The 288,358-nt window shown below is 42.3% G+C and overlaps 2 protein-coding genes across 8 annotated transcripts; one reads left to right on the plus strand and one right to left on the minus strand.

Moving 5' to 3' along the window:
• The first annotated feature begins 42,705 nt into the window (after positions 1-42,705).
• LOC110537768 (rho GTPase-activating protein 26) lies at positions 42,706-170,802 on the plus strand. Of its 3 annotated transcripts, XM_036937776.1 has the most exons (24): positions 42,706-43,317; positions 97,851-97,946; positions 98,739-98,800; positions 98,965-99,036; positions 100,667-100,768; positions 101,324-101,434; positions 101,838-101,942; positions 114,332-114,461; positions 114,904-115,004; positions 118,717-118,811; positions 119,730-119,808; positions 120,206-120,242; positions 120,487-120,552; positions 120,692-120,766; positions 121,349-121,433; positions 121,837-121,895; positions 129,000-129,105; positions 134,483-134,642; positions 135,334-135,481; positions 135,738-135,984; positions 166,382-166,417; positions 166,805-166,900; positions 167,726-167,817; positions 169,677-170,802. In XM_036937776.1, exons 1-24 carry the CDS (start codon positions 43,164-43,166, stop codon positions 169,763-169,765), a joined length of 2,403 nt encoding a protein of 800 aa, XP_036793671.1. In that variant the 5' UTR covers positions 42,706-43,163; the 3' UTR covers positions 169,766-170,802. The 3 variants fall into 3 exon arrangements, with proteins under 3 accessions (XP_036793671.1, XP_036793672.1, XP_036793673.1); XM_036937777.1 differs by lacking the exon at positions 166,805-166,900 and having other exon boundaries at positions 43,164-43,317; XM_036937778.1 differs by lacking the exons at positions 166,382-166,417; positions 166,805-166,900 and having other exon boundaries at positions 43,164-43,317.
• A 5,689-nt stretch (positions 170,803-176,491) lies between these two features.
• Positions 176,492-269,261, minus strand: LOC110537769 (glucocorticoid receptor-like). Of its 5 annotated transcripts, none has more exons than XM_036937781.1 (11): positions 269,025-269,259; positions 267,918-268,206; positions 253,941-255,013; positions 201,045-201,211; positions 195,563-195,589; positions 186,695-186,811; positions 184,913-185,191; positions 183,311-183,455; positions 181,312-181,442; positions 178,146-178,303; positions 176,492-177,603 (listed from the first exon to the last, which is right to left on the minus strand). In XM_036937781.1, exons 3-11 carry the CDS (start codon positions 255,002-255,004, stop codon positions 177,430-177,432), a joined length of 2,262 nt encoding a protein of 753 aa, XP_036793676.1. In that variant the 5' UTR covers positions 255,005-255,013; positions 267,918-268,206; positions 269,025-269,259; the 3' UTR covers positions 176,492-177,429. The 5 variants fall into 5 exon arrangements, with proteins under 5 accessions (XP_036793676.1, XP_021479816.1, XP_036793674.1 ...); XM_021624141.2 differs by having other exon boundaries at positions 268,959-269,259; XM_036937779.1 differs by lacking the exon at positions 267,918-268,206 and having other exon boundaries at positions 269,025-269,261.
• Between the last annotated feature and the right edge of the window lie 19,097 nt (positions 269,262-288,358).

The following is a 288,358-nucleotide window of genomic DNA, read 5'->3' on the forward strand; positions in this document are numbered from 1 at the left end:
AAGAATCTCAAATATTTTAATTTTAATTTGATTTATTTCACCTTTATTAAACGAGGTAGGCAAGTTGAGAACAAGTTCTCATTTACAATTGCGACCTGGCCAAGATAAAGCAAAGCAGTTCGACACATACAACAATACAGAGTTACACATGGTGTAAAACAAACTTATAGTCAATAATACAGTAGAAAAATAAGTCTATATACGATGTGAGCAAATGAGGTGAGATAAGGGAGGTAATGGCAAAAAAAAGGCCATGGTGGCGAAGTAAATACAATATAGCAAGTAAAACACTGAAATGGTAGATTTGCAGTGGAAGAATGTGCGAAGTAGAAATATAAATAATGGGGTGCCAAGGAGCAAAATAAAAATGAAAATACAGTAGGGGAAGAGGTAGTTGTTTGGGCTAAATTATAGATGGGCTGTGTACAGGTGCAGTAATCTGTGAGCTGCTCTGACAGCTGGTGCTTAAAGCTAGTGAGGGAGAAAAGTGTTTCCAGTTTCAGAGACTTTTGTAGTTTGTTCCAGTCATTGGCAGCAAAGAACTGGAAGGAGAGGCGGCCAAAGGAAGAATTGGTTTTGGGGGTGACCAGAGAGATATACCTGCTGGAGCGCGTGCTACAGGTGGGTGCTGCTATGGTGACCAGCGAGCTGAGATAAGGGGGGACTTTACCTAGCAGGGTCTTGTAGATGACCTGGAGCCAGTGGGTTTTGCGATGAGTATGAAGTGAGGGCCAGCATACAGGTCGCAGTAGTGGGTAGTATATGGGGCTTTGGTGACAAAACGGATGGCACTGTGATAGACTGCATCCAATTTATTGAGTAGGGTATTGGAGGCTATTTTGTAAATTACATCGCCGAAGTCGAGGATCGGTAGGATGGTCAGTTTTACGAGGGTATGTTTGGCAGCATGAGTGAAGGATGCTTTGTTGCGAAATAGGAAGCCAATTCTAGATTTAACTTTGGATTGGAGATGTTTGATGTGAGTCTGGAAGGAGAGTTTACAGTCTAACCAGACACCTAGGTATTTGTAGTTGTCCACATATTCTAAGTCAGAACCGTCCAGAATAGTGATGCTGGACGGGCGGGCAGGTGCAGGCAGCGATCGGTTGAAGAGCATGCATTTGGTTTTACATGTATTTAAGAGCAGATGGAGGCCACGGAAGGAGAGTTGTATGGCATTGAAGCTCTTCTGGAGGGTTGTTAACACAGTGTCCAAAGAAGGGCCAGAAGTATACAGAATGGTGTCGTCTGCGTAGAGGTGGATCAGAGACTCACCAGCAGCAAGAGCGACATAATTGATGTATACAGAGAAGAGGGTCCAAGAATGGAACCCTGTGGCACCCCCATAGAGACTGCCAGAGGCAGACAACAGGCCCTCCGATTTGACACACTGAACTCTATCAGAGAAGTAGTCGGTGAACCAGGCGAGGCAATCATTTGAGAAACCAAGGCTATCGAGTCTACCGATGAGAATGTGGTGATTGACAGAGTCGAAAGCCTTGGCCAGGTCAATGAATACGGCTGCACAGTATTGTTTCTTATCGATTGCGTTTAGGACCTTGAGCGTGGCTGAGGTGCACCCTTGACCAGCTCTGAAACCAGATTGCATAGCAGAGAAGGTGCGGTGAGATTGGAAATGGTCGGTAATCTGTTTGTTGACTTGGCTTTCGAAGACTTTAGAAAGGCAGGGTAGGATAGATATAGGTCTGTAGCAGTTTGGGTCAAGAGTGTCCCCCCTTTGAAGAGGGGGATGACCGCAGCTGCTTTCCAATCTTTGGGAATCTCAGACGACACGAGAGGTTGAACAGACTAGTAATAGGGGTTGCAACAATTTTGGCAGATCATTTTAAAAAGAAAGAGACTTTTGTAGTTTAGATTGTCTAGCCCGGCTGATTTGTAGGGGTTCAGATTTTGCAGCTCTTTCAGAACATGAACTGACTGGATTTGGGAGAAGGAGACATGGAGAAGGCTTGGGCGAGTTGCTGTGGGGGGTACAGTGCTGTTGACCGGGGTAGGGGTAGCCAGGTGGAAAGCATGGCCAGCCATAGAAAAATGCTTATTGAAATTCTCAATTATAGTGGATTTATCGGTGGTGACAGAGTTTCCTATCCTCAGTGCAGTGGGCAGCTGGGAGGAGGTGTTTTTATTCTCCATGGACTTTATGGTGTCCCAGAACTTTGTTGAGTTTGTGTTGCAGGAAGCAAATCTACTTTGATTTGTTTAACACTTTTTGGGCTGCTACGTGATTCCATACATGTTATTTCATAGTTTTGATATCTTCACTATTATTCTATAATGTATAAATGGTCAAAATAAATTAAAACCCTTGAATGAGTAGGTGTGTCCAAACCTTTGACTGGTACTATATATATATATATATATATATATATATATATATATATATATATATATATATATATATACAGTATATATAATGGGATGTATAGACAAGATGGACAGTATATGGATAGAATATGTAGTATATCTGCAGAGTAGACCAGCCGTGGCCAAAAGTTTTGAGAATTACACAAATATTAATTTTCACAAAATCTGCTGCCTCAGTTTGTATGATGGCAATTTGCATATACTCCAGAATGTTATGAAGAGTGATCAGATGAATTGCAATTAATTGAAAAGTCCCTCTTTGCCATGCAAATGAACTGAATCGCCCAAAAACATTTCCACTTAATTTCAGCCCTGCCACAAAAGGACCAGCTGACATCATGTCAGTGATTCTCTCGTTATCACAGGTGTGAGTGTTGACGAGGACAAGGCTGGAGATCTCTCTGTCATGCTGATTGAGTTCGAATAACAGACTGGAAGCTTGGAATCATTGTTCTTCTTCTTTCAACCATGGTTACCTGCAAGGAAGCACGTGCCATCATCATTGCTTTGCACAAAAAGGGTTTCACATGCAAGGATATTGCTGCCAGTAAGATTGCACCTAAATCAACCATTTATCGGATCATCAAGAACTTCAAGTAGAGTGGTTCAATTGTTGGGAACGAAGTTTCAGGGCGCCCAAGAAAGTCCAGCAAGCGCCAGGACTGTCTCCTAAAGTTGATTCAGCTGCGGGATCGGGGCACCACCAGTACAGAGCTTGCTTAGGAATGGCAGGAGGGAGGTGTGAGTGCATCTGCACGCACAGTGAGGCGAAGACTTTTGGAGGATGGCCTGGTGTCAAGAAGGGCAGCAATGAATCCACATCTCGCCAGTAAAAACATCAGGGACAGACTGATATTCAGCAAAAGGTACAGGGATTGGACTGCTGAGGACTGGGGTAAAGTCATTTTCTCTGATGAATTCCCTTTCCGATTGTTTGGGGCATCCGGACAAAAGCTTGTCTGGAGGAGACAAAGTGAGCACTACCATCAGTCTTGTGTCATGCCAACAGTAAAGCATCCTGAGACCATTCATGTGTGGGGTTGCTACTCAGCCAAGGGAGTGGGCTCATTCACAATTTTGCCTAAGAACACAGCCATGAATAAAGAATGGTACCAACACATCCTCCGAGAGCAACTTCTCCCAACCATCCAGGAACAGTTTGGTGATGAACAATGCCTTTTTCAGCATGATGGAGCACCTTGCCACAAGGCAAAAGTGATAACTAAGTGGCTCGGGGAACAAAACATTGATATTTTGGGTCCATGGCCAGGAAACAACCCAGGCCTTAATTCTATTGAGAACTTGTGGTCAATCCTCAAGAGGCGGGTGGACAAACAAAACCCCAAAAATTCTGACAAACTCCAAGCATTGATTATGCAAGAATGGGCTGCCATCAGTCAGGATGTGGCCAATAAGTTAATTGACAGCATGCCAGGGCGGATTGCAGAGGTCTTGAAAAAGAAGGGTCAACACTGCAAATATTGACTCTTTGCATCAACTTCATGTAATTGTCAATAAAAGCCTTTGACACCCATGAAATGCTTGTAATTTTACTTCAGTATTCCATAGTAACATCTGACAAAAATATCTAAAGACACTGAAGCAGCAAACATTGTGGAAATCAATATTTGTGTCATTCTCAAAACTTTTGGCCACAACTGTATATGTACAGCAATAGTTAAATAAGATAGGCCTTGACCAGAATACAGTAAATACAATTGGTGTGGTCAAAACAGTATATAAATATTATTTAAAGTTATCAGTGTTCCATGACTATGTACATAGGTCAGCAGCATCTAAGGTGCATGGTAGAGTAACCGGGTGGTAGCCATTCAGAGACGGTGACTAAAGTTCAGGGCAGGGTACTGGGCAGGGACCGGCTAGTGGTGACTATTTTAAAATGTGATAGCCTTGATTTCGAAGCCGTTTTTCAGTCTCTCGGTCCCAGCTTTGATGCACCTGTACTGACCTCGCCTTCTGGATGGTAGCAGGGATAACAGGCTGTGGCTCAAGTGGCTGAGGTCCTTGATGTTTTTCTTGGCCTTCCTGTGACACCAGGTGCTGTAGATGTCCTGGAGGGCAGGCAGTGTGCCCCTGTGATGTGTTGGGCATACCGCAGCACCCTCTGGAGAGCCCTACGGTTGCGAACTGTGCAGATTCCATACCAGGCAGTGATACAGCCCGACAGGATGCTCTCAATGGTGCATCTGTAAGTTTGTGAGGGTCTTATCGGCCAAGCCAAATTTCTTCAGCCTTCTTCACCACACTATCTGTGTGTGTGGACCATTTCAGTTTGTCATTGAGGTATACGAGGAACATTAAGTTTTCACCTTCTCTACTGCAGCCCTGTTGATGTGGATGGGAGCGTGTTCCCTCTGCTGTCTCTTGAAGTCCATGATCAGCTCCTTCGTTTTGTTGACGTTGAGGGAGAGGTTATTTTCCTGGCACCAATCCACCAGGGCCCTCACCTCTTCCAAGGAAGGCTGTCTTGTCATTGTTGGTAGTCAGGCCTACCGCTGTTGTGTCGTCCATAAATTTGATGATTGAGTTGGAGACGTGCGTGGCCATGCAGTCATGGGTGAACAAGTAGTGCAGGAGGGGCTGAGTACGCATCCTTGTGGGGCCCCTGTGTTGAGGATCAGCATAGTGGAGGTGTTGTTGCCTACCTTCACCACCTGGGGGCGGCCTGTCAGGAAGTCCAGGACCCAGTTGCACAGGGCGGGTTTCAGACGCAGGGCCCCGAGTTTAAAGATGAAATAGACTAGAACTATATATTCATCATCTGTAGCATATGACGTCATTTGTTGTCATCCAGTAGGTGTGTACTTGAAAACACTCTTGTATAATAGTTATTTTGATCAAATCTATTTTTAATGGAAAAACCAGACACGTCATGCTCACGCACACAAACAAAATAAATTGCTTCGTATTTAATGTGAAGGACAACATTAGTAACACAGCCCAGCCATGGTTGTTCTGGGCTTTCTGGCCTATCTGTGAGTGATTAGGGCCCATGGACAGTAAATTAAGCTCTTACTCATTTTGACTGAACCCTTGGCCCAGCTGGGAGACGCACAGTACAGCTCAGCTCAGCACAGCACAGCACAACACTTCAGTCCAACCTCCAGTTCTCAGTACTGAGGAAACTGATCATACTCAGATCAGCTGGACACACCAGACCAGAGGGATAATACAAGACATGTGTTAACCAGATTCTCTCTCTCCCCCACACCCCTCTCTCTCTCTTTATCTTTGTCTCTCTTCTCTCTTTCCCTCTTTCTTGCTCCTTTTGTTCTCTGTCTATCTCCCTCTCTTCACAACAGCACAGGTAACTAACTGAGTTCTGAAAAGGTCTTTCTGAAACGATAGCTCCATAGTAGATGAAGAAAACACCATGTCAACATTCAAACTGTTGTGAAATACTACTATGCGGTCAGGTACTATACACTTTGACAATCAGTACACACAGGGCTAATTGCGGGCCTTGTGTTTATTTTCATATAGCATATGTACCATGATTATTACTCCCAGCTAACAGAAGAGGGGGGTTGTTTTGAGTGTTACCCATTGCAACACAAGCCATATAAGGTGAAGATTGGAATGTGGTAAATTCTATATCTTAACAGTAACTAGGTTTCCATCAAATTGGTCACAGATTTTTATGTGAATGTAAAAAAATCTGCATATAGAAAATATGTGCATTTTCCCACTAGTGGTGTGTTTCCACCAAACGGACTTGTTGCAGAAGTAGTTCAAACAAAATGTATTTTACACTTAAAGACCGACTATGCTGAAATTGCTCTGCCATTTCCTGGACTAAACTTAAGAATAGGAAGCATAGAAATAGAGCACATAGAACAGCTTAGTCTTGCTTTCAATGATGTGACAGATCTATAACACACATTTCTAAGTGAATTTGGTCGGGTCGCCCAAAAAGTTAAATATTGCAACTTTATGTTTTCATGTACCGAATAAAAATCTAAAGTTCAAAGTGTTTCTATCGCATTTTCAACTCTACCGATAGTTTTGTACATTTCGTATGATACGTTAGGAATTTCAATTTGTATGATATGTTATGAATTGCAATTCATACAATATGTTACGAATTTGCAAAATGTGTGATATGTTACGAATTCCAATTTGTTGTGGCTAATGTTAGCTAGGTGGCTAATGCTAACGTTAGCTGGGTGGCTAACTTTAGCTAGGCTAGAGGTTAGGGTTAGGGCTTAAAGTTAGGGTTAAGGGTAGGATTAGGAGTTAGGTTAAAGGGTTACATCTGCTTTTACATCTGAATTGCTTGCTGTATGGGGTTTTAGGCTGGGTTTCTATAGAAGCACTTTGTGACATTTGGTGGGGTAAAAAGGGCTTTATAAAAATAGTGTATTTTATTTTACTTTACTTAAGGTTAGGGGAAGGGTTAGCTAACATGCTAAGTAGTTGCAAAGTAGTTAAAAAGTAGTAAGTAGTTGCAAAGTTGCTAATTAGCTAAAATGATTAAGATTCGAAAATGCAACCTTTGGGTTACTAGACGTTCACATTATACATGAAAAGCAAGAATATGTTATTTGACAAACAGCAGTCAAGCATCAATCATCATGTCACCAGAATGAGACCCTCAATATTTATTGGAAAGGAACATCAAGCTCATCACCGTGCACTTTCACCACCCTGTGAAGTTCATCACCATTTATTTCACCTGTAGCCTAATAAATTGTATGGTTTCCTGAGTTTTCGTGGGACGACCACACACCATATCATCATGTGACTCCAATTTTACTTCGATATGATGGTTATTACATGTATATCAATATTTGCGCATAAAGGGGTTTCCACCACCATTTCTTCCATAGTTCATTTTACCGACAGAAAAAGATCCCACCATGTTGAACAACAAAATGATCTGTTGAGATTTCAAAAGTTGTACAGAAATGACCTATTTCCATTAAAGCTGTTATTTTATACGGTATGACTTTAGTGAGGGGGATATGACAGAGGAGATACTAAACTGATATATTTCTTTTTCTACATGGCAAATCACTGTAAACTGCCATTCGCCCGCCCTAGAGTATCCACCTCCGAACGAAGGGAGATACCATAGCTGTGGAATTATGATTACAGGAGACAGAGGGAAGGAATGTAACTAAAACCGGGTTACAGTGTAGCCCACAACTCCTTCTATACCCACACACAGCAGCACCACAGCCCACCACCACAGTGTTTTGACTCTGCTCTGGGCACACTGTAGACACACACAGACTGGTGAAGGCTCACAGTGTGCCCTTTCTCAATGTTAGACTGTTTGAGTATCCGACGCTTTTCCAACTGCACAGATGTTCTAACGGGTAGGGTGTTCCCAACCCGTCATCCTTGTACAATGGGCATCTGTGTCTCATCTGCAGTCTGTGGTTTGATCGAGGGCCAGTCACATGACCTCTATGTCTGCCAATGTCGGCCCTCTGTTTGGTACACGCTGGTACGTCCCCGAACCTGATGGATGGTTTTCAGAACAGTGGATTAACATTGACCTGAAAAGTCCTTTCTATTTTACCTAGTGTGAGTCACCTTAGATATCAATGTAAATGTTACCAGAGTGGAACACGAGAGAGACATGCTTTTTGTAAAGGCTAGATTTGAAAGGTTACTCATACTCACTGGAAAAGTAAATGAGACATTGGATATAGATCTGTATGGGCCTATCTGTGTTCGCTCCTACACTGGGTAATGGTTTTTCAGATTAGATTGAACTGAAGGCTTTTCAGCTAATTTCCCAACCATAAAGACATTCTGAGGGCAATCAGTAAGTATGTTATGGACAGCAAACCTAGGAAATTCACTCAGTAGCAGCAGTGTGGGTTGATAGAAATAATACTTTGTAAATGGCTAGTCATGTGCCATATCTTACTAGGAGAGCCTGTACCTCTGTTCCTGCCTGCCTACCTGACTGTCTGCCCAAAAAGTCCAAAAGCTGTTATTCTTTTCTATTCTAGCGTGATCCTGTTCTCCTCTTGTTGCTGAACATTGACGTGGAACCGACGTGGAATAGATGTTGACATCTGTGCCCAGTGGGCAGAGCATTGCGGGCTGCTGTATAGACATCTGGGCGTACACCCACAAAGCTATGACTGGCCTGTTCGGAGTGATTGAATAAGGCCTCAACCAATGACACGCATGAGGGCGTGTCCCACAATGAGATGAACAATGAATCGACAGAAAGAGAACTGTGAAAATGCCAGTTTTATTTGACAACTCCTCCAGCACACCTGTTCATCTGGCTGGGAGACACATTCTGAAGCTCTATTTCAGACCCGAGTGAAAGCCAGTTGACATCGTAAACATTTCCATGGCAGAGCAAGGCGATTATGCATGATGCAATCTATTCTGTATCTGCTACGATAAAGTACATTTTGAGCATTATCATTATGAACATCTGTGACAATCAGAACACTTTTAATCAAATTTGGCAACTGACAAACTCCTTGTGTTGAGTGAAACTATTTTGAAAGGGCAATACTATGTTTTCATTTTTAGTAAAATTACACAGACAAACGCTTGGGCGGGAGGAATTGAAAACAGGCCAGTCTGAAAATAACCAAGGAGAAAAAATGGTTTCCCTCCTCTTCCTTTATGGCTTGCCTAGATGCATGAGCAAATGAGAACAATGTGGACAGTGTACTTGAACCAGTTGTCCTATAAATCAAACATGGAGATCATGCAGTGGCGTTAAAGCCCCTCTCTAGAACAGCACTTAAATCTTTTTCACGTGGATTCTGCTCTGCAGTAGTGTGCTTCAGAACTGAAAGCTCCAACCTGGTCATGGAGAGTGTGGGTGTGGGAGGCCTGTATGTCACATGCAGCACAACAACAGGAAGCCCTGTTGAGAACAGCTAGCCCCCAACCTCCTCCTCCCCTGAGACAATGGCACACTTCAAAAGGCTGATTTGTTTGGACATTGCTGTTAAGGAGGGAATAATTACAGGAACTTTCCTGCTCTTTCACGGGAGAGGTTGCAAGCTAAAAACAGAAAGAAAATAAAAAAAGAAAATAGGATTTGAGAAAGAGGCCTTTGTTATCCTGTGCATCATTAAAGACCTTGTCGTAAAAAAAACCCGACAACATCCAAGACGTCTGACATCTGGAATGTGAGGCATTTACCAGAAATAGGCCAGAGCCTTGACTGTTTGTTTGCAATAAATTAGTGGTCTATTTTTTGTCCGAGGGGTTTTCATGTTGAGAATGACAGGAAGGGGAAAGGGAAGTGGAAGAGATAAAGGCTTCAACTTGACTAAGACGTCCGTGCTTCCGAGAAATGTTGGGCGGAAGAGTAGGCAACGCCATGGATAGATGTGGCCGTTACGCATTTATACGTATCCCACCTAAAATAGACCCATTCCATGACGATACAAAATAACATTTAAAAGGGATCAGAAGTAGGAGAGAGTGGGGTAAGCTGGGAATATTTTTTACATTCAGCATAACTCCGTCAAGAGAAATATTGCATTCTTTCTAACAAATATATCTACAAATATTTCACAATGTTATGTATCCTTGGAAATAATCAGAATTCGTGTAAAGCATTACAGTTTTGAAAGCATTTCTGTACTGAATGAAATATTACCACGACCTTTTAAATATCACAATCTTTATTTCCAAAACATAATTCAACACAATCACAATCACATTCACTTGTTTGTCTTTTAATTAATATTTTTTTTAAACACAGGCTTAACACCTAACAAACAATTAGTATTTTTATTTTTACACTTTTAACATAGGCCAGGCCCTATCCCAGCCCTTACCTCATATCCCAGCGATAATACCTTGCATTATGCCTGGGAAGAAAACACTTCACTTCAATATTAGTCTGCAGAGCTACACCTTTCAGGGTGCACTTTCATGCTAGGTTTAGGACATCATATTGAAGCTTATAGAGACCTCAACTGATGTTTAGAACAATCTTAAAATGATCTACTTTGGTTTAGATACAAACCTCAAGAAAACACTAACACAACACATTCATTTGACTTACTAAAAACCTGTTTTTTGGACACTTCTTGCATACCACTTTTTCCATGTGGTTTCTTCCTTCACAGACTCCGTGAAATGATGAACTCTTCATAAATACAGTGCCTTGCGAAAGTATTCGGCCCCCTTGAACTTTGCGAACTTTTGCTACATTTCAGGCTTCAAACATAAAGATATAAAACTGTATTTTTTTGTGAAGAATCAACAACAAGTGGGACACAATCATGAAGTGGAATGACATTTATTGGATATTTCAAACTTTTTTAACAAATCAAAAACTGAAAAATTGGGTGTGCAAAATTATTCAGCCCCTTTACTTTCAGTGCAGCAAACTCTCTCCAGAAGTTCAGTGAGGATCTCTGAATGATCCAATGTTGACCTAAATGACTAATGATGATAAATACAATCCACCTGTGTGTAATCAAGTCTCCGTATAAATGCACCTGCACTGTGATAGTCTCAGAGGTCCGTTAAAAGCGCAGAGAGCATCATGATGAACAAGGAACACACCAGGCAGGTCCGAGATACTGTTGTGAAGAAGTTTAAAGCCGGATTTGGATACAAAAAGATTTCCCAAGCTTTAAACATCCCAAGGAGCACTGTGCAAGCGATAATATTGAAATTGAAGGAGTATCAGACCACTGCAAATCTACCAAGACCTGGCCGTCCCTCTAAACTTTCAGCTCATACAAGGAGAAGACTGATCAGAGATGCAGCCAAGAGGCCCATGATCACTCTGGATGAACTGAAGAGATCTACAGCTGAGGTGGGAGACTCTGTCCATAGGACAACAATCAGTCGTATATTGCACAAATCTGGCCTTTATGGAAGAGTGGCAAGAAGAAAGCCATTTCTTAAAGATATCCATAAAAAGTGTCGTTTAAAGTTTGCCACAAGCTACCTGGGAGACACACCAAACATGTGGAAGAAGGTGCTCTGGTCAGATGAAACCAAAATTGAACTTTTTGGCAACAATGCAAAACGTTATGTTTGGCGTAAAAGCAACACAGCTGAACACACCATCCCACACTGTCAAACATGGTGGTGGCAGCATCATGGTTTGGGCCTGCTTTTCTTCAGCAGGGACAGGGAAGATGGTTAAAATTGATGGGAAGATGGATGGAGCCAAATACAGGACCATTCTGGAAGAAAACCTGATGGAGTCTGCAAAAGACCTGAGACTGGGACGGAGATTTGTCTTCCAACAAGACAATGATCCAAAACATAGAGCAAAATCTACAATGGAATGGTTCAAAAATAAACATATCCAGGTGTTAGAATGGCCAAGTCAAAGTCCAGACCTGAATCCAATCGAGAATCTGTGGAAAGAACTGAAAACTGCTGTTCACAAATGCTCTCCATCCAACCTCACTGAGCTCGAGCTGTTTTGCAAGGAGGAATGGGAAAAAATGTCAGTCTCTCGATGTGCAAAACTGATAGAGACATACCCCAAGCAACTTACAGCTGTAATCGCAGCAAAAGGTGGCGCTACAAAGTATTAACTTAAGGGGGCTGAATAATTTTGCACGCCCAATTTTTCAGTTTTTGATTTGTTAAAAAAGTTTGAAATATCCAATAAATGTCGTTCCACTTCATGATTGTGTCCCACTTGTTGTTGACTCTTCACAAAAAATACAGTTATATATCTTTATGTTTGCAGCCTGAAATGTGGCAAAAGGTTGCAAAGTTCAAGGGGGCCGAATACTTTCGCAAGGCACTGTATTTGGTAAAATTATTCATTTTGTGGATGGTTTTCTAGAAACAAGGTTGGCTCAACTTACCCCTTTGTCTCAGCTTACCCAACTATCCCCTATTAAAGATGAGACAGAAAAGTTATTAAAAGTAATATGCGAAGATGGTGCCGATGGAGAATGGAGTAATCTCCAACCCGACTTTGCTATTTAGTGACTTTTTTCTTGTTTATCTTTACTTTTTATGTACAGAAGGTTCATACTATTGTCGCATATGACTGCCAAGCACTTCTGAACAGATCGACAGTCACTAACCTCAATTTTGACTACAAATCCGACTTCAACTTTGACTCAGCTGTTCCTTGTTAATACCGAACCCCGTTCCTTTGTTTCATGGACTACCAAAGCGCTGCAGGCGTAGATTCAGGAGACATGGCGGCATCCTTGTGAGATTGCGATGAAGAGAATATTGACCTGCACTCCCCTCCATTCTATTGACAAATGTCCAGTCATCCGAGAATAAGATGGACAAGCTTCGTTTGAGAGTCTCCTACCAGAGAGACTTGAAAAGCTACAATATTATATGCCTTGCAGAGACATGGCTGGAGGACTTTATGTATGTAGAACTCAGTGGGGTTTTTTTTCAAACAGTGTCAGGGGGGAGGGGTGTGCTTCCAATGTGAAGGAAATCTTGAGTTTTTGCTCACTTAATAGACAAACAAAAAAACGCTCACCCAGAGGCAGCATTATTGGTGGGCGGAGACTTTAACTCAGGGAGACTTAAAACTGTTCTACGTCAATTTTACCAACACGTCTCCTGTGCAACTAGAGGTGCTAAAACTCTACACCACTTTTATTCTACCCACAGAAACGCATATAAGACCTCCCTGATCCTTCCTTCTGAATATCTGACCATGACCCTATTCTCCTGCTCCTTGTTTACAAACAAAAGCTAAAACAGGAAGTACCAGTGACAGGAAGTGGTCCGATGAAACAGATGCAAGGCTACAAGACTGTTTTGCTTGTACAGACAGGGATATGTTCCAGGATTAATCTGATAGCATTGAGGAGTTTACCACATCAGTCACAAGGTTCATCAATAAGTGCATAGACAACGTCATCCCCGCAATGACTATACAAACATATCCAAACCAAAAACCATGGATTATAGGCAATATCCGCTCTAGGTTAAAGGCTAGAGCTACCACTTACAAGAAACAGGACACGGACATGGACACATACAAGAAAGCCCGCTACGAGACATCAAACATGCAAAAGGACAAGTTAGGAGGAAGGTGGAATCCTATTACCCAGTCTCCAACGCTCGTTGTATGTGGCAGGGCTTGCCGATAAGGAATTGCAAAGGGAAACCCAGTTGTGAGAGACCCAGTGATGCAGAACTACCATAAAAGGCTAAATTCCTTTTATGCTCGCTTCGAGGAATACAATACTGAGTCTTGCTTGAAAGCCCCTGTTGTTCACGATGATAGTGGGATCTCGCTCTCTGTGGCCGATGTGAATACAATTCTTAAACAAATCAACACTTTCAAGGCCGCCAGACAAGACGGAATACCAGATTGTCCTAAACTGTAATTCCAATATGTTTCAAGCTGAAACCCACACACATTCATACTGTATAATTTACATATGCACACACTGTCATAACACACACACACATAATGACAACACAAACACACATACACACACACATGCACACCGGCACAACACAAACACACATACACACACTTTTACACGTATTATATGCTGCTGCTACTCTTCTTTATTTTACTCTTATTATTATCTATCCTGATGCCTAGACACTTTGCCCTGCCTTCATGTACATATCTACCTTAATTACCTCGTACCCCTGCACATTTATCTGGTACAGGTACTCCCTGTATATAGCTCCATTCTTGTTTATTTTATTCCTCATGTGTTACTATTTTTCTTTTTAATTATAATTTTTTACTCTGCATCGTTGGGAAGAGCTTGTAAGCAAACATTTCATGGTAAAAACTACACCCGTTGTATTCGGCGCATTTGGCAAATAGATTTTTATCTGTTTAACTAAGTATGTGTTTTTCCTCAGTTTACTGCAAAAACACAGTTTTCCAATCTATGGAGTCTGCTCCTTAAATCAGGCTATTTTCATGAATGGTTATTGAATAAATCCAACATTTCCACTTTGACTGTTTGGGCTCAAACTAATGCAATAGAAAAACAGGGTGAGGATGAATGAGTGTGGCCTTCCATCCAACCCTCCTCCTTCCTGCCAAATGGGTTTATACCAGAAGCAAGACTACCCAGAGGTGAGGTTCGCTTTGTTAATACAATTTTATGGCTTTTGCCCAATTCAAATCCTGGGAATACGCCCGCAAAATCATAGCTTTGGTTTGATATTGTTATGAATTGTATGACACACACACACCCCTAAGACAAGCACAGCCTGTCTGTTTGTGTCCTTATGGCTCTGTGGGGATATTTTTGACCATTTTAGGCGTCATCAATGTGGTCACTGGTGTGAGTAAGCACTAGGCAGGAAGTGTGATGTCAGAGCTGAAACAGTAGGAGGTTCCGGTCACAGCAGCTAAGTACTATGCACTTGATATGGAACCACAATGGATGAGAGTTATCATGGATCTAACCCATAACGGAAACGCTGTGTCCATAACTCACACACAGCATGAAACAGGCAGGACGGGGATTATAAAAAAAAAATCAGGGCCATTACCAACTCTACCAGTGTATTTGACAAAGTTAAGCACTTACAGTAAGTCATTATATTAAGGGGAAGAGAGGAATGATTACACAATGGATGTATCCCAAGTGGCACCATATTCCCTATGGGCCTCGGTCAAAAGTAGTGCGCTAAATAGGGAATAGGGTGTCCTTCGGGACACCGACAATAGCTTTCACAAGTAGGCCAAGCATCTTAAAAACCTGACTTTAACTTATTTAGAATCCAATGGACGTAGATCACTTATCTGTCTCCCAGAGAACTATGCGGATGGACAGTCTATAACACCAGGTGTTATGGGAAATGAGCGTCATTGTAGCTCAACTGATCGGTTACATTTAGTAAGTGCAGTGCTATTACTGGCTTCAACCTCTGCTCTGCTTTAATTTGACATACTGTATTGTCCCACTAATACCTCCTATTAAAAAACACTACACGTAGGCCTCGACTCCAGTTGGGTCATTTGTATTGTCTCATGCTCAGTAGTAATAGCTAGTATCGAAAATTGCTCTCTGAAGAATGTCATAGCAGTTCAAGAAAGGGAGAGGTACATAAGTCAACCATCAGTTGCTGTAGAGGAGAGGTTTCAGAATCCATCAGAATGTGTCTATCCAGCACAAATCATCTATTAAAAAACAGTTGCAGAAAAGCTCTGTATGTGAGAGGCCCACCACACACCATGGAGAATTATTTGGCCTGTCAGAATGCCGCGGGCCCGGGCTCCCTGCCCCCATCCCCTTCTCTCTCTCTCTTGCTGTCTCTCTTTCTGTCTATCACTTTGTCTCTCTGTCTCACATCAAATCAATTGTATTTGTCCCATACGCAGTATACAACAGGTGTAGACCTTACAGTAAAATGCTTACTTACAAGCCCTTAAATATATAAGTAAAAAATATTTGAAAGTAAAAATAATTAAACAGTAGCTGTAAAATAACAATAGCGAAGCTATATACAGGGGGTACCGGTACAGAGTCAATGTGCGGGGGCACCGGTTAGTCGAGGTAATTGAGGTAATATGTACATGTAGGTAGAGATAGCGGCTATGCATAGACAATAAACAGAGAGTAGCAACAGCGTAAAAGAGGGTTCTGGGTAGCCCTTTGATTAGCTGTTCAGAAGTCTTATGGCTTAGGGGTAGAAAGTATTAAGAAGCCTTTTGGACCTAGACTTGGTGCTCCTTTACCGCTTGCCGTGCGGTAGCAGAGAGAACAGTCCATACCTAGGGTGGCTGGAGTCTTTGACATTTTTTAGGGCCTTCCTCTGACACAGCTTGGTATATACTAGGTCCTGGATGGAAGGAAGCTTGGCCCCAGTGATAGACTGGGACGTACGCATTACCCTCTGTAGTGCCTTGCAGTCAGAGGCCAAGCAGTTGCCATACCAGGTAGGGATGCTCTCGATGGTGCAGCTGTAGAACCTTTTGAGGATTTGAGGACCCATGCCAAATCTTTTCAGTCTCCTCAGGGGGTAATAGGCTTTGTCGTGCACTCTTCATGACTGTCTTAGTGTGTTTGGACCATGATAGTTTGTTGGTAATGTGGACATCAATGAACTTGAAGCTCTCAACCTGCTCCACTGCAGCCCTGTCGATGAGAATGGGGGCGTGCTCGGTTCTCCTTTTCCCGTAGTCCGCAATCCTCTCCTTTGTCTTGATCATGTTGAGGGAGAGGTTGTTGTCCTGGCACCACACGGCCAGGTCTCTGATCTCCTCCCTATAGGCTGCCTCATCATTGTTGGTGATCATACCTACCACTGTTGTGTTCGGCAAACTTGATGATGGTGTTGGAGTTGTGCCTGGCCATACAGTCGTGAGTGAACAGGGAGTACAGGACTGAGCACGCACCCCCGAGGGGCCCCCGTGTTGAGGATCAGCATGGCGGATGTGTTGTTACCTACCCTTACCACCTGAAGCGCTCCGTCAGGAAATCCAGGATCCAGTTGCAGAGGGAGGGGTTTAGTCCCAGGGTCCTTATGTGATGAGCTTTAAGGGCACTATGGTGTTTTAGTCAATGAATAGCATTCTCACATAGATGTTCCTTTTGTCCAGGTAGGAAATGGCATCTGTGGATCTGTTGGGGCGGTATGCAAATTGGAGTGGTTTTTGGGATAATGGTGTTGCTGTGAGCCATGACCAGCCTTTCAAGGCACTTCATGGCTACAGACGTGAGTGCTACGGGTCGGTAGTCATTTAGGCAGGTTACCTTAGTGTTCTTGGGCACAGGGACTATGGTGGTCTGCCTGAAACATGTTGGTATTACAGACTCAGTCACGGACAGGTTGAAAATGTCAGTGAAGACACTTGCCAGTTGGTAACTCTCTCATTCGTGCTCTGTCTCTGTGTCACTCTCTCTTTTTCCTGCTCTCTCTGTCTCTCTCTCACTTGCTCTCTCTCTCTCTCCTTCTCCTATTGTCTCTCACTCAATTTCATTCATTTCAATAGACTTTATTGACATGGCAAGTTAAATCACTTAAAAATACAACGGTCGGACTAACAGTAATAAAGTAACGCTAATTATAATCGGAGTAGTGCTAATGATATCCATATTAGCAGCAACTACAACAATAATGAGAATAGTAGTAAAAGTCATTGTAGTAGGCTAGTTATCACATGACTGAAAGGCTGCATGTCATGAAAGACAACACAAAACAAAATGGCAAATGCTATTGTTACGTTGTACTTTCCACTGTCTGTCCCTTAAGGTTGTGGCAGGAGGCCACATATTTTTCTCTCTCTCTCTCTCTCTCTCTCTCTCTCTCTCTCTCTCTCTCTCTCTCTCTCTCTCTTCCATCCGTTTGCTTTTGCAGTTCCTTGTGATGTTGCAAAGTGCTCGAGCAGATGAAGAGCCGTGTCTTTAATTGCAGTGGAATCAGGTAACAGACATGCATCCCTTGTTTCTCTTCCGGACCAGCAGAGGTAAAAGGAAAAGCATGCACACACAAACGTCAACAGTGCGCCTCTGTTTTCATAATAAGAGGGTAAATATGAGGAGAAGAGGGGTCCTCTGGGGGCACGCGATGGGGGGATTGCAAGGCAAGCAGGGAGAGACAGAGATAGAGACAGAGAAAGAGGGTGAAAGATAGAGAAAAAGACAGCGAGGTGGAGTTACGGAGGAGTTTTTGTGCAATTTTACAATGGATTTGTCTACAGCCATGACAGGGGTCTGTCAAAGTATTTTATGGTGGCGGGATCTTGACTGCAGCCTCGTTGGGGAGTCCCAGAGGAAGCTATTGTTTGTTCAGTTTACATTCAATGGCTCTCTTCCTGCTCCTGCCACAGCCCCCAGAGGCTGGAGGCCAAGGTGCAGGGCTCTGTGTGTGTCTGTATTTGTGTGTGTGCGTGTGTGTGTGTGTGTGTGTGTGTGTGTGTGTGCGTGTGCATGTGCGTGTGTGTGTGTGTGTGTAAGGTTAGAATTAGTGTTAAGGTTAGGATCTAGGGTTAGTGTTAAGGTTAGGTTTTGGGGTTAAGGTTAGTGTTAGGGTAAGGGTCAGGTTTATGAATGGCACTTAATTCTGTGTCCCCACAAGGTTAGTTATACAAGACTGTGTGCGTGTGCAAGTATGCACATACGTGTGTAAGCGTGTACATGTGTGTGCCTCCAGCGTCTGGGGCCTCCAGCCTCCGGTGCACCGCAAGCGGTACCGGAACACCAAGTCTATGTCCAAGAGGCTTCTAAACAGACTCCTGAACATCTAATCAAATGGCTACTCAGACTAATTGCATTGCCCCCCCCCCCCAACCCCTTTTATGCTTTTTACACATATTACCTCCCTCAATTACCTCGACACCGGTGCCCCTGCACATTGACTCTGTACCGGTACATAGCACCACTATTGTTATTTTACTGCTGCTCTTTAATTATTTGTTATTCTTATCTCTTATTTTTTTTAATGTATTTTCCTAAAACTGCATTGTTGGTTAAGGGTTTGTAAGTAAGCACTTCACTGTAAGGTCTACTTACACCTGTTGTATATGGCGTATGTGACAAATAACATTTGATTTGATATTTACAAGTACTGTATCTATACTGAACAAAAAAGTATGTAACATGCAACAATTTCAAGGATTTTACTGAGTTACAGTTCATATATGGAAATCATTCAATTGAAATAAATAAATAATATTTCACATGAAGGGGCGGGGGCACACGATGGGTGGCCAATCAGAATGAGTTATTCCCCACAAAAGGGCTTTATTACATTTTATGTATCTACAGTTACATAAAAATAGTATTCTGCTATCCAGAGAGTGTCTATGCACTGTCTTGCTCAATAACCATACAATGTAATTATTCTAAAATGTATCACTATCTCTTGATTAAGAGTTCACAGACAGAAATACTCCTCAGTGTCATCAGCTGTCTGGGTTGCTGGTCTCAGACAAGCCTGCAGATGAAGAAGCCGGATGTGGAGGTCCTGGCCTGGCGTGTTTGCACGTGATCTGCGGTTATGAGGCATGTTAGACGTACTGTACTGCCAAATTTTCTAAAATGACGTTGGTTGTGGCTTATGGTAGAGAAATTAACATAACATTTTCTGGCAACAGCTCGGTTGGACATTCCTGCAGTCAGCATGCCAATTGCACACTCCCTCAAAACTTGAGACATCTGTGGCATTGTGTTGTGTTACAAAATTGCACATTTCAGAGTGGCCTTTCATTGACCCCCAGCACAAGATGCACCTGTGTAATGATCATGCTGCTAAATCAGCTTCTTGATATGTCACACCTGTCAGGTGGATGGATTATCTTGGCAAAGGAGAAATGCTCACTAACTGAGATGTAAACAAATTTATGCACAACATTTGAGAGAAATAAGCTTTTTGTGTATATTTAATCTCATGAAACATGGGGCCAACACTTCACATGTTGCATTGATATTTTTGTTTAGTATGCTAACCAACACTTCTATTTCAGTAGAGTCTCTTTGACACGTTTCCTAAATAGGCCAAATGAATTGATCAAGATACAATGCTGCCACCCTATGGCCATTTTCAACATCTCTTCTCAGTGTTCATGTTGAATATGACAATTCTGTACTAACAAACACAAGTGTGACAAAATGTACAAAGGTACATTCTGAAAAAATAAGAATGTGACGCAAAGTATTTCAATAGGCCTAATGTAACATCAGTATAATAACCTTTGTAATAACTTTGTATAGGCTATTTGTTATGGGACAGGCTATGAATCATATACATACTGAAAACAAATATAAATGCAACATGTAAAGTGTTGGCCCCATGTTTAAAGAGCTGAAAGAAAAGTTTCATAAGCACAAAAAGCTTATTTCTCAAAAATGTTGTGCACAAATGCGTTTACATCCCTGTTAGTGAGCATTTCTCCTTTGCCAAGATAATCCATCCACCTGACAGGTGTGGCATATCAAGTAACTGATTAACCAGCATGATCATTACACCGGTGCACCTTGTGCTGGGGACAATAAAAGGCCACTCTAAAATGTGCAGTTTTATCACACAATGCAATGCCACAGAATTGAATGTGAATTTCTCTACCATAAGCCGCCTCCAATGGCGTTTTAGAGAGTGGGTGGGTCTATGCCCTCCCAGGCCCACCCATAGCTGCGCCCCTGCCCAGTCATGTGTAATCCATAGATTAGGGCCTAATTTATTTATTTCAATTGACTGATTTCCTTCTCTAAACTGTAACTCAGTAAAATCGTAGAAATTGTTGCATGTTGCGCTTATGTTTTTGTTCAATATATTTCCAACATATGCTACAATATTTAACATGAAATTGTATTTCAATTAAAATATGCCCATTCTCTTGTAAAAACAAACATTTGAAATGTTATTAGCAAAATTGTATTAATAAATATTCTCCAACAAGCATGACGAACATTTTTATATACATGTGAGTATGTTTGTGTGATACTAAATGCTGTTATCATACAAAAGGAATACAAATACAAATTATAATATCATGATTGTTACCGATACTTTTACGTAATGGGTAGCCCTTTCCTGCAGTCAATTACCAACAGTGTCCTCTTTGGCCTCATGGGTGGAATGTAATTCATATTTTGTATAATTTCATAATTAATTACGATTATTTAAAAAAACAGACAAAAATCTGATGTTTTTATGTCAAACAGTTTTGTTATATTTCAGTCTTCTGTGATGTATATAAAGTGTAATATTGGAATGAAAACTCCCAATTCAATAAATGTCAACTCTATATCTGACATGGTACCCATAACCGTGTGTGAGGTGTATACTTTTGTTTTAAACTAGATTTGTTTAAGACTAACAAGAATCACTCTGTGTGACCCTGATTACTCCCACTGCAGTAAAAGGTTTTTACGAGCACATTGGTCAAAGTGAACTGAGGTGATTGATTTCTGTAGCATGGTCCTTGTTGACGTTTGCTGTCTTTTGCCTTCACATGGGGGTGTTGTCAACAGGCCGAGGCAGAATAGATGGTTTTGTGTGTCCTTAGTCCAGCTTTAGGCTGCCCGTTCCTCTAGAGCCCTAGGATCCAGTCTTTGTCCTGGTACTTTTGAGACCTGTTCGTGTTGTAGTAGTTCTCCTCCATCTTCTCTGGGAAGTAACACTCATCCTTCAAAGTTTTCTGGAATAGACAAGGTTAGATTAAGAACACATAAGGCCTCCTCCACATAAGGCCTCCTCCATTCAAGCTACACAGTATTATTCCACCTGACTTCTGACTTGTAACTTTTTGATTTGAGGCAGAGTTCAACACAGTAATTTCTACACTGTGTTACCAGTCACTATTGATCCATAGAGATTACCATCTTTGTCTATGGCCAGGTAACGGCCCGTCTTATGGTCCTTGATGGCCACCACACCAGCACTCATTGCTTTAACCTTTAGAATGTATAGAGCACAAATACACAAGCATGGTGTCAAAGCTAAGGGGTGATTGTATTGGTAGTTGCCATTAGGTTGTGCCATAATGAGAGCACAACCTAATGGCAAGGCCTGAGAATGAGGCTGCTCTCTCCAAATCCTTCCTAAAAGTGATATAATTTCATAATGGAATAAATAAACATATTCAACAATGTATTATGTATATAACATATTATTGATCAGTAGCTTATAGGCCTATGGGCTATTCTTTAACTGTAAACAAAAGGTGGAAGTATGCTGTCTATACCAAAACAAAACAAAACATTAATCATATGCATTTTTGTAGGCTAATCTAAACCTATTCCCAGCAGTTTGGCTACAAGGTTACCTGTAGTGTCAATCACTCTAATCAGTCAATCAGGCAATGGAGTCAACCTCTAGAGACCGATCCCTGATAAAAATCAACTAGGTTCCTGGTCCGGATCAGTAGCCAGCACTGTCACATTCACCCCAAGAATGGAGACGACTTGCAGTGAAAATCTTCATAATTTTATCCCCCGGAAAAAGAGCACTGTGCAGCTGTCATTGAGCCTTGTTCTAGCCTATTTAATTTCTAGCGGAACGGTAGCCAGTGGTAGCCCTGTTATCATTAGCATCCACAGCCTTAGCCAGACTCCACATCCGGAATGTCTTGGAAATCCATCAGGCCTTGGTACAGAAAAAAAAGCCACAGGAGGAATGCGAGGCCTACCCATATAGAGCCTATTTTTTCCAAGCAATAACAGCAGGAGTAGGAAAAGAAGCAGTGAGTCAGTCTCCTGGGAGAACTGGCCCCTGTGGTGCAGTGGCTGCCTGGGTGACTGTCTGTATTTCTACTCCATCATCCAGGGGCCTACCAGCGTCACCAAAATCAATTTTAGCAGGCTGTCGTCAGAGCTATATTCAGTGGTGGATACTTGAGTAAAAGTAAAGTTACCTTAATAGAAAATTTCTCAAGTTATAGTGAAAGTCGCCCAGTGAAATACTACTTGAGTATACTTAAGTTTCAAAAGTAAAAGTATAAATCCTTTCACGTATCTTATATTAAGCAAACCAGACTGCACGATTTCCTTGTTTTTAAAATGTACGGATAGCCAGGTGCACACTCCAACACCCAGACATTATCCTGGAAACAGGAGGCAAAGGGCTGTGAGACATGGGTTTTACTCTGGACACATGAAAGGTGGGATGTATACAAAGGGGTACGGGGCAACAGAAGACGAACAGCAGAGGGGCTAATGGAACTTGCCGATAAACCGGGGTAGAGTTTGTTGGATTCCACTCGGAGGGGCAGATCCCGGGTGGATAGCCATACCTTCTGCCCGAGACAATACCGGGGAGCTGGGGTCCGATGGAAATCCGCTTATCGTCAATACCTAGAGGTGGTCTTAAGGAGGGCAGACCAGGTACGACGACAGCGGCGGAAAAACATCTGGGCAGAAGATATGCCAACCTCCTCTTCCTGCTCAGGGAAGAGCGGGGACCAATATCCCAGGGAACACTGGGATATCAGTGTGTCAAGGGTGTTGTGGACATATTCCAACCACACCAGCTCCTGGCTCCAGGTTGTTGGGTTGGCGAAGACCAGGCAGCACAGAGTGGTCTCGAGGTCCTGGTTGGCTCGCTCCGACTGGCCGTTAGACTGGGGGTGGAACCCGGAGGACAGGCTGGCCTGATGACCCAATGAGGGTGCAGAACGCCTTCCAGGACCTGGACGAGAAATGAGGGCCGTAGTCGGAGACCATGTCCACTGGCAGTTCATGGATCTGGAGTACGTGCTGCATCATGAGCTGGGCCGTCACCTTGGAAGAGGGTAACTTGGGGAGAGGAATAAAGTGGACGGCCTTGGAAAAGCGATCCACCACGGTCAGGATGGGGGAGACCGTGACAAAGTCCAGAGAAATGTGAGAGCAGGGGTGATGAGGGATGGGCAGAGGTTGGAGGAGGCCAGCCGAAGCTTGACGAGGGTTCTGGTTCCATGCACAGACCGTGCAGGTGGCAACAAAGGCAGCCACGTCTGGAACCACGGTTGTCCACCAAAAGCGTTGTCACACGAAGGCCAGGAGCCAGGAACCTGGCTGGCAGACAAGCCTTGAGTTATGGGCCCACTCCAGGACAGCGGAGCGGACAGCATCAGGCACAAACATCCGATTATCTGGACCCCCCCCCCCCCCCCCCACAGGGTTTGGCTGGGACCTGTTTCCAAATACCACAGCTGAGTGCCATTGCCAGGCACGAGGTGGGAAGGATGGTCTTGGGCTCCGAGGTGGTAGCCGTTGGGTTGTAGTGGCGAGACAGGGTATCCGCCTTGACGTTCTTGGACCCCGACCGGTAGGAGAGGGAAAAGTTCAACCGGGTAAAACGCAGGGACCCTCACTCCAGGTTTTTGTGGTCGGTCCACACAATGAATGGATGTTCCGTCCCTTCGAGCCAGTGCGTCCATTCCTCCAAGGCCATCTTCACCGCGAGAAGTTCCCAATTCCCCACATCGTAATTCCTATCCGTGTCGTTGAGGCGGTGGGAGAAGAAGGCACAGGGATGCAACTTAAGGTCCAGGGCAGAAAGTTGGGACAGGACAGCCCCCACTCTGACATCCAAAGCATCGGCCTCCACCATGAACTGATGGGAAGGGCCCGGATGAACCAGGATCGGAGCCATGGTGAAGTGGTGTTTAAGGTCCCGGAATGCCCGGTCAGCGGCCATAGACCACGTGAACGGAACTTTGGTAGAGGTGAGGGCAGACAGGGGGGAAGCCAGGGTGCTGTAACCTCGGATAAAGTGGCGATAAAAGTTGCCGAATCCCAGGAAGAGTTTCAGCTGCACCCTGGACGTAGGCTGAGGCCAACCCACAACCGTTTTCACCTTCTCGGGATCCATTTGGACACTCACAGCAGAGATGATGTAGCTCAGAAAGGGAATCGGGGAGCGATGGAACTCGCAGTCTTCCACCTTAACGAATAACTGGTTCTCCAGAAGACGCTGGAGAACTTGCCGGATATGGAGCACCTGTTCCCGGGGGGAGCGGGAAAAGACGAGGATGTCATCAAGGTAGACGAAGACGAACCGGTTCAGCATGTCGTGGAGAACATCATTCAACAGAGCCTGGAACACAGCAGGTGCATTGGTGAGACCAAAGGGCATGACCAGATATTCGTAGTGGCCGCTGGCCATGTTGAGGGCAGTCATCCACTTGTCCCCCTCTTGCATCCGCACCAGGTGGTAGGCATTTCGTAGATCCAGCATGAAGAAAGTTGTGCTGCCCTGGAGCGACTTGAAGGCCGAGGAAATTAGTGGTAGCGGATAACGGGTTTTCACAGTGATGTCATTGAGTCCCCAGTAGTCAATGGATGGCCGCAGGGTCTTGTCCTTCTCCACGAAGAAGAACCCTGCGCCAGCGAGACAGGAGGATAGATGAATAAATCCTGTAGCTAGAGAGTCCCCAATGTAATTCTCCATAGCCTTGGTCTCTGGTCCCGACAGAGAGTACAGACTTCCCCGGGGCGGCGTGGTACTAGGGAGAAGGCCAATCCCGCAGTCATAGGGGCGGTGCAGCGGAAGGGAAGTGGCCCGGGGCTTGCTGAACACCTCCCGGAAGTCCTGGTACTCCGTGGGAATGGAGGAGAGGTCCGGAGCCACCTCCGAGGACCCAGGAAGACTTCACGGCAGGTTGCGACGATTTCAGACAATGGGTGTGGCAGAACTGACTCCAGCCCATGATAGCCCCTGTAGACCGGTTAATTAGTCGATTGTGCCGCTGGCGCCAAGAGATTCCCAACACTACGGGAATCTGGGGGGACTTGATGAGCAGGAACTGAATGGTCTCGCTGTGATTCCCTGATGCACGTAGGTTGATGGGAGTGGTGGTATGGGTGAACCGACCAATAGAGCACCCATCCAGCGCTGTAACATCCATGAGAATGGAGAGAGGCTGAGTGGGGATGTTCAGCTCGGAAGCCAGTGTGGCGTCCAAAAAGCTCTCATCGGCACCAGAGTCAATGAGGACCCGGAGAGATCTGGACTGGTTCCCCCTCAGCAGAATGACATGAAAAGGAGTATGAGTAAAGGAAGCAGAAACGTTCTCCATAAGGCCCACCAGAGTACTCGCTCCCTGGTGAGCCTGGTCCTTTACCGGGCACGAGGACACAAAATGACCAAAGTCCCGCAATACAGACAGCTCCTTGTGTTGATCCTGTGTTGCCATTCCGCTAGCGACAGCCCAGCTCTGCCTAGTTGCATGGACTCGGGAAACAGTGCCTTGGCCCTCTTCGCTGACTCTCGAGGAAGGTTGGGAAACCTCGGGTGCTCTCGGACATGGGACCATCGTGAAATTCCGAGATGGCTCGGAGGCAAGGTGGAATCCCTGGACATGCGAGTGACGTCGAATTCCCTCTCCATCTGTTGTTCTCACAATCTCCCATCGGAGTCAAGATCCGTAGGCAATTCCCGAGCCGCAAGCTCATCCTTAACCTCCACCGAGATGCCGTGCAGGAACATGTTGAACTATGCTTCCGGGTTCCACGCACTTTCCGCTGCCAAATGGGTGGAAATCCACCACATAGTCGGCCACTTTGCAGGCGTCCTGCCGGAGCTGGATTAGCTTCCGGGCAGCTTCTCTCCTGGAGAGCAGGGCATCAGAAACCTTCCTCACCTCTCCCACGAACCAATCCAGATTAACGCATATGGTCGGCTGCTGTTCCCATACGGCGGTGGCCCAGGTGAGAGCCCTTCCAGACATCAGTGTGATGAGGTAGGCTATTCTGGAGCGATCCGAGGGGAAGTAGGAGGGCTGAAAAATGAGGGCACACTGAGCTAACAATCACCCAATAGGTGCTCGGCGTTCCGGGGGAGGTAACTGGGGCTCCCGGGAAGGTGAAGTGGCCGGTGGGCGGCGCTGCTAACTGCAGAGTTACTGAGTGTCCGTGGGGTTAACACCGTGGCAGGCGGCCCCAGCATGTCTAAAGCCCGGTCATGGCGCTCAGCCAATGTTTGGACCCCCTCCATCAGCCAACGAAGCAACTCCTCGTGCCTATCAATGGAGGCTCCTTGGGAAGAGATGGAGTTGCACAGCTGGCCCAGGTCTGCTGGGTCAATCATGGCCAGTTCGTACTATCAAGTATGAATGTAAGACCCAGATGCAAACGACATTGAATAAACAATAGTTTAATGATCCAATAGGGGGAGGCAATAGACAGGTCAAGGCAGGCAGGGGTCAGTAACCAGAGGTGAGGCAACAGTACCGGACGACAGGCAGGCTCAGGGTCAGGGTAAGCAGAGGTTTAAAAAACTATGGGGGCAAAGGTACAGGTCGGTAGGCAAGCTCAGGGTCAGGGACAGGCAGAGGGGTCAGGCAGGCAAGAGTCAAAACCAGGAGGGCGAGAAAAGAGAGACTGGGAAGAAGCAGGAGCTGAGAAACAAAACGCTGGTTGACTTGACAAACAAGACGAACTGGCAAGGGACAAACAGAGAACACAGATATATGTACAGGATAATGGGGAAGATGGGCAACATCTTGAGGGGGGTGGAGACAATCACAATGACAGGTGAAAGAGATCAGGTTGTGACATGATGTGTGTGAATTGGACCATTTCCCTGTCCTGCTAAGCAATCGAAATGTAACGAGTACTTTTGGGTGTGGAGTGAAAGTAAAAATAGTAAAAATATTAATAGTAAAGGAAAGTACAGATACCCCAAAAAAACATTTTAAGTAGTACTTTAATGTATTTTTACTTAATTACGTTACACCACTGGCTATATTTAAACCACTAACTCAGGGAGGGATGCTGGCCTGCACCGAGAAATGAGAATGCTACCTATTATATGATACAGTGAATTCGGAAAGTATTCAGACCCCTTCACATATTCCATATTTTGTTGTGTTACAGCATGAATTCAAAACAAATGTTGTGTAACTTACCACCAGGGACACCCGAAGTCAATCTTAAATGAATAATTCTTTATTATCAGCAAGCTGGAGAGGTTCCAACAAACTTAATGCACAATAGTACACGTCGGTTGGGAGCTCTGCCTGGGGCAGTACCTCTAGTTTTATTATAAACTGCTTACACAGACAAGTTATATTTGTATGATTTAGCTTATTCGTTATTGATAATTAATTCATCATTATGTTTGGCTCATGCATGTGCCCGACCAATACCTTACAAGGCTTCTTCTCTCCAAGCTGAGACTTTGAAACTGAGACAACCTGTTCCGTTCTCAAAACAATGTTCTGGGCATACTGCCAAATTGCTTATACTGAGGATTCCTCCCAGGCATGTTCAATCAGTCACTTGCATGAACCCAGTCAAATTGGTTATTGGAAAAGCACAAACATAAATTGTTCCTTCACATTCCCTCCTGTTGGGATTCTGTGATAATTATCGTAAAAGTTCAAGATAAGCATTAGATTATAGCTTCTATCAAAAGGAGGTTCTATACTTCTATTAAAGTAAGCAAACTCAACACATAAATCCAGACACTTCATACTTTCAAACCCTTCACTCTGTTTTGTGCAATCTAAAATACGCACAAGGGATCTGTAGACTCAGATTGTTTACATAGCGCTTTAATATAAAACCATTGCAGTAGAATGTTTCAGCTTAAGCGCTTTGCTTCATGCAGTTTCACATATGCTTCATTACACAATTGCATTTATGGATTCAAGCTATGACATTTCTGCTGCAGCTTTTGTCGCGAGTGGCATGTTAATGACAGATCGGTATCTCAATGCACTTTTTGTCTAAATTAATATACATTTTGCAGTGTGCAGACCTCCACAATCAATCTGATACCCAAAATAAACTATTTTGGATAAGCCTCAATCAATTATGGACATGTTGACCACCCCCTCCCTCCCAGCACTCATTCTTCTGCCGCGGTTGTTGTCCTGGTATCACACAACCAGGTCTCTGACCTCCTCCGTATAGGCTGTCTCGTCGTTGTTGGTGATCAGGCCTACCACTGTTGTGTCATCGACAAATTTAATGATGATGTTGGAGTCATGCCTGGCCGTGCAATCATGAGTGAACAGGGAGTACAGGATGGAATGAGCACGCACCCCTGATGGGCCCCGTGTTGAGGATCAGCGTGGCAGATGTGTTGTTACCTACCCTTACCACCTGGGGGCGGCCCGTCAGGAAGTCCATGATACAGTTGCAGAGGGAGGTGTTTAGTCCCAGGCTCCTTAGCTTAGGGATGAGCTTTGAGGGCACTATGGTGTTGAACACTGAGTTGTAGTCAATTAATAGCATTCTCACGTAGGTGTTCTTTTTGTCCAGGTGGGAAAGGGCAGTGTGGAGTGCAACGGAGAATGCATCATTTGTGGATCTGTTAGGGTGGCATTCAAATTGGAGTGGGTCTAGGGTTTCTGGGATAATGGTGTTGATGTGAGCCATGACCAGCCTTTCAAGGCACTTCATGGCTACAGACGTGAGTGCTACGAGTCGGTAGTCATTTAGGCAGGTTACTTTAGTATTCTTGGGCACAGGGACTGTGGTGGTCTGCTTGAAACATGTTGGTATTACAGACTCAAACAGAGTGAGGTTGAAAATGCCAGTGAAGATACTTGCCAGTTGGTCAGCGCATGCTCGGAGTACACGTCCTGGTAATCCGTCTGGCCCTGAGGACTTGTGAATGTTGACCTGTTTAAAGGTCTCACTCACATCGGCTGAAGAGAGCGTGATCACAGTCGTCCGGAACAGCTGATGTTCTCAAGGATGTTTCAGTGTTACTTGCCTCGAAGCGAGCATAGCAGTAATTTAGCTCGTCTGTAATTTAGCTTCCTTTTGTAGTCTGTAATAGTTTGCAAGTCCGTGTAGTACGATTCGATCTTAGTCCTGTATTGATGCTTTGCCTGTTTGATAGTTAATCGGAGGGCATAGTGGTATCTTCCAGGTTAGAGTCCTGCTCCTTGAAAGCGGCAGCTCTATCCTTTAGCTCAGTGCGGATGTTTCCTGCAATCCATGGCTTCTGGTTGGGGTATGTACGTACTGTCACTGAGGGGACGACGTCATTGATGCACTTACTGAGGAAGCCAGTGACTGATGTGGTGTACTCCTCAATGCCATCAGAAGAATCCCGGAACATATTCAAGTCTGTGCTAGAAAAACAGTCCTGTAGCTTAGCATCTGCTAAGTGGTGCTTCCTGCTTAAATTTTTGCTTGTAAGCAGGAATCAGGAGGATAGAATTATGGTCAGATTTGTTAAGGGAGAGCTGTGTACACGTCTCTGTGTGTGGAGTAAAGGTGGTCCAGAGTTTTTTTCCCCTCTGGTTGCACATTTAACTTGCTGGTAGAGATTTGGTAAAACGGATTTAAGTTTCCCTGCATCAAAGTCCCCGGCCATTAGGAGCGCCGCCTCTGGATGAGTGTTTTCCTATTTGCTTATGGCAGAATACAGCTCATTGAGTACGGTCTTGGTGCCAGCATCGGTCTGTGGTTGTATGTAGACAGCTACAAAAAATACAGATAAACTTTCTTGGTAGATAGTGTGGTCTACAGCTTATCATGAGACAATCTACCAAAACCTTGAGACTTCCTTACATATCGTGCACCAGCTGTTGTTTACAAATATACATAGACCGCCACCCCTTGTCTTACCAGAGACTGCTGTTCTATTCGGCTGATACAGTGTAAAACCCGGCAGCTGTATGTTCTCATGTCGTCGTTCAGCCACAACTCGGTGAAACATAAGATATTACATATTTTAATATCCCGTTAGTAGTTTAATCTTGCTCGTAGGTCATCAATTTTATTTTCCAAGGATTGCACATTGGCCAATGGGACGGATGGCAGAGGGGGTTTACTCGCTCACCTACAAATTCTCAGAAGGCAAATCTTCACGCAAATGACCGGGATTTGGGTCTGTTCCCAGGAAAGCAGGATATCCTTCAAGTCAGACACGTTGGACTTGTTAATTAAGCATTAGGGGGCGCTATTAAAATTTTGGGATGAAAAACGTTCCCGTTTTAAAAAAGATATTTTGTCACGAAAAGATGCTCGACTATGCATACAGTGCCTTGCGAAGGTATTCGGCCCCCTTGAACTTTGCGACCTTTTGCCACATTTCAGGCTTCAAACATAAAGATATAAAACTGTATTTTTTTGTGAAGAATCAACAACAAGTGGGACACAATCATGAAGTGGAACGACATTTATTGGATATTTCAAACTTTTTTAACAAATCAAAAACTGAAAAATTGGGCGTGCAAAATTATTCAGCCCCTTTACTTTCAGTGCAGCAAACTCTCTCCAGAAGTTCAGTGAGGATCTCTGAATGATCCAATGTTGACCTAAATGACTAATGAGGATAAATACAATCCACCTGTGTGTAATCAAGTCTCCGTATAAATGCACCTGCACTGTGATAGTCTCAGAGGTCCGTTAAAAGCGCAGAGAGCATCATGAAGAACAAGGAACACACCAGGCAGGTCCGAGATACTGTTGTGAAGAAGTTTAAAGCCGGATTTGGATACAAAAAGATTTCCCAAGCTTTAAACATCCCAAGGAGCACTGTGCAGGCGATAATATTGAAATGGAAGGAGTATCAGACCACTGCAAATCTACAAGACCTGGCCGTCCCTCTAAACTTTCAGCTCATACAAGGAGAAGACTGATCAGAGATGCAGCCAAGAGGCCCATGATCACTCTGGATGAACTGCAGAGATCTACAGCTGAGGTGGGAGACTCTGTCCATAGGACAACAATCAGTCGTATATTGCACAAATCTGGCCTTTATGGAAGAGTGGCAAGAAAGCCATTTCTTAAAGATATCCATAAAAAGTGTCGTTTAAAGTTTGCCACAAGCCACCTGGGAGACACACCAAACATGTGGAAGAAGGTGCTCTGGTCAGATGAAACCAAAATTGAACTTTTTGGCAACAATGCAAAACGTTATGTTTGGCGTAAAAGCAACACAGCTGAACACACCATCCCCACTGTCAAACATGGTGGTGGCAGCATCATGGTTTGGGCCTGCTTTTCTTCAGCAGGGACAGGGAAGATGGTTAAATTTGATGGGAAGATGGATGGAGCCAAATACAGGACCATTCTGGAAGAAAACCTGATGGAGTCTGCAAAAGACCTGAGACTGGGACGGAGATTTGTCTTCCAACAAGACAATGATCCAAAACATAAAGCAAATCTACAATGGAATGGTTCAAAAATAAACATATCCAGGTGTTAGAATGGCCAAGTCAAAGTCCAGACCTGAATCCAATCGAGAATCTGTGGAAAGAACTGAAAACTGCTGTTCACAAATGCTCTCCATCCAACCTCACTGAGCTCGAGCTGTTTTGCAAGGATGAATGGGAAAAAATTTCAGTCTCTCGATGTGCAAAAAACTGTGGCACTGTATAATTGACAGCTTTGGAAAGAAAACATTCTGACGTTTCCAAAACTGCAAAGATATTGTCTGTGAGTGCCACAGAACTGATGTTACAGGTGAAACCCAGATATAAATCCAACCAGGAAGTGCCGCATTTTTTGAAACCGCCTCATGCCAATGACTCCTTATATGGCTGTGAATGAGCTACGAATGAGCTTACGTTTTCCACGTATTCTCCAAGGTGTCTACAGCATTGTGACGTCTTTTTACGCATTTCCATTGAAGAATAGCCGTAAGGGACCATATATAGCAAGTGGTCACATGGTGTCTCCCGCAGAAAATCTTGCGTAAAATACTGAGGTAGCCATTTTTCCAATCGTTTCTTATGAGAAACCAATTGCCTCGGCAGATATATTATCGAATATATATGTTAAAAACACCTTGATGATGGATCCTAAACAACGTTTGCCGTGTTTCTGTCGATATTATGGAGCTAATTTTGAAAAAAGTTTGGCGTTGTAGGGTTAGCATTTTCCGGTCGATTTCTCAGCCAAGCATGATGAACAAACGGGAGCTATTTTGCCTACAAAAATAATATTTTGGGAAAAAAGGAACATTTGCTATCTAACTGGGAGTCTCCTGAGTGAAAGCATCCGAAGTTCTTCAAAGGTAAATTATTTAATTTGGTTGCTTTTCTTATTTTCGTGAAAATGTTGCCTGCTGCCAGCAGAGCCTAGCATAGCATTATGCCATGATAAACTTACACAAATGCTTGTCTAGCGTTGGCTGTAACGCATATTTTGAAAATCTGAGATGACAGTGTTGTTAACAAAAGGCTAAGCTTGTGTTTGAATATATTTCATTAATTTAATTTGCGATTTTCATGAATAGGAAAAGTTTCTAGGGGTATTTATGTCCGCTGCGTTATGCTAATTCATTTGAGGCTATGATTACGATCCCGGATTCGGGATTGCTAGTTTCAAGAGTTTAGTTAAAGGAAAATGCTTCTTCCAGCTCGTGGTGAGTAATCACTGTTCTGATGTCCAGAAGTTATTTTCGGTCATAAGACACGATAGCAGTAACATTATGTTTAAAATAAGTTGTAAGATAAGTTACAAACAACGCAAAAAAATGAACAAAATAACACAGTTGGTTAGGGGCATGTAGAACGCCAGCCATCCTCTCCAGAACCATTCTACATAGGACTATTGATACATTATAAACTTCTTCCTTATTGTCAGTGTTCACATATTACATCTAAATATTACCCAATGTCTCTAGCCTTTCTAGTGAGGGTGATCAGGCTTCACCAGAAAGTCAGGACAGATGTCAGAGGTCATTCAATCACATTAAGAGAGTGTTTCTTTCCCTGTACCTCAGATGAATTATTTAATGAAATGTTTCTGATCATCCATAGTCCCTATAGTCAGTCTATAGCATCTATAGTCCCTCGGAATTTATAGTCTCAAAAGTTTATGAGTCATAAATGCTATAGTCTCTATTTTTAGAAATGTTATTTAACTAGGAAAGTCAGCTAAGAACAAATTCTTATTTACATTGACAGCCTAGGAACCGTGGGTTAACTGCCTTGTTCAGGGGCAGAATGACAGATTTTTACCTTGCCAGCTCGGTGATTCGATCTAGCAACCTTTTGGTTATTGGCCCAACGCTCTAAACACTAGGTTACCTGCCACCCAATCTAATTCTATAGTCTTGCTGCCTCCTATACATATAGAATAACACATCATGCTATTACTTAAAACTAGTGGTACCCTCCTTCATTTTTATGTTTAGTTTTAGTGTTTTTTTTTGTTGGTCAGACAGGAATTTCCCTCACGCTTAAAAAAATGTGCCACCAGTTTCCTCGCAAAACCTCACTGGAAAGCTCTGCAGGCAGAATCAATGATTGTGATGCCAAATTGTAGTGAAAGTTACCACCAAGGACACCTGAAGTCAATCTTAAATGAATCATTCTTTATTATCAGCAAGCTGGAGACATTCCAACAAACTTAATGCACCATAGTACACATCGGTCGGGAGCTGCATGTGACCGACCAATACCTCACAAGGCTACTTCTCTCCAAGCTGAGACCTTGAAACTAAGACACCCCTTTCCATTCTCAAAACAATGTTATGGGAGTACTGCCAATTTGCTTATACTGATAGTGAGGATTCCTCCCAGGCATGTTCAATCAGTCACTTGCATGAACCCAGTCAAATGGACTATTGGAAAAGCACAAATATACAATTTTCCTTGACATGGATTAAATACATATATTTTTATTTTCCTGCTGAAAGGTGCATTTGTCTCCCAATGTATGTTAGAAAGCAGACAACCCAGGGTTCCTCAATGATTTTGGCTGTGCTTAGCTCTATTATGTTTCTTTTTATAAAAAAACCCTCTCTAGTCCTTACCGATGACAAGCATACCCATAGCATGATGCAGTCACCACTATGCTTGAAAATATGAAAAGTAGTACTCAGTGATGTGTTGATTTGCCCCAAACATAACACTTTTGTAGTCAGGGCATAAAGTTAATTTAGTGCCTTATTTCAAACAGGATGCATGTTTTTGAATATTTGTATTCTGTACAGGCTTCCTTATTTTCACTCTGTCATTTAGGTTAGTATTGTGGAGTAACTACAATGTTGTTGATCCATCCTCAGTTTTCTCCTATCACAGCCATTAAACTCTGTAAATATTTTAAGTCACTATTGGCCCCAGGTTGAAATCCGTGAGCGGTTTCCTTCCTCTCTGGCAACCCTGTCTTTCAAAGATAATTCGTAAAAATCCAAATAACTTCACAGATCTTCATTGTAAAGGGTTTAAACACTGTTTCCCATGCTTGTTCAAACAATTAATGAACACGCACCTGTGGAACGGTCGTTAAGACACTAACAGCTTACAGACGGTAGGCAATTAAGGTCAGAGTTATAAAAACTAGGACACTAAAGAGGCTTTTCTACTGACTCTGAAAAACACCAAAAGAAAGATGCCCAGGCTCCCTGCTCATCTGCGTGGACGTGCCTTAGGCATGCTGCAAGGAGGCATGAGGACTGTAGATGTTGCCAGGGCAATAAATTGCAATGTCTGTACTGTGAGATGTCTAAGCCAGCGCTACAGGGAGACAGGATGGACAGCTGATCATCCTCACAGTAGCAGAACACGTGTAACAAAACCTGCACAGGATCGGTACATCCGAACATCACACCTGTGGGACAGGTACAGGATGGTAACAACAACTGCCCGAGTTACACCAGGAACGCACAATCCCTCCATCAGTGCTCAGACTGTCCGCAATAGGCTAAGAGAGGCTGGACTGAGGGCTTGTAGGCCTGTTGTAAGGCAGGTCCTCATCAGACATCACAGGCAACAACGTCACCTATAGGCACAAACGCACTGTCGCTGGACCAGAAGGACTGGCAAAAAGTGCTCTTTACTGACGAGGTGCGGTTTTGTCTCACCAGAGGTGATGGTCGGATTCGCTTTTATCGTCGAAGGAATGAGCGTTACACCGAGGCCTGTACTCTGGAGCGGGATCGATTTGGAGGAGGAGGGTCCGCCATGGTCTGGGGCGGAGTATCACAGCATCATCGGACTGAGCTTGTAGTCATTGCAGGCAATCTCAATGCTGCGCTTTACAGGGAAGACATCCTCCTCCCTCATGTGGTACCCTTCCTGCATGCTCATCCTGACATGACCCTCCAGTATGACAATGCCACCAGCCATACTGCTCGTTCTGTGCGTGATTTCCTGCAAGACAGGAATGTCAGTGTTCTGCCATGGCCAGCGAAGAGCCCGGATTTCAATCCCATTGAGCACGTCTGGGACCTGTTGGATAGGATGGTGAGGGCTAGGGCCATTCCCCCCAGAAATGTCCGGGAACTTGCAGATGCCTTGGTGGAAGAGCGGGGTAACATCTCACAGCAAGAACTGGCCAATCTGGTGCAGTCCATGAGGAGGAGATGCACTGCAGTACTTAATGCAGCTGGTGGCCACACCAGATACTGACTGTTACTTTTGATTTTACCCCCCCTTTGTTCAGGGACACATTATTCAATTTCTGTTAGTCACATGTCAGTGGAACTGTTCAGTTTATGTCTCAGTTGTAGAATCTTGTTATGTTCAAACATAAGTTTGCTGAAAATAAAGCCAGTTGACAGTGAGAGGACGTTTCTTTTTTTGCTGAGTTTATGTGTGGGGTACAAAGATGAGGTAGTCATAAAATAATAATGTGAAACACTCTTATTGCACACGGAGTGTCCATACAACTTATTATGTGACTTGTTCAGCAAATTTCTACGCCTGAACTTATTAGTCTTACCATAAACAAAGGGGTTTAATACTTATTGACTCAAGACATTTCGGTTTTTCATTATTTATTAATTTGTAAAAAAAAATCTAAAAACATGATTCCATTTTGACTTTATGGGATATTATGTGTAGGCCGGTGACACAATCTCAATTTAATCAATTTTAAATTCAGTCAGTAACACAGCAAAATGTGGAAAAAAATCAAGGGGTGTGAATCGGATGGGGCCACAGTGTCTCCTGACCCCTCCTGTCTCAGCCTCCAGTATTTATGCTGCAGTAGTTTATGTGTCAGGGGGCTAGGGTCAGTTTGTTATGTCTGGAGTACTTCTCCTGTCCTATCCAGTGTCCTGTGTGAATTTAAGTATGCTCTCTCTAATTCTCTCTTTCTCTCTTTCTTTCTCTCTCTCGGAGGACCTGAGCCCTAGAACCATGCCTCAGGACTACCTGACATGATGACTCCTTGCTGTCCCCAGTCCACCTGGCCGTGCTGCTGCTCCAGTTTCAACTGTTCTATCTGTAATTATTATTATTGGACCATGCTGGTCATTTATGAACATTTGAACATCTTGGCCATGTTCTGTTATAATCTCCACCCGGCACAGCCAGAAGAGGACTGGCCACCCCACATAGCCTGGTTCCTCTCTAGGTTTCTTCCTAAGTTTTGGCCTTTCTAGGGAGTTTTTCCTAGCCACCGTGCTTCTACACCTGCATTGCTTGCTGTTTGGGGTTTTAGGCTGGGTTTCTGTACAGCACTTTGAGATATCAGCTGATGTACGAAGGGCTATATAAATACATTTGATTTGATTTGTGAATACTTTCTGAAGGCACTGTAAAGTAAACCGGTCACATAAACAACATTAAATTGAAACAGTGTTGAGTGACAGTGTTATACCGTAACTCCCTCCATGACATTGCAGTCAGAGAAAATTAAACCTCTTGTTATCCTCTGTTTGTTTCTATTTTTACAGTGGTTGGCAAGGCAAAGCAAGGCAGCGGGTGTTGCTGTGGAGCCACACTGTCACCAACATACGAAGTGCATGCTGGATTAATAATTTACTCTGCCTCATGTGGACTGCTGCTTTAAGTCTTCACGGGTGCTTTCCCAAACTGTGGCCATTCCATAATTCATACTCTACATCTGCATGTTCAATCATTTATAATACAGGCTAAGTTGGAGAAACAAGAAAAAGTCTCCACACACTTCCATTTAGATGCAAATGTAGTTAATTGTGGCTGAGTTTTCAGTCTGTCGATCTTCATCAGAGTATGTCTTCACAAACAATAGTGGGACAAATAAGGCCACACAGGCTGCGTTTATGTTATATCTAGTCTTTATATGGCCCTTTTGGGTACTTTAGATTACCCCGGGTATCTGTAATTATATCTGGCTCACTGTGACTGCGTTTAGACAGGCAGCCCAATTCTGATCTTTTTTCACTAGTTGGTCTATTGACCAATCACATTAGAGTTTTTCATATCAGATCAGTTGATCTGATTGGTGAAAAGACCAATTAGTGAGTGGAAAAATCTGAATTGGGCTGCCTGTCTAAACGCAGTCACAGTGAGCCAGATATAATCACAGACACCTGTGGTAATCGAAAGTACCCAAAATGGTCACTAGATGTCATAATATTAGAATGAAATATAAAGACTAGATAGAAAAAAACATATTATAGATGTATTTCTACAAGAACAAAACACTGGGTTCCTAATGCTAACAACAATTTTTTTCTAAAACATTGTTTTTTGTTCTAGTAGAAATACATCTATAGTATGTTATATTCTATCTAGTTAGTATAAGGAAACCATACTCTCAAAAACAGTAACACAGCTGAAAAGCGGCAAAAAAAATGGATTAAAGGTAAACACTTATACAACACTATATACATATGTAGAACCAGGAGAAATCTAACAAAATAACTAGATAAATGTAAAGGTTAAGGTAACCTGTCGGGGACGTATCGGGCCAATAGGCCGCCATGAATACAGGACAACCTAATACAATGAAGCAAAAATGATGACAATAGGAATTTACAACATGACCCTCATTTCAAAATCCTCATTAAGTCCTAACGGCTGTAGGGTGCCTAAAGTATGGATAAGGTCATTATCCTCTGTTCTTGGTGACACTTCCACCTTCTCAGTGCTCTGGAATTGTTGAGAAGAGACACTGTGAGAGAGCATTGCACAGAGTGAAAATAAAACGTTTTCATCCTTGCATCTTTTAGAAAGAATTCTTATGTTTGCTTATTCTCTGTTTCAAGCATCTGGATGTCTTGCGCAAGTACATTTAGTCACAAACACAGCATAGAATGTAAATCAATTTTTTTTGTGTTGCATCTGACCACACCTTTAACACAGTATGTTTTTCCAGACCTAGGCTGTCAGAACTCAAGTTGTTTTTGGCGTTGTTGCACTGAGCACAATTGCCACAAGGGTAGCTTCCATCTCTCAGGGGAGTAAGGAGGGTTTTGTATAGGACCGTGTTAAAGCTGGCTTGGACTAGTCCACTGTGAAGATTGGGGGCACGTTTGTTGGGGGGTTCCTTGAATTGATGGCTGAGTGTTGGGTCTGAGGTGAGCATATGCCAGTATTTCATCCATATGTTTTTAATCATAAGGCTTTGGGGTGAATGTAGTGATGCAAGTGAAAGAATGTTGAAAATACATCAGGCAACTTTAAAGCTAGAATCCTTAAATGAAACAATAACACATCTGTTTCTGTGAAAAGCTGAGGGATGAGCCTGGAGAAATGCAACCACTCTCAAAATTATAGACAGAGCTATGGATGCAAGGACTGACCATGCATGATATCAATGTAATAGTTTTAACCATGTTTTTGAGGCTATAAAGTTTTTATTTTTATTTTTAATTTTTACATTTACTTTGTTTACAAACATTGGAGTAAAACAAGCTTATATTTTGGGTTCTGATGGGGTAAAACAGTTGAATAATTTATAAGTCATGTTCTTCAAGAACCAGTGGTTTCCAATATAATACATTCATAAGTCAAAAAATGTATGTAGAAATGATGGATTCTAGCTTTAAAGACTTAGATTGGAGGCAGGATAAATGGAGTGTTTCCAAACATAACAGATTTCCATAGAAAAATCTAAATGTTACAGTTGATTAAGATTAAGATCCCTTTTCTGATCAGTTGCACACAATATCCAACTGAAATTTGACTTCCTCTTTTAACCCAACCCCTCCGAAAGACACACATACGTACACAGTATACAGGTGTTGGGAGAGTTGTGAACGTGTATCATCACGCTGTTGATTAGTATGGTTAAAGAGGGATACTTTGAGGGAGATGTGAACTTCAAACATCATGATCGTTGCATGTTAATAGCAACACACACACACACACACACACACACACACACACACACACACACACACACACACACACACACACACACACACACACACACACACACACACACACACACACACACACACACACACACACACACACACTTACCTAGTTATTCCTCACCTATTAATTTTTCACAGCAACTTGAAAGTCCTGGATTTGATGAGCCCTCCTGCAGTACTTACTTCAACCAGGAGACGGCAAAACAGACCATCAATGAAAATATAAGCACTCCTTACAAATGCCTCATACTGTAAATACAGTAGATTCCAATCACAGGATTCCAATCCAATCACAGAATAGTAAGTGTTCTCTGGGGGCACTATGCAGAGGAAGTAGAGGTAGTCATTACCAATAAGCGGGGCGCAGCCCGTGCCTTAGGGCCGGCATGTTAAGACTTCCTTTGGTGAATGACACCCAGTGTAATCCATTTGTGAATTGTATAACCCCAGCATTCTGACAGAAATGGGCCCCTGGCTTCTCTGGAAAGAAGAGAAGAGAATATGGCAGGTTCTTAAGTGTCTTTCCCATCTTTGAGTGTTCTGGAGCCTAGCTGAAATGTCCCAGCTATGAGATCACCCCTGGCCGGCCTGGCTGATGAGTGTATGAGAGAGCTCTCTCAAGACTTCCTGATAGGGGTTTCTAACCACCTTGTGTGAGAGGTTCCCTCTATAGAAAAAAGCTTGTGGATGGATACTGGGGGGACTCAAAGGTCCACTGTGTCTCTTGCTACCTCTCAGTGGGCTGGGGCTGGATTACCCAGGCTAGCCCTGGTTTAGACTGGAGAGAGAGAGGGGCATTCTCCTTCCCAGCATGTCAACCAGAGGGGAAGACTTTCTCCTCTCTGTATGAGTCACTGGCTCAGGCCCCAGGGAATGGTGCATGTACTTAGTTTCCTGACATGGTTGGTTAAGAGTTCCACATGGTTGATTACACACCACTCATTCAACAAGGAATAATATTTTGGATGAACTATGTGATTTCAAAATTCATTCTTAGCCTATACAATTTTGTTAAACTGCTCCCACGTCTTGTAGAACATTCAATGTAAATGTTTATTATGGTATTGTTGCAGTGGAGGCTGCTGAGGGGAGGACGGCTCATAATAACAGCTGGAACGGAGCGAATGAAATGGCATCAAACATCTGTATTTGATACAATTCCACTGATTCCGCTCCAGTCATTACCACGAGCCCGTCCTCCCCAATTAAGGTGCCTCCAACCTCCTGTGTTTAGATTAAAGCAGCTGGAACAAACCACCCCATAATATAATACTATAGACTACTACACTTAGAAAAAAAGGTGCTACCTAGTCCAGAAAGGGTTATTCATAGGAGAACCGTTTGAGGAACCCTTTTTGGTTCATGGTAGAACCCTTTTGTTTCCATGAAGAACCCGTTCCACAGAAGATGCTACCTGGAACCCAGAATGGTTCTACCTGGAACTGAAAATTATTATACTATGGGAACAACCGAACCCTTTTGGAACCCTTTTTTCTAAAAGTGTACAGAATGGGTTACTGGGACACTACTACAATAAATGGAACACTGTACTATACAGCAGATATGGAACACTGATATAAAACAAACAATTCAAATTTGATTTATCACATGTGCCGAATACAACAGGTGTAGTAGACCTTACAGTGAAATGCTTACTTATGAGCCCTTATTAACCAACAACGCAGTTTTTCAAAAGTAAGTAAAATAAATGTGCTAAATAAACTAAAGTAAAAATAGTAACACAATAAAAATAACAATAATGAGGGTACATACAAGAGGTACTAAGTCAATGTGCAGAGGTACGGGGTAGTCGAGGTAATATGGACATGTAGGTACACATAGATAATAAACAGAGAGTAGCAGCAGCGTGTGTGAAGAGTGTGTGTGTGTGTGTGTGTGTGTGTGTGTGTGTGTGTGTGTGTGTGTGTGTGTGTGTGTGTACATCGAGCCAGTGCAAGAAAAATAATACTAGATAAGAATAAAATAAGGGGGTCAATGCAAACAGTGTTCCAGAGTAAGTAATAAACATGCAAGGAAGTGAATGATCCAGAGTCACGTTATTTGCAACGAGAGGGCTGGTTGAAGGCCCCTCACAGATGTAAAATGATATGATTAATTCTAGGAGCGAATGGAACCCATTGGTAAAGTAGACCCCAAGCAATAAATCATTTTTTATCTTATCTTATTTGTAGGCTCAAATCGGTATGAAATTCCTACAGTTGCAGATTTTTAGCAGTATTTGTAATTGCAAATTAAAACTGTATGGAAACTGAATAGCCGAATTAGCATTCATCATGATCGTACTGTGTTGGAGGAAGTTGCACATCTAAATCTGGAGTTGCCAACACAGTAACCACAAACAAGTGTGGACTTGTATCTCCACTGCACTGCTAAAATCTTAAGCGAAATAACTCTTTTCCCTGACATGAGGTGATGATTTGTTACATAGATAAACAGCACAGACTCTGTCTAGACTGACACAAACACACACGCGCGCGCACGCACGCGCGCACACACACATACACTCTATTATTTATAAAGGGGTTATATATCATGTATAAACAAGCCAATTTATTAATTTCAAACTGCAATGAACAGTTAAGGCATTAGTTGAGTTTGTGATTGATTTACGGTCCCATTATTGATAACATTTCGATTTGCAAGTGTAGCAGATTAAATAAAGGCCAGTGATGTGTGGATTTACCCAGGCCTAACACTTGCTCACTAAATGGGCTCGTAATTTAAACAGTTTAAGATTAAACAACAATTTGTCGCTTTGCTAATCCGAGCCTGAGCAGGTTGATGTAACCCCCCCAGATAAATTCCCCTTTCTGAAGTGACTTCGATGCGTTCTTGACCAGCCAGCTCTTTCTTTACGCACCCATCTCCTGCAAATGTAGTGCAGTCATTGGTAGTGTGGCTTGCCTCCTCGGACCGTTTTGGAACTCAGCAATACTATTGGTCTACAGCCGCATCCATCATAAGATTATCTGTTTCGGGGTAGGTTGGTACGGACGCCAGAGCTTGAGAGAAAAGGACTGCAATTTAATCGCCCAGTCGAAGAATCCGCAACTATTACCGTGTCTCGTCGTTTCACTTTCTTCCCCTTTTCATCACTAATATGATGTTATCATGAGGAAGGCACAGAAGGTTTACCTGGGATTTTTGACAGCCAAGAACTGAATATTATTTCAGCACTTCCCTCCCGGACAAGCACAGTTTTTCGCGTGCAGTTTTTTGGTGATGCCGTTTGGATCCTAGGCTAAAAGAAGCCAGATCCACGTTTGCCCGCCTGCATGTTGTCAGGAAGGTTATTGGGTGTGTAATGTAATGTAGCCAGGTATCTGAATATTGCTCTCTGTGTTCTACTACCTTCTTATAATTGGATTGCACATCATAAGTCAAAGATTTCTTCATCCTCCGACCTCGGATACTGTGGACTGGGAGGAAACATGGGACTGCCTGCTCTGGAGTTTAGTGACTGCTATCTGGACAGTCCCCAGTTCCGAGACAGATTGAAGTCTCACGAACTGGAACTGGACAAGACCAATAAATTCATCAAAGAGCTGATCAAAGATGGGAAGGCGCTCATCCAAGCACTGAAAAGTAAGATAATCCATTTGCTTTTTTGTGGGGGGGGGGGGGGGGAGAAAGGGAGTGTACACATGACATTAACACAGTTGCAACAATGTAGCACTTTATTGTGACGATGACTGCGCTACTGTGTTCGGCTAAATTACCAAACAATTATGAATGAAGACATTGCCCAATGTATTAGAGACCGATGTGTTAAATCTCTAATGATTTTACGTAGTTTACCCAAAATATTTTCACTAATAGCAAAGTGGATTTTAGATATAAAGTAGCACACAGTGCATTCAGAAAGTATTAAGAACCCCTGACTTTTTACACATTTTGTTATGTTACAGCCTTATTCTAAAATTGATTAAATCTTTTTTCCCCTCATTGATCTACACACAATACTCCATAATGACTAAGTGAAATCAGGTTTTTAGAAATGTTTGCAAATGTATTAAAAATATCAGAAATACCTTATTTACGTAAGTATTCAGACCTTTAATATGAGACTCAAAATAGAGCTCAGGTGCATCCTGCTTCCATTGATCATCCTTGAGATGTTTCTACAACTTGATTGGAGTCGACCTGTGTTAAATTCAATTGATTGGACATGATTTAGAAATACACACTTGTCTATATAAGGTCCCACAGTTGACAGTGCATGTCAGAGCAGAAACGAAACCATGAGGTTGAAGGAATTGTCTGTAGAGCTCTGAGACAGGATTGTGTCGAGGCACAGATATGGCGAAGGGTACCAAAAAATATCTGCAGCATTGAAGATCCCCAAGAGCACAGTGGCCTCCATCATTCTTAAATGGAAGAGGTTTGGAACCACCAATACTCTTTCTAGAGGTGGCTGACAAACTGAGCAATTGGGGGAGAAGGGCCTTGGTCAGGGAGGTGACCAAGAACCCAATGGTCACTCTGACAGAGCTCCAGAGTTCCTCTATGGATATGGTAGAACCTTCCAGAAGTACAACCATTTCTGCAGAAATCCAACAATCAGGCCTTTATGGTAGAGTGGTCAGACGGAAGCCACTCCTCAGTAAAAGGCACATGACAGCCCTCTTGGAGTTTGCCAAAAGGAACCTAAATGACTCTCAGACCATGAGAAACAAGATTCTCAGGTCTGATGAAACCAAGATTGAACTCTTTGACCTGAATGCCAAGCGTCACATCTGGAGGATACCTGGCACCATCCCTATGATGACGCATGGTGTTGGCAGCATCAGCATCAGCATCATGCTGTGAGGATGTTTTTCTGAGGCAGGGACTGGAAAACTAGTTAGGATTGAGGGAAAGATGAACGGAGCAAAGTACAGAGAGATTCTTGATGAAAACCTGCTCCAGAGAGCTCAGGACCTCAGATGGGGTGGAGAAATATCAAAACGAACTCTCAACCAATTATATTAATTTGGGGACAGGTCGATAAGCAAACATTTATGGCAATTTAGCTAGCTAGCTGGCTGTTGCTAGCTAATTTGTCCAGGGATATAAACATTGGTTTGTTATTTTACCTGAAATGCACAAGGTCCTCTACTCCGACAATTAATCCACAAATAAAAGGGTAAAACGGTTTGTTTTCTAGTAATCTCTCCTCTTTCAGGTTTCTTCTTCTTCTTTGGACCTTATATGGCAGTTGGAAACCAACTTTAAGGTGCATTACCACTACCGACTCGACTGGAGTGTGGACCTCAGTTCATCTTTCAATCACCCACGTGGGTATATGCTCCTAAAAACTAATGAGGAGATGGGAGAGGCGGGGCTTGCAGAGCATTAAGCATCACAAATAGAACCACATTCTATTTAGAGCCGGTCCACACAGACAGGCGTGAGCAGTGTGAGTGCAATGATGAGAGTGTGAGTCCAATCTCGCAACCTTACAGTTAACTAGTCCAACGCTCTAACGACCTGCCTCTCTCTCGTTGCACTCCACAAGGAGACTGCCTGTTACGCGAATGCAGTAAGCCAAGGTAAATTGCTAGCTAGTATTAAACTTATCTTATAAAAAACAATCAATCATAATCACTAGTTAACTACACATGGTTGATGATATTACTAGATATTATCTAGCGTGTCCTGCGTTGCATATAATCTGACTGAGCATAGAAGCATACAAGTATCTAAGTATCTGACTGAGCGGTGGTAGGCAGAAGCAGGCGTGTAAACATTCATTCAAACAGCACTTTAGTGCGTTTTGCCAGCACCTCTTCGTTGTGCGTCAATCATTGCGCTGTTTATGACTTCAAGCCTATCAACTCCCGAGATGAGGCTGGTGTAACCGAAGTGAAATGGCTAGCTAGTTAGCGCGCGCTAATAGCGTTTCAAACGTCACTTGCTCTGAGCCTTCTAGTAGTTGTTCCCCTTGCTCTGCATGGGTAACGCTGCTTCAAGGGTGGCTGTTGTTGTTGTGTTGCTGGTTCGAGCCCAGGGAGGAGCGAGGAGAGGGATGGAAGCTATACTGTTACACTGGCAATACTAAAGTGCCTATAAGAACATCTAATAGTCAAAGGTTAATGAAATACAAATGGTTTAGGGGGAAATAGTCCTATAATTCCTATATTAACGACAACCTAAAACTTCTTACCTGGGAATATTGAAGACTCATGTTAAAAGGAACCACCAGCTTTCATATGTTCTCATGTTCTGAGCAAGGAACTTAAATGTTAGCTTTCTTACATAGCACATATTGCACTCTTAATTTCTTCTCCAACACTTTGTTTTTGCATTATTTAAACCAAATTGAACATGTTTCATTATTTACTTGAGGCTAAATTGATTTTATTGATGTATTATATTAAGTTAAAATAAGTGTTCATTCAGTATTGTTGTAATTGTCATTATTACAAATACATTTTAAAAAATCCGGCGATTAATCGGTATCGGCTTTTTTTGGTCCTCCAATAATCGGTATCGGTATCGGCGTTGAAAAATCATAATCGGTCGACCTCAGCCAAGACAACGCAGCAGTGGCTTCTGGACAAGGCTCTGAATGCCCTTGAGTGGCCCAGCCAGAGCCTGGACATGAACCCGATCGAACATCTCTGGAGAGACCTGAAAATAGCTGCGCGGCAACGCTCCCCATCCAACCTGACAGAGAGGATCTGCAGAGAAGAATGGGAGAAACTCCTCAAATACAGGTGTGCCATGCTTGTAGCGTCATACCCTAGAAGACTTGATGCCCTCTTCCAAAGGTGTTTCAACAAAGTACTGAGTAAAGGCTCTGAATACTTCTAAAAATTAGATATTTTAGTTTACATTTCTAAAAATCTGTTTTTACTTTGTCATTATGGGGAATTGTGTATAGATTGATGAGGGGGGGGGGGGGGGGGACTATTAAAATCCATTTTAGAATACGGTTGTATGGTAACAAAATGTGTAAAAAGTCAGTGGGTCTGAATACTTTCCGAATTGGGTGTTTGTTTTATTTTATTTTACCTTTATTTAACTAGGCAAGTCAATGACGGCCTACCGAATGCACTGTGTATTGTGTGTATAAAGTGTGTATGGTAATGTGAAACATTTCCATTATCGGCCTGATCTTTTCCTGCAGAATACGGTTGTAAGATGAAGGACTTAGTCATTAAACATCATCAGTCAGTGTCGGTTCAGATAGAGGGGAGTAGAACACCGAGTGAGTTGACAGGTGCTTGCTGGTCAGAGTTGGGATTTGGAACAATCTCCAGCATCAAGCCTCAAACAAAAGTCCCATGTTCACAAGTCACCAGGCAGCTAGTGTGAAGTACAAGAGCTAGTCTTTACATTTAGCTACTCTTGCCTCATACAGTAACACACTGTTACCACACTACTATACATTACCTAAAGTTTCCACTCCACTGTAACTCATGATAGATGTTCAGAACCGGCCAATAAACTCCACGCTCTTCTGTACAGTCCACTGCCAGCTAACATTCACAGTCTGGACAGCTTTTGTCTATCAGGGACATCTAGAAGTCAAACAGATGATGACTCGTATTGACCCTACTCCCAGGTCAGAGGGGAACTGGGGTTAGGGATCGTCAACTATTGTAGCTACTGCTGGTTGTGTAGCCGCAGACACCACTGGCCATATAAAATGTGTTTTAATTGCATATTACATGGGAATAATGTAAGCCTATGTTACAGTTTTCACATTATTTTGAAGCGCTCTACTTTAGTGAGAATTGAATCCAGAATCACCTTGTTCTGGTTGCTAGCGGTGATTGCACAACAACAAGAACATGTTTGTTACCTCTAACATGCGTGTCACTACTCACCACAAGAGAAAGTAAACCATACGTTACACCTGGGGAGTGACTTTAGGCTACTATTCAACCCCATGTCACATCTGAAATATCAGTGTTATTTACCGCCTCCCCATCCTGTTGGTTGGAGTGTGGTTCCTGTGGGCCAGGCCTACAGTCAGTCACAGACTTCACAGAGCACCAACACCAGCTGTAGTCCACAACCAGCCAGCCACACCAGCCAGCCTCTGGTGCAAGATGGATGTTCTGTAAGCAAAGGGCAACCTGTCATTAGGGATCCAGGTGAAACGTCTTAAACCTGACCTTAAACATGACATTTCGTGAATCACTCAAATGAAACCAAATTAGGGTTTACCGGCGCTGTTCTGCGGATGGGAAGGCTACATATTTTGACATTAAATGTTGCCTGTTTTGAGTAAATGGGATAAAATGAAAACCAGGTTTTGTTTGAGTTTGCTTTGTGTAAAAGGAGTTTAACCCCTGCCATTGGTTCACCTACTGCGGTATGTCACTGTCACAATAACATAGCTCGAACACACAGGCATTTGCAATTTTAGTGTGAGGTCATCATCGTCTAGAATGGCAAAGTTGTCACAGGGGTTTTCTGAGGTGAAAAATGCTTCAGCCCCTTGAGTATTTTTACATGGCGATGACTGAGAAGCATATATCGATTTCCACACGGTTTAAAATCATTTAACAACAGACACAGCATTTCAGCGAGGAGAGGTGATATGAATGTCTCCTGTTGCAGGGTTTTTATGGGCTGTCTTCTAAAGGAGTCTTTCGTGAGTGTGAATCCAAGGCCTATGAAACATGAGTTTCCATGTATTCTGTCCTACAGTGGGTTGATGAAATGACACCAGATGGAGAATTAGGGAGTATGACTGAGTTTCCCCCTCAGAAACTCAGCAGGCTGTTTCTCATAGTTAACTGTTTATATTTTTCCACCTTACATAAGATTATGTCCTCTCACACTGTCGACGACTGGTATTATTAGGATCAGATGACCAAATGATACATTTTTTGGATTTTGTACTTACATAGTTATTGTAGTTACATAGTTATTACTGCAGTATTTGCTGTAGGTAGGTGTTACCTTTCTCACCTACACACTCTGTCCCACAAGGACGTACTTACGCTTGGTGCCTAATGGAACCCTATTCCCTATGTAGTGCACTACAGGTCCTATGGGACCTGGTCAAAAGTAGTGCACTGTAATAGGGGATAGGGTGCCAGTGTTTGTTTAGTTGACGCTGTTGTGAAGTGAATGCAAGCTAAGAGAAAGTGAAATGGTCTCTGCATTCTTTCATGTAGCTGTTAAACATCCAGGTTCAGCTATAGAAACAGGCCCCTATAAACAGAGGCTCTAAACAGTCTACTCCACTATGTTCCCCGGTAGAAGCATCTCCAACACTCTGAGAAGCAGAGTGAGAATCCCCAGGACAGAAGTTAGGCCTACCTCAAGAGGACTCCTGCTTAGAGGTCCCCCAGTGTGCTTTATGAGTGGTGATGATAGAGCTGGTAAATTACTATCTCTCTACTGTGGTGATGGATGAACCCAATGCAGCCACACAATGTGACTGTGACTAATATACACACACACTACTGGCCCAGGGAGTCTCTTTCTCTGTAGGCCCTTTCAGAGGTGTGTGTGTACGTGTGCGTGTGCATGTGCGAGTGGGGGGCTCTTGCCTTTCAGAACAGAGTCACATTATCCCAGTTTGCCTGCGGGAAGGAGAGAGGAGTGGGTGGTGTCATGAGGAGTGGGGGGGTGTCATGAGGAGTGAGGGGTGTAGTGAGGAGTGGGGGCGTGTTGTGAGGAGTGGGGGGTGTTGTGAGGGAGTGTAATGAGGAGTGGGGGGGTGTTTTGTGAGGAGTGAGGTGGTGTTGTGAGGAGTGGGGGGGTGTTGTGAGGAGTGGGGGTGTTGTGAGGGGGTGTAATGAGGAGTGGGGGGTGCTGTGAGGAGTGGGGGGTGTTGTGAGTAGTGGGGGGGGGGTGTCGTGAGGAGGGGGGTGTCGCTAGGAGTGGGGGGGTGTCGTGAGGAGTGGGGGGTGTCATTGCGTCTCAGGGCATTCTACTGAATGCATCAAATGGGAACAAAGGACAAGAAATATGTGCGTGCACGTATGTGAGCGTAAGTGTGTGTGAGATAGGGGGAGAAATGGGGGCAGTGGGGGTTGGCATGGGCGGTATTCCTTAAGCAATGACGTAAAGGCGGGGAAATTAGGGCACCCACACCACACATCTATTATTGCCATTTCTTTGTCAGGGATGCTTCTCTGAGCCCTGAACCTACAGTGGCAGAGCTGCACTTATCACGTATGCTCAGACGGTCCAATCATGTGTTTGGGTTATTTTGGCTTTCTACCAAGATGAGCTAACACAATCCAGGTGGACACAGAGTTGATAAATATTTGAACTTTAGAAGCTTCATTTAGTTACATGCTTCATAATTGCATAGTCATTCAGCCACTCAGCAGTTTGTGTTCAGGCATATTCCGTCATGTGTTTCCACTCACAAAGACGTGAAACGTATTTCCATGGTATGCACCAGTCTAATTCTCTCTATAGGCTATATACATATAAATGTATGCACATGTTGGTTGTTTTTTCCACCACATTCCGCTTGCTGTTAATTTTTCTACAGGGTAGTGTTACTGAAATTGTAAACCATTAGCCTGCCCTGCAAACCTCCTGCCATGAATTCAGGCCTATTTTGTTTTGTACAGGTGGACTTCTTCCAAGCGGCCTTCACATAAATGTTGTGAGTGAAGCGTAGCTGGCCTCTCTCTATGTGCAGGAGAGCAGAAGTGCTGGAGGCACTATTGATGACCCAATGGCAATGTCAGTAGGGGATACACTTAAAGAGGACATATGAAGAGAGCGAAAGAGAGAGGATGAAAGGCAAAAGAAAAGGGGAATTGAAAACCATTAAGGCCTTTTTAGAAACATGAACATTTTCCATCTGGCGAAAGTATGCACAGAGGCTATGGTTTCTGAGCTGGTCTCCACTCTGGCCTCCTAACCGGGAAAGAGGAAGTGGGATTTACACATACGACGTGGAGTTTATTTTCAGGGCTCCCACTCTTGAAATAAGCCATTTCTAATGGCCTTTAGTTACATACAGAGCTGTGTGAATTCTTCACATAGTTTCTTCACACAAACACACACATACAGTTGAAGTCGGACGTTTACATACATTGAAGCAACATCTCAAGACATCAGTCAGGAAGTTAAAGCTTGGTCGCAAATGGGTCTTCCAAATTGACAATGGCCACAAGAATACTTCCACAGTTGTGGCAAAATTGCTTAAGGACAACAAAGTCAAGGTATTGGAGTGGCCATCACAAAGCCCTGACCTCAAGCCTATAGAAAATATGTGGGCAGAACTGAAAAAGTGTGTGCGAGCAAGGAGGCCTACAAACCTGACTCAGTTACACCGGCTCTGTCAGGAGGAATGGGCCAAAATTCACCCAACTTATTGTGGGAAGCTTGAGGAAGGCTACCCGAATCGTTTGACCCAAGTTAAACAATTTAAAGACAATGCTACCAAATATGAATTCAGTGTATGTACACTTCTTACCCACTGGGAATGTGATGAAAGAAATAAAAGCTGAAATAAATCATTCTCTCTACTATTATTCTGACATTTAACATTCTTATTATAAAGTGGTGATCCTAACTGACCTAAAACAGGGACTTTTTTAATAGGATTACATTTCAGGAATTGTGAAAAACTGAGTTTAAATGTATTTAGCTAAGGTGTATGTAAACCTCTGACTTAAACTGTAGACATTGGCTACACTGAATCATTCTCGCCCTAGCTACCCACTATCCTGGTTCTAGTCCTCCTTCAGCATTATGGCCTCTTACAGTAAGTCTGCTTTGAAAAATAGAACCAATAGAGAACGTGGACCAATAAAGAAAGACACGAGTGTGTGTTGTCACGGATCCCTCTGGAACTTTCATTGCGCACAATTGGCCCCTATTCCCACTGATTGTATTTGTATATATGTGCCGTTTGTTCACCATGGTACTGCCGATTATTGTTATTATGTCCGTTGGTGCGTGTCAGTGCCTGTGCTGTGTGTTTTTGTCACATGAGTTAACGCTGGAGAGACAAATTAGGTACCGGGAGAAAAACATTTAATAAAGAACGGACAAGGAACAAGACAGGAACAGCGTCAGCATACAAGAAAACAAAGACAAAAAACAATCAATGTAGAAGTGGGGAACAGAGCTGGGGAACTGACAAATATAGGGTAGGTAATAGGTGATGAGTGAGTCCAGGTGAGTTCAATCTCACTGATGTGCTTGACGAGGGAAGGAAGGTGTGCGTAATGAATGATAGGAGTGCGTGATGCAGGGCAGCTTGGCACGCTCAATCGCCAGTGGGTGGGGGGAGCGGCAGCAGACGTGACAGTTTTGGCCTTTCGTGCCCTTGTGGATTGCGCAGATGATTACGGGTCTTGTCTCGTGTGATAGTCATTATGCGCTAGGTTTATTTATTCGAGGTACTCCTTGCTCTTTTGTTTTGGTTTCAACCCTGTGTTTTTGTTACGTGTTTGTTTAGTCTTCGTCCCCGTACCTTTACACGGCACGCCGTAATTTGGGGCTTAATAAAAACTCCTATTACGCATTCCTGCGCCTGTCTCCCGAATCCATTCGTACCAACGTGACAGAATAATTGACCATTGAGGGAGACAGCGGGAATGGCCCATCTGATGCAGCGACTGGTCCGTCCCTGTCATGCACGTCAATCCAGAGCCTCCCAAACATGCTCAATGGGTGACATGTCTGGTGAGTATGTAGGCCATGGAAGAACTGGGACATTTTCAGCCTCCAGGAATTGTGTACGGATCCTTGCGACATGAGGACGTGCATTATTATGAATGGTATGACAATGGGCCTCAGTATCTTGTCCCTGTATCTCTGTGCATTCCAATTGCCATCGATAAAATGCAATTGTGTTCGTTGTCCGTAGCTTACAGCAAAAATTATATTTTTGTACATATGGAACATTTCTGGGATCTTGAGGCATGTGACCAACACTATACACGTTGTGTTTATATTTTTGTTCAGTATAGATGTACTGTGTTGCGTCCAGTTGTTGTGACACCAAGGGTAGGCAAGGGTCATTCAGGGGACTCTCCATAACATAAGCTGTGCTTTGTGTCATTTGGGTGTTTCTGTACTTTGTGCTTTGATACACATTGATTGGATCTGCTGACTTCCAACATTCTTTTTCTGTTGAAACATCATAAAAGGCTGGGGGAATAGAACAGTGCAGGTCAGGAACAGGAAAGTTCTGAAGGAGGAAGGCCTGTTTACAATCTCCTGGAGGTTATCTGATGGATAATGTGTGGTCATAAAGAAGGAACAAGGTTAAGATCTGAAACAGAACACATGGTTCAATCTGAATAGGTAGCAGTAAAGTATACTTGGTTTAGTCACTTTAAAGGCATTGCAATTGTTGTTTTGACGTTTAGAGCCAACCAAAACGGTTGTTACAACCTTATAATAGCCTAATGAATTGAATTGGCAACTGCCCTTGTTATTTCACTGTTCCATCTAATCTACTGTATGTATGGTGATCAGGCTGCCCTACCTCTGGCTCTCTGTCACCACATGCGCACACGCACACACACACACAGCCTACTGTATAGTCATCATCAGGCTGTTCTACCTCTGGCTGTCTCAGGGATGTTTATTGTAGGAGTTGCTCTGAGGTATGACGTGGTGTAGGGCCTATAAAATACATTCAAATTTATTTTGCCTGATTTTGTTTAGTTTTTTTTTCAGAAATTCCATTTTCTTAGTTGTTTTACCAGGTTTCAGTTTTTTTCAGGTTTTCACTCTCAAAATCACACTTTGTTAACCGTAAAACAACCAAATGGAATGTTCTGTCCAGAACAATGTTTAAACCACATCAAGATAATTTTTTTTAGGTCTGGCAAAAATGGAAGAAATGTCAATTTTGGGGTAACAACCCTTTAATATAAGTGCACATCAGGAAGAGACCATTGTTTGCTTCAAGGGATTCCTTGGCATTTTGGCAATGAGGCCATTTTACCATTCATCTAACTCTGGGGAAGTAGATAAAGGGCATCATTGCCAAAATCACGAAGTATCCCTTTAAGTAGTGTTGCTGTAGCGCTCATGTGATTGCAGAGCTTGCAAAACAAATTGCCACCTTGGTTTGATGAAAATAATTTAAATATTATTCTGCCAGGTAGGCTACTTTGTAGCCACAATTTAATTGAGAAGGTTTTTAGGAAAGGCTTTCCATCTCCATCAAAAGAAAGTGATCATTTGCATTATCGCTAACGGCTACACAAATTATAGACATAAGCAAGCACCGTACACATAGACACAGACAGGGGCATTCCTGTGCCATTTCAGAAAGTTGCAATAAAACACAAGTCACTGATGCATTTTGTTCATGTCTTATATTCAGTGTCGGTAATACCGGCTGTTCTAGCTGGCTAACTAAATGCTAAACGAGCGCATTGCCAACATTTTATACGGTCTCTGAACTAAAGGATTTGCAGGACAGACAACCCAGCTCATAAAGTTATACAAGTAACAAAATGCTACTCACAGTTTGCTGCACGCACAAAACATATATTAGACAGCTAGGCTCTTGATTCATGAGGGGATTCTCTGCTGTTACCAAGCGAACCTTGATTTTGGAAGAAGATATCCACTTAGCTAGATAGCTAAGTAGCTATTAAATTAGCAAACCAAATGCACAACTGCAGAGCATTTAGCACATTTTAGATAGTTAACTTAATAGTTATAAGATATCTAGCTGGCAAACATTTAGTTGTGAATTCCATACTGTACCTAGATCACCTGGCGCATGCTGCACAACACACTCACAAGGCTCCGGTCACTCGTCGTTGTGCGCTTGTAAACAAACACCATGTGACAGGGGACTACCGGTAAGCTTCATAATGAACAATTACAGTGGCTTGCGAAAGTATTCACCCCTCTTGGCATTTTTTTTGGGGGGGGGGGGGTGTATCATTAGATTTACACAACATGCCTACCACTTTGAAGATACAACATTTTTTTTATTGTGAAACAAACAAGAAATAAGACAACAACAAAAAAACAGAAAACTTGATTGTGCATAACTATTCACCCCCCAAAAGTCAATACTTTGTAGAGCCACCTTTTGCAGCAATGACAGCTGCAAGTCTCTAAGGGTATGTCTCTATAAGCTTGGCACATCTAGCCACTGGGATTTTTTCCCATTCTTCAAGGCAAAACTGCTCCTGCTGCTTCAAGTTGGATGTGTTCCGCTGATGTACAGCAATCTTTAAGTCATACCACAGATTCTCAATTGGATTGCGGTCTGGGCTTTGACTAGGCCATTCCAAGACATTTAAATGTTTTCCCTTAAACCACTTGAGTGTTGCTTTAACAGTATGCTTAGGGTCATTGTCCTGCTGGAAGGTGAACCTCCGTCCCAGTCTCAAATCTCTGGAAGACTGAAACAGGTTTCCCTCAAGAATTTGCCTGTGTTTAGCGCCATCCATTGTTGGACAAATTGTGATAATGCCATGTTAATGTAAGAGCTGATTGAAAAGACCGCCTGAAATGTCAGCCTCTGCTAGGCCTGCCTGGTGACATCACCAGGTGGGACATTGGTTAATAAACCAATAAGAAAGCGAGTTCCAAACCTCTCCGTCAATAACAGCTAGTTTTCAGTTTTCCCTCCCCACTCAGACCACTTCCAGGCAGCCCTAGCAGAATTCTTGCTTGAGAATTTGCTCCTTACTAAGATGCTATTTTTGATAATTTTTGACAATTTTAATTGAAAATAATCACACTAAGGTACTTAATTGTTACCCAGAAATTATTTAATATTGAGATAAAAACGGCTTTATTGGACCGTCAAAAGGTATTAGAAATACATCAAAACACAATAATATTGAAGTAAAAACCCCTGCCAACTAATATCAATACTTACTTATATTTAGTTTTTGATAAATTATTTGCCTTTAATATGTTTAAGAAACATTGCCTTGTGCCTTGTAATTCCGTTACCAAAAACCCACATACAGTATCTTAAAGATATTTTCTAATTTCTCTCCCTCATGAGGAGGGAGGCTAATGAAAGTTCACATACAGTGGGGCAAAAAAGTATTTAGTCAGCCACCAATTGTGCAAGTTCTCCCACTTAAAAAGATGAGAGAGGCCTGTAATTTTCATCATAGGTACACTTCAACTATGACAGACAAAATGAGAAAAAAAATTCCAGAAAATCACATTGTAAGATTTTTAATGAATTTATTTGCAAATTATTATTATCTCAATACTTTGTTATATACCCTTTGTTGGCAATGACAGAGGTCAAGCGTTTTCTGTAAGTCTTCACAAAGTTTTCACACACTGTTGCTGGTATTTTGGCCCATTCCTCCATGCAGATCTCCTCTAGAGCAGTGATGTTTTGGGGCTGTTGCTGGGCAACACGGACTTTCAACTCCCTCCAAAGATTTTCTATGGGGTTGAGATCTAGAGACTGGCTAGGCCACTCTAGGACCTTGAAATGCTTCTTACGAAGCCACTCCTTCGTTACCCGGGCGGTGTGTTTGGGATCATTGTCATGCTGAAAGACCCAGCCACGTTTCATCTTCAATGCCCTTGCTGATGGAAGGAGGTTTTCACTCAAAATCTCACAATACATGGTCCCATTCATTCTTTCCTTTACACGGATCAGTCATCCTGGTCCCTTTGCAGAAAAACAGCCCCAAAGCATGATGTTTCCACCCCCATGCTTCACAGTAGGTATGGTGTTCTTTGGATGCAACTCAGCATTCTTTGTCCTCCAAACACGACGAGTTGAGTTTTTACCAAAAAGTTATATTTTGGTTTCATCTGACCATATGACATTCTCCCAATTTTCTTCTGGATCATCCAAATGCTCTCTAGCAAACTTCAGACGGGCCTGGACATGTACTGGCTTAAGCAGGACACGTCTGGCACTGCAGGATTTGAGTCCCTGGCGACGTAGTATGTTACTGATGGTAGGCTTTGTTACTTTGGTCCCAGCTCTCTGCAGGTCATTCACTAGGTCCCCCCGTGTGGTTCTGGGATTTTTGCTCACCGTTCTTGTGATCATTTTGACCCCACGGGGTGCGATCTTGCATGGAGCCCCAGATCGAGGGAGATTATCAGTGGTCTTGTATGTCTTCCATTTCCTAATAATTGCTCCCACAGTTGATTTCTTCAAACCAAGCTGCTTACCTATTGCAGATTCAGTCTTCCCAGCCTGGTGCAGGTTTACAATGTTGTTTCTGGTGTCCTTTGACAGCTCTTTGGTCTTGGCCATAGTGGAGTTTGGAGTGTGACTGTTTGAGGTTATGGACAGGTGTCTTTTATACTGATAACAAGTTCAAACAGGTGCCATTAATACAGGTAACAAGTGGAGGACAGAGGAGCCTCTTAAAGAAGATGTTACAGGAATGTGAGATCCAGAAATCTTGCTTGTTTGTAGGTGACCAAATACTTATTTTCCACCATAATAATTCATTAAAAATCCTACAATGTGATTTTCTGGATTTTTTTTCTCATTTTGTCTGTCATAGTTGAAGTGTACCTATGATGAAAATTACAGGCCTCTCTCATCTTTTTAAGTGGGAGAACTTGCACAATTGGTGGCTGACTAAATACTTTTTTGTCCCACTGTAACTAACAAGTAAAGGAAGACCTACCAAATAGTTTTTATTGATAACAATTTGGTTTTTGATTTATTAAATGATAAAAAATGTGCCATTCTGTTACCAAATAGGTAACCAAATAGGTAACAGAATGACCAGAAAAAAAAATCTGTAACAGAATGACTGCAACTGAATTGGCTACAATGTGAAATCATATTATTCACAAACCACTGTTGGGTCACTTGCTAATTCCTGTATAGTACAGATCAGGGGCCTATGGAGTCATTCTGTTACCTTCATCCTGTTACCGGGTGTTAATCACTCGGTCAATCCACTTCACATAAAATAACCAAAATCGTTTTAAAAAAAACTCAAGATATCATATCATAGCTGACATCCCATTCTTTCAGCAGACATCTTAGAACTTTAATTCGGAGTAGATATTTAAGTTTTGGAAAAGTTCAGCACATAAAAAACTGAGGGCGATTTTTACTGTCATTCTGTTACCAAACTTCACATCTGCACTGTTGTTCGAGTAAATGTGTTTTTTGTCAAATGTTGAGTGGAAATTGTTAAAAGTAGTCGTTGTGTTTAAATTTGCAGTCAATGGTTTTTGTTTGAAATACTTTTAAAGAAAAATTCGGAATCTTAGCGTCATTCTGCCACCATGGAATTGCCATTCGTCTGCCACCAAGAAAACAAAAACTAACTAACATTGGTTAGTATAGCAAGTTGGGCTCAATTTCTCGCCATTCATCATCATCATCATCACATAGCCTTGCATTATGCTCCCCTCCATATTTTAAACTTTTTTATTGAACCTTTATTTATACAGGCTTTTCTCATTGAGAATACATCTCTTTTTCAAGAGAGACCTGGTCCTAAAGCAGCAGGGGTAACAAAGTTTCAGACAAAACAACTTACATACACTAACACAACATTAAACAAAACAATAGACAGATGTAAGTACAACAATTACATATTACGTAAAAACCCCCCACAAATATCTTGACTAAAAAACCGCTGTCCTAAAGACAATTACACTCTTTTATGATATTTATATCGAGCAAGTGTTTAAACTCCACCAACACATTTTTAAATGCTCTGGAGAGAATTCCAGGACCACGGAGCTGAGTAACTAAAACTATTAAGATAGGCCTGAGGACAGGTGTACTGCCCCCTCCCTTCCTCCATCCTCTCCTCCCAAAACAAGGCTGGTGGCAGCGGCCTTTGGTCTGTGTGATTTCCCCTCTCCCACCTCTCCCCCTGTATGAATGGTGGTCATTGTGTAGGCAGGCCTTTTCACCCATTGCAGTCAGTGGGCTCTGTGTCTGCTCTGTCTGCTGAAGACAGGCTTATGTCTGCTGCTGTCCACTCCATGAGGGCCAGAGAGGGGGTGGATAGGAGAAGGCGGAGAGAGGGAGCAGAAAAGAAAGACTGAGGAAGGGAGAGAGACAGCAAGACAGTGTTCCACTCCACCCAGAGAAAGAGAGAGAGATGACAGACCCCAAGGTTTGGTGTCATGGCAGGCCAGCTTATGTTTTTTTCTCTCTCTCTCTCTCTCTCTCTCTCTCTCTCTCTGTCTCTCTGTCTGTCTCGTCTTGTGTTCCAAGTCTTGAATGTGAGGAAATCGAGGTTTCCCTCTTTCTATATCCTCCATCTGAAGCGTGCCTGTTTTTTTTATTGATGTTCTATCTAAGAGCCAGTAGCCATAAATACAGTAATAATTGTGATCCAGGAACAAGCCTTTTAATCGTTACTACTGGAATGTGTGTTCTTTTTACAACACAGAGGCAGGAGCAGTGCTGTGGTAATATGGAGCCAGACGTTCCCTGTCCCCTGTGCACTCTTACTCTTTCCCCCTGCTAATAAGTGCATTCAACACACAATTCTGCACGCTCACGCCACGGTTTGGTTTACACTCCACTAATAAATAACTCTTACCATCCCCTAAATACCTCTTTAGTTTAATAACTATAGAAATTGTATGTTGGGATGACTTTGTGAGAGTGGTGGTTGGTGACTGTAAAGTGGCTGAAGGGAGAAGTTGTGGTGATGTTGAATATTTTATTTTATTTATTGTATTTTTTACCCCTTTTTCTCCCTAATTTCGTGATATCCAATTGGTAGTTACAGTCTTGTCCCATCGCTGCAACTCCCGTGCGGACTCGGGAGAGGCGAAGGTCGAGAGCCACGTGTCCTCCGAAACACAGTACCCCGCCAAGCCGCACTGCTTTCCTGGAAGCCAGCCGCACCAATGTGTCGGAGGAAACACCCTTTCCCGCTGGCGACCGAAGTCAGCCTGCATTTGCCCGGCCGCCACAAGGAGTCGCTAGAGCGTGATGGGACAAGGGGATCCCAGCCGGCCAAACCCTCCCCTAACCCGTATGACGCTTGGCCAATTGTGCACCGCCTCATGGGTCTCCCGGTCATGGCCAGCTTCGACACAGCCCGGGATCGAACCACGAACTGTAGTGATGCCTCTAGCAATGGCCGCTAAACTTCCGACTTCAACTGTACCTACTATCAGCACTATCAGCAGATCAAGTCCGAGAACAGATCGATGGGTGGGTCGCTTGACCTTTCAGATATAGCCACACCCTTATTGTCTGAGTGTCACCACCAGGCACATACACTATCTGGAACAATAGAGGGACATCTGTAGTACAGTACTAGCCAAAAGTTTGGACACACCTACTCATTCCAGGGTTTTTCTTTATTTTTACTATTTTCTACATTGTAATAGTGATAATACCAAAACCATGAAATAACACATATGGAATCATGTAGTCACCAAAAAAGTGTTAAACATATCAAAATATATTTTATATTTGAGATTCTTCAAAGTAGCTACTCTTTTCCTTGATGACAGGTTTGCACACTCTTGGCATTCTTTCAACCAGCTTGGAATGCATTTAAATTCACAGGTGTGCCTTGTTAAAAATGTATTTGTGGAATTTCTTAATGCGTTTGAGCCAATCAGTTGTGTTGTGACAAGGTAGGGCTGGTATACAGAAGATAACCCTATTTGGTAACAGACAAAGTCCATATTATGGCAAGACCAACTCAAAAAAGCAAAGAGAAACGACAGTCCATCATTACTTGAAGACACGAAGGTCAGTCAATGCGGAACATTTGAAGAACTTTGAAAGTTTCTTCAAGTGCAGTCGCAAAAACCTTCATGCGCTATAACGAAACTGGCTCTTATGAGGACCGCCACAGGAAAGGAAGACCCAGAGATATCTCTGCTGCAGAGGATAAGTTCATTAGAGATACCAGCCTCAGAAATTACAGCCCAAATAAATGCTTCACAGAGTTCAAGTAACAGACACAGCACAACATCAACTGTTCAGAGGAGACTGTGTGAATCAGGCCTTCATGGTCGAATTGCTGCAAAGAAACCACTTCTGAAGGACACCAATAAGAAGAAGAGACTTAGACCATTGGAAATCTGTCCTTTAGTCTGATGAGTCCAAATTTGAGATTTTTGGTTCCAGCCACTTTGTGAGACGCAGAGTAGGTGAATGGATGATCTGTATGGTTCCCTCCTGGAAGCATGGAGGAGGAGGTGTGATGATGTGGGGGTGCTTTGCTGGTGGCACTGTCTGTGATTTATTTAGAATTCAAAGCACACTTTACCAGGATGGCTACCACAGCATTCTGCAGCTATTTGACCAAGGAGAGTGATAGAGTGCTGCATCAATCAACCGACCTCAACCTAATTGAGATGGCTTGGGATGAGTTGTACAGCAGAGTGAAGGAAAAGCAGCCAACAAGTTCTCAGCATATATGGGAACTCCTTCAAGACTGTTGGAAAAGCATGAAGCTGGTTGAGAGAATGCCAAGAGTGTGCAAAGCTGTCATCAAGGCAAAGGGTGGCTTATTTGAAGAATCTGAAATATAATTTGTTTTACACTTTTGATTTGTTTAACACTTTTTTGGTTAGTACATGATTCAATATGTGTTCTTTCATAGTTGTGATGTCTTCACTATTATTTTTACAATGTAGAAAATAGTACAAATGAAGAAAAACCCTTGAATGAGTAGGTGTGTCCAGTCTTTGACTGCCACTGCCAATGGGAAGTAAGATCCATGTCTGGTAATATGATAGCCATGACCATAATGTCATGTTAACTTGACTCCATCTGGTGAGAGGAGTATAACTGCAGCACATATCGCTTATCTTCATATCCACTGTTGCAGTTGTTTCAGCGGCATTCAGCTCACTCTTTTTTGTCAGAGACTCACTGTCAGAGTAACCTATGGAGATGGCATATGGCTTCCCACCAACACCCCACAACCTTCCATCCTTCCTCCCCACAGGAATCCACCGTAACACTTCATCCACCCTACCATCTTCCACCCTACTCCCTTTCTGCAGTCTTCCACACTACCACCTTCCAGGCTTCCACCCTCCCTCCCCTCCTTCACAGCCTTTGATGAATTACCAAATTTATCCGTCTTCCTCAACGCTGCTGCAGGTCATGCTGGGGTTATTTTCTCTCCCTGTGTGTGAGTGAGTGTGTGTGAGTGTGTGTGTGGGTGTTTGCGCACCACATCGGTTCTGGAGAGGGAAGAGCCGTCTCTGGCACTGCCTGGGTCAACTCGAACAAACACAAAACACTGACAGCTAGAGAGCGAGAGAGTGTGTGAGTGACTGTGTGTGTAAGCTTCCGGCCGTTTCCTCCAGCCAACTCCAAAAATAACCCCCCGCTAACAATATTTAATCCCCGGGCCGCCCTCTCTCTGCTGGGGTGAAGTGGGGAGGTGCAGGCAGGCCTAGGTATTGTTCAAATTCAGGCTTAGTGGGTAATCTGGGTGGGGGGGGGGGCTAGCGGGAGCCTAGCATGGACTAGGGGATGTTGGATGGAGAGAGGGGGATGACAGTGGGGTGAGGAGGTTAGAGGCTGTCCTACATGGTAGACTGACTGATCCTGAACATCTCCTCTCTAACCGCCATGATAAACCTTTAATCTCTCACTCCGTCAAGACACAGATCACCTTCTAACGGTCCCTTCATCAACCCGGCCTGGGCCCAGATCAGATCTGTAGCCTAGTATGTGCTTTATCCTAAGCCATCTCCTCTGGCTATGGCTGTGATTGTTTTATGTCGTCTTTATTTAACTAGGCAAGTCAGTTAAGAACAAATTCTTATTTACAATGACAGCCTAGCAGGCAACAGTGGGTTAACTGCCTTGTTCGGGGGCAGACACATTTTTGACCTTGTCAGCTCGGGGATTCAATCCAGTAACCTTTCGGTTACTGGCCCAAAACTCTAACACCTGCCGCCCCATGTAGCATATGTTGGCTAAAGCACATACAGGTCTAGGACCGGGCTATGCTAATCCCTGTGTGTGTGACTGCTGGTTTCTGTAACCATTAGAATATCCCCTTTATCATTGACTGTGTCATCACCCTGTTTTTAATTAGGCCAGCGATACTGTTACACGACAGCAGGTCATGTTGAAGCAGCGAAGGCTCTGCAACGTTATAAGTTGTTGTGGACTTGTAACGTGAGGCTGAGGTCAAAGAGGGTTCATCTAGATTGCTGTGTGAAATGTATCTCCAGGCATGGATATAAATGTGTTTTTTTGCTCCAGGAGAAAACAGTGACCACTTTGATGATGTGATTGGGTTAGTGTCTTATAGAGAAGTCCTTTATCTAGATAAAGGACATCCAATCTAAATATAGGCAATAAACCAAGAAGTTAGATGTCTTATAGACTTTCTTGTTGTAACAATCTTGGTATAACAGTGGGGAAGATTGTGTAAAGTCAAGTGGTTTCCCACTATTGTTGGTGGAGATATGATCTGATGAAGGTCAACTGACCGAAAGCTCTGTCACGCCCTGACCATAGAGAGCCTTTTTATTCTCTATTTTGGTTAGGTCGGGGTGTGACTAGGGTGGGTAATCTAGGCTGTTTTATATCTATGTTGGCCTGGTATGGTTCCCAATCAGAGGCAGATGTTTATCGTTGTCTCTGATTGGGGATCATATTTAGGCAGCCATTTCCCTTCTGTGTTTTGTGGGATCTTGTTTTGAGTTAGTGCATGTAGCACCGCTGATGTTACGGTTCGTTGTTTGTTTCCTTTTGTTTTGTAAGTTTCACTAAAATAAAGATGTGGAACTCAGAGCACACTGCGCCTTGGTCCATCTCTCCACACAGCTGTGACAAGCTCAGCTATATTAAGATGCATTTGCATCTGACTGGAAGTGTGCAGAGACTTTTTCCTGTTTCTCCAGTTTTGCCTTATGCCTCCAGCATCTTCACAAATCAGCTTTGAGTGTGCGGTGGATTCTGCCTATTGTCTACATTCCATGGTTTAAAAATCAACCTTGAAATGACTTGTCATGTGAGATAAATCAGATTTATGTGATTTGATTGTATAACTCTTGGCAGACATTGAACATATTTTATTACACCACTACTTTCATGATGTCTTTATATTGCCTTGTGACATGAATACCTCGTAAAGGCACATAAAAGCACCTTAATGGAACATTCTGGAACATTACTAGTCTGTGGTCAGGTCACCTCACATTTTATATGATGATATTATCTGTTTAGTTGTTTTTACAGTGAACGACTCTAGCCTGTCACTGACAGAATTTGGCCTCAGCTGACCATGACTTGCAACCCCTCCACCCACCCACATGAGATGCTGGCCCATGTTGACTCCAGTGCTGTTGTTTCAAGTTGGCTGGATGTCCTTTTGGGTGGTGAACCATTCTTGATACACATGGGAAACCGTTGAGCGTGAAAAACCCATCAGCGTTGCAGTTCTTGACACAAACCGGTGAGCCTGGCACCTACTACCAGTGGTGATTTTAGCATGTAAATCTTAGTTGGGAAAACAAAAAAAACATGTTTTTTTTATGCATGCCAGCAAAGCCACTACACAACAACAGTAAACAATGCATTAATTGCACTATAACGGTGACAAACGGTGCCCACAAACTGTTAGGGCCTTCATAAAGCTGTCCCAACAGCAGAGCTTTCTTTTCAGCACCATGGAGTGAATCCTTACCACTGCTACACCTGGCTGTCAGCTGAGCCTTGTTTGGCAGCAAAACAGTTCTTCAGCTTCATTTACTGCCTTAAAGCATCGTTGATATGGCTGACTTGCTTAAACAAATGTGGTTTCTACTGACAATTGAGATGTACAAACTATGGCATAAGGGGACGATGAGTGGATAAAAGGCAATCCGTAATTTCGATTAAGACATTAGTGAGCGAGCTAGGACGAATGTAGTCAACAAAACTATTTGTTGAGCACTTTGAAATGTACAGCGACAGAATTCAGAACATCAACCGTTAGTACCGTAATCTCCCTGTACACCAAGTCAGAACCGTAGGATAAATAAAGGCGGCATATAAGCAGACAATGAAGGCGCTTACATTATTCAATGATTACATTTCTCTAAAATAGGCTAAAGGCTACATGTTCACCACCAAGTCATAACAGTAGGCTAAGTTATGAGGGGGGGAAAGGGACCAAATTATCAGGGTGACGCACATGGGATAATAACAGCTTATTACACAACACTCACTTAGTATTACTTTCTTAGCTACAGTATACATATCTCCTAGGCATATTACATCATTTTTGCAGCAGCATGCAAGACATTTTTGGACTCACTTTGTTGTGCTGTGCTCACTTGAAACAGGAAGGTGGTGCAGCGGTCCTTCTTGTGGGCAAATTTTGTCATCAAACTTTGTCATTAAAGTCTGTCATTCTCTGGATTTATGGTGCTTTCAAGACAACTGGGAACTTGGGAAAAAACAAGGTCGGATCATGACGTCAGTGATCTTTAGGTTGGAGCTAGAGACCAGAGTTCCCGACTTGGAATTCCGAGTTGGATGACCGTTCAAAACGTATTTTCCCAGTTGAAGCTAATTTTTTTCTGAGTTCCCAGTTGTCTTGAACTCACTGAAGTCTGAGATTTCCCAGTTCCGAGTTTCCAGTTGTTTTGAATGCGGCAGAGGTCATTCTGGATTGACAGCATAGCCAATGTATTCAACCTTTTCTGGCCCATGGCATGTGAATGTTTATGCTTTTAAGCTTGGAAAAGAGACCCTTAAACCCAGAGTTGGACCACACACCTACTCCACTGAATAGCAGGCTAGTGATTGCTTTACAACACTTGCAGTTAGCCACTGATTCCTTCCAAACCACTCATTGTTGAATTTGCAATTTCCAACTTGTTTTCTAATGTTTATGGCCCGATGATGCACCAATACGTTTTATCTGTAATTTCTCTTCATATAACAAGGATTGAAAAGGATTTGCCAGTAGATTGTCAATGTGATTCATGACGATGACTGCTTGTCTAGCTTGCTAGCTAAGATTTTGAAAGTATGATGTTGACGTGATCAGTCCAATCAAAGCTACTGTAGATAGAACGTGATTGGACGTCATTTTATCTGTTGCCATTGACCTTGAGCCTTCTTGGATTGGCACTTATAATGTAACTCTATGGCAGCACCCAAGAGCCTTGAATTGTTTTGCTCTCCCCATAGATATGCAGTGACATAGTGTCCCCATGAGTGACAGAACTCAACTAGAGAATATTACAAAACCCTACGCTATGTAATTTCCGCTGGCTGCCCCACCACCACAGAAAGCACTGAGCTAGGCTGAAGCACCCGCAATTTGGAGCTGCCTTACTCAAGAAAGCATTAAAAGAGACCAAGTTTGTATGCAGCATTATTAACGCAATGATTTATTTTATTTTTTATTTTTTACATTGTTTGCAAATTGATATGAGACACGTATTAATGATAAAATAACATGCAACACAGGCAACAACAAAAAAGATAAACATACACAATCCTTGTCTCAATTGAGTCAAGGCTTAAAAATCCTTCTTTAACCAGTCTCCTCCCCTTCATCTACACTGATTGAAGTGGATATAGCAATTCACATCAATAAGGGATCATAGCTTTCATCTGGATTCACCTGGTCAGTCTATGTCATGGAAAGAGCGGGTGTCCTTAATGTTTTGTACACTCAGTGTATAGGGTTGTACTTGTAGTGCAGAATAGAGGACATCTTTTTTGTGTTAGCACTTTAATGTATGTAGCCTTTTCTGAGAAGCTCCAGGTTCTGTAGGCCATCTGGTCAACTGTATGCCCTGTCCTCCTGTCATCCCTCTATCATCCTCCTCTTCTTTCCCTCCATTCCCGTTATTTCCCCGCCTATCGTCTGGCTCTGTCTCTCTCCTTATGGTCTGTACTGTCTGTCCGTCTTTGGGACTCCCTCCCGAAATGTTTACCCCTCTCCCTCCTATTTCTTGGGCTTTCCATGAAAGGTTTCTACCTGCCTTTGTCTCTCTTTTTTACTGTCTCTCCCACTCGCTCTCTCTATCGCTCTCTCTATCTCTCTGTGAGGGATAGTAGAGCACTGTCTGCCATCAACTAAAGACCACCATGCATGTCCACAGGCATCCTTGATTTAAACTGACTCCGACTCCGGAGTGGAGAACGTTGCTAAGGCTGCTGATGCCAGAGGGCAGTTTTGAGCTCCCAGTTAGAGGCTGTTAGAGAGAGACTAGGACTGGGAGGGAGAGGGAGAGTGGCTGGGCTTAGGCTGGCCTGCCAAACAGCCATAGTGTGCTGTCCACCGTACTGGCTGTACATATCTGTACATATCATAAGCCTTTCTTACTGTACTGTTATATTGTCTTCTCCCTGATCCCAAATTTCCTCCTGTAATTCATCGGTACAGTTATATATTGCAATATCATTTTTTGGACGATTTATATCGACATTTGTAAAAACATTTATAATAATAATACTTATTCTACTGTAGGTAGCGTTAGTTAGTGCAAGTTGGTTGTACCTGCGGCGAAACATTTTCCTCGTGTAGCTTGTTCTCCATCTTCTTTTTAATTAGCGAGCCAACATGTTTTTGGCAATTTCATTTCCCACTTTTATTTCCCCTCGTTTTGTCCAATCAAATCAAATGTAATTAGTCACATGCGCTGAATTCAACAGGTGTAGACCTTACAGTAAAATGCTTACTTACGAGCCCCTAACATACAATGCAGTTGAAAAAAAAATACGGATAAGAATAAGAGGTAAAAGTAACAAGTAATTAAAGAGCAGCAGTAAAAGTGCAATAGCTAGACTAGATACATGGGGGTACCGGTACAGAGTCAATGTGCGGGGGCACCGGTTAGTTGAGGTAGTATGTACATGTAGGTAGAGTGATTAAAGTGACTATGCATAGATGACAACAGAGAGTAGCAGTGGTGTAAAGAGGGGGAGAGGGGGGCGAGGGGGGCAATGCAAATAGTCTGGGTAGCCATTTGACTAGATGTTCAGGAGTCTTAAGGCTTGGGGAAAGGAAGCTGTTTAGAAGCCTAGACTTGACACTCCGGTACCACTTTCCGTGCTGTAGCAGAGAGAACAGTCTATGACTAGGGTGGCTGGAGTCTTTGACTATTTTTAGGGCCTTCCTCTGACACAGCCTGGTATAGAGGTCCTGGATGGCAGGAAGCTTGGTCCCAGTGATGTACTGGGCCATTCGCATTACCCTCTGTAAGTGCCTTGCGGGTCGGAGGCCGAGCAGTTGCCATACCAGGCAGTGATGCAACCAGTTCTCGATGCTGCAGTTGTAGCTGTTTTGAGGATCTGAGGACCCATGCCAAATCTTTTCAGTCTCCAGAGGGGGAATAGGTTTGTCGTGCCCTCTTCCCGACTGTCTTGGTGTTTGGACCATGATAGTTTGTTGGTGATGTGGACACCAAGGAACCTGAAGCTCTCAACCTGCTCCACTGCAACGACATCGATGAGAATGTGGGCGTGCACGGTCCTATTTTTCCTGTAGTCCACAATAATCTCCTTTGTCTTGATAATGTTGAGGGAGAGGTTGTTGTCCTGGCACAACACAGTCAGGTCTCTGACCTCCTCCCAATAGGCTGTCTCATCGTTGTCTGTGATTGTGCCCACCACCGTTGTGTCATCGGCAAATTTAATGATGGTGTTGTAGTCGTACCTGGCCGTGCAATCATGAGTGAACAGGGAGTACAGTAGGGGACTGAGCACGCTCCCCTGAGGGGCCCCTGTGTTGAGGATCAGCGTGGTGGATGTGTTGTTACCTACCCTTACCACCCGGGGGCGGCCCTTCAGGACATCCAGGATCCAGTTGCAGAGTCACAGTCATGCTGTCTCTCCTGTCTTTAATGCAGATATATAGTGAGCAATACGTTTGGAAGATAAAATCGCAATAAAATCGCAGTATCAAATCGCAAAACATTTAGAATTCCTAGAATCGTGAGAATTGCAATACGTATCCTAGCCTCTCCCAGCCTCCCATCCTCCCTTCCCCACCACGCTGTCTGCCCAGCCCAGATAATAAACCTGCCCGCCTGCTCCACCGCCTGCTCACCCCTTTACAGCTCAACCCACAGCTCCCTGCGGCTGGCCAAAACCTGTGAGATGTGTTTAGAGGCCCTAACAACACACACACACACCAGATCAGCAAAAATGCAAATAAACAAAGACACACACACTCCATAAGTGCTCATAGACCGTCACGCTTAGACCCACAAACACAAAAACACGCTTTATTCTCCTTTGTCTCTCTCTCTTTTCCTCTCTCTTCTGTGTGTTTCCCTACCCCCCTTTGCACCCTTACTCGCTCTTTGTAACACACACACAGAAGCGAGCGCTTAGGGGTTTAAAGTTAACCGTCACGACTTGCTGTAATAATACGATTATCCTGCTGACCAACAATCCTCCCTGGCAACCCCAGGCACGGAAGAGAGGGAGAGAAAGAGGATGAAGTGAAGGGTGGCGAATGAAGAGAGAGAGGGAGAGAGAGAGAGAGAGGATGAAGTGAAGGGTGGTGAATGAGGAGAGAGAGGGAGAGAGAGAGAGATAGGATGAAGTGAAGGGTGGCGAATGAGGAGAGAGGGAGAGAGAGAGAGGATGAGAAGAGAGAGAGAGGGAGTCAGAGAGAGGGAGAGAGGAGGATGAGAAGAGAGAAAGAGAAAGCAGGAGAGAGAGAAAGATGGGAATACCAAGTCGGGTCCCCTGCATCAGCCACACCTCCGGGCAATGAGAGATGCTCCTGTATCCTGGTCTCTGTGGGACCGCCATGCCTGGCACACTCTGCCTCAGAGACCGGCTGTTTTAGGGGAAGGATGCTCTAGAGATGCAGCCAATTAATAATTTGAATGCTTAATGCCCCCTTTCTCTTCTCTCTCATGCTGTGGGGATGTGCTGATGGGTCTGAAGAGGATCAAAGTGCATTCTGATTTACAAGCTCAAGTTCTGTTTGAAGTAGGATTTCAGCATCATTATCTCCTTAACAACAAATTATTTTCTGCTGTATGGCAATTCCATGGTAACGGAATCTTACCCAAACAAAAACCATTGATTTCAAAGTTTAATAATCCATACAACAACTCAATTTAACAATTTCCACTGAATACTTTACAAAAACACATTTACTGGAAGAACTGTGCAGATGCAAAGTTTGGTAACAGAATTTCGTTAAAATCTCCCTTTTTTTTAATGTTTTCCCAAAACGATGTTAAATATCTTCTTAAGAGTGTTTTTACATATGTTCCTCTTTAAAAGAACCAATCTCTGTCCTCTTTAAAGTGAACTCTGGGGTAAAAAAAAAGCAAAAGAACTCAGTTCTTTGTATTCACACTGCCTTTGCCTTTGAATAAGGACTCAATGCTTTTGCCAGTTCACTATTTCACCTATTTTGTGGTCTGAATATGGTTTGCATTGACATTGCTATGTTTAGAAAGGAACCAAGATCTCTTTCCAACATTCACGCAATGCACTCTGGGTTTTTACAAAGTGCAGGACAAGCCCTTCCATCAGAATGTGTTATCAGACAGCTACGTACAGTACATTTTGGAAACTAATAGATTGCTTTTAGTTAAAAGACGAGACATAATAATTGTAATCAGAAGATATTATTAAGATGCAAATATTATTGGTAACAGAATAAATAGCAGGATAATAAATGCAGATTAAATAATGCTGTAATTGAAAATTGTACACTCAATGTCGGCTACTGTCCCTTTAAGAGCTAGAATACATTTTGTACCCTACGTTGTGATTCTCACAAGATATGTTGGTCTCTTCTCACTATTCAAACCCTAGCTTATGAAGCTCTCTTATCCTATAGATCACATCTTACAAAACAAATCATCTGAACTAAAAACTGCACACGTTTTGGAGTTTCTGTGCATCCCTGACAATCGCTAATCAATGGGCCTAACCAAAAACAGCACACCTTTTTTTCTGTGAACCTGCACACCATCATCTTTTGTCTGTTGTGGCACCAACGTGAGGGATTATAGCAGGGGAAAAGGTGTTGCAGTAGTCTAGTTTGTGGTGCGGGAATAATAAGAAGTGAACCATGGCGAGCTTTGTTTTCACATTGCCCTAAAAATGGGAACCGGTCCGCGGAATTCAATGCGAACTGAACTCAGACCACCTCTCGAGATGGTCTCAGTTCGGTTCGCTTCAGGGGGCTCTTTTGAGGGGTCTTTGTTCCTTTGGAGTGTTCACAATGCACAAAAAAATAAGCGAATTGCAATGAGTTCACAAAAAATTGGCCTAAAGGGACCAAGTGTGACAAATACACGAAGATTCAAGAAATAATGGGGTGTTAGCTATGACATGACACCTTGACTTTGAAAAAATCTCTTTTGGTTAAGTGGATTTATACCCTGTAATGGAAATACATCATTGGTCCCTGATCTGTACTATACAGAAATGCTAATCATGGATATAAATATAATTTATCATGGATATTAATATAATTAACTTCATGGTGATGCATTCTGAATAGGTTCACAAAGGTAGAAATATGCAATATCGTCCTTTGCATATTTGGGTATTATTCTACCCTCTGGCTACTCTTCTAATGAGATCCGCCCCCAAACAACCACATTTTGGTTGGTCCGGACCAGACCAAATCTGAACCAATCATAGACGTCTATGTATCACAAGTTTGGACATCACAGTAGTAAGCATAGTAGAGTACAGTAAAGTAAAGTAGATATGTTCAGTACAGTACATTACACTTTAGTGTAATACTGTACTCTACTTTTCTTGACTCTACTGTTCTGTACTCTACTGTACTTTACTTTGCTCTACTGTACTGTACTGTGTTGTCCAAATTCGTAAAACATAGACTGTATAGGAATGTAACGATTCATTGATAGACATCGGTCCCCGGTTCAAATGTATACGATCACGTGTCTCTCTATTGAGAGTGGGAATACTTGGGAACAGATTTCTTAAATTAAAATCACTCGGAGCTGATTTCCTGATTGTTTTTACAGTCTTTTATGTCCAACTATTAACAAAAATGTGTCCCGCAGACCGCCAGTTGAGGACCCCTAGTCTAAACCATTAGATTATGAGACAGGGCCGAAATCCAAAGTCGTGCTATATATTCATTGCCTATGTCATAGCAAATTTTCGATACATTAATAGCTCTAACACTTTTAATCTGCAAAAATGACAAATAAATGAGTGTGTGAAGGTGATTTCAGATCAAGAGTGCCCCCCCCCCCCCCCTTATCTGATAGTGGGATGGTAGATGGCCAGTTTCTCTTATTGCTCAGCTCAGGTGCCTACATACACCATAGACATATACATAATCCCCCCCCCCCCACACACACACACACACACACACACACACACACACACACACACACACACACACACACACACACACACACACACACACACACACACAGAAGTCTCAGAGAGGCCCAGCAGCAGATTTCTATTTAGAATGAAAAAGGAATGTGAATGCATTCGGGCTGCAGCTGTAATACATTTGTAGCCACGAGTGTCGACAGCCCTGGGTTTTTATCATCATTATTAGTGTCGTGTCTATTTAATGTCAAGGAATATTTGACTTTCTCTGGTCATAGGAACAACATGTATGTGTGCATGAGGCAGATGCGGTGTGACTCAGGTTTCGCCATCAGGTGGAAGACTGTGTTCCTTCTCTCTGGTCAGTCTCACTGGAAGAAAGGAAAGGAAGGAGAAACTACTGCGCACTGTCTGCTGTTGTGGCATTTTGCGTCATTCTGATTGGTCACAATTTTTTTTTTTTTCTGAGACTACCCAGATATCTCAAAAAATTTATGCTATTATTTGAATAATTTCAAATGCCCATCCCTAGAGGACGGTAGCAGGTGACCCAACTGTGGTTTGTGACTACTATGATTTCCCATTGTAGTGTCACGATTGTCATAATGATTGGACCAAGGCGCAGCGTGCGTAGAGTTCCACATATTTTAATTAATAGAAACTCAGCAAACAAAACACGCACAAACGAACTGTGACGCTACTGGTGTGCACACAGGCAACTCTCCGTAGACAAGAGCCCACAAAGCACAATGAGTAAATGGCTGCCTGAATATGATCCCCAATCAGAGACAACGATAAACAGTTGAAGCGTGATAGTGACTAGGGTGGGTCATCTAGGTGATTAATGGTTTATGTTGGCCTGGTATGGTTCCCAATCAGAGACGGCTGTTTATTGTTGTCTCTGATTGGGAACCATACCAGGCCAACATAAACCATTAATCACCTAGATGACCCGCCCAAGTCACTATCGCACTTCAACCAACATAGAGAATAAACAGCTCTCTATGGTCACGACGTGACATGTAGCCAATGGTTTAGTAACTGAATTACGAGTTTTAATCACTGAATAATTCATATACAAACTTGTTATCAGTTAAAACACTATAACTAATTGGTATGTCTAGCTTTACTTGTTACCTCTGTGAACTTTCATTATCCTCCCTCCTCATGAGGGAGAAAAGTTTGAAAAAAACATACGTTGTCAGTTTTTGGTAATGGAATTACAAGGCAAAGTTTCTTAAACTTACAGAAGGCAAATAATAATGTAAGTGTTGATATTAGTTGGCAGGGGTCTTTTACTTCCACATTAATGTGTTTTGATGTATTTGTAGTACATTTTAAGACTTTTTCTGGTAGATGCTGTCTAAGAACCCTTTTCCATTTGTTTGACCAGAAATCAATGGTTGAAAAATATATAAAATATAAATATGCCTTAATTTCCCCCCAAAATATAGAGTCTTAGCTTTGACAACCAATTTGAACTTCACATGTTGGTGTTCATGGGTCCTTTTCCATGGAAATGCCCTTCAGTAGAATATAATCATTGAACCATGCTGCCAGGGCTGAGTATAAGCCTAGCTGTCAGGACTGGTAAATGTCAGATCGAATTGGAAACACACCAAAAGGATTCCTTTGTGTCATGACACGTTCTCCAGAGCTGTCGTGATGCCTCCGTGTTCACCGAGTCGTTTAATCAGCTTTAGAGTGAGACGACTTTGTTGTTGTGGAGCTCTATCAGTAGTGATAGGGGTGCGTCCCAAATGGCAACCTATTCCATCTAAAGTGAACTACTTTTGACCAAGGCCTATAGAGGGGACACAGTAGACCCAGTGTTTGTCTCTTCACTTTCGCTAGTACTAGTCTGTCTGTGTGGGTGGATGAAAATGCAATACTTTTCAAGAATTCCTGTCACATTCTTCACATTCATCACTTGTGTGTCACTAATAATGTTTCATATTCATACATAGTCTATCTACAGCTTGCTGCTGACTCTATGGTCATAGATGGACTTCTGTTTTGATTGGCTGTGAGTGAGGAAAATCACTTCCTGTTGTGCACTTCCTGCACTGGGCTGAAACGTCCTGAGATTTCAGGCTGAGGAATATCTGATTGAATATCACCACAATGACGGCCTCACACCTCATGTTTGGTTAGTACATCTTACACATTGGCTGTCTTACAGAGCATTAGCTCTGGTCCTCTCCACAACCCTGCACCCCCCCCCCCCCCCCCCCCCCTTGCCTCCCATCAGTGCTCTCTCTCTCTCTCTATCTGTCTCTCCCTTGTCTGACTAGCTATTGTACAGCTCCATTTGTAGCTCTCTGCTTTCTATCACTTCATGTCTGTTAGTATCCTGTCTGACTACTTCAGTCTTACTCCCAGCTCTCTCCCCATGCTGTCCGGGCCTCCGGGCCTACCCACCCGCCCGCCCCACGCAGCCTTGAGCCTTGCCCTCCTTACCACTCAAACTCACTGCCCTCTCTCTCCTGTCAGTCAGTCTAACTGTCTCGTGGCTGTCTTCAGTCTTGCTCTCTTCCATCCTCTCCTCTCCTCTCAGTCTCTTTCAAGGCTCTGTCCCACAGGCTTGGCCCACCATGAGAGCTGATGGAATGGGGTCAGATGATCGCCGTGGCCACCAATCAACCTGGAAACGGATGCTCTATTTTCAGGTCAAGTGTCACACAAAGGGCCACTGCTGTGTCTGTATGCCATGTGCTGGAATGCTGAGAAGTAGTACACCCAAACTAGCACCACTTAGCCACACTGTTTCAGACTGCATGTTACAGTAAACAGTCAGAAGAAGCAAGTATGTAACATAACATGAGGTCTGTGTTTGGCTTTAGAAGATAGCCTATTATCAAGGTCTTTGAACTGGAACAGTGTCCTTACGAGTGCATTCATCAAGGAACTGGTGTTGACACGGCTGTCATTAGTATTTTATTAGGATCCCCATTAGCTGTTGTTGACGCAGCAGCTACTCTTCCTGGGCTCCACGTGATTCCAATCCTTTTCCCTGTTGTGTTTGATTTCTGTAGTGTAAGAGGTAAACCACACGATATATGAGAACTGTAGGATACATCCAATTGTATTTGAAGTGAACTATTTTTAAACCAATCCGTTTGATTGTTTATGTCCAAGAAGGCGGAGCCCTCTGGCTAAGTCTCGGGCGGTGACCTCCGTGTAAGTGACCTCGCTGCTATGACCTGTGTGACAGGAGTTCTTTGTTGTACCAATCTATGTCTGCTGTTTCTGTTGTGTTTCAACAGCAAACTGAGAGGCCCTCCTGTCCTTACTCCAATGTTCTAGTTGTGTCTGAATCAGTGGGGGATGCTGGGAGGAGGACGGCACATAATAATGGCTGGAATGGAGTATAGTGGAATGGTATCAACCGCATGGAAACCACGCGCTCCATTGACTCCATTGCAGCCATTATTATGAGTCGTCCTCACATCAGCAGCCTCTAACTGGTCTAAATACACTTGAAACCAGCACAGGGTTGATCCCTGGGTTGTTGAATAATGGTTGAAAACCGTTTTAGCGTTTTATTTTAGTCGCTCGTTTTTTCACAAATGAATGTACACTTTTGTTTCTGGCTCCCAAAATGAATCATGTGTAGTGTTTATGTCTGTTAGTAAGTGGCTGAAGCCAAGGTCAAGTTTGTGTTAGCTGGAGAGGCTGGCTTTTTGGAAATGGCCCTGGACTAATCTGGTTTGTGATATCCAGCAGCTCATCCCTCCAACCCCCCTCTCGCACCCCTCTTTGGCATTTTATATTTTGTGAAGTGCCCAAAAGACCCTCACAGTGCTAAACACGAGGAGAAACACTTTGTTGTATGTTCCTCAGCAGCCATGCTTTGGCTTGTGTTGCAGTCTCGCTCTTTAATAGACTTTCTTTTTTACTCTTTCTAGGCTCTCTCTCTCTCTCTCTCTCTCTCTCTCTCTCTCTCTCTCTCTCTCTCTCTCTCTCTCTCTCTCTCTCTCTCTCTCTCTCTTTCTGCTGTCCTGGAAGAGAACAAGCTTTTTGGGGCCATATGACTTCCTGTTTTCAAGAGGGGGGGGGGGTCACAGTTAAATTATCGCTGCTACACCACATGAAACGTCATGGACGCACAGAGGAAATGGTTTCCATTCTATGGTTTCTATCTCATGTTTAATGTTAATGTGCTGCTTGCTGCACTGCTGTTTTTGTGGCAGTCGTTGGATGATTCCGTTTGTACCCGGTTTCTCTACTTGCTGTATCTTTGGAAGAGACAAAATAAAGAAATCTCCCTGTTCTTCACGGTAGCCTTTGTTGTGTCCGTTGATAGGAGAAGGAACGAGCGATGTGGCCTAACATTGAGCCTGGTTTCGGACAAGAGAACAGACACCGAACAGAGAAAGGAAGAAGGAAAGAAAGCAGTGGAAAGAGGAGAAACCTCTGGGGCTGTACTCTATTATGCTCTACTCTACTGTACTGACCAAACTTGTGATACATAGATGTCTATGATTGGTTCAGATTTAGTCTGGTCTGGACTACAATCAAGGCTGGTCCAGACCGGACGTCTAGGTTCGGGCCAAATCAAGGCCGGTCCAGACCGGACGTCTAGGTTCGGGCCAAATCAAGGCCGGTCCAGACTGCACCAGAAAATGAACAAAAAAAAGACAGCCGGTCCTGACAGGATCAAATAAAGATGTCCAAAAAACGTTGCTGTCATTCTGTTCTTAGTGGGACAGTCCTCCTGTGCTCCTTGTTCTCTACTTCTGTCTCCAAATCACTCTGAACTGGGCTCTTAAATGGTTTATTTTAGTTCCCAATAACGGACATACATTCTCACTGTTCCTCCCCATTTCTCTGGGCTTCCTAGCATGGCCTTTGTGGTACTGTTCCATTGTCGTCTTGGTTTGAGTTAGCCATTGTTACAACTCTTTGTTTGGTTCCAAGGAGCATTCTGTTTCTGATGAGGCATCAGCTTTCGGGGGGAAAACAGCAGCCACAAAAATGCTAACAGTTTTTTTCTCATTTGTTTTTTTTTCTGATTGACTCCCTGGGATGCTCTGTTTCTGTTTGTCAGTCAATAAAGCACTGGTTGAGTGTAGCAGTGAGAGTGTTGTGTTTGTGTGCGTTTCCCTCTAAAATTATTTTCTAGGTTGCTTCGCTGATGATAGTAATGAGGCAAACAGGGTGTGACCAAATCCTCGCATGACCTGCTTTCATCACTCGCACACACACACACACACACTCCCATGCCTTCATTCTGCATGCTGACACATGCAGATATGATGAAAGCCAGCTGTTCAGAGAGACAAAGGGCGTGTTTCCAGTGTATTTGTTCAAGGGCTCTATTTTGTCAGCCAGCGCTGTGTCATGAGCTGCCCTGTTTGCTATTGTAACTAATCAAATCAAATCAAACCAAATTGTATTGGTCACATACACATATTTAGCAGATGTTATATGCGGGTGTAGCGAAATGCTTGTGTTCCTAGCTGCAACAGTGCAGTAGTACCTAACAATTCACAACAATACACACAAGTCTAAAAGTTTAAAAAAATAAAATAAGAAATATATAAATATTAGAACGAGCAATGTCGGAGTGGCATAGACTAAAATACAGTAGAATAGAATAGAGTATATACAGTTAAAGTCGGAAGTTTATATACACTTAGGAGTCATTAAAAGCCGTTTTCTTGTTAACAAACTACAGTTTTGGCAAGTCGGTTAGGACATCTACTTTGTGCATGACACAAGTCATTTTTCCAACAATTGTTTACAGACAGATTATTTCACTTACAATTCACTGTATCACAATTCCAGTGGGTCAGATGTTCACATACATTAAGTTGACTGTGCCTTTAAACAGCATGGAAAATACCAGAAAATGATGTCATTGTTTTAGAAGCTTCTGATAGGCTAATGGACATCATTTGAATCAATTGGAGGTGTACCTGTGGATGTATTTCAAGGCCTACATCAAACAGTCAAGACCTCAGAAAAAAAAATTGTAGACCTCCACAAGTCTGGTTCATCATTGGGAGCAATTTCCAAACATCTGAAGGTACCACGTTCATCTGTACAAATAATAGTACACAAGTATAAACACCATGGGACCACGCAGCCATCATACCGCTCAGGAAGGAGACGTGTTCTGTCTCCTAGAGATGAATGTACTTTGGTGCAAAAAGTGAAAATCAATCTGTGCACTTCACAAAATAGATGGCATCATGAGGCAGGAAAATTATGTGGATATATTGAAGCAACATCTGAAGATATCAGTCATGAAATGGTCTTCCAAATGGACAATGACACCAAACATACTTCCAAAGTTGTGGCAAAATGGCTTAAGGACAACAAAGTCAAGGTATTGGAGTGGCCATCAAAAAGCCCTGATCTCAATCCTATAGAAAATGTGTGGGCAGAACTGAAAAAGCGTGTGCGAGCAAGAAGGCCTACAGGAGGAATGGGCCAAAATTCACCCAACTTAATGTGGGAAGCTTGTGGAAGGCTACCTGAAACATTTGACCCAAGTTAAACAATTTAAAGGCAATGCTACCAAATACTTCTGACCCACTGGGAATGTGATGAATGAAATAAAAGCTGAAATAAATCATTCTCTCTGCTGTTATTCTGACATTTCACATTCTTAAAATAAAGTGGTGATCCTAACTGACCTAAGACAGGGACTTTTTACTAAGATTAAATGTCAGAAATTGTGAAACTGAGTTTATATGTATTTGGCTAAGGTGTATGTAAACTTCCGACTTCAACTGTACATATGAAATGAGTAAATCATTATGTAAGCATCTTTAAAGTGACTAGTGTTCCATTATTAGAGTGGCCAGTGATTCCATGTATATAGGGCAGCAGCCTCTAAAGGTGCAGGGTTGAGTCATCGGGTGGGAGCTGGCTAGTGATGGCTATTTAACAGTCTGTTAAGGCTAGTGATGGCCTTGAGATAGCTGTTTTTGCAGTCTTTCTGTCCCAGCTTTGATGCACCTGTACTGACGTCGCTTTCTGGATGATTGCGGGGTGAACAGGCCGTGGCTCAGGTGGTTTATGTCTTTGAAGATATTTTTGGCCTTCATGTGACATCGACATGTCCTGGAGGGCAGGCAGTGGTGCGTTGGGCAGTCCACACCACCCTCTGGAGAGCCCTGCATATGTAGGTCCCTGTATAGGTCACTGCCAGAGTTCCTGCATGTGTTTGTGTGCATGTACTGTACTATCTGTGCGTATGTCCTGGCTTCAAGTCTGCTAAGTCAAGTTCTGCCCTCTCTTGGCCCTCTTAAAGTTGATGCAACTTTAACGTTGATCAATTTTTAATAATTGGTTCATTGTGACATATTGCAATCTCCTGAACCTTGATTTCCTTCCGCCTTTCTTGCATTTGTCTGAAAGTGTGGCAGTGTGAGACTATACTGATGTATGTGCTGTGTGGACCAACTTCACTGGACAGACTACATGGAAGGCCTCCGTGTGGAGCGCATCCATTCATCCCCTGTGGGAGAACCACAGTACATCTGTACCATAGCTTTATGACTTACCTTACCTTCTCAATGTCTTCATGAACATTAAGGTAATTGTTCTGTCATCTGTAGTGCTCTCTCTCTTTCTCCCTCCCTCTCTCTGCCTGACCTCAGGGAGTGCACCTCGGGCCTGTGTCTCACGCTGCAGTCAAACCACCAGCGGGATATTGACACAAGTGAGAATAATTAGCGTTTGATTGAGAGGTACGTGTTTAACGTGTGTGTGTTAGTGTGCGTGAGAAGTGAATGAGTGTGTGTCTGTGTGTGTCTGTGTAGCGTGTGTCACTATGTGTGTAGCGTGTTTCGGCCTGTGCTGTAGTGGGCGCGGTGGAGCAGAGCGAAGCAGGGGGTGCTTCTACTCTCCTCTGGGCTCTGCTAGTTTGTTCTCTGCACTTTTTTTCAACTCTGCTCCCTGGTTTGGCAAGGCCGTAGGGTGAGAACACTGGGGAGCAAGTGGGGAGAAGAGGGAAGAGGAGAAGGGGAGTTTGAGTATTTTGGCAAGACCTGTGTCTGTTGAAACATGCTGCTCTGACCCCGGCAGGTGATGATGGGAAATAAGTCTCATTCCTTCCACTTCTCCTTTCCTTCAAGCCTGGAGGAGGCTACGAAGCAACACCAAACAGTAACAATGTGTTGTAATTTTGTATACCCACACTACCCTCTCAACAAGGGCACAGGGAGAGCATGGGAGCCTGGATGTGATTGGCACACGAGAGAAGAGGGTATAGAGCTGTATTTATATTAGCATGGATAGTTTTGCTTTAGGAAATCAGTTACTAGAGAGAGAGAGAGAGATAATCTAAGACTGGGCATCTTAATTAAATATAAGGATTAGAAATCAACCCACATACATTTAGCTAAGAGCCTCATCGGAACCCTGATTATCTAGAGGTATTAATATGACTTATAATACGTGTGTGTGCATGCAAATCATATTACAGGAAGTTAAATGGACTAGGGCTGTGACGCTCATAGAATTTTGGATGACGTTTATTGGTTAACCAAATGACTGCGGGCACCGCAATAACCGTCGGACATGTTTCAAAAAGCTAGGCGTATCTCACACGTCACTACAGTACTTCACAGGAGAGGCATTTAAACGTAATTTTATTAAAAAAACTTGATTGCCATCTGTAAATACAAAAAAAATTTGGCCACAGAAAATGACAGGAACCTTCCTGCTTTCCATGATTGGCTGAGATAATGGATGGGCTGGACATGCCCGAGAGATGAGTTCGGATTGGTCTGCCATGTCACACGCTTCTGTCTATAACATGAGCTGCTCAGTATGTGTACATAATCCTTGCTACTGCGGCTTTTTTTGAAAGATATCACAGAGAACTGCAAAAGTGTTGCTACTGCTCTCAACATTCCTGCCCTGAATTTAACATGCACTATCGACAAAAATCAGTGGTAAAATTTGTGATGGACTACTTTCTGGAGTACGGTCATGCTAGCTAACGTTACGTGTATGAACATTGTTTCGCTCACTCTGTTTAGCACATGGCCTCACATAAAAATACTTAAGGAGATGGGTGGGGCTAAAGCTTAAGAGGGTGTGAACGATGCTGAATGGGTGTAGACAAAGAAGACCATCTCCAGTAGACCAAAACATTCAACGGACATTTTCTCAAAAGTGGGGTTATAAATGTGTCGACTTTCAAAGCAAAATTACTTTCCCATTGTTCCTCAACTGCAGTGTATGATATACTGTGTGATATAATCTACATTTATCCAAGTGAAGAAAATACTTACAAATTTTGATACATGTGACCAAATCGAGGGGATTGGTGACATATGGTGCCAGAGGGGATCGCTGCCGTTTTACGGGCTCCTAACCAATTGTGCCATTTTGTGTGTTTTTTTCACATTGTTTGTAACTTATTTTGTACACAATGTTGATGGTACAGTCTCTTGTAACCAAAAAAAGCTTCTGGATATCAAAACAGAGATTACTCACCTCGAACTGGACAAAGACTTTTTCTTTAATGAGTCTACTGCGAAGGATATAATGTTTCTCCCGGACAAGGGCCAAATCCCTGTCATTTGCATGAAGAAAAGAAGGAAATACAGGGGGCGCAGTTCAGGGTGCCTTGAGAGAATTCGTAGGCGAGTGGGTAACCCACCTTTATCATCCATTATATCGACCCAAGTGCAATCACTGGAGAATAAACTGAATGAGCTCCGTTCGAGAATATCCTACCAACGTTACATTAAAAACGTTTATATCTTATGTTTCACCGAGTCGTGGCTGAACAATGACACGGATAACATACAGTTAACTGGGTTTTCTGTGCAATGGCAGGACAGAACAGCTACATCCAGTAAGACGGGGGGTGGGGGTGTGTGTTTGTTTGTCAATAACAGCTGGTGCACAATGTCCAATATTACGGTAGTCTCGAGCTATTGCTCGCCTGAGGTAGAGTACCTTATGATAAGCTGTAGACCACACTATCTACTAAGAGAGTTTTCATTTATATTTTTCTTAGCTGTCTATTTACCACCACAAACCAACGCTGGCACTACTACACACTCAATAAGCTGTATAAGACCATAAGCAAACAAGAAAATGCTCATCCAGAAGCGGCCTGGGACTTTAATGCAGGCAAACTTAAATCCGTTTTACCTCATTTCTACCAGCATGTCACGTGCAACCAGAGGTGAAAAAAACTCTAGACCACCTTTAATCCACACACAGTGAGACGCGTACAAAGCTCTCCCTCCATTTGGAAAATCGGACCATAATTCTATCCTCCTGATTCCTGCTTATAATAAAAGTCTAAAGCAGGAAGTACCAGTGACTCGCTCAATACGGAAGTGGTCAGATGACTCGGATGCTATTCTACAGGACTGTTTTCCTAGCACAGACTGGAATATGTTCCGCGATTCATCCAATGGCATTGAGGAGTATATCACCTCAGTCACCGGCTTCATCAATAAGTGCATCGATGACGTCGTCCCCACAGTGACCGTACATACATATCCCAACCAGAAGCCATGGATTACAGGCAACATCCACACCGAGCTAAAATACCTTTTATGCTCACTTCGAGGCAAGCAACACTGAAGCAAACATGAGAGGACCAGCTGTTCTGAACGACTATGTGATCACGCTGTTCGTAGCCGATGTGAGCAAGGCCTTTAAACAGGTCAACATTCACAAGGCTGCGGGGCCAGACGGATTACCAGGACATGTGCTCAGAGCATGCGCGTACCAACTGGCAAGTGTCTCAACTGACATTTTCAACCTCTCCCTGACCGAGTCTGTAATGCCTACATTTATCAAGCACACCACCATAGTCCCTGTGCCTAATTAAGCGAAGGTAACCTGCCTAAATGACTACCGCCCCGATGCACTCACGAAGTGCTTTGAAAGGCTGGTCATGGCTCACATCAACACCATCATACCGAAAACCCTAGACCCACTCTAATTTGCATACCGCCCCAACAGATCCACTGATGATGAAATCTCAATCGCACTCCACACTGCCCTTTCCCGCCTGGGCAAAAGGAACACCTATGTGAGAATGCTATTCATTGACTACAGCTCAGCGTTCAACACCATAGTGCTCACAAGCTAAGGACCCTGGGACTAAACACCTCCGTCTGCAACTGGATCCTGGAATTCCTGATGGACCGCCCAAGGGTGGTAAGGGTAGGCAACAACACATCTGCCAAGCTGATCCTCAAAATGGAGGTCCCTCAGGGTGCGTGCTTAGTCCCCTTCTGTACTCCCTGTTCACCTACCACTGCGTGGCCAAGCACAACTCCAACACCATCATTAAGTTTGCTTACGACACAGCGGTGGTAGGCCCGATCACCGACAACAATGAGATAGCCTATAGGGAGGAGGTCAGAGAACTGGCCGTGTGGTGCCAGGACAACAACCTCTCCCTCAACGTGAGCAAGACAAAGAAGAGGATCATGGACTACAGGAAAAGGAGGGCCAAGCACACCCCCATTTACATCGACAGGGCTGTAGTGGAGCGGGTGAAGAGTTTCAAGGTCCATATCACCAACAAATTGTCATTGTCCAAACATACCAAGAAAGACTTGAAGACAGTACGACAACGCCTTTTCCCCCTCAAGAGATTGAAAAAATTTGGCATGGGTCCCCAGATCCACAAAAGTTATACAGCTGCACCATCTAGAGCCTCCTGACCAGTTGCATCACCGCCTAGTATGGTAACTGCTCGGCATCCGACCGCAAGGCGCTACAGAGGGTAGTGCGTACGGCCTAGTATGCACTACCCTCTGGACGATGTTAGAGCTGTGGTCCATAGTCTGTGATCATAGTCTGTGTCATTAGAGTGGGAGGCTCTTGTGAACAGTATGTCAGTGTCATTCGATTCAACAACCACGCTCCGTTCAGAGTTAAGGGTTGGGTTTGGTACCGGTGGGGGAAGCCTGGTCAGGATGTGCTTGAGGGCAGGCTCAAAGGTTGCCATACAACTTTCCAGTGACTTAATCTCCTTCTGCATCTCAGTGCAGTGATTCCAGGAGCTGCTACCCTGTGCAGCCACTTGAGCATGTTAAACTCCCAAGCAAAGAACGCAAAGTGTGTGCTCATCTGATGCTTGGATTTGTTTTTCACACTGTTAACATGGGTGTTCAGCACCGAATCAGTAAGATAAGTGTGTTCCAAGAAAAAGGGGAAAAAAATGTGCGTCTGTATCGCTTCGGATGCTTCGAGAGAAATTTATACTTACCTTTGTCTCCGACCCGTTGTACTTCGTCGTCGAGTCTTCCGCCTAAATATGTATCTAGGTCAGGGTTTGAAAGTCACTTCTATATGACACTATTTGACTGGCACAGTCAAGCGTGGACTGTCAGGGTTGGCTTTGGTGGACTCTGTCAAGCGAGGACAGATAGCCTACAGCACCGCTGAGCTCCGTGATCACAGCTAAACTCCAAGTGAGGGAGTGGTAATGCTTGATCAATAGGCTGGTGTTTCAGTCAAGCGGGGACTGGCACGAAAAGAGCTAACAACAGGTACAACAAGCTAACTAACTACAGTAGCAATGTGTGGCTAATTTAGCTAGCTAGCTATGAGCTAACTTCTGAAGTAACGGGATAGGCCCGAAGCTAACCAGCTAACTACAGTAGCTAGCACGCAAGGATAGTTCTGCTCGACAAAAAGCAATAAAAGATAGCTAGAATGGGCAGGCACAATAACGAGGGAGAGGGGGTGTAGTTTAGATAATAATCAACATGTAATTCCATAAGAAAGTAATCTGAAGGTGATTAATAGCAATCTCCTGATATAAAACACATAAACGTGAGAGTGATGAAAAGACAGTATGTCACACCACACCGCCTTTTATCGTGACAGGGTATGGTGTAAGGGTGTAGCGTGACTGTAAACATCTTTGATATTTTTTATTTTATTTAACTAGGCAAGTCAGTTAAGAACAAGTTCTTATTTACAATGACAGCCTAGGAACAGTGGGTTAACTGCCTTGTTCAGGGGCAGAACAACATATTTTTACCTTATCGACTCTGGGATTTGATCTAGCAAACTTTTGGTAAGGGGAAGTCAGTGCCGTTTCTAGTAGAGGTCGACCGATTAATCGGAATGGCCGATTAATTAGGGCCTATTTCAAGTTTTCATAACAATCTGAAATCTGTATTTTTAGGCGCTGATTTTTACATTTTTTATATACTTTTATTTAACTAGGCAAGTCAGTTAAGAACACATTCTTATTTTCAATGGCAGCCTAGGAACGGTGGGTTAACTGCCTTGTTCAGGGGCAGAACAACACATTTTCACCTTGTCAGCTCGGGGGATCCAATCTTGCAACGTTACAGTTAACTAGTCCAACGCAATAACGACCTAACTCTCTCTCGTTGCACTCCACAAGGAGACCTCCTGTTACGCGAATGCAGTAAGCCAAGGTAAGTTGCTAGCTAGCATTAAACTTATCTTATAAAATACAATCAGTCATAATCACTAGTTAACTACACATGATTGATGTTATTACTAGATATTATCTAGCGTGTCCTGCGTTGCATATACTCTGACTGAGCATACAAGCATACAAGTATCTAAGTATCTGACTGAGCGGTGGTATTTAGAAGCAGGCGCGTAAACATTAATTCAAAAAGCACTTTCGTGCGTTTTTGCCAGCAGCTCTTCGTTGTGCGTCAAGCATTGCGCTGTTTATGTGTAACCGAAGTGAAATGACTAGCTAGTTAGCGCGCGCTAATAGCGTTTCAAACGTCACTCACTCTGAGCCTTCTATTAGTTGTTCCCCCTGCTCTGCATGGGTAACGCTGCTTCGATGGTGGCTGTTGTCATTGTGTTGCTGGTTCGAGCCCAGGGAGGAGCGAGGAGAGGGATGGAAGCTATACTGTTACACTTGCAATACTAAAGTGCCTATAAGAACATCCAATAGTCAAAGGTTAATGAAATACAAATGGTATAGAGGGAAATAGTCCTATAATTCCTATAATAACTACAACCTAAAACTTCTTACCTGGGAATATTGAAGACTCATGTTAAAAGGAACCACCAGCTTTCATATATTCTCATTTTCTGAGCAAGGAACTGAAACCGTAGCTTTCTTACATAGCACATATATCTCTTTTACTTTCTTCTGCAACACTTTATTTTTGCATTATTTAAACTAAATTGAACATGTTTCATTATTTACTTGAGGCTAAATTGATTTTACTGATGTATTATATTAAGTTAAAATAAGTGTTCATTCAGTATTGTTGTAATTGTCATTATTACAAATACATTTTTTTTAACCGTCCGATTAATCGGTATCGGCTTTTTGGTGCTCCAAATCATAATCGGTCGACCTCTAGTTTCTAAGCATAAGTGACATAAGTGGCCGCTGCTCGGTGCCCGCAAGATGGGGTGGGCCCCAACCAAATCTTACTTAGGGCTCCAAAACTAGCTAGAAACGACCCTGGGGGAATTTCCTGTGCATCATGTCCCGGGGTAATGAGAAGGTCACAAGCCCACAAAAAGAGAGCACAGGTCCAACATGGACTTCTCCCCATTCATGTAACCAGCCTCCTCTTAGAGAGAGAGAGAGAGAGAGAGAGAGAGAGAGAGAGAGAGAGAGAGAGAGAGAGAGAGAGAGAGAGAGAGAGAGAGAGAGAGATGGCTGTGACTGATAGAGCTGACAGAGCAGAACATAATGATGACCCCTGACCCCTTGCTTCCTGTTGACAGGGTCACCTGGCACATCCCGGAAGTGGAATACACTCATTTCCACTCCGTCTTACCTCCCATTTGTCTCTGAGAACAGCTCTGAGACCTCTGTTTCCTCCCTGGGCCACGTCACAGAAACACGTGTTGTCTGTGTCCAGATCAGTTTATAATCATCCTTCTGACAAACAGATACAAGCGAAAAGACTCAAAAACTCCAAGATTGTACTTGTATATACTTGTAGATACATTACATGTTTCCTTCAGTTAATGGGATGCTAAGGTCATTGCCATAGAGATTGAGGAGGAAGAACAAAGTTGTCTGTTGTCTCACCCCTCCTTCCCTTTCTCCCTTGCTCTCTCTGGAGAGGAAACTGTGAAATTGGCCTGTGTTGTTTTGGGGTCAATTTCACAGCGCTGCAATTTCTGCTCAGTCAGTTTGAAGTCAGCAAGATATGATTAGAGGGACTGGGTGGTGATGCTCTTGTTTAGCTTGATTGGTGTTAGAATACTCATTATGTGTTATGTTCCTTTGTTTGATGGAAGGTCTATGTATAGAAATGTGGGTTTAAATGAACAAACGTCAGAGAAATCTGTAATTGTCAGCTGGAAGTAACACGAGATGATTTTGGTTCATGTTGGTATTCTGAGTGACAGCTAAGGGACACACTGTGAGGATAATTTTCAGGAAATTCTGAGTTTTATTTGATAATTATCTACGCCTTGATAGACTACATGACCAAAAGTATGTGGACACCTGCTTGTTGAACAATCTCACTCCAAAATCATGTGCATTAATATGGAGTTGGTCTCCCCTTTGCTGCGATAACAGCCTCCACACTTCTGGGAAGGCTTTCCACTAGATGTTGGAACATTTCTGTGGCGACTTGCTTCCATTCAGTCACAAGAGCATTAGTGAGGTCGGGCACTGATGCTGTGCGATATGGAAACAGGAAGGGCCTCCCAACAAAGTTGGAAGCACAGAATCGTTTAGAATGTCATTGTATGCTTTAGCATTGAGATTTCCCTTAACTGGAATTATTCCTCGTCCAACAAACTTTACAGTTGGCACTATGCATTGGGGCAGGTAGCGGTCTCCTGGCATCTGCCAAACCCAGAGTTGTTTGTCGGACTACCAGATGGTGAAGCGTGATTCATCACTCCAGAGAATGCGTTTCCACTTCTCCAGAGTCCAATGGCAGTAAGCTTTACACCACTCCATGCGCTTGACATTGCACATGGTGATCTTAGGCTTTTGTGCGGCTGCTCGGACATGGAAACACATTTCATGAAACTCCGAACGAACTGTTCTTGTGCTGACGGTTTTTACAGAGGCAGTTTGGAACTTGGTAGTGAGTGTTGCAGCCGAGGACAGCTGATTTTTAGGCGCAACGCGCTTCAGAACTCTGCGCTCTGTGAGCTTGTGTGGCCTACCACCTCGTGGCTGAGCCGTTGTTGCTCCTAGACATTTCCATTTCAGAATAACAGCACTTACAGTTGACCGGTACAGCTCTAGCAAGGCAGAATTTTGACGAACTGACTTGTTGGAAAGGAGGCATCCTATGACAGTGCCACGTTGAAAGTCACTCAGTATGGGCCATTCTACTGCCAATGTTTGTCTATGGAGATTGCATGGTTGTGTGCTCGATTTTATACACCTGTCAGCAATGGGTGTGGCTGAAATAGCCAAATCCACTAATTGGACGTGGTGTCCACATACTTTTCAACGTGTGTCCTAGAATGTCACAGTGCTGATATTATTCCTCTTATTAGCCCTAAGACTGTTGTCTTATCTTTCTTTTTCACACAACTGTATTGCCAAGCCCAAAGAGAAGTGAATGTAGTCACATATCCAAGCCCTAACTCAGACTGTAGTCACATATCCAAGCTCTAACTGAAATGACTGCAGTCACATAACCAAGCCCTTACTGAAATGACTGCAGTCACATTACCAAGTCCTTACTGAAATGACTGCAGTCACATATCCAAGCCTTAGCTTAAATGACTGTAGTCACATGTCCAAGCCCTTACTGAAATGACTGCAGTCACCTATCCAAGCCTTAGCTTAAATGACTGTAGTCACATGTCCAAGCCCTTACTGAAATGACTGCAGTCACCTATCCAAGCCTTAACTAAAGTGACTGTAGTCACATATCCAAGCTCTAACTGAAGTGACTGTAGTCACATTTCCAAGCCCTAACTGAAATGACTGTGATCTAGCCACTCTTCCTTCAATTTAGCACCGTTCTCTTGTTTCCTTAGCTGTCTGGGTCAAGTCGGACGTTGAGCCACATCCAATGCTGTGTTGCTGCTAGGGCTGTGGCGGTCATGAAATTCTGTCAGCTGGTTATTGTCACGTAAAAGCCTGCCGGTCTCACAGTAATTGACCGTTAATTAACATAAACACGTTTAGTATCTCCAGGCCTCCACCCATACAAGCTGTTGATGTGCACCTTTGCAACATCTATTTTAAAAAGTATAATAAATCAATTGAATATACACCACCACAATAAATCCATGTATGGTATTTTTGTTAGGTCTAAAGAAACATTATGGTATGAAGACAATGTATTTCAGAAGAACAGAATATGAGTTGGCATACTGTGTGTTATCTGGCTATGCTCCATGCCATAGGCTATATAGGCTTGTTCGTTTAGCTGGCAAGATATGCTTTTAACTCCCGTGCCATTATTTTATATTATATGATGTTATAGTAAGAGGGAATATATTTGAACTTATCTGAGTAAAATAGAAAGGATATTTTTCCCATTCCAGAGCAAGCGAGCATATGAACTGGCTACGTTGAGCATTTCAAACAGGTCCTATATGCTAGATATGCTAGATATGCTAGATATAGAGTTATATGGAAACTTATTTTTTTTGCTACTTGAGAAAGCTCTGTTCCTCGCCTCATAAAGTGATCATATTTTCACGTTCCTGCTTGGCTTCTCAAAGATTTCAGACAAGGATGCTTTCTGGTCGACCGCCACTGCCAGGCCGGCAGGCTGGGACTGGACAACGCCTTACAACTGTCCAGTGACTTATTTGGCAACTTCAGTTGTGAATGATACAAACCTTGGAATGTCATAGAAATCAAAACGTATATGGGCTGCATGATGCGACTGTAGGCTGTTGATGATCAGACTGTTAGAAATGTAATCTTCTCTTTACTAATATGTCAAATGAGTTTTTATTTAGAATGGCTCATTATCAAATGGGCCTGAACACGGGCAGGGGAAAAAAATACATGTAATCTGTATGCACTCGAATAGGGAATGGAGGCAGAGTGCTTCCCCGTGGGTCCGTTTTTCAAGATGCCTGGTAGGCTACTCCGGTTTTATAGCAGAGCATGTGCTTTATATGAGCAGCTGAGAAATAAATATTATTTCCCTCCAAGCATCAACCACTTTTTCTGCGCGACAGGTGATATTCCGGCCAAACTCTGTGGCGGGCTCTCCAACCCTGTTGCTGCAGGTACCCGGTGCTTCATTTGAGGAAACCAAGTGAAATCTGTTCGAACAGTGATAGTAACATGTTTTTGCAATGAAACATATTTCACAAAACTTTTGACAGCCCCTCTCTGCATGCTCGAGAACGGAATAAAGGAGAGAGAGGAGGAGATGGGGAGATATTCTGTAGCTAAAGGTAATGTGCCACCCAATTAATTCTGAAAATATAAAACATTCTCTATTACTAGGCTATTCAAAATTGCCCTGCGCAATCAATGAACCAACTGCATCACCTAGGGCTATTTGTTCTCTCCCAGACTCAGGGATAGACATTTTGGAGCATAGCATAAGGTAACCAGTCCATCCATTATGCATAATAATATAGTCCACACACAAAGGCGATTACTCTAATTTGTATAATTTTGGAGTAAAGGCCAATTATGTGCAAAAGACATCTTAAATGAGTTTAGTTTGATGTTTTTCTACCATTAGTAATATGTGGTAGGCTGTGTATTGTATAACGGCACAACCAGAATTTTTATTCTTTTTTTTTTCCATTTTCGGGCTTGGGCTCATAAGCCTATGCATAAGCTCTAGTATACATATGAGTGTTTTGAGTGAATCACCACCGTAGAAAGCTGTCAAATTCATTCTGTTAGGCTTTGAAACAACATTCACAATGACCATGTTTCCCCCTCAGTTTCAATCTGCCATTGAACCTTTCTTCAAATTGATCATCACAGTGAGGGTGGGTTTTAAAAGCATGATACGGATTTGATGATAAGTGTTTGACGTGACTTTCCATTGATGTCAGAGTAGTTAGAGGGACAACACCAGGCCATCAGGCCATGATAGTTATTAGCAAGTTGGCTACTAACAAAGCATGTCCAGAGCGCATAACAGGAGATTACCGTGACTCAACGGTCATGTGGAATCGACTCATGACTGCCGGTGTGGCGGTAATACGGTCACCGCGACAGCCCTAGTTGCTGCTGTAATATGCCTTTGTTTTCCTAAATGAATAGTGCTTCTATTCAGATCCGTGTGCAACAAAGCACTGCATAGGACTCTGGGTACTTGTGGATATCCTGTTGATATGGTTACAGGGCCCAGGCTTTATACTGAGGGAGCCTCTGTACAGACACATGCACGCGCATGCACAGACACGCACATACTCACAGACAGCCCTTTATTTGTTTCACTGGTATTTCCCCAGCAATCTTTAATGATACAGAGGCATGTGTGTGTGCATCCGTGCGTGTGTGTGTCTGTGTGTGTGTGTCTGCCAGAAGCAGGGAGCGTGTGTGTGTGCATCCGTGTGTCTGTGGTACAGTTGAAGTCGGAAGCTTACATACAGTTAGGTTGGAGTCATTAAAACGAGTTTTTCCACCACTCCACAAATTTCTTGTTAACAAACTATAGTTTTGGCAAGTCGGTTAGGACGTCTACTTTGTGCATGACACAAGTCATTTTTCCAACAATTGTTTACAGACTGATTACTTCACTTATCATTCACTGTATCACAATTCCAGTGGGTCAGAAGTTTACATAACTTGACTGTGACTGTGCCTAACATAACTTGACTGTAACTTGACTGTGCCTTTAAACAGCTTGGAAAATTCCAGAAAATGATGTCATGGCTTTAGAAGCTCCTAATAGGCTAATGGACATAATTTGAGTCAATTGGGTGTGTACCTGTGGATGTATTTCAAGGCCTACCTTCAAACTCAGTGCCTCTTTGCTTGACATCATGGGAAAATCAAAAGAAATCAGCCAAGACCTCAGAATTTTTTTTTGTAGACCTCCACAAGTATGGTTAATCCTTGGGAGCAATTTCCAAACACCTGAAAGTACCAAGTCATCTGTACAAACAATAGTATGCAAGTATAAACACCATGAGACCACGCAGCCATCATATCGCTCAGGAAGGAAACGCATTCTATCTCCTAAAGATGAACATACTTTGGTGCGAAAAGTGAAAATCAATCCCAGAACAACAGCAAAGGACCTTGTGAAGATGCTGGAGGAAACAGGTACAAAAGTATCTATATCCACAGTAAAACGAATCCTATAGCGACATAACCTGAAAGGCCGCTCAGCAAGGAAGAGGAAGAAACCACTGCTCCAAAACCGCCATAAAAAAGTCAGACTACGGTTTGCAACTGCACATGGGGACAAAGATCGTACTTTTTGAAGAAATGTCTTCTGGTCTGATGAAACAGAAATAGAACTAATGACCATCGTTATGTTTGGAGGGAAAAGGGGGAGGCTTGCAAGCCGAAGAACACCATCCCAACCGTGAAGCACGGGGGTGGCAGCATCATGTTGTGGGTTTGCTTTGCTGTAGGAGGGACTGGGGCACTTCACAAAATAGATGGCATCATGAGGTAGGAAAATGATGTGGATATATTGAAGCAACATCTCAAGACATCAGTCAGGAAGTAAAGCTTGGTCGTAAATGGGTCTTCCAAATGGACAATGACCCCAAGCATACTTCCAAAGTTATGGCTTAAGGACAACAAAGTCAAGGTATTTGAGTGGCCAATAACCAAGCCCTGACCTCAATTCCATAGAAAATGTGTGGGCAGAACTGAAAAGGTGTGTGCGAGCAAGGAGGCCTACAAACCTGACTCAGTTACACCAGCTCTGTCAGGAGGAAAGGGCCAAAATTCACCCAACTTATTGTGCGAAGCTTGTGGAAGGCTACCTGAAGCGTTTGACCCAAGTTAAACAATTTAAAGGCAATGCTACCAAATACTAATTGAGTGTATGTAAACTTCTGACCTACTGGGAATGTGATGAAAGAACTAAAACCTGAAATAAGTCATTCTCTCTACTATTTCTCTGACATTTCACATTCTTAAAATAAAGTGGTGATCATATCTCACCTAAAACAGGGAATTTTTACTTGGATTAAAGGTCAGGAATTGTGAAAAATTAAATGTATTTGGCTAAGGTGTATGTAAACTTCCGACTTCAACTGTATGCCATGCATCTGCATCACAGGGGCCATGCTCATTGAGGGTGCACTGAGGGTGAGATTAGACCAACTGTGTGGTGAACTATAGATGGGGACATCATTAACGAACCATGACCATATCTCAAATGTGCACACACACACACACACACACACACACACACACACACACACACACACACACACACACACACACACACACACACACACACACACACACGAGAGGGCATATCAGGGCCTGAACCACACAGCGCTGCTGGCACTACCAGGCCCCTAACCACTCCCCTAACCACTCCAGCCTAAAACACGCACAGCCTAAAGAGTTGTGATAAGATTAATTCATGTTTCTCTCATACACCCCACACACGCTGCTCCCACTCCACAACACTGCGGACTTACTTTCACTGACACGGTCAATGTGTACTGCTGCTATCGTTTGTCATATTTTAAGTTTCTTTGTTCTGGGTGCAGGCACTCTGGCGGATTCCCCGTTCTCTCCCTCTCTCCCGGCCTGTGTCTGCCACTGTGGGAATGTGTTCCGGGGGCTAGAGAGCGGGACTGTGCGGCACCGTTGTGTCGCGGGGCCGGAGATCAGGAAGCAGAGAATAGCGGAGGAGAAGAATGGGGGAAATGTTGTTGCTGAAGTGGGGGAAGAGGGCTGGAGAGGCGGGTGTCAATAGGGTCATTTATTTTTAGCGAGTGTCCCTGGCCGCTATCCTTCCTCCTCTGGCCTCTCAGGACATCCAGACGTCCAGTGACAGGACAGTAGTGGCAGCAGTTAGCTCAATGCTAATGTTGCGCTTAGGAGGGCAATGGACACATACTGTATAGATAGATCCATAGTTTGCGATGAACAGAAATCCCAGACAGTGTTACCAATGCTCCTCTCTGTATGAGCCAGTTATCCAGGCAGTTATCCAGGCAGTTATCCAGGCAGTCATCCAGCTAGACACATGGGACTCATTTGTTGATGGTGTTTTCCTTTGCCCTGTGATTGAGTTAGAGCACCTCTCGCAAGAGACCTCTTTCCAAAAACCCAACTGGCTGCAGAGGTGATTCATATTATTTCATTTGTGTTGGAATGATTGTAAATGTCTAGAATGAGCCGGATGCGCCAACAGTGTGGTTTTGATTTGGAAAAACATTGTGAATTCAGCATGCATCTCAGTTCTCTTGATGATGAGTGATTATTTTGGTAAAATGTAGTGTGTATATGTATTGATGCCAATACACAGAATAATGCTAGTGTGACTGTGATGTATCGCTGTCCATTAGCCGGAACGTATTGGGTGTTTATTTTACTTCATCGGGTCATATGCCAATTTGGGTTGGGCCGATATAGGATTCATTCGATATTGTGACATTTGACATTGACGCTATATCGCGACGTGCAAGACTATACTGTATTTGAACTTTGAAACTGTGCAGTTTTATCAGCTTGGCTGTATCAGTATGTTGAAAATGAAGTCTAAATCAATTAACTAAGCCTTCTTTTTTTAGTCACACAAAGATTATTTTGTGAGAATGCGACTATAATATCGTAAATAAGCACAAATATTGCACAATCAGGAATTATTTAGTCAGTAAATGCGCAAAACAATTATATTGGATATCGCGATATTTGGAGTGGCATGTCATAGAAGCTTTGTTACTGAACACATATCTCCTTATCTAATTAAGAGCATTGTTTCCACGACCTTCTCAAGTCAGTGGAAGCCATTCCCTACTGCCAATATGTCAGACAGGGCCCTACACACTTAGAAAAAAAGGTGCTATCTATAACCTAAAAGGTTTCTTCGGCAGTCCCCATAGGACAACACTTTTTGGTTCCATGTAGAACCCTTTCCACAGATGGTTCTACATGGAACCCAAAATGATTCTACCTGGAACCAAAAAGTGTTGTCCTATGGGGACTGCCGAAGAAACCTTTTGGAACCCTTTTGGAACCACTCCCAGAAATGCATAGGTGCATGAGACAACCCATTAAGAGACTTATTGTCGTCAACGTTGACCAGACCTCTCCCATTGAATCAACTTCTCGAGGAAGTCCTGGAAGCCTGTTTTATGGCAGCATACTTTCTGGAGCAGGCTGAGGTTTTAATGCTCGTATAAATTGTAACATCCAATCCATGTCTCAGGCAGCCACAGCCATGCCAATATCCAGTCTGGGTATGGGGCCGGGTGTAGGGGGTGCAGGAGCTTCTCCTGGTCTCCTGGCTTCTCCTGGTCACGACCTGGGTGGGGATGGTTTAAGAAGGTTAAGAAATCTGTTTGTGCATTAGCTAACTATGTCATGTTCATTGTCATACCAAACATATTAGTGGTCGACCGATTATGATTTTTCAACGCCGATACCGATACCGATTATTGGAGGGCCAAAAAAGCCGATACCGATTAATCGGCCGATTTTTAAACATGTATTTGTAATAATGACAATTACAACAATACTGAATGAACACTTATTTTAACTTAATATAATATATCAATAAAATCAATTTAGCCTCAAATAAATAATGAAACATGTTAAATTTGGTTTAAATAATAAGCTCCTCCCTGGGCTCAAACCAGGAACACATCGACAACAGCCACCCTCGAAGCAGCGGTACCCATGCAGAGCTAGGGAAACAACCACAGGCTCAGAGCGAGTGACATTTGAAACGCTATTAGCACGCGCTAACTAGCCAGCCATTTCTCTTTGGTTACACCAGCCTCATCTCGGGAATTGATAGGCTTGAAGTCATAAACAGCGCAATGCTTGACGCACAACGAAGAGCTGCTGGCAAAACGCACGAAAGTGCTGTTTGAATGAATGTTTACGCGCCTGCTTCTGCCTACCACTGTTCAGTCAGATACTTAGATACTTGTATGCTTGTATGCTCAGTCAGATTATACAGATTATACAGGACACGCTAGATAATATCTAGTAATATCAACCATGTGTAGTTAACTAGTGACTATGATTGATTGATTGTTTTTTATAAGATAAGTTTAATGCTAGCTAGCAACTTACCTTGACTTACTGCATTCGCATAACAGGCAGTCTCCTTGTGGAGTGCAACGAGAGAGAGGTTGCAAGTTTATCTCCCCAGAGCTGACAAGGTGAAAATCTGTCGTTCTGCCCCTGAACGAGGCAGTTAACCCACCGTTCCTAGGCCGTCACTGAAAATAAGAATTTGTTCTTAACTGACTTGCCTAGTTAAATAAAGATTTTTACTTATTTTTTTACCTTTATTTAACTAGGCAAGTCAGTTAAGAACAAATTCTTATTTTCAGTGACGGCCTAGGAACAGTGGGTTAACTGCCTGTTCAGGGGCAGAACGACAGATGTGTACCTTGTCAGCTCAGGGATTCAAACTTTCAACCTTTCGGTTACTAGTCCAACGCTCTAACCACTAGGCTACCCTGCCGCCCCAAATAAATTAAATAAAGATTAAATAAAGGTGTAAAAAATACAGATTTCCGATTGTTATGAAAACTTGAAATCGGCCCTAATTAATCGGCCATTCCGATTAATCGGTCGACCTCTAAAACATATACACTGAGTGTACAAAACACTGAGTATACAAATCCACTTAAATCAGTGTAGATGAAGTGGAAAAGACAGGTTCAAGATGGATTGTTAAGCCTTGAGACAATTGAGACATGGATTGTGTATGTGTGCCATTCAGAGGGTGAGCGGGCAAGACAAAAGATTTACGTTCCTTTGAACGGGGTATGGTAGTACAGTAGGTGCCAGCCGCACCGGTTTGAGTGTGTCAAGAACTGCACCGCTGCTGGATTTGTCACGCTGAACAATTTCCTTGACACAAAACTGTGGGAAGCATTGGAGTCAACATGGGCCAGCATTCCTGTGGAACGCTTTCAACTCCTTGTAGAGTCCATGCCCTAACAAATGGAAGGTGTTCTGAGGGCAAAAGGGGGCGCAACTCAATATTAGAAAGGTGTTCTTAATGTTTTGTACACTCAGTTTATGTTGTGATGCAGCCTACAGAGTGACAATAAAAGTCTGAAGTTGACGAAAAGCAGAGAGAGAGAGAGAGAGAGAGAGAGAGACTGAGCGATAGAGACAGGATAGAGACAGAGAGATCCAGCGAGGGAATCAGTGAAGGACGTGCTGGAGAAATGTGTGGAAAACCTCACGGAGGAGAGGTGGCATGACATGACAGGCCTGCTGTCTGATATATCTACAGTGGAAAAGTCAGGCCTTTCCCAGCCCTAGCTCCAAGTCTTTCTCACATCTGTTACCCCGTACTGCTATTTGTGTGACAGGGTGTTTGGCTTACCTATCCTCTACAGCACAGTCTGTCACTCAACTAATCCTTCTTCAACAGTCTCCAACATTCCCCTTACCGAGAAACAACAATGGCGAAACTCGTAATACCTCATTTGAGCCATTTCAGAGGTGTGGTGAAACATGACAAGGACCTGGTGTTGGATCAGGTGGCCTGCCTGATGCACATCAGCTTTAATACCAGCGACACGTTGTGACTCACTTTTTACGAGAGTGAACTCTGAACCAATTGGCGTTTTATAGCCAGCGCTGAGGTCTCACTCCTGAGGTGAGAGCTTACTTGAAATGCTGAGGCATCCAGTATTTCTGAAAAATTGCAATGGCCTGTGTTTCATTTATTCGGACTGGCAAGAGGTTGTAAATCTTTCCGCACATAGGGCCGCAGGAAGGGCTCATGCTATTTACACAAGCACGGGCCAATTTCTGTCCCTCCCTCCCTCTCTCTCTCTCTCTGGCTGTGTGAGAATGGTTGACACAAAACCTGTGCAAAGTAGAGCAAAATAGCTGGAGCTTTTGTCTCAGAGGAACCTTTAGCATCTCGTGCATTTTTAAACATTTTTTTTAAAGATGCCCACATGCCTCCCTATTTTTGTTGACCTGACTTGCCCTTTCTCTGTCCCCGTTCAGATCTGTCCACAGCCAAGAGGAAGTTTGCGGAGTCTCTCAATGAGTTTAAGTTCCAGTGCATAGGAGACGCAGAGACTGACGACGAGATATGTATCGGTGAGCGAGTAAACGCACTCCATCCCGTTCTGCTGTACCACACTCGACTGTCCTGCACGCTATTGTTGTGTAGTAATAGTTACCACCCTCAACTGTAACCAACTGCTGCACTACATTCATATCAACTGTAGTAGTGCTAATGCACTCCATTAGTCTGCACTCAGCTGTACACATTCTGGCCTGGCTGTCTTGTTCTACCTAATTGCACTCATAGTGCACCTAATTGGTACAGGAAGGCCGTAATAAACACAATTAGGCTCATTGGATGGAGTTGGATGAAATGTAATAACCTCGAATAAACTTGCCATTATGTTGAAAGAACATTCCTGGAATATTTTTTACAGAAGAATTCAAAGTTATAAGTGACTTGAGGTCTACATTTGGAGAGTACTATTCTATCAAGTGGAAATGTTGGAACAGGATTGTGGCATCTCAAGTGGAAACTCTGACCCAAAACAATGCAGTCATTCTTGGCTGGACCTAGAGCAGGGAAGGAACAGGCAATAAGCTTGCTAGTTGAAAACACACTGTGGTCTAAAGCAAGCATGTAAACTACGATTTCAAATTAAAAGCCTTGTTTTGCAAGCAAGGTCACAAATGTGGAATGGTATGTATGGAGCCAAATGATGACCACTGACTCATTATATATTGTTATCCTCCCTCTGTGTCGTCTGTCTGTCTGTCTGTCTGTCTGTCTGTCTGTCTGTCTGTCTGTCTGTCTGTCTGTCTGGCTGGCTGGCTGGCTGTGTGGCTGGCTGTCTGGCTGGCCTGTTTATCTCTATCCATCTACAGCAAAGTCTCTACAGGAGTTTGCTGGAGTTTTGCAGAACCTGGAGGATGAGAGAACACGGATGGTGAGTGTCAGATATATGCTGGAACATGGGCTCACCGCTTTGGAATTCAAGCGTTGTATAACCAATAAGTGAAGGTCTGGCGGCAGGCCTCTCTGTGTTTATACAGTATGTCAGTAGAGTGACTTCCTGTCAGCCGTCTGGTGACTTCCTGTATCTCTCCTCAGATTGAGAATGCCGATGATGTTCTGATCATGCCACTGGAGCGGTTCAGGAAGGAGCAGATCAGCGCTGCCAAGGTAAGGAGATATTATGACTTGACTCCCCCAAGTCATGCTGGGGTGAAGGATCCCCCTCTAAATGTCCTGGTAATCCCTACTACTGGGTCATTGTGTGATTTTTTTCTTTTTTGGGTTATGTAGCCTTCTCATATTCCCTCTTAAACCTTGAAAGACAAGGGACGTTTGAACCTATCCGCTGCTACAGTACCAGGTTTTTAAGAAATGTACTGATCACTCAAATATTAGCAGTTTCCCCCTCAGTCTGGCAGGTAACTGACTTTGTTCTGGTTGTCCTGATTCCAGAAGTTACATTTGTGTAGGTCTAAAATGTATACACCACAAAGAATAGTATTCCTTTATTAAATCCCCATTGATGACAGCATCCAGAGCTCTCCCTATACTGTACCTCAGCTGCTCTCAGCTCTGTCCGCCAGAGCTGACAGGTCTGTTGTGATAAGACACTGCCACCATCTGGTCAATACAGGTATCACATGAAGGGCATCAGGATTTACTTGGTTTATTGTCAATGAAGAAATGTTAGTGAACTTTATTACATATTGACAAAACTCTTTCTGATTTGACCTCTCACCATATCGTTATTTTGAAGTCTAAGTTAGAAGAATGTGTAGGTTAATTAAACGTTTGAAGAATAATTTTGTGTTCCGAAAAGGGATACTTGAACTCAAAAGAGCCCACATTGAAACATGTTTGCAGTGTATAACAGACAAGACATGGGTTCATTTATTATTAAGGGTTAGAGCAAATTGCAGGGTCCTTTGTTACTTACATTAGGATGCTCTGTAATGACGTGTTGTGCAGCTGTTGGTAGTGGACCTTCTGTTCTGAGGAGGGTTGGTTCTACGTCCTGTGGAAACTGGCTGGCGATGAAAGGCCGGGTCATGTGACCGGGTGGACAGGGATGATGATGACATCAGTCAGTAGAAGGTGTGGACACAGTCAGTGCACCCCAGGGTGAGGAGTGCTGGACTGTATGTTACTGACACACCCTGCTCTATCTATCCGTCTGTCTGTGAGAGTGGCTGGGAGAGACACCTGTCTGTCTGTCTGTCTGTTTGTCTGTCTGTCTGTCTGTCTGTCTGTCTGTCTGTCTGTCTGTCTGTCTGTCTGTCTGTCTGTCTGTCTGTCTGTCTTTGTCTGTGAGAGAGAGGCTGGGAGAGACATCCTGTTATGTCTGTCTGTCTGTCTATCTGTCTGTCTGTGAGCGAGAGGCTGGGAGAGACATCCTGTTATGTCTGTCCTTCTGTCTGTCGTGCAAACGTGCAGGTTTAAAGTGCTCTATTGTTTTCCCACCAGCTGTGGGCTGCCTCTGTTGGCTTCAGCAGTACTAGAGGAGATGTGATTTCAACCTGCATCTCACAATAGTTTCCTCTAAATCTGTCTGTAAAGCTAAGCCCTGGACATACCAATAATACCCATGACTCTTTGGAAAGGATGTTCTGTTGGAAGGCGGCAGTGATGATGCCAAAACAGAGCTCTATGTGTTATATAGAGGTTTCCCCTGAGAAAGAGGTCTTCTGACCTCAATGGGACATCCTCTTCAATACAATTTCAATATAAATTGTACTATGTGGTGTCCAGGACTTGGAAACAAGGTGACTGTTGGTGACCTTTTGACTGTCTATCACAGGAAGCCAAGAAGAAATACGACAAAGAGACAGAGAAGTACTGTGCTGTACTGGAGAAGCACCTAAGCCTATCAGCAAAGAAGAAAGAAGCACATCTTCATGAAGTAAGCATACATTGTTCTCCTTTCCCACAATCAAAATGGGCTAGAGTTGGCTAGTCATGACATGTGTGTTTATGTTAAGAGGCATGTGTTTGTGTATGCGTGTGGGCAAGTGTGCGTGTGTGCGCTGTAAGTCAGTTCACAAAGAATCAGAATCACGTTTATTGTCCTACAAGAGGAAAATCTTGTCACAGCTCACACATAGATACCTAAAACAAATCTGAAATAATAGAAGGAACAAGCAACAGTCAGGCAGGTATAGTCGTGTTCCCCCCCCCCCCTGTCCATGGGAGAAATGACATGGAATTGTTCTCTATGGTGATAGCCCTCGCGATGAAACTCCTCCCGAAGCGCACGGTGCGCCTCAGATTTGTCCGGTATCTCACACCTAAATGGGAGGAGATCAAAGCAAAGTTGAAGTGGGTGGAGATATGACGTGGCGGCCTGTGTGGTGTAAAGCACGACCATTCAGATGGGAGAGCAAACAGCATGACTTCACCGCGGGTTTCACCTGAAAGTCATTTCAAACAGCATCCCATCCTTTTGCGTGTGGTGCAGGCCGACAGCCAGGTGGACCACGTGCGGCAGCATTTCTACGAGGTGTCTCTGGAGTATGTCTTCAAGGTGCAGGAGGTCCAGGAGAGGAAGATGTTTGACTTCGTAGAGCCGGTGAGTGAACATGTCAATCTCCCTCAGCATGCTGTCTATACTGTTTAGGGTTGCAAAATGCCATGAACTTTCCTAAACCTCCAAGGTTTTCCAGAAATCCTGGTAGGAAGTCTCCCGATTTCCTGCTCATTCCCTCCTGATTTAGGTAATCTTCCAACCAGGATTTTTTGGAAAATCTGGGAATTTTAGGAAGGTTACTAGAGTTTTGCAACCCTAATACTGTTACTGTACTCTATACACCTTACATGCTTAGTCATCTCTCCTTCATCCACACTGTCTACAGAACAAATGTGGCTGACAACAAGTACCTTTCAAATCAAATTACAGTAGATTAGGTTGATGGAATTGAATTACGTTTCTCAACCATGTTTCCTTTCCGTTTCGTCCTTTGTATCAATTCTAGTTGCTGGCATTTCTTCAAGGGCTGTTTACTTACTATCACCATGGGTACGAGTTGGCCAAAGACTTCAACCACTTCAAGACAGACCTCACTATCAGCATTCAGAATGTAAGATACATATCAATGCCATACATTACGGCCATTAGGTGCTGGTGAGATGTAATATTTTGCCACACCAAAGACATTTCAAGGCTGGGCTGGGCAGTATATTGTATTTTACTATATACCCGTATTGATGCGTGGACCGGTTTGGGTTTTTACTTTACCTTCAATGACGGTATGTCAATGTTTGGTAAATGTGATACGCAGCTCAGCACGTGTTATGTCAGTTTTCATAGTTTACTCCGTTTGCTATTTGAGTTGTCTTTCTCCCTCCTCCTGCTGCATGCCTCTTCCTACACCAAGCCCTGCCCCCTGTCACACATGGAGAGAGCAGTTGTTCGACCACAGAGTCACGAACACTTTCTTGCCGTGGTCTGCATGGCCAGACAGATGCAACAAGATGTTGGTGAAAACAATGCTGCTTTCCACAAGCGTTCTACAATTCCACTATTAGTTTGTGTAGCTTACTGTTTGCAAACTACTGTCTGCTAGTTTGCCTTTTCTTAGCAAGTTGTGGCTAAAATAAATCTGGTTAGCCGCTAATGCTAAACACTAGTTAGCTAGCTTGCTAAATGTACTAAGAGTCAGAGCAAATGTAGATAGGTAATCAATACAGCCTGGTACTAATGCTGGTCTAGGCCTAGATTGGTATGTTGTTTATGCAACTGTATCTTAAATCAGAGAGGAATAGGAATAGGTGAAACATGAATATGTTAGCTATGTTTTATTTGTATTCATTATGGACCCCCATTAACTGCTGCCAAGGAGCTGCTACTCTTCTTGGGGTCCAAGACACATTAAGGCACATCACAAAATAAATCAACAAAAACAAAATGAAACAGTACATCACATAACATCACCACACCACTACACATCCACAACACAAAATTTACAATACCATATAACAATACTAAAATGTGTTTCTGTGCCTGTGTGTCTCTTCACAGCCCAGTTACATACACTTAAGTTGGAGTCATTAGAACACTTAGGTTGGAGTCATTTTTCAACCACTCCACAAATTTCTTGTTAACAAACTATAGTTTTGCCAAGTCGGTTAGGACGTCTACTTTGTGCATTACAAGTCATTTTTCCAACAATTGTTTACAGACAGATTATTTCACTTATAATTCATTGTATCACAATTCCAGTGGGTCAGAAGTTTACATACACTAAGTTGACTGTACCTATTTCAAGGCCTACCTTCAAACTCAGTGCCTCTGCTTGACATCATAGGAAAGTCAAAAGAAATCAGCTGAGACCTCAGTAAAAAATTGTAGACCTTCACAAGTCTGGTTCATCCTTAGGAGGAATTTCCAAATGCCTGAAGGTACCACGTTCATCTGTACAAAGCAATAGTATGCAAGTATAAACACCATGGGACCGCGCAGCCGTCACACCTCTCAGGCAGGAGACCCAATCTGTCTCCTAGAGATCAATGGTACTTTGGTGCAAAAAGTGCAAATCAATCCCAGAACAACAGCAAAGGACCATGTGAAGATGCTGGAGGAAACATGTACAAAAGTATCTATATCCACAGTCAAACGAGTCCTATATCGAAAGGCCGCTCAGCAAGGAAGAAGCCAATGCTCCAAAACCGCCATAAAAAAAGACAGACTATGGTTTGCAACAGCACATGGGGACAACGATCATACTTTTTGGAGAAATGTTCTCTGGTCTGATGAAAAAAAAATAGAACTGTTTGGCCAAAATGACCATCGTTATGTTTGGAGGAAAAAGGGGGAGGCTTGCAAGCCGAAGAACACCATCCCAACCGTGAAGCACGGGGGTGGCAGCATCATGTTGTGGGGGTGCTTTGCTTCAGGAGGGAATGGTGCACTTCAGAAAATAGATGGCATAATGAGGGAGAAGAATTATGTAGATATATTGAAGCAACATCTCAAGACATCAGTCAGGAAGTTGAAGCTTGGTCGCAAATGGGTCTTCCAAATTGACAATGACCCCAAGCATACTTCCAAAGTTGTGGCAAAATGGCTTTAGGACAACAAAGTCAAGGTATTGGAGTGGCCATCACAAAGCCCTGACCTCAATCCCATAGAACATTTGTGGGCAGAACTGAAAAAGAAGATGTTAAGAAGGTGCTCCGGTACCACTCCGGTACCACTTAGCAGAGAGAACAGTCTATGACAAGGGTGGCTGGAGTCTTTGACAATTTTTAGGGCCTTCATCTGACACCGCCTGGTGTAGAGTTCCTGGATGGCAGGAAGCTTGGCCCCAGTGATTGGTACTGGGCCGTATGCACTACCCTCTGTAGTGCCTTGCGGTCAGAGGCTGAGCAGTTGCTGTACCAGGCAGTGATGCAACCAGTCAGGATGCTCTCGATGGTGCAGCTGTATAACTTTTTGAGGATCTGAGGACCAATGCCAAATCTTTTCAGTCTCCTGAGGGGGAATAGGTTTTGTTGTGCCCTCTTCCCGACTGTCTTGGTGTGTTTGAACCATGATCATTTGTTGCTCAACCTGCTCCATTACAGCCCTGTTGATGAGAATGTGGGCGTGCTCGGCACTCCTTTTCCTGTAGTTCACAATTATCGCCTTTGTCTTGATCTCGTTGAGGGAGAGGTTGTTATCCTGGCACCACACGGCCAGGTCTCTGACCTCCTCCCTATAGACTGTCTCATCATTTTCGGTGATCAGGCCTACCACTGTTTTGTTGTTGGCAAACGTAATGATGGTGTTGGAGTCGTGCCTGGCCATGCAGTCGTGAGTGAACAGGGAGTACAGGGGGGGACTGAGCACGCACCCCTCAGCGGCCCCCGTGTTGAGGATCAGCATAGCAGATGTGTTGCTACCTATCCTTACCACCTGGGGCAGTCTGTCAGGAAGTCCAGGATCCAGTTGCAGAGGGAGGTGTTTAGTCCCAGGTTCCTTAGCTTAGTGATGAGCTTTGAGGACGCAATGGTGTTGAATGATGAGCTGTAGTCACTGAATAGGTGTTCCTTTTGTCCAGGTGGGAAAGGGCAGTGTGGCGTGCAATGGAGATGGCATCATCTGTGGATCTGTTGGGGCAGTATGCAAATTGGAGCGGGTCTAGGGTTTCTGGGATAATGGTGTTGATGTGAGCCTTGACCAGCCTTTCAAAGCACTTCATGGCTACAGACGTGAGTGAGTGCTACGGGTCGGTAGTCATTTAGGCAAGTTACCTTAGTGTTCTTGGTCACAGGGACTATGGTGGTTTGCTTGAAACATGTTGATATTCCAGACTCAGTCAGGGACAGGTTGAAAAAGTCTTTGAAGTCACTTGCCAGTTGGTACGCATATACTCGGAGTACACCTCCTGGTAATCTGGCCTTGTGAATGTTGACCTGTTTAAAGGTCTTACTCACATCGGCTACGGAGAGCGTGATCACACAGTCGTCCGGAACAGCTGATGCTCTCATGCATGCTTCAGTGTTGCTTGCCTTGAAATGTGAGCATAGAAGTAATTTAGCTCATCTGGTAGGCTCGACTCAATGGGCAACTCTCGGCTGTGCTTCCCTTTGTAGTCTGTAATAGTTTGCAAACCCTGCCACATCCGACGAGTGTCGGAGCCGGTGTAGTATGATTCAATCTTAGTCCTGTGTTGACGCTTTACCTGTTTGATGGTTTGTCGAACGGCATAGCGGGATTTCTTATACGCTTCCGGGTTAGAGTCCCGCTCCTTGAAAGCGGCAGCTCTACCCTTTAACTCAGTGCGGATGTTGTCCGTAATCCATGGCTTTTGGTTGGGGTATGTACGTACAGTCACTGTGGGGATGACGTCATCGATGCACTTATTGATGAAGCCAATGATTGTAGTTTAGCATCTGTGTCATCTGACCACTTCTGAGTGAGTCACTGGTGCTTCCTGCTTTAGTTTTATCTTGTTTGCAGGAATCAGGAGGATAGAATTATGGTCAGATTTGCCAAATGGAGTCAGAGGGAGAGCTTTGTACGTGTGCGTCTCTGTGTGTGGAGTAAAGGTGATCTTTTTTTCCCTCTGGTTGCACATTTAACATGCTAGTAGAAATGAGGTAAAACTGATTTAAGTTTCCCTGCATTCAATTTCCCGGCTACTGTTTACTTATGGCCTTCTACAGCTCATTGAGTGCGGTCTTAGTGCCAGCATCGGTTTGTGGTGGTAAATAGACAGCTGCGAAGAATATAGATTAAAACTCTCTTGGTAAATAGTGTGGTTTACAGCTTATCATGAGATACTCTACCTCAGGCGAACAAATCCTCGAGACTTCCTTAGTATTAGATTTCGTGCACCAGCTGTTGTTTACAAATATACACAGACCGCCACCCATTGTCTTACCGGAGGCTGCTGTTCTATCTTGCCGATGCATAGTAAACCCCGCTAGCTGTATGATATTCATGTCATCGTTCAGCTACGACTCGGTGAAAGATAAGATATTACAGTTTTTAATGTCCGGTTGGTAGGATATTCGTGATGCTAGTTAATCTATTTTGTTATCCAGTGAATGTACATTGGCTAATAGGACTGATGGTAGAGGCAGATTACTCACTCGCATTCGGATCCTAGCTAGGCACCCCAACCTATGTCCCCAATATTGCCGTCTCTTGCTCATGCAAATCACAGGGCTTTGGGCCTTGTCGGGTGTCTGAAGTAAATCCTTTGCGTCCGACTCGTTAAAGAAAAAATATTCATCCAGTATGAGGTGAGTAATCGCTGCCCTGATATCCAGAAGCTCCTTTCGGTCATAAGAGACGGTGGCAGAAACATGTGCAAAATAAGTTACAAATAACGCAATAAAACACACACAATAGCACAATTGTGGTTACGCCAAGCAGTTTGGGCTCCTCAACTTTCTCAATTTCCACATTATTCATTACAATATTTAGTTGAGGTTTAGGCTTTAGGGAATGGTTTGTCCCAAATACAAAGCTTTTAGTTTTTGAAATATTTAGTACGAGCTTATTACTTGTCACCCATTTTAAATCCGACTGCAGCTCTTTGTTAACCCTTTGAAGGGTACGATCACATATTTGTGATCATTGCTGAGTGGTCCCTGCTGTGTACCATCGCAAATCTGTGATTGGAACAGTAGCAACAGAACATATGATGCAACAAATGCATCTAAACAGCATTGTTGTCTGAAAAGCATCTAAACAGTGTTTTGTACTGATGGGAAATAAGGTCTTCACAACTTTATTCGTAAATTTCACCTTTTATTGTAAAAGATAAATGCGAACTTTATCATCCAAACATCACCCAGAACATTTCCACAGCCAAACTCATTCAATGAACCAGAATAAATAACAGGATGGGCTGACAAAAAAACCCAACATAAGCTAGCGACCTAACAGCTAGACTTGTTTACAATGTACCACATCTCTGGTGCGCACAAGGAAGAAATGTAATATTGTTTAGAAAAGAGATGCATATCAGCTAAGCTAACAGCAGCTAAATTCTTTATGATGGCAGCCATTTTTGTTTATGTTTGACAAGCGAAACTCCCTAATACCAGAATGCTATTCGCTATAAGACCCAAATTAACAAAAGTCAAAGCCAAAGTCAAAGATGGCTGCACCCATTGCCTGAAAAAGATTACTTGACATTACTTGACAAGTGTATACAAGGAGCACATTACTTGACAAGTCGTTTACAGTTTTTGACAAATCCCACAGCAAATAAAATCTTATCACCTCACAGATCATCAAACTGAATAGGGATGAAACCATTTTAGGGGGGGTAATTTCATTTGTGGGGGGGGGTTTCAAGTCCATGGGGTATAGAAATGGGGGAAGGTATCGTGGGGGATATGATGCAGGAAATATTACTATAGATGGGGGATTTATCAATAAATGTGGGGCAGACACGGGATAAGTTTACAGTTGAAGTCGGAAGTTTACACCTTAGCCAAATATATTTAAACTCAGTTTTTCACAATTCCTGACATTTAATCATAGTAAAAAGTCCCTGTCTTAGGTCAGTTAGGATCACCACTTTATTTTAAGAATGTGAAATGTCAGAATAATAGTAGAGATAATGATTTATTTCAGCTTTTATTTATTTAATCACGTTCCCAGTGGGTCAGAAGTTTAAATACACTCAATTAGTATTTGGTAGCATTGACTTTAAATTGTTTAACTTGGGTCAAAGGATTCGGATAGCCTTCCTCAAGCTTCCCAAAATAAATTGGGTGAATTTTGGCCCATTCCTCCTGACAGAGCTGGTGTAACTGAGTCAGGTTTATAGACCTCCTTGCTCGCACACACTTTTTCAGTTCTGCCCACAGATTTTCTATAAGATTGAGGTCAGGGCTTTGTGATGGCCACTCCAATACCTTGACTTTGTTGTCCTTAAGCCATTTTGCCACAACTTTGGAAGTATGCTTGGGGTCATTGTCCATTTGGAAGACCCATTTGCGACCAAGCTTCAACTTCCTGACTGATGTCTTGAGATGTTTCTTCAATATATCCACATAATTCTTCTCCCTCATGATGCCATCTATTTTGTGAAGTGCACCAGTCCCTCCTGCAGCAAAGCACCCCCACAACATGATGCTGCCACCTCCGTGCATCACGGTTAGGATGGTGTTCTTCGACTTGCAAGCCTCAGGTTTTGTCGATATACGACTTGTTTTACTGTGGATCTAGATAATTTTGTACATGTTTCCTCCAGCATCTTCACAGGGTCCTTTGCTGTTGTTCTGGGATTGATTTGCACTTTTCGCACCAAAGTACATTAATCTCTAGGAGACAGTACGCGTCTCCTTCCTGAGCGGTGTGACGGCTGCGTTGTCCCATGGTCTCTATACTTGCGTACTATTGTTTGTACAGATGAACATGGTACCTTCAGGCGTTTGGAAATTGCTCCCAAGGATGAACCAGATGTGTGGAAGTTGTTGAAATACATCCACAGGTACACCCGCAATTGACTCAAATGATGTCAATTAGCCTATCAGAAGCTTATAACGCCATAACATAATTTTCTGGAATTTTCCAAGCTGTTTATAGGCACAGTCAACTTAGTGTATGTAAACTTCTGACCCACTGGAATTGTGATACAGTGAATTATAAGTGAAATAATCTGTCTTTAAACAATTGTTGGAAAAATGACTTGTGTCATGCACAAAGTAGATGTCCTAAACGACTTGCCAAAACTATAGTTTGTTAACATGAAATTTGTGGAGTGGTTGAAAAACAAGTTTTAATGAATGTTAACTTCCGACTTCAACTGTATATACTAAATACAAATAAAAACCCTGAAAAGGGGGGTCTAAGCTGTCAACCATAGTACCATAGTTGCAATCTAATACTGTGTTCAAGACAACTGGGAACTCTGAAAAAAAACAAGATCTGAATGGGACAAATTGTTTTGAACGGTCATCCAACTCAGAACTCCAACTCGGGAACTCGGGCCTCTTTCTAGAGCTCTGACTTTCCAAGCTGAAGATCACAGATGTCGTGATTTGCCCTCGTATTTTTCAGAGTTCCCAGTTGTCTTGAAAGCACCTTTAGTCAGTCAAGTGAACTATCCCTTCACCTCATTTTTTCATAACATCTTTGGTCTGACAGACCAGAATGCATTGTATAATGTAAACAAACATGGCGCCACACATAGCTGGCAAATAGCTTAGCATTAGCTCATCAAAATCAGTGCAATCTTCAAAAATGTATTTTACACACATTATGTTTCCATTGCAATATATGCAAGAATTGGAATGTATGATTTGTCACCAGTACATGAAAACGTGAAAAAAACTGTAAATACATTATGCTCCATACATATGTACGGTATGCTACAGTAGAAACAACAACACGATATACAGAAAATAGGGCATTTAGTTTGATAGGAACGGACACATGACCAAAGTTATTATTTTTAAGGAAAATAACAATGAAGGCAATGCGGGCGCCAGACAGAAAATGTGTTCTGACTAGAGATGCACATTGTCTTCATACTTGATCTGGGGAAACACTGGGGAAGTGCTTGGACTTGGCCAGCTCAATAAAGCCTCAAACATATATTGTCTGCAACAGTGAAATGGGCTACTTCTTATGTGAATTAATGAGGAGGCGGAACACACCTCAATTCAAACTGTTGTTCGAAAATCATTTTAAATTGACAAGTTTAAACATAGCTTATAGATAATTAGCAGGCAGCGTGCCCTGGTTTGAGGGCAGCGTGGGTTAACTCTCCTGTTGTGTAACAATCACATTTTGGAACTGTGAGTGCGTTAAACACATAAAACAGCTGACTGTAGGGAGACCGTTAGAGACATTTGGAATTCACATGTGACAAGGTAATGTTGCAGTGATTTCACTTGCTGTGGTAGCTGAAGTGTATAATGTTGAGTCATGGCGTACATACAGTTAATTCGGAAAGTATTCAGACCCATTTACTTTTTTCACATTTTGTTACGTTACAGCCTTATTCAATTTGTTTTCGTCATCAATCTACACACAATACCCCATAATGACAAAGAAAAAACAGGTTTTTAGACATTTTAGAACATTTCTTAAAAATAAAAAACACATACCTTATTTATATAAGTATTCAGACCCTTTGCTATGAGACTCCAAATTGAGCTCAGGTGCATCCTGTTTCCATTGATCATCCTTGAGATGTTTCTACAACTTGATTGGGGTCCATGTGTGGTTAATTGAATTCATTAGACATGATTTGGAAAGGCACACACCTGTCTATATAAGGTTGACAGTGCATGTCAAAAACCAAGCCATGAGGTTGAAGGAATTGTCCGTAGAGCTCAGAGACAGTATTGTGTCGAAGCACAGATCTGGGGAAAGGTTACCAAAATATGTCTGCAGCATTGAAGGTCCCCAAGAACACAAATCAAATCAAATGCTATGTCACATGCTCCGAATACAACAGGTGTACCTTACATTGAAACGCTTACTTACAAGCCCTTAACCAAAAATTAAATTCAAGAAATAGAGTTAATAAAATATTTACTAAATAATCTAAATTAAAAAATCTAGTCAATCAAAAAGTAACCCAATACATTTCCATAATAATAACATGGCTATATACAGGTGGTACCGGTACCGAGTCAATGTGCGGGGGTACAGGTTAATCGAGGTCATTTGTAGAGTGACTATGGATAGATAATAAACAGTGAGTAGCAGCAGTGTAAAATCAAAGAGGGGGGTTCAATGTAAATAGTCCAGGTGGCCTCCATAATTCTTAAATGGAAGAAGTTTGGAACCACCAAGACTCTTTCTAGAGCTGGCCGCCTGGCCAAGCTGAGCAATTGGGGGAGAAAGGACTTGGTCAGAGAGGTGACAGCACTCCACCAATCAGGCCTATATGGTAGATTGGCCAGGCAGAAGTCACTCCTCAGTAAAAGGCACATGACAGCCTGTTTGGAGTTTGCCAAAAGGCACCTAAAGGACACTCAGACCATGAGAAACAAGATTCTCTGGTCGGATGAAACCAAGATTCAGCTCTTTGGCATGAATGCCAAGCATCACGTCTAGAGGAAACCTGCCACCATCCCTACTGTGAAGCATGGTGGTGGGAGCATCATGCTGTGGGGATGTTTTTGAGCGGCAGGGACTGGGAGACTAGTCAGGATCGAGGGAAAGATGAATGGAGCAAAGTACACAAATTCCCCAAATACAGGTGTGCCAAGCTGGTAGCATCATACCCAAGAAGACTCTAGGCTGTCATTTTTTATACATTTGCAAACATTTCTAAAAGCCTTTCTTTGCTTTATCACTATGGGGTATATATTTAATCAATTTTAGAATAAGGCTGTTATGCAACAGAATGTGTAAAAAGTCAAGGGGGCTGAATAACTTCCGAATGCACTTTAGGTACACCTGTTATGGCTGCAATCCCGATACTGGGATCGATATGACAACTACCAGTGAAAATAGAGGGCGCCAAATTCAAACCACAGAAATCTCATAATAACAATTCCTAAAACATACATGTGTCTTATATCATTTTAAAGCTATTCCCGTTGTTAATCCCACCAAAGTTAGGTCTCCACCAAACCACAATAATTTTCACAATAATTTTCCAGCAAAATATAGCATTCACAAAAACCAGAAATAAAGACAATTAATCACTAACCTTGAATTATCTTCATCAGTTGACACTCATAGGACTTCATGTTACACAATACATGCATGTTTTGTTTGATAAAGCTCATATTTATATAAAAAAATCTGAGTTTACATTGTCGCGTTAGATTCACTAGTTCCAAAAACATCAACTGATTTTGCATAGCCACATCATTCAACAGAAATACTCATCATAAATGTAGATGATAATACAAGTTATACACATGGAATTATAGATATACCTCTCCTTATTAATGCAACCGCTGTGTCAGATTTCAAAAAAACTTTACGTAAAAAGAAACGCATGCAATAATCTGAGACGGCGCTCAAAAGTAAGAACACCACAGCCGCAAAGATGGCGTCAACATAAACAAGAAATTACATGATAAATATTCCCTTACCTTTGATGATCTACATCAGAAAGCACTCCAGGAATCCCAGGTCCACAATAAATGTTTGTTTTGTTCGAAAATGTCAGTTATTTATGTCCAAATACCTTCTTTTGTTAGCGCGTTTGGTATACATTTCCCAACGCTAATTCTGGTCAGCGTTATATCGGACAAAAACTTCAAAACGTGATATTACCGGTCGAAGAAACATTTCAAACTAAGTAAAGAATCAATCATTAGGATGTTTTTAACATACAGCTTCAATAAAGTCCCAACCGGAGTATTCCTTCTTGTCTATGTGAGTAATGGAACGCAAGTGACTACCACGAGGAAAAAGCGTGATCACAAAATGGCTGATTGATGGACATCTGATATATTCTGCTCTCATTCACTCCCACAACAACATAGAAGCCTCATTATAATTTATATTGATAGTTGACATCTAGTGGAACCCCTAGGCAGTGCAACATCATTCATATCTCAAGGGGATTTCATTGGGGACTCTGGTGAATACATACAAGCTCAGATTTCTGACTTCCTGTTTTGATTTCAACTCAGGATTTTGCCTGCCAATATGAGTTCTGTTATACTCACAGACATCATTCAAACAGTTTTAGAAATGTCAGAGTGTTTTCTATCCAATACTAATAATAATATGCAAATATTAGCAACTACGACTGAGGAGCATGCTGTTTGATATGGGCACCTTTCATCCAAGCTACTCAATACTGCCCCTGCAGCCATAAAAAGTTAACTCAGTGCCAGTGGCAGGTCATTAGTAAATATTTTAGACAGTAAGGGGCCAAGACAACTTCCCTGGGGAATGCCCGACTCTACCTGGATTTTGTTGGAGAGTCTTTGATTGATGAGCACACTGTGTTATATTAGTCAGGTAACTCTCAATCCACAATATAGCAGGGGATGTGAAGCCATAACACATACGTTTTTCCAGCAGCAAATTATGATCGGTCTAACAAAACAGCTCATTATTATCAATTTCTTTCAGCTAATTTCTTTTCAGTCATTTGTTTACTATGAAATATAATTGTGTCTGGTCAAACACATTTTTTTCCAAAAGTTTACTAAGGGTTGGTAGCAGGCTGATTGGTCGGCTGTTGGAGCCAGTAAAGGGTGCTTTGCTATTCTTAGGTAGCGGAATTACGTTTTCTCCCTCCAGGCCTGAGAGCACACACTTTCATGTAGATTTAGATTGGAGAGATATAGTCTATTGTCATCTGCAGTAAAGTTGTCAGACCCAGGTGGCTTGTCATTGTTGATAGTCAACAATAATTATTTAACCTCTTTAACACTCACTTTACATAATTCAAAATGACAATGCTTGTCTTTCATAATTTGGTCAGTTACGAATGGATACGTAAGTTCAGAGTTTGTTGTTGTCGTGACATGCCTAAATTTGCTAATCTCTCACTAATTAGGGTCCCCTGGGAACATTGGCCAACACTTTGGTTCCTACCCTGTCAATAATCCCTGCCTGGCTTATTCATTAATTGTCATTTCAAACAACAATGCATTCAAGGTGCTGCCCACTTTATTTGAACTATATAATTAGAATAATCATTCTATTTCCAAGATTCCAACAGTTCAGCTTTTAACTAGGCCTAGATGTTTTGCCCATATCATTTGTCTCTGCGTGGCACAGTGTGGAAATGACTACAAAAGTACAGGAAATGCAGAAATTGTAGAATATGCTGAAAATGTATTTAGTTTGAACAGTATAAAACAATCAAAATTGAGAAAGCCCAATTACAATCAATTATAATTTATGTGTTGCCACTCTAGGGTCATGACCTACTCATAAAGCATATGTGAACTTTTATTATAAAAAAAAAACATAAAATACCATAATAAATGTGAAAAATATAAGGTTTTGGCCTAGCCCTAACACACTGACTGCAGACAATGGTGTTAGGATGTTTCCATCATTGTCTGTCTCCTTTCCTGCCCTGTTCAGACGCGGAACCGTTTTGAAAGCACACGGTCTGAGGTGGAGTGTCTGATGAGGAAGATGAAGGAGAACCCCCATGAGCACAAGAGTATCAGCCATGACACCATGGAGGGATACCTGTTTGTACAGGAGAAACGTGAGTGTCCCATCCTGCTCTCTCTCTCTCTCTCTCTCTCTCTCTCTCTCTCTCTCTCTCTCTCTCTCTCTCTCTCCCTCTCTCTCTCTCTCTCTCTCTCTCTCTCTCTCTCTCTCTCTCTCTCTCTCTCTCTCTCATGCTGCAATGGGATACAATTTCACTACTCAGTGATTTATTTTTACCACTTAGAAAAGCATGGTGGCGGTAACATCACGACTACCGCTTTAGTCACACCAATGTTGTTTAGACACCAGTGTTGTTTGAAATAGATTTCAATTTCCCCATAGAAACAACAAGGGTAATTGTATTCAGGATGAGAATATCATGCTCTTAGAGGTGACGGGGGACCCAGCGTGTGCAATAACCATGGTAACCCACAAAATGTGTCCAATACTCCCCCCTCTCTGCTTCTCAATCTGCTCCTCTCTCTTCCCTCTCTCAGGCTCTTTCGTGTCAACCTGGGTCAAGCACTACTGCACCTACCATCGAGAGCCCAAACGAGTCACCATGGTCCTGTTCGACCAGAAGTCGGGTGGCAAAGTGGTGAGTTGACTCAGAGAGGAAGAGGTGTAGCCAGGGGCATAACAGGGGCCAAAATCTGTCTTTTCCAGCAGCACTGAGTTTTTGTATGGAGGTCAATGAGAGAGTGTCGAATTTGGTTAACAGAAAATGTTGAACTGTTGAACATCAGATCGGCAATTAGTTTGACTCATCTGCCCTGGGCTCTTTCTGTAATTCCAATTCCGTCATTACAGAGGCAAGAGAGGGGCGAGATCCTGGCGAGATTAAGGTGAAGGGAAATCCGGACACCTCTTCCCTCCATTCTATTGGCCACTTAATAATAAAATGGATGACCTCCGATCGCGGATTTGCTACCAACGGGACTCTTGTCACTGCAATATTCTCTGCTTTTCTGAAACATGGCTTTTGAACAAGATACCCTCCATGGCTAGCCAACTCGATGGATTCTCCATTCACCAAGCAGAGAGGACATTGGAGTCAGGGAAATCGAGAGGGGGAGGGATTTGCCTGTTCATCAATAACAAAGGGTGTGCTATCTCAAGTGCAGGGAAAGTCTCAACCTATTGTTCACCTGTATTGGAATAGCTGATGGTCAAATGCCGATCCTTCTACATCCCGAGGGAGTTTTCAGCTGTTATCGTGACTGTTGTATACTTTCCACCTCAGGACAAGAAAAATAACAAGCTAGCACTTAACAAAATTCTCAGAGCAGGCTCAGAACAACTGGCAGGCATATTCACGGTAATCTTCAACCTCTCCTCTCCTCTCCTTGTCCCAGTCTGTAATCCCCACATGTTTTAAGATGACCACAATCATTCCTGTCCCCAAGAACTCCAAGGCTTCATGTTATAATGAGTACCGCCCTGTAGCACACATCTGTAGTCATGCAGTGGTTTGAAAGTTTGGTTATGGCACACATCAACTCCATCATCCCAGACACCCTATACCCACTCCATACCGCTCCAACAGATCCATAGATGACGCAATCTCAATTGCACTCCACACTGCCCTCACTCACCTAGATAAGAGGAATACCTATGTGAAGTGCTTTTCATTGACCACAGCTCAGTGTTCAACACCATTGTCCCCTTCAAGCTATTCACCAAGCTTGGGACCCTGGGACTGAACACCTCCCTCTGCAACTGGGTCCTGGACTTCCTGACGGGCCGACCCAAGGTGGTATGGTGAGGGTAGGCAACATCATCTCCACCACTCTGACTCTCAACACGGGGGCCCCACAGGGGTGTGTGTTTTGTCCCCCTCAGGAGGCTGAGAAGGTTTGGCATGGGCCCTCAAATCCTCACAAAATTCTACAGTTGCACCATTGAGAGCATCTTGACTGGCTACATTACTGCTTGGTATGGCAACAGCACCGCCATCACTCACATAGCGCTACAGAGAGTAGTGCGGACAGCCCAGTACATCACTGGGTCCGAGCTCCCTGCCATCCAGGACCTCTATATCAGGCGGTGTGAAAGGAAGCCCCGGAAAATTAGTCTCCAGCCACCCAAGCCATAGACTGTTCTCTCTGCCTCCGCATGGCAAGCAGTACAGGTGTATCAAGTTTGACACCAACAGGCTCCTGAACAGCTTCTATCCCCAAGCCATATGACTGCTAAGTAGCTAAATCTGAGTTGACCCTTGTACTTTTTGTTGTTGTTGCACTGTCTCTATGCACACTCACTGGAATCTAAACACTCACGCACACTGACATTCCAACACTCACTTAATTTGCTCACACACACATAACATGCACTCACATTCATAATTACTCTACACACACGCACACACACACACTCACATATTCATCATATACGCTGCTGCTGCTACTCTGTTTATCATATATCCTGATGCCTCATCACATTACCCCTATACATACACTACATGAAAGTATGTGAACACCTGCTCATGGAACATCTCATTCCAAAATCATGGGCATTAATATGGAGTTGGTTCCCCTTTGCTGCTATAACAGCCTCCACTCTTCTAGGAAGGGTTTCCACTAGATGTTGGAACATTGCTGGGGGACTTGCTTCCATTCTGCCACAGAGCATTAGTGAAGTCGGGCACTGATGTTGGGTGTTTCGGCCCGGCTCGCAGTTGGCGTTCCAATTCATCCTAAAGGTGTTTGATGAGGTTGAGGCCAGTGCTCTGTGCATGCCAGTCAAGTTCTTCCACACAGATCTCGACAAACCATTTTTGTATGTACCTCGCTTTTTGCATGGGGGCATTGTCATGCTGAAACATTAAAGGGCCTTCCCCAAACTGTTGCCACAAAGTTGGAAGCACAGAATTGTCTAGAATGTTATTGTATGCTGTAGCGTTAAGATTCACCTTCCCTGGAATTAAGGGACCTAGCCCGAACCATGAAAAACAGCCCCAGACCATTATTCCTCCTCCACCAAACTTTACAGCTGGCACACAGTTGGCTACCTGCATTGGGGCAGGTAGCCTTCTCCTGGAATCCGCCAAACCGAGATTTGACTGCAGTTGATTAGTGCTTCAAAATACATCTGTGTGCTGGAGTCTGGCCTTGTGGTAGTGCTGCTTACTCCAGACTATAACTTGACCTTTGTGGTATGGGTTCAAACTCCGCCTTCATATCTGTTTTCCTTTACCTGAATGTCTTCCCCTTTCGTTTGTGACTTTCTATCTCAATAAAGAGAAAATACCAATACAAGTATTTACTTGTATAATATAAATGTAACATGGAAGAATTTCAAAGATACAGTTACAGCTCATATAAGGAAATTAGTCAACTGAATTAAATTCATTAGGCCCTAATCTATGAATTTCACATGAATGGAAATACAGATATGCATCTTTTGGTCACTGATACCTTAAAAAATGGGCCTCACAATGGGCTTCGTGATCTCGTCACGGTGCAGTGTCTCTGTGCATTCAAATTTCCATCAATAAAAGGCAATTGTGTTTGTTGGTCGGTAGCTTATGCCTGCTCATACCATATATTTTGTTCAGTGTAAATTTTAAAATGCATCTGAAAGAGTGATTCCTGGTGGGCACATCTGCCCCTGACACCTCAGTATTGTCACTGTCAGTGGGCAAGGACAAACACTCAGTGGTAGTATATCGCTCCTCATTTCACTGTTCCTCTCATTGAAGTGTACTGTGGAGAAAAGGATGGCAGAAAGAGGGCGACGAAGTGATGGAGGAAGAGGACAAAGGGCAGAATAGGGGATAGAGGATAAGACATGAGAGGAGATAGAGCAGGGGAGGAGAGAGGTGACGGTGGGAGAGCAGAGGAGTAAAGTAGGAAGGGCAGAAAATGATAATGGACATGAGAGGAAGGATCAGAGAGGAGAGGAGGTATCATTCAGAACACATCAGAGTCGTGGCTTGAGGCTCCGTCTCAGGATTGCTGCCTTGTGTCTCCCAGGATTCTCTGTGCAAACAGTGGTGACACTTCAGTTGCTAATACACTCCCTTTGAAGGAGCGAGGAGATGGGGAAGAGAGGGAATGACGGGGAGATGGGGAGGAGATGGGCTGTGAGATGCTTGCACGGAAATAACCTACATCAAAGTTTCTCACCAGTTTTTTTCCTAGATCCTTTGAGTCCATCCATCCTTGTCCACAATTCACTGTGAGAATCAAAGACGTGTCTTAAAATGACTTGGTTCCATACACGTGGCGGAAGGCACTTCCCATTGGTTGAACTTGAGTGTCATAAATGTCTCTTCTTAAAGGTCGATTAAGGCTTCCTCCGTCTTGCAGGGGGAGGAGGAGAGCTTCACTCTGAAGTCCTGCACAAGACGGAAGACGGATTCTATAGAAAAGAGGTTCTGTTTCGACGTGGAGGCTGTCGACAGGTGAGTCATTGCTGCTGGCTACCAGCTTGTTGTTACCCATTGCAACCACATGGCGGTGCTCACGAGTGTCGCTGGGCTGAGGCTGTGGCTGACTGACTGTGGGGTCGGAGCTCAACGCAGAGGATCTTATTAATATGGATTGTCAAGCGGTGGATGTTAGATGACGAACGCTAAGTGAGATATCTGCCACGTCTCCAGCCCGGTCATAGAAGGGTGTTGTCTGACTGTATATAAAGCAGCAGAGCCAGTGACTCCCTAACTAACGCTAGCTCTACTGTGGCCGCTTCAGCCACTGATCTCCCTCCTCCTGCATCGGCCCATTCCTTCACTCAACCCTCGTAATTTATTCATGGTGTTTGTTTGTCCTCTGCCCAGAGTGTTTGTGTATGTGTGCGTGTTTGTTCACTAGATGCAGTGCACTGTTGTTGTTAGCAGCAGGAAAGTTAAAGCTGGCCTCAACATGCTTTAGCACGCAGAGGCATCGCAAAGACATAACTTGAGGGTGACTGTCAGTGAGAGCCGTGCATTATGGCGTCCTCTGCCCCAGAGTGTTTGTGTGTGTGTGTGTGTGTGTGTGTGTGTGTCTGTGGTTTTAATGGAGGACTGTGTTGACAGCTGAAGGTGAGCCTGCTGCCAGGGCCAGGTGAAATATGGCAACGCTGGCCAGGGATGAGCGTAGCTTAGTTGTAGTTTCGGATAGGGCCGGGGTCGGATTGATAGAGGTGTCAGTCTGTGTTGGGATGGTTGTGGTGGAAGCAGCAGATTGACTTGATGGGGGATAATGTTTAATAATGTCAGAGGACCCAAAGAGGGTGGACAACCCCCTTATGTAGCAGTGATTTCCTTCTGTCAGTCACTGCTACGTGGTGTGTTGCGTTTGATGAAATGCTGATCTTTGTGTGTGTTTGTGCGTTGCAGGCCAGGGGTGATCACCATGCAAGCTCTATCGGAGGAAGACCGTAGGCTGTGGATGGAAGCTATGGATGGGAGAGAACCGGTACGTTGCCAGGGTTACACACTCATCCTGTGCGTGTGTGTGCGTGTGCGTGACTGTGTGTGTGTGTGTGTGTGTGTGTGTGTGTGTGTGTGTGTGTGTGTGTGTGTGTGTGTGTGTGTGTGTGTGTGTGTACTCATATGCATATAGCCCGCCACAGGGATTCGTGGCATAGCTGGCTAACTAACCTTCAACTCCTTTAGGAAGCCACTTCAGTCCGTAGCAACTTCCATTGATGTCAATGTACCGTACTACAACATTACAGCATAGTGTACATGGGCTTATGCAAGTACAGCCTGTGTTCAGTACACGGATAGGTGCTTGTGACCGGTGGTGGTGGTTGATGGCGGTAACGCTAAGCTGTGTAACCGTGGTAACTGGGTGTCTCTGTTCCTTCTAGGTCTATAACTTAAACAGAGACAGCCAGAGTGAAGGCCGTAAGTGACACATTGGTATTAATTTGCTTTACTCTACCATCTGTCCGTATGAATGCACACTGATAATTGATGGGATTCATTCACTTCTCTACCTCCGTTTCTCCCTCTATTTTTCTCTCCGCCTATCTCTCTTCATCCCACTCTTTCTCTCTTTACCTTTCTCTCTCTCGTCCTCTCCCTCTCTCACTGTCCCACCCTGCCTCCCCCACCCTGCCTCCCCATCCCCTCTCTCTCCATCTTTCAGTGGCTCAGCTGGATGTGGTTGGCTTCAACGTTGTGAAGAAGTTTATCTACGCTGTGGAGACCAGAGGTAATGAACTAAGGCTTGGCTGCTTACAGGCATCACAGGTCTCTAGTACTACTGTATTGTGAACCTGGTGTCACTGGTCACTCTTACAAGTCCTATACAATCTTTATAGATATCTGTCTTGTTCTGTCCTGTCCCACAGGCATTGACGAGCAGGGCCTGTACAGGATTGTTGGAGTAAACTCCAGGGTGCAGAAACTCCTGGGTCTTGCCATGGGTAAGACAGAGAGATAATGGAGCTGTGTGTGTGTGTGCGTGTGTGTGTGTGCATGTGTATGTGCGTGTGCGCGTGTGTGTGTGTGTGTGTGTGTGTGTGTGTGTGTGTGTGTGTTAGAGAAAGATTGAGTCCTTGCCCCAAAAACAAATCTGAACAGGTAATATTTGAGGGCAAGATTGAATCTAACTTATTTAACATTTATGCGGTAGTTTTGTTTGCACAACCTGTCTTATTCTGATAGCTGGAATCTCCTGCTCCTCCTGTTTGGGGAGCCTATACTGTAGTAGAAAACGGTAGAAAACCATCCTGCGGATTTATGTGAATAGCTATGGGGAATAGGCAATTTATGCAACTGTATAAATAATGCAAAACAAGTTAAATTACTGTAGATATACTGTAGCTCTGAGACTGACAGACGGAAAAGCACAGGAGGAGGTGACCATAGAACTGGTAGAGGACTGGAGGAGAGAATATACTGACAACTGCCAAATAGAATACAATAGATAGGTTCAATCACAAACGTCTGAAATCACAAAGCTCCTCAAATGACAGATGATGACATCTATCCTCTCCCTCTGACAGATCCTAAAACCTGTGCTGACGTGGAGCTGGACAGTACAGAATGGGAGATCAAGACCATCACCAGCGCAATCAAGTACTACCTTAGGTACAGTACTGTGAATCCATTGCCCAGGTCTAGTCATGGGAATGACTAAAGATAGTAAAGGAACACAGGCTCTCTATGAGTACTGCAGTTAGTGTGTACAATAACACTGCACCGAGTGAGAGAGGGCTGAGAGCATGTGGTTGTCCAGTATGGCCCTGGCCTGCTGAGTAGAGCTAAGGAGGACAGGATCGAGGGCCATGGGAGAGAGCAGAGGGGTTAGTATGAAGAAGAGATGAGAGAGGAGGAGGGGGTAGAGGGCTAGGACTGAGGAGACCCACATACACAAACAGCCCAGTTTTCCGCCTGCCTAATGAAGAGGGAAATCAGCCTGATGAGTGGAGGGCCATGACTCTCTGCCTGCCTGCCGCTGTGCCCATTGACTCTCTGTGTCTTCTCTCCTCAGAATGCTGCCCGCGCCCCTTATGACTTATCAGTATCAAAGGAGCTTCATCAAGGCAGCCAGTGAGTCTTTTTTCTCCTCCTCCTTCCTCTCTCTCTCTCTCTCTCTATCTCTCTCTCTCTCTCTCTCTCTCTTTCTCTCTCTCTCTCTCTCTCTCTCTCTCTCTCTCTCTCTCTCTCTCTCTCTCTCTCGCTCTCTCTCTCTCTCTCTCTCTCTCTCTCAACAGTTGATCTGGTTCCACTTCTTTTCCCCTCTTCCTCTTCCTGATAGCAGCTCCGCTGACTTTGTTTTGATAAACCAGTCTGGTTTTGAATTTGATGGCCTGGTTTAGCTCCGTTGGGCAGTAGTGGGGTTGACGTGTGAAGGAGAAGCAGGACGTAAGGGTGTGTCCTTGGCAAGCCATAAAGGAAATGGCTTTTCAGTGGGGCCAGCTGGGATGATGGAGGATGGGAAAGATAACCAACAACAACAACGAATATAGCCTATAATATATTTATTGCCCCCTCCCCCAAACTTCCATTTACCATCTCCCTGTCCACTAATTGGTCCTTACATTAGCCAGAGCTGCATTTTCTCCTTCTCTTCCTTTTTCGCTCTCTCTCTCTCCGTCCCCTTCCCTCCGCAGCCCATCTCTCTCTCTCTCTCTCTCTCTCTCTCTCTCTCTCTCTCTCTCTCTCTCTCTCTCTCTCTCTCTCTCTCTCTCTCTCTCTCTCTCTCTCTCTCTCTCTCTCTCTCTCTCTCTCTCTCTCTCTCTCTCTCTCTCTCTCTCTCTCTCTCTCTCTCTCTCTCTCTCTCTCTCTCTCTCTCTCTCTCTCTCTCTCTCTCTCTCTCTCTCTCTCTCTCTCTCTCTCTCTCTCTCTCTCTCTCTCTCTCTCTATCCACCTCTCTCTTCCCCCCCTCTCCCTCTCTCCCCGTTCATATCTGCTGTGTCATTGGCTGCCGCATACCTGCCTGCTCTGAGATGTCTGCTTCCTCCAGGCACTGCATGCTGGTTGACATCAGGCCATTGCCCCAAGATGAACTCTATTTTACGAGCACCTCCTCTTCCTCCTCCTGAGCCACCCCGCCCCTCTTTGCTCTGCTCCGGTTTTGGGAGGGAAGGCTGTGTGCAATCAGGAACCTAGTCTGAGGCATGCACCAGCAGGAAAACACACACCTACCAGACACGAACACTCATACTCATACACTTTCTGTCACACACAAACTCACTTAAATGACCACAGACACGCACCACACACTAATCTTAATCTTAACCCGAAAACTTAACCCTAAACCTAATTTTTTTAAGGTATTTAAAAGTATTTAGACCCCTTCACTTTTTCCACATTTTGGTAGGTTACAGCCTTGTTCTAGAATTGATTCAATGTTTTTTTTCCCTCATCAATCTACACACCATACCCCATAATGACAAAGCAAAAACAGGATTTTATAATTTTTTGCAAAATGTGTATATATATATCACATTTCCATATGTATTTAGACCATTTACTCAGTACTTTGTTGAAGCACCTTGGGCAGCGATTACAGCCTCGGGTCTTCCTGGGTAGGACGCTACAAACTTGGCACACCTGTATTTGGGTAGTTTCTGACATTCTTCTCTGCAGATCCTCTTAAGCTCTGTCAGGTTGGATGGGGATTGTCGCTGCACAGCTATTTTCAGGTCTCTCCAGAGAGAAGTTCGATCGGGTTCAAGTCTGGGCTCTGGCTGGGCCACTCAAGGACGTTCAGAGAATTGTCCTGAAGCCATTTCTGCGTTGTCTTGGTTGTGTGCTTGTGTGAACATTCGCCAAACTTCAAGCAGGCTGTTGTGTATTTTTGTCACGTCCTGACCTTAGTGCCTTTTTTATGTCCCTATTTTAGTTTGGTCAGGGCGTGAGTTGGGGTGGGCATTCTATGTGTTGTTCTATGTTTTTGTATTTCTGTGTTTGGCCTGGTATGGTTTCCAATCAGAGGCAGCTGTTTATCGTTGTCTCTGATTGAGAACCATACTTAGGCAGCCTGTTTTCCCACTATGATTTGTGGGTAGTTGTTTTCTGTTTTGTGTTGCTGCACCTTACAGGACTGTTTTGTTTTACTCTGTTTGTTATTTTGTTTAGTGTTTCTGTTCTAATAAATATAACATGAACACTACCCACGCTGCGCTTTGGTCCGATCCATCCTATTCCTGATCAGAAGAGGAAGACAATCGTTACAATTTTACTGAAGTGTGGCTTCAATCTAGCCACTCTACCATAAAGGCCTGATTGGTGGAGTGCTGGAGAGATGGTTGTCCTTCTGGAAGGTTCTCCCTTCTCCACAGAGAAACTCTTGAGCTCTGTCAGAGTGACCATCAGGTTCTTGGTCACCTCCCTGACCAAGGCCTTTCTCCCAGAATTGCTCAGTTTGGCCTAGTGGCCAGCTCTAGGAAGAGTCTTGGTGGTTCCAAACTTCTTCCATTTAAGAATGATTGAGGCCACTGTATTCTTTGGGACATTCAATGCTGCAGACATTTTTTGCACGCTTCTCCAGATCTGTGCCTCGACACAATCCTGTCTCGGAGCTCTATGGACAATTCCTTTTGATATGCACTGTCAACTGTGGTACTTTCCAAATCATGTCCAATCAATTGAATTTACCACAGGTGGACTCCAATCAAGTTGTAAAAACATCTCAAGGTTGATCAATGGAAACAGGAATGCCTTGAGCTCAATTTCATGTCTCATAGCAAAGGGTTTGAATACTTATGTAAATAAGGTATTTCTGCTTTTAATTAGTAATACATTTGCGAAAGATTTGTGTAGATTGATGAGAAACAATAAACATTTAATCAATTTTAGAGTAATGCTGTAATGTAACAAAATGTGGAAAAAGTGAAGGGGTCTGAATACTTTCTGAATGCACTGTATATACTGTATGTGTATATATATATATAAATAGGGTGGCAGGTAGCTGGGGCAGCAGGTAGCCGCCCAGCTACCTAATAAACAACTATATATATATATATATATATATATATACACTACCGTTCAAATGTTTGGAGTCACTTAGACATTTCCTTGTTTTTTAAAGAAAATCACATTTTTTGTCCACTAAAATAACATCAGAACATCATAAATACAGTGTAGACATTGTTAATGTTGTAAATGACTATTGAAGCTCGAAATGGCAGATTTTTTTTAATGGAAAATCTACAGAGGCCCATTATCAGCAACCATCACTGCTGTGTTCCAATGGCATGTTGTGTTACTTAATCCCAGTTTATCATTTTAAGAGGCTTATTGATCATTAGAAAACCCTTTTGCAATTATGTTAGCACAGCTTTTGTGCTGATTAAAGAATAAATAAAACGGGCCTTCTTTAGACTAGTTGAGTATCTGGAGCATCAGCACTTGTGAGTTCGATTACAGGCCCAAAATGGCCAGATTTTTCTTCTGAAAATCGTCAGTCTATTCTTGTTCTGCGAATTGAAGGCTATTCCATGCGAGAAATTGCCAAGAAACTGAAGATCTCGTACAACACTGTGTACTACTCCCTTCACAGAACAGCACAAACTGTCTCGAACCAGAATAGAAAGAGGAGTGGGAGGCCCTGGTGCACAACTGAGCAAGAGGACAAGTCCTCAACTGGCAGCTTAATTAAATAGTAACCGCAAAACACCAGTTTCAATGTCAACAGTGAAGAGGCGACTCCGGGATGCTGGCCTTCTAGGCAGAGTTCCTCTTTCCAGTGTCTGTGTTCTTTTGCCCATCTTAATATTTTATTTTTATTGGCCAGTCTGAAATATGGCTTTTTCTTTGCAACTCTGCCTAGAAGGCCAGCATCCCGGAGTCGGCTCTTCACTGGTGACGTTGAGATTGGTGTTTTGCGGGTACCATTTAATGAAGCTGCCAGTTGAGGACTTGTGAGGCATCTGTTTCTCAAATGTTACTGACAAGAAGCACATGGCTGAACTCTTTAATCAGAACTTCATTAAGTTAGAATTCCTGTTTGACTCAGCTATGCCTCCTTGCCCGTCCAACATTTCCTCATCTCCCACCCCTAATTTTTTATTTTACCTTTATTTAACTAGGCAAGTCAGTTAAGAACATATTCTTATTTTCAATGACGGCCTAGGAACAGTGGGTTAATTGCCTTGTTCAGGGGCAGAACGACAGATTTTCACCTTGTCAGCTCGGGGATTCGAGCTGACAAACTTTCAGTTACAAGTCCAACGCTCTAACCACTAGTCTACCTGCCACCAATGCGACTATCCCCGATGCTTCTACTTCTTTTTCCCCTGCCACGCTACAAAGTTTCTCTCTGCAGGCAGTCACTGAGGAGCTCCTTAAACTCGACCCCCAAAAAACATCTGCCCCTATCATCGCCAAGCCTATCGCTAACCTTTTTAACCTGTCTCTCCTTTCTGGGGAGGTTCCCATTGCTTGGAAGGCAGCCACAGTTCATCCTTTATTTAAAGAAGGAGATCAAGCTGATCCTAACTGTTATAGGCCTATTTCTATTTTGCCCTGTTTATCAAAAGTGTTTCGAAAAACTTGTCAATAATCAACTGACTGGCTTTCTTGATGTCTATAGTATTCTCTCGGGTATGCAATCTGGTTTCCGCTCAGGTTATGGATGTGTCACTGCAACCTTAAAGGTCCTCAATGATGTCACCATTGCCCTTGATTCTAAGCAATATTGTGCTGCTATTTTTATTGACTTGGTCAAAGCTTTTTTAATACCGTAGACCATTCCATTCTTGTGGGCCGGCTAAGGAGTATTGGTGTCTCTGAAGGGACTTTGGCTTGGTTTGCTAACTACCTCTCTCAAAGAGTGCAGTGTATAAAGTCAGAAAATCTGCTGTCTCAGCCACTGCCTGTCACCAAGGGAGTACCCCAAGGGTCAATCCTAGGCCCCACGCTCTTCTCAATTTACATCAACAACATAGCTCAGGCAGTAGGAAGCTCTCTCATCCATTTATATGCAGATTATACAGTCTTATACTCAGCTGGCCCCTCCCCGGATTTTGTGTTAAATGTTTTAGAATAAAGCTTTCTTAGTGTCCAACAAGCTTTCTCTACCCTTAACCTTGTTCTGAACATCTCCAAAACAAGGTCATGTGGTTTGGTAAAAATAATAACGCCACAGGTGTTATTACTACCTCTGAGGGTTTAGAGCTTGTGGTGGTCAACTCATACAAATACTTGGGAGTATTGATAGACGGTGCACTGTCCTCTCAGCACATATCAAAGCTGCAGGCTAAAGATACATCTAGACTTGGTTTCCTCTAACGTAATCGCTCCTCTTTCACCCCAGCTGCCAAACTAACCCTGATTCAGATGACTGTTCTACCCATCCTAGATTACGGCTAGATGTTCTTTACCATTCAGCCATCAGATTTGCCACCAATGCTCCTTATAGGATACATCACTGTACTCTATACTCCTCTGTAAACTGGTCATCTCTGTATACCCGTCTCAAGACCCACTGGTTGATGCTTATTTATAAAACCCTCTTAAGCCTATCTGAGATATCTACGGCAGCCCTCATCCTCCACATACAACACCCGTTCTGCCAGTCACATTCTGTTAAAGGTCCCCAAAGCACACACATCCCTGGGTCGCTCATCTTTTCAGTTCGCTGCAGCTAGCGACTGGAACGAGCTGCAACAAACACGCAAACTGGACAGTTTTTTCTCAATCTCTTCATTCAAAGACTCAATCATGGACACTCTTACTGACAGTTATGGCTGCTTTGTGTGATATATTGTTGTCTCTACCTTCTTGCCATTTGTTGACTGTGCCCAATAATGTTTGTACCATGTTTTGTGCTGCTACCATGTTGTGTTGCTACCATGTTGTTGTTATGTTGTGGTCCTACCATGCTGTGTTGTCATGCGTTGCTGCCTTGCTATGTTGTTGTCTTAGGTCTCTATTTATGTACTGTTGTGTTGTCTCTCTTGTTGTGATGTGTGTTTTGTCCTATATTTATATTGTATTTTTTATTTAATTTTTTATCCCAGGCCCCGTCCCCGCAGGAGGCCTTTTGCCTTTTTGTAGGCCATCATTGTAAATAAGAATTTGTTCTTAACTGACTTGCCTAGTTAAATAAAGGTTAAATAAAAAAAATGTTGGTGTGTGTACGCGCGCAGGTATGTGTGTATGCGAAGACACTGGGAGTCGATTGCGGTGGGGAGGTGACAGTGGGGGTATGATGTAGTGTCACCCCCTGTGAATGCTCTGTCAACTGGCTTTGTGGTGACTGATGAGGGCCATCCATCAGCTGTCTGCTCCCCGAGGCCTGGCTGGCTTTCTGGCTGTAACCTAGCTGGCTGGACCACTCTGAGACGGCACAGTGCACTGACCTGCAGACACACACCTGCCCAGTGACCCATTTGTGCAATGGTTCAAATGGCATTTGTCTTATTTCAGATGTATCTGTGTTTCGAACTTCAGCTGCTTTTCATTGTGTTTGCCAGGCTGGCGCAATGGAACCAATGGAATATTAACTATATGCTCAAATGACTTGAAAGGTAACCAATTCGATTTGATTCGATTCTTGACCCCGGTTGGGCAGCCCTGTCCCAGTCCAGAAGACACTAGAGGAGAGAGAGAGAGGTAGCCTCAACTCCAGCTGTTGTTCAGTGTTGACTGGTCTGGTATCACGAAGCTAGGACAGAGGTACTGTAGGGTTCAGTAGTGAAGGTGTTCTGAGGCAAACCTCTCTCAGGTTAATGGAGGATAAGGATGATGCTGGCTGCATTCAGAAGCTACATGCAGGTTGTAACCGATAGTTACCTCAGTCTCCAAGGAATAAGTGCTTTGATCAAATCTGTGGTATGATAAGCTCTTGTGGTAAGCAGCAGTATAGTATATTGGCCGTGTGGGAAGTTAAAGGGGAATTTAACCAAGGGCAGGGTATTATAGTATTATTTCACCAGCCTTCTGGTAAATGCAACAGCGCCAATATGTTATGATAATGGCAAAAATAGTGTTCTACATGAAGTTGTCACGGTTATTTAGACAGAGGAGTACAGGAAGCCAGTGTCCTTACTAACCTCATCTTCCACCTTCATCTCTTCCCCTCTGCTCCATCTCTCTCTCGCACTCTCTCCCCCTCCATCTCTTCTCTACCTTTCCCCTCCTCTCTCTCTCTCCATCTCTCCCCCTCCATTCCCCCCCCCCCCACGCCCCCTTCTCTCTCTGTAGAACTGGACAATCAGGAGGCGAGGATCACAGAGATCCACAGCATCATCCACCGGCTCCCAGAGAAAAACCGCCAGATGCTGGACCTGCTTACCAAACACTTGGCAAAGTAGGTTAAGTTTAGGCCCGGGGTCCACGGACCCTTTCACTGTGTTACAAATCCTCCTGACCGTACTGCGCTGATGACCATGACTACAACCGAGTCCCAAATGGCACTCTTTTCCCTATACAGTGCACTATCTTTCACCAGAGCCACATGGCACCTGGTCAAAAGTTGTGCACTCAATAGAGAATAAGGGGCAATTTGGGGACTCAGTTGTAGTCGTGGTCATCAGCGCAGTACGGTCAGGGGGATTTGTAACACAGAAAAAGGGATCCGGCCATGACCATGACCATGACCACGCCTATAAGAGGATTGGCTTGGTAATGAACTCTGCACTGTATTGTTGACATCAGTATGCAGTAATGGCTCCAAGCTTTCCCCTGTGTTCCCCCCTACTACACACCACGATCAACACACAGCATTAGTTTGGTCCTGGCCTCATTCTATCCTTTTGGGTATTGTTGTCCAATTGAGGCAGTGGAGCCATCTGTCTGTCTCAGTGATCCTCCAGCATTAGGATTATGTCAGGGTGACGGTAGGTTAGTGTCAGAGGCAGGCTGCAGACCTAAAACTCTTACCCTCTTTGTTGTTGTCCAGCATGCTGAGATAGGATTATGGATAATCCCGAACTGGTCTTCATGGGTTAGATTTCACTTGCATTCAAATCAAAATCAAATCAAATCAAATGTATTTATATAGCCCTTCGTACATCAGCTGATATCTCAAAGTGCTGTACAGAAACCCAGCCTAAAACCCCAAACAGCAAGCAATGCAGGTGTAGAAGCATGGTGGCTAGGAAAACCCCCCTAGAAAGGCAAAAAACCTAGGAAGAAACCTAGAGAGGAACCAGGCTTTGTGGGGTGGCCAGTCCTCTTCTGGCTGTGCCGGGTGGAGATTATAACAGAACATGGCCAAGATGTTCAAATGTTCATAAATGACCAGCATGGTCAAATAATAATGATCACAGGCAGAACAGTTGAAACTGGAGCAGCAGCACGGCCAGGTGGACTGGGGACAGCAAGGAGTCATCATGTCAGGTAGTCCTGAGGCATGGTCCTCCGAGAGAGAGAAAGAAAGTGAGAAAGAGAGAATTAGAGAGGGCATACTTAAATTCACACAGGACACTGGATAGGACAGGAGAAGTACTCCAGATATAACAAACTGACCCTAGCCCCCCGACACATAAACTACTGCAGCATAAATACTGGAGGCTGAGACAGGAGGGGTCAGGAGACACTGTGGCCCCATCCGAGGACACCCCCGGACAGGGCCAAACAGGAAGGATATAACCCCACCCACTTTGCCAAAGCACAGCCCCCACACCACTAGAGGGATATCTTCAACCACCAACTTACCATCCTGAGACAAGGCCGAGTATAGCCCACAAAGATCTCCGCCACGGCACAACCCAAGGGGTGGCACCAACCCAGACAGGAAGATCACATCAGTGACTCAACCCACTCAAGTGACGCACCCCTCCTAGGGACGGTATGAAAGAGCCCTAGTAAGCCAGTGACTCAGCCCCTGTAATAGGGTTAGAGGCAGAGAATCCCAGTGGAAAGAGGGAACCGGCCAGGCAGAGACAGCAACGGCGGTTCGTTGCTCCAGAGCCTTTCGTTCACCTTCCCACTCCTGGGCAAGACTACACTCAATCATATGACCCACTGAAGAGATGAGTCTTCAGTAAAGACTTGAAGGTTGAGACTGAGTTTGCGTCTCTTACATGGATAGGCAGACCATTCCATAAAAATGGAGCTCTATAGGAGAAAGCCCTGCCTCCAGCTGTTTGCTTAGAAATTCTAGGGACAATTAGGAGGCCTTGTCTTGTGACCGTAGTGTACGTGTAGGTATGTACGGCAAGACCAAATCAGAGAGATAGGTAGGAGCAAGCCCATGTAATGTTTTGTAGGTTAGCAGTAAAACCTTGAAATCAGCCCTTGCCTTGACAGGAAGCCAGTGTAGGGAGGCTAGCACTGGAGTAATATGATCAAATGTTTTGGTTCTAGTCAGGATTCTAGCAGCCGTATTTAGCACTAACTGAAGTTAATTTGGTGCTTTATCCGGGTAGCCGGAAAGTAGAGCATTGCAGTAGTCTAACCTAGAAGTGACAAAAGCATGGATTAATTTTTCTGCATCATTTTTGGACACAAAGTTTCTGATTTTTGCAATGTTACGTAGATGGAAAAAAGCTGTCTTTGAAATGGTCTTGATATGTTCTTCAAAAGAGAGATCAGGGTCCAGAGTAACGCCAAGGTCCTTCACAATTTTTTATTTGCGACGACTGTACAATCATTAAGATTAATTGTCAGATTCAACAGAAGATCTCTTTGTTTCTTGGGACCTAGAACAAGCATCTCTGTTTTGTCCGAGTTTAAAAGTAGAACGTTTGCAGCCATCCACTTCCTTATGTCTGAAACACATGCTTCTAGCAAGGGCAATTTTGGGGCTTCACCATTTTTCATTGAAATGTACAGCTGTGTGTCATCCGCATAGCAGTGAAAGTTTACATATGTTTTCGAATGACATCCCCAAGAGGTAAAATATATAGTGAAAACAATAGTGGTCCTAAAACAGAACCTTGAGGAACACCGAAATGTACAGTTGATTTGTCAGAGGACAAACCATTCACAGAGACAAACTGATATCTTTCTGACAGATAAGATCTAAACCAGGCCAGAACTTGTCCGTGTAGACCAATTTGAGGTTTCCAATCTCTCCAAAAGAATGTGGTGATCGATGGTATCAAAAGCAGCACTAAGGTCTAGGAGCACGAGGACAGATGCAGAGCCTCGGTCTGATGCCATTAAAAGGTCATTTACCACCTTCACAAGTGCAGTCTCAGTGCTATGATGGGGTCTAAAACCAGACTGAAGCATTTCGTATACATTGTTTGTCTTCAGGAAGGCAGTGAGTTGCTGCGCAACAGCCTTTTTAAAATGTTTTGAGAGGAATGGAAATTCGATATAGGCCGATAGTTTTTTATATTTTCTGGGTCAAGGTTTGGCTTTTTCAAGAGAGGCTTTATTACTGCCACTTTTAGTGAGTTTGGTACACATCCGGTGGATAGAGAGCCGTTTATTATGTTCAACATAGGAGGGCCAAGCACAGGAAGCAGCTCTTTCAGTAGTTTAGTTGGAATAGGGTCCAGTATGCAGCTTGAAGTTTTAGAGGCCATGATTATTTTCATCATTGTGTCAAGAGATATAGTACTAAAACACTTGAGCGTCTCTCTTGATCCTAGGTCCTGGCAGAGTTGTGCAGACTCAGGACAACTGAGCTTTGAAGGAATACGCAGATTTAAAGAGGAGTCCGTAATTTGCTTTCTAATAATCATGATCTTTTCCTCAAAGAAGTTCATGAATTTATCACTGCTGAAGTGAAAGCCATTCTCTCTTGGGGAATGCTGCTTTTTAGTTAGCTTTGCGACAGTATCAAAAAGGAATTTCGGATTGTTCTTATTTTCCTCAATTAAGTTGGAAAAATAGGATGATCGAGCAGCAGTAAGGGCTCTTCGGTACTGCACGGTACTGTCTTTCCAAGCTAGTCGGAAGACTTCCAGTTTGGTGTGGCGCCATTTCCGTTCCAATCTTCTGGAAGTTTGCTTCAGAGCTCGGGTATTTTCTGTGTACCAGAGAGCTAGTTTCTTATGAGAAATGTTTTTAGTTTTTAGGGGTGCAACTGCATCTAGGGTATTGCGCAAGGTTAAATTGAGTTCCTCAGTTAGGTGGTTAACTGATTTTTGTCCTCTGGCATCCTTGGGTAGACAGAGGGAATCTGGAAGGACATCAAGGAATCTTTGTGTTGTCTGTGAATTTATAGCACAACTTTTGATGTTCACCATTTCTATTCACGTTTCTATTTGCATTTCATGTGCTGTTACATATGAGATGGTAAGTCCAGAAATCGTACATGTCAGTTGTTCTATAGATCGAAATGGGCAGATGTTGGATAATAACAGTGTTGAAGTGTTCGAAATTTAGCTAAAGGAAGGGCTTGACTTTGTTAGCATGTGCACTATGATATATCAGTTATTTTGGCCAACTGGCAACTGGCATTAGTGATATGTGTTGCAATTAAAGAACACATCAGTGATAGTGAAGGGTCATTCGCTAAAGAACGGCTCTATTAGAGCGGTTATTTTTTGTGATCGTCGGGAACCAAATCGCATCTTTGAAAGAGTCGTTAATTTGTCTCCCTAATTTGCATACTTTCACTACTGCTTTTTGAGCTCCAAACAACACATTTCTGCAAATGAGTTATATATATATATATATATATATATTCACTAAAGATTGCAATTCCTCACTGCAGGAACAATATATAGTGAGGAGAGAGCCTTTTTCTAGTCCACACATTTTTACAGTGCGTCATTCTTTTTGCAGGCCATCTAATAATTTGCTCAGGTAAAAATGCATTTGAACTTAACTTCTTGGCTTTAAAATGTATTTGAACTTGCATGTCACAATCGGACATAACATGGTTTTTAGGTACATTTTAAGCGCTACTGAATAAAGAGCCGTTTGGAAGCCACATTATCATATCTTTTAGCTAAACAGAGCCAAATAAGCCCCCTCACTGAAAGAAAGAAAAGATAAGAATCACATATTTTGTGTTTTAAATGGCACTCTACTCCTTTTATAGCACACTAGCGAGATTATGTTGTTGTTGTTGGGGTGGTCAATTTATTGTATTTAATTAAATTTATGGTGACACAGACAAAAAACTGAACACCCACCCATTCCCACCCCGCACCCACACAGGACCCCATTTACTGAAGATATCATAGCAATTCTCTTATTTTTTTTCAGTAGACCACAGCTCAACATTTGTCTCTTTAGCACCATGCATATGGGACACAGAAAGTTCCATGTTAGCTTCGTCCATAAATTAAAGCGCCCTTTGACAGAGATTAAGGCTCTTGCCAAAGCAACACAACCATCTTTTTGGCTGCTGTAAGTCCGGCTAGCCATATTGGTTTTTCGCTACCGGTAAGTTCCATGGAAGAATCGTCATTGATTGTTGTTGGTGAAAAGGGTATATTTTTTAGCAACAATGGTGGATAAAGACATTAAAACCTGATTCCAGAGTGGGAGGACCTCTGGGCATTCCCAAATCATGCAAAAACATGCCTTGGGCATGTCTCTCTCTCTCTCTCTCCTTCCCTCTCTCTCTGTCTCGTTCTCTTTTTCTCTCTCGTTCTCTCAGTTCTCTCAGTTTCTCTCTCTTGGTCTCTCTCTCATTCTCTCTCTCTCTCTGTCTCTCTCTCTCTCGTTATGTCTGTCTGTCTCTCTCTCTCTCTCACACACACACACACACAAACACACCTCTTCATCTTTCTCCTTTCTTCCCCCCCCCCCTCCCTGCTCCTCCCTCCCTCCCCCAGTGTGGCCAGTCACCACCAGCAGAACCTGATGACTGTGGCCAACCTGGGCGTGGTGTTCGGCCCCACTCTGCTGAGGCCCCAGGAGGAGACTGTGGCCGCCATCATGGACATCAAGTTCCAGAACATTGTGGTAGAGATCCTCATCGAGAACCATGAGAGGGTGAGTCAGACAGTCAGTTGTTCAACACAGTCCAACACCCAGACGTGGATGACGGCACAAGTCTCTAAGTCGCAGCCCCTATCACTCACCGCTTACCACATTACTCTTTCCCTGGACATACACAATGGTGTGTAGGGCAACTGTTAAACCTCTGTCCAATACCCAGTACCTAAAGTTTTTTGTAAGTCAAGCACATTCTGAAAAGGGGCCCACGAGAGGAAGGGAGGAAGGGTGAGAAAAGTCACAACTATAATCTGGTTAGCCAGGGTGGAGGAGTATTTCTCACTAAGCATACCGGTGCAAACGAATGACCCACTTTTACTTGAGCAGTGATTGATCTGAGATTCATCAGCCCCAGAGTTTTGATTTGATTATCTGAATGGAACGGGAGCAATGTTGTCAGAGGAATGTAGGCTGCAAGACAGTGTTGGGTACATAAGCATCAACAGTATTACTTGCTGAAAACCTGAAACCATTATGGGAGTGAAATGGAAAGTATTACGCTATGTATAACGGATCATTCTAGTCTCCTCTCTTCTCACAAAGGCCCTACTATAGGACTGTCAAACTATTTATAGTTGTGTGAACTAATGTATAGTTAGTTAGTTGTGTGAGTAAGTTATATTAGCCATGGGTGGGTACTGGTATTCTATGTATGTGTAGGTTGAATTTGCCAGTCCTGTGTGTGCAGATATTCAAGGATATGCCAGTTCCGGGAGGTGGCCCGGCCAACCTACAGCTCAACCTGCAGCCTCGGAGGAAAAGCGCAGAGAGCAAAGCCCCGTCCTGCAGCGAGAGACCCCTCACCCTCTTCCACACACCCACACACACCCAGAAAGGTAGGCAGGAGCACAACAGTCTCTTTACCACACACACCCTTCTTCGGTGTTCAAAGTGTCAGTCGGGACAGGAGACATCCACATTGCCTGAGATTTGTTCGTCCTCCTTATAAGAAATGACTTTATTAGCAGAAAAACATTCATTGACAGCATTTGCTTTAGCGGCTGACACGTTGATCACCAATCTTAAATATCCTCCTCTCAGCCGCTCACGTTTTGTATACTCAGTGTACATCTTCTTCTTGCTGTTACGTAGTGGAGAAGAGGAACAGCGTGGTAGTGAACTCTACTCCAGAGCCCCAGCAGCTTCATCCGGCCCAGGCCAACGCCCCCCACAACAACCCATCAGCCACCCGCTCTTCCTCCACAGCAGCGGTCAACCATAACAGCAGCGGCAGCCACGGCCACAGCTGGACCCAACGCAACAGCCTGACCAGCACTGACGGAGATCAGGACGGGGGCCTGATGGCCAGGCAGAACTCACAGAGCCGCCCTAACTCACTGTGAGTACACATGCATAAGCACACATGCACGCACACGCACACACGCGCGCGCGCACACACACACACACACACACACACACACACACACACCCCCACACACACACACACACACACACACAAGCTCTCTTTCTTTCCCCCTCCTCTCTTTTTCTTCCTTCAGCCTCCTCTCTTTCTATCTTTCTTTCTCCTTCTCCTCACCAGACAAGGGGGATTCTCTGCGTTGACATCAACATTTTATTGGTCACATACACATGGTTAGCAGATGTTATTACGAGTGTAGTGAAATGCTTGTGCTTCTAGTTTCGACAGTGCAGCAATATCTAACAAGTAATATCTAACAATTCCACAACAACTACCTAATACACACAAAGCTAAGTAAGGAATGTAATACGAATGTATAAATATAAATAGAGAGGCATAGGATAAGATGCAATAGATAGTATATAATACAGTATATACATATGAGATGAGTAATGCAAGATATGTAAACATTATTAAAGTGACTAGTGTTCTGTTTATTAAAGTGGCCGATGATTTCAAGTCTGTATGTAGGCAGCAGCCTCTCTGTGTTAGTGATGGCTGTTTAACAGTCTGACATAATACCAATTCAAGTGATGATAGAAGACATGTTTGATGGAATTTGATCTTGCCTTGTGAAATCTCCCAAGGGTAGACAAAAGTAATATTGCTCACTGGGAGATGTGAGATGTGTTCATAAAGGCAGCCTCTGGCACATTCAACCTACACATACTACAGGTACCCACCCATGGCACGTGTGCGTCCTCTCTGATTACAAAAATACTGGAATTGTAATCCATTACGTTACAGGCTAAAGTATTGTAACCATATTACAGATACTTTTGAAAAACTAGATGATTACGTCTCATGATTACTGGGATTACATTTAAATTCAGAAAGGATGTTTGTGAAAAGATTCTTTTACACTTTTCTGTTTTGTCAATGACATTCAAATCAGCATTTAAAAAAGTGTGATTCACCTGAGCGAGCCTGACCACAAGTCTCACTCTCCCTTGCTCAGAATAGGAGGTCGACACGGCAGATTGAATGAGAAATACATTTTTGTCATGTGGTTTCCATCTGGCCACCCAGATTGGTGAAGTGCTGTAGAGACAGTTGTCCTTCTGGCAGGTTCTCCAATGTCAGCTAAGGAACTCTGTAGTTCTGTCAGAGTGGTCATTGGGTTCTTGGTCACTTCCCTGACCAAGGTCCTTCTTTCCCGGTTGCTCAGTTTGGTCGGACGGCCAGCTTTAGGCAGAGTCTGGGTAGTTCCATATTTTTTCCATTTCCCAATGATGGAGACTGCTGTGCTCTGGAAACTTTCAACACTCTAGAAATTGTTTTACACTCTTCTCCAGATATACACTGAGTGTACAAAACATTAAGGACACCGGTTCTTTCCTTGAATTCAGGTGAAAGCTATGATCCCTTATTGATGTAACTTGTGTTCATGTAAATCTGAGGAGGAGCTAGATGGTAACGATTGACATGGCCACCTTGTTTCAGGCTCCTAAGCAAATTTTACAGTATTTTAAAAAATCACGTTATTAGCCCAGAACTTTCTTTGCATTATTAAATATAGCTGGAAATAACTTTTGAATATCAGAGAGGCGGTGTTTCATGATTAGCTACTCATGGTGTGATTCTGGTAATGTACAGGAACTCATGTCTTTTTGTTCACCCAAACTAGAATACCTCACAATCAAGTGCCGACCACAATACCTCCCTAGAGAATTGTCTTTGGTTATCGTCACAGCCGTGTATATTCACCCTCAAGCCAATACCACGACAGCTCTCAAAGTACATGACTGGACCGAGAAGGCTATCCAAAACATCAAGTGACTCTGAATTTTTCAATCTACTCTGCAGTACGCAATCGTTAGGACCAGGGACTTTCTCCTCAACATGCACGGACACAGCATGACAAACAGAAGAACCCAGCGATGTATCAGTACCGGCCAAAAGAACTGGTCCTCTGCGGACTCCCACTGTTCGGCCCCAGAGGAACGTGCATAATAGGGTTTTAGTAGATTTACATGGCACAGTTGGTACTCTTTCCTCCATTCCCAGAGTGGCAACTAGATAGTTTTGCCTAGTACACTGGTGCACAACCGTATATGGACCTTGAAAAAGAGAACCAACATTTGGCAGAGCAAGAACCTGGTCATCTGGACTAAAGTGACGAGACTCAGCTCGCCGATCAAATATTCCTTTCATCCTCCGCTGTGAAGATGACAGTTTCTCTTTGGCCATGTGACTGGAAATCAGGCATCACCGGAAATCACACACAAAAGATAACAGGGACTGAGGTGGCTTGGGAGACTTCCAACCATCCTGGAGCACTGCTAGAAGCCCACACACACTATGTCATTTGGACTGAAACCTGTGCTCTCCTGTGAAACCTCCCTGGCGGCTAACAGTAACCATGGCAACCCCTCCTCCCAATCCTTATCCATCTCCGTACAATAAGCTCTCAACAAAGAAACGTTCCAGCGCTCCTTGACTCTGCGCGTGATAGGCGTTAGCCAAATTGTGTTTTAATATGGTGCTGTTGGAGAACGTGACCAAACAGATTAGAGGTGAAATTAGAGCCTCGGTCACTCTGAATAACCTTAGGTATTCCAAACAGCGAGATAAACTGAGTCAAAGCTTTTAGCACGGACTTAGTCATGATAGACCGGAGAGGATAGGCAGCAGGAAACCTAGTAGTCTGACACATCACAGTGAGCAGTTAACTACTACCATTCTTAGAGCGAGATGGCTAACACAGTCAACAATCAGATACTCAAAAGGCTGGCTGACTACGGGAAGAGGAAACCGCAGTACCGGCTTAATAGCTTGATTAGGTTTACCCGTTAATTGACAGGTGTGACAGGTTTTGATGAACGCAGAAACATCCCTCTTTAACCTAGGCCGAAAAAAATGTCTCAGTATGCAATTGCAGGTTTTCCTCATGCCCAGATGTCCAGCAACATCATCGTGGGAAGTTTTCAACACCATCTCACGAAAGTTAACTGGTACAACAACCTGACTAATAGCCTCCCCCACAAAACAACTACTACGTGGCACCTATTTTCTCATCAGGACATCATCCTGGAGAATATAGCCATGGGCACCAATTCCCAACTGTTCAGCAAGCAAAATTTGGTCATGCAATGATTATATTCTGGGGTCAGCCAACTGCTCCTTGATTAGATTGGAGGGAAAGTAGTAACAGGGAAAGTAGTGACATATTTCTTCAGAACATTATTGTTACCCGGCGCAGTGACCAGGTCGCCCAGGCTCATGGGATGAGTCACCGCTCGCGCAGAGAACACTCTGCGTGCTCTCATCGGGAATCCCACCAAACGACGGCTTAGCGGAAACCACTAGAGGTGGAGACACAACGGGCCATACACGCTCTCCAGCCAAGTTATTCCCAAGGATAACGTTGATATCCTCAACAGGCAATGGAAGGACACACCCCTACAACAACTTCAACTTTCACCAGTTCAGAATCCAACATCAGTTTATGCAAGGGAACTGACAGTGTTCAACCCAATTCTCCTAATTAAAACACTGTTCCCCGAATCAGTCTCATCAGGGAAGGGTAACAAAGACTCTAACACAAACGACTCAGAGGCACCTGTGTCCCTCAGGATCTTCACTGGCACTGGGTTGTTACTTCCTAACAGAGACACAAAACCCTCTGTAATGTAAGGTAAATAATCTGGGTCAATTGGGACTTTCACATGTACCTGGGCATGAGACGGAGTGAAAGGAGAGAACGGATGTGGGACAGTGCGAGTACTACATTTACCTTTAGCCCTGAGAACAGTCTTGACACTCTTGACAGAAGCCAGCTTTACCACAGGAGCCAGGCTCAACCCTAGATGAATGAAGCTCTGCCTGTGAACCAGAGTGTCTCGTGGGCAAAAACCAAATCTCTCCGAACGCTCCCACTTACTCTGAATATGTGGCTCTGCAAAGCCACTTTTGTGAGTCAAAACATACTTGTTTGTCAAAACTGCAGCTTCAGAGACAGTCATCACTTTTCGTTCATTAATATATGTGGCTATTGAATCAGGGATTGTATCCTTAAATTGCTCTAGGATAATCAGATCACACAGCCCCTGGAAAGTCTTAACTGCAGAGGCAGAACACCAGCGATTAAACTGTAAACTCAACATGAGTCTGTTTATCAGCCCTTTTTAAAGTTCTAAATTGTTGGCGGTAAGCCTCAGGAACCAATTTGTAAATCTGTAACACAACCATTTTAACCTTAGCATAGCTGATGCTGTCGGCTACACTAAGAGCTGAATATGCTTCCTGCACCTTACCAGTCAACACACACTGCAACATTAAAGCGCAGAATCAGAATCAGAATCAGGCCAACTAGTTTCAGCAACACACTCAAAAAACAACAAAAAATGTCTCAGGGTCCTTCTCATAAAATTTTGGCAACAGCCGTACGTTTCCAACAATATCAAAAGTGTCCGGGGCATGACCAAGAGAGGAGCGACCCCTAGATAAATCAGGGTCACCTTCCCTAAGCAAACTCCCCCGAGAGCTTTCCATCCCTAACCAATTCCAGCCGCTCTTGTTGCAGCTTGATTTCAACGCTCCAAATCCTGTTTAAATTCCAATTCCTTTTCATACTTAACACGATCATGCTCTTCTAGCTTAGTACAATCATACTCTAGCTTAACACGATCATGCTGTTCTAGCTTCTTAGAACTACCCCTCCCGGATCCAGGAGAACTGTCATCAACTACACTAATTAGCATAACGCAACGGACAAAAAATCTTACTAGAAAATATTCATGAAATCACAAGTGAAATATAGTGAAACACAGCTTAGCCTTTTGTTAATCACCCTGTCATCTCAGATTTTGAAATTATGCTTTACAGCCAAAGCAAGACAAGCATTTGTGTAAGTTTATCGATAGCCTAGCATAACATTATGTCCAGCTAGCAGCAGGTAGCTTGGTCACGAAAATCAGAAAAGCAATCAAATTAAATCGTTTACCTTTGATGAGCTTCGGATGTTTTCATTCACGAGACTCCCAGTTAGACAGCAAATGCTCCGTTTGTTCTTCAAGTTTTGTTGAGAAATCCACCGGAAATTGCGAGAACGCCGAAAAATATTCCAAATTAGATCCATAATATCGACAGAAACATGGCAAATGCTTTTTTATAATAAATACTCAATGTGTTTTTCAAATATCTATTCGTTAATATATCAACCAGGACAATTGGCTTCTTAGTAGGAGCGAGAGGAGCAATGGCCGCCTTTGTCTATTACGCACAAATCACTCTGAGAGCCACCAGCTGACCACTGACGCAATGTCGTTCACGCTCATTTTTCAAAATAAAAGCCTGAAACTATGTCTTGTGACTGTAGACACTCTAGGGAAGCCATAGAAAAAGGAATCAGGTTGATATCCCTTTTCTATGCTCAATAGGGAGGCATAGGAACGCAGAGGTTTCAAAATAAGAGTCACTTCCTGATTGGATTTTTCTCAGACAATATTGTGTGTTTTCTATCCTAAGCTGTCAATTATATGCATATTCTATCATCTTGTCCTGAGAAATAGCCCGTTTACTCCAAAAATTCAAATACTGCCCCCTAGTCTCAAGAGGCTAGCTTAGTACAATCATACTCTAGCTTAACACGATCATGCTCTTCTAGCTTAGTACAATCATACTCTAGCTTAACACGATCATGCTCTTCTAGCTTAGTACAATCATACTCTAGCTTAACCTCTTTGTTTGACATCATGGGAAAATGAAAAGAAATCAGCCAAGACCTCAGAGAAAAAATTGTAGACCTTCACAAGTCTGGTTCATCCTTGGGAGCAATTTCCAAACACCAGAAGGTACCACGTTCATCTGTACAAACAATAGTATGCAAGTATAAACACCATGGGACCATGTAGCCGTCATACTGCTCAGGAAGGAGACGCATTCTGTCTACTAGAGATGAACGTACTTTGGTGCAAAAAGTGCAAATCAATCTCAGAACAACAGCAAAGGGCCTGAAGATGCTGGAGGAAACAGGTACAAACAAATCTATATCCACAGTAAAACGAGTCCTATATCGATATAACCTGAACTTTTGGAGAAATGTCCTCTGGTCTGATGAAACAAAAATAGAACTGTTTGGCCATAATGACCATCGTTATGTTAGGAGGAAAAAGGGAGAGGCTTGCAAGCAGAAGAACACCATCCGAACCGTGAACCTCGGGGGTGGCAGCATCATGTTGTGGGGGTGCTTTGCTGCAGGAGGGACTGGTGCACTTCACAAAATAGATGGCAACATGAGGAAGGAAAATGATGTGGATATATTGAAAGCAACATCTCGAGACATCGGTCAGGAAGTTAAAGCTAGGTCGCAAATGGGTCTTCCAAATTGACAATGACCCCCAGCATACTTCCAAAGTTGTGGCAAAATGGCTTAAGAACAACAAAGTCAAGGTATTAGAGTGGCCATCACAAAGCCCTGACCTCAATCCTATTGAATATTTGTGGGCAGAACTGAAAAAGCGTGTGCGAGCAAGGAGGCCTTACAATCCTGACTCAGTTACACCAGCTCTGTCTGTTACGGTGCGTGAATGAGGACCCAAAAGCGAATCAACTTAAACAGAGCTTCTTTAATTACCAAACATAGGTAGGCTCAGATGGACCGGCAGATTCCGACAGGACAGGACAAGGTTACAGCAAACATGACGACAGTCTGGTTCAGGCATGAATGACACAAACAAACAAGAATCCGACAAGGACAGGAGCAGAAACAGAGAGAGATATTGGGACCTAATCAGAGGGAAAAAAGGGAACAGGTGGGGAACGGGGTGAATGGGTAGTTAGAGGAGACAAGGGACAGCTGGGGGAAAGCGGGGGAGAAAAGGTAACCTAACACGACCAGCAGAGGGAGACAGGGTGAAGGGAAAGGACAGAGACAAGACAACATGACAGTACATGACAGTACCCCCCCACTCACCGAGCGCCTCCTGGCGCACTCGAGGAGGAAACCTGGCGGCAACGGAGGAAATCATCAATCAGCGCACGGTCCAGCACGTCCCGAGAGGGAACCCAACTCCTCTCCTCAGGACCGTACCCCTCCCAGTCAACTAGGTACTGATGACCACGGCCCCGAGGACGCATGTCCAAGATTTTACGGACCCTGTAGATAGGTGCGCCCTCGACAAGGATGGGGGGGGGGGGGGGGAAGACGAGCGGGGGCGCGAAGAACGGGCTTAACACAGGAGACATGGAAGACCGGGTGGACGCGACGAAGATATCGCGGAAGAAGAAGTCGCACTGCGACAGGATTAATGACCTGAGAGATACGGAATGGACCAATGAACCGCGGGGTCAACTTGCGAGAAGCCGTCTTAAGGGGAAGGTTCTGAGTGGAGAGCCAAACTCTCTGACCGCGACAATATCTAGGGCTCTTAGTTCTACGCTTATTAGCAGCTCTCACAGTCTGCGCCCTATAACGGCAAAGTGCAGACCTGACCCTCTTCCAGGTGCGCTCGCAACGTTGGACAAAAGCCTGAGCGGAGGGGACGCTGGACTCGGCGAACTGAGATGAGAACAACGGAGGCTGGTACCCGAGGCTACTCTGAAAAGGAGATAGCCCGGTCGCAGACGAAGGAAGCGAGTTGTGGGCGTATTCTGCCCAGGGGAGCTGTTCTGACCAAGACGCAGGGTTGCGAAAAGAAAGACTGCGTAAGATGCGACCAATAGTCTGATTGGCCCGTTCTGCTTGACCGTTAGACTGGGGGTGAAAGCCGGAAGAGAGACTGACGGAAGCCCCAATCAAACGGCAAAACTCCCTCCAAAATTGAGACGTGAATTGCGGACCTCTGTCCGAAACGACGTCTGACGGAAGGCCATGAATTCTGAAAACATTCTCGATGATGATTTGTGCCGTCTCTTTAGCAGAAGGAAGCTTAGCAAGGGGAATGAAATGAGCCGCCTTAGAGAACCTATCGACAACCGTAAGAATAACAGTCTTCCCCGCTGACGAAGGCAGTCCGGTGACAAAATCTAAGGCGATGTGAGACCACGGTCGAGAGGGAATAGGAAGCGGCCTGAGACGGCCGGCAGGAGGAGAGTTACCGGACTTAGTCTGCGCGCAGACCGAACAAGCAGCCACGAAACGACGCGTGTCATGCTCCCGGGTGGGCCACCAGAAACGCTGGCGAATGGAAGCAAGCGTACCCCGAACGCCAGGGTGGCCGGCTAACTTGGCAGAGTGAGCCCACTGAAGAACGGCCAGACGAGTAGGAACGGGAACGAAAAGAAGGTTCCTAGGACAAGCGCGCGGCGACGGAGTTTGAGTGAGTGCTTGCTTTACCTGCCTCTCAATTCCCCAGACAGTCAACCCGACAACACGCCCCTCAGGGAGAATCCCCTCGGGGTCAGTGGAGGCTACTGAAGAACTGAAGAGACGAGACAAAGCATCAGGCTTGGTGTTCTTAGAGCCCGGACGATAAGAAATCACGAACTCGAAACGAGCGAAAAACAGCGCCCAACGCGCCTGACGCGCATTAAGTCGTTTGGCAGAACGGATGTACTCAAGGTTCCTATGGTCAGTCCAAACGACAAAAGGAACGGTCGCCCCCTCCAACCACTGTCGCCATTCGCCTAGGGCTAACCGGATGGCGAGCAGTTCGCGGTTACCCACATCATAGTTACGTTCCGACGGCGACAGGCGATGAGAAAAATACGCGCATGGGTGGACCTTGTCGTCAGAGAGGGAGCGCTGAGAAAGGATGGCTCCCACTCCCACCTCTGACGCGTCAACCTCGACAACGAACTGTCTAGAGACGTCAGGTGTAACAAGGATAGGAGCGGATGTAAAACGATTCTTGAGGAGATCAAAAGCTCCCTGGGCGGAAACGGACCACTTAAAGCACGTCTTGACAGAAGTAAGGGCTGTGAGAGGAGCTGCCACCTGACCGAAATTACGGATGAAACGACGATAGAAGTTCGCGAAGCCGAGAAAGCGCTGCAGCTCGACGCGTGACTTAGGGACGGGCCAATCAATGACAGCTTGGACCTTAGCGGGATCCATCTTAATGCCTTCAGCGGAAATAACAGAACCGAGAAATGTGACGGAGGAGGCATGAAAAGTGCACTTCTCAGCCTTCACAAAAAGACAATTCTCTAAAAGGCGCTGGAGGACACGTCGAACGTGCTGAACATGAATCTGGAGTGACGGTGAAAAAATCAGGATATCGTCAAGGTAAACGAAAACAAAGATGTTCAGCATGTCTCTCAGGACATCATTGACTAATGCCTGAAAGACAGCTGGAGCGTTAGCGAGGCCGAAAGGAAGAACCCGGTATTCAAAGTGCCCTAACGGAGTGTTAAACGCCGTCTTCCACTCGTCCCCCTCCCTGATGCGCACGAGATGGTAAGCGTTACGAAGGTCCAACTTAGTGAAAAACCTGGCTCCCTGCAGGATCTCGAAGGCTGAAGACATAAGAGGAAGCGGATAACGATTCTTCACTGTTATGTCATTCAGCCCTCGATAATCTATGCAGGGGCGCAGAGACCCGTCCTTCTTCTTGACAAAAAAAAACCCCGCTCCGGCGGGAGAGGAGGAGGGGACTATGGTACCGGCGTCAAGAGCTACAGACAAATAATCTTCGAGAGCCTTACGTTCGGGAGCCGACAGAGAGTATAGTCTACCCCGGGGGGGGGTGGTTCCCGGAAGGAGATCAATACTACAATCATACGACCGGTGTGGAGGAAGAGAGGTGGCCCTGGACCGACTGAACACCGTGCGCAGATCGTGATATTCCTCCGGCACCCCTGTCAAATCACCAGGCTCCTCCTGTGAAGAAGAGACAGAGGAAACAGGAGGGATAGCAGACATTAAACATTTCACATGACAAGAGACGTTCCAGGAGAGGATAGAATTACTAGACCAATTAATGGAAGGATTATGACAAACTAGCCAGGGATGGCCCAAAACAACAGGTGTAAAAGGTGAACGAAAAATTAAAAAAGAAATGGTTTCACTATGATTACCAGAAACAGTGAGGGTTAAAGGTAGCGTCTCACGCTGAATCCTGGGGAGAGGACTACCATCCAGGGCGAACAAGGCCGTGGGCTCCTTTAACTGTCTGAGAGGAATGTCATGTTCCCGAGCCCAGGTCTCGTCCATAAAACAGCCCTCCGCCCCAGAGTCTATTAAGGCACTGCAGGAAGCTGACGAACCGGTCCAGCGTAGATGGACCGACAAGGTAGTGCAGGATCTTGAAGGAGAGACAGGAGTAGTAGCGCTCACCAGTAGCCCTCCGCTTACTGACGAGCTCTGGCCTTTTACTGGACATGAAGTGACAAAATGACCAGCGGAACCGCAATAGAGACAGAGGCGGTTGGTGATTCTCCGTTCCCTCTCCTCAGTCGAGATGCGGATACCTCCCAGCTGCATGGGCTCAGCACCCGAGCCGGCAGAGGAAGATGGTAGTGATGCGGAGAGGGAGGCGACGGAGAGCGCGAGCTCCTTTCCACGAGCTCGGTGACGAAGATCAACCCGTCGCTCAATGCGAATAGCGAGTTCAATCAAGGAATCCACGCTGGAAGGAACCTCCCGGGAGAGAATCTCATCCTTTACCTCTGCGCGGAAACCCTCCAGAAGACGAGCGAGCAAGGCCGGCTCGTTCCAGCCACTGGAGACAGCAAGAGTGCGAAACTCAATAGAGTAGTCTGTTATGGATCGATTGCCTTGACATAGGGAAGACAGGGCCCTGGAAGCCTCCTCCCCAAAAACAGATCGATCAAAAACCCGTATCATCTCCTCCTTAAAGTCTTGATACTGGTTAGTACACTCAGCCCTTGCCTCCCAGATTGCCGTGCCCCACTCACGAGCCCGTCCAATAAGGAGAGATATGACGTAGGCGACACGAGCAGTGCTCCTGGAGTAAGTGTTGGGCTGGAGAGAAAACACAATATCACACTGGGTGAGGAACGAGCGGCATTCAGTGGGCTCCCCAGAGTAACACGGCGGGTTATTGATTCTGGGCTCCGGAGATTCGAAAGCCCTGGAAGTGGCCGGTGGATCGAGGCGGAGATGGTGAACCTGTTCTGTGAGGTGGGAGACTTGGGTGGCCAGGGTCTCAACGGCATGTCGAGCAGCAGACAATTCCTGCTTGTGTCTGCCTAGCATCGCTCCCTGGATCTCGACGGCTGAGTGGAGAGGATCCGAAGTCGCTGGGTCCATTCTTGGTCGGATTCTTCTGTTACGGTGCGTGAATGAGGACCCAAAAGCGAATCAACTTAAACAGAGCTTCTTTAATTACCAAACATAGGTAGGCTCAGATGGACCGGCAGATTCCGACAGGACAGGACAAGGTTACAGCAAACATGACGACAGTCTGGTTCAGGCATGAATGACACAAACAAACAAGAATCCGACAAGGACAGGAGCAGAAACAGAGAGAGATATTGGGACCTAATCAGAGGGAAAAAAGGGAACAGGTGGGGAACGGGGTGAATGGGTAGTTAGAGGAGACAAGGGACAGCTGGGGGAAAGCGGGGGAGAAAAGGTAACCTAACACGACCAGCAGAGGGAGACAGGGTGAAGGGAAAGGACAGAGACAAGACAACATGACAGTACATGACACTGTCAGGAGGAATGGGCCAAAATTCACCCAACTTATTGTGGGAAGCTTGTGGAAGGCTACCCGAAAAGTTTGACCCAAGTTAAAGAATTTAAAGGCAATGCTACCAAATACTACTTGAGTGTATGTAAACTTCTGACCCACTGGGAATGTGATGAAAGAAATAAAAGCTGAAATAAATCATTCTCTCTCTGACATTTCACATTCTTAAAATAAAGTGGTGATCCTAACTGACCTAAGACAGGGAATGTTAACTAGGATTAAATGTCAGGAATTGTGAAAAACTGAGTTTAAATGTATTTGGCTGAGGTGTACATTGGGACAAAAAAGTATTTAGTCAGCCACCAATTGTGCAAGTATTCCTACTTAAGATGAGAGAGGCCTGTAATTTTCATCATAGATACACTTCAAATATGACAGACAAAATTAGAAAAAAAATTCCAGAAAATCACATTGTAGGATTTTTAATGAATTTATTTGCAAATTATGGTGGAAAATAAGTATTTGGTCACCTACAAACAAGCAAGATGTCTGGCTCTCACAGACCTGTAATTTCTTCTTTAAGAGGCTCCTCTGTCCTCCACTCATTACCTGTATTAATGGCACCTGTTTGAACTTATTATCAGTATAAAATACACCTGTCCACAACCTCAAACAGTCACACTCCAAACTCCACTATGGCCAAGACCAAAGAGCTGTTAAAGGACACCAGAAACAAAATTGTAGACCTGCACCAGGCTGGGAAGATTGAATCTGCAATAGGTAAGCAGCATGGTTTGAAGAAATCAACTGTGGGAGCAATTATTAGGAAATGGAAAACATACAAGACCACTGATAATCTCCCTCGATCTGGGGCTCCACGCAAGATCTCACCCCGTGGGGTCAAAATGATCACAAGAACGGTGAGCAAAAATCCCAGAACCACACGGGGGGACCTAGTGAATGACCTGCAGAGAGCTGGGACCAAAGTAACAAAGCCTACCATCAGTAACACACTACGCCGCCAGGGACTCAAATCCTGCAGTGCCAGACGTGTCCCCCTGCTTAAGACAGTACATGTCAAGGCCCGTCTGAAGTTTGCTAGAGAGCATTTGGATGATCCAGAAGAAGATTGGGAGAATGTCATGTGGTCAGATGAAACCAAAATATAACTTTTTGGTAAAAGCTCAACTCGTCGTGTTTGGAGGACAAAGAATGCTGAGTTGCATCCAAAGAACACCATACCTACTGTGAAGCATGGGGGTGGAAACATCATGCTTTGGGGCTGTTTTTCTGCAAAGGGACCAGGACGACTGATCAGTGTAAAGGAAAGAATGAATGGGGCCATGTATCGTGAGATTTTGAGTGAAAACCTCCTTCCATCAGCAAGGGCATTGAAGATGAAACGTGGCTGGGTCTTTCAGCGTGACAATGATCCCAAACACACCGCCCGGGCAACGAAGGAGTGGCTTCGTAAGAAGCATTTCAAGGTCCTGGAGTGACCTAGCCAGTCTCCAGATCTCAACCCCATAGAAAATCTTTGGAGGGAGTTGAAAGTCTGTGTTGCCCAGCAACAGCCCCAAAACATCACTGCTCTAGAGGAGATCTGCATTGAGGAATGGGCTAAAATACCAGCAACAGTGTGTGAAAAGACTTACAGAAAACATTTGACCTCTGTCATTTCCAACATAGGGTATATAACAAAGTATTGAGATAAACTTTTGTTATTGACCAAATACTTATTTTCCACCATAATATGCTAATAAATTCATTAAAAATCCTACAATGTGATTTTCTGGATATTTTTTTTTCTCATTTTGTCTGTCATTGTTGATGTGCACCTATGATGAAAATTACAGGCCTCTCTCATCTTTTTAAGTGGGAGAACTTGCACAATTGGTGGCTGACTAAATACTTTTTTGCCCCACTGTAAATACTTTTACTAAGAGTATTAGTATATTAGTAATTGACTGACCAGGTCTCTCCAGATCTCCCAACAATGCTATTTATAGGGTTCATTTTACATTAATGTTATGGTTTTTCAGCCATTCCTGAACCCGAGACCAGAAACAGGCTACCTTAGGGCAATACCAGAACAAATGGTCTATTTATTCTATAGTCTCGCAGAAAAATCTGTAGAGATGCGATGATTGTATGCCCCAAATATTCAAAATGTTGTTGGTGGCAAGAATTCTGTACAATAATTTTTGATGAAAAGCACAGTCTTGAGTTTTGCGTTGTTTTATATATCAACTCATACACACTGTGCCATGGAATTGGTAAATAAAAAATCTCTTCCCAGCTATTTTACAATCTGTATGGCACAGCTTTCAACATCCTGGTCAAATGAAACTGGTTTACTTTCCTAAGAATGCTATTTTTGTTCCTCCGCCAGTGTTTATCCTTTATATTGGGCAAACAGACCAGTTCCCTACCTCCTCCCTCTGCCACCTGCCTCCTCCATTTTTGGAGTAGTGCTATAATCCATTGGTTCTAATCTTGTATTGAGCAGACCTTCCCATACAATTCCGATAGCTCCATGAAATACACAACTCTACCATTACAATTTACAATATAATTTAAAAACAAAATACCCCTTAAAATATATTTTCCATAAATACAGTTATTTTATCAACCAGCACATTTGAATTCAACCATAATATTTGTTGTAATATTTGTTAAAAAAAAATTCTGGGGGCTGAAATATAAATTTAAACCAGTTCTTCATTGTTTGTAAAGGAGAGATACTTTGAACAAGGTGCCATTTTCAGTTAATCAAAAATTAGGTATGGCAATCTGTACAAAGGCAAGAAGCCAATTTTTAAACAAGGTATGAGCTTTTCTTAATCTACTTGAGAACCATTTTATATGTTATATTTAATGATCCCAGTTCATACAGTATTCATTATATAGATAGGTACGCTTTATCATGTCTGGTTTAGCATCCCAGATATTTTTTATTTTAAAAAACAAATCCTCAGGAGCAGGCAGCGCCATAAGTAAGTGAGTAAACTGAGATATGACTAAGGAGTTAATCTGTGTAATTGTTTCCATAAATAGAAAATGGTTGCAAGATCTTGGTATTATTAATTTTTTTTTAATTGAAATTCATTGTGGAGAGCTCATTTAAATATTTTGTGATATGAATACCAAGTATGTCTACTTCACTGTCAGGTCATTTTACAGGTAAACTGTGTAAACTGTAGGGTAATGTAAAAGTTGTGTTTTTTACATAATACATAAATCTAGGTCCAAGAGGCATCTTAACATCAAAAAGTATTTTCGGCGAAAGCAAACGATGCTATTATCTGAGGATAGCACCTCCGTAAACAAAGAGAGAAAAGCATATTTCAACCCTGCAGGCGCGACACAAAACGCAGAAATAAAAATATATTTCAATAAATAAAAACAAACCGACCAAAATAAAACTGGACCGGCACAGACCTAAAAACAAAAGTACTATAATTTGATAGATTCCTAACAGCAAGTGTTTTACTGAGTCCTCTTTTAACATAATACATAATATGATACACTTATCTAGGTCCAAGAGGCATCTTAACAGCTTCTAGCCTCAAGCCATAAGACTCCTGAACATCTAGTCAAATGGCTACCCAAACTATTTGCATTGCCACTCTCTGTTGTCATCTATGCATAGTCACTTTAATTAACTCTACCTACATGTACATACTACCTCAACTACCTCAACTAACCATCCCCCTGTATATATTGTTATTTTTTACTGCTGCTCTTTAACTTCTTGGTGACAGGGGGCAGTATTTTCTCATCCGGATGAAATGCATGCCCAAATTCAACTGCCTGCTACTCATCCGCAGAAGATAAGCTATGCATATTATGCATATTATTCGATTTGGATAGAAAACACTCTAAAGTTTCTAAAACTGTTTGAAACATGTCTGTGAGTATAACATAACTTATTTAGCAGGCGAAACTCCGAAGACAAACCATTCAGATTTGTTTTTTGAGGTCACTCTCTTTTCAATGGGTTTTCATTAGGAATCCAGATTTCTAAGGGACCTTCTTGCAGTTCCTACCGCTTCCACTGGATGTCACAAGTCTTTAGAAATTTGTTGAGGTTTTTCCTTTTTGTAATGAAGAAGTAACTCTGTTCAGAACGAGGGTCATTTGTCGTGTACTGTTAGATAGAGGCGCGTGACCAGAAAGCTAGCTACAGTTTGTTTCCCTCCTGTATTGAACACAGAGCATTCCGTCTTCAATTTTATTGATTATTTACATTAAAAATACCTAAAGTTGTTTGAAATGTTTTGGCAAAGTTTACAGGTAACTTTTGAGATATTTTGTAGTCACGTTGCGCAAGTTGGAACCGGTGTTTTTCTGGATAAAACGCGCCAAAAAAATTGACATTTTGGATATATTAATCGAACAAAAATACCATTTGTGATGTTTATGGGACATAATGGAGTGCCAACAAAAGAAGCTCGTCAAAGGTAAGGCATGAAATATATTTTTATTTCTGCGTTTTGTGTCGCGCCTGCAGGGTTGAAATATGCTTTTCTCTCTTTGTTTACGATGGTGCTATCCTCATAATAGCATCGTTTGCTTTCGCCTAAAATACTTTTTGAAATCTGACATGTTGGCTGGATTCACAATACATGTAGCTTTAATTTGGTATCTTACATGTGAGATTTAATGAAAGTTTGATTTTTATAGTAATTTATTTGAATTTGGCACTCTGCATTTCCCCTTGCTTTTGGCCAGGTGGGACACTAGCGTCCCACATATCCCAATTACTTTTTACTTTTATCTCTTATTCTTATCCATATTTTGTTTAACTACACTGTCGGTTAGGGGCTCGTAAGTAAGCATTTCACTGTAAGGGATTTTCTGAACCTATATTGTACTGGAGAAAGTCTGGTATAAATGATTTTGTTTTAGTTAAGAACAAGTTGTCCTCCAGTAGACTTTGATTCAAGTTAGATGGTGATCTGATCTTATTCTGTCTCCTATCAATACTTTTTTAAACATTTGATGCAAGAAAGAAAGAGACAAGAAAGTAGTCAAGACGACTAGTTTGATCAAGTATCCTCCATGTACCGTATATCTCACTAGGTCAGGGTTTTTTAGTTTCCAAATATCCACTATTTCTAATGTGTCCATAATATTTGCGATCTCCTTAAGGGCATGTTGATGATAGTTTGTAGAATGATTTCCTTTACAGTCCATTGAGGTACCTAACACTGTGTTATAGTCTTCAACCATAATGATTTGATTGTGCCAGTTCAATAGATTGGTCAAAATTGTTTGGAAGAAGTGTGGATTTAGAAGAAGTGTGGATCATCCTAATTTGGACCATATAGATTAATGAGCCAAATCTGTTTTTCATCCACTTTCATAATCAAAAGTAAGTGATTTGTGTTTGGCTGCCAGATGTATAGGTGTCCCCATAGTATTTCAATTGATAATCATGATCATTATTTTAGCGATCCATGGTAGACGTCCCTCCTAATAAAAATGCCCCCCATCCTGCTGATTTAAGCTGCTGAACAGTATTTGCACTTGAGATGCATTAATGGATGAGAAAATTAACTTGCCATTTCTAAAAAGTTTACCACAGTGGGGAAATGAAGGTTAAGGTTAGATTAGCAGTGTGATTAAGGTTAGGTTTAAAATTACATTTTAAGAAGAAAAATTGTAGAACTAGGCGGGGTTTATTACTTTTTGGCTATGGTAACCAGTGACGACCAGGCACAACTCCGATATCAAGTGTTTTTTTCTCAAATTTGCTAGGATGTCACAGGTCCTACTTACAGTGCCTTGCGAAAGTATTCGGCCCCCTTGAACTTTGCGACCTTTTGCCACATTTCAGGCTTCAAACATAAATATATAAAACTGTATTTTTTTGTGAAGAATCAACAACAAGTGGGACACAATCATGAAGTGGAACGACATTTATTGGATATTTCAAACTTTTTTAACAAATCAAAAACTGAAAAATTGGGCGTGCAAAATTATTCAGCCCCTTTACTTTCAGTGCAGCAAACTCTCTCCAGAAGTTCAGTGAGGATCTCTGAATGATCCAATGTTGACCTAAATGACTAATGATGATAAATACAATCCACCTGTGTGTAATCAAGTCTCTGTATAAATGCACCTGCACTGTGATAGTCTCAGAGGTCCGTCAAAAGCGCAGAGAGCATCATGAAGAACAAGGAAAACACCAGGCAGGTCCGAGATACTGTTGTGAAGAAGTTTAAAGCCGTATTTGGATACAAAAAGATTTCCCAAGCTTTAAACATCCCAAGGAGCACTGTGCAAGCGATAATATTGAAATGGAAGGAGTATCAGACCACTGCAAATCTACCAAGACCTGGCCGTCCCTCTAAACTTTCAGCTCATACAAGGAGAAGACTGATCAGAGATGCAGCCAAGAGGCCCATGATCACTCTGGATGAACTGCAGAGATCTACAGCTGAGGTGGGAGACTCTGTCCATAGGACAACAATCAGTCGTATATTGCACAAATATGGCCTTTATGGAAGAGTGGCAAGAAGAAAGCCATTTCTTAAAGATATCCATAAAAAGTGTTGTTTAAAGTTTGCCACAAGCCACCTGGGAGACACACCAAACATGTGGAAGAAGGTGCTCTGGTCAGATGAAACCAAAATGGAACTTTTTGGCAACAATGCAAAACGTTATGTTTGGCGTAAAAGCAACACAGCTGAACACACCATCCCCACTGTCAAACATGGTGGTGGCAGCATCATGGTTTGGGCCTGCTTTTCTTCAGCAGGGACAGGGAAGATGGTTAAAATTGATGGGAAGATGGATGGAGCCAAATACAGGACCATTCTGGAAAAAAACCTGATGGAGTCTGCAAAAGACCTGAGACTGGGACGGAGATTTGTCTTCCAACAAGACAATGATCCAAAACATAAAGCAAAATCTACGATGGAATGGTTCAAAAATAAACATATCCAGGTGTTAGAATGGCCAAGTCAAAGTCCAGACCTGAATCCAATCGAGAATCTGTGGAAAGAACTGAAAACTGCTGTTCACAAATGCTCTCCATCCACCCTCACTGAGCTCGAGCTGTTTTGCAAGGAGGAATGGGAAAAAATTTCAGTCTCTCGATGTGCAAAACTGATAGAGACATACCCCAAGCGACTTACAGCTGTAATCACAGCAAAAGGTGACGCTACAAAGTATTAACTTAAGGGGGCTGAATAATTTTGCACGCCCAATTTTTCAGTTTTTGATTTGTTAAAAAAGTTGGAAATATCCAATAAATGTCGTTCCACTTCATGATTGTGTCCCACTTGTTGTTGATTCTTCACAAAAAAATACAGTTTTATATCTTTATGTTTGAAGCCTGAAATGTGGCAAAAGGTCGCAAAGTTCAAGGGGGCCGAATACTTTCGCAAGGCACTGTATATCAGTGCACTAGTAACAACCTAATCATTACGAAACTTCTATTTGATCAACTAAGCCTCACATAGCAAATAAGCCATTCTATTTTTTGTTAACCAAATTTGACAGTCTCTCATTGACCTCCATACAAAAACTCCTCACCAAGAATAAAACTAAAAAACCTGTTTGGGGCCCAGATATCCCTCTCGTTTCACCCCTTCGCCTCTTCCTCTTTGATATCATTCTATAGGTTTTTGAGCATCTGTTTAAAATATTTACAGATGTTATTAGACAAAGACTACCAGAGCAACATATAGCATGGAGTTCCAATATGATCATAAAACTACAGGCGGGTTATATTGATAGCTGAGAATGACTGCCCTTAAATTCTCATATTAATCATCTCAGGGATCCTACTTGGAAAAAGTCACAGAGAAGCAATTTCTGGTTTTGCTCATCAATAACCAGTCAATAGACATGAAATCATAAAATTACACTAAAACTGTGTAGGAATCATTAAAGACTTCATAATAACAACCAAAGTGTTAAAAGGAGCGGAGTTGTTCTTTAATAGCAGGCTTTTACATGGTGGCTGAAATGGTCCCTCTTTCAAACCTGTCAATTGACAGTGGTCAAGTCTGGGAAAACCTAGCCATTAGCCAATCAGATCCAATACTACCCTTCAAAGACTGCTTCAAAATAGCCAGGATGCTAGACAGTGAACGGTTATTTTAACACAGCACTTGTTTGACTATACAAACATTTTGATTAGATTTTCTGAATGAAGACAGAGACCCTGGAACCTTTAAATCTGATAAGCTGTTTAGCAGTACCATGGCTCAGAAATAGTAATCCTGGTAATGCTAAGAAGTACTAGGAAAAGCTTGCCCCTGACCTCAGTGCAAACCTCAGTAAAGAGGCATACTTAGGGGTCAAAGGTTCAGGCCATCCAAAACAGCCTCTGAAAGTGATACAACTTTTACTAATGCGCCTTCAGTTTCGTCTCGGTCGTCTTTGTAGTTTTATCAGATGGCGGAATTATGATTTTACACAAACCTCAGAAAACCATGTCTGTTTTGGTTAAGTTGAACCTTACAGGTCCTTTGGTTGGCCTCAGCGATGACCCCATGGCAGGGTCAAGGTCTTTTCCTCTGGGGATCTCAGCTGTTATTGTTTCTTCCTCATCTATTATGTTTTATTAGAAGGAGAGCTGTAGAGCAAGGAAGAGAAAAAACAAGTACCTGGTGACTCAGACCTCAAACATTTCCTTTTCTCCCACTCAGCCAGTTGTACACAGAGACATCACTCAACAGGGCCAGTCAAAGGCTCAATAACAGTTGCATAAATTGCCTATTCCCAATAGCTATTCACATAAAAGAAAGAGGTCTGTAAATATGGCTGAATTTAAACAGTGTAGTTATTCCCTCCACAAGGCAATCAAACAAGCAAAATGCCTGTGCAGGGACAAGGTGGAGTCTCAATTCAACGTCTCAGACACGAGACGTATGTGGCAGGGTCTACAGGAAATCACGGACTGCAAAAACAAAAACAGCCACGTCACAGACACCGACGTCACGCTTCCAGACAAACTAAACACCTTTGCCCACTTTGAGGATAATACAGTGCCACCGTCGCGGCTCACTAACAAAGACTGCGCCCCCCCCCCCCCCCCCCCCCCCCTTCTCCTTCTCCGTGTCTGACATGAGTAAAACATTTAAACTTGTTAACCCTTGCATGGCTGCTGGCCTGGACGGCATCCCTAGCTGTGTCCTCAGAGCATGTGCAGACCAGCTGGCTGGTGTGTTTACGGACATTCAATCGCTCCCTATCCCAGTCTGTTGTCCCCACATGCTTCAAGATGGCTACCATTGTTTCTGTACCCAAGAAGGCAAAGATAACTGAACTAAATTATTACATCCCCGTAGGTAGCACTCACTTCTGTCATCATGAAGTGCTTTGAGAGGCTATTCAAGGATCATATCACTGCTACCTTACCGGCCACCCTAGACCCATTTCAGTTTGCATACCGCCCCAACAGGTCCACAGATGTCACAATCGCCATCACACTGCACACTGCCCTATCCCTTCTGGACAACAATAATACCTATGTAAGAATGCTGTTCATTGACTATAGCTCAGCATTGAACACCAGAGTACCCTCCAAGCTCATCATCAAGCTGGAGGCCCTGGGTCTCAACCTCGCCCTGTGCAACTGGGTCTTGGACTTTCTGACGGGCCACCCCCTGGTGGTGAAGTTAGGAAACAACAATATATTAATATGTATAGCCTTAGAAATAAGATTCATGAAATCAATACCTGATCAATAACATCAATAACATCAGATAACATTCATATATTAGCCATTTCTGAGACTCACTTATATAATTAATTTGATGATACAGCAGTAGCAATACAAGGATATAACGTCTATAGAAGAGACAGGAATGCTTATGGGTGAGGTGTTGCTGTATATATTCAGAGCCATATCCCTGTAATGCTTAGATAAGATCATGTGTTATTAAAGTGTTGTGGTTGCAGGTTCACTTGGCACGTCTAAAGCATTTTCTTTTGGGGTGTTGCTATAGGCCACCAAGTGCTAACAGTCAGTATCTAAATAATATGTGTAAAATGCTTGATAGTATGTGATGTAAACAAAGAGGTCTACTTTCTTGGGGAACTGAATATTGACTGGTGTTCATCAAGCTGTCTGCTCAAGAGGAAGCTTCTCACTGTAACCAGTGCTTGTAATCTGGTTCAGGTTATTAATCAACCTACCAGGGTATTTACAAACACTACAGGAACAAGATCATCCACATGTATCAATTACATTTTTATTACATTTTTATTAATAAGAACACATTCTTATTTTAACTGCCTTGTCCAACTGTATGATTTGATAGAGCAGTCTGACTGAGTGATGGTAGGCAGCAGCAGGCTTGTTAGCATTCATTCAAACATCACTTTTGTGTGTTTGCCAGCAGCTGTTTATGACTTCAAGCCTATCAACTCCCGAGATTAGGCTGGTGTAACCGATGTGAAATGGCTAGCTAGTTAGAGTGGTGCGCGCTAATAACGTTTCAAACGTCACTCACTCTGAGACTTGGAGTGGTTGTTCCCCTTGCTCTGCATGGGTAACGCTGCTTCGAGGGTGGCTGTTGTCGTTGTGTTCCTGGTTCGAGCCCAGGTAGGAGCGAGGAGAGGGACGGAAGCTATACTTTTACACTGGCAATACTAAAGTGCCTATAAGAACATCCAATAGTCAAAGGTTAATGAAATACAAATGGTATAGAGAGAAATAGCCCTATAATTCCTATAATAACTACAACCTAAAACTTCTTACCTGGGAATTCATATGTTCTCATGTTCTGAGCAAGGAACTTAAACGTTAGCTTTCTTACATGGCACATATTGCACTTTTACTTTCTTCTCCAACACTTTGTTTTTGCATTATTTAAACCAAATTGAACATGTTTCATTATTTATTTGAGGCTAAATTAATTTTATTGATGTATTATATTAAGTTAAAATAAGTGTTCATTTAGTATTGTTGTAATTGTCATTATTACAAATAAAAAATAAAAAATTGTCCGATTAATTGTTATCGGCTTTTTTTGTTCCTCCAATAATCGGCATCGGTATCGGCGTTGAAAAATCATAATCGGTCGACCTCTAGTTACAGTCTTATTCTAAAATGTATTATATTGTTTTTTTCCCCTCATCAATCTATACACAATACCACATAATGACAAAGCAAAAACAGGTTTTTATAATTTATAATTTATAATAAGTATTCAGACCCTTTACTCAGTACTTTGTTGAATCACCTTTGGCAGCAATTACAGCCTCGAGTCTTCTAGGGTATGACGCTACAAGCTTGGCACACCTGTATTTGGGGAGTTTTTCCCATTCTTCTCTGCAGATCCTCTCAAGCTCTGTCAGGTTGGATCGGGAGCGTTGCGGCACAGCTATTTTCAGGTCTCTCCAGAGATGTTCGATCTGGTTAAAGTCCGGGCTCTGGCTGGGCCACTCAAGGACATTCAGAGACTTGTCCCGAAGCCACTCCTGCATTGTCTTGGATGTGTGCTTAGGGCTGTTGTCCTGTTGGAAGGTGAACCTTCACCTCAGTCTGAGATCCTGAGAGTTTTGGAGCAGGTTTTCATTAAGTGTTTCTGTACTTTGCTCCGTTCATCCGTGCCTTTATCCTGACTAGTCTTCCCATCCTTGCCTTTGAAAACAGCATGATTCTGCCACCACCATGCTTCACCGTAGGGATGGTGCCAGGTTTCCTCCAGACGTGACACTTGGAATTCTAGCCAAAGGGTTCAATCTAGGTTTTATCAGACCGGAGAATCTTGTTTCTCAATGTCTGAGAGTATTTAGGTGCCGTCATGTGCCATTTACTACCATAAAGGCCTGATTGGTGGAGTGCTGCAGAGACGTTTGTCTTTTTGGAAGGTTCTCCCATCTCCACAGAGGAACCCTAGAGCTCTGTCAGAGTGACCATTGGGTTCTTGTTTACCTCCCTGACCAAGATTGCTCAGTTTGGCCAGGCGGCCAGCTCCAGGAAGATTGGTGATTCCAAACGTCTTCCAGTTAAGAATTATGGAAACCACTGTGTTCTTTGAGACCTTAAATTCTGCAGAATCCCTTCCCCAGATATGTGCCTTGACACAATCCTGTCTCGAAGCTCTACGGACAATTCCTTTGAACTAATGGCTTGGTTTTTGCTCTGACATGCACTGTCAACTGTGGGACCTTATATAGACAGGTGTGTTCCTTTCCAAATCATGTTCAATCAATTGAACTTACCACAGGTGGACTCCAATCAGGTTGCAGAAACATTTTAGGATGATCAATGGAAACAGGATGTACCTGAACTCAAGTTTGAGTCTCATAGCAAAGGGTCTGAATACTTATGTAAAAAAGGTATTCCTGTTTTAAAAAATTCATAGATTTGCACAAAATTCTAAAAACCTGTTTTCGCTTTATGAGGTATTGTGTGTAGATTGTTGAATTTTTCTAATTTATTTGATACATTTTATAATAAGGCTGTAATGTAACAAAATGTGGAAAAAGTCAAAGGGTCTGAATGCTTCCCGAAGGCACTGTATTTATTTTTTATTTATTTATGTAATTCTGTTCTTGTCTATTAATATTCTGTATTATGTCATGTTTTATGTGAACCCCAGGAAGAGGAGCTGCTGCTTTTGCAACAGCTAACGGGGATCCTAATAAAATAGCAATACCAAACTCATATTCATATTCATTACTTGCCATTCCAAATAAAGTGAAATATTTTTTTCTCAAATCATTTAAAAGCCAAATTCTTGCCGTAAGTAAATAGGTAAACTGGGATATGACTAAGTAATTAATCAGGGGGATTTTTCTACAAATAGACAGATATTTACTTTTCCATGGTAGCAAGATCCCATCTATTCTTGCAAACTTTCTGTAAAAATATGTTGTAGTATGTTCCTTTATTTCTTTAGGTACATGAATACCGAGTATGTCCACTTCACTGTCAGACCATTTTATCGGTAAACTACATGGTTATGGTTTGATTGTAATCCAGATAGGCTGTGCAGGGATCCAGATTGCGGATTTAAGAGGAAATTTGAGTGGTCAGGCCGACAGTGGACAACACTGTTTAACTTCTCAACAGTATAATACTTTCTGAGAAGTAGCCATTATTTACTATTTTACACCTGGAGTTACTATGCATAACTTTGACCCATTGTATAAGAGATTCTCCAAAATTAAAATAGTCCAGGCATTTATATCTAAATTCTAGACATACTTTATCAAAAGCCTTTTCAAAATCTGCTATGAATACCAGACCTGGTGACCTAGTTTTTTTTATAGTGTTCTATTGTTTCATGTACTTGTCTATATCATCTTCCATGTAAAAAAAATCTATCTGATCAGGATGAATAATATTCAACCACACCTTTTTAATCCTGCTTCACAACTCTGCTTCACAACTCTGAATTGTAAGGGGCCTCCAGCTTTTTGAATTGACTGGATCTTTATACTTACCACATGGATCCTGTTTCAGTGATAGTGAAATCAAACCTGCTTGATGTGTCCATGATAGTTTACCATTTTTATAGGAGTGGTTAAAACATAGTGGATCTTTGCGTTGATCAATGATCCTGAGTGGTGCAGCGGTCTACGGCACTGCATCTCAGTGCAGGAGGTGTCACTACAGTCCCTGGTTCAAATCCAGGCTGTATAACATCTTTGGCCCAGCGTTGTCCAGGGCAGGCCGTCATTGTAAAGAAGAATTTGTTCTTAACTGGCTTGCCTAGTTAAATAAAAAATGTTTTTTTAAAAGTTTCATATACCTCAACTGGTATGCCATCCAGCCCTGGAGTTTTCCCTGGCATAAAGACTGTAATTGCATCAATAAGTTCCTCCTATACAATTTGGCCCTCACACAAGTATTTCTGTACAGATGTTGATTTTACACTATTAGTAATAGAAAACTCCTTACAGTTAACGTCAGTTAGTGGAAATGGAAGAGACTGAAAAGAGAACATATACTTACTATCCATTGGGGTACTAAGAACTGTATTATAATCTCCCAGCATAATAATAGAGTACAAGTCGTGGCCAAAAGTTTTGAGAATGACACAAAATAATCAATGCTTTGAGTTTGTCAGAATTTGTGGGTTTTTGTTTGTCCACCCGCCTCTTTGTCCCAAGTTATCAATGGGATTAAGGTCTGGGGAGTTTCCTGGCCATGCGCCCAAAATATCGATGTTTTGTTCCCCGAGCCACTTAGTTGTCACTTTTGCCTTATGGCAAGGTGTTCCATCATGCTGGAAAAGGCATTGTTCGTCACCAAACTGTTCCTGGATGGTTGGGAGAAGTTGCTCTCGGAGTATGTGTTGGTACCATTCTTTATTCATGGCTGTGTTCTTAGGCAAAATTATGAGTGAGCCCTCTCCCTTGGCTGAGAAGCAACCCCACACATGAATGGCCTCAGGATGCTTTACTGACACAAGACTGATGGTAGCGCTCACCTTGTCTTCCCTGGACAAGCTTTTTTCTGGATGCCCCAAACAATTGGAAAGGGGATTCATCAGAAAAAATGACTTTACCCCAGTCCTCAGCAGTCCAATCCCTGTACGTTTTGCAGAATATCAGTCTGTCCCTGATGTTTTTCCTGGAGAGAAGTGGCTTCTTTGCTGCCCTTCTTGACACCAGGCCATCCTCCAAAGTCTTCAACTTACTGTGCGTGCAGATGCACTCACACCTGCCTGCTGCCATTCCTGAGCAAGCTCTGTACTGGTGGTGCCCCAATCCAGTAGCTGAATCAACTTTAGGAGACGGTCCTGGCTTTTTTTGGACTTTCTTGGGCGCCCTGAAGCCTTCTTCACAACAATTGAACCGCTCTCCTTGAAGTTCTTGATTATCCCATAAATGGTTGATTTAGGTGCAATCTTACTGGCAGCAATATCCTTGCCTGTGAAGCCCTTTTTGTGCAAAGCAATGATGGCGGCACGTGTTTCCTTGCAGGTAACCATGGTTGACAGAGGAAGAACAATGATTCCAAGCACCGTCCTCCTTTTGAATCTTCCAGTCTGTTATTCAAACTCATGACAGAGAGATCTCCAGCCTTGTCCTCGTCAACACACACCTGTGTTAACGAGAGAATCACTGACATGATGTCAGCTGGTCCTTTTGTGGCAGGCCTGAAATGCAGTGGAATTTTTTGGGGGGATTCTGTTCATTTGCATGGCAAAGAGGGGCTTTGTAATTAGTTGCAATTCATCTGATCACTCGTCATAACATTCTGGAGTATACAGTGCCTTGCGAAAGTATTCGGCCCCCTTGAACTTTGCGACCTTTTGCCTCATTTCAGGCTTCAAACATAAAGATATAAAACTGTATTTTTTTGTGAAGAATCAACAACAAGTGGGACACAATCATGAAGTGGAACGACATTTATTGGATATTTCCAACTTTTTTAACAAATCAAAAACTGAAAAATTGGGCGTGCAAAATTATTCAGCCCCCTTAAGTTAATACTTTGTAGCGCCACCTTTTGCTGCGATTACAGCTGTAAGTCGCTTGGGGTATGTCTATCAGTTTTGCACATCGAGAGACTGAAATGTTTTCCCATTCCTCCTTGCAAAACAGCTCGAGCTCAGTGAGGTTGGATGGAGAGCATTTGTGAACAGCAGTTTTCAGTTCTTTCCACAGATTCTCGATTGGATTCAGGTCTGGACTTTGACTTGGCCATTCTAACACCTGGATATGTTTATTTTTGAACCATTCCATTGTAGATTTTGCTTTATGTTTTGGATCATTGTCTTGTTGGAAGACAAATCTCCGTCCCAGTCTCAGGTCTTTTGCAGACTCCATCAGGGTTTCTTCCAGAATGGTCCTGTATTTGGCTCCATCCATCTTTCCATCAATTTTAACCACCTTCCCTGTCCCTGCTGAAGAAAAGCAGGCCCAAACCATGATGCTGCCACCACCATGTTTGACAGTGGGGATGGTGTGTTCAGCTGTGTTGCTTTTACGCCAAACATAACGTTTTGCATTGTTGCCAAAAAGTTCAATTTTGGTTTCATCTGACCAGAGCACCTTCTTCCACATGTTTGGTGTGTCTCCCAGGTGGCTTGTGGCAAACTTTAAACAACACTTTTAATGGATATCTTTAAGAAATGGCTTTCATCTTGCCACTCTTCCATAAAGGCCATATTTGTGCAATATACGACTGATTGTTGTCCTATGGACAGAGTCTCCCACCTCAGCTGTAGATATCTGCAGTTCATCCAGAGTGATCATGGGCCTCTTGGCTGCATCTCTGATCAGTCTTCTTCTTGTATGAGCTAAAAGTTTAGAGGGACGGCCAGGTCTTGGTAGATTTGCAGTGGTCTGATACTCCTTCCATTTCAATATTATCGCTTGCAAAGTGCTCCTTGGGATGTTTAAAGCTTGGGAAATCTTTTTGTATCCAAATCCGGCTTTAAACTTCTTCACAACAGTATCTCGGACCTGCCTGGTGTGTTCCTTGTTCTTCATGATGCTTTCTGCGCTTTTAACGGACCTCTGAGACTATCACAGTGCAGGTGCATTTATACGGAGACTTGATTACACACAGGTGGATTGTATTTATCATCATTAGTCATTTAGGTCAACATTGGATCATTCAGAGATCCTCACTGAACTTCTGGAGAGAGTTTGCTGCACTGAAAGTAAAGGGGCTGAATAATTTTGCACGCCCAATTTTTCAGTTTTTGATTTGTTAAAAAAGTTTGAAATATCCAATAAATGTCGTTCCACTTCATGATTGTGTCCCACTTGTTGTTGATTCTTCACAAAAAAATACAGTTTTATATATTTATGTTTGAAGCCTGAAATGTGGCAAAAGGTCGTAAAGTTCAAGGGGGCCGAATACTTTCGCAAGGCACTGTATGCAAATTGCCATTATACAAACTGAGGCAGCAAACTTTGTGAAAATTTATATTTGTGTCATTCTCAAAACTTTTGGCCACGACTGTAATTTGTCGCTTGTGAGCTCAATAGATGAGTAAATATTCTAGAAGAAGTGTTGGTCATCATTATTTGGACCATATAGATTAATTAACCACCTTTTTTCATCTTCCAATATCATATTTAAAATGATCCACCTTCATTTGAGACTTAGCGGAAAGCACTATATACAGTAGATACAAACCAGTATTATTGCGTTATCAGTGTTGAGATTTTGAATGCTCTGTGTAATGTAGAGCTCATAGATCATAGGAGACCAATGTCTAATGCGGCCACAAATTAACACAGTTTCAGCATTTAGAACCAAGAAGGTTCCAGAGAAATTCCAGTGAGCAGAGTATGACATCTGCACAGTCAACAGAGAGATGGAAACCTCCTGTGTCAAATTAAATACTAGCTTTCAAGTGCATCACTGTACTCTACTCCATAATGTAGCCATAATGGCCCAGTAAAACGAATGGCCAGCAAGGTACTGTAGTGTATTTATCAAAATAAACATGACATCTATTGGTGATTGTATGTCCTGCCATCCCCTTCCTGTGTTCTCCCTATTCATGCAACAAGGCACCCTGAGCAGTAATATCCTGCATTACATTTGACCAGAGGCAGCTGAGTAACCTAGGGGGGTCATTTGTATTTAGTCTGGCAGTGTTGAAACCCCATCGTATAAAGCTCTCTGGGCCTGGCACTATGTAATTTAATGATGTCGAGATTGATGGAGTCTGTGAAAAAAGCGTGGGATCAATTTCATTAAGCCAGCTCAGGGGTAGTGTGCCGCTCTGGGAGGAGGAGGAGAAATGTGCTGCTAGGCTAGAGATATACAGTGGTGTTGAAAGATGCATTCAAAATACACTTTTAAATAAAACATGGTAGACAAATAAAGGGAGAGAGATGTACCTGAATGTACCTGATGTACCTGATTATAAACATGTGTTTAAAATATTTTTTTTAAATGACAAAACAATTGATCTGTACACCTTGGTATGTGATTTAGTGTGTTTGAGTTCATTACAAAATTACTTAATGTCATCACTATGGCAACACTAGCTGGAATCACTGAAGAGGAATCAGTTGCAGCCTATAAATAATGGGATTGATGCGTATGAATTAAATTATCCTGGATTTGTACATCGACGGCCATATATTGGGACCCCATTATATTGGGAACCCCTCCCCTCCCCTGCTCCTTGGTGCACAACCCTCCCCCACCACCTCTCATGTTGGCAATCTTACCAGGGCCCATCCCCATGTCACCGTGATCACTGACGGATGGAGTAGGTTGCATGTCGATATCACACTCCTGTGGAGGGAGGGAGAGAGGGAGAGAGAGAGAGAGAGAGAGAGAGAGAGAGAGATAGAGAGAACGAATGAATGAATCTCCAGCTCCATTGCTGGGAAGGAGGGATGACTGGGGGGAGAGAGAGGGATGGAGAGATGACTGAGAGGCATAGGGATGATAAACGTTACTATTCTCCACTCTATTTGTATTCTGTTTGGCAGTGGCGCGCGCACGCTCTAACACATACCAACAAACAAACTCTTCATTGAATGGTGACTAGCTCGCAGCCATCTAGCCACATGCCTGCTATGTTGGTGTATCCGTGTGGCCTGGGGCATTTTCACACAGGGCAGATTGGGTCAGTGAGTTTCTGAAGGGTGTTACGTTGCAGCAGGCAAAGCTAGCTATGTGGAAGCTATGTTGAAAGTGTTATTCGTGGTCTGCACTTTTGTCACTGATGGACGTGTTTCTAAATCTGACAGCACATACTGTGTAGAAGCACAGTGCCCATATATTAAATATAGGCTTCAGCCTGCCTTATATAACCACTGTATTCAACTGTAATGTGAAGCAGCATGACTAACTCGATCTCCTCCCTTTGTGACTCCAGGCTGAACCCAAAGAGCCGCACCAGTATCCCAATGAGGTATGGATGTCTTCTTCCCGCCCTTTCGTCACTAACCAATGACGCAAATCCATCACAAATAACACGACAGTTCAGTTATTGCATGAGGCAAGATGTGTCTGTGCAGTCACAATAACACATCACCTAGCATCAGTGTTGCAAGCACTTACCAGTTCCACATTATATATTTTATCACAGATGCCATCAAACTACAACCACTCGAGTGTAGTGGGAATTGTCATCATATAAAACCAACAAAGAACAACCAAATTCCAGCTGATGATTAGTTCCACTTGATGCCTGTATGTGGCCTGTCCAGTTTGCCTCACGTCCCTGCACTCAATACTGGGTATAGCCACTTCATGCTGTCACTGTAGTCATTGTGGCTGTTGTTTGTGTGTCTCTCAGCCCAGCCTCACCGCGCTCCCCCTCCTGGCCGATGTTCTCTGCATCCTCCAGCCCCCAGCCGGCCTCCTCCACCTCCAGTGACTCCTCCCCCATCAGGTGTGTCACCACGACACGCCAACTCTGCCCACCACTCCAGCTTCGCTCGCACCTCCTTGCCCACAATGCTAATTCTGGAGCTTTGCACTGCTGCACTCCCTCCTCTTCTCCCCCACCACCGTGCATGATAACTGACAGTTCCTGATCACTCTGAGGCTTAACCTTTCCACACTATCCTGCCAACTTGAACGGCACTGTACTAGCTCGGATTCATTATTTCCTTCCCAACAAGAAGCCAGCAACTACGGCCGAGGTGTAACCAGGCCCGCAAAGTACAGCTTGAGTCAGCTCAGTAGTGTGAAAATGGTGTTTATTAATGTGGATCAAGGGCTCATCTTTGGTTAATGCACTTTACAGCCAGTCTATCAGGCTTCCAAAGGTTTCTATGCATGTAGCCAGGTAATTCAGATGAACTCCAGATTATAAATACCAGGAGTCGGGTCTAGACAGGTTTAGATTAACCTTGGGCCATTTTTTGGTAGCTGTGTAAATATCTGTCGGGAAATAAGTCTACTGACGTTAACTCTTGCAGCCAGATTTATAGCATAATTCATTGTTGCATTTTGCTTTACAAGGACATAGTTTCTTGTCCAACTATATGAATGTATTTATATGGCCGATGATTATGGGGGGAAAAGTGAATTGTAGGCACACCGAGACTTTCCATACGGGAGCAATGATGATGTTATGAGACACTGACACAGTCGGTGCTTTACCTTTCATTGCTCCCAAGAGATAGTTAGGAGTGGAGGGACACTCAAAGTGCCCAATGTGATATCCTGGTGAGTTGGATTATAACATGTCATTCTCCCTCTCCCTTTTTAGTGTCCCAGGCAGGAAGGCTAGGGCCCTCTACGCCTGCAAGGCGGAGCACATCTCTGAGCTCTCGTTCATCGCAGGGACCGTCTTTGAAAATGGTGAGTATGGACCAGTGTGACTGTTATCTAAAAGACAAATGTGGGATGGTATTATTCTAAAACCTTACATTGATTGGTCAGAGGAGAAATTAACCATGGGTTTTCGGCTGGCCTGCAATGTGAGTATTCCTCCCTCCTCTTCTTCATCCTCCCTGGTACGAGTGTGTGGTGGTGGAGGAGCAGCAGCAAGGAGGCTTGTCATTACCTTGCCTTACCTTTTTTTAATCTTCTACAGGGATGAATCTGATCCTAGCCAGGCTTCCAGGGTCCAGTGATCCACTCGTACCTTATCTTAATCGTCCCGCAACCACAGCCTTATTTACACTGACCCACGCCTCTGTCTTAATTTCCACCCCCCCAATTGTTCTTATGAAAACCACATTAAAATAATATTAAAGCTAGCTGAGGAGGAGAAATGTGCCTCTCACCAATTAGAATGACATTTACCGTAGACAGAGCTGCAATTTGAGCGAGTAGGGTTATAGATGAAAATAGTTCTTTTGATTTTATGAAATACACTGTGTGAATGTCAAAACCCAGTGTAGCCCGTCTTCACAGGTCTCTTAGTACCAGAAGGATTATAGTGTATATCTGGTTGTGTCCAGGGTCTTATGCTTAGGGAACAGCAGAGTTTAGCAGCGTGGGAATCAGCCACACACCCACCCAGGTTGCTGAGGTGCAGGAAGAAAGATGAAAAAAATGATTGAATGAGGCCCTGGTCAAAATTAGTGCACTATATAGGGCAGGGGCTGGCAACAGGTGTCAAAACCAGGTCAAAACCAGCCCATGAGAGATTTTAGTTTTGGGGCAAAAGATAAATAAAAATGAATTTCATTTAGTAAATCTGTTCACCAAGTATTCCTACAAATAAAAATAGATATGTGATCGTGTCTCAATGTAATCAAGGTATGACATTGTTATTTTCAAATACAAATACATACTGTATGTTCCGGCCCCCCGACAAAAATTGTCCCGCGGCTGAATCTAGTTGCCTACCCCTGATATTGGGAATAGGGTCCCATTTGGTGCACACCCTAGGTCCATAGCTCTTGGGAGGGTTTGCTGAAGCCTTCCTAGCTACAGTTCCTAGCTACCAAAACAAGACTAGGGGCTCTATTCAATCCGTATCGTGGAAATTCCACATTACAGTATGATTGAAATTTAAAGGCAATGTTCCCACATTAGCGGTGACTGCATTCACGGCAAATGCTGCAGATGTCGGCTCAATAGGAAATGACTTTTACATTTCTGTAACTCTTCAGCGATACATATTGAATAGAGCCCTATGTTATTCAAGACCTAATCGAGAGTTTACACATTCATTTGTTTGCAAAAGTTCTCTTAACTCTGAGTAACCTGTCATTTATCAGTCCCCATATTTGATTTGTTCAAAATGTTTTTGAAAAAATATATATCGAAAACACAGGCTAAATGGACTGAGACATTTACAATTTGAATTACCCCTTGAAGTACTTTAAGTTGTCATTTCAATGACCCCTTGTGTAAATTCTATCTATAGCCAGCCCGATATGGCTCTTCAGGTTTCACACATCATACTTGCTTGGGTTATTTCAGGAAGAGGGTGGCTTGGGGTCTCAGTGCTGCTAGGGGTCACAGTTGTACACTGGGGTCTTGTTCATCCTATACCGCCTTCACAAAAAGGTACGCAGCAGTGTGTGTTGCCCCATCTCCCGTTCTTCCCAAAGCCACCAGAGTGCAACCATCCCAGCTGTCAGTAGCCACTCACCATATGGATCTCTGCTTTCAAATGGGGACTATCTAAATGTCCTGTTGAATAACGCAAGGCAGTTAACTGTTGAGAACAGCTAAGCTATGTGCATCTGTCTCTGGTCCCTCAGTTCATCCCTCGAGGGAGCCTGGCTGGCTGGAAGGCATCCTAGACGGCAGGAAGGGCCTGATTCCAGAGAACTACGTGGAGTTTCTGTAGCCCTGGACCAGGACTGTACTGGACTGGGGAGACCACGCAGTTGCACTGTGCCCCTACAACTTATTGGAAGAGTCTGGAGCACAGAGCGCTTCCTGCTGTGCATGGTCATGAACCTGGAATTCAGCAGCAGACTGATGTGTGTGCGTGCGTGCATGCATGATGCATGAGATGCATTGAGTTGTTGCGACGTAGGCTCATTCCCATAGTCAGACAGTCCTTGTGTCATTAAAATGCACTGCCACTTCTTTTAGCGTCTTCTATTATCAGTTGGGAGGGACTTCGGAAGACGTTTTAGTTTTGGGATACGAAAAGGGGAAAAGTTCACTCTGCAGCCCTACTTCTCTTCCAGTGTACAGTACGGTCTGTAGGAATGAAGATGATTGTGTAGGGAGCTTTCATCTCTAAATGATGGGGAGTGTTTTTCAGTGAATACTGCTATAAATGTGAGCACTTGCTGCCTTGCCCGGTATTCCCCTAGACAAGACAGAACACAACTGCTGTTTACCTACCTGCACATTATAGAGGTGGGAGCATCCTGAATGTCTTTCCTCCCTGTTCGACAGATTTTGTAATAGCTCTTTTTTTTTGCTCAGAACTACTAGGTGAAATTGTCTCGATAAACCTGGAAAGGAAGTTAACCGAACTGTTTTCATTTAGGACAATAACATTTTTTTAGTATTTTTTTCTTTCATTTCTTAACATGTATATAAAATGGGGAGTGTTTTGTGAAACTAGACTACTTTGTTCATATGTAAGCCTTGTATTTATAATAATTTTCAAAGATGAGATCCTGAACTGTATTCTTTTGGGGTGTAATAACATTTGTAAATACATGACATTTGATAAGATCACATTTTTTAACTAGCAAATTTTATATTTTGTATTGTAGCATACTAAGTTAATTTTAGCATCTCAGTTGCTAAATTTGTCGTCATTTGGTTCATGGCCATTGGGAGCTTTAATATTCTTTCTGATCAAATAAATCATGAACAAGGTTGTACAGAATTTCATCTATTAAAGATAAACAAACTGGCAATGCTGTCCTAGTTTCTTCAAGTCTCGGTGCCTTGGATTTTATAGACCTGTTCTGAGTAATGCTAACCCTACTTCATACAACGGGTGGGTCTTATCATGAATGCTGAATGGTTAAAAACACATTCCAGCCGGCGTCTACTCAACAAGTTACCACCAGCTAAATCTATGACATTGAAATGCCTATTTACTCTGTTCCATCTGATTGCGCATACTGTCTCATCATCCCAGCCAGGCAATTTATATACTAGATCTACACTGTAAAAAGCATCTAGACATTATCACCCATTTATTTTAGAAAAGCATTTGATTTTCAGGAGATTTGTATTAACCTTTCTGTCTGTCTCGCTGACATGTGCAACATTGTTTCAATATTGAAATTCGATCTCCAGCTATCGCAAGACACACCTGGGCCATATTCATTAGGCACCAAACAGAACAAAACGGACTACGGGCTCGATTCAATAGCACGATTGAAATGTAAAGGTCATTTTCAATTGAGCTGATATGCAGCATTTACGGGGAACGCAGTTTAAATTTCAATCGTGCTATACCGCAGATCTTCCTCGATATGGTTTGAATCAAGCCCTACAACAGGGAGGGACCACCTGAAGATGTTCAATAGGAACCCCCAACCCCCCCCCCCAAAAAATTGTTGGGTTGCAAAATGTTGATTCAGTGATATGGAAATTGTACTTTTTTCCAGCTCTTTTTGACTTTTATGTACATCTGACGCATTTGATGTCATCCAGCACAGTTAAGAAAAATTGTCATCCATCAAGACATATTTGGAGACCTTAGAAATTACTTGTGAATGAGAAACCTTTTATTTTAGATTTATATGGAGAAACAACTGATAACCATCGGAGGTCATGAAGCGAAGCTAGAGCACCCAACCAAAGAACTACACAGATATTTTAGTCAGGAGAAAATATCGACATTGACTACAGAAGAGGTGTAATACAGAGGTAATACATATATATTTTTTTTAAACAAATACACAACATATATTCTTTACATTGGATTACATTTACAGAACTGAAATACGAACAACAGACTTTAATGAAAGCCATATACCAGTGAAATATGATCTGCCCTTAATCTTTAAAGATAAAATTTGTATGTATTTTATACAGAAAATAGACTTTATCAACTAGTATGAAGTTGAAACGAGGTAGTGAATGAACATTATAGATTATTTTAGGCAGTTTGTGGTGCGTAGACCAGGAAATTAGGAAAGTCAAAGACTGAGTGACAACCTTCCTCATTTCCTATTCATTATGAAACGTGGTAGTGCAAATTCTCTCCGGTAGATTACGTTCAAACACAGTTTTTACCTAAAAAAAACAACAACAAAAAAAAAACATTCGAAGCGACTGGTTAATTCTCACAGCAATATACAAAAGACCAAAGCCTAGACCATTACAAAATATTTAAAAATAAAATAATAAGCACTATAATTGGATAATAAGTGCCACTGTAAATGTAACTGCTCGAATACTTATGTTCTCTCTGCTTTGGTCACTCTGTTGTACTATACAAAATATACTCCAGTCCCTCTTCCCATCCCAATATCCTGATTTTCTAATTTCCTAAAACACAGTGCTTTCATAGTCTTTCCCATTGATTTATATAATTTATAGTTACTTACAAGTCAGACATGTTTTAACACTGTCTAAGTACATATGCAATACATCCATCTTTGTCAATCACAAACCAACAAACAGAAAAATAAAATAATGACCGTCTTACTCATCCAATGTACAAAAATATTGAGTAGAATTATTCATATCAAAGAGGATCAAACTGATATTGAAAATATTGTATTTTTTAAAAGAAACCCATTTTCTAAAGCATCGATAGTTAAGTTGTCCTGAATTTGAACCCAATTTTTATGGCTCTTGGTCTCCCTTTCTCAAGGCTTTAAGTCTAGCATTTTTTTTTTTTAAAGATAGGAATATACAGGTATGTAAAAATGTTCTGTCAAAAGTTGTCATGAAAAATGTTATAATCAACAAACTGCTTCACTTTCATGAGATATGTTATGCTACTGTATGTACATTATGGCAATGCAGTGATCATTAGGATGTGATCAAGCTGGTTTGTCCAATTGAAAACCAGAACTGAGACAAAGTCCTCTGTAAAACTTGTATGAGAAAGTAAGCCAAAATATGTCAACCCCCCCAGAATCCATGATAAACACATAAAGGGAACACCAGGGGATCCGTCTCACATGGTCATTCCATCACCCTGACTGAGAAGAATGGTTGAGCTAGTCAGCCTACATGGCTACCATTTTGTGTTTGTTAACTAACCTGGCCTAATGATTATGGAGGAACTTTGAATGAAACACAATACTTGTAGCAATGTTCCTGCACTTGCACTCCACAAGTCATTTTACTTGTATGTCCTTGGTTTTCACATGGCATAAGCTGGTGTGTGTGGCGAGTACATCAAAGGAGATAATTACTTCTACACTATATATACAAATGTATGTGGACACCCCTTGAAATTAGTGGCTATTTCAGCCACACCCGTTGCGGGCAGGTGTATAAAATCGAGCACACAGCCATGCAATCTCCATAGACAAACATCGACAGTAGAATGGCCTTAGTGAAGAGCTCAGTGACTTTCACCGTGGCACCATCATAGGATGCCACCTTTCCGACAAGTCAGTTCGTCAAATTTCTGCCCTGCTAGAGTTGCCCATGTTAAGTGCTGTTATTGTGAAGTGGAAACGTCTAGGAGCAACAACAGCTCGGCCGCAAAGTGGTAAGCCACACAAGCTCACAGAACGGGACCGCCAAGTGCTGAAGTGCGTAAGCATCTGTCCTGGGCTGCAACACTCTCACTACAGTTCCTAGCTGCCTCTGGAAGCAACATCAGCACAAGATCTTGTGAATAACAATAATTCATTATATTCCCCATTAGCTGGTGTAGTTACATTTTCTTTGCAATATTCCTTTCACAAATTAGCACTCTGAAGTATAGAATAACACAGTGCCTTGCAAAAGTACTCATCCCCCTTGGCATTTGTCCTATTTTGTTGCATTACAACCTGTAACTTAAATTGATTTGTATTTGGATTTCATATAATGGACATACACAAAATAGTCAAAATTGGTGAACTGAAATGAAAATAAATAAAAACAGAAAAGTGGTGTGTGCATATGTATTCACCCCCTTTGCTAGGAAGCCCCTAAATAAGATCTGGTGCAACCAATTACCTTCAGAAGTCACATAATTAGTTAGATAAAGTCCACCTGTGTACAATCTAAGTGTCACATGATCTGAGTAGATATACACCAATTCTGAAAGGCCCCAGACTCTGCAACACCACTAAGCAAGGGGCACCACCAAGCACCATGAAGACCAAGGAGCTCTCCAAACAGGTCAGGGACAAAGTTGTGGAGACGTACAGATCAGGGTTGGGTTATAAAAAAATATCAGAAACTTTCAACATCCCACAGAGCACCATTAAATCCATTATTAAAAAATGGAAATAATATGACACCACAACAAACCTGCCAAGAGAGGGCTACCCACCAAAACTCATGGACCAGGCAATGAGGGCATTAATCAGAGGCAACAAAGAGCAAAGATAACCCTGAAGGAGCTGGAAAGTTCTACAGCGGAGATTGGAGTATCTGTCCATAGGACCACTTTAAGCCATATACTCCACAGAGCTGGGCTTTACGGAAGAGTGGCCAGAAAAAAGCAATTGCTTAAAGAAGAAAAATAAGCAAAAACGTTTGGTGTTCGCAAAAGGCATATGGGAGACTCCCCAAACATATGGAAGAAGGTACTCTGGTCAGATGAGACTAAAATTGAGCTTTTTGGCCATCAAGGAAAATGCTATGTCTGGTGCAAACCCAACACCTCACATCATCCTGAGAACACCATTCTGTGGGGATGTTTTTCATCAGCAGGGACTGGGAAATTGTTCAGAATTGAAGGAATGATGGATAGCGCTAAATACAGGGAAATTCTTTTTATTTTATTTTAATTTTACCCCTTTTTCTCCCCAATTTCGTGGTATCCAATTGTTGTAGTAGCTACTATCTTGTCTCATTGCTACAACTCCCGTACGGGCTCGGGAGAGACGAAGGTTGAATGTCATGCGTCCTCCGATACACAACCCAACCAGCCGTACTGCTTCTTAACACAGCGCGCATCCAACCCGGAAGCCAGCCGCACCAATGTGTCGGAGGCTACACCGTGCACCTGGCAACCTTGGCTAGCGCGCACTGCGCCCGGCCCGCCACAGGAGTCGCTGGTGCGCGATGAGACCTCCCGGTCGCGGCCGGTTACGACAGAGCCTGGGCGCGAACCCAGGGACTCTGATGGCACAGCCCTTAACCACTGCGCCACCCGGGAGGCCTACAGGGAAATTCTTGAAGGAAACCTGTTTCAGTCTTTCAGAGATTTGAGACCGGGACGGAGGTTCACCTTCCAGCAGGACAATGACCCTAAGCATACTGCTAAAGCAACACTCAAGTGGTTTAATGGAAAACATTTACATTTCTTGGAATGGCCTAGTCAAAGCCCAGACCTCAATCTAATTGAGAATCTGTGGTATTGGTTAAAGTTAAAGATTGCTGTTAGAGTTAAAGATTGCTGTAAACCAGCAGAAGTCATCCAACTAGAAGGAGCTATAGCAGTTTTGCCTTGAAGAATGGGCAAAATCCCAGTGGCTAGATGTGCCAAGCTTAGAGAGACATACCCCAAGAGACTGGGGTATGACTGGGGACTGTAATTGCTGCAAAAGGTGGCTCTACAAAGTATTGATTTTGGGGGTTGAATAGTTATGCACACGCATAAGTGTGTTTTTTCAGTTTTCAGTTTTTTTGTTGTATTTCTTGTTTGCTTCACAATACAAAATATTTTGGATCTTCAAAGTGGTAGGCAAGTTGTGTAAATCAAATGATACAACCCCCCCCAAAATCTATTTTAATTCCCGGTTGTATGGCAACAAAATAGGAAAAATGCCAAGGGGGTGAAAACTTTTGCGAACCACTGTAACGATGTTATGTCAACTAATGTGAAAGCCCCGCTAAATAAATTCTGTGTAACAATTACACAGTTCTGCTGTTTATCCATTTCATATTTTGAATAAAAATTGAGAAATTGCAGTTTGGCACTAGAATAATACATACAGGTGACTTTTAAACCATCATGATGATGCAAAATGCAATATCATGATGATGATGATGTGGCAAGTGACACGTTGCTTCTTGAAAATCCTACATCTTGAAAACTTGACTGGTGACAAACTTGACTGGTGACATTTTTGGACTGTTTCAACAGTAGACCAATGAAAAAAATATCACTTGAGTGGATTTTTCTTTTAAGCATGGGCAATTTAACAATTTGTTTGCAACTCCCAGAGAATAGTGACTGTGCGTATGCTCTCTAAAATTCAGCTTGACGGATCATATAAAAAATAGATACATACGTTTTAATATCATATGAACAAACAAACGTGTTCAGGCCGTTTCCTTTCTGCGCTCTCTCACTCACACATACACACCAATCATATGATCATTAGCCAATTCTGCAAACTCCCATCCCATCTCCCTAGCCCAATGCTGCCATTTTCATTTAACTCGCAAATCATGGATGGTTTTAAGATGGAGTCTTGATTTTATCATGAAGACATGATTTATCATGAAGTTGATCTGATCTTTTTTTATGATTATGATATACTACTGGGTTTCCCAAACTCGGTCCTGGGGTCCTCTCTGGGTGCACATTTAGTTTTTTTGCTCTTGCACTACACCGCTGATTGGAATAGTCAAAGCTTCATGATGAGTTGGTTATTTGAACCAGCTGTGTATTCCTGGGGCAAAAAACTAAACTTGGACCCAGGGGGGCCCATTACTGACTTTGGGGAACCCTGATATATTGTCTGTGACATACGCTCAGACATGGGCAGGAACCTTCTATTCAACCTAATGTTTGAGCATAACAACTGCTGTGAGGTTGCAGAGAATGGAATTGAACATATTGTTGGTTTTATTATTTACTGTACACTTCACTTCTGGGGATCATTTAACTGCAGGGATCATTTAACTACACATTTTAGAAAATAAACATGGTTGCTTAGAAAGAGAACAGACACAAATACATACAAAGGTGTTTATATTAAATTCCTATGCAAAATACTTGCATTTGACAGTTTGAGAAAAATGGCTATGGAAAGCTTGTAAAGCTAAAAAAAAAAAGGCACGTTTTCCCTTTTCTGATATTCTTGCGTAAACGTTTCAGCGGTCTGTGCATGCATTAAATCAATAGAAAATATTCCTTTCTCTTTTTGTTGTTAAAATTTGATTCCTCCAATCTCACAATGATCAAGTCTTTTGAAGGGATTCACGGTCTAAATGCGATTCCAGAAGAGTTGAATCCTTGTTTCATCCAGAAGGGTCAGTTAGTTTGTTGCCATGTCACTCATGGTCAGTGTCAATCTTGCACTCCTGTTCTCTCTCTTTTTCACATTCTCTATCCACCCAAGTCCTCTGGGAACCGATTTGAGGGCACACTCTCACTACATTAATCCGTACTGGTAGGGGACCTGGTGGGACGTCTGCAGGGAAAACAGGTGGGTCTGGCTGGCGAGAGGGGAGGCTGGGGTTTTAAGGCATTGTGTCATGGTTTAAGGCATGATGAAACAGAAGCGGCTTGACACTCCCATCTTTGAATTTTGGTATCTGGTTGCTGATGATCTCGGCCAGCATCTCAGGGAACTCCACACTAAGGGATTTATTCACAAAAGTGTAGAAGCAGATCTGCAGGAGGCCCCCCACCATCTGTGGAAACAACCAGGTATTTTTTTTTAGAGGTCTTTCACTAAGAGCACAATGGCAACAACAGAGCAACATGCCAGGGTGCGTAGCTACAGTTTGGTACAGCACACACTATGTCAAACCACTCATTGATGCCATGATGAACAACTTTGATATTGATAGCATAGCTGGAAAATTAAGCTTGTAATACATTCTAACGGTCTCATCTCTAACTCAAGAGGTTCACAAATACACACACACACACAAAAAAACAGTCTTGCTTGCTCTTAATACATATTGGATCTCTAACAGGTATTCAAGTCACACTCTTCCAGACTTGACTCCCTGATATAAGGTACTCGAACCAAGAGGAAACAGGTTTATTTATTGGTATGCTGACAAGTAGAAGAGGTGATGAGTATGCATGTACGCTCATTCATTTAATTTTTCTTTGTGTTTATTAAGCCAGGATAGTCCCGGGTTCCATAACTACCTGGAAAACGTCGGCAAGTGTTACTGAGTGTTGCTGAATGCTGTTGTGTGGGAGCAGGTGGGCTCAGACTCACCTCCTGCATGGAGTCCAGTAACTTAGTGAGTTGGTAGAACCTCTGCCAGTTCTGGCTGGAGTTCTCTTCCCGCTTGACGATGGCCTTCCCCAGCTCCTTGATGTAGGTCATGCGGATCTCATCAAACACAGCCTGGCTCTTCAATCCATCCTTTGGTACTGTGGGGGGGGAACAAGCAAAGGAGGGGTTCAAGCAGACATAACATTTTACTCATCGTGCATGATTTGTTTTAGTGGGCAATGTACGTCAATATAGTCCTCACGTCTCCGTCGTTAAAAAAAGGCATAATAAAGAGTTTCGGATGTCAAGGACGCAATCTCACTCAGTCAACCAATATTTACACAATAGAAACTCGGACATTCAGTTAGGTTAGGCCAGGAAGGAGTCTTTCAGTTTTTACCCAGAGAGTCTCCCAGTCTGAAAACTGCTCGTAATCCTGCCACTAACGTCTCGCCACTACAGTCTCATACAAACCACCCTCTGTCCCATCACAACCACCCTTAGGTATATGGAAAATATGCAAAACCACAGGTAACAATGGGTTTTATGAGGCCCCATTCTTCCCTGATGAGAGCCAGATGAAGGATCTACCCTGGACTGAAGGGTTCTGGGATCTTGGACTTGGGCCCAGGCAAAACTGCACTCAATGGACAGGAGATTATGCAAAACAACACAGGAGGTAAAAGGTAAAATACTCTCCAATTGTCTTATCAGATGAGAGATACAAACTGGCTTTCCCCTGTATACTTTTCTGGTTTCGATGTAGCTAGTGATGTATTTTTTCAAACATGAAAGAGAAGGATTTTATGCCTCCAGTCTAGAATAACTGACAAATGACTATTTACAAATGGTGCAACGGATCACAAAACTCACGGTTCGGATCACGGTTTTGAGTCACGTATCGGATCATTTTTCGGATCAGCCCCCCACCACCAAAAAGTGAGACAAATATAACTTTGCTTTCCATTTATTACTTAAAGAACACTTAAAGCAAGAAACTTTTCAATGTTTAAATAAAATATTAAAATAAAATATTCAATGCGCAATTGTTAAATTAAAGTGCAATATGAGGCATGATACCTTTGAACAATAGTGAATGAAATCCTTGTTTTCAGAGGTAGGATCATGGACACAGACGTTGTAGTTCCAGTGCTCAATAGGGTTGTAACCGTTTTGAGGGGTTTGAGCGCCTGGAGGACCTCCTCTGCCACTTTCACGTCATCATCAGACAAGGTGACGATGTCTTCATTTTTTTTTCAGGGTGTTGTCTGTCAGTGCAGCGTATACAGCTGCCTGCTGCTCAACATAGCGCTCCAACATGTCATCTTGTTGTGACATCGTGTATGAGCTTGTGGGTCGGTAGCTGTAGCATTTCTTGCTTGGTCTTGGAAAAATAAACCACCTTCCTGATCCTCCCAAGGAGGTGGTCCATCTGGTTCATTGAGATTCCCCTTCGGGATGCTAAATTGATCACACGTGCAAAGCAAGCTACCTGTGGCACCAGTCCAGCTTCTATCACTGCACTTACTTGGTTCTTGGCATTATCTGTGGTGGTTGGGATATTGCTATTGGGCCTCTCTAGCTTCCACTCTGCTCCTAGCAGTACCTGCGCCAGATTTGTGCCTGTGTGACTCTCATAGGAGGGGGCGTGTCTGTAGCACCGGACTTCGCATCTGCCACTCCTCTGTGGTGTAGTGAGCAGTCACAGTCACGTAGCTTTCCGTTGCCCTGGAGGTCCACCCGTCTGTGGTGAGGGCAACAGAGGATGCCCTGGATAATTATTTGCCAATTTTGATATTTTCCTTTTCATAAAGATCGGGCACAATCTTCATACTGAAGCGAGGGGATTTCGTAGCGTGGCTCAAGCACTTTCACCATATTTTTAAACCCTTTGTTTTCCACAACAGAGTATGGCCTCATGTCTGCAGTGATAAACATCCCAATAGATTTGGTGATGGCATTAACCTGGTCTGATCATGCAGCAAAGGGCTGCTTAAATGCCGTGGTGAGAAGTTATTGTCTCTTGGCTGAGTTGGCTCCAGTCACTGACACACCAGGGTGATGACGCTTTAAATGTGTGGCCTGCTCAATGTATTTCCATGATCATACGGCTTTGTTGTGGCACTATGCCTATACACCGTAATGGTGTTGTCCACCCCCCATATTTGACGGGGAAGCCAAAATGCTCCCATACATGAGACTTAAATGAAGCGGGAGGCTTTTCCAGTTCTTCAGCTCCTCCGCTAGCCATGTCTGTCACTGCTCTTTTGTCTTCTTTGCTTTTTGCAACGAGACTTTCCAGGATAGATTCTTTGGGATTCAACATGCCCTGTTCACGTGAACAGTACACACAACTTCAGGCTTCAGAGTAAAACACAGCACGCATCTGTCTTTATATTTTCACTGCAACTCTGCATCGGCAGTAAAACTGTATTTCACACACTGATGGTTAAACTTTGCAATTGATCCGCGGTTCATGGATCAACTCCGGTCCGTTACACCACTACTATTTACAATACTAACAGGAGAGAGGACTGCATGTAGGTCTATAATAGCAGGCAATACGTCTACATCGATCAAAAGTGGTCACCTGGCGTATTTCTTTTACCTTTCTGGTTGGAATTCTGTTGATAACATTATCGATGAGCCAATCAAAATAAAACACTTGAAAACGTGTACATTCTGTCCTGGTTGGAAATAAAATCAAGGAAGATTGCTCACTGGTTTTAAAAAAAAGCACAGCTCTGCATGTAAATGTAATTTTCATTTCCTTAGGAAGCAATCAAAACACACTAAGTGTGTGCGCTTTCCAAAACCACTCATTTTGAGTAATTTGAAAGGCATAAAATCGTTTTTTTCCCACAGTCAACAATGTTGCAATAAATAGTATCTTCTGCTTAAATATGGTTTTGTAATGGCTTGTCACGCTGGGAGTTTTTTCCCCCACCTGAGGCCTCATTTGTACAAAGCTCATTCAAAAGCTTCAGTTTGTCTGGTTTCCCTCCTCTTTTTCTTTTCTCCACTTATTTTTGAACACATCTGAGAAGTCAGGAAAATGTGTTCTGCTTTTCTCCAGCAAACTGCATCGGACGGCCATAATGAATAAGTGTTTTAAACTATGGATTCATTTATGTTATTTAAGATTTGAAATGTAAATATGTTATACCTGTGCTGAGCAGCAGCAGGACTTTCATACACAGGTACTCGTCGTAGGACACCTGCAACCTCACAAACTCAGTGGAGATCTTCAGCATCTGCTCACACTGGTCGGTCATATAGGGCAGCTTCATCCTCTCACTGAGACACACACACACACACACAAAGTGACAGTTATAATCAGACCAACACCCCGTTTCACTCTCTGCAATTCACATAGTGTATAATGACAGTGACAGTTATGCCTATAATACAGCTGAAGATACAGAGTGTTGTGAACCTGTGCTAAGAAATCAGCCCTAATAGAATGTACAGGATTTCCCCACCCAAGTCTACTTTTTACCGGACCCATTTTATTGTGTTACAAAGTGGGATTAAAATGGATTTGTCATTTTTTGTCAATGATCTACAAAAATACACTAATGTCAAAGTGGAATACCATTTGTACTTTTTTTTTTTAATTAAATGAAGAATAAAACACTAATAGAACTTGATTAGGTAAGTGTTCACCCCCTGAGTCAATACATGTTAGAAACACCTTTGGCAGTCTTCTTGGGAAAAGAGCTTTCTCTGCACACCTGTATGGTGCAATATTTTCTCAATATTCTTTTCAAAATTCTTCAAGCTGTCAAGTTGTTGGGATTCATGGCTAGACAGCAATCTTCTATTCTTATCATAGATTTTCAAGCAGATTTAAGTCAAAACTGTAACTTGTCCACTCAGGAAGGTTCACTGTCTTCTCGGTAAGCAACTTCACTCTAGATCTGGCTTTTGTGTTTAATGTTATTATCCTGCTGAAAGGTGAATTCCTTTCCCAGTGTCTGGTGTAAAGCAAACTGAAGCAGGTTTTCCTTTAGAATTTTGCCTGCGCTTAGCTCCATCTGGTTTCTTTTCATCCTGAAAAACTCCCCAGTCTTTGCCGATGTCAAGCATACCCATACCATGATGCAGCCTCCACCATACTTGAAAATGAGGAGGCAGTTACTCAGTTATGTATTGTGTTTTCCCTAAACATAAGGCTTTGCATTTAGGCCAAAAAGTGTATTCCTTTGATATGTTTTTTTGTTTGTTGTTGCAGTATTACTGTAGTGTCTTGTTGTTTGTAATATTTGTTTTCTATATATTTGTATTTTTTCCACACTGTAATTTACGTCATTGATCCATCCTCAGTTTTCTCCCATCACGGCCATTGAACTCTGTAGCTGGTTTAAAAATCACCAATGGCCTCATGGTAACATCCCTAAGCAGTTTCCTTCCTGTCCTGCAGCTCATTTCAGGAAAACGACTGCATCTGATGTGTCTGGATGATTTAATACTTCATCCACAGCAGAATTATTAACTTAATGACTAAAGACATTATATGTCTGATTTGTTATTATTACCCATCTACCAATTACTGACCTTTTTTATGAGACTTTCGAAAAGCTCCCTGGTCTTTGTAGTTGAATCTGTGCTTGAAATTCAATACTTGACTGAGGGACTTACAGATGTTATATGTATGGGGGAAAGAGGAAGGGGTATTCATTCAAAAATCATGTCACACAGTGTGTGTCCATATAACTTATGTGATTTGTTAACACAAATGTTTACTTCTTAACTATTTTAGGCTGGCCTAATCAAAGGGGGTGAATACTTATGCAACGACTATATTTTAGTTATTGAATTTTTATTCATTTATATTCAGAATTATCTTTTCACTTTGACATGGAGTATTGTGTAGATCAATGGACAAATGTAATATATATATATATATATATATATATATATATATATATTTCAATCTAACATTGTAATGCAACAAAAGGTGAAAAAAGTTAAAGGGGGTGTAGACTTTTGGTAGACCTACATTTTTCATTCCAGCAATATAGCTTTCCTTCCCTCCCTCCAGAAAGGCTCTGCTTGAACTAGCTATCTATAGAAATCCATCCACCAACCAGGCTACCTTTCTCATCTCCAGAGCCCCCAGCCAGGTTCAGCCCTCCCAGGTGTCTCTGATGCTCTGGACTTACTCATTAATAACCAGGTCAGGGGCGAAGCACAGCATACCCCCGTTACACTGCTGGTAGGAGCGCCAGCCCAGGCCGAATGACATGAGGAACAGCCAGGAGCACTGCAGCAGAGTCATCTGATCATCCAGGTGAAGGTTCCGGAACCCTGCACGAACAGACAACACACAGAGCATTGTTCAGGATTGCAGTGTTGTTAGTGTTGGTCTTTTGAGTAATATAAACTCAGCAAAAAAAAATCTACGTCCCTTTTTCAGGACCCTGCCTTTCAAAGATAATTCGTAAAAATCCAAATAACTTCACAGATCTTCATTGTAAAGGGTTTAAACACTGTTTCCCATGCTTGTTCAATGAACCATAAACAATTAATGAACATGCACCTGTGGAACGGTCGTTACATGTGGAACGGTCGTTAACAGCTTATAGACGGTAGGCAATTAAGGTCATAGTTACTCTGAAAAACACCAAAAGAAAGATGCCCAGGGTCCCTGCTCATCTGCTTGGACGTGCCTTAGGCACGCTGAAAGGAGGCATGAGGACTGCAGATGTGGCCAAGGCAATAAATTGCAATGTCCGTACTGTGAGACGCCTAAGACAGCGTTACAGGGAGACAGGACGGACATCTGATCGTAGTGACGCCTCAAGCACTGAGATGCAGTGCCTTAGACCGCTGTGCCACTCAGGAGCCCCATAGAGACTAAGATTGGGCAGTGTAATTCCAATACACTGTATTGCAGCCATGTAGTTACCATGTAGAATGTGCAGCACACACTGATGCGACCAAGTAAAACTTTTACTCGGACAGCCAAGTCAAAGGGTCGCCAAATGTGACTAAATGGTTGCAGTCTGTTAGCCCTGAAAGTGGCCTTTAATTGCAGTTCAATTGTCTCTCACTGTTGACACTTAAAAAGTGGAAGTGTTGAAAGTCTTTTCAGATCATATTTGCTTAGCCACTCAGTGGGGTGAACACTTACCTAATCAAGTTCTATTAGTGTTTTATTCTTCATTTAATTTAAAAAAAAAATGGATGGATGGATACAAATGGTATTCCACTTTGACATTAGTGTATTTTTGTAGATCATTGACAAAAAATGACAAATCCATTTTAATCCCACTTTGTAACACAATAAAATGGGAATAAATCCAAGTGGGGTGTAGACTTGGGTGGGGAAATCCTGTACATTCTATTAGGGCTGATTTCTTAGCCCAGGTTCACAACACTCTGTATCTTCAGCAGTATTATAGGCATAACTGTCACTGTCATTATACACTATGTGAATTGCAGAGAGTGAAACGGGGTGTTGGTCTGATTATAACTGTCACTTTGTGTGTGTGTGTGTGTGTCTCAGTGAGAGGATGAAGCTGCCCTATATGACCGACCATTCCATGATCAATAAAATAGAAAATCATGAGATGAATTGAAAATATTATAATTAATTTGAAAGTCACTGGATTGACTTGATTTAGACCTAGTTAATTTCCTGAATTCACCTGAGTTGAAACGGAATGGACCAAGCCTAGCCCATTATGGTTAGTCAAATTAGTGCTACAATGGTCCCTGCTGTCTATGGTCAGTGTTAATGGAGGTGTACCAGGTGGTCTTACCTGGTAGGGACTTGGCCCACTTGACAGCTGAAACGACCTGCTGTCCGCCCAACCTGTTGAGGGTGGTCATAAGGCGGGTGGAGGTGTCGGGGATGGTGCTGTCGTAGCCAGAGTAAATGGCCTCTGGTTCAATGGCTTTAAGCAGGGACAGCATGGTGGGCACCAGCTGGGGCATGGACTTTGGGATCAGGGTGCAGGCCCTTTCATCAGGTGCGGGAGCGTTTGTCTCTGTTGTGGCCTGCTGACCTTTAAATCGGATCAGCTTCTTGTTTTTCCTTGCTGCAAAGACCGAGAAGAGAGAGCGAGAGAATAGAGAGAAGAAAGCGCTAATCAGTCATTTTCTCTGTTAACCCATAACACTCTAAGCCCTGTCTAAGCCAGAGGGTGGTGGTGGGGGGGTTCTACTAAGCTATATGAAATTGTTTTAAGAAGGTCATACCAAGGATCATTTAGCGACTTGATATAGAATTGTAAGACTCCTTGAGGTATCCCCAAAAAATTTGATTCAACAATTACTTTTCCCCTTACTGCTATTTGCCTTGAATAACAGATTCACTACATGGAACAGATAATCCGTCCCAAAAAATTCTAAAGGAAGTTTGTTCTGAGTGTCTGTCATATATCTAAGAGATATAAGAAAGATCAGGAAACATTTATTTAAAAAAAATATCAAAAATATTTAACTCCTTATTTTCAGGGGGATTGTTTTAATATGCTAATTTGATTTCCGCGGGGGCGTGGACATCGACCTTAAGAGGGTTATGGCTAGCTATTATTTCCCACCTAACCTAGGTGGTGACAGTGTATAGACCACACATACCCTATTCATAACAAAAATATGCAGCCTATAAAATGCTTTATCAGATTACCTCAGCTACAGTTTGTGCAAAAAGGTAGGTCATCCACATTGTGTTACGCTTCAAAAGGGTACAGAGTTCAAGGTTTTATTCATTGAAACGAAGAAACGTACTTTCTTGTGTATTTCTATGGGTCTTTAAAAAGAGCAGCACAACACAAAAAAAACACAATGTATTTTGGATTTGTTTAAAAACTTTGATCGATGTATCTTTTCTGTTACAATATGTGCTGAATGCCTCCGGTTGAGAGGGTTACCATCAAAAATTATGTATTTTTCCCCCCTCCTTTTTTCATTTCCTCCATAAATGTTTCTATGGCAACTAAGAGCCTTTCTGGTACGTCCCCAGGTTTTGGTTGTCTGCTGATGCACCCGCATACGTCAATGTATTTTTTCCGCCCACTCTGATTCATACATCTAAATCATTAACAATTTAATGCACTGAATTAATGAACATATATAAATAACAAGAAGTGCATCAACGTGAACTATTGTCCATTACCATTTTTTTGTTGAAATCCACAGTGGCAGAGTAGAGCTAACGTGAGCCTTCTATCTTTCTATGGCTCAGGGACATGAGAGGAACTGGGTCTGAGCGAATGATTGTTGTTGATCACTGGCTCTGACCCTTGTTTGAAACACTGGGCCAGAGGTGATACATTAGGTTAGCTCATGTCAACATAAACTCTGGGAATCAAGGCCCTCTACTGATTTATGTGAATCCAATACTAAATCCTACCCCTAATCACAACCTCTATAGGGAACAAAACATATAAAGCCCTGCCTTTCAGAGAGAACACATTCTGAAAATGTCCTCTGATTAAACTTTGCTGAATAACTATGCTTGCCATAAAACAGTGTGTATATACACTACACTTCCACTTATATGGGAACAATATCAATGTGAATGTGTTGGTGCCACTTACCTTCCAGGTTCATCCCTGCTTGGAGACACTTGCGGAAGCGGCACGCCGGACAGTTCTTCCTGCGGATCCTGTCTATGATGCAGTCATTCCTCCCGGCACACAGATAGTTGTGTTGTCCTGGCGATGGAGGAATAAGGTAATTACTAGCAAGAGGGTTGAAGATGATTAGCCCAAGCACTACAGGTTGCCACCACACCAAACACCTGTCTGACTAAACCTGCCGGCATCATGACATAACAGTCAGCAGCCAACACTTAAGGTGACAGCTCGTTCACTTTCTGTGGTTGACACCCCTCCACGGCCAGCCAAAATAGTAGCCTAAGTTTTTTTAAACAGGGATGAAGAGATTTTCACTTATTCTTTTTATACTCTGCCTATGCTCTGGGTGTAATGTTTTTAGCTGTTGACCATGTGTCTGAAGTCAGATTAGTAGTTTTAAATGAGTGGGGGTTGATTGTTTGACAGAGCCTGGATAATGTCAGCGGAACATAATCTTTTGCCAGATTAACAAATTCCTTGAGGTCATACTATAATATAAGCAACACGTAACCAACTCATCAGTGGTCCCTTACAACATTTCACCGTTTTAAAAAAAAGGACCCTAGTTAATCTATTAATATACTGATAATATATATATTTTTTTAAATTATAAAGAATACTTATTAATGAAACCAAATGCTTCAGGGCAATCTTCCTATTGATGTGATATCTTTTTAAAACACGTTTTAAAATAATGTAGTCACATTTAGTGAAAGGTAGTTGAAAATGTTTACAGAGGAACACAGCCAAAGCTCTGCAGAACAATGCCAACCTGGAACCTGCAACGTCAAATCCAGCTAACTGTAATGCAGTGCTAACTCAGCCTCTAAGTCAAAATTCTGTTCACAGTCCCCAAATCCAGAACAAATTCAAGAAAGCATACAGTATTATATAGAGCCCTTTTGCATGGAACTTCCTTCTATCTCATATTGCTCAAATAAGCAGCTAACCTGGTTTCAAAATACAGATAAAACGGCACAACGCCTCTCCCCTATTTGACCTAGACAGTTTTTATGTATGCATTGATATGTAGGCTGTTTGCCTTTTTTTAAAATGTATGTGGTTCTGTCCTTGAGCTGTTCTTGTCTATTGATGTACTGTATTATGTCATTCTGTATTATGTTTCATGTTTTATGTGGACCCTAGGAAGGCGAGCTGCTGATTTTGCAACAGCTAATGGGGATCCTAATAAAATACCAAATACCCCAAGAATTGGCTATATCGTCAAAAACATGTCTGGTTATGAATTTAAGTTCAGGCACGTGGTTAAAGAGAAATATAAAAATATTTCAACTTCATATTCATCATCTCCAGCACCACCCTGACACCAACATATGTGAAAATGGCGCATTTCTATGTTTTGTAGAAAAAACAGAGTATGTGTTTCCAATGACATGGATGTGCATCATGTGATTTTAACCAATTATGATGATCATGAAATTGGAATCACATCTTACTCTGTTTTTTTCACTACAAAACATAGAAATGCGGAAATTTCACAAACACTACATGACCAAAAGTATGTGGACACCTGCTCGTTAAACATTTCATTCCAAAATCAAGGGCATTAATATGGAGTTGGTCCCCCACTTTGCTGCCACTCTTCTGGGAAGGCTTTCCACAAGATGTTGGAAAATTGCTGTGGGGACTTGCTTCCATTCAGCCACAAGAGCATTAGTGAGGTTGGGCGCTTATGTTGGGCAATCAGGCCTGGCTTGCAGTCGGCTTTCCAATTAATCTCAAAGGTGCTCGATGTGGTTGAGGTCAGGGCTCTGTGCAGGCCAGTCAAGTTCTTATACACCGATGTCGACAAACAGTTTCTGTATGGACCTTGCTTTGTACACAGGGGCATTGTCATGCTGAAACAGGAAAGGGCCTTCCCCAAACTGTTGCCACAAATTTGGAAGCACAGACTCGTCTAGAATGACATTGTATGCCGTAACGTTAAGATTTCCCTTCACAGGCACTAAGGGGCCTAGCCTGAACCACGAAAAACAGCCCCAGACTATTATTATTTACAGTTGGCACTATGCATTGGGGCAAGTAGCGTTCTCCTGGCATCCACCAAACTCAGATTTGTCCATTGGACTGCTAGATGGTGAGGTGTGATTCATCACTCCAGAGAACGCGTTACCACTGCTCCAGAGTCCAATGGTGGCGAGCTTTACACCACTCCAGCCGATACATGTTAAACTTAGGCTTGTGTGCGGCTGCACGGCCATGGAAACTCATTTCATGATGCTGCAGATGAACAGTTTTTGTGCTGACGTTTGGAACTCTAGTGAGTGTTGCAACCGAGAACAGACGATTTTTATGCACTACGCACTTCAGCACTCAACGGTCCCGTTCTGTGAGCTTGTCTGGCCTACCACTTCGTGGCTGAGCCATTGTTGCTCCTAGACCTTTCCACTTCACAATAACAGCACATACAGTTAACCGGGGCAATTTGACAAATTTACTTGTTGGAAAGATGGCATTCTATGACGGTTCCACGTTGAAAGTCACTGAGCTCTTCAGTAAGGCTATTCTACTGCCAATGTTTGTCTACGAAGATTGCGTGGCTGTATGCTGAATTTTGTACACCTATCAGCAACGTGTATTGCTGAAAAAGCCAAATCCAATCATTTGAAGAGGTGGCATTGTTCTAAAATGGACCCTAGAAATAGGACTCTTAGGATTAGGAGATCTGGAAAGACCGGGTCAGTCAATTACTAATATACTAATACTCTTAGTAAAAGTATGTATCTTCAATTCGCAATCTGTGGATTCTATCCGATTAGAAAGATTGAAATTGTAAGTTAAACATCACAGCATAGTTGGAAGATATGTGTTGTGTAGAAACCCGAAGTGGGTGGCCAGCAGAGATAGATGGGATGGGCTGAGGGAAGCTGAGGGTTGGGATGTGGAATTGGAGACAAGTCGGAGTGGAGTTTCTGTGTGGGAGATAGGCTGATGTCATGCAGGTGTTTGTACACATGCATATACACACACACACTCTCATTCAAATAAAACACATACAAGAACACACACATACATGTAATAGTGCCAGACATGCACACTAACATATACAGTTGGCATTGTTGTTATGATTTTAGTTGTCCTTGATGTCCTTTGTTCAAAATGTATTATTTTGTTTTATTATAATTTTTTGCATTGTTATTTGCTGTTTTCTTCTGTCTTTTCCTTGTTTCTTTTTAGTTAATTCTATTGGATGTTGGTGCATTGGGGGGGGTTCTTTGGGGTGGGGAATGGAATTAATTGTATATTTTTTTTTTCTTCTTGGAGGGACGACTGTGGGAGGGGTCTCGAATGGTTGAGGGACAGCTATTGGGGAACAGTGGGGGGATCTTGGAGGGTTCGGGTTCACGTTTTTGTCCTGGTGGTAGATCTGTCCATTGACCATTGCTTCTGTGTGTCGCTCTGAATGGGAATCTGTTGAATGACTGGTATGATGTAGTTGTTGAGCGGCTTCACTGCAAGTATATTGTATGTTTCGGATAGTCAATAAATAAAATAATATAAAAATAAAAATAATAATTTGAAGGGGTGTACACATACTTTTGTATATATAGCGTAAGAGCGTTGAAGAGTGAGGCTCAACTTCTCAGCTGTTTTGGTGCCCTGACTACCATGCCGTGAATAGCGTGAAGCGAACCTGTGTACATGCGTAGACACTGTGTGTGACTTTGTGAGAGCGAAGTGTTGAATCTCGCTCTTCTCAATATCTCCGGTGCTGCCCGTGGCAACGTCATTTTGCCGAGTCTACCTTTAAGAAGAGAAATAGGCGGGGTTAAGCCATTTGTGGCTGTGGTAACTAGTGACAACGGCAGCCATGGGAACAGCAGCCATTGCAAACAGCAGTGCAAACAATCCACCCATAAACTAAACAAACAGTGCCAGCTGAATCCCAGAAGCATCCACTCTCTAATCCCTTCGTCATACTATAGGCTAGTGAAGAGGACTTGGCTGGAGGAGAGAGGCTAGCCCTGTTTGCCAGGCTACCTCCAGTCCTACTAAGAACATGATCAGGATGAATGGAAATAGTGGGAGATGGAAGAGGGACGGGAACTCTTGTTGGAAGCAATTGCCATCCAAACATTACTTGGGTGTCCTGTTAGTAAGAGAGCGGCTGCGAGAATCCCAGGGGTGCCTTTATACACAATATCATGCTATGTCTTACCGTCAGAAAGTATTAACACCCCTCGACTCTTTCCACATTTTGTTGTGTAAAAGCATGAAATTAAAAAGGATTAAACTCCCATAACGTCAACGTTGAATTATGTTTTTCCAATTTTGTACTAATTAATAAAAATGAAAGGCTGAAATGAGTCAATGTGTTTTCAACCCCTTTGTTATGGCAAGCCTAAATAAGTTCATGAGTCAAACATTTCTTAAGAAGTCACATAAGAGTTATACTTAAACTAAATCTTTAATAGTGAGAGCTTTGCAATAGAGATGGCTGGTCGACGAATCACCGTTTCTGATGATCCGTTGAGAGCGGCGAGACAAAAGTACAACGGTCTATTATAGCCAAGATTACACCTCTTTCAACCTACATGAACAACAGATATATAGAATGGGTCACAAGGTTAAGATTTGTATGAAAAATACCTATTATACATAGCAGACAGTATCTGCTGTGTCAACAGTTTTCATTGTATAGAGACCAGTGTCTGTCCCTCCGACTCCAAACTGGAGCCATCTCTCCCTGGTACGGTATAGAACAGAAACATTAACTCATGCTCTGGAATGCTCTTTAGGTTTTATCACCCAAAAGACATGGCAACTCTCCTGTCAGTGTTATATCCCAGAGGCCCATCCTCAGTAGAACACACACACACACACACAATAGTTAAGAATACTCTATTATGTTGAATAAAACAACCATGATGCAATTAAAGTATTATAACATAATCTTGCTACCATACCCCACACATACAATTCTCAGTTGAGCAGTGAATTTTAAGCACAGATTAAACCACAAAGACCAGGGAGGTTTTTTAGTGACTAGCAAAGGGAACCTATTGGTAGATGGGTAAAAAAAAGAAAGACATGGAATATCCCTTTGAGCATGGTGTTATTAATTAAGTTATTAATTACACTTTACACGCAGTCACTACAAATATACATGCGTCCTTACAAACTAATTTGCCGGAGAGGAAGGAAACCGCTCAGGGATTTCACCATGAGGCCAATGGTGACTAAAGCTGCAATGTGTAATATTTTGGGAGAACTGACCAAATTCACATAGAAAGTGAGGTATAGATCTGCCATTTTTATTCAAAGCAAGTCTAAGATGGTTATGGAAAATATATTTCACAGCGGTTAAGATGGTATAGAATAGAGCTAAGCACAGGCAAAATCCTAGAGGAAAACCTGGTTCAGTCTGTTTTCCAACAGACACTGGGAAATAAATGAATCTTCAGCAGGACAATAACCTAAACACAAGGCCAAATATACACTGTAGTTGATTACCAAGATGCCACTGGATGTTCCTGAGAGGCCTAGTTACCATTTTGACCATTGTCTTGAAAATCTATGGCAAGGCTTGGCTGTCAATGATCAACAACCAACTTGACATAGCTTGAAGAACTAAAAAAATAACGCAAATATTGTAAAATCCAGGTGTGCAAAGCTTAGAGACTCACAGCTGTAATCACTGCCAAAGGTGATTCTAACATGTATTGACTCAGGGGTGTGAATATTTACATAAATGTACTTCTGTATTTCAATAAATGTGCTAACATTTCTAAAAACATGTTTTTGATTTGTCATTATGGGTTATTGTGTGTAGATGGGTGTGAAAAAAATCATATTTAATACATTTTCAATTCAGGCTGTAACAACAAAATGTGGAATAAGTCAAGGGGTAAGAATACTTTCTGAAGGCACTTGTTGGTATGATTGACCTTAAAAATATATATATATTGTATTGTCACTAATAACACACTTACATCACAAGAAAGGTAAGAAAAACAACCTTTTTTTGATGGTTGTTAATTTTTTGTGGAACTGAAAAAAGTAATAATTTAATACAGTTGAAATGTTTACAAATTAGATGCGTGGAAATGAAAACAACTTCTGAAAATGGACACTCGAATTATAGTGATACAGTGCATTCGTAAAGTATTCAGACCCCTCAACTTTTCCCACATTTTCTTACCTGACAACCTTATTCTAAAATATATTAAATAAAAAATAAAAATCCTCATCAACCTACACAAAAAAAATGGTTTCTAGAAATGTTTTCTAATTTATACAAATAAAAACAGAAATACCTTATTTACATAAGTCTTCAGACCATTTGCTATGAGCCTCGAAATTGAGCTCAGGTCCATCCTGTTTCCATTGATCATCCTTGATGTTTCTACAACTTGGTTTGAGTCCACCTGTGGTAAATTCAATTGATTGGACATGATTTGGAAGGGCACACACCTGTCTATATAAAGTTGACAGTGCATGTCACAGCAAAAACCAAGCCATTTGGTCGAAGGAATTGTCCGTAGAGCACAGAGACTGGATTGTGTCAAGGCACAGATCTGGGGGAGGGTACCAAAGAAATGTCTACAGCATTGAAGGTCCCCAAGAACACAGTGGCCCCCATCATTTTTAAATGGAAGAAGTTTGGAAAGACCAAGACAGTTCCTAGAGCTGCCCACCTGGCCAAACTGAGCAATCGGGGGAGAAGGGCCTTACTTAGTCAGGGATGTGACCAATAACCCGATAGGCACTCTGACAGCGCTCCAGAGTTTCTCCGGGGAGAAAAAGGACAACTATCTCTGCAGCACTCTACCAAACCAGGCCTTTATGGTAGAGTGGCCAGACAGAAGCCACTCCTCATGACAGCCCACTTGGAGTTTTCCAAAAGGCACCTAAAGGACTCTCAGACCATGAGAAACAAGATTCTCTGGTCTGATGAAACCAAGATTAAACTCTTTGGCCTGAATGCCAAGCGTCACGTCTGGAGGAAACCTGGCACCATTCCTACAGTGAAGCATGGTTGTGGCAGCATAATGCCGCGGGGATGTTTTTCAGCGGTAGGGACTGGTAGACTAGTCAGGATTAAGGGAAAGATGAACAGAGCAAAGTACAGAGAGATCCTTGATGAAAACCTACCAGAGAGCGCTCAGGACTGGGGTGAAGGTTCACCTTCCAACAGGACAACGACCTTAAGCACACAGCCAAGACAACGCAGGATTGGCTTCAGGACAAGTCTCTGAATGTCCTTGAGTTGCCCAGCCAAAGCCAGGACTTGAACCCCTTCTAACATGGAGAGGTCTGGAGAGACCTGAAAATAGCTGTGCAGCAACGCTCCCCATCCATTCTGACAGAGCTTGAGAGGATCTGCAGAGAAGAATGGGAGAAACTCCACAAATGCAGGTGTGCCAAGCTTTTGGTATCATACCCAAGAAGACTTGAGGGTCTAATCGCTGCCAAAGGTACTTCATCAAAGTAATGAGTAAAGGGTCTGAATAATTAAGTAAATGTGATAGTTTTTTGTTTTTAATACATTTGCATTTTGCTACGTCATTATGGGGTATTGTGTGTAGATTGATGAGGAAAATTAACAATTGAATCAATTTTAGAATAAGACTGTAAAGCAACAAAATGTGTATTAAGTCAACGGGTCCAAATACTTTCCGAATGCACTGTATGTCTGGTTTCGCAAACAATGTAAAGTATGTTTAGATAGGTGTACTCTAGAGCCAAGCGTGTTAATTTTTAATTAGAGGGTATCCTGCTATTGACACACTTGTTGAATTATACAAGAGAATGTAACAACAACAGTCATTAATGAGGCAGTCTAGACAGCGCAGGTGAGTGCATGTAGGTTAGACAGAGCAAGTGTTTGGTGGATGCACCCCTGTTCTGTGGATGCAGACCTGTGGCAAAATTTGAGATTGTGTTTTTCTTTTTACATTGGATAAAAGTAGTGACTCAGAGCAGCTAGAAAATTGTATATCATACGTTACTACAGTTGAGGAACAATGGGAAAGTATTTCTGCTTTGAAAGTTGATAAGCCTGTAACCTCACTTTTGAGAAAATGGCCCATTAATGTTTTGGTAAACCCACTGTAAACCTAGCTCTTTGTCTATACCCGTTTAGCATTGTTCAAACCCTCTTAAGCCTTAGCCCCACCCATCTCTATAAGCATTCACATGTGAGGCCATGTACTAAACAACCAAAGTCTAAAGGCTGGTTTATACTACGGGTGCATTTGTAAATTCAATCTGGAGTGCCAAAGTGCAACCTGGGCGTTCGTAAAATTCAGAGCGTTTCAGAGCGTTTCGCTCTCGGAGCGTTCATACTGAACGCTCTGGCCGTGGAGTAGGGTTGATCCGAGCCTTCTGACCTAACAACAGCAGTCAAGCTCCCAAGCTAACTGGCTAACATTGTCTAGCTTGCTAGCTACAGTACTTCTAGACATATGAGAGAACAGCTCACTCACCCTAGCAGAGCTGGTAAGGCTGTTTTTATGTTATCCAGAGCATTGGTGACTTTTTTAAATTTAGGATGACAACTTGATCAAGTGCACACAAATCATTAGAATCATTGCAGTTATGACGCTATTGGGTTTTGTGCATAAATACATTTCTTAATTAACTCTCCTAGCGAAGTGATAATAGACCCACATTCCAAGCAGGAATAAAAACAGGATTTAAAGCCAAATTAGATGATGAATGATCAAATCACAAATTCATGCAAAGGAGGGCACAGGAGAGACTGTTGGTGTTTAATATTGCATATCAGGTCAAATCAAATTTCCAGTACAGTGATCGAGGGACATTAATAAAGTAGAAGCATTATTAAAGGTGGGTTTTATTTACCATCTGTGTTTTGTCGTGCTCTCCATCCTTCACCATAGCGACATCAACCATAGAAATGGGGGAAGAAAGACAAATAACAGATATAACATCTTATTGCTTAAAGTACACCTAAGTATTACAAATGCATTTTTACAAATGGTAAATATATTTTTCACTTGGTCATTTACACCAGTAAACGTTAAATTGAATAATGTATACAATATGTTGAGATTATCCTTGAAATAAAAAAAATCATGCTCAAATATTGAATTTCACTATCTGATATTTATATTTAAACTCAAGGTTTTAATTTGACAAATGGATAGTAATTTCAATTATTTTGAATACAATTAACACACTCACGTATGCACTTTCATGGGAATGAAATGGTTGTTAAACTATAGTGTATATACACCTACAGTAACATAAATACAAATATTCAGATGGCCATGAACAATGACAATAGGGGTAACAATAGCATTGCTGCCCACTTCAAATATTCAGAACAGTTCAATGGACTTCAAAAGGGATTGTAGTGACTGGTACATTGGTAGTGACTGTGGTAGTGAGCTTGGAATAACAAAGTAGGCTACGTTAAAGAGGCAATATGTAACTTTCTGAGCGACCTGATCAAATTCACAGAAATGTTAGTTATAGATCTGTCACTAAGCAGCGGTAGATCGGTTCTGTGTGCGCCATTTCTATGCTTCTCGTTCTTAAGTTTCGTTTTTGTGTCTTTTACTTTTGGATTTGTACACCAGCCTCTTTTTTAGTAGAGAGCGATGGCTAACAAATACATTTTTGGTTATTAAAAAATTATTTATGTGGTTTTCATGGTACAATGACTTTCCACACTTGCACCATACTTGCTTGTTTTGTCACAAACTGAATTTAGGCAAACTATTAGAATTTTAGCAACCACGAAATGGCAGAGCGATATATGCATATTGCAACTTTAAGATACCGTAATTTCTGGACTATTAAGCGCACCTGAATATAAACCGCACCCACTGAATTATTTTATAAATATGTATTTTGTACATAAATAAGCCGCACATGTCTATAAGTCGCAGGTGCCTACCGGTACATTGAAACAAATGAACTTTACACAGCCTTTAAACGAAACACGGCTTGTAACAAAAATAAATAGGCTTTTAACGATCCACGGCTTCTAACAAAAATAAATAGGCTTTAACGAAACACGGCTTGTAACAAAAATTAAACAGTAGCCTACCAAGAAAGTCAGTGGTCACTATTTTCCTCCTCCTGTGCACTGAAACCACTGAAGTCATCTCCTTCGGTGTCGGAGTTGAATAGCCTCAGAAATGCTTCATCCGATGTTGGATCGTTTTCATTGTCGCTCTCGTCACTTTCATCCGGAGGCAAATTCCCCGCTGAGCTCATGCTGCCCCTTCAACACGCAGCAGTCCAGCCTTTCGAAACCCGTTGATGATAGTGGATTTTTTGACAATGCTCCACGCTGTCAGGACCCACTGGCAGACTTGACCATAAGTTGCTCTTCGCATGCGGCCCGTTTTAGTGAAGGATTTCTCCCCACTTGTCATCCAATCCTCCCACTGAACACAGAGCGCCACCTTAAATGCACGATTTACACTGATGTCGAGTGGCTGCAAATACTTTGGGCCATCTGCTTTTCTTCCCTCTGAAAGCTTTTGTTGTCTTTTTGCACTGAGTCAGTTCCTCACGCTGCTGTTTCCAACGTCTTATCATCCATCGACTCATTAAGGCCAAGCTCCTTTTCCAACAGCCAGATCGATCGCCTTCAACTTGAAAGCTGCATCATATGCATTTCTCCGTGTCTTTGCCATGATGAGGGTGACAAAATTACTACCGTAATCAGAATGATGGGAAGTTTGAGCGCGCTCGATTTACGTTACATTATGTGACGGTGCTCAGTTTTTTGGCGGCATGAATCTGTGAAAGCGGGAAAAATCCATAAATTAGCCGCATCATTGTATAAACCGCGAGGTTCAAAGCGTGGGAATAAAGTAGCGGTTTATAGTCCGGAAATTACGGTACATTAAAAAATAAAATAAACTGTTATACAGTAGGATACAAGTCAAACACACATATTTACAGTTTCACTCGATTACCCCTTAACCGTTAATCAAATTGTTCAGTGGTTTATTTAATTTTTTAGTAGATAGCGATGGCTAAGAAAATAGCCAATGAATTTTTTCAGACTACTATAAAAACAAGGATTGACTAGACATGTCCCATAGCCTAACATGCTGACCAGACCGCTCGCGCACATTGTGATTTTGTACACCCACACCAGCCGCGATCAGGACACGAATGTTGAAATATCAAAACAAACTCTAAACCAACTATATTCAATTGGGACAGGTTGAAAAGCATTAAACATTTAATGCAATTTAGCTAGCTAGCTTGCTGTTGCTAGCTAATTTGTCCTGGAATATAACATTGGGTTTTTATTTTACCTGAAATGCACAAGGTCCTCTATTCTGACAATTAATCCACAGATAAAAGGACAAAAGTTAGTTTTGTAGTAATCGCTCCTCCTTCAGGCTTCTTCTTCTGACTTTATATGGCAGTTGTCAACCAACTTTAAGGTGCATTACCACTAACAACTGGACTGGAATGTGGACCTCAGTTCATTTTTCAATCATCCACGTGGGTTTATGTTCCTAAAAACCAATGAGGAGATGGCCCATGGGTATATGCTCCTAAAAAACAATGTGGAGATGGGAGAGGCGGGACTTGCAGCACGTAAAAGTCACAAATAGAACCAAGCAGACGCTTGTTGACGCGCGTGAGCAGCGTGGGTGCAATGATTGAATAACGTGTATGTGTAGGAACGTGAACGCGCGCAAAGCGAGCGGTGTGGTCAGCATGTAAGAGTCCAACTAACTCCAGACACTGGTCTGAATGACAAGGCAACTTCCTTGAGGGGAAATGCTTAGTTTGGCAGGAAGTGCCTAAGCTATAGAAACAAAAAAAACAGCGAGGGAGCAGCATTGTGTGTGTTCACCTCCTGCAAAGCACACGTCCTTATCATCTAGCTCCTTGTGCCGCAACAGCCACACTTCACTCACTCCTATAGCCCTTTTAAACTAATGTAAAGATTAAACTAATGTAAAGACCTTTTTTTTTTCTCCCTAAAACAGTAATTATGCAAAATACAAACTCAAGATCATGTCAAGATAACCCCTTGAAGATGTAAAGCAAGACACACAACGCCACAGCATCTCTCGCATATGGAACAAGTAAGCAGATCATGTAATTCTAATGACCAACAGTAGTTATGACAGGCTGTTCTGAGGTACAGGACGCAAACAATCTATTCTAGTGTTGCATACAGTGCATTCAGAAAGAATTCAGACCCCTTGACTTTTACCACTTATTAAAAATATATATAATTATCATCAATCTACACACAATACCCCATAATGACATTTTTGCAAATGTATAAAAAATAAGAAATATCCCATTTATTTAAGTATGCAAACCCTTTACTCAGTACTTTGTTGAAGCCAGTATGTCAGCAATTACAGCCTTGAGTCTTCTTGGGTATGACACTACAAGCTTGGCACACCAGTATTTGGAGAGTGTCTCCCATTCTTCTCTGCATATCCTCTCAAGCTCTGTCAGGTTGGATGGGGAGCGTTGCTGCACAGCTATTTTCAAGTCTCTCCAGAGATGTTAGATGGGGTTCAAGTACAGGCTCTGGCTGGGCCACTTAAGGACATCCAGAGAATTGTCCCGAAGCCAATCTTGCGTTGTCTTGGATGTGTGCTTAGGGTTGTTGTCCTGTTGGAAGGTGAACTTTGCCCCAGACTGAGGTCCTGAGCACGCAGGAGCACGTTTTCATCAAGGATCTCTCTACTTTGCTCTGTTCATATTTCCGCTCAATCCTGACTAGTCTCCCAGTCCCTGCAACTGAAAAACACCACTACAGCAATATGCTGCCACCACCATGCTTCACTGTAGGGATGGTTCCAGGTTTCCTCCAGACGTGACGCTTGGCATTCAGGCCAAAGAGTTCAATCTTGGTTTCATCAGACCAGAGAATCTTGTTTCTCATGGTCTGAGAGTCTTTTAGGTACCTTTTGGCAAACTCCAAGCAGGCTGGTCATTTTACTTTTCCTGAGGAGTGACTTCCGTCTGGCCACTCTACTATAAAAGGTCTGACTGGTGGAGTGCTGCAGAGATGGTTGTCCTTCTGGAAGTTTCTCCCATCTCCACAGAGGAATGCTGGCGCTCTGTCAAAGTGACCATCGGGTTCTTGATCACTTCCCTAACCCTAACTTCCCCAACTCTAGGAAGAGTCTTTGTGGTTCCAAAATTCTTCCATTTAAGAATGATGGAAGCCACTGTGTTCTTGGGGACCTTCAATGCTGCAGACATTTTTTGGTACCCTTCCCCAGATCTATGCCTTGACACAATCATGTCCCGGAGCTCTACGAACAATTCCTTTGACCTCATTGTATTTAACCTTTATTTAACTAGGCAAGTCAGTTATGAACAAATTCTTATTTACAATGGAGGCCTACCCCAGCCAAACCTGGTACAATTGTGCACCGCCCTATTGGACTCCAAATCACGGCCGGATGTGATGCAGCCTGGATTCGAACCAGGGACTGCAGTGACGCCTCTGGCACTGAGATCAATTTAATTTACCACAGGTGGACTCCAATCAAGTTGTAGGAATATTTCAAGGATGATCAATGGAAACAGGATGCACCGGAGCTCAATTTCGAGTCTCATAGCAAAGGGACTGAATACTTAAGTAAATAAGGTATTTCAGTTTGACATTATTAATAAATTAGCAAACATTTCTACAAACTGTTTTTGCTTTGTCATTATGCGGTATTGTTTGAAGATTGATAAGGAAAAAAACAATTTAATCCATTTTAGAATAAGGCTGTAATGTAACTAAATTTGGAAAAGGTCAAGGGAAGGGAAATGGGGATACCTAGTCAGTTGGACAAATGAATGCATCCAACTGAAATGTGTCATCCGCATTTAACCGAATCCCTCAATCAGGTTTGAATACTTTCCGAATGCACAATATATGAACATTATGGGTTGGACACAAAAATAGCAACACAGACACCACAGCCTTATGGAACACCATGAGACACTTGCCTACCCCTAGCTGGTGTAATACTAAAAGGCAACCTTTTCTGATTATTGTGTGAACCTAAAATGTTTCTCCTCCTAATCTTAAAAAAATGTAAGAGCATTTGTTCAATAAAATATTATACTCAAATGAATTTTGAATAAAGAACCAAGTGGTATGCTTTTGTTCTAGTATCTAGGCTATCCTATAGGTAAGGAAAACACTTAGTGTCCACATGTTGTGTCAACGAAAGGATATATAAGTGTACTACTGCAGAACTCAATGTACATATCACCACGATAGATTCGCCTTTATGTATGTTCTACTATAGTAGGTCAACGAAGGGTAGGACTGTGCATGAATGGAGTTGTGTGCGTGAGTGTTTATTATGTCACCAACCTTCAACGGCCCTCTTGAAGAAGACCTTGCAGCTTCCGCAGGTGAGGACTCCATAGTGGCAGCCAGAAGCCTCGTCAGAACACACCAGGCAGATCTTATGGGTTGGACCGCTGTGCTTGGCAGGGGCTGAAGATGTGGAGCTGCTGGCCTCGGGTCTGGCCGTTGGACTGTAACACAACAAATACAATACAGATTCTTATTTACAATGATATCACATCAATTCAAAATGTATTTATACATTTTTCAACAGCATTTATTTTGCTTTTATCACAGATTAATATAGCTCTGATCCAGACAGCTTAAGGCTAGAGTCTTGCCTCGGGTCAGTTCACCGCAGTTGAACCTCCCCAAAAAATCATCTGTCGGGTGGTATGAAAACATTATTGCTGTTCAGAACAATTATGTTGCCGGTCAAAACGTTTCACAACATATTTTTTTAGTCAGGAGCTTCTTATGCTGAATTGTGTTGGAAATTCCATTAGGCTATGTGAGCGGTGAGGCAGACCTACCCTAGGCTACCAGCCACACAGCGAGAGAGTGGAGCGGGGAACTGTCCATTAGTAGCCTATTTGTGTGGTGCTGGAACATTCATAATTTGTTGCTGCACATGGAAGAGCTTTGTTCTCCTCTGCAACGTGACAATATGTCGCCAAGTTTGTTTTCCCTGACTCCTAGCTCATGCGATAATGGCGAACATAACAGTTTGGAGTCATTGTGGACATGGATGACAACAACCTGGTAGATGGATACACAGCCTGCAAAAATGCAAACAGGTATTTGTTTACAATAATTCAGTTAATTATCAGTTTGGTCGGTGAGGGGCGGGTGCAGCTCCAAAAAACAGATCCGTGCAGAGTAACTTTTAGGTAACTTCTGAGAGATTATTGAATGTCTCTGCAAAAACAAATCCAATCATTTTTTACAACTAGTGTAGATTTTACAGTGAAATGCTTGCTTATGAACCTTTCCCAACAATGCAGTATTTAAAAATAACAAATAATTTAATTGTAACTGACAAGAGGAATACATTAAAATACACAAGAATGGAGCTATATACAGGGCTCAATATGCAGAGGTACAAGATATTTGAGGTAGATATCTACATAAAGGCAGGCTAAAGTGACTAGGCATTTAGATAGATAATAATACAAGTCAAATAAAGAACAGAGTAGTAGCAGCAAATGATGAGTGCAAAAGTGTGTGTGTGTGTACGTATGTGTGTTTGTGTTGTGTCGGTGTGTGTGTGTGTGTGTGTGTGTGTGTGTGTGTGTCTACACTCGCACATGCCTTTGTGAATGTGTGATGGTTTTGTGTGGGCGTGACAGTGTAGTCTGGGTGTATACAGTGCATTCAGAGCCTGTTGGTAAGAGGGACGATGCTCCGGTAGCAGAGTGAAAGGTAGTAGAGTGAACAGGTTTGGGAGTCTGGCAGTTTTTCAGGAACTCGTAGGCCAATACTGCAATAAGGCTATAACTTTCATGCTATAGGCTATAAGGCTATAAAGTCAAAATACATGAAGCTGACAAAAAATAAAAGTAGAAAAGTAAAAAAATTCTGGTTCTTTCAATTGCATTCATTTCTCTACTCAGCCTTCAAATACTGAGCTACATTGCTTGCTCCAAAATATTGGGAAACTATTTTATTTTTTACTAACACAATTGCTCAGAGAAAGACATTTTAACAACATTTATTTTTCTCAAAAAAGGTAGGGGTCAAATTTGAACACGGTTATGCCTCAAATCTTTATAAACATTTTCATTTCGGATCCCACTGTATTTCACTGCACCCAGGGGTCTGGAAAAAAGATCCATAATACAACAGGCTGAAAACAAGGGTTTTTCAACAGAGCTCTTCCCTGCCAATCCCGTCCCACTACAAGCAGCGAGTATAAAGGAGGTCAGTCGAATCATGGGATAATCCGATTCATCTACTCAAAGACAGCCAGACACATACATATCTCTGTGTTGCACTGCCCTCTGAATTAAAGGGGCCTTTGGTCACTGGAGAGGAACCTTCTGAGCATTATAAAGCTTCCCTTGTTTGCGAACTCATGTGATGGATTCATGAAGCCAGACTGAGCTGAGTGGGGATTTTTAACACAACATTAACGGCCATTGGTCTACTAGGCTATTGTAAAGATAGGGAATAAAAACTAAATCTAGCCTACAGAATCACCATATCAACCCATTTCAGAGGTGTTTCTGCCTGAAGCTGAATTTGAAAACGGGTAAAGAATAGTGACCAACAGCGACAGACTATTGAAAGCACTTCAACTTCCTCCAGGGATGAACGTGGTGTGTGTGACTTTGCCCGTTAACTAATAAAGGGTTACTATCAAAGCATCTATGTAGTGTGGGGGGGGGCTGATAGTTACATAATCACAATATTATTTTCGGACAATATTATATTGATATTTAACTCCAAGTATCGATTTGTGAAAACGATAACTATAACTAAATATATATATATACATATACATACATACATACATACATATATATATATATATATATATACACATACATACATATATATATATACATATATATATATATATATATATATATACAGTGCCTTGCGAAAGTATTCGGCCCCCTTGAACTTTGCGACCGTTTGCCACATTTCAGGCTTCAAACAAAGATATAAAACTGTATTTTTTTGTGAAGAATCAACAACAAGTGGGACACAATCATGAAGTGGAACGACATTTATTGGATATTTCCAACTTTTTTAACAAATCAAAAACTGAAAAATTGGGCGTGCAAAATTATTCAGCCCCCTTAAGTTAATACTTTGTAGCGCCACCTTTTGCTGCGATTACAGCTGTAAGTCGCTTGGGGTATGTCTCTATCAGTTTTGCACATCGAGAGACTGACATTTTTTCCCATTCCTCCTTGCAAAACAGCTGGAGCTCAGTGAGGTTGGATGGAGAGCATTTGTGAACAGCAGTTTTCAGTTCTTTCCACAGATTCTCGATTGGATTCAGATCTGGACTTTGACTTGGCCATTCTAACACCTGGATATGTTTATTTTTGAACCATTCCATTGTAGATTTTGCTTTATGTTTTGGATCATTGTCTTGTTGGAAGACAAATCTCCGTCCCAGTCGCAGGTCTTTTGCAGACTACATCAGGTTTTCTTCCAGAATGGTCCTGTATTTGGCTCCATCCATCTTCCCATCAATTTTAACCATCTTCCCTGTCCCTGCTGAAGAAAAGCAGGCCCAAACCATGATGCTGCCTCCACCATGTTTGACAGTGGGGATGGTGTGTTCAGCTGTGTTGCTTTTACGCCAAACATAACGTTTTGCATTGTTGCCAAAAAGTTCAATTTTGGTTTCATCTGACCAGAGCACCTTCTTCCACATGTTTGGTGTGTCTCCCAGGTGGCTTGTGGCAAACTTTAAACAACACTTTTTATGGATATCTTTAAGAAATGGCTTTCTTCTTGCCACTCTTCCATAAAGGCCAGATTTGTGCAATATACGACTGATTGTTGTCCTATGGACAGAGTCTCCCACCTCAGCTGTAGATCTCTGCAGTTCATCCAGAGTGATCATGGGCCTCTTGGCTGCATCTCTGATCAGTCTTCTCCTTGTATGAGCTGAAAGTTTAGAGGGACGGCCAGGTCTTGGTAGATTTGCAGTGGTCTGATACTCCTTCCATTTCAATATTATCGCTTGCACAGTGCTCCTTGGGATGTTTAAAGCTTGGGAAATCTTTTTGTATCCAAATCCGGCTTTAAACTTCTTCACAACAGTATCTCGGACCTGCCTGGTGTGTTCCTTGTTCTTCATGATGCTCTCTGCGCTTTTAACGGACCTCTGAGACTATCACAGTGCAGGTGCATTTATACGGAGACTTGATTACACACAGGTGGATTGTATTTATCATCATTAGTCATTTAGGTCAACATTGGATCATTCAGAGATCCTCACTGAACTTCTGGAGAGAGTTTGCTGCACTGAAAGTAAAGGGGCTGAATAATTTTACACGCCCAATTTTTCAGTTTTTGATTTGTTAAAAAAGTTTGAAATATCCAATAAATGTCGTTCCACTTCATGATTGTGTCCCGCTTGTTGTTGATTCTTCACAAAAAAATACAGTTTTATATCTTTATGTTTGAAGCCTGAAATGTGGCAAAAGGTTGCAAAGTTCAAGGGGGCCGAATACTTTCGCAAGGCACTGTATTATATATATATATATTTTTTTTTAAAGGTAGGTAACATTGGCTAGCACTAGTCGGCTGTACCTACGCACAAACTTTCCTCCTACAGCTTCTTCTCCAAATAGAGAGCCCACATGTTTTTAGCACTTATTTCCCTCACTGATAAATGTGTTCTCTTGCTCTCTCTAGTCTCTCTGCATCATACCCACTGAGTATTTTAGGGGGCATGGACTCGAAAAGCGTTCCACAGGGATGCTGGCCCATGTTGACACGCCAATGCCTCCCACAGTTGTGTCAAGTAGGCTAGATGTCCTTTAGGTGGTGGACCATTCTTGATACACACGGGAAACTGTTGAGCTTGAAAAACCCAGCAGTGATGCAGTTCTTGACACATACCATTGCGCCTGGCACCTACCACCATACTCTGTTCAAAGGTCCTTACATTTTATGTCTTGCCCATTTACCCTCTGAATGGCACACATGCACAATCCATGTCTCAAGGCTTAAAAATTCTTATTTAACCCATCTCCTTCCCTTCATCTACACTGATTGATGTGGATTTAACAAGTGACATTAATATGAAATCATAACTTTCACCTGGATTCACCTGATCAATCTGTCAGGGAAGGAGCAGGTATTCTTAATGTTTTATATACTCAGTGTAGAGTGAGCAATATGTTTGGAACATTAAATCGCAATATCGAATCAACACCTAAGTATCGTGATACTAACGTATCGTTAGGTCCCTGGCAATTCGCAGCCCTACACCCATGCCATGTTTCTCATTACCCACAATTTCCACTGACACTGCCAATGAAAGATGGAACTTTCATTGAGAAACTAAAATAGCTCTGGAACAGCTCCATCTTTTAGATTAATTGGCCTTTTCACAAGGGGTAAACAACATATTTCAAGACCCTAAAATATATTTGTAACAGAATGCTAAGCAGGGAATCAATTAAAGTGCTACAGCCCAATCGAATGTCTTATTTGAGACTAGCTATTTTACAGTAGTAAAGCAAGGAGGGGTAAAATGCAAGTGAAGATTGCCAGATGGACTGGGAAGAGAGAGGTGAGGCATGAAAGGGCAGGCCAAGAGCCAGAAACAGGAGAATCTGCTCACAAAATGGCTCCTGCTCCCATTTTAGAGAATCAACATGAGGACAAATATCTCCAGGAAAGCATGCAGCATGTGGAGGGATGCCAAGGGCACCGTCCGGGAGCATACCGGTCCTTTTCAATCTGTCACTTCTGCCCCTGCAGTAGATCAACAGCAGTCTCCTTTTCAAGCACACTCATATTTTGCAGAACATACTAATGTGAGGGATGTCTGGCCTTCCTCAGTCAGAGACTGTTAGGTAACAGTAGTCCTAGGTCGTTTCCCAAATGAAACCCTATTCCCTTCCCTATATAGTGCACTATTTTGACCAGAGTCCTATGTGCGCTGGTTAAAAGTAGTGCACTACATAGGACATATGGTGCCATTTGGGATGCATCCTAAGTGAGGGTATCCTGTAATGGAGCTGTTTATTGCCTGCGTCCAGTGATAAAAGATGTTCATGTCTTCAGTGCTGGGGACCTTGCTTTGCTCCCCCAGATTAAATTTGCTCCTGACACCTCTTATGTGCTAAAGCAGACGGATGACGCGTGCTCCAGAGCACAAAGCGCCATTTCCCTGTTGCCCTTATGCGGTTACCTTCCATTTAGCACATTAATGCTTTAGCCATGGTCGATGGAAACTTCTGCTTTATCGTATGTGACCGGAGACAGAAAACACCACAGGCCAGACTTTGTGCTTTTGTTTGACTCAAAGCAAGTTGTAAAAGATTTATCACTAGTTGTGTTGACAATTAAAAATAGTTGCCAATTGTGTGTAACTATTATTTGTTATTACATTGCAGTTAAGACTGTACTACTTGCTGCCTAACGCAGGGGAGAGGAGTAGCCCATTTTAAGACATATAGGAGAGACGAAAAGAGTGCAATATACATTATTACATTAAAAATAAACATACAAATCTCATGATATAAACATCCCTCAGTTTAAGCGAAAAACTAAACTGCATAAGCACAAAAGTTTGCAATACAAAACATACCCAAAACAGAGAGGGAGAGATGAAGATAGCGAAAAGGGGGGAGATGGAGACTGAGAGAGTCAAGGCAAAATGTGATACTTAAAAGGTTGTGCTACAGTACTTACAGTGCCTTCAGAAAGAATTCATAATCCTTGATTTATTCCACATTATTGTGCTGCAGCTGGAATTCAAAATAGATTAAATGTATTTTTCCCCTCACCCATCTACAAACAATAGCCCATAATGACAAAGTCAAAATATGTTTATTTTTCTAAATATTTTTTCTAAATGAAAACAGAATTCTCCTTTATATTTCGTACCAGTCAAAAGTTTGGACACACCTACTCATTCAAGGGTTTTTCTTTATTTGTAACATTTTCTACATTGTAGAATAATAGTGAAAACATCGAAACAATTAAATAACACATACGGAATCATGTAGTAACCAAAAAACTGTTAAACAAATCAAAATACATTTTAGATTCTTCAATGTAGTCACCCTTTACCATGATGACAGCTTTGCACACTCTTGGCGTTCTCTCAACCAGCTTAACCTAGAATGCTTTTCCAAAATCAAATCAAATGTATTTATATAGCCCTTCGTACATCAGCTGATATGTCAAAGTGCTGTGCAGAAACCCAGCCTAAAACCCCAAGCAGCAAGCAATGCAGGTGTTGAAGCACGTTGGCTAGGAAAAAATTACCTAGAAAGGCCAAAACCTAGGAAGAAACCTAGAGAGGAACCAGGCTATGAGGGGTGGCTGTGCCGGGTGGAGATTATAACAGAACGTGGCCAAGATGTTAAAATGTTCATAAATGACCAGCATGGTCAAATAATAGGTCTGGGACAGGTAGCACGTCCGGTGAACAGGTCAGGATTCCATAGCCAACAGTCTTGAAGGAGATCCCACATATGCTGAGCACTTGTTGGCTGCTTCTCCTTCACTCTGCGGTCCAACTCATCCCAAACCATCTCAATTTGGTTGAGGTCGAGTGATTGTGGCAGGTTAAGTGTGCCTTGAATTCTAAATAAATCACAGTGTCACCAGCAAAGCACCCCCTCACACCTCCCCCTCCATGCTTCACGGTGGGAACCACACATACGGAAATCATCTGTTCACCTACTTTACGTCTCACAAAATCACGGCGGTTGGAACCAAAAATCTCAATGGTCTAATGTCCATTGCTCGTGTTTCTTGGCCAAAGCAAATGTCTTCTTCTTATTGGTGTTCTTTAGTAGTGGTTTCTTTGCAGCAATTCGACCATGAAAGCCTGATTCATGCAGTCTCCTATGAAAAGATTAAGTTGAGATGTGTCTGCTACTTGAACTCTGAAGCATTCATATGGGCTGCAATCTGAGGTGCAGTTAACTGTAATGAATTTATCCTCTGCAGAATAGGTAACTCTGCACCTTCCTTTTCTGTGGCGGTCCTCATGAGAGCCAGTTTCAACATAGCGCTTGATGGTTTTTGCTACAGCACTTAAAGAAACATTCAAAGCTCTTGAAATTTTCCGAACTGACTTACCTTCGTGTAATGATGGACTGTCGTTCTCTTTGCTTATCTGAGCTGTTCTTTCCATAATATGGACGTGGTCTGCTACCAAATAGGGCTATCTTCTGTATACCCCCACTACCTTGTCACAACACAACTGATTGGCTCAAACGCATTAAGGGTAGAAATTCCACAAATGAACTTTTAACAAGGCACACCTGTTAATTGAAATGCATTCCAGGTGACTACCTCATGAAGCTGGTTGAGAGAATGCCAAGAGTGTGCAAAGCTGTCACCAAGACAAAGGGTGGCTACTTTGAACAATCTCAAATATTAAAGTCACCATTGGCCTCATAATGAAATACCCCGAGTGGTTCCTTCCTCTCTGGCAAGTTAGGAAGGATGCCTGTATCTTTGTAGCGACTGGGTGTATTGATACACCATCCAAAGTGTAATTAATAACTGCAGCATGCTCAAAAGGGACATTCAATGTATGTTTTTTTTACCCATCTACTAATGGGTAGCCTTTCTGGTTTTTGTGGTTGGATCTGTGTCTGAAATTCACAGCTCAACTGAGGGACTTTACCGATAATTGTATGTGTGGGGTACAGGGATGAGATAGTCACTCAAAAATCATGTTAAACTCTATTATTGCACACAGATTGAGTCCATGCACTTATTATGTGACTTGTTATGCAAATGTTTGCTCCTGAACTCATTAAGGCTTCCCATAACAAAGGGGTTGAATACTTAGACTCAAGACGTTCCAGCTTCTCATCCATTCATGAATTTCTAAAAACTTAAAATCTCAATTTCATCCATTTTAAATTCAAGCTATAACAAGAAAATGTGGTTAAAGTCAAGGAGTGTGAAGACTTTCTGAAGGCACTATATCGTGGGGCTGAGGATGGGTCAATATGGCTGTGTTTACACAGGCTGCCCATATTCTAATCGTTTTTCGCTCTGAAAAAGATCTGATGTGACCAATAAGTGAACAAAGCTCAGAATTGGTCTGCCTGTGTAAACACAGCCTATGACATTTGATTCTGACACCAACAAATGGTCAATCTGGTCTTGTGGTGAAGGAAAGCCGTCAGCATACACTTAATAAAGCCAAATATGTAAGTGCCATTTAGAAAACAGAGGGGGAGATAGAGCGAAAGGAAAAATGAGATACAGCACCTCCATTGTCTTACTCACTTTTGTGTTTCTCTCCTCAGAGCATGTCTCTATGACTAATAGTGGAGGAGACATGACAATGTTTTCCAAATACAGTATGTGAGGAGGCAAGCAGCTCTCAGCTATGTAGGTCAGTGTGACTATGTTTAACCATGACAAAGTGCAAACACTGTGCACATGCTGCCATATTAAGGACCTCAATCCTCTGTGTGTAACCCCCAGGTAATGGACAGAACAGTATGCATTCATTTGACATTTAACAGCAAAGGGTAGGCTTTTCAAATCCAAAGCCAAGAAAACACTACATTTGTGTTTGTGTTAAAATATTATTTTACTGTTAAAATAGGTCTCCAGAATATTATTATTTTGTTCAATTGAGATGAATTTGCCTAGATCTTTATGTCCACTAACACTAATGTTTTTCTCTGCACTGTTGGGAAGGAAGCATTTCACTGTTAATCTACACAAATAAAATTTGATTTGATTTAGCGAACAATTTATTTGGGGTTAATTCAGCACCTGAGTAAGTGGAAATTCAAAATACATTAGCTAAATCTAAATATAATAGCCACTGCTAGTAGCCATGTATTAATAACAGAAAAGTGAATCTCCTAAATAACTTTGCAGTTGTAGCCTACTGCCCAATTAGACCTATGCTCTGTATCTAAAAGCCATGTCAAATATACTGGTGGTAAAATAGTTGCCATTGAGCTCAATTTGAGAGTTGAGAAATAAAAAAGTATACCTACAGAGAACCACCTCTATTCAACTGTTACAATAGCGGTACATATGATAGCTGCGTTTCCCCTCATTTGGATTTTGAACTGTTCTACAATCAGAAAACTTCTCCAGGAGCATTTTTTCCCTACCCAGAAAGGTAGCGAGTGACTCACTGACCACAGCAGCAGGCTACAGCGAAACATAGTATTTTATTTACTGCTTTATTTAACTAGGCAAGTAAGTTCAGAACAAATCCTTATTGACAATGACGGCCTACCCCGGCCAAACCCTATGGGACTCAAAATCACAGCCGGATGTGGTACAGGCTGGATTCGAACCTGGTACTGTAGTGATGCCTCTTGCAGTGCCTTAGACCGCTCTGCCACTCGGGAGCCCATTCATTAAAGGAATCATTAGAATTAGGGATGAAACGGTTACCGGTTTCACGATAAACCACAGTAAAATTCCCGACGATTAGTATTACCGTTTGAAATTTTAATTATCATTAAAACCATGTTGGACTACCACGGTTTGAAAAAGTTAGGGTAAATACTGTCCAGCATCAACAAAAGTAAGCGAGAGCCTGACGCAGGCGCAGCATGCAATGTGGGTTTTGTTTTGTGTAAAAACATGGCGGGAGGCAGTGACAACATTCAGGAGATTTTTCAGCCTTTTAAGAGGACTAAATCTGAAGTGTGGTCGTATTTTGGGTTTTACAGGAGTGCTGAGGGAAACTTAAATCGAAAATAGTCACCCTGTCTGCAGAACATGCAAAAAATATTTTTAAAATAATAAATAAATAACACGCTGCAAAAGGGGGCAACACTTCACATCTCTTGAGTCATTACTTTATAGCAAATGAAAGGTAAGTTAACTTTTAGCTCAATGCATGATGTGGGGACCTCAATGCATGATGTGGGGAAAATGTCATGGTTTGTCTGTCTAACTTGCTAATAGCTTGTCAATAATGTAAACTGAAGCTTTCAGTGTTACCTACTCTTGTAAAAACACTACTCGTTGTTCTGCTGATGTGTGTGTCGTGTGTCTGCAGACTCTTATTCCCCCGTTGCACACGATAACACGTTATGGAGTTTAGTCACCCACCCAACATATTTTGTTCATTTAAAATCCTGCAGACGTCGACTTGGTTGTAAAAGTGTTCCAACAGGAGAAACACTATAGACTCCTATACACGACTCCTGTATTTATGTCAATTGTTGGGCTCATTGTAATTATTATCACTGTCTTCTTAAGACTCATTTGTATTTATGTAAATTGTGCATGGGGTCATTGCATATACTCAAATGCAACACAGAAGATAGACTGTGTGTGTGTGTGTGTAAGTGAATAATAAGTGAATAATAATAATAATAATAATACATTTGCTATTCCTTTGTTTACAGAGTGGGCGTGCAGCAGGCAAACCCAGTGATGCTACTGGTCCCTCATCTGCAGTTGGGACACAAACACTCCAGCAAGCATTTAAAAAGGCAGGCTGCTTATGCACCAACATCCAAAAATGCTCAAGACCTCACTGCAGCCCTTTCATATTACATTGCAAAGGACATGATACCATTTCATATTGTTGAGAAGCCTGGCGTTCTGAGGCTGATGAAGGTTGCCGTGCCTCACTACAAAGTGAGTGCTGATCATTTTGTGTTGTTAGTTTATGTGGTTGTGTTCATTTAAACCTGCACTAGGGAAACTTTTACCTCTCATGGCCAGATGGTGCCATCTTTAATGTTAATTCTATTATTTTAATGTTTATGCATACAAAACGTGCATAGTAATGCTAATTTTATTTGTTGTTTGTTGGTTTTCAATATAAAACTTGGTGAAATGATTTCAGTGTGTTTATATCAGTATTTTTTGAACATTTCCATCACATTTTAACAATACAGCAATAATACTGATAACTGTGATAATTGTTACTATAATCGTGACATGACATTTTCATACCGTTTTATCTCCAATTAGGATAATGCACTTTACTGTTCACCAAATCATAGTTTTAGCCTCTGAAAAAATAGGGCGTTTTGAGTAAGGTGACCATCTTTAACTTGCAGAACCAATGCATCCAATACATTTTTTTTTTACTTCCATGGCCAAAGTCAAAGGTTCACGAAATGCGATTATATGGTTGCAGTTTGGAGACCTGCATTAGGTCTATAGCCTAAAAATACCAAGCTGCTTCTCTGTTACATAATGACACAACACGGGGCAAGTCAATAAAAACTCTTTACAAATGGTTGATTTATCTAGCCTAGTTGGGCGGGCAGCAAACTTTAGCCCATAGTCCATAAGGACAAGGGCCAGCCAGGCAATTTATTATGCGTCCTGATTTCAATAACAGTAACAGGCCCTAGTGAAGTCTACTCTCGTTCGACACTGCCTATCATTAACCTATACAAAATACTTCCTCATGGGATCTCACACAAATACAATGTTATTTTTCAACAACAAAAATTACTACGTGGTTGGAGAGTTACTTATCCAATAGAACCCAGAGAGTGTTCTTCAACGGAAGCTTCTCTAACATCAGATATGTACAGTGTGGTATCCCTCAGGACAGTTGGCTTCGGCAGTTAACTTTTCATTTTACAAATGATTTGTCTCTTGTCTTTAAAGAAGGAGCTAAAATTACTATGTAGACGGATTACTGCACACATCAGAACCTACAGCCAGTGAGCTCACAGACTCTTAGCAAGGAGTTACAGTCAGTGTCAGAACGGATAATTAACAATAAACTGGTCTTAAATACATATAAAAACCAAAAGCATTGTATTTGGTTCAAAGCATTCTCTTAGACCTAAACCTAAGGTGAAGCTGTGCATGAAGGGTGTGACCATTGAACAACTTGAAAAAGCTGAACTCCGAGGAGTTGGTGTGAAGATGGGGAGAGGAATGTCTGTTTTAAAAATAAGTTCTACGTTTTGATACAAAGATAAACTGTACAAGTTGTTCAGGCTCTGATCTTGTCCCATCTTGATTTATGTCCAGTAATATGGTCAGGTGCAGCTAAAGACCAAGCACAGCTGTCTCAAAACAAAGCAGCACAACTTGCCCTTAACTGAAAAGACAGAACTAAACATCAACATGCATGATAGTATTTCATGGTTGAGGAGAAATGTAATACTTCACTTCTAGTCTAAGAAACATTGGTTTCAAAATGCGTAACCACTTGCAAAAACTTCAAACAGATATACAATGACTTCGGGGAAAGTATTCAGACACCTTGACTTCTTCCACATTTTGTTATGTTACAGCCTTATTCTAAAAATGATCAAATTGTTTATTTCTCTCATCAATCTACACATAATAACCCATAATGAGGTTTGAATATAACAACTTTATTTTGAATTGAATGAAATATCTTAAGTTGTTCTTGTCTATAACTGTTCTGTACTTTCTCATGTATTTTAATGTTTTATGTGGACCCCAGGAAGAGTAGTTGCATGTGCAGTAGCTAATGGGGATCCTAATAAACTAAAAGGTATCATTCCACACATACACTTAACTGTGAAAAGGTGTTGCCGGGGCATTTCCACTGAAAAGAGCAGCACAGTGGAGTAAGGGATGTTGCATGGGTTTCTTCTGAGATTTCACAACAGGGAGCCCGATGGAAAGGGGCGGAGAGCGAGATATTAAGAGAGGGCGAGAGCAATACATGGCTTGAGTGCTAAATATTGAATGAGGGAGAGAGATAAATATTTAGGGGGGGGGGCAATGGAGAAAACCCAAGATTCAAAACAAAATAACAGTTAGTAGCAGGGTGCAGAGGGAATGCCCGTTTACTGGAGTGCAGAAAGATATGGAGAGACAAAGGTTGCAACCTATAATTTTAATTTCCTATGGGACGGGCAATGGAGCATGAGTTTGATCAAGATCTTTGGCCCTGCCCGAGGGAAGAGGAGCATCTCACGGATGTTAGCTTTCACTCAGGTGAACTCAGTGACTTCAATATAAAACTGTAAAATGCAGACAGGGCCTTGATAAGGTTACCAACAGTGATTAACTGCAAACAGCTGTGCCAGTCCCTGGAAGTGTGACCTAAATGATGCTGATTAAACCGCTATAAGGACATCACCAATAGCAGTGTCCGCACAGGGTGACCTAAGCTAAACTGTTGTTTGCCAGTATAAAATGAGGTATTGGTTTAGACATCTAATGTCACATAGTGGGCAGGATTCTCTTTCCAAGGGACTCTTGACTTGTGAATAAAGGACTCGGACACTAGGTTTAATGACTCGACTACAGTGCCTTGCGAAAGTATTCGGCCCCCTTGAACTTTGCGACCTTTTGCCACATTTCAGGCTTCAAACATAAAGATATAAAACTGCATTTTTTTTGTGAAGAATCAACAACAAGTGGGACACAATCATGAAGTGGAACGACATTTATTGGATATTTCAAACTTTTTTAACAAATCAAAAACTGAAAAATTGGGCGTGCAAAATTATTCAGCCCCCTTAAGTTAATACTTTGTAGCTCCACCTGTTGCTGCGATTACAGCTGTAAGTCGCTTGGGGTATGTCTCTATCAGTTTTGCACATCGAGAGACTGACATTTTTTCCCATTCCTCCTTGCAAAACAGCTCGAGCTCAGTGAGGTTGGATGGAGAGCATTTGTGAACAGCAGTTTTCAGTTCTTTCCACAGATTCTCGATTGGATTCAGATCTGGACTTTGACTTGGCCATTCTAACACCTGGATATGTTTATTTTTGAACCATTCCATTGTAGATTTTGCTTTATGTTTTGGATCATTGTCTTGTTGGAAGACAAATCTCCGTCCCAGTCGCAGGTCTTTTGCAGACTCCATCAGGTTTTCTTCCAGAATGGTCCTGTATTTGGCTCCATCCATCTTCCCATCAATTTTAACCATCTTCCCTATCCCTGCTGAAGAAAAGCAGGCCCAAACCATGATGCTGCCACCACCATGTTTGACAGTGGGGATGGTGTGTTCAGCTGTGTTGCTTTTACGCCAAACATAACGTTTTGCATTGTTGCCAAAAAGTTCAATTTTGGTTTCATCTGACCAGAGCACCTTCTTCCACATGTTTGGTGTGTCTCCCAGGTGGCTTGTGGGCAAACTTTAAGCAACACTTTTTATGGATATCTTTAAGAAATGGCTTTCTTCTTGCCACTCTTCCATAAAGGCCAGATTTGTGCAATATACGACTGATTGTTGTCCTATGGACAGAGTCTCCCAGCTCAGCTGTAGATCTCTGCAGTTCATCCAGAGTGATCATGGGCCTCTTGGCTGCATCTCTGATCAGTCTTCTCCTTGTATGAGCTGAAAGTTTAGAGGGACGGCCAGGTCTTGGTAGATTTGCAGTGGTCTGATACTCCTTCCATTTCAATATTATCGCTTGCACAGTGCTCCTTTGGATGTTTAAAGCTTGGGAAATCTTTTTGTATCCAAATCCGGCTTTAAACTTCTTCACAACAGTATCTCGGACCTGCCTGGTGTGTTCCTTGTTCTTCATGATGCTCTCTGCGCTTTTAACAGACCTCTGAGACTATCACAGTGCAGGTGCATTTATGCGGAGACTTGATTACACACAGGTGGATTGTATTTATCATCATTAGTCATTTAGGTCAACATTGGATCATTCAGAGATCCTCACTGAACTTCTGGAGAGAGTTTGCTGCACTGAAAGTAAAGGGGCTGAATAATTTTGCACGCCCAATTTTTCAGTTTTTGATTTGTTAAAAAAGTTTGAAATATCCAATAAATGTCGTTCCACTTCATGATTGTGTCCCACTTGTTGTTGATTCTTCAAAAAAAATACAGTTTTATATCTTTATGTTTGAAGCCTGAAATGTGGCAAAAGGTCGCAAAGTTCAAGGGGGCCGAATACTTTCGCAAGGCACTGTACATCACTGGTTTAGACATCAGTGTTCGTGTCGCAGTTCTCTTTGTCCTGGGAATTTGTCGTCAAAGAATAATCCACATACAGTTGAAGTCGGAGGTTTACATATACTTAGGTTGGAGTCATTAAAACTTATTTTTCAACCAGTCCACACATTTCTTGTTATGTTTCTTGATGTACAGTGGGGCAAAAAAGTATTTAGTCAGCCACCAATTGTGCAAGTTCTCCCACTTAAAAATATGAGAGAGGCCTGTAATTTTCATCATAGGTACACTTCAACTATGACAGACAAAATGAGAAAAAAAATCCAGAAAATCACATTGTAGGATTTTTAATGAATTTATTTGCAAATTATGGTGCGAAAAGTGCAAATCAATCCCAGAACAACAGCAAAGGACCTTGTGAAGATGCTGGAGGAAACAGGTACAAAAGTATCTATATCCACAGTAAAAACGAGTCCTATATCGACATAACCTGAAAGGCCGCTCAGCAAGGAAGAAGCCACTGCTCCAAAACAGCCATAAAAAAGTCAGACTACGGTTCGCAACTGCACATGGGGACAAAGATAGTACCTTTTGGAGAAATGTCCTCTGGTCTGATGAAACAAAATATAACTGTTTGGCCATAATGACCATCATGATGTTTGGAGGAAGAGGGTGGAGGCTTGCAAGCCGAAGAACACCATCCCAACCGTGAAGCACGGGGGTGGCAGCATCATGTTGTGGGGGTGCTTTGCTGCAGGAGGGACTGGTGTACTTCACAAAATAGATGACATCATGAGGTAGGAAAATTAAGTGGATATATTGAAGCAACATCAAGACATCAGTCAGGAAGCTTGGTCGCAAATGGGTCTTCCAAATGGACAATGACCCTAAGCATACTTCCAAAGTTGTGGCAAAATGGCTTAAGGGCAACAAAGTCAAGGTATTGGAGTAGACATCACAAAGCCCTGACCTAAAAGCCCATAGAAAATGTGTGGGCAGAACTGAAAAAGCGTGTGCGAGCAAGGAGGCCTACAAACCTGATTCCGTTACACCAGCTCTGTCAGGAAGAATAGGTCAAAATTTACCCAACTTATTGTGGGTAGCTTGTGGAAGGCTACCCAAAATGTTTGACCCAAGTTAAAGGCAATGCTACCAAATACTGACCCACAGAGTGTGATGAAAGAAATAAAAGCTGAAATAAATCATTCTCTGCTATTTTTCTGACATTTCACAATCTTAAAATAAAGTGGTGATCCTAACTGGAATTTTTTTACCAGGATTAAATGTCAGGAATTGTGTAAAACTGAGTTTAAATGTATTTGGCTAAGGTGTATGTAAACTTCCGACTTCAACTTTAACAAGCAACTTCCAACCTTCCACCGGCCCAGGAAGGATATCCTTTTGATCAAGCGGGATCCAGGAGGGAAGGAAGATAACCCAGGACAAAATTAGAGTTTAAACCCAGGAATCACAGCTGCCAGAAAAGGCTGTCCCGTCCCGTGTAGCTCAGTTGGTAGAGCATTGCGCAACATTAGGGTTGTGGGTTCAATTCCCACAGGGAACCAGTACAATAATGTATTCACTCAATAGTGTAAATCGCTCTGGAGTAGAGTGTCTGCTAAAATGATTTTTTTTAAATAAGGGCGAACACAATACAGATCAAATCAAAGTTTGTTGCATACACTGATTATCAGTGAAATTATACAAATCTAAATGTAACTTCTATTGCCATTGTGAACTATGTAAAAATAACCTACAAAGCCAACAAATAAAAAATATTTCAGCCTGCAGGTAGATAATAATCTGACAAAAATAAATCATAATAGCTACGTGTGGCCTGTCTGCAAGGAACTCTAAATATTGTATCAACTATCAACTTGGTCTAGCACAAAGCTTGTACTAACAGACTTGCAACATTGTATAAAATATCCTGGATCCTCAGTTTCCTGCATCAGTGACCCCCGGTTTGACATAGCGGCCTGCTATTTTGGCAATGGATAAGAAGTAATCAGGTAGGCATATTTTATGATGTTTCCATCGGATCAGAGCATGGCATTGTTTTTCTCCCTTTCACGCCAAGTGGTTATTGAAAGGGGGAGAGCTAGGCTACATTGAGGAACTATTGTCATTCTCAGTGGATGTAAAAACAGACTTTGTTTACTTCCTGTTTGAGGTGGGAAAAAAATACTTTCAGAACCTCCACAGCTCATTAGTGGTGGTGAGTTAAGACAATCAGAAACACTACCAGATACCCAAATGAGCACATTTATAAGCCTACATTTGCGCCTAGGGCTACTTCTATACGCAATGAGGTGCACGTCCTTACTCAACATTCACAGCAGCGCTCCAAACAAAACACAATAAATTAACTCATAAATGGAATGGTATAAGCCAAAAACACAAGCGGAGCCTATGTTGTGCACACCGCAAACAACGTGCCCACGCCAACAATGAGAACTGTAAATGACTGTGGTAATAATAATAATAATATATTTAATGCATTAACAGAAATTACGTTAACCAAACAAACATTGTAGAATAGAAAATATGGGAATTAACGGTAAATGTACTACTGGTGTGCCACCCCAGTGACCCCCGCAATGGATTAATCTACTGAGACTGGCGTCAATCAAGATGTGACAATATATTTTGGGGCAACTGCCTGACAAAAAAAATGATTGGCCGGTAGGCTGTTGGTCGACCAAACAATCGACCAGTCGACTGAATTGGGTCAGCCCTAATAGGCATTATGGACAATATACAGTGCAGTGGGAAAATATTTAGAACCCTTCCCTTTTTCCACATTTTGTAACGTTACATCCTTATTCTAAAATGGATTAGACACATTTTTCTCCTCATCAATCTACACACAATACCCCAATCTACCGTGTGTCACAGCAAAAACCATGCCATGAGGTCGAAGGAATGGTCCGTAGAGCTCCGTGACAGGAATGTGTCCAGGCACAGATCTGTGTCCCAAAAAATAGCTGCAGCATTGAAGGTCCCCAAAAACACAGTGGCCTCCATCATTCTATAATGGAAGAAGTTTGGAACCACCAAGACTCTACCCAGAGCTGGCCGCCCGGCCAAACTGAGCAATCAGGGGAGAAGGGCCTTGGTCAGGGAGGTGACCAAGAACCGATGGTAAATCTGACAGAGCTCTTGAGTTCCTCTGTAGAGATGGGAGATCATTCCAGAAGGACTACCATCTCTGCAGCATTCCACCAATCAGGCCATTATGGTAGTGGCCAGACGGAAGCCACTCCTTAGTAAAAGGCACATGACAGACTACTTGGACTTGACCAAAAGACACCTAAAGGACTCAGACCATGAGAAACAAGAAGAAACAAAACATATTGAACCCTTTGGCCTGAGTGCCAAATGGATCATGCTGTGGAGATGTTTTCCAGTGGCAGTGACACTAGTCAGGATTAAGGGAAAGACGAACGGAGCAAAGTACATAGAGATCCTTGATGAAAACCTGCTCAGGACCTCAGACTGGGGTGAAGGTTCACCTTCCAACAGAACAACGACCCTAAGCACACAGCCAAGACAATGCTGGAGTGGCTTTGGGACAAGACTCTGAATGTCCTTGAGTGGAGCCCAGCCACAGCCCGGACTTGAACCCGATCAAACATCTCTGGAGAGATCTGAAAATAGCTGTGCAGCGACACGTCCCGTCCAACCTGACAAAGCTTGAGAAGATCTGCTGAGAACAATGGGAGAAACTGCCCAAATACAGGTGTGCCAAGCTTGTATCGTCATATCCAAGAAGACTCAAGGCTGTAATCACTGCCAAAGGTGATTCAACATAGAACTGAGTAAAGGCTCTGAATACTTTTTTGTTAATGTGAGATATATATATACACACGCAAACATTTCTAAAAAACAGTTTTTACTTTGTCATTATGGTGTGTAGATTGAGAGGGAAAAAACATATTTAATCCATTTTAGAATAAGGCTGTAACGTAACAAAATGTGGAAACAGGGAAGTGGTTTGAATACTTTCCGAATACATTGTATAAGTAGGAAAAAAGGTATGTACAGGAGTAGTTACATACACTGAACAAAAATAGAAATGTAACATGTAAAAAGTGTTGGTCCCATGTTTCATAAGCTGAAATAAAAGATCCCAGAAATACGCACAAAAATCTTACTCATCTCAAATGTTGTGAACTAATTTGTTTAAATCCCTGTTAGTGAGCATTTTAACTTTGTCAAAATATTTATCTTTTTTTATTTAACTCGGCAAGTCAGTTATTAAGAACAAATTCTTATTTACAATGACGGCCTACAGGGGAACAGTGGGTTAACTGCATTGTACAGGGGCAGAACAACAGACTTTTACCTTGTCAGCTCGGGGATTCGATCCAGCAACTTTTTGGTTACTGGCCCAACGCTCTAACCTCTTATATATGCGGGTGTGAGGCCGGTTAGACGTACTAATAAATTATCTAAAACAACGTTGGAGGCGGCTTATTGTAGAGAAATTACCAGTACAAATTATCTGGCAACAGCCCAAGCCCATGTCTCAAGCACAAGCCCAGGTGCTATTGAGTATCCAGCTAAAATTTAAAGTCGAGCCAACTTGGATCTATTTGCTAGTTGAATAGTTATAAACACCCTTCTGTCCTTCTCCAACTGTTTGAAGAGCATGCTCGCCTGTCCACTTTGCTCAGATATTGAAACTGCACTTCTCAGAATGAGAAAGAGTTGCCAATTCCTTATATAATAGTATATAATTCCTGTACCCAAAGTAACTGAACGACTACCGACCAGTAGTGCTTCGAGAGGCTAGTCAAAGATCCATGTCACCTCCTACCTCCCGGACACACTCGACCCTCTCCAATTCGCTTGCCACCCTGACAGATCCACGGCCGAAACAGTCGCACAGCCCCTTGCCAACTGGACAAAAGGAATGCATATTTGAGGAAGCTGTTCATCGACTACAGTTCAGCCTTCAATACCATAGTGCCATATAAGAGCATTACAAAGCTCACGGCACTGGGTCTGAACTCCTACCTATGCAACTGGGGCATGGACTTCCTGATGCACCGCAGGCAACAATACCACCTAGACACTGATTCACAACACGGGGCTCCACAACGGTGCATCCTCAGTCCCCTCCTGTATACCCACGACTGCATGGCCTCAAACTTGTTCGCTGATGACAACAGTAGTAAGCCTGATTACCAACAGCGACGAGACAGCCTATAGGGAGAAGGTAGGCACTCTGACGGCGTGGTGCCAGGTAAACAACCTCTCCCACAAAGCAGCCGATTGTGGACTTTAGGAACCAGGCTGGACAGGCGTACACATCTCAGAGAAGCTGAAATAGTGTAACCACACGGACACCGTGGAGAAGGCGGAAACGACAGTGACTCTTCAACCTCAGAATGCTGAAATAATCTGCCTGTCCCTGAGGGCCCTCACAGTGTTCTATAGGAGCACCATCAAGAGCTCAATGTCGGGCTGCATCACAGCCTGGTATGGCAACTCCACCGCAAAGCGCTTCAGAGGGTGATGAGTCCAGCCGAACGCACCATTGGATGCACACACTGCCTGCCCAACAAGACACCTACAACACCATTGTCACAAGATCATCAGGAACACAAGCCACGCCCTGTTCTTCAGGCTTCAAATCACCCATATGCAGGCAGTATAGGAGCATCATGGCAAAAAGTGGAAGACTGGCCAATAGTCTCTACCCCAACACCATAAGGCTGCTGAATAGCCACCACTAGTCAGCTACCTGTTCCCCCCTACGGACATTCACACCCACTACCTCCCTGAATGACATTAAATCACTGTTGCAGCAGTTAATATGGATATCATTTTTTTCTTAATTTGAATTTTTATTGTTTTCATTTCACTTGGTCCCTTCAAATGGTCATGCTGCTCCCCTTATGGTCATTACCCAACACCCCCAAAACAGTCTTACTCTGCCTCCACCCCAATTAACATTATTTATTCAACACTGATATTTATTCAACAATTATGTACGTAGTGCCATTTTTTTTATACCATTTTCATTATTTTATTTCACCTAGTCTTGCATGTTGGAGCTTTGGCGCCTAAGATTTTCACTGTACCTTGCAATCACACCTGCAACCCTGTACATGTGACTATTAAACACTATCTGAATTTCATAGCAAATTTATAAAAACAGACTAGACAACTAGTATAACAGTCTGGCTAAAACGCTACTAGCGATTACCCGAGCACGACAGAAACTGAGCATTCATTTAAAAAAATAATAATTTCAGAATGAATGGTCATTGACACTCCCCGTTGTAGTAGGGCCTTCTCTTTGAGCAATTTGAGGAGTGGAGAGATAAAAAGGGTATCGTTAGACAAACAACCTATAACAGTAAAATATCACCTCAATGTGTTTCGGTGTCCATATGACCTATTGAGTTGGACCAATTCTCAAACGCAAATAGTGAGTTGAAGCCGCCTGTCAGAGGAAGAAGTGATCTCATTTTTGTTGTTGTTGTTGTGAGTTGCAGGGGGAGAGGCTTGATGTGTGTGTGTGTAAATGGGAAGGTGCACAGTCACAGCAGAAAGAACAAAGGAGATGAGACTAAAAAGACATGAGAACAAGCGCTCATTAAAACAAACCTTGAGTCTTGCGATAGAGGCATTTGGAATATCGCACTAAAACAAACTCAAATAAATGTATTAAAATTGTCCAGCCCTACTATAAGCTTGTAATTATGTTGACAGTCATTGATCTACAATTAATTTTGTATGCCGAACAATCCCAGGCCCATTAGTCACTGTGCAATTCGTTAGGCCATGGAATCTACAAGGTGTTGAAAGCGTTCCACAGGGATTCTGCCCAGGTTGACTCCAATGCTTCCCACAGTTGTGTCAAATTGGCTGGTAGTGAATCTCTACTCCAAATAGATTGTTTCATCTCATTGCACAGATACTCAATTGGATTGAGATATGGTGACTGGGCCGGCAACTGCAGTAAACTGAATTCACTGTCATGTTTGTGGAACAATTCCTGGACAATCCTAGTATGTGGCATGATTCTGCTGGGGGGGAACAAAAATCAATTTGCAGATGGATACACTGTTGCCATGAAGGGATGCACCTGACTGGCAATGATAATTTTCAGATATCCTGTGGCATTCAACCGTTGCTCCACTTTCATCAAGGGGCCCAATGTGTGCAATGAAAACCCACCCCACACTATCATCACCAGCAAGGCTTAAAAAAACACCTTTATCTACACCGATTGGAGTGGATTTAACAAGGGAGCACAGCTGGTCAGTCTGCCATGGAAAGAGCAGGTGTTCCTAATGTTTTGTGCACTCAGTGTACACCATAGACATACAAATCATTTAAGAAAATGTGGAGCCGGACAATTTGACTGGAAAAATGTTTATTAACCGGCCATTTGAGAAATGTATAGGACCAATATGCATTGGATACATAACCTATTGGGGCAGTGGGCACCAACCTTTTCTGAGTCAAGATCAGATTCATAATGCATGCCGTGATCCAACGTTTTCATTTTCTTTAAACATGACTTAAAAGATGTAAGCCTATGTAACATTAACGAATTAAAAGATCCTCTTAACCTCTAGCGTCGAGCAATAATCATAGCCTCAAGCTCATTACCATAACGCAACGTTTCCTATTCATGAAAATCGCAAATGAAATGAAATAAATATATTCAAACACAAGCTTAGCCTTTTGTTAACAACACTGTCATCTCAGATTTTCAAAATATGCTTTTCAACCAAAGCTACACAAGCATTTGTGTAAGAGTATTGATAGCCTAGCATAGCATTAAGCCTAGCATTCAGCAGGCAACATTTTCACAAAAACAAGAAAAGCATTCATATAAAATAATTTACCTTTGAAGAACTTCCGATGTTTTCAATGACGAGACTCTTAGTTAGATAGCAAATGTTCATTTTTTCCAAAAATATTATTTGTGTAGACGAAATAGCTCCGTTTTGTTCATCACGTTTGGCTAAGAAAAACACCGGAAAATGCAGTCACTTACAACGCCAAACTTTTTTCCAAATTAGCTCCATAATATCAACAGAAACATGGCAAACGTTGTTTAGAATCAATCCTCAAGGCGTTTTTCACATATCTATTCAATAATCTATCAGTGGTGGCAGTTGCCTTCTCATCAGAAGAAGACGGAAAAATACTGCAGCTGGAGATTACGCAATAATTGCGACAGAGGACACCAAGCGACCACCTGGTAGATGTAGTCTCTTATTGTCAATCTTCCAATGATATGCCTACAAATACGTCACAATGCTGCCGACACCTTGGGGAAAACGTGGAAAACGTAAGCTGACTCCTAGCTCCTTCACAGCCATATAAGGAGTCATTGACATGAGGCAGTTTCAAAAAAAGCGGCACTTCCTGATTGGATTTTTATCTGGGTTTTTTCTGTAACATCAGTTCTGTGGCACTCACAGACAATATATTTGCAGTTTTGGAAACGTCAGAGTGTTTTCTTTCCAAAGCTGTCAATTATATGCATAGTCAAGCATCTTTTCGTGACAAAATATTTTGTTTAAAACGGGAACGTTTTTCATCCAAAAATTTAAATAGCGCCCCCTATATCCAAGAAGTTAACCTCTCTGCGCACAGAACCCGCTAGCGGGCTGAAATTCCACAACATACGGGGATCGCTACATAAATAGTCATATTAAACATTAATGAAAATACAAGTCTCTCACATGTATCGAAAGCCTAGAATCTTGCTAATCCAACTGCGTTGTCAGATTCAAAATGCGTGTGTCTGCCAGAGATGCGTGTCTGCCGCCCCACCCCAACCCACATGAAATAGCCTATTTGAGGCTGTTGAGGAGAGGGCAGGGCCACATCAATGGCCAAAGTGAAATGGAGACAGTAGATACAGCTGGTCTGTCATAATATAATAGAGACAGTAGATCTAGCTGAAATGTCATAATATAAAAGAGACAGTAGATCTAGCAGGTAATAATAATATAATAATATATTCAACCTTCAACTCTCTATATATATATGTTTATTATACCTGTTGATACAGGGCTCATATGTGAAACTATTCTAACTGAACATTTTCTTTCAGTGACACTGACTCCGAATGGGAGTCTTATCCGGTGTCCTGTGTAAATTTAAGTATGCTCTCTCTAATTCTCTCTTTCTCTCTCTCTGAGGACCTGAGCCCTAGGACCATGCGTCAGGACTACCTGGCATGATGACTCCTTGCTGTCCCCAGTCCACCTGGCCTTGCCGCTGTTCCAGTTTCAACTGTTCTGCCTGTGGCTATTGAACCCTAAACTGTTCATTTTTACTCTTGAGGTGCTGTCCTGTTGCACCCTCTACAACCACTGTGATCTCCACCCGGCACAGCCAGAAGAGGACTGGTTTTTGCCTCTCTAGGGAGTTTTTCCTAGCCACCGTGCTTCTACACCTGCATTGCTTGCTGTTTCGGGTTTTAGGCTGGGGCTATATACATTTATTTGATAGAGGACTGAGGGTCTTCCAAATATTGAAAGTGTGTAAATAGTTACCCATGTTATTTTGTAAATGTATATATATATATTTTTTTCTTCATATTTTTAAATCAATAATTATTATTTTCTTCCTTTTTTTGGGGGGGGGGGGGGGGGGGGGTGTTAGAATACCATGTTGGTATTTTGTATATAGTTATTTGCTTCAAAATGTATACCTTCACCAATTTGGCCACTTGGGTACATTTGGGCTACTTGTGTGGGACACCTGGGTGACTTCATGATAAATGTCATGTAGCACACTTATTTTGGATGTTATCATTCTGAAACTTTGCACAAGTATTGTTGCCCTCTTATATTTTTCACTGAAATTGTCCCCATCATCCTATCTGAATGTTTGTTTTTATCTTGTTCATTTGAAAGATGATACAAAAAGAAAAAGAAAAAACGTATGGTTTTTGTCATTGTTTTATCTAAACCAGATCTATTGTATGTAATTATCCTACATTCAATTTACATTTACACAAACTTCAGAGTGTTTTCTTTCAAATGGTACCAAGAATATGCATATCCTTGGTTCTGTGCCTGAGTTAGATTTGGGTATGTCTTCAGGCGAAAATTGCACAAAGTAGGGGGGGAGCAGCAAGAGGTTTTAAGCTCTGTCAGGTTGAATGGGGAGCGTCGCTGCAGAGTTTTGCCGAATCAGCTTAAAGTCTGGGCTCTGGCTGAGCCACTCAAGGACATTGAGACTTGTCCCGAAGCCACTCCTGCGTTGTCTTGGCTGTGTGCTTAGGGTTGTTGTCCTGTTGGAAGGTGAACCATCGCCCTTGTCTGAAGTCCTGAGCGCTCTGGAGCAGGTATTCATCAAGGATCGCTCTGTACTTTGCTCCATTCATCTTTCCCTCGATCCTGACTAGTCTCACATTCCTTGCCGCCAAAAATCATCCCCAGAGCATGATGCCATGCTTCACCGTAGGGATGGTGCCTGGTTTCCTCCAGACGTGATGCTTGGCATTAAGGCCAAAGAGTTCAATCTGTTTCATCAGACGATAGAATCATAAATGGTAGAAATATTAACATTAAATTCTCTGGCAACAGCTCTGTTGAACATTGGCATGCTGACTGCAGCAATCGCACACTCCCTTGAAACATCTGTGGCATTGTGTTGGGTGACAACTGCACATTTCAGAATGGCCTTTTACTGTAGCTCGCACAAGGTGCACTTGTGTAATGATCATGCTGTTTAATCAGCTTCTTGATATGCCACACCTGTCAGGTGGATGGATTATCTTGTCAAAGGAGAAATGTTCACTAACAGGGATGTAAACAAATGGGTGCACAACATTTGACATGTTTTTTTTGTGCCATGGAAGAATTGGGGAATCTTTTACTTCAGCTCATGAACCCAACACTTTACATGTTATGCTTTATACTTTTGTTCAGTATATGATTTCTTACAGAAGATTTGACAGTAGTACTTAATTCTCCCATTCAAGTCAACATTCTCTGATGTGTGGACTGCCAACCATCTTTGTGCATTTCAAAGATGAAATTAAAATTTTATTCCCATTTTAGTACATTAAATCAGCAGAAACATGACACTTACAGCATTCTCATTAATACAGGGTGTCTCAAGCGATGGAAGGTATAACACAAACACCTCAGATTATGTAAAATAGGGTCTGAACTACAGCATAAACATAAATAAGATGTTTTTATAAATAAAATACAAATTGTTTGACAACCCTGTTTGGAAGCATTTAAATGATACCAAACTCATTCATATATCTTTTCCTGTTATGAAGACATGGGGGTTCTCATTTGGGCAAGACAGTCCTCTCTCCTCCGTGAATCGGAAACCGATAAGTGGTCGAGGACTGTCAATTCGTTAGTAGGCAAATGGAAGACTGTCTTCCCCTGCTTGATAGCGTCCTTTGGGCTAAGAAAGTACAAGTGTATCCTCCCTGAGTTCTTCAAAGAAGGGTTAAAAAATCTGCCACATGGGGGGGCAAAGGGGGTTAAATATCCACCAAGGTAGAGAAAGTGTTGAAACAAATCAATCTTCAAGCTACTTGAATGCCAGGAGTTGAGAATGGTGTGAGGTTCCCTGGATCCCCTAAACAGGGCACCCAAGGTAACCAGTCTGACTCGGCTTAGAGGCCTGCTGAGAGTCTCGCCACCAAGAGTGGTTTAGAAAGGCACTGGGCAGCACTCCAACAGATTACAACCACGAGTAGGCCAACTGCTGACGTGCTTAAAAAAATAACTGAAAACTGTCGGAGTCTAAGTGTGATGACATTCGGCAGGTGTGAGAATTGCGACGATCATTGGACTATCAAAACTTCCTTCTGAAAGCCCCCAGAAATTCACAACATTGTAATTGGCACCTACTGCGTTAGCTTTTAAGCCAATACTTTGTGCTTTCTACACCTGTGTGAGATAAAAGGCATGGCTTCCATTAAGGTGTATAACATGACTGACTTTCAGAATTTGTTTGTCAGTGCAGCTTGACACAGATCTATGCGCTTCTGGCTGTCCAACAGAAACACAAAATGAGGTACAGTACATAGCCAGTACAGGCCTAAATCAGCAAAAGGGATGTGTTCATCCTTAGGGTAAAACTAACTTGTGATAGATTTACAACCTGAAACCACAGAACCTGCCAAGCATGTTTTTGAGATATGCAGCCGTTAATAAACTAGACACTTTGTCTGTCTCGCAAATGGTAGCAGAACGTTTGATTAAATCAGAAGTCTATGGTAATTTGAGTAGCTTGAATTACACCTGCGTCTACCTAAGATGGATTTTATGTAGACTAGGTCTATAAACCTTTTAGGCATAGGTACTACTGACTGAGTATTGTGGTTCTGGTATTCTAGCTATGCAACTGGGCAAAAGTTGACAGACATACTGTAGGACTCTGGCATACATGAAAGTTCAAGAGGTCAGAGGAATACACATTTTTTTCTAAATATATATATATTTTTTTATAAATCATACAACCTTATTCCAGATTGATGCCAATTCTATTTTAATCTGAGGGAGCAATTTGCTGTTCATTTAAATTATGATCAGACTAACTAATTTATCGTAAAAAAAACCAACTAATGTGAATCAACCAATATAAAACATTAAAGCATTAAACATTAATAGCTTGGTTTTAGAGGGTGGTAAACATTTCCAGTGATATTAGACAGATCTATGCTGGCGGAACATCTGATGGACATAAAATAGCATGTAACATTCATGGAAAAACTGCCTACTAGGCCTACTTTGAAATGTTATATTTCGGTCATAATCCTAAACCCTTTACCTGCTTAATTAAGTGTAGAGAGACGTGCTGTTCACTAAATGCTAACTGGCAGCTAATATATTTGTGTACAAAACAAGTGCAACTTTATTTGCAAAACATCTTGGAGGTCAGTGTAGGAATTTCCAAAATCTGTAAATATTAACCCCATACAGAAAGGACAGAGCGTAAAGATTGAAATGGAGAAAGTACAACGTTTCAACCTGCAAACCAGTCAAAGAGAAGGAGCGAGCGAGAGAGAGAGAGAGAATACAGTAAGAGCTCTGTTAATCGTGTCAGACAGGTTCAGAAACAGCTGATAAAAATACACCGCCGAGGGGGCGTGACAACAAATCAACCCTGCCAATCATGTGTGAACGAAGACCTTGCTGAAATGTAGCACTAGTGTTTGTCAATAATTATTCAATTTCTTTTACAGTATAATCAATACAGAATATAAATAAAAACCATAGTTCACCATTTTTGGTGGGAGGCTGAATATTAATGATTACAAGAATGACATAGGGGCACTTGAAATAGACATAAAGGAGCCAGTCCGCCATCCTGAGCCCTGCAGCGTGAGAATGGAACACTTTGAATCAGGTATTGCTGCCTTGACGCCATGCCCAGCAGCCAGAAAGCAAATCCCAAAACAAATGCAGAGGCACAAACAGATCACTCAAAACCTCCAGGTCACAACTCAACCCTCATGTTCCGCCACCTGGCCCTAGTCAACAACACATTTAGCCGTTTCAGATACAGTTAACGCATCATAACAGGCCTAACAGTTACATTCCTTGTCGTAATGTAAATGACAACTTGTACTATTTATTTTATTTACCTTTACTTAACGAGGCAAGTCAGTTAAGAACACATTCTTATTTTCAACGACGGCCTAGGAACGGTGGGTTAACTGCCTCGTTCAGAGGCAGAACAACAGATTTTCACCTTGTCAGCTCAGGGGATCCAAACTTGCAACCTTACAGTTAACTAGTCCAACGCAATAACGACCTGCCTCTCTCTCGTTGCACTCCACAAGGAGACTGCCTGTTACGCGAATGCAGTAAGCCAAGGTAAGTTGTTAGCTAGCATTAAACTTCTTATAAAATACAATCAGTCATAATCACTAGTTAACTACACATGGTCGATGATATTACTAGATATTATCTAGCGTGTCCTGCGTTGCATATAATCTGACTGAGCATACAAGTATCTAAGTATCTGACTGAGCAGTGGTAGGCAGAAGCAGGCACGTAAACATTCATTCAAACAGCACGTTCGTGCGTTTTGCCAGCAGCTCTTCGTTGTGCGTCAAGCATTGCGCTGTTTATGACTTCAAGCCTATCAACTCCCAAGATGAGGCTCGTGTAACCGATGTGAAATGGCTAGCTAGTTAGCGCGCTAATATCGTTTCAAACATCACTCGCTCTGAGCCTTCTAGTAGTTGTTCCCCTTGCTCTGCATGGGTAACGCTGCTTCAATGGTGGCTGTTGTCGTTGTGTTGCTGGTTCGAGCCCAGGGAGGAACGAGGAGAGGGACGGAAGCTATACTGTTACACTGGCAATACTAAAGTGCCTATAAGAACATCCAGTAGTTAAAGGTTAATGAAATACAAATGGTATAGAAGGAAATAGTCCTATAATTCATATAATAACTACAACCTAAAACTACTTACCTGGGAATATTGAAGACTCATGTTAAAAGTAACCACCAGCTTTCATATGTTCTCATGTTCTGAGCAAGGAACTGAAACGTTAGCTTTCTTACATAGAACATATTGCACTTTTACTTTCTTCTCCAGCACTTTGTTTTTGCATTATTATACACAACAAATTGCCAAACTTTAGACAGTAAAAATATCTTTGGTTAGCTCTTTAGAGCATTAAGTTAAAATCATTTGGGTATACTACACCAGCTTTAGAATAAGTTGAAGTAAGCGCTTAATTTGTAAAATCGAGAATTGCCAGATCAAAAGGTGAAAGGGAGCACTGGGTGACCTGGGGGACTCAATTACAACAATTACAAATCTAATATTAACTTTTGGACAATATTATATCGATACATACAGAACCAGTCAAAAGTTGGGACACCTACTCATTCAACTGTTTTCTTTATTTTTACTATTTTCTACATTGTATTATAATGGTGAAGACATCAAAACTATGAAATAACACATATGGAATCATGTAGTAACAAAAAAGTGTTAAATCAAAATATAGTTCATATTTGAGATTCTTCAAAGTAGCCACCCTTTGCCTTGACAGCTTTGCACTGTTGGCATTCTCTCAAGCAGCTTCACAAGGTAGTCACCTGGAATGCATTGCAATTAACAGGTGTGCCCTGTAAAAGTTAATTTGTGGAATTTCTTTCCTTAATGCGTTTAAGCCAATCAGTTGTGATGTGACAAGATAGGGGGATATACAGTAGATGTTATTTTACCAAATATGGCGAAGTCCATATTATGGCAAGAACAGATCAAATAAGCAAAGAGAAATGACAATCAACATTTTCAGATATGAAGGTCAGTTAATCAAGTGCAGTCGCAAAAACCATCAAACGATATGAAACTGTCTCATGAGGACCGCCACTGGAAAGGAAGAACCAAGAGTTACCTCTGCTGCAGAGGATAAGAACATTAGCGTTACCAGCCTCAGAAATTGCAGCCCAAATAAATGCTTCAGAGTTCAAGTAACAGACACATCTCAACATCAACTGTTCAGAGCAGACTGTGTGAGTCAGGCCTTCATGGACCATTGTTGCAAAGAAACCATTACTAAAGGACACCAATAAGTAAACTTGCTTGTGCCAAGAAACACAGACCGGTATAAATCTATCCTTTGATCTGATGAGTCCAAATTTCAGATTTTTGGTTCAACCACCGTGTCTTTGTGAGACACAGAGTAGGTCAACAGATGATCTCTGCATGCGTGGTTCCCACCATGAATCATGGAGGTGGTGGTGCGATGGTGCTCCGCTGGTGACACTGTCAGTGACCTGACATCCACAATCACCCAACCTCAACAAAATTGAGATGGTGTGGTATGAGTTGGACCGCAGGGTGAAGGAAAAGCAGCCAACAAGTGCTCAGCATATGTGGGAATTACTTCAAGACTGCTGGAAAAGCATACCAGGTGAAGCTGGTTGAGAGAATGCCAAGAGTGTGCAAAGCTGTCATCATGGCAAATTGTGGCTACTTTGAAGAACATAATATATTTTCATTTGTTTACCAATTTTTTGGTTACTACATTATTCCATTTGTATCATGTCATAGTTTATGTCCTCAAAATTATTCTACAATGTAGAAAAGGGTAAAAATAAAGAACAATCCTTGAATGAGTAGCTGTCAACTTTACTGGTACTGTATGTATTTTTTTGCTACTGTAGGTTCCGTTAGTCAGCTGTACCTTCATCAAAACAACCGTTTTTATTCTTACGTTCTCTTTTTTTTTACCCCCTAGAGTCATTGACGCACTGGTGTGTCAATCCTAGTTACATAAAATCCTAATCAAAATCCATACATTAAAAATAGACACACCGCATCCGCCAGTGTCGCACTTCCACATCTGCACTGAAAAAGTGGCAAAGCTAGAGCGGTGTTGGTCAGACCATGTACAGTGCCTTGCGAAAGTATTCGGCCCCCTTGAACTTTGCGACCTTTTGCCACATTTCAGGCTTCAAACATAAAGATATAAAACTGTATTTTTTTGTGAAGAATCAACAACAAGTGGGACACAATCATGAAGTGGAACGACATTTATTGGATATTTCAAACTTTTTTAACAAATCAAAAACTGAAAAATTGGGCGTGCAAAATTATTCAGCCCCTTTACTTTCAGTGCAGCAAACTCTCTCCAGAAGTTCAGTGAGGATCTCTGAATGATCCAATGTTGACCTAAATGACTAATGATGATAAATACAATCCACCTGTGTGTAATCAAGTCTCCGTATAAATGCACCTGCACTGTGATAGTCTCAGAGGTCCGTTAAAAGCGCAGAGAGCATCATGAAGAACAAGGAACACACCAGGCAGGTCCGAGATACTGTTGTGAAGAAGTTTAAAGCCGGATTTGGATACAAAAAGATTTCCCAAGCTTTAAACATCCCAAGGAGCACTGTGCAAGCGATAATATTGAAATGGAAGGAGTATCAGACCACTGCAAATCTACCAAGACCTGGCCGTCCCTCTAAACTTTCAGCTCATACAAGGAGAAGACTGATCAGAGATGCAGCCAAGAGGCCCATGATCACTCTGGATGAACTGCAGAGATCTACAGCTGAGGTGGGAGACTCTGTCCATAGGACAACAATCAGTCGTATATTGCACAAATCTGGCCTTTATGGAAGAGTGGCAAGAAGAAAGCCATTTCTTAAAGATATACATAAAAAGTGTTGTTTAAAGTTTGCCACAAGCCACCTGGGAGACACACCAAACATGTGGAAGAAGGTGCTCTGGTCAGATGAAACCAAAATTGAACTTTTTGGCAACAATGCAAAACGTTATGTTTGGCGTAAAAGCAACACAGCTGAACACACCATCCCCACTGTCAAACATGGTGGTGGCAGCTTCATGGTTTGGGCCTGCTTTTCTTCAGCAGGGACAGGGAAGATGGTTAAAATTTATGGGAAGATGGATGGAGCCAAATACAGGACCATTCTGGAAGAAAACCTGATGGAGTCTGCAAAAGACCTGCGACTGGGACGGAGATTTGTCTTCCAACAAGACAATGATCCAAAACATAAAGCAAAATCTACAATGGAATGGTTCAAAAATAAACATATCCAGGTGTTAGAATGGCCAAGTCAAAGTCCAGACCTGAATCCAATCGAGAATCTGTGGAAAGAACTGAAAACTGCTGTTCACAAATGCTCTCCATCCAACCTCACTGAGCTCGAGCTGTTTTGCAAGGAGGAATGGGAAAAATGTTCAGTCTCTCGATGTGCAAAACTGATAGAGACATACCCCAAGCGACTTACAGCTGTAATCGCAGCAAAAGGTGGCGCTACAAAGTATTAACTTAAGGGGGCTGAATAATTTTGCACGCCCAATTTTTCCGTTTTTGATTTGTTAAAAAAGTTTGAAATATCCAATAAATGTCGTTCCACTTCATGATTGTGTCCCACTTGTTGTTGATTCTTCACAAAAAAATACAGTTTTATATCTTTATGTTTGAAGCCTGAAATGTGGCAAAAGGTCGCAAAGTTCAAGGGGGCCGAATACTTTCGCAAGGCACTGTAAAATCCTGTTTTGTTATACGACCCCCACGTCAGTAGACTCGTCTGAAATCGATACTGTCAATGTGGCACCTTCTGTTTAATAGCATCCAAACCGTTTGGGCTACAATCTACTGGGATTCGTCTGAAAGTAACAGGTAAATTAATGAAAGTATGAAGGTAGTTTTGTGTCTACCCAAAAAAAGGTTTAAATGTAGTGATGCACCGATATGACACTTTTGGACGATATCAATATCTGATAAGTTCCTAGCCAAAAAAAAACAATACCGATAACCGATATTTCAAATGTTTGTGGCCTTTAAAGCATTCTAGTACAGTTAAATAGTTACACTCCGTGGTCTAAGGCACTGCATCTCAGTGAAAGAGGCATCACTACAGTCGCTGGTTCAAATCCAGGCTGTATCAAATCCGGACATGATTGGGAGTCCCATAGGGCGGCGCACAATTGGCCCACCGTCGTCCGGGTTTGGCCAGGGTAGGCAGTCATTGTAAATAAGAATTTGTTATCTGACTTGCCTAGTTAGGTTACACACAACACCAAAAGGTTATTTTGTTGGCATTTACATATTTTTTGTTATTTTTTTTTTTACCTTTATTTAACTAGGCAAGATCAGTTAAGAACATAATAGTCACATAATAATTTAACGAGTTCATTGATTACACCATCACAATGATTCATCGACACGTATGCTATGATGCTGGTAAAGTTGTCTCGTGCACATTAAAAGAAAAAATCAAATCAAATAAAATGTTATTTGTCACATACACATGGTTAGCAGATGTTAATGCGAGTGTAGCGAAATGCTTGTGCTTCTAGTTCCGACAATGCAGTAATAACCAACGAGTAATCTAACTAACAATTCCAAAACTACTGTCTTATACACAGTGTAAGGGGATAAAGAATATGTACATAAGGATATATGAATGTGTGATGGTACAGAGCAGCATAGGCAGGATACAGTAGATGGTATCGAGTACAGTATATACATGAGGTGAGTATGTAAACAAAGTGGCATAGTTAAAGTGGCTAGTGATACATGTATTACATAAGGATGCAGTCGATGATATAGAGTACAGTATATACGTATGCATATGAGATGAATAATGTAGGGTAAGTAACATTATATAAGGTAGCATTGTTTAAAGTGGCTAGTGATATATTTACATCATTTCCCATCAATTCCCATTATTAAAGTGGCTGGAGTTGAGTCAGTGTCAGTGTCAGTGTGTTGGCAGCAGCCACTCAATGTTAGTGGTGGCTGTTTAACAGTCTGATGGCCTTGAGATAGAAGCTGTTTTTCAGTCTCTCGGTCCCAGCTTTGATGCACCTGTACTGACCTCGCCTTCTGGATGATAGCGGGGTGAACAGGCAGTGGCTCGGGTGGTTGATGTCCTTGATGATCTTTATGGCCTTCCTGTAACATCGGGTGGTGTAGGTGTCCTGGAGGGCAGGTAGTTTGCCCCCGGTGATGCGTTGTGCAGACCTCACTACCCTCTGGAGAGCCTTACGGTTGTGGGCGGAGCAGTTGCCGTACCAGGCGGTGATACAGCCCGCCAGGATGCTCTCGATTGTGCATCTGTAGAAGTTTTTTGAGTGCTTTTGGTGACAAACCGAATTTCTTCAGCCTCCTGAGGTTGAAGAGGCGCTGCTGCGCCTTCTTCACGATGCTGTCTGTGTGAGTGGACCAATTCAGTTTGTCTGTGATGTGTATGCCGAGGAACTTAAAACTTGCTACCCTCTCCACTACTGTTCCATCGATGTGGATAGGGGGGTGTTCCCTCTGCTGTTTCCTGAAGTCCACAATCATCTCCTTAGTTTTGTTGACGTTGAGTGTGAGGTTATTTTCCTGACACCACACTCCGAGGGCCCTCACCTCCTCCCTGTAGGCCGGCTCGTCGTTGTTGGTAATCAAGCCTACCACTGTTGTGTCGTCCGCAAACTTGATGATTGAGTTGGAGGTGTGCATGGCCACGCAGTCGTGGGTGAACAGGGAGTACAGGAGAGGGCTCAGAACGCACCCTTGTGGGGCCCCAGTGTTGAGGATCAGCGGGGTGGAGATGTTGTTGCCTACCCTCACCACCTGGGGGCGGCCCGTCAGGAAGTCCAGTACCCAGTTGCACAGGGCGGGGTCGAGACCCAGGGTCTCGAGCTTGATGACGAGCTTGGAGGGTACTATGGTGTTGAATGCCGAGCTGTAGTCGATGAACAGCATTCTCACATAGGTATTCCTCTTGTCCAGATGGGTTAGGGCAGTGTGCAGTGTGGTTGAGATTGCATCGTCTGTGGACCTATTTGGGCGGTAAGCAAATTGGAGTGGGTCTAGGGTGTCGGGTAGGGTGGAGGTGATATGGTCCTTGACTAGTCTCTCAAAGCACTTCATGATGACGGAAGTGAGTGCTACGGGGCGGTAGTCGTTTAGCTCAGTTACCTTAGCTTTCTTGGGAACAAGAACAATGGTGGCCCTCTTGAAGCACGTGGGAACAGCAGACTGGTATAGGGATTGATTGAATATGTCCGTAAACACACCGGCCAGCTGGTCTGCGCATGCTCTGAGGGCGCGGCTGGGGATGCCGTCTGGGCCTGCAGCCTTGCGAGGGTTAACACGTTTAAATGTCTTACTCACCTCGGCTGCAGTGAAGGAGAGACCGCATGTTTTTGTTGCAGGCCGTGTCAGTGGCACTGTATTGTCCTCAAAGCGGGCAAAAAAGTTATTTAGTCTACCTGGGAGCAGGACATCCTGGTCCGTGACTGGGCTGGATTGCTTGCTCATGGATGCAAGCAAATGTTCTTCCCCACAAATCACTGTGCCTAATCCTTGCAAAATGACATCTGTTTCAGTAGCTATCGTTAGCTAGCTAACTAACTATACAGCTAGGTGTCATCTAAAATAGCCCTAATATATAAGTTCTTATTTAATTAAAATGGTGGTCAGCCCCATCTATGTGAAGCTAGGCACAATAAGAATTAGCCACAATAGTGGACTTTGCAGTCAGCCTTCAAAATAAAAGTATGGCATAATTCTACTATTTGTATTCATTTGCAGAAAAAAATTCAGAAAAAAAAACAAAAACTGAAACCCTCAGGTTTTCCGTTAGGATGGAATGTAAAATACAGCGCTGTACAACTGCATTTTGAAAGTTTATTATTATTTTATAAACACATTTTGTTCATTAGGCTACTGTGCATTCTACAATACATACTGTAGTGAACATGGGAAAGTGCTTAATTCCTTACATAAGGGAGAGGAGGCCATGTCTGTACCACAGAATGCGGGGCACGTGGGAGACCGGGGTTCAAATCACCATTGGGGAGGAAGGTGTAGGCTGTCCTTGTAAATAGGAATTTCTACTGATTCCATATGTGATTTCATAGTTGTGATGTCTTCACTATTACTCTACAATGTAGAAAATAGTACAAATATAGAAAGATCCTGGAATGAGTAGGTGTCAACTTTTGATTGGTACTTGCTGGAATGGAAAATGACGGTCGGCAGTACAGTACTGGGCTATTTACGAGGAAGTAGTATGCTTTCATAACTGACTTGCCTAGTTAAATAAAGGTTACACTAGGAGCATAACATTTCTGCACCCTAATTTTCTAATTCTTGTCTAACCAATACCCAAATGGATGCAAACACATTTATTTCATTTAAACATCCGCATTTGAATGTTCTTTTTTCTCGTTATTTTATTAACGAAAGGATAAAGACGTTGAACAAATACTGTATTGCTGTTTCGAATTACAATTGTAACACTTTAGAGTACTTAAGCATCGAATTCATTGCAGGTTCAGGGATTTTCACAACAGTAGCCTGGTTATAAAAAGTCTAATTGTCCGTCCTGCTAATAAGAAACATTTGCATGATGGGCTACACCTGCTACAGTTGTGATGTCCTCACTATTATTCTACAATGTAGAAAGTAGTAAAAATATAGAAAAAGCCTTGAATGAGTAGGTGTGTCCAAACTTTTGACTGGTACTTGCTTAATTAATTTGATTAATATTATGGTGTTTCTATTCCATGAAAAACCCTCCGGGTTTCTGTTAGGATGGAACGGAAAATATGGCGCTGTACAACGTGATGTCCAGCAGTACATTGAGACAAGCACGACACATGGAGTAATTTTGCTAAATAGTACTGGGCTATTTAGCTAAAGAATCCCTGTGTCGTGCTTGTCTCAGAGCAGCACGAAACGGTGCTAAAAAAGTTATAGGCTTTTGCTTCTAACTTCAATATGCTCTTTAAATAAGACCTACACCATTTTTAACAGTATATCTAAAAAATATATATTTTTAGAAACTTAAGGATTGGAGGACTCAATATTAATATCTAAGGGGCATTTTCCGTTAGATATTCTCACAGATCCTAAGGGTCTTTTAAATAATTCTAAATTAATGAATAATACTCGCTGTGTTTAAAAAGTAACGGCATTTTGGAGATTTCGTTTTCATTTAACCTAGAGTGAGCGAGAAAAAGGCAATTCTTGAACATTGGGTGAGACTCACTAATTTGTAAATAAACTCGATTATTTAGCAGATATCACTTGCTTATAGTCAGTCAGTCAACCCATATCTTAAGAATATCATGGAATATTTGAACATTTTCATTTCCCCACGCTTGTCTCAGAGAAGCGTGAAACGGTGCTGAAATAGATGGTCACAGCGGGAAGGCTCTCTCTCTTCGGTTACACATCCTTGGAAGAGCAGACCATAATGGTCCGGGCGGACCTTACTGTGCCTGGTGAGCAGTTGGTCAAGTTCTGTTGTCAGAAGAGGAATGGAAATGTCAGTGTGAACCGAAAACCTGATGAACCCGCCACATAATGTATGTTGCCTGTCGGAGGTGGAATTCCAGAGCTCACAGGTGTGCCTGGCATGGACTGACGCCATCTCGTTCCTTTTCAACACGTGAGTGAGTCAATGACTATTCAAGCCATTGACTCACTGATGAATGAAGATGAGCGATCGGCAAAGGCAATCTGTAATCTGCGGGCATCACAGCTCGGTAAGAAATGTTAATTTATTTATCAATCTTTTTTTAAATTCTCAGAACATCGACCATGTGTGTTCGCGCTTATTTTGTACTGTTCTGTAGTTTCGACCCAATGATTTGTCTGACAAAGAACTTTGCGTCCTGCAGGCCCAGGCATGGATCAAAGCTGGCGAGATATTCAATAACGTCATCTTCACAGACTAATCAAGTGTTGAGCCTTGAGCAATTTGCTCAACATTTCTACAGAAAAAAAGGAAGATCAAGAATTTCAACGAAAGCATTAAGATGTTGATGAAATGCTGTTTTGAGTTAGAAATGTAAAACTTTAGAGTACTTAACCATCGAATATATTGCAAGTTGAGGGATTTTCACAACAGTAGCCATGCTATAAAAAGTCTACTGTCATGCTAATAGGATTCAGTTGCATGATGGGCTACATTCTTTATTGTAACCACAATGTCATACAAATTATGTATCTACCTTTCCAATTACTTTTAGAGTTTTAAACAAATTATTGTTTTATGTAGGATGCTCCATTTTTGACCAGTTGCAATTGTAAGTAGGCCTAACAATAAAAATCCTATTTCTATTAGGCTGTTAAGCCTCATAACTGGCTGAGGTAGGCTAAGTTATTTTATATAGGTCTAGGTTCATTAGAGATAGACTCCAATTAAGCCCTCTTGTTGTTTGTAAAGTGAAATTCAAAAAGGCACTCGCACATCTGAGCTATCTTTTTTGCAGGTGCATGGCAACAGCTGGATAAGATGAGGAAAAAGAGGAACCCGCACACTGCTCTTGATCGTATCACTGATCTTTAATAAGCTTACGTGTCGGCCTCACGGCCTTCGTCAGAGCTTTTGTGCGATTTTTAAATTAGCACCCTTATGTAGACCTAGCCACACCCACATCCGTTGCACGCATCGAAAGGAGGCGAAGGAAAAACATAAGTGCCACCAAATATAACAATATGCATTTCATAAATATTCAAATAAAGTGTGTACATAAAACATATTAAACACGTCTGTAAAACCACAATGAGGACATCGCCCAAACAAGCAAGTGTTCATAAATCATTGATCATGGGGTAGAGTGTAAGAAAAACGTCAGAGTAATCTGAAATAAGGGCATAATTCATGTTCAAATTCACAACATAAGGCATTTCATCATTAAGACCTTTAGGAAATAATGTCTGGAGGGTGAAAATCTCAAAACATTCTGGATGATTTTCTTTTGTGGCTGGCAGTTGGCATGGACCAATTTTCAGGGAAATAAAACATGCCAGTGTTTGACCGCATCTCCCACTTTTTGAGAGTTCAAAGTATATGTAGTTGTGAACATTAGAGTGTTCTTTAGCGGGTCTCTTTGGTAGCAGTTCATCTAGTGTTTTCCTCAATGCCAAATTAAGAGCTTCATCCACACACTGTGGAGAATATCCTCTTCTTAGAAACCAATTGCGCATCTCCGCTGCTTTTTCTAGATAGTCCCGAAAATTATTTGTTGCAAGTTAGGGAGGGGGGATTTCACACCTAGCTTGGCTAAGACCATTCTTTAGTAAAGGTTGAACAGTGTATTGTTCAGCTAATAGCCCATCCTGCTATGCTTATGAAAACTAATAATAATAATTTTTCCCCTTTCCACATTAAGATTCCAATTAACAGTGCTTTTAGCCACAATCCACCCTAACCCCAATTAATACATTTGCGCACAGTCGATAGCGTGCTGGACTTGATGTTGAGGGTTCGAAACCTGCTCCCTGCTTGCTATAATTAATGAGTTTGATACACCTAGTGTTGGATATGGCTGGGGAAAAAAATCTTGCTAAACAGCGATTTTCATAAATTAACTTTTTGTCAATCGTTTCTCTCTACATTAACTAATATATTCCTCTCAACTGTACATATTTTGCTTGACTTTTTCTAACTACATTCATTTGCTACCCCGTAATGTTTTGCCAGCCATCTTTGCTGATGTCACCAGGGACCAGTGGCCCGCGTCAAATTTGTCATTGGTCACAAAAACCTTGGTACCCAAATGCATAATGAGAGCTCTAACTCCCCCTTTTGGTGGTCTGGAGCAATGAAGCTGTGACGCTGGGTACCTCTAAGTCGCGCAGTGTAAGCACGCAACTTTTAAAGGAGGAACCACTGTAGCTACCCCAGAAGTTGTGGTCAAACAAATAATGCTTTATTACTAATGCAATATTGTAAACATATCGTTCGTGGCCGGTGTTCGCAGACTTTTTTGTACAGCTTTGACAGTACTACTGTATCTTTTTTGACACGCAAAGACCCAAACGGTGTTCCACAGTATGTATGTCGTGGAGCTAATAGCAGTGATGCTATTACTGTGTAACTCCGGTAGGGCAACATCTGAACAATAGCGCACTTGGTAGTGTGTACTGGTGCTCAACCAGTCAACATCACCCACGACAGGGAACGGTTGATTGTCAAGGGCAATGAATTCCATTATCTTGGCTTTAATGGATTTCGCCTTTGAGTTGTCGAGCTGAAATTCTTACTCTTTCAAGTAACTGCTCAACTTGTTGACTGCTCGATCCACACAGCAGACATTGTGGGCTAGGTTAGGAATGCTGTGTTGCACTTGTAGCGCAAAGTTTTACGTTCCGTCATATAGGTACGCACAGTAGCTTTGACATCGGTTTTGCACATCGGCGTTAAACTAGACAAAATCGGGCCAACACTGATATTGGCATTTTTAGCTAATATCATGCAATTCCCATATGTTCACCGATATATCATGCATCCCTAGCAGTGATAGGAGAAAACTGAGGATGGCGCAACACCACCACAGTTAATCCACAATCCGCTTCTTTTCAAACATGTATCCTGTAAGGCAATCATGTAAAACTGCAACAACAAAAAAAATCAGGAAAGAAGTTAACACTTTGTATTCATCTTTGGGGCAAATCCAATACAACACGTCAAGAGTACCACTTCATATTTTCAAGCATGGTGGCTGCTGCAAATGATGCACAATACAGGTGTGGAAAGCCCTTAGACTTACCAGAAAGACTGCCAAAGGTGATTCTAACATGTATTGACTCAGGGGTGTGAATACTTATTTAATTTAAATATCTTTAATTTTCAATAAAAGTAGTACAAATTTCTAGAAACATGTTTTCACTGTTAATATGAGGTAGTGTGTGTAAATGGGTGAGAAAAATACAGCAGATACCAATTCTGTTCGCATTTCTGCCAGAACATTTCTGCCAGTAATTTCATACACTGATTACATTGAAACACACATGTCTATTTGTAGGAATACTCCAAAAACAGAGTTCAAGAAGTATAATAATATGATTGAATTCTTGGTGATTTACCATCCTTTTTTCACATGTGCACTAGTCCTTCAACTTTGCTCTCTTCTGTTCTGAGTGCAATATTAGAGTGCTACTGGAAATCAGGCCAGGGAAGGAAATTCCGCTATCTTGCTTTCCAGTCTGAATCAAGGTTCAACAAAACTCAGAATTCACAGGAGGGAACGTAAAAGAATGACATGCAGAGAGCGTGTTAGGGCAGATTTATATTAGTAAAATATGTTCAGTGAGAGCCCTCTTCAACATTTGTAACTTTTCTGTTTACACTAGCCTTGAATGTGGTGTGACCAAAGTCACATTTCTGCTTAATGTGTGAATGCAGCTAATAGCATACCGTAAATACTATTGATGCACCAATGACATTTTTGGCCGATACCGATATTCGATATGCTCCTTGTCAAAAACAAAAGTAAAAAAAATACTGATAACCGATATTTACAATTTGTGGCCTTTTAAGCATTCTAGTACAGTTAAATAGTTCACACACACAGGGACGCAGCGGTCTAAGGCACTGCATCTCAGTGCAAAAGGCATCACTACAGTCCCTGGTTCGAATCCAGGCTGGATCACATCCGGATGTTATTGATTGGGAGTCCCATAGGGTGGCACACAATTGGCCCAGCGTCATCCAGGTTTGGCCAGGGTAGGCCATCATTGTAAATAAGAATTTGTTCTTAATAAAGGCTCTGTCAGATAATCCAGTGAGTGTAATTGACTCCAATGAGTAATTTGCTCAATATTAGGAGTTGAGAAATTGTATTCTCTTTTTTACTGTAGGTATGTAATTGAAAATTGGTTCATTCTGTTGCTAACGATATTCATAAAAATATTGAAATACCCTTGGGGTCCGCAAATCCCTGGTTGAATACCCCTGCTGTAGATGGTTGTGGAAAGGCGCAAAATTAAGATAAAGGGAAATGTAATGTTATCTTTGGACACAATCTTAGTGGCTCACCAGCTGAAAAGTATTGTGCAGCCATCAACATTCTTGTGGTCAAGAGTTTAATTTCACTATCTGCATATAAATTAAGCTACGTTGTCATCGTTCTCAAATTTTTGACGGGATAAAGCTCTGGCTTTGCCAGCTGGGCATAGTTTGTGCCTTTTTCAAAACAGTATGCATTTTAATATAATTGTTAGACCGTAACATGCTGGGAAAAATAATTAACTTTGAACAGCCTGTTTTACCAGTATCGGGTCATAAAATACAGCTTTTAGTCCACCAGCCACTGTCGCAGTAGATTAATTTGTAAAACAAAATTATCTACCAGCCACTCAGAATTATTTTTTTACAAGCCAAAATATTTTGGGTCTGCTAAAATTAAAACAAATGTATTACTAGTAAGTAGTAATGTGGTATAATGTTTAGTTTATTTAAACCAAAATATCACAATGTCACCTGTCCCTTTAAGGGGGAGGTTACTGTGGTAGTCACTCAAGTCATGTTTGTGCCTGTGAGAATGAGTCTGACTAGTAGAAGTGTTGTCTTTTCTTCCCTAGCAGTTTAAACTCAAACATAGAAAAACAACCTAGCTTGTGAACAAAACCAATGTAAAATAGCCAAGAAAAGGACAGTCTCACTTCAGTAGACTTTCACTTCAAGTAGGTCTTCACGTTTTAGGCTCCAACCAGTATTGTTTTGTCCAACCAGTATTGTTTATCTCTGTGCCACTTTACAGTCCCTGCAAGGTTATATCAAACTAATTTTCTCTTTTGGATCCTCAGCGGTCAGGTCAGTAGCATGTGAATGTAGTTGTCTTTGGCCGATTCCATGAGCCTCTGATCCAGTAATGTTCCAATATAAATAAGGGCCTCTTTACACTACACTACTTTGATTACACAAACTAGGTCCAGGAGAGATACTTGTTAGATGTTACTGCATGGTCGGAACTAGAAGCACGATGTAAAGACAACAGCTGTCTCACACAACCTTAATACCAGAAGACAGCATTTTTTTCTCCTTTAGCCTAATTGAAAATTAAAGGCTTTCAAATATGCACACATTTGTGAACCATTGCTTTAATCAGGTTGGCAATACTATGTGCAATATGGTTTAGATGAGAAGATCCTGTATATTTTGAATTGCTATCCTTATTTTGTTAATCTATTTACTATGGTATTTACTAGGGATGCACGATATATCGGTGAACATATCGGAATCAGCCGATATTAGCTAAAACCACCGAAGTGCAAAACCGATGTCAAAGCTAACGTGCATACCTGTATAACATAGGTACATGACGTAATGACCCCACGTAAAATTTTGCACTACACGTGCAACACAGCATTCCTAACCTAGCCCACGATGTCAGCTGTGTGGATCGAGCAGTCAAGTCGAGCAGTTATTTGAAAGAGTAAGAACATTTCAGCTAGACAACTCAAAGGCGAAATCTATTAAAGCCAAGATAATGGAGTTCATTGCCCTTAACAATCAACCGTTCTCTGTCGTGGGTGATGTTGGCTTTCGCCGACTGGTCGAGCACCGGTATACACTACCAAGTGCAAGTTCAGATGTTGCCCAAACGGAGTTACACAGTAATAGCGTCACTGCTATTAGCTTCACGACTGACATTTGGACCAGTGATATCAGCCCCATGAGCATGCTGAGTCTTGACAGCACAGTGGGTCGTCGAGGATTTCGTATTGAGGAAAGTCGCTTTGCATGCTCATGAATATGCTGGTTGTCATACCGCTGCTGCCATTTTCAATAGCATTTGAGAACATGATCACACCACCTAGCTCCATTTGAACAACTGACTCGAGAAATAAGCTCATCTGCGCCTGCAGCAGATGTGAGACCCTCTGTCATGGCATTGAAATATGGAACGCTATTTAACGTGTCAAATAAGCTTGTTGACCAATCAGGACCTGAATATGACTGCACGTCACATTTAACGTGTTCATACATTTTTTACATAGTTACTACACATTGATTACACCATCACTCATTTTTCATGTCACAATGATTAACCTCTTGAAACAAGGGGGCACTATTTTTATTTTGGGAAAAAACGTTCCCTAAGTAAACCGCCTATTTCTCAGGACCAGATGCTAGAATATGCATATAATTGACAGCTTAGGATAAAAACACTAAAGTTTCCAAAACTGTCAAACTATTGTCTGTGGCCTCCCGGGTGGCGCAGTGGTTAAGGGCGCTGTACTGCAGCGCCAGCTGTGCCACCAGAGACTCTGGGTCTGTCTAAACCGGCCGCGACCGGGAGGTCTGTGGGGCGACGCACAATTGGCCTGGCGTCGTCCGGGTTAGGGAGGGTTTGGCCAGTAGGGATATCCTTGTCTCATTGCGCACCAGCGACTCCTGTGGCGGGCCGGGTGCAGTGCGCGCTAACCAAGGTTGCCAGGTGCACAATGTTTCCTCCGACACATTGGTGCGGCTGGCTTCCGGGTTGGATGCGCGCTGTGTTAAGACGCAGTGCGGCTTGGTTGGGTTGTGTATCGGCGGACACATGACTTTCAACCTTTGTCTCTCCTGAGCCCGTACTGGAGTTGTAGCGATGAGACAAGATAGCAGCTACTAAACAATTGGATACCACGAAATTGGGGAGAAAAAGGGGTAAAATTCAAAAAAATAAATGTTGTCTGTGAGTATAACAGAACTGATATTACAGGCGAAACCCTGAGGAAAATCCAAATCAGGAAGTGCCCCTTATTTTGAAACCATTCTGTTCCTATTGGCCATTGAAAAGGATATCAACCCGATTCCTTTTTCTACGTATTCCCTAAGGTGTCTACAGCATTTTGACGTAGTTTCACACCTTTATGTTGAAGAATGAGCGTAAACGACTACATTACGTAAGTGGCCAGCTGAGGGCTCTGAGTGACAGAGGTAGTCATTTTTCCTCTCGCTCCTACTGAAAAAGGCAATTGTTCCGGTTGATATATTATCTAATAGATATTTGAAAACATCTTGAGAATTGATTATAAAAAACATTTGCCATGTTTCTGTCAATATTATGGATATAATTTGGACATTTTTTCGGTGTTGTCGTGACCGCTATTTCCGGTGGATTTCTGAACATAACGTGACCAACAAACTGAGGTATTTTGGGTATAAAAATAATCTTTATGGAACAAAAGGAACATTTGCTGTCTAACTGGGAGTCTCGTGAGGTAAAACATCCGAAGCTCAAAGGTAAATGGTTAATTTGATTGCTTTTCTGATTTGTGACCAAGCTTCCTGCTGCTAGCTGGACATAATGCTATGCTATCGATAAACTTACACAAACGCGTGTCTTGCTTTGGCTGTAAAGCATAATTTCAAAATCTGAGATGACAGGGTGATTAACGAAAGGCTAAGCTGTGTTTCACTACATTTCACTTGTGATTTCATTAATATGAATATTTTCTAGTAATATTTTTGGACTGTTGCGCTATGCTAATTAGTGTAGTTGATGACAATTCTCCCGGATCCGGGACGGGTAGTTCCAGGAATTAAAAAAGCCGCAAATAGGCTATCAGTGTGGCAAGTGCCGCTGGCCAATGTTCCCTCTAAACAACGCGAAGCTCCCCCTGGACTGCAGCGCAGAATAAATATTAAATCAGCGTTTCCCTTTACTGTGGGAATTGTGATCGACTCAACATTAGACACTTTCAATGCAACATACCGAAACAAAACAAACGCATGCAAAACTAAGCAAGAGATTTTGTTGTAGGCAGAACACATCAGAGTAGTATTTTGTTTCACTGACAGGCACAACTCAGGCACGTAATCTACACAGACTGGAGCGCCATGACCAATCAGAGCTGCAGTAGGCCAACATGCAAATAGACAACTGTCATACAGTGCAGTAGGGCTAAAAAGTATTTAGTCAGCCACCAATTGTGCAAGTTCTCCCACTTAAAAAGATGAGGCCTGTAATTTATCATAGGTACACTTCAACTATGACAGAAAATGAGAAAAGCAAATCCAGAAAATCACATTGAAGGATTTTTAATGAATTTATTTGCAAATTATGGTGGAAAATAAGTATTTGATCAATAACACAAGTTTCTCAATACTTTGTTATATACCCTTTGTTGGCAATGACAGAGGTCAAACGTTTCTGTAAGTCTTCACAAGGTTTTCACACTGTTGCTGGTATTTTGGCCCATTCCTCCATGCAGATCTCCTCTAGAGCAGTGATGTTTTGGGGCTGTTGCTGGGCAACACGGACTTTCAACTCCCTCCAAAGATTTTCTATGGGGTTGAGATCTGGAGACTGGCTAGGCCACTCCAGGACCTAGAAATGCTTCTTACGAAGCCACTCCTTCGTTGCCCGGGCGGTGTGTTTGGGTTCATTGTCATGCTGAAAAGACCCAGCCACGTTTCATCTTCAATGCCCTTGCTGATGGAATGAGGTTTTCACTCAAAATCTCACGATACATTCATTCTTTCCTTTACACGGATCAGTCGTCCTGGTCCCTTTGCAGAAAAACAGCCCCAAAGCATGATGTTTCCACCCCCATGCTTCACAGTAGGTATGGTGTTATTTGGATGCAACTCAGCATTCTTTGTCCTCCAAACACAACGAGTTGAGTTTTTACCAAAAAGTTGTATTTTGGTTTCATCTGACCACATGACATTCTCCCAATCTTCTTCTGGATCATCCAAATGCTCTCTAGCAAACTTCAGACGGGCCTGGACATGTACTGGCTTAAGCAGGGGGACACGTCTGGCACTGCAGGATTTGAGTCCCTGGCGGCGTAGTGTGTTACTGATGGTAGGCTTTGTTACTTTGGTCCCAGCTCTCTGCAGGTCATTCACTAGGTCCCCCCATGTGGTTCTGGGATTTTTTCTCACCTTTCTTGTGATCATTTTGACCCCACGGGGTGAGATCTTGCGTGGAGCCCCAGATCGAGGGAGATTATCAGTGTTCTTGTATGTCTTCCATTTCCTAATAATTGCTCCCACAGTGGATTTCTTCAAACCAAGCTGCTTACCTATTGCAGATTCAGTCTTCCCAGCCTGGTGCAGGTCTACAATTTTGTTTCTGGTGTCCTTTGACAGCTCTTTGGTCTTAGCCATAGTGGAGTTTGGAGTGTGACTGTTTGAGGTTGTGGACAGGTGTCTTTTATACTGATAACAAGTTCAAACAGGTGCCATTAATACAGGTAACGAGTGGAGGACAGAGGAGCCTCTTAAAGAAGTTACAGGTCTGTGGGAGCCAGAAATCTTGCTTGTTTGTAGGTGACCAAATACTTATTTTCCAACATAATTTGCAAATAAATTCATTAAAAATCCTACAATGTGATTTTCTGGATTTTCTTTCTTCTCATTTTGTCTGTCATAGTTGAAGTGTACCTATGATGAAAATTACAGGCCTCATCTTTTTAAGTGGGAGAACTTGCACAATTGGTGGCTGACTAAATACTTTTTAGCCCCACTGTACAGCTTTGCCAACACATGGCTAAAATTTCTTTAACCAGCAAAAACAGCTGCCGTTAGCAAAAATGTGTTTGGAGTTACCTCTCTAGCTAATAGGCTGTTGAGAGTATACACTTCCTATTCCAAATCTAATTTGGGGAGGTCAATATATTAATTTACCATTTTTTTGATTACATTTCCTTGCCATTATCATTCACCTGATGCCAAGATGTGATACATTTATTTTTGCTAATGTATGATTTGGGTCCCTAGGTCTCCGGTTTGCCTGGGAGGGGGTCCCTGGGCAAGGTTGAAGACCACTGAACTATAGCATTTTTACATTATTCCACGTACAATTCTGCCATTTACTAAGCCTATTCTATCGCTTTCAAGATAACCTTACATCAAAAATGCACACCTAACGAACTAGTTAAAGCAGTTAAAAATGTTTGTCTGTTCAGGCCAAACAAAGCAGTCTATTTGTATTCCAAAAACACATCTGATAAGAAACGTTTATAAAGGGCTCAACCAACAAATCAGCCTAATCCTATATTCAGATCAGGTGTGTCATATTTTCCCACATGTCTGGAACAACATAGGGAACATATGGCTTTGTGTAGTCCTGACTGACACTTCATCTTTTTGACGTACAACAATATTTTTTATTAATCGTTTTCCAAAACATACAAAAGCAATGTTCACAGTGTGGGATAATCGTGTGGTTCCATTACATATGTTAACCGACAGCAGACACTACAGTAAACAAGCCATCCCTGTGACACAGGCTAAAGAATAGACAGCTTGGCCGATAACTAGCCTACATTCTTAACCTCCGCTGTTCTAACCCCTAGACCAAGAGCAAAAGAGGCAGTCTGACAAAATAAGTGACTCGATATCAATACAAACGCACAATGCTTGAGAAAAAGTATGGCATAGTAAAGTTATTCCTTGTACACTATTCAGCAGTGTATTACAACCTCTGTCGAAATTCATCGTCAGTGAATTTCATAAAAACCTAAAAAGAAACAAAAATAATATTTTTTTTTACTAAAGTCACCAAATAATTGAGTAAAACACACCGTTTTGCAATGGTCCACAACAGCCTCAGCAGCACTCTGTAGGGTATCGCCATGGTGGTGCCTGAGAACAGTAAGCGTAGGTCAGCTCTGTCAGGAGGAATGTCCAAAATTCACCAATCAAATTTTTTTTTTTTAAGATTTGAATTTTGGCCCATTCCTCCTGACAAAGCTGGTGTAACTGAGCGCATCTCCTTCCTGAGCGGAAGGACGGCTGCGTGGTCCCATGGTTTTTATACTTACATATTATCGTTTGTACAGATGAGCGTGGTACAGAGTTCAAGGTAGACCTTGAAATACATCCACAGGTACACCTCCAATTGACTCAAATTATGTCAATTAGCCTATCAGAAGCTTCCAAAGCATGACATTACTTTCTGGAATTTTCCAAACTGTTTAAAGACACAGTCAACGTAGTACATGTCAACTTCTGACCTAATGGAATTGTGATAGTCAATTATAAGTGAAATAATCCACCTGTAAACAATTGTTGGAAAAATTACTTGTGTCATGCACAAAGTAAATGTCCTAACAGACTTGCCAAACCTATAGTTTATTTACAAATAATTTATGGAGTGGTTGAAAAACAAGTTAATGACTCCAATCTAAGTGTATGTAAACTTCCGACTTCAACTGTATACACACACACACAAAGTGATCATGCTGTTTTTATGTGGCTGCTATGAAAGTGAACTGCTCACGTGTGATCAGGGGTGTATTCATTCCGGCGATTCTGTTGAAAAACATTTCTTAAAAATTGAACAGAACAGGGATAAACATACCTGAATTTGTCCAATAGAAACTCGTTTGGAACTGTCGGACTAATGATTACACCATAGCTAGATGCAGGAAACTGTACACGGCGGTATTGAATATGTCATTGCCTGTCACCTTGATTACTCAATTCTCTTGACCCATGCATCTACACTGTAAACACTCATTCATAAGCTAGGTTGTAGCAACCTCAGGATGGGTACCACTGAATGCAATATCATGCCTTGAACATGTTCGTTAAAGAAATCATCAATTTCAAACCAAAAATGATTGTACTAATCCTAGATTGCCCCTTTAAAACTAAAAAGTCACATTGGAGATACTGTACATCTAACAAGTCATAAGGAAAAACATATTGACCCGAATGAGTCTCAACTTTGTGCAATTATCAACAGTTTATGCAGACATTCCTTTTGATGGGAAAGTCTGTTGCAGCACTGCACTCCCTATGCACTTTGAGATCATACCATCTCCAAATATTCCACTGAGAACATAGTATGTTAGTTTAGGACAAAATCCAAGATTTAAATGGATATAACGAGAGGGTCATATCGTAGCAGTGGCTTGGCCTACTTATTTGAATCTGAAACCAACAGTAAAAACAATCATCATGCAAAGGCCTACTTTTAATTTAAGATAGCATTTCAGCCTATAGTCAGTAAATCCATGTACTCCTCAAAAGGCTATATCGTTTGCAAAATGCAGTTGAAATGCTGCATTGTTCACCTGATCCCCACTTAAAATACAAAAGCCTCGAATCAAAAAAGTAATGCCTGGAATCTAAAAAATTACCACTCAGATCAGTGCAAAGTTGTAGTCAGCTCCAAAACTATGGTTGTGGTCTCTCCTCTCAGTGCAGTATTTCAGGTATTCTACACAGTACATTAAAAACCTACAGTTGAAGTCAGAAGTTTACATACACTTAGGTTGGAGTCATTAAAAGTTGTTTTTAACCACTCTACAAATTTCTTGTTAACAAACTATAGTTTTGGCAAGTCGGTTAGGATATCTACTTTGTGCATGACACAAGTCATTTTTCCAACAATTGTTTATAGAGATTACATAACTTATAATTAATTCACTGTATCACAATTCCATTGGGTCAGAGGTTTACATACACTAAGTTTACTGTGCCTTTAAACAGCTTGGAAAATTGCAAAAAATGATGTCATGGCTTTAGAAGCTTCTGATAGGCTAAATTACATCATTTGAGTCAATTGGAGGTGTACCTGTGGATGTATTTCAAGGCCTACCTTCAAACGCAGTGCCTCCTTGCTTGACATCATGGGAAAATCAAAAGAAGTCAGCCAAGACCTCAGAAAACAAATGTAGACCTCCACAATTCTGGTTCATCCTTGGGAGCAATTTTCAAATGCCTGAAGGTACAACGTTAATCTGTACAAACAATAGTATGCAAGTATAAACACCATGGGACCACGTAGCCGTCATTCCGCTCAGGAAGGAGACAAGTTCTGTCTCCTAGAGATGAACGTACTATGGTGCGAAAAGTGCAAATCAATCCCAGAACAGCAAAAGGACCTTGTGAAAATGCTGGAGGATACAGGTACAAAAATATTTATATCATAATGACCATCGTTATGTTTGGAGGAACATTTTGTCTGTCATAGTTGAAGTGTACCTATGATGAAAATTACAGGCCTCATCTTTTTAAGTGGGAGAACTTGCACAATTGGTGGCTGACTAAATAGTTTTTTGCCCCCACTGTACTTCCAAAGTTGTGGCAAAATGGCTGAAGGACAACAAAGTCAAGGTATTGGAGTGGCCATCACAAAGCCCTGACCTCAATTCCATAGAAAATGTGTGGGCAGAACTGAAAAAGTGTGTGCGAGCAAGGAGGCCCAAACCTGACTCAGTTACACCAGCTCTGTCAGGAGGAATGGGCCAAAATTCACCCAACTTATTGTGGGAAGCTTGTGGAAGGCTACCCAAAATGTTTGACCAAAGTTAAACAATTTAAAGGCAATGCTACCAAATACTAATTGAGTGTATGTAAACTTCTGACCCACTGGGAATGTAATGAAAGAAATAAAAGCTGAAATAAATCATGCTCTGCTATTTTTCTGACATTTCACAATCTTAAAATAAAAAGTAGTGATCCTAACTGACCTAAAACAGGGAATTTTTACTAGGAATAAATGGAATTGTGAAAAACTGAGTTTGAATGTATTTGGCTAAGGTGTACGTAAACTTCCGACTTCAACTGTATATCTCACTCAGATGTTGTGGATGCCAAAGAACTTTGCTGAGAAAGTACAATGAGCCTTCAATGTGACCTTGGATGAGAGAGATGTATGGGGATTAACAGCAAAACTATGGTAGTGTGTCCATTTTAATCTCTGAATGAGCAGCAGCTGAAGCAAACACAGATAAACTTGTTTGCTCAAGGGCTTAATGACAGGTTACTCCGTTAATTCTAGCATCTGCTGCTGTAAGCCTACACATAGAGTCAATCAACCCACAGTGCAGTGCAGTGATGCACTGTCACATCCTTCCTCTCCCTAGTATTATTGCTCCTGATCCACAGTAAGGATAGCAAAGGAAGAAAGTGTCTAACTCCTGAGGAATTTGTATGCGCCTTTTGGGAGCAAGGAGAACTCAAAGGGGACCATGTGTTTGTAATGAAGGTTTGATGAGTCAAGACAGATATGGAAATATGGCCTCCCAGCTGACAACGCACCCCGTCTACTCTGACTCATATTGACAAATGCAAGGATGTTACAGATTCAGGAATGTTCAAATAAAAATCTATTTATATTCCTAAAATCATTCCTTATTCATAAATCATGCAAGGTTAAATCATTCAAAGGTGCACACAGTACATTAAACTATTTGTAATAAGTGACTTACCTGCTGAAGCTGACAGGAAAAGATGGAGTTGACATCCCTGATCCATCCCCAAATTCCTGGCCTCTGTTCCAGCCATCACTGACAGAGGGCAGTGGCGGATACAGGCCAAAGACAGGCTTCAGATCCTGTTGTACGCACACTGCCGTCGATGTGTTTGCGCTGTAGTGGTAACTCGGCCCACTCATGGAGCCCACCGAGCTGTGGGTACCAGGTATGTCCAGGCTGGATATCTGACAGTAGCTCTGGCGCTCGTTCTCCTGCTTGATTACCCCTGGGGTGTAAAGCTGGATGAAGGAGATGTCAGAGTCCTTCTCTGTCTTGATGACAGACATGGAGATCCCTGGGCCCAGTTGCTGCCCCACACCATTCATATTTTTACAGTTTCCCCCACTGCTACTGACTATGGGCTTGGTTTCCATGTGGCCGTCAACGAGCAGGGCATCATCCACTGACAGGGAGGAAAGGAAAGCGGCCTCGTCAGCCAGGTAAAACTCATTCAGGTCAGACAGAGAGCCAGGCAAGTCCAAATCCCGCAGAATGTCCAGCGTATTGTCACCAAGGAGCCTCTCGTTGACATCCAAGTCCTTCAGTGACTGTCCAAAGCTGACCGTCTCCATGTCAAGCCTGTCCTTATCCATTGGTGAAAAGTCCTCAGTTTTCAAAGGGAGAAGGTAATTAGAACATCCAAGTACGGAGCTCCCTGGGGTGTTGGATCGATTCAAATCTGAAATGCTCTCCTCCAACAGAGCAAAGTTCTCAAACAGCTGCTGCTGTTGATGATGATTCTGCTGCTGTTTCTGTGCATTCTGCATTCTCAGGGCCTTGCCCATTAACTTCACTTCAGCCTCCTCTATAGGGAGTCCAATGGAGGTTGTCCCTGCTGTGGAGAGCTCACCCTGAATCTTAGTGACATTCAGTCCGTTAGAGGAGTCTCTGGCTGGAGGCTGGGGTGTGGAGCCAGGCAAATGCATCACGGAAGTTAATGTGGTGGACTTGGAACTGCCTGCGTTAACCGAGAAGCTTCCCTCTTCACCTCTCTCTAAGCTCTTGTCCTGGTTATCCATTTCTTGATCCTGCTTGACACACACAGGGATGAAAGCACTGGTTTAGAAAGTGCTTGTAATTCAATTCAAAAACGGCAACAGACTGATAATTAAAAATAATTGTTTGAATTTAAAATGGGAACATTGTCATTTACTATGCAATCATTTCAACGCACATATTTGATCATTAAACCATATGATCACATCTCTCCTGGCTTCTACATGACAGCAGTGTAAATAATATTCCAATGTTGTAGCTACATGTCATTGCCAACAAAGGGTAAATAACAAAGTATTGAGAGAAACTTTTGTTATTGACCAAATACGTATTTTCCACCATAATTTGCAAATAAATTCATTAAAAATCCTACAATGTGATTTTCTGGAGAAAAAAAGTGTAATTTTGTCTGTCATAGTACCCATGATGAAAATTACAGGCCTCTCTCATCTTTTTAAGTGGGAGAACTTGCACAATTGGTGTCTGACTAAATACTTTTTTGGCCCACTGTATGTCACAAATAGTACTGTTGGTGCAGTTAGTATGAGTATTTAAACACAGCTCAAGTCAGAGTTTCCTTTAGGATTTTTTTCCAGCAGTGGTGGCAAAAGATGGGGTTTAGGGAGCTCATTGCTGGAAGGCTCCCTGACTTTCAAAAAAGACATACTACTCTAAAATGCATGAAAATGTAATTATGTTGACACCATCTGAAATATAACTGATGGCCGCCACTGCACTGTAGGGAGGGAGATAAGGAGCAAGTGGTAGCTGTATGCTCGTGGATCACATTCACACCACTGCTCACTCTGTTTGCTACAAATATACACCAACTCAACACAGATCATAAAGGGATAGTGCGACATATTGACAATTATGACCCTTTTCTACTATCCCAGAGTCAGATGAACTCATTAATACAATTTATGTCTCTGCGTGCAGTTTGAAGGAAGTTGAAGGCATTTTTGCGAGCCATTGCTAACTAGCGTTAGCAGAATGACTGGAAGAGTTTACAGGAACAGCTAACATGCTATATTAATATAGGAAAAACACTGCAAGCGAAATCTCAAAAAGTGTCTGTACACTTCCATAGCATACGATATACACTCAGTTGTGGAAAAAGCACCGAATTGTCATACTTGAGAAAAAGTCAAAGATACCGTAACAGAAAACAACTCAAATAAAAGTCACCCAGTCAAATACTACTTTAGTAAAAAGGTATTTGGTTTGAAATATTCTGAAGTATAAAAGTAAAAGGAATTTTTCATTATTCGTATTAAAATAAGTAAACGGCTTGCCAGGGGCACACTCCAACACTCAGACTTTATTTACAAAGCATTTGTGTATAGTGAGTCCACCAGATCAGAGGCTTTAGGGATGTTCTCTTGATAAGTGTGTGAATTGGACTAATTTCTGTCCCGCTAAGCATTTAAAATGTAACAAGTACTTTTGGGTGTCAGGGAAAATGTATGGAGGGAAAATGTATGGAGTAAAAAGTACATTATTTTCTTTGTGGCAAAGTAGCCACAAACCATGATGCTCCACCACAATGGTTTACAGTTGGGATGAGGTTTTGATGTTGGTGTGCAGCGCCTTTTTTTCTCTCCACACGGTGTTGGGTGTTCCTTCCAAACAACTCAGATGTAGTTTCATCTGTCCACAGAATATTTTGCCAGTAGCGCTGTGAAACATCGAGGTGCACTTTTGCAAACTTCAGACATGCAGCAGTGGCTTCTTGGTTGTGTCCTCCCATGAACACCATTTTTGTTTAGTGTTTTACATATCGTAAACTCGTCCACAGAGATGTTAGCATGTTACAGAAATCTCTGGAGGTCTTTAGCTGGCACTCCAAGATTCTTCTTAAGCTCCGCCTTCTGCGCTGTGCTTTTGTAGTCATCTTTGCAGGACAGCAACTCCTAGGGAGAGTAGCAACAGTGCTGAAATTTCTCCATTTACAGACAATTTGTTTTACTGTGGATTGATGAACATCAAGGCTTAGAGATACTTTTGTAACCCTTTCCAGCTTTATACAAGTCTACAATTCTTCATCTTAGGTCTTCTGAGATATCTTTTGATCGAGGTATGGTTCACATCAGGCAATGCTTCTTGTGAATAGAAAACAATTTTTTATAGGGCAAGGCAGCTCTAACCAACATCGTCTCATTGATTGGATTCCAGGCTAACTGACTCCTGACTCCAATTAGCTTTTGAGAAGTCATTAGCCTAGGGGTTCACATACTTTTTCCAACCTACACTGAATGTTTAAATGATATATTCAATATAGACAAGAAAAATACAATAATTTGTTTGTGTTATTAGTTTAAGCAGACTGTTTTTCTATTGTTGTGGCCTGGAAAAATATCAGATTGTCCTTCAGACAAGGTGGTGACTGAAAAATGTTGTGATGTTTGATATAAGAAACCAAAATAAAATGCATTATTATTCCCATATCATTATTACAGAGAATCAGACAAATGATGATACCCTCTACCTATTGGCTACTTAACTTCTTTGGGAATGGGGGGCAGTATTGAGTAGCTTGGATGAATAAGGTGCCCAGAGTAAACTGCCTGTTACTCAGGCCCAGAAGCTATATGCATATAATTAGTAGATTTGGATAGAAAACACTCTAAAGTTTCCAAAACTGTTAAAATAATGTCTGTGAGTATAACAGAACTCATATGGCAGGCAAAACACTTGAGAAAAATCCAACCATGAAGTGGGAAATCTGAGGTGTAGTTTTTCAAGTGATTGCCTATCCAATATCCAGTTTAAATGGTGTCAGATTGCACTTCCTAAGGCTTCCAGTAGATGTCAACAGTCTTAGAAAGTTAGAAAGTTGTTTCAGGCTTCTTTTGTGAAAGGGGAGCGAATAAGAGCTGTTTCAACAAGTGGTCAGGCTGAAAGCCTTTAGTTTAGTCTTGCGTGTGAGCGCGACGGTCGTTCCCTTTCCTTTCTAATGCCAACGGAATTGTCCGGTTGGAATATTATTGAAGATTTATGATAAAAACATCCTAAAGATTGATTATATACATTGTTTGACATGTTTCTACCAACTTTAACGGAACTTTGGCCTTGTCTGGACTTAGTGCCCGTGCTTTGTGCATTTGGATTAGTGAACTAAACGTGTGAACAAAAAGAGGTTTTGGACATAAAGATGTACTTTATCGAACAAAACAAACATTTATTATGGAACTGGAATTCCTGAGTGCATTCCGATGAAGATAGGTAAGTGAATATTTATAACACTATTTCTGACTTTTGTTGACTCCACAAATTGGCGGGTACATGTATGGCTTGTTTTGGTGGCTAAGTGCTGTACTATGTACATAAGGCTGCCACTAAGGTGCAGTGTTGAGTAACAGGGTGGTAGCCAGCTAGTGATGGCTATTTAACAGTCTGATGGCCATGAGATAGCTGTTTTTCACTCTTTCGGTCCCAGCTTTAATGCACCTGTACTGACGTCGCCTTCTGGATGATTGCGGGGTGAACAGGCCGTGGCTTGGGTGGTTAATGTCCTTGATGACCTTTGACGTCGGGTGCTGTAAGTGTCCAGGAGGCCAGGCAGCGTGCCCTCTGTCATGCTTTGGGAAGACCGTCCCACCCTCTGGAGAGCCCTGCGGTTGCGGGAGGTGCATTGCCATAGCAGGAGGTGATACAGACCGACAGGATTCTCTCAACTGTACATCTGTAAAAGTTAGTGAGGGTCTTAGGGGCCATGCAGAAAGTTTTCAGCCTCCTAAGGTTGAAGAGGCACTGTGGTGCCAGGAAAATGTGGGTGGACCATGACAGATTGTCAGTGATGTGTATGCTGAGGAACTTTAAGCTTTCCACCTTCTCCGCTGCGGTGCCATCGATGTGGACAGGGGCGTGCTCCCTCTGCTGTCTCAAACTCCACGATCAGCTCTTTCGTTTGTTGATGTGGAAGGAAAATAACATCTCCCTCAAAGACTCTGCAAGGGCCCCCACTTCCTCCCTAAAGGCTGTTTCGTTATTGTTGGTAATCAGGCCTTCTACTGTTGGGTCGTCTACAAACTTGATTGAGTTGGAGGCGTTTGTGGCCCCACAGTCATGGTGCAAAGTAATGTAGGTTACAATGAAAGTGGATAATATTGCATTGATTCAAACACAATACCCACAGTAGAGTGAAACATTGATAGTGGTAACTAAAGGAGAAATGTCTAGAAAGTTGAGTGATGTTCAATCCCGTGCTTCACTGAGCAGGCTGATGATACTTATTCTGCACGGTACTCCAAGGGAAGCTCGCAGCTTAGAGGGAACATTACACTTCGCTACTAATTCATTGCAGCTGCAGTGCTGGTTGTAGTGCGAGTGGAGGTAGGGGGCACATTTTATGTTTTGTAAAAGTGTTGAATAAAAACTGATCTAACTACCTCAAAAACAGCTGCTCTTTGCTGTTATGCAACGTGGCTGATGCAACAGATAACAATTAGCTCAAAATGTTGATTAACTATTAGGCTATTTCTTCACATTATAAGCACAGCAATGCACACATACTCCCGTTGTAAAGATAAGCAAAGTGCTTAATATTAGGAAAGCTGAGAAATAAATAGTAACCTATAGAAAGCTCTTTTATTAGATTGCGATTTTTATTTTATTTTCTAAATGGGCTGTTTTCTGAATGGTAAAGAACTGTAACTGTGTGATTGCGGGGATGCAGGGTTGTGTAACAAACAAAACAACTACAAATGTGCCTGCTCTAAGTTCCTCAACGGCACAGCTAGGAGAGCTAAAGAAAAAAAATGTTTTAAACCTAGTTGAAGACTATGAGTCATAAAAGTGCATTGAAATTACTTAGGAACTGTGCACATGTTGGAGAGGTGTTTGTGGTCATTTGAAGACACCAGTTAGTCCTCTCACTCAAACCCTTGCATTTGTTGTCCTACCCCACATTTCCAGGAATATTCTTACTGAATGTATCCAGCGCATTTTTCAGATTTAGTTAACAAATGTGGCCAAAAGTATAGTAAATGGAAAATGTACATAAAATCAAGTGGAATGTTTGGATTTAGTTTTGTCAATTGTCCACAACATGTCTAACAATTTCCCATAATCTCCAAATTGTTCCCTTTCAATTGCTACCATGCTTATGCATTTCATATTTCTTCTGTAAGAAACATTTCAATTTATCCCTATCCATTTACAGTGCTTCTGGAAAGTTTTATTACATTACAGCTTTATTCTAAAATTGACAATTATTTTTGTTCCCTCCATCTACAGATGTATGCCCTCATTTTTTCTCCAGAAATATTGTATTTACATAATTATTCAGACCCTTTGCTATGAGACTCGAAATTGAGCTCAGGTGCATCCTGTTTCCATTGATCATCCTTGAGATGTTTCTACAACCTGATTGGAGTCCAGCAGTGGTAAGTTCAATTGATTGGACATGATTTGGAAAAGCACACACCTCACTATATAAGGTCCCACAGTTGACAGTGCATGTAAGAGCAAAAACCAAGTCATGAGGTCAAAGGAATTGTGCGTAGAGCTCCGAGACAAGATTGTGTCGAGGCACAGATCTAGGGAAGGGTACCAAAACATTTTTTGCAGCATTGAAGGTCCAAGAGCACAGTGGCCTCCATTATTCTTAAATGAGCTGGCCGCCCGGCAAAACTGAGCAATTGGCGAAGAAGGGCCTCGGCCAGGGATGTAACCAAGAACCTGATGGTCACTTTGACAGAGCTCCAGAGTTCCTCTGTGGAGATGGGAGAACCTTCCAGAAGGACAACCATCTCCTTTGAATGTTTTGGTACACCTATTGGAGAGCTCTTCTTTGTTCACACCAATTCAGCATCATTCACACACTCTTAAGCTTTAGCCCCACCCATCTCAAAGGGTTGATCCAGCAGTCAAACACCCAAGCTAACATTCGCTAGCTTAATAGCTACTTACAGACACAAATGAGAGAGCAGCTAACTCCGACCATTTTGCTCACCCTGCAGAGCTGGTTATCCTGGTTTTATGTTATGAACCATAATCCAAACTCATGTCGTTACTACCCTGCATGAATCTGCAGGTAGCTAACCAACCAGGTTCAATGTTAGCTAGCAAAGCAAATGGCTCCAAGATACAAATAATATTATAATACACGTAACGTTAGCTAATAAGCCAGCTAGCTAACAGTACACTAACTTGAAATGAAAACGACTGACAAAATTAGAAGTGTAATATCTGAAAATGTAGCTAGCTAGACTATCTTACCTGTATACATAGATGGAGGCTTCTCCCCCTCTGTCACGGATGCTATGGTTGCGGATGCAGGTGTTTTCTCCATCTCCTTAGCTATCATACTGTAATTCCACTGATTTTAAAACTCGGTCCTCAAAAAAGTGGAGAGCAACACTTACGCAGTTCTATTATGGAGTACAATTTTTTTTAAGCCACGTTAGACAAGATTACCTACACATACTGACCAGCTCCAACGTGCTACACGGCAGACCAATCAGAACTCCTCTCGGAATGTCCAGCACACTCAATATCTCAGTCAATCATGGCTAGCGGGAAGGTTGCTGACTTTGTCTGGGGCTAAACCAACTAGGCTCATAATTGAACAGCTGGCATACAAGTTTGTTATTAAGGCACATGAAAGTTCACACGTTCAAGAAGGCATTTCAGGCCCCCCAAAAAACACATTTGATTAAAAAAATAATCAAAATCCTGTCCAATCAATTTAATTTACCACAGGTGGACTCCAATCAAGTTGTAGAAGCATTCAGGATGATCAATGGAAACAGGATGCACCCGAGCTCAATTTCAAGTCTCCTAGCAAAAGGTCTGAATACTTATGTAAATAAGGTATCTGTTTTTTGTCACTATGGGGTATTGCGTGTAGATTGATGAGATACAATTATCAGTTTTAGAATAAGGCTATAACGATTTGTGACTCACCACCTGGAGTCAGTCTTATGTAACAAACATTATGATTTTTTTAAATATATATATTTTTTTTTACATTGGATAAAAGTAGAGACTCAGAGCTACATGGTATATCATACACTGTATTTGAGGAACAATGGGAAAGTAATTCTGCTTTGAAAGTTGATAAATGGCATTTGTGTGGAGCAAGCTCATCGTGTACACTCATTCAGCAACGTTCACACCCTCTTAAGCTTTAGCCCCACCCATCTATCTCCTTGCTTTCAGAGCACACACACTTGACACTCTGGTCGTTGAATGGTTTCAAGTTATCCAGAGGTAAAACAGCCTAACCAGCTCTGCTGGCAACAATTTCATTATGCTTTTTAGCCAACGTTTACTAACACCAGACATATTCAACTGGTGTTGTACACTTTAGCTTAAGACATGTAGCTAGCTACCTAGGTAAACAATGAACATCGCTAGGTAAACAACATGTGAGAGCACACACACACACATCACGTTAGCTAACGGGCCAGCCAGCTAACGCTAGCTAATATACACTTTAGCTTGAAATAAAACCACTGTCAAAATTAGAAACGTGTAATATCTGAAAATGTAGATCGCTAGACCATCTTACCTGTATACATAATCATGCATGTTGGACGAGTCTCCCTGTCACGGATCCATGACACAAATGCCCTTAGTTTGAAGACATAATCCTGAAGCAGGTGTTGTCCCAACTCTTTAGCTATCATACTCTAATTTCACTGATTTCAAAACTCGATCCTCCAGAAAGTGGAGAGCAACACTTATGCAGCTACATTTTTTTTTTAAAGCCACGTTCGACATGATAGCCAACAGACTGACCAACGCAAAAAGGCTTCAATAGGGCAGACCAATCCGAACTCCTCTCTCTGTATGTCCAGCCCACACATTATCTCAGCCAATCATGGCTAGTGGGAAGGTTGCGGTCTTTTTATGTGGCTTAACCAACAAGGCTCGTAATTGAACAATTTTATTTGTATTTAAAGATGGCATACAAGTTTAAGGCACATAAAAGTTCACGTTCAAGAAAGCATTTCTGCCAACAACAAAAAACATTTTGATAATGTTCTGACACCATTAACACTCTGTCATAACATAGGCAGAAGGGGAATCTCCCCCTGGCTCTTCAGTATTGGTAAAGGAATGTCCTTGTCTACAGAATACCTGCTGCCAAAACTACCATCCAAAAGTTAATTTTGGAACAATGCTGCTAATTTAGGAATGTTAAGAATATTCTTTAGGTCCCTGCTGACCAATGTCATATTACTTTTTATTTGGCGAGGTCATTAAAAACTGTATGAACCAAATACTGTAACTTAGGACGGAAACCCCCTCATGCTGTCAAGTTTCCATCCAATACATTGTCTGAGATATGAAAATGGGTAAAACTATTTTTGTTAAGATAGGAATTTGATTTTAGGAGTCATAAGAGAACTTATAATCGTATACTTAGCACATCAAGTAGCCACGCCCCAAATGAGGTCAGAGAGCTTGTCAGCGTGATGGAACCGCCCTTTCCGACCAGAGTGCTTAAAAGGACTCGCTAAGAATTAATATATCAGACCAAAAGATGTGAGACCATGGTCCACACGTTGAAATGGTTAGAAACTCTCAACACGAGTTGAAGAAAATGAACTTACCAGACCAATCAAAATGTAAATCTTAATTGGCACATTTAAAAACTGTCCTTCTGTGAAGCACAGTCGGGAACTAGTTCAGTACGATGGCAAGGTCGATAAACCAGGAGGATTCGACATCATCGTTTAAATCTCCAGTTTAAACAAAATCTTTGTCCCTTCTGTTGTTTCAATTAAATACAAATCAGCATTGAAAAAAAGGAGCAAGTTTAAGTTTGTTCCACCTAAATGAGTCTGACCACAAGTCAGAGATCAAGATAATGGCACACCAAATGTGTTTGATGGATTGTGGGAAAAGAGCAGGAATAGGCTTTTTTAGGCTACAGTCCAAGCTAAGTCTTCCAATGGTGCAACTGCTGTCGGCATCCAAAGATTACCCAACTTGAATAAACGCTTGGAGGTAAGGACGACTGCAGTGGTGTAGTCTACGGCGATACGGCTACGTCACAAATTTAAATGTGTATTTGGACCCAATAATGGTTGAATTCAAGAAGATTAAGCTGCCTAGCAATCATTGTTCTTTAAACCAGTGGACAGCCAGTGGGAAAAAATGTGTTCTTGCAACAGCTGCATAGTGCGGAGCCAAGACTACGAAAAAAAAGTGGGACTTTTATTGCTCAATCTAATTCACACTGATAAAAAAAAATCCACAAGCCTAATGTTCAAACTTGCACACTTTTGATTGACCCTTTGTCTATTTTTGGATATGGATATATATATATATATATATATATATACACACACACATATATATACATACATACATACATACATACACAGGTTTTTATTTTTTACATCACAACTATGAAACTTGCTGGTTGCTTTTCCTTCACTCTGCGGTACAACTCATCCAAAAACCATCTCAATTTGGTTGAGGTCGGGGATTGTGGAGTCGAGGTCATCCGATGCAGCACTCCATCACTCTCCTTGGCAAAATAGCCCTTACACAGCCTGGAGGTGTGTTGGGCCACTGTCCTGTTGGGGGAAAAAATGATAGTGGGACTAAGCCCAAACCAGATGGGATGGCTTATCGCTGCAGAAAGCTATGGTAGCCATGATGGTTAAGTGTACCTTCAATTCTAAATAAATCACTGACAGTGTCACGCCATAACACCTCCATGCTCTACAATGGGAAATACACATGCAGAGATCACCAGCACCACGTCTCACAAAGACCCAGGGGTTGGAACCTAAAATCTCAACTTTGGACTCAAGACTAAAGGAAACATTTCCACAGGTCTAATGTCCATTGCTCATGTTTCTTGGCCCAAGCAAGTCTTCTTATTGGTGTCCTTTAGTAGTGGTTTCTTTGCAGCAATTCGACCATGAAGGCCTGATTCACACAGTCTCCACTGAACAGTTGATGTTGAGATGAGTCTGTTACTTGAACTCTGTGAAGCATTTATTTGGGCTGCAATTTATGAGGCTGGTAACTCTAATGAACTTATCCTCTGCTAAAGAGGTAACCCTGGATCTTCCTTTCCTGTGGCGGTCATCATTTAGAGCCAGTTTCCTCATAGCACTTGACGGTTTTAGCGACTGCACTTGAAGAAACTTTCAAAGTTATTGAAATGTTCCACATCGACAGACCTTCATGTCTTAAAGTAATGATGGACTGTCATTTCTCTTTGCTTATTTGAGCTGTTCTTGCCATAATATGGACTTGGTCTTTTACCAAATAGGGCTATCTTCTATTTACCCCCCTACCTTGTCACAACTGATTGACTCAAACAAATTAAGAAATCAATTCCACAAATTAACAAGGCACACCTGTTAATTGAAATGCATTCCAGGTGACTACCTCATGAAGCTGGTTGAGAGAATGCCAAGAGCGTGCAAAGCTGTCATTAAGGCAAAGGGTGGCAACTTTGAAGAATCTCAAATATATTTTGATTTATTTAACACTTTTTTAGTTACTACATGATTCCATGTGTTATTTCATCATTTTGATGTCTTCACTATTATTCTACAATGTAGAAAATAGTCTAAATAAAGAAAAACCCTTGAATGAGTAGGTGTTCTAAAACTTTTGACAGGTAGAGAGAGAGTGTGAGTGAGTGAGTAAATATACATCCTTTGATTCATGAGGAATATAACTTATGCCTCATGAGCTTAGTTCAACTGTCACACTCCATTAAAACTCAAAATATAAGCTTGTTTTACACCAATGTTTGTAAACATTGTAAACGTAAACAAACACTGTATAGCCTCATAACATGGTTAAAACAACTATTTGTATATAATGGAGGGTCAGTCCTTGCAGCCATAGCTCTGTCTATTAATCTGGGAGTGGTTACATTTCTCCAGGCCCATTCCTCAGCTTTTTACCAAGAGGCGTGGCGACCGTTTTGTTATTGTTTCACCTGTGGATTTACCCTTTAAAAACAGTTGCACATTATCAAGATATCAAAGTGCCACCAACAAAAAGGTAAACAATAGGCCTATAGCAAATGCACTTTTCAGTAGTGCTCAAAGCATGCCATTCCATGAGCGCAGCATTTATTTTTAAACTCAAATTAATGAGCCCAATCAGTCCATGACAACAAATAAACAACAAAGTACGACTGGCTAATAAGTCCTTAGTTTTGGGGTCATGCTCATGTAACAGTATAGACTTTAGGTCCGTCCCCTCGCCCCGACCTGGACGCGAACCAGGGACGCTCTGCACACATCAACAGTCACCCTCGAAGCATCGCTCCACAAAAGCCGCGGCCCTTGCAGAGCAAGGGGAACCACTACTTCAAGGTCTCAGAGCAAGTGACGTCACCGATTGAAACGCCACTAGCGCGCACCACCGCTAACTAGCTAGCCATTTCACATCAGTTACACTCACCCCCCTTTTGACCTCCTCGTTTTCCGCAGCAACCAGTGATCCGGGTCAACAGCATCAATGTAACAGTATAGACTTTACGTCCATCCCCTCCCCCCGACCTGGGCACAAACCAGGGACGCTCTGCACACGTCAACAGTCACCCACGAAGCATCGTTACCCATCGCTCCACAAAAGCCGCGGCCCTTGCAGAGCAAGGGGAACCACTACTTCAAGGTCTCAGAGCAAGTGACGTCACCGATTGAAACGCCACTAGCGCGCACCAACGCTAACTAACTAGCCATTTCACATCGGTTACACTCAGGTAAAACAATTTGGCTAACCTATACTTCCATATTTCCAAGTTCTATTCTTGAAGATCAAAGGGTATTTAATTTATTGGAATGACTGGAATTCTGATATATCTTTACATTAAAAACCAAAGTCTCATTTAATCATATTATTTATTATATGTAGTAGAACGCAATGGGTTAGAAGCCTACATAACCAACCCATTAAGTAAAACGTAACATCCATATGGCCAGCTATGTAAACTTCAACATTGATTTATCCTGCAACACACATTGTTGTATTCTAATGCCTCTTAAGGGGAAAGTAATCTACAAGTAACTGAATGTAATCAGATTACGTTTTTGAGTTAGGGTTATCCAAAAATTACTTTACTGATTACATTTAGAAAGTAACCTACCCAACCCTGCTAATGACAACAACTTTATTTCTCAACTCCTAATACTGAGCCAATTACACTCACTGGAGTACCTAACATAGGCTTTGAAAACGCACACAATAATAGGCTACCAGAGCAGCAAGTGCCACTGACTGAGAATCTTTCTTGACATGAAAATTAATTTTGCCAACACATGACTAACCAACTAAACAGCTGCTCTTAGCAAAAAAATGTGTTTGGAATTAACAGCCTATTTGCTAGAAAGGTAAGCGTTTACACTTGCTCCAATGATGTGGGAAATCCATCTACCAAACCTATTCATTTTAAAATGTTGATGACTTCTCCTTTCCATTATCATTCACCTGACGATAAGACAAGATGTGAACAATTGTGTGTGTGTGGGTGGTGGGGGGGTCCCTGGTTGTCTGCGAGGGGGTCCCTGGCAAAGAGAAGGTTGAAGACCCCTGTTCTCGCTAGCTAAATATGAAGGGTCGCAGTGGTGCAACCTATTGGCTGCGACTGGGAATTGCATCAAGTTAAACAGGAGAAAGTGATTATTACATCATATAAACTAAAGTATGTACATGAAGCTTGTAAGCTTTGTGTGGCTAATAAAATCACCAATGGGCTCAGGGATCGACATGGCGATAAAATGCTCTACTGAGACGCATAATTTTTACACTGACAAGAAGGGCGTCTAACTAAAGAAGAGAGCACGGGGGTCACACTACCTTATAGCTGAACCATTGCACAATAAAATATCTCCTAACGTTATGAGGTAACGTTACGGGATGTATGGCTGTAACTAGCTAGATCATGCAAGATAGCTGCCAAATACAACAAGATGCAATCAAATCACACATTCGACGACATGTTACCTTAATCAGACATGGGAGTTTTCCAAACTAGATCATATCCATTCAGTTCGACTTGGCTGGAATTCTGAGCTCTATGGCTTCTAATCCGTCTTCACAGGAAATATTCCTCGTGCAACGCTGAATTTCTGAGCTCTATGGCTTCTAATCCGTCTTCACAGGAAATATTCCTCGTGTAGCGCTGAATGATTTGCTGCATTCCCCGTTGGAAAAGTATTGATGTAGCTTGCTAGCTCGTGCGCTGTTATTCCCTTGCTCACGTGACGTAGCTAGCTACAGTTTATGTATGGTGCTGTCAAATGTTAAAAGAAGCCAACAGGATGCAGTCAAGTTAGCTATTTTTGCTAGCAATCTACTTAACTCAGACAGTAAGCAAAAACTAACATGAATTCGTTAGCTATAAATTCTAAATGGACAGCAGAATTGACATTACTGCATCATAGAATGCTGGTTCAGTAGAAAACTCATTGACATTACATAATATCCAAGCTAGCTGGCGAGTTACAGTTAACGTTACAGTAGTTACAGATTAAAACGTTAGCTGGTGCTGCACATTAGCAAACTGAGGGCGGCTAGTTCGACACTTCGCGGTAAACGCCCCTCTAAAGACAGACAGGACTACCGTTATACTCAAAAGCTGTCAAAAACACGGCTGCTGGCCTCTTATTTGAGAATTATCTGTTAATTGAATGATTAGAATATTTCGCCCTGAAACACAGTTGTATGGAATTGATTAGAATGTATCATAATCAGCATCTAACAGCCTCTCAAGCCAATGTAGAAATAACGTATCCAGTAAACAAGCTAACTTGCAAATAGAAAAACACTTTAAGTGTATTCGATTACTGGTAACATTGCCTCTCTTTATCAAGTTACGCCAAACTCGTACATGCAACGTTAGCTAATTTCGCTAGCTATAACCAATGGTAGCGACGTTAGGTAGCTAGCTACTACCTTTCAAAGCGTGGACTTTGTTAACGTTTGTCAATAAGGACTAGTTATTATAACTCATGATTGAGTTAAAACATATCTGATGTTACTTACGAATGACAACACATTGCTAGCCAATAAGTACGAAAACAGAGTCCTAACTAGCTATAGCCACTCAACTTCCAACGCAGAGAAACTTTGTAGACGACGTCCTTGAGGCGCGCTCCAGGTGACACTGCAGTATGTGAAGCGAGCTATTCTAAAACACAAACTAACAACGTTATATAGAGACATAAGTTCGGTACAATTGTGTAAACTTCAAATGCACGGCACACTGTGACTAACACGAATCATTTCAATGGCGCAACAAAGTCCGTATAAAATGTACATAGGGGCGAAGGGACCTATGTGAAGCAAGCCACAATAAGGATTAGTCACAATAGTGGCGTTTGCGGTTCGCCTTCAAATTAAAAGGTCCTTCATTGAACGTGATGCAAGCGGATTCAAATAGTGCAATCACGCCATATTTTGACTAAATAATGCTTAACAAGGTTGGAATATTATAGAAATTCAACAAAAAGCAATAATTTTTTATTTTTTTTTATTTATTTAAGTATTAAAAAAAAAGTTTAACTCACACCGTGAATGTATAAGACTTCAGAATTGCATTGGGAGCATACTTATATTTTACTGTACGGCCTTACCTATGGATTGTGGATCTATGAAATTGAGTATCTGCCTATATAGTGACACCTACAGAACACAACTATGTAGAGTTTAGACAAATATTAGCATCTAACTCTTATTTCAGAACTCTGAAACCACTGTGAAATGAGCCACATTAGCTTACCAGTCAACTTACTATGTGTATTGAACATTAATATTGCAATGTCAATACGCACAGTAGTCTGGATAGTGAGGTGATTACCCACAGTTAAAGTTCCACTATAAGAGCTACCCTACTGGGCACACCATGTAATTTTCACATGAATAATTGGGTAATATTTGGTTGAGACATTAATCAATGACATTACAACCTATATTCACCCACTTGAATTTCCAATGTGTTATCACTATGCCTTTAAGCATCTAAAAGTTAAAATGGGAATACAATACAAATACAATGTCAGATATTTAGTTTATTTATACAACAGAGGACTGTGTTATCACTGTGCTTCGTCTAATATCTTAACCAAATGACCTGGATTGCAGTTTAGATTACATTAAAAAGACATGATGCAGGTGATTACATAAGAAAATGTGGCTATGGATGTGTTACTTATTTTAAGGTTGAATGTTACATTAGTTTGTAAGATAACTTTAGGCTATTTACTGTATCACAAAAGTAATATTGAATTCTGTTTGGTTGACAACACAACCAAATATCAAAATTGAAAATCGATGTATCTACTGCTTGCATAGTTCCATCTGAGCTACTGGTTTTTATCCCATTCTTTAACTTTTATTTTTGGTTAAGTTGGAGATGTGAATCCAACATATAATTTGTTAACTTGTCATCAAGTTCATTGGCTAAATGTATGTTATTGTGTGATATATTCATTGTGTTTGGTTGTCAAAGCAACCAAATGTCAACATTTGAAGGAGATTTCTCTTCTGCTTGGATAGTTCCATTATATGCCACGTCACCGTCTCAACCAAAAATCTAAGTTAAAGAATAGGACTAAATTAAATATAAAATATATGCACTTTAAATCAAGTGTAATTTGTTTGATTCCTATTCTTTAACTTAGATTTTTGATGCAGATTTGAATCCATCACATCAATTATTAATTTGTAGACAAACTGGCATTAAAGCCAAACTATACTGAACAAAAATATGAATGCAACATTTTTAATGATTTTACTGAGTTACAGTTCATATAAGGATCCACCCCTTTTTTTCAATTTTCGCCTAAAATGACATACCCAAATTTAACTGCCTGAAGCTCAGGACCTGAAGCAAGGATATGCAACTTCTTCATACCATTTGAAAGGAAACACTTTGAAGTTTGTGGAAATGTGAAATTAACGTAGGAGAATATAACACAGATATGGTCAAAGATAATACATATATATTTTTTGTACCATCTTTGAAATGCAAGAGAAAGGCCATAATGTATTATTCCAGCCCAGGTGCAGTTTACATTTTGGCTACTAGATGGCAGCAGTGTGTGTGTGTGTGTGTGTGTGTGTGCACAGTTTTAGACTGATCCAATGAACCATTGTATTTCTGTTCAAAATTTTGTATCAATTCTCCCCAAGTGTGCCTAATTTGTTTATTAATAACTTTTAATGTCCAAAACTGTCCACTCTCCTCAAACAATAGCATGGTTTTATTTCATTGTAATAGCTACTGTAAATTGGACAGTGCAGTCAGATTAACAAGAATTTAAGCTTTCTGCCAATATCAGATATGTCTATGGCCTGGGAAATGTTCTTGTTAATTACAACCTCATCAAATCAAATTTATTTATAATGCTCTTCTTACATCAGCTGATATCTCAAGGTGCTGTACAGAAACCCAGCCTAAAACCACAAACAGCAAGCAATGCAGGTGTAGAAGCACGGTGAATCCCTAGAAAGGCCAGAACCTAGGAAGAAACCTAGAGAGGAACCAGGCTATGAGGGGTGGCCAGTCCTCTTCTGACAGTGCCGGGTGGAGATTATAACAGAACATGGACAAGATATTCAAATGTTCATAGATGACCAGCAGGGTCAAATAATAATAATCCCAGTGGATGTCGAGGGTACAATAGGTCAGCACCTCAGGAGGAAATGTCGGCTGATCGGCTTTTCATAGCCGATCATTCAGAGAATCTCTACCGCTCCTGCTGTCTCTAGAGAGTTGAAAACAGCAGGTCTGGAACAGGTCAGGGTTACATAGCCGCAGGCAGAACAGTTGAAATTGGAGCAGCAAGGAGTCATCAGGCCAGGTAGTCCTGAGGCATGGTCCTAGGGCTCAGGTCCTCCGATAGCGAGAGAGAGAGTGAGCGAGAGAGAGAACTTAAATTCACACAGGACACCAGATAAGGCAGGAGAAATACTCCAGATATAACAGACTGACCGTAGCCCCCCGACACAAACGACCGCAGCAAAAATACTGGAGGCTGAGACAGGAGGGGTCGGGAGACACTGTGGCCCCATCCGACAATACCCCCGGACAGGGTCAAACAGGCAGGATACAACCCCACCCACTTTCCCAAAGCACAGCCCACACACCACAAGAGGGATATCTTCAACCACCAACTTACCATCCTGAGACAAGGCCGAGTATAGCCCGCAAAGATCTCCGCCACGGCACAACCCAAGGGGGTGCGCCAACCCAGACGGGAAGATCACGTCAGTGACTCAACCCACTGAAGTGACGCACTCCTTCTAGGGACGGCATGGAAGAGCACCAGTCGTGTTTAGCACTAACGGAGGTTTATTTAGTGCTTTATCCAGGTAGCTGGAAAGTAGAGCATTGCAGTAGTCTAACCTAGAAGTAACAAAAGCATGGATACATTTTTCTGTATAATTTATGGACATAAAGTTTCTGATTTTTGCAAAGTTACGTAGATGGAAAAAAAGCTGTACTTGAACAGTCTTGATATGTTCGTCAAAAGAGAATTCAGGGTCCAGAGTAACGCCGAGGTCCTTCACAGTTTTATTTGAGACGACTGTAACAACCATCAAGATTAATTGTCAGATTCAACCGACGGTCTCTTTGTTTCTTGGGACCTAGAACAAGCATCTCTGTTTTGTCCGAGTTTAAAAGTAGAACATTTGCAGCCATCCACTTCCTTATGTCTGAAACACAGGACTCCAGCGTTACTTAAAACATCATGCTAATCACATTAGCCTATGTTAGCTCAACCGTGCCATGGGGGACCCACCAATCCTGTAGAGGTTTTAATTCAAATAAATTAATTAAGCCCTAATCTATGGATTTCACATGACTGGGTAGGGGCACAGCCAGGGGTGGGCCTGGGAGGGCATAGGCCCACCCACTGGGGAGCCAGGCTCAGCCAATCAGAATGAGTTTTTCCCCACAAAAGGGCTATATTACAGACAGAAATATTCCTCAGTTTCATCTGCTGTCCGGGTGGCTGGCCTCAGATGATCCAGTCTGTTAAGAAGCTGGATGTGGACGTCCTGGGCTGGCATGGTTACACGTGGTCTGCAGTTGTGAGGCCAGTTGGACGTACTACCAAATTCTCTAAAACAACGGCTTATGGTAGAGAAACGAACATTCAATTCTCTGTCAACAGCTCAGGTGGACATTCCTGCAGTCAGCATGCCAATTGCACGCTTCTTGAAAACTTCTGTGGCATTGTGTTGTGTGACAAAACTGCACATTTTAGAGTGGCCTTTTATTGTCCCCAGCACAAGGTGCACCTCTGTAATGATCATGATGTTTAATCAGCTTCTTGATATGGCACACCTGTTTGATGGATGGACTATCTTGGCAAAGGAGATAATGCTCACTAACAGAGATGTTAACAAATTTGTGCAGAACATTTGAGAGAAATAAGCTTTTTGTGCACATGGGACATTTCTGGGATATTTTATTTCAGCTCATGAAACATGTGACCAACACTTTACATGCTGTGTTTATATTTTTGTTCAGTATAATTAACTATCCAAGCAGAAGATACATCTCCTTCAAAATTTTGATATTTTGTTGTGTTGACAACCAAACAATTCAATATCACGAAATATCATTTTTAAAATCAACCAGAGCTTGAATCCCTAGTTCTATATGTATTGTCTATTTTCAGTTGAATACTGGGTTGAATTTAATCAATATAGTGATAATAGCAACAGTGACTCTATTTACTTTTTTCTCATTTGTAATATGTTCTTATTTTTTATTTTCTTATTTTTTTTACCCCTTTTTCTCCCCAATTTTGTGGTATCCAATTGGTATTTACAGTCTTGTCCCTTCGCTGCAACAATTGTGCGCCACCCAATGGGTCTCCCGTTCACGGCCTGCAGCGACAGAGCCTGGACTCGAACCAGCATCTCTAGTGGCACAGCTAGCACTGCGGTGCAGTGCCTTAGGGTCTCCCGAGTGGCGCAGTGGTCTATTTACTTTTTAAGTGGAGATCTCTCAACAAATCATTCTCACGATAGCACATTGGTAATACTCAGTGACAAATATCAAAGCTGGGCTTGGTTAAAACCCTGGATAGGAGACCAACAGTAGGTGTAAATAGATCATTTCTCCAGTAGGAGGTGCTGTCCAGCCCATTGTTTTTTCTGATAGTGGATATAACGTTGAACATGTGACCTTGGTACAAATTTAACACAGACAAACCTTGTATAAAGTATGTTAAAATTTGGATACCATAATAACCTAATTCTGTGGTTTAAATTTCACCCTCAAAACAACAGTTTGATAACATTTTTCAAATCAAGAGTATTTTCCACGTAGATTACAAGCCACACTAGTTAACAAAATACGTTTAAACAACGTTGATTCAAGCAGTTTGTGGCCAGTGGGACCACACTAATATTTGTGTAAACAATTCACAATTGTGTTTTGTGGGTGGCACTGAGTAGTAGACTGTTACCCCATTTCACTGAGCCACAATTCATACCAGAGGAGGCTGGTGGGAGGAGCTATAGGAGGACGGGCTCATTGTAATGGCTGGAATAGAATTAATGCCCCCAATGCAATTCTGAAGTCTAATACATTCACAGTGTGATTTCAACTGATTTTTTTGTCCAAATATACTAATTATTGTAGTTGTGGAATTTATATAACATTCCAGCATTGTTTATTATTATAGTCTAAATATGATTCCACTATTTGTATCATTTGCGTCAATTTCAATTAGGGACTTTTCTTTTGAATACAACGCGCAAAATTCCGCTATTGTGCTTAATTGTTATTGTGGCTAGCTTCACATAGGTGGCGAAGGGCACGGTCACAGCCAAAAACGCTCTGGAAATTAACAAAACCTATGCCAGCTGGATCAGACCTATGCCAGCTGGATCTGGAGCGCTGTTTTTATTTTTCTCCGCTCTCTGAAAGAGTAACTACATCAGTGGCGACTCATCATTCAGGGCAGGCGGGGCAGAGCCTGTTGTTTTGCATGTTATTTTGGCATTAATATGTGTCACATATCAGTTTGCAAACTATGTAAAAAAAACAACAACACATAATTGAGTTAATAAAGCTGTATACAAACATGGTCTCTTTTTTGCTTTCTTTAGAAGGTAGCTCCAAAATGCAGGTGTTTCAGCCTAGATCAGTGCTTTCTGTGGTGGTGGGGCAGCCAGCTGGAAAATATGGACCATAGAGGTTGGTAATATTGTTCTTTAGTTGCACTATGATTGGCTCAGTGTTCTGTCACACATGGGGACACTACTTTTTTTAAATTTAATTTGACCTTTATTTAACTAGGCAAGTCAGTTACGAACAAATTCTTATTTACAATGATGGCCTACCAAAAGGCAAAGGGCATCCTGCGGGGACGGGGCCTGGGATTAAAATAAATACAATATAAATATAGGACAAGACACACAACATCACAACAAGAGACAACAACATAGCAAGGCAGCGACATATGACAACACAGCATGGTAGCAACAATATGGTAGCAGCATAAAACATGGTACAAACATTATTTGACACAGACAACAGCACAAAGGGCAAGAAGGTAGAGACAGCAATACATCACACAAAGCAGCCACAACTGTCAGTAAGTGTCCATGACTGAGTCTATGAAGAGCTTGAGATAAAACTATCCAGTTTGAGTGTTTGTTGCAGCTCGACCCAGGGATGTGTGTGGTTTGGGGACCTTTAACAGAATGTGACTGGCAAAACGGGTGTGTATGTGGAGGATGAGGGCTGCAGTAGATATCTCAGATAGGAGGGAGTGAGGCTTAAGAGGGTTTTATAAATAAGCATCAACCAGTGGGTCTTGCGACGGGTATACAGAGATGACCAGTTTACAGAGGAGTATAGAGTGCAGTGATGTGTCCTATAAGGAGCATTGCTGGCAGATCTGATGGCTGAATGGTAAAGAACATCTAGCCGCTCGAGAGCACCCTTATGTCGCTATAATCTGTCATGGGTAGGATGGTCATATGAATCAGGGTTAGTTTGGCAGCTGGGGTGAAAGAGGAGTGATTACAATAGAGGAAACCAAGTCTAGATTTAACTTTAGCCTGCAGCTTTGATATGTGCTGAGAGAAGGACGAAGGACAGTGCACTGTCTAGACATACTCCCATGGAATTGTATGAGGTGACTAACTTCAAGCTCTAAACCCTCAGAGGTAGTAATAACCCTTGTGGGAGGAGGGGCATTCTTCTTACCGAACCACATGACCTTTGTTTTGGAGGTGTTCAGAACAAGGTTGAGATCAAATTCAATCAAATGTATTTATAAAGCCCTTCTTACATCAGCTGATGTCACAAAGTGTGTACAGAAACCCGGCCTAAAACCCAAAACAGCAAGCAATGCAGGTGTAGAAGCACGGTGGCTAGGAACCTAGAGAGGAACCAGACTACGAGGTGTGGCCAGTCCTCTTCTGGCTGTGCTGGGTGGAGATTATAACATAACATGGCCAAGATGTTCAAATGTTCATAGATGACCAGCAGGGTCAAATAATAACAATCACAGTGGTTGTAGAGGGTGCAACAATGTCAGTTGGCTTTTCATAGCTGATCATTCAGAGTTTCTCTACCACTCCTGCTGTTTCTAGAGAGTTGAAAACAGCAGGTCTGGGACAGGTAACACGTCCGGTGAACAGGTCAGGGTTCCATAGCCACAGGCAGAACAGTTGAAACTGGAGCAGCAGCACGACCAGGTGGACTGGGAACAGCAAGGAGTCATCAGGCCGGAGAGAGCGAGAGAGCACTTATATTCACACAGGACACCGGATAATACAGGATAAATACTCCAGATATAACAGACTAACCGTAGCCCCCCAACAAAAACTATTGCAGCATAAATACTGGAGACTGAGACAGGAGGGGTCGGGAGTCATTGTGGCCCCGTCCGACGATACCCCCGGACAGGGCCAAACAGGCAGGATATAAACCCACCCACTTTGCCAAAGCACAGCCTCCACACCACTAGAGGGATATCGACAACCACCAACTTACTATCCTGAGACAAGGCAGAGTAAAGCCCGCAAACATCTCCCCCATGGCACGAACCCGAGGGGGGCGCCAAACCGGACAGGAAGATCACGTCAGTGACTCAACCCACTCAAGTGACGAACCCCTCCTAGGGACGGCATGGAGGAGCACCAGTAAGCCAGTGACTCAGCCCCTGTGATAGGGTTCGAGGCACATAATCCCAATGGAGAGAGGGGAACCGGCCAGGCAGAGACAGTAAGGGCGGTTCGTTTCTCCAGTGCCTTTCCATTCACCTTCACATTCCTGGGGCAGACTACACTCAATCCTAGGACCTACTGAAGAGATGAGTCTTCAATAAAGACTTAAAGGTTGAGACCGAGTCTATCACATGGATAGGCAGACCATTCCATAAAAATTGAGCTCTATAGGAGAAAGCCCTGCCTCCAGCTGTTTGCGTAGAAATTCTAGGGACAGTTAGGAGGCCTGCGTCTTGTGACCGTAGCGTACATGTAGGTATATACGGCAGGGCCCAATCGGAAAGATAGGTAGGAGCAAGCCCATGTAATGCTTTGTAGGTTAGCAGTAAAACCTTGAAATCAGCCCTTGGCTTAACAGGAAGCCAGTGTAGAAAGGCAAGCACTGGAGTAATATGATCAAATTTTTTGGTTCTAGTCAAGATTCTAGCAGCTGTGTTTAGCACTAACTGAAGTTTATTTAGTGCTTTATCTAGGTAGCCGGAAAGTAGAGCATTGCAGTAGTCTAACCAAGAAGTGACAAAAGCATGATACATTTTTCTGCATCATTTTTGGACGTAAAGTTTCTGATTTTTGCAATGTTACGTAGATGGAAAAAAGCTGTCCTTGAAACAGTCTTGATATGTTTGTCAAAAGAGAGATCAGGGTCCAGAATAACGCTGAGGTTCTTCACAGTTTTATTTGAGACGACTGTACAACCATCAAGATTAATTGTCAGATTCAACAGAATATCTCTGTTTCTTGGGACCTAGAACAAGCATCTCTGTTTTGTCTGAGTTTAAAAGTAGAACATTTGAGGCCATCCACTTCCTTATGTCTGAAACACAGGTTTCCAGGAAGGGCAATTTTGGGGCTTCACCATGTTTCATTGAAATGTTCAGCTGTGTGCCGTCCGCATAGCAGTGAAAGTTAACATTATGGTTTCCAAATGACATCACCAAGAGGTAAAATATATAGTGAAAACAATAGTGGTCCTAAAACGGAGCCTTGAGGAACACCAACATTTACAGTTGATTTGTCAGAGGACAAACCATCCACAGAGACAAGCTAATATCTTTCCACAGATAAGATGTAAACCAGGCCAGAACTTGTCCGTGTAGACCAATTTGGGATTCCAACCTCTCCAAATAAATGTGGTGATCGATGGTATCAAAAGCAGCACTATGGTCTAGGAGCACAAGGACTGATGCAGAACCTCGGTCTGACGTCATTAAAAGGTAATTTACCACCTTCACAAGTGCAATCTCAATGTTGTGATGGGGTCTAAAACCAGACTGAAGCGTTTCATATACATTGTTTGTCTTCAGGAAAGTGGTGACAACAAAATTGAGAGGAATGGGAGATTCGATATAGGCTGATAGATTTTTATATTTTCTGGGTCAAGGTTAAGCTTTTTCAAGAGAGGCTTTATTACTGCCACTTTTAGTGACTTTGGTACACATCTGGTGGATAGAGAGCCATTTATTATGTTCAACATAGGAGGGCCAAGCACAGGAAGCAGTTCTTTCAGTAGTTTAGTTGGAATAGGGTCCAGTATGCAGCTTGAAGGTTTAGAGGCCATGATTATTTTAATCAACGTGACAAGAGATATAGTATTAAAAAACTTGTGTCTCCCTTGATCCTAGGTCCTGGCAGTGTTGTGCAGACTCAGGACAACTGAGCTTAGGAGGAATACGCAGATTTAAAGGGGAGTCCGTATTTTGCTTTCTAATGATCATGATCTTTTCGTCAAAGAAGTTCATGAATTTATCACTGCTGAAGTGAAAGCAATCTTCTCTTGGGGAATGCTGCTTTTTAGTTAGCTTTGCGACAGTATCAAACAGAAATTTTGGGATTGTTCTTATTTTCCTCAATTAAGTTGGAAAAAATAGGATGATCGAGCAGCAGTGAGGGCTCTTCAATACCGTCTTTCCAAGCTTGTCGGAAGACTTCCAGTTTGGTGTAGCGCCATTTCCGTTCCAATTTTCTGGAAGCTTGCTTCAGAGCTCAGGTATTTTCTGTATACCAGGGAGCTCATTTCTTATGACAAATGTTTTAAATTTTTAAGGGTGCAACTGCATCTAGAGTATTACGCAAGGTTAAATTTAGTTCCTCAGTTAGGTTGTTAACTGATTTTTGTACTCTGACATCCTTGGGAAGGTGGAGGGAGTCTGGAAGGGCATCTAGGAATCTTTGGGTTATCCGAGAATTTATAGCACGCCTTTTGATCATCCTTGGTTGGGGTCTGAGCAGATTATTTGTTGGAATTGCAAACGTAATAAAATAGTGGTCCGATAATCCTGGACTATGAGGAAAAACATTAAGATCCACAACATTTATTCCATGGAACAAAACTAGGTCCAGAGTATGACTGTGGCAGTGAGTAGGAACGGGAGACATGTTGGACAAATCCCATTGAGTCGATGATGGCTCCGAAAGCCTTTTGGAGTGAGTCTGTGGACTTTTCCATGTGAATATTAAAGTCACCAACAATTTGAATATTATCTGCCATGACTACAAGGTCCGATAGGAAATCAGGGAACTCACTGAGGAACACTGTATATGGCCCAGGAGGCCATATACATAACAGTAGCTAGAAAAAGTGATTGAGTAGTGTGCACTGATTTCATGACAAGAAGCTCAAAAGACGAAAACGCGTTGTTTTCTTTTGTAAATTGAAATTTGCTATCGTGAATGTTAGCAACACCTCCGCCTTTTCGGGATGCGTGGGGATATGGTCACTAGTGTAACCAGGAGGAGAGGCCTCATTTTACACAGTAAATTCATCAGGCTTAAGCCATGTTTCAGTCAGGCCAATTACATTAAGATTATGATCTGAGATTAGTTCATTGACTATAACTCCCTTGGAAGTGAGGGATCTAACATTAAGTAGCCCTATTTTGAGATGTGAGATATCACAATCTCTTTCAATAATGACAGGAATGGAGGAGGTCTTTATTCCAGTGAGATTGCTAAGGCAAACACCGCCATGTTTAGTGTTGCCCAACCTAGATCGAGGCACAGACACGGTCTTAATGGGGATAGCTGAGCTGACTATGCTGACTGTGCTAGTGGCAGACTCCACTAAGCTGGTAGGCTGGTTAACAGCCTGCTGCCTGGCCTGCACCCTATCTCATTGTGGAGATAGGGGAGTTTGAGCCCTGTCTATGTTTGTGGATAAGATGAGAGCACCCCTCCATCTAGGATGGAGTCCGTCACTCCTCAGCAGGCCAGGCTTGGTCCTGTTTGTGGGTGAGTCGCAGGAAGAGGGCCAATTATCTACAAATTCTATCTTTTGGGATGGGCAGAAAACAGTTTTCATCCAGCGGTTGAGTTTTGAGACTCTGCTGTAAAAGCTCATCACTCCCCCTAACTGGGAGGGGGCCAGAGACAATTACTCGATGCCGACACATCTTTCTAGCTGATTTACACGCTGAAGCTATGTTGCACTTGGTGACCTCTGACTGTTTCTTCCTAACATCGTTGGTGCCAACATGAACAACAATATCCCTATACTCGCCAGTTTTAGCCTTAGCCAACACCATCTTCAGATTAGCCTTAACGTCGGTAGCCCTGCCCCCTGGTAAACAGTGTATGATCACTGGATGATTTGTTTTAAGTCTAATACTACTGGTAATGGAGTCGCCAATGACAGGGCTTTTCAATTTGTCAGAGCTAATGGTGGGAGGCGTAGGCGTCTCAGACCCCATAACGGGAGGAGGAGAGACCAGAGAAGGCTCGGCCTCTGACTCTGACCCTTTGCTTAAATGGGGAGAACCGGTTGAAAGTTTCTGCCGGCTGAATGAGCATTCCTACAGCATTTCCTTTCAAAGGGGGACTTAAGAGTAGAGAAAACTTGTTGGACACTAAGAAAGATTTGTTGTAGAGCATTTGACACAAAATCCGAGGAGGGGCCAGCTGAGTATAAAACTATCATCTGCATATACATGGATGAAAGAGCTTCCTACTGCCTGAGCTATGTTGTTGATGTAAATTGAGTGTGGGGCCTAGGATTGAGCCTTGGGGTACACCCTTGGTGACAGGCAGTGGCTGAGACAGCAGATTTTCTGACTTTATACACTGCACTCTTTGAGAGAGGTAGTTAGCTAACCAGGCCAAAGACCCCTCAGAGACACCAATACTCCTTAGCCGGCCCACAAAAATGGAATGGTCTACCGTATAAAAAGCTTTGGCCAAGTCAATTAAAATAGCAGCAAAATATTGCTTAGAATCAAGGGCAATTGTGGCATCATTGAGGACCTTTAAGGTTGCAGTGACACATCCATAACCTGAGTGGAAACCAGATTGCATACCCGAGAGAATACTATAGACATCAAGAAAGCCAGTCAGTTGATTATTGACAAGTTTTTCCAACACTTTTGATAAACAAGGCAAAATAGACCTATAACAGTTAGGATCAGCTTGATCTCCCCCTTAAATAAAGGATGAACTGTGGCTGCCTTCCAAGTAATGGGAACCTCCCCAGAAAGGAGAGACAGGTTAAGAAGGTTGGAGATAGGCTTAGCGATGATAGGGGCAGCAACCTCAAAGAAGAAGAAGGGTCTAAACCATCTGATCCAGATGTTTTTTTGGGGTGAAGTTTAAGGAGCCCCTTTAGCACCTCAGACTCAGTGACTGCCTGCAGGGAGAAACTTTGTAGCGAGGTAGGGGAAAAAGATGGAGAAGCATCGGGATTAGTTGCATATTAGAAGGGGTGGGAGATGAGGAAATGTTGGACGGGCAAGGAGGCATGGCTGAGTCAAATAGGAATCCTGACTTAATGAAGTGGTGATTGAAGAGCTCAGCCACGTGCTTCTTGTCAGTAACAACCACATCATCAAAATTAAGGGACATGGGCATTTGTGAGGAGGAGGGTTTATTCTCCAGGTCTTTAATCATTTTCCAGAACTTCTTGGGGTTAGACCCACAGAGAGAGAACTGCTCCTTAAAGAACTTTGGCCTGAGTGCACTTATTTCTCATTTGCATGAATGATAGCCAGTCAACCTGAGTATGCGTGTGCCGAGCCTTTCGCCAAATGCAATTCTTGACGTGAGTGCTACACCGCAAATTCTACAGGTAGAGCTTAAATTCAAGTGCTGCCATAGAGGTACATTAGAAGTGCCCATCCAAGAAGGCCACAGATAAAATGTCAAATCATGTTATCTTATCCTTGATTGGACTGATCATGTCAACGTCATACTTTCAAAATCTTAGCTAGCAAGCAGTCATCATCATGAATCAAGTCAACAATCTACTGGAAAATCCTTTTCAACCCTTGTCATACGAAGATAAATTATAGATAAAACGTATTGGTGCATTGGACATAAACATTACACAAGTTGAAAATCGCAAATTCAACAATGGGTGGTTTGGAAGGAATCAGTGGCTAACTGCAAGCAATCACTAGCCTGCTATTCAATGGAGTGGGTGTGTGGTCCAAGTCTGTGTTGAAGGGTCTCTTTTCCAAGCTTCAAAGGATAAACATTCACATGCAACACCATGGGCCAGAAAATATTCAATACATTGGCCATGCTGTCAATCCAGAATGACTAGCTCCGACTGAAAATACATTCTGAATGGTCATCCAACTCAGAATTCCAAGTCGGGAACCCGGGCCTCTTTCTGAAGAGCACTGATGTCATGATTCAACGTTGTTTTTTTCCCAGAGTTCCCAGTTGTCTTGAAAGCACCATAAATCCAGAGAATGCCAGACTTTGATGGCAAAGTTTGATGACAAAATTTTCCCACAAGAAAGACCGCTGCGCCACCTTGTTCAAGTGAGCACAGCACAACAAGTTGACTCCAAAAATGTATGTAATATGCCAGGGAGATATGTATACTGTAGCTAATGAAGAAATACTAAGTGTATGTCATGTAGTAAGCTGATAGTAGCCTATGTGCGCCACCCTAAACATTTGGTCCCTTTTCCCCTCATAACTTAGTCTACTGTTCTGACTTGGTGGTGCACATGTAGCCTTTAGCCTGTTTTAGAGAAATGTAATCATTGAATATTGTAAGCGCTTTCATTGTCTGCTTATATACCCCCTCTATTTATCCTACGGTTCTGACTTGGTGTACAGGGACAATACTGTAAGAAAGACCAATGTTCTGAATTCTGTCACTGTACATTTCAAAAGTGCTCCACAAATAGTTATATTGACTACATTCGTTCTAGCTCGCTCATTAATGTCTTAATTGAACTTATGGATTGCCTCTTATCCACTCATCGTCCCCTTATGCCATAGTTTGTAGATCTCAATTGTCAGTAGAAACCACATTTGTTTAAGCAAGTCAACCATATCAGCTATATTTTTTTAAAGGCAGTAAATGATCTGGCTGAATGAGACCCTTGCTAAGAACTGACATGCGCAGAGAGAGGCTCTAGTAGTGTATGCCAATGTTATTCACACTTAAACGAAAATCAGGCATCTTCACTGTTACAAAGTAACAGTACATGTTTGTCTGACATTAACAATTCAACTTGTTAGCAGGACCTGTCTAAATGAACGTAATACTATAAAAGAACAGTACAATTAACTGTAAATATACAGGAAGATGCATGAGAGAGAGCGCTTGATAGGTAGATGTTTGCATGTGCCACAATAACACCTAATTAAAAGGCCTTCATGCAATGGCAACAGTAACAATATGTTACTGAGTGCTCATACATGGTACTCACATTCAGTGCACAAAACCTTAACCATTTGTAATATTGAGACCTTGTGGATGATGAATCTTTGAAATGAATTGACACATTTCTGGATCTAGTCTGAGGAGGTTTTGGCTTTATTAATAACACCACAGTCATTTAATAGGCCACCTGAAGGTGGAATTGTGTAACCATAAAGACCAGTTTTGGAAAGCTGTGCTGTGACCTCGCAATAACCAAAATTATTCATTCTAAAATACATTTATCATAACAAACTACTCGTAATTTCCCCACAACACAAACTAAAAAGGATGCATGAGGTCCAGGACCTGGCTGCATCATTCTGGACACACTCATTCAGGATACATCTATATACCAAGGTGGTCTGTTACAAAGTATGAGGTTCTACAGCTGTTTGAGTGAAGTGAGATGGGTGGTGCACCAGAGAGGTGGGTTTAGGGTCTAGGAAAGAAGACAAGGCAGATACAGGGTTCCATGCAAACCAGTTGATTAGGGCTGGCAGGTGTGTCATTGGCATGTGGATGGCTCATTAACAGGGAGCAATTGGCTTTTGAGAGATGCAGGAGAATGCACACATCCCCCTGGGGCCACAGGGAGAGAAAACAAAAACAAAAAAAATGACACTGTTCTAAAGCAGATAGGGAACACTCCGCTTTTTAATGTCCAGCCAGAATAGGCCATCCCACTATTGAATAAACAGTGGAGTTAGTTGCACCATTGGGGACAACGTGTCATCAATTGATGTTACAGATATTGTGGTTTCAAATAAGAGAATGTTACATCCAGTGTACAGTAGCTAATTGTTGCATCATGTATGAATATCCATGTTAATTATGTATGAAAACCATTAGTAAACAATTCCATTTTATGTTGCAATATTCTACTCCATTTCAACCTTTTGCAACACGTCCTGACTTATTCTTAGCGATGATGAGCAAAGATTTCCAGTCCACCTGTGTCAATTCTCCACCTGAGGTCAACCCGCACCCTTCATCATCATAGCCACTTTTGGCAAATGACAAGATGAAATCAGTGAAAAATCTGAACTGCTCTGGCGAATCTGCCCCTCGACCCAAACCTAAAAATGCTGCTTGTTCACATTTGTAACCTTCCTTGCAGCAACACATCTGCTTAAGAAGGAGGGCGTTCCCCTTTTTAAAAAAAGTCAAGAACTCCACTGACCCAAATAATCAAGCCGCTGGTATGAACAGTGCCTATGCAGTGTGGATCTGAGAGTTGCTATTTATACAGCATGATTTATGGCACTTCAACTTATCAGCCTCTTTCTTCCCCTTTCTCTGATTAAGGAATTTCAGTGGAGAACTATGCAGGTATGGAGGAGCTCAGCTTGAAGGGTTCCCTCCTTATCTTGCAAAATTAATACCAGACATAAATACTCATTGACACTTTATTTTTATTCGGAATGTGCATAATAGAACGAATGTGCTGCTCATGCATGCTCTTACGAAAAGTGATTTGCAGCCTTGAGGGTAGTGTTGACTTTTTTTTTTTTTTTTGTAAAAGTGAATCATGAGTCAGTATCCTAATTTCCTGGCACATGCACTAAGCCACAACCATGGCGTAGCAGCACATGCTCACATTAAGTGCCCGGTTGCTAGTATCTTTCCATTACATTCACTGACCAGGTGAAATCTATGATCCCTTATTGATGTCAGTTGTTAAATCCACTTCAAATCAGTGTCAATGAAGGGGAGGACACAGGTTAAATAAGGATTTTTAAGCCTTGAGACAGAGACATGGATTGTGTATGTGTGCCATTCAGAGGGTGAACGGGCAAGACAAAATATTTAAGTTTCTTTGAACAGGGTATCGTAGTAGGTACCAGGCACATCGGTTTGTGTCAAGAACTGCAAACCGGCTGGGTTTTTCGCACTCAGTTTCCTGTGTGTATCAAGAATGGTTCTCCACCCAAAGGACATCCAGTCAACTTGACAACTGTGAGAAGCATTGGAGTCAACATGGGCCAGCATCCCTGTGGAATGCTTTCGACACCTTGTAGAGTCCATGCCCCCACAAATTGAGGCTGTTCTGACAGGAGGGTGAAACTCAAAATTAGGAAGGTGTTTGGTATACACAGCAAAGTTAAAATGGGAGTACAATGTCAGATATTGTTAATTTATACAACAGATTGTGTTATTACTGTGCTTCATATTTTTTTCTGATTGTGGATATAATGTATAAGATCTGAAGTCGTTTTAAAGGTACAAATGATTTTCCCTAGGGAGCAATTGGAGCTCAACATCAGCAATGAGAAAGAGAGAATGGTCAGAAGTGGCTTATTTTCAAAGGGAGTTTTTTTGCGACACAAAAATACAAATTTCCCCCTTTGGGATCAGTGGCGAATTGTCTCTTGACATGGTTCGTCCGGTGGAGTTGACATATGTTTTTGTTCAGCTGTGTCACAGTGGGTAGGAAAGTGTGGTGGGCATAATACATTTTCTCTGACATTAGGAGAGCACAGGTTGTTCAGGTGTTAGTATAGAGAAGGATTCCAGCGTGGGCGGCAGAGAGTGGAAGTACGGAGTTCAGTCCAGTAGCGATGCGTGGGTAAAATCACCAGGGAAACCAATCCCCCAAAAATTAAATACTTGCGTTTGTGTCACGTCTACTCTTCGGCGTGGACATCACCGGTTTACTAACCACTGGCACGGGCAATCATCATTACGCATGCCTGGCAACATCGTTTCGCGCACCTGCACCTCATTATGAGGCACACCTGGCCTCCATCACGTCACTAATTACCTCCACCATATCTGTCACTACCCTGGCATTCAATGCTATGGGTTACAACAATGTCATGAACTTTCTGACCAGACAACATTAGATAGATACCCTACACATACTGAGACTGATGGGCTCTGTTTAATTTGCTCGGCTGCTTTCTCTGATAAGATACATTCAGCCTTCTAAAAATTGAAGGAAATTTGTGAAACACAGAGAAACTAAAGAAACATTATTTTATATGTTTTTATTTTGTATTTTTCTTCATACATTTTTTTTGGGGGGGGGCTTCCCTTGGCTTCCATAAATACACAGGCCTGAATAATACAGGCCTGCAGACAGTGACCGGATCTGTTGTTCTGCTAATAGAAAAAAAATGTTAGATTGATGTTCCCTTTAACTAGCATGTTTAGAGATGGTCATACTATGGATCATTTAGCTATTTGATTTGGAATTTTAGGACCCCTCTATGTATATAAAAAATATATAATAATTTTAATATTGAATTTGGCCTTTACTACTATAGCCCAGAGAAACGCATTGAACAAAACATTCAGTTAACAAACACAGAATAAAAAACAAGGTTTTGAAGTGTTTGTCCCATATCTAGAGACATAAGAAAGCTCAAATATTGATTTGATTTTTTTTTACAAATGTTTACCCATTTTTTGGGTCGGCACAAACTACAAAACTTTTATTCATTTTTAAAAACCGGTACCAGTTACCTTCAGATGAGTTCTGAGACCCTTGTGGGGGTTATAGAGCAAAACAGAGAACACCATTGTGTTCCCCTTTCCACAGTGGTGTCACATTAGTTTGTAGCCCAGACGGTACTGACTTCAGATGAGTCCCATGACACTTGTGGGGGTCATAGAGCCTTATTTTACCAGGTAAGTTGACTGAGAACACATTCTCATTTAAAAACAATAACCTGGGGGACAGTTACATGGGGAGAGGAGGGGGAATGAATGACCCAATTGGAAGCTGCGGATGATTAGGTCGCCATGATGGTATTCGGGCCAGATTTGGAATTTAGCCAAGACACCAGCGTTAACACCCTTACAATACGTGCAGTGGGATCTTTAGTGACCACAGAGAGTCAGAACACCCATTTAACATTCCATCCAAAAGACAGCACCCTAAACAGGGCAATGAACCCAATCACTGCCCTGGGGAATTGGGATATTATTTTTTGGACCAGAGTAAAGAGTATCTAAATCTGGCCCTCCAACACCACCTCCAGCAGCATCTGGTCTCCCATCCAGGGACCAACCAAGACCAACCCTGCTTACCTTCAGCGGTACGCCAGCAGTGGGATGCAGGGTGGTATGCTGCTGGCCAATTGTTTGTAAGTCAAACTGTTCTGATGCTACAGATGTTTTTGTGAGAATTTAGATTTTCGGGATCTCATGGTCTGACAAACTTTTCTCTAGCTCTGGCACCTTTCACCGCAGATCCGACATCGGTGGATGCAGTGGATTGAGACCAGTGGTGGCTGGTGGGAGGAGCTATAGGAGTACAGGCTCATAGTAATGGCTGGGATGGAATAAATGGAACGGAGTCAAACGTGGTTTCCATATGTCTGATGTGTTTGATACTGTTGCATTTATTCCATTCCAGCCATTACAATGAGTCCGTCCTCCTCCCACCAGCCTCCACTGATTGAGACACATCCAATGCAAAACTTTTTATTTTTCTTATGTTACTTATTGTTGTGTCAATGGTCTCTAGGGAGTTTTAACGTACATGTGCACATGCACTCATTTTCAAATCAGAAAAGCAGACAGGGTCTTG

The sequence above is a fragment of the Oncorhynchus mykiss genome, chromosome 12 (genome assembly GCF_013265735.2).
Source record: "Oncorhynchus mykiss isolate Arlee chromosome 12, USDA_OmykA_1.1, whole genome shotgun sequence".
Classification (NCBI taxonomy): Eukaryota; Metazoa; Chordata; class Actinopteri; order Salmoniformes; family Salmonidae; genus Oncorhynchus; species Oncorhynchus mykiss.

Excerpts from the sequence above, each read along its gene's own strand:
- LOC110537768 (XM_036937776.1), top strand. The coding sequence starts at position 43,164 with ATGGGACTGCCTGCTCTGGAGTTTAGTGACTGCTATCTGGACAGTCCC. Across the intron at positions 118,812-119,729 it reads GACGTGGAGGCTGTCGACAG|GCCAGGGGTGATCACCATGC; the intron begins GTGAGTCATTGC and ends TGTGCGTTGCAG. Across the intron at positions 121,896-128,999 it reads GAGCTTCATCAAGGCAGCCA|AACTGGACAATCAGGAGGCG; the intron begins GTGAGTCTTTTT and ends CTCTCTCTGTAG.
- LOC110537769 (XM_036937779.1), bottom strand. The coding sequence starts at position 269,138 with ATGTCTCTATATAACGTTGTTAGTTTGTGTTTTAGAATAGCTCGCTTC. Across the intron at positions 183,456-184,912 it reads GTGGGCCAAGTCCCTACCAG|GGTTCCGGAACCTTCACCTG; the intron begins GTAAGACCACCT and ends CTGTTCGTGCAG. Across the intron at positions 178,304-181,311 it reads CCTGCTGCTGCTCAGCACAG|TACCAAAGGATGGATTGAAG; the intron begins GTATAACATATT and ends CCCCCCCCACAG.